Source organism: Pelodiscus sinensis, chromosome 5 (assembly GCF_052426305.1).
Source record: "Pelodiscus sinensis isolate ZL-2025 chromosome 5, ASM5242630v1, whole genome shotgun sequence".
NCBI lineage: Eukaryota > Metazoa > Chordata > Testudines > Trionychidae > Pelodiscus > Pelodiscus sinensis.
The window spans coordinates 29,910,994-30,199,351 of NC_143056.1; the positions used below are offsets into that span (position 1 = coordinate 29,910,994).

Genomic DNA, 288,358 nt, shown 5'->3' on the forward strand with positions numbered 1-288,358 from the left:
GTAATTAAAATCCCCCATTATTATAGAGTTCTCTATTTTGGTAGCCTCTCTAATCTCCCTCAGCATTTCTATGTCAGTATCGCTGTCCTGGTCAGGTGGTCGGTAATATATCCCTACTGCTAATTTCTTGTTATTGGAGCATGGAATTTCTATCCATAGCGATTCTATGGAACATGTTGATTCACTTAATATTTTTATTTCATTTGATTCTACATTATCTTTCACATACAGTGCCACTCCGCCACCCACCCGGCCTGCTCTATCCTTTCTATATATTTTATATCCCGGTATGATTGTGTCCCACAGATTTTCCTCATTCCACCAGGTTTCAGTGATGCCTAGTATGTCTATCTCCTCATTTAATACGAGGTACTCTAGTTCACCCATCTTATTAGTCAGACTCCTAGCATTTGTGTACAAGCACTTAAAAAATTTGCCACTGGTTATTTGTCTGCCCTTCCCTGATGCATTGGATTCCTTTCTATGCAGTTGTTTGTCAGCTCTGGCCAATGGTTTGCCCTCTCCCCTCCTCTCTTTCCGACTACAGCTTAGAGAATCTCTATCAACGGATTCTCCTCTAAGAGAAGTCTCTCTCCGATTTACGTGCATCTCCGCACCAATCGGCTTTCCCCCATCTCTTAGTTTAAAAACTGCTCTACGGCCTTATTAATGTTTAGTGCCAGCAGTCTGGTTCCACCCTGGTTTAGGTGGAGCCCATCCTTCCTGTATTGGCTCCCCCGCTCCCAAAAGTGTCCCCAGTTCCTAATAAATCTAAACCCCTCTTCCCTACACCATCGTCTCATCCACGCATTGAGACTCTGAAGCTCTGCCTGCCTATCTGGCCCTGCGCATGGAACGGGAAGTATTTCCGAGAACGCCACCAGAGGGGAGGAATATGTTGTGTATTGGGTTGTAGATATAGATCTTGTTGTTATAATAACTGAGTTAGGTCACTGGGCTTGTTCTAGTTAGTTCTGTGCTATGCAATAAAATGGACACTTGCAACTACTCAACCTCTCTGCATTTCCACTGATTTCTTCCTATACTGTGAAACTCTCCACGACATAACAGTTACTTATGTGGTTTTCAAAGATAAATTTGCCTCGTTGTGGGCAGTAGGCAAACAAATCCTGAGGTTTTGTAGTGGCCTCTCAGGGAAAAATCCAGTCCAACTCCTCATAGTGTGCTCACGCACTGGAAGCCTTTACTAGATGTCTTGTTTTTTATCTTTTGCATGTGAACTTTATAGTAATAATACTCATTCTGTAGTGGCTATACCTTTTCCAAAATGGATGACTTATAGTATGATAAAATGAAACATAAGATCATTTGTTAGTGGAAGCAAGGGAGTTTATGCTGGAAAAGCTAGATATACCACAAAAACAAATAAACCACCTCTCCCTGGGTGGACAAGGTCTATGAGTTGTACCAATTTAACCATTTCAGTGAAAAAAAAATCACCCTATAACCAAAATAATTAAATCAGTACAAATACTGTAGAACAGGCCTCAGTCTATATCAATGTTTCTTAAACTATGTTCAGCGGAACACTGATGTTCCGTGAACTACTTGCAGGTGTGCTGCGACCTCTTCTTTGTTTTTACTTCTTTGGTTTTGGGGTTTTTGTGTGTGTGTTAGACAACACTTTTTTTTTAATTGTCACCGGTGTTCCTAGGGTACAGTATTTTCTAATTAAGGAAGTTTTCCTGCTTTTCCCGGCAGCTCACAGAAGCCTGCTTGGAGCCTGCAGCAATTAAAAGGAGCCGCGACCGCATTTTGGCCTGACTTCCTGAGGTCTCTCTGGTTACTCCCCCAGGTGCTTTTTCCCGTCTCCCCCCCCCCCCCCCCCAAATTTTCCCTGGTGCTTTTTTTTTTTTAGAAACCATCTGGCAACCCTAAGTGTTCCGCATAAAAATGTTTTAGTGTTCCGTGGTCTGAAAAAGTTTAAGAAACACTGGTCTATAGTGAGGCCTAATATGCAGTGTGTGTCACTCAGGATCTTCAGAGCTTGAAAGGAAACAGTGAACAAGGCTTGACTAAATGCACAAGTGTTACCACTTTCACTATACCAGTGTAGCAAATCCTTCCCTCCTTCCCATGGCTTCTCTCCCCTGCTTTGAACTTAAAATAAACACTTGCAATATAAAATCTATGAGTGACAGAGGCTGTGATCCCTCAAAGACTTTTCAGAGAAATCAGACACCAACCTCCATCCCTGCCATCCATTTGTTTTTTCAAGGCTGTCTTGCAAGGAAATGGGCTGAGAAACTTACTCTTTGTTTTTAGATAAAGGCTGGGATTCTCCAGATTTCTTAATTTCACAAATTAGGAAGAGTAGTGGGGGTCCCTGAATCCCTGTCCCATACCACTAGCTAGAGTTAAACCCAAGAGATTTCAAAATAAACAGAAAATGATATTTAATCTAGCTGTAGTATAAAATCAAAAGTCTTATCAAATCAAATTAAAATGAAAACCCAAGACTATGAGCAACAAAGATCATGCCATCACCTTCTTTCTATTCATGACAAAAGAACACATTATGATCTTTGCCTTTTGCTAAAGGATAGTTGAGTGAAAAAAAAGTTAATTATATGGCCAAACTCTGCCATGGCACATTTGAATACATGCCCATTGAAATGAATCTGCTTAGTCCTGGTTTAATTTCAATAGCATGTCACTTACTTTCATAAGTCATGGATTTGAGCTAGTGTGTCCACAATTGAAATGTACACATGTATTTCTTGGAGGAGATGGAAGGAGTTCAGGAGTAAGGACCCACAGCTAGCTTGCTTAATAACCCAAAGATAGTCTAACTAGTGCAGAGGGGACCAGCTGAGCCACCTAATTGGTCAAACCAGCCAGTCGGTGGACCTGCTGTTACAACCAGCAGCAAGTACTGGCTGCTGAAAGTGTTCACCAGCAGTGGTGTTAGCTTCTGTTCTGCCTTGTTCTAGCTTTGATCTAACCCTGCTCCTGCCTTTCATGACTCCAGGTATCTTGTTTACGACCCAACTCCTGACTCTGGTTTGCTCCTTGGCTTTGACATTCAGCCCAATTCTGGTTTATAAGGTGCTGGCATTCAGCACTTCATAAGCCACACCTCACAGCAGTGAGCCATAAGCAAATCAACCTGATATTAAAATGTGTTCCCAATCAGGAACTGGATACACATTATCTGGGGGCTCCATCTGGCCTCAGGTGTGGCAATGTTGCCTGAACTGGCTCTGCAAGGTAAACAGAGTGTTGTAATGTATTTAGCAACTGATAATGCAGTAATGTACAGAGGAGGAAACAAATTCTGTGGGTATGAAGTTATTGAATGATTAGAAGCAGGGAACAGGCATTTTACAAGGAAGGAATTTCCCAGGTTTCTCATTCCTGTGATTAAATATCTTGAACTGAGTTATGTCGCACAATTTAACTCCTGTTGTTAACTGTCCTCCTATGTACTCGTGAAGTAATCTCCAAACTGAAAACAAGTATACAATGAGTAATGTGTAAATAGTAACAAAAATTACATTTTTATTATTTTGACAAATGAAGTTCTTATTTTAAGTATTGACTACTTCCAATAGTAAGCAATAAATCAGACCCTAAATTTTATGAGTAACATAGACCAAGTTTGATTACCTCTGGGTGATTTTTGTTGTTGTTGACAATATCTTTTTAAAAATTACAGTACAGTGAATATTGTTAATCTCCTAAACCCAGCTACACATCACTCAACAACTAGTTAAGCAATAGCAGTAAGATTAATCCATTTTCATTCTCTCATGTAAACTCTGACTAGGACTCTTGGACATATACAAAGGTCAAATGCTTCTCATAGAATCACAGAATACTAGAGCTGAAAGGGACCTCGAGAGATCATCGAATCCAGTCCCCTGCCCTCACAGCAGGACCAAGCACAGTCTATATAACCCCTGATAGATGTCTGTCTAACCTGCTCTTAAATATCTCCAGTGATGGAGATTCCACAACCTCCCTAGGCAATTTGTTCCAGTGTTTAACTTCCAGTTAGGAAATTTTTCCTAACGTCCAACCTAAACCTCCTGTGCGGCAGTGTAAGCCCATTGCTTCTTCTCCTATCATTGGAGGCCAAGGAGAACAATTTCTCCCCTCTTCCCTGTACCACTCTTTTAGATACCTGAAAACAGCTATCAAGTCCCCTCTCAGTCTTCTCCTTTCCAAATTAAACAAGCCCAGTTCCTTCAGCCTTGCCTCATAGATCATGTTTTCTAGACCTTTCATCATTTTTATTGCTCTTCTGTGGACCTTCAACAATTTCTCCATATCTTTCTTAAAATGTGGTGCCTAGAACTGGACACAATACTCAAATTGAGGCCTAATCAGTGCAGAGTAGAGCGGAAGATCACTTCTCATGTCTTGCTTACAACACTACTGTTAATGCATCCCAGAATCATTTTTGCTTTTTTTGCAAGTGTCACACTGTTGACTCATATTTAGCTTGTGGTCCACTATGACCCCTAGATCCCTTTCTGTTGAACTCCTTCCTAGACAGTCACTTCCCATTCATTTTCCCTTCACACAATCTTGCACAATGGTGCTATAGCACCTGTGCTTCTATTTTTATAGGATCTGCCAGTGCTCAGTAACTTAAAAACTGGGCCACTGATGTCTTTCACACAGTTCTTGTACCTTTTTGCCTTATCAATTTTCCATCTGTTTTCAAATCAGAATGAAAAATCTACACTTCTCATGAGAAGGAAATTCCCCCAAATTTCTATTGTGAAAATTTAAGCATTTTGTGAACACATACTAATAAAATACATTGTATAATTTATCACACAAGTGCCATATAACAGAAAATGAATGAAACAAAACAAAGTTGGAAAAAACATTTTGGCATTATCAAAGAAAAACAAGAAAGTAGAAATACATTGTTTTGGTTTTTTTCCCCCAAATGAATTTAATCAAAATGGAGGTTTTCACAAATTTATTTTATTTCACTTAATCTGTATTATCCAAAACTAAACTGTTCTGTGGAAAAAATGCTGACCAACTTTATTTGTAACTAAGAATGTTAAAATGTGTTTCTTAAAGTAAATGTGTAACCGCTGACAAAATTCATTGGTTACACTGGGGGTAAGGGCAGTCGGCTCCTGCCTTCCCTCCCGTTCTGCCTCTGATACATGCAGAGGGGGAGGGCCCTGCATGTAACTGTGCATATTAACCAATGAATCTAGGCTTATCGGTTAACAGTGTAAATGGTTAAACTTTCACGTCCCTATTTATAACTATTAACTAACCATTTCGGGCGTGTAGTGGGGGCAGCAGCCATGCGCTCTGGGACATGGCTAGCTTTTCATCCCATTCCCCAGATGCTAAGGCTAAGTCTACACTGCATCCCTCTTGCACAAAAGCCTATGCAAAAGAAGCACAGATTAGCATCTTACTGCACTTCATTTGCATAATTAATGAAGGGCCATTTTTGTGCAAGAGGCTTTTGCCCAAAAAGGCGCCATCTACCCAGCTCCTTTTTGCGCAAAAATCCCCTCTTACGCAAGAGCTGTTCTTCCTCATTTTTAAGGAAGAATGGCTCTTGTGCAGGATGGTTTTTTTGTGCAAAAAGGAGCTGTGTAGATGGCTCCTTTTTGCGCAAAAACCTCTTACACAAAAAGCCTTCTAATTAATTATGCAAATGAAGCACAGCAATATGCTAATCTGTACTTCATTTGCATAGGCTTTTGTGCAAGAAGAAAGCAGTATAGACATAGCCTTAGTGTCCGGGGACCGGGATGAAAAGCAAACTGCGTCCTGGAGCGCACAGCTGCTGTGCACCCTTCGTGCCCGAAATGGTGCCCTTGCTTGTTCCCTGTAAATAGAAGCTTGTAGCCAGGGGTGGCAAGTATAAGAGGCAGGGGAAGGCATTGCCTTCCCAAATTCCCAGGCATGGCTCTGCCCACACTCCATCCCCAGAATGCCTGCTGCTTCAGTGCGGCTCACGGGCTGCCCCGAGGCTCTGGCCAAGCTGATTCTGGGGCAACGTGCCCTCCCTGTGCTCTTGAAGCTAGGAAAGCTGGGGCCCTACTCTGGCGCCAGAGAGACTCAACCAGGAGGCTGGAGGCCTGCACCTGCTGTGGTGGGGAGCTTGCATGGGGTGGGGAGCCTGGAGTCCAGCTCCTCAGGGTGGTGGCTTGGCTCCTGTGCAGGGTGGGCCCTCAGGCAGAAGGGGCAGGGTGCAAGGCTTGCCTCCCCCAGCCCTGGATTCACCCACTGCCCATGCTCATACCTGCCTTTCTAGCCTGATGCAGTTTATAAAATGCACTTGGAGCTACAGTGAGTTGGCATAATTTACTCAACAACTTTATATATGCAGAGTTCTCTAAACCTGGTTTTACAGAGCGTGTCACCAGAAAATGTTGGTAGATCCTGCTAACTTGTTACAGAATGAAATAAAATAATTATTGTAAAATGGGTGGATTGCCTGGATTCAGCCCCTGAGACTCAGGGCCTCCCCCCGTCCCCCTTCCCCCAGCATTTGGGAGCCCACACTGGTTCTCCACCCCCCTTGCTGCCCCACCATGGGGCTGGAGCACACAAAATCCCCAGGCTCTGGTGTGATAGGAGAATGTGGGGAATGTCATTCTCCTTCTTAGTTGGGGGCTTCTCACTTATGTGGTGTGTGCCCCCTGACAGATTTTTTGGTGGGTCAGTGGCACCTGACACAAAAAAGGTTCCTCATCCCTATTATAAAAGCTATGTTACACAAAAATCCTTAATGTCACGTTTGACATCCTCAAAGGACAAAACATGTGTTCCCGTGAGTGCTCCCACTGTAGGTGTCAGGCTTGTTCCCATGCCACAGATTGGAGATTTGTCAGCAGTAGTCTGCTGGCCCCATGCATGCATGTTAGGGGTCTCGTACCATTCACATAGTTTCTTGAGGTGTGTGGTCCGGCTCCTAACTATTCTCAGTTGCAGATGGAGTGAGCTCCCGCTCCTCAAATCCTGTCAGAACAAAAATTAGTTGTTAGTTAATTTGTTCTAGTTAGTAGTAGTTCTTAGTTAGTGAGTTTTTAGCAGTGGTTCGATAGTTACATAACCGTTCAGAAAAAAAGACATCTTGGTACGGTTCGCCTCTAAAGAAAAGAAAAGAAAAGAAAAGAAAAGAAAAGAAAAGAAAAGAAAAGAAAAGAAAAGAAAAGAAAAGAAAAGAAAACCAAAAGGAGAGATGACCCTGCCTGGATTGCCCAGGTTTAAAAAATGTGACTGCTGCCGGGAGCCATGCCTGATTCAGACTGGCATTCCTGTTGTATTAGGTGTCTGGGTGAAGGGAGTATTTCCCGGAAGTGCCCTCATTGCTCAAAATTAACAGCTTGAGCATGAAGAGAAAGAGAAATGAGGCTCAGGATGCTTTTATTTGAAAAAGCACTCCAGCCCTTTTCACCCCGGTCAGACTCCATTAGAGCCGATAAACGGTGGGCTGTTTTCGCCAGGGCCTCACCCTTCAATGAAGAAGAGTGCCTCCCTGGCTCAATCTCTGCTACCAGCTCATGTTAGCATCAGTGAAAAGCTGGGAAATTCAGGTACGACTTCCACCTGCCACGTGAACAAAATAAAGCTGAGCCACAGTACTCCGGCACCAGATCCGAGCCTGGCACAGAAATTGCCACCAATCCAAAGGGAGCAACAGTGGCACCCACATCATCATCGGCACCACTACTGGTATCGGCACTGACGTTGGCACCGATACTTCTGTTGGCACAGACATCGCAGTCGGCACAGGCAATACATTCTACACCAGCATTGCACTCTGTACTGCAGTCGGCACTGGCATCACTGTTGGCACTGACCAGAGCTTTTGCTTCACAGTGTTCAACTGAGCCTGCCCCAGTACCATCATCAGCACCGGCTAGGGCCCAATATAAAACACATAGGGTCACTACACCCTCCCCCATCCTGGACAGGGCCGGCCCGAGCCCTTTTGGCGCCCTGGGCCCAGGTGTGTGGCACCGTCCCTGGGCGCAGGGCGCATGCGCAGGCCTGCCCGTGGGGCGCGGGCCCACCCCTCCAGGGTGTGCAGGCCCACCCCTGGGATGCACGGCACATGGGCGCGCCGGCCAAGTCCGCTGGTGTGAAGCCCGGGGCCCGCCCCTGGGATGCTCGGCCCATGTGCAGGCCGGTAACGGCCACGGGCGCGCAGCCTGGGGCCCACCTCCGGAGTGCACGCTGCATGTGCTGCCCAGCCCGGCCCAGCCAGTGCTGCTGGCGCACGCACCGGGCTATGCAGGGCCCCGCAGCTGTGGGGGCAAGAGCACTGCTGTCCGGTGCCGCGGGGCCAGCACTGTGGGAGCTGGGCATGCAGCTCCTGATGGCAGCTGTAAGGAACACTGCATGCCCCTTACAGCTGCCATCAGGCACCCCCCGTTGGTTGGTGCCCTGGGCAGCTGCCCGGCTCGCCCATGCCTCCGTCCAGCCCTGAGCCTGGAACGTATCATCTTCTCTCCGGCGCTTCTTTTTCCCTCACCAGTGCCATCAGCCCCACCTGCTGACGTTGCACAGCACCACACTACCACGGAATGCTACAGTTCGACAGCACATCATTCTCTCTCACCCCATTATTATTATCAGCACCTCTGTCATTAAGGCCCAGATCCAGGTCACCCAGATCTCCCACTCTATCACCGTATTCTCACTGTCATGATGATCGTAGGAACACTTTCTTCTCCAGACATTCCTTGCCTACCAGACATTACAACGGCTGTCACCACAGCCACACCTACTATGAACTTCACTGCCTGGTACATCATTCCGTATCAGCATGCTATTCTCAGTATTGGTCGCCTTGCTGTCACCGATCAGACTCAAGACAAAGCCAGGTTTACTCCCCTACTCCAGCTGACATGCGGCCTCCCACGCCCGCACAAATCACATCCCAGCCACCTCAACTCTCCGACCCTGAAGAAGGTCAACTGTCTGACCACAAGCAACTGTAGGGAGTTTCCCCAACAGATCCATCTTCATCCTCATCCGACAAAGCACTAATTCTAGGGGATTCATCACCGACCGACGACCTCAGTCAGGAGCTCCAGCTTATGGAGGTACAGGAGAAACAGCACCATCTCTTAAAAAATGTACAGCCCTCTCAAAAATCTAAGGTCACCGTGCCCATCAACAAGGCTATTTTAGAGGTAGCCAATTACATATGGCAGACATCGGCTTCAGTCCCTGTGACCAACAAGAGGGCAGATAAGAAATATTTTGTTCCTGCCAAAGGGATGGATTTTCTCTTCACACATCCTCAACCTAAGTCCCTTGTGGTTGACCCTTGCGGCACCACAGAGGGCCAAGGCCCCACAATACAAGAACAATGCCAATGACAAAAACAGCAAAAGACTGGATCTCTTTGCCAGAAAGGTTTATTCATCAACTATGTTGAAAATGAGACTGGCCAAATATGCAGCCCTCTTGGCTAACCATAATTTTGACAATTACACAAAGTTAACCATGCTTATAGAACATCTCCTGGATAACAAATGACAGATACTAAAATCAATGGTACAAGAGGGTTACACATCTTCTCGTACAGCCCTTCAAATTGCGCTGGACATTGCTGACACAGCTGCACAATCTTCTGCAACCTCAGTGGTAATGTTCAGGGCCTCATGCTTCAGTCTGTGGGGGTACCCAAAGAACCACAATCTAAGGTGGAAGACCTCCCCTTTGACAGAAAAAGCTCTTTGCTGAGAAAAATGACGAAGTCCTCCATACCAGTAAGGACTCGTGGACTATGTTAAGAATGTTAGGCATGTACACACCACCTTACCGATGCAGATGCTATGTCCTGTATCAAAGACACTGATCCTTCCCTTCCTCTGTACTTCAGCATAGAGGATTCAACCAGCACCGTCTCAGATAGCATCCACAAAAGCGATGCCCCCAAAATACCTGGACATCTAATGAGCAAAATAACTGGCAGCAAGTTTGACATGCTGGTCGAGGGTCTGCAAGCTTTCCCACTTACTGGTCACCACTGAGAAGACGCCCATGTATTTCATCACTGTCTAAGACCATACCAGCGATGATGGGCCACCATCATGACAGATCACTGGGTTCTCGAGCTAGTAACATTCAGCTATTTGATTCCCTTCACTTCTCCCCACTCTTCCCATCCCTCTTCAGGGACCCCTCTCACAAGTCTTTTCTGAAGTGGCAGTGGAGCAGAGGAGAGGGGAAAGGAAGATGTTGTGAAGACTAGGACTTCAACAGGGTTCAAAAAAGAGCTAGATAAATTCATGGAGGTTAGGTCCATCAATGACTATTAGCCAGGATGGGTAGGAATGGTGTCCCTAGCCTCTGTTTGTCTGGATGACAGAAGTAGGTATGTTACATTTCGATTAATTGACTAATCAAATAGTCGATGCAATTGGCATTGACTATTGAATTAGTTAAGGGCACCTCCCCGGGGCTGTTACTACACTTCAAAGGTGAAAGCGCTGCAGGGAACATGGGGCCAGTGGGATAGTCCTCCACTGGCCAGTGCGCACCCTGTGGCATTTCAATGTGACAGTGACCTGTGGAACCTGGGGTCCGCTGGGGTCTCCCTTGCTGATCCTGGGCTATGTGCAGTGCTGCTGCTTTGAAACGCTGCGGGAATCCCTGCATCAGGCTCTCCATGGCGTTTCAAAGTGGCAGCACTGCACGGTGTCCGTGGGGATGTGATCCTGGGCTCCATGCGGCACTGCCACTTTGAAACACCCTTCTTCTTACCCTCCCCCGTTGCTGCCTCTTTCTGATAAAGACAGTAAGAGGGGTAGAACAACTAGTCGACTGCTCTGTTGACTCTCTGATAAGCATTTGCTTATCGGATAGTCGACTACTCAGCTAGTCGTTCACATCCCTAAACAGGGGAGGGATCACATGAGGATTATCTGTTGTGTTCACTCAGGGCCGGCTTTAGAAAGTGCAGGACCTCACCACCCAGGATTTTTTGTTGAGCAAAAAAACCAAAAAACCACTACCCACACAACAAACCACAACAACACACACACACAAATATCACATCAGAAGTAGATCTGATCAAAATGTATGTCAATATAGTTGAACATTTTCAAAAAAATTCCATCCTTTATTATGCAAAATTTTACACAAAATTAAATCAGTTGCCTTAAGTGTAGGTCAAATATTTTCAATTGCAAACTATCCAATCCTTTCAATGAAGTTTAAAGTTTGATTTTTAAAAAGTTACCAGAGAGCATTGCAGTTTTCTGTTACATTGATTTACTTTTTAAATAGCAAAAATGGAGTCTTTGTTAATAAAATGTCAGTTCTGTGGTCAAATTCCAGTCCTTAGTGATATCAGCACCAATGATTTCACTAGGTAATATGATACCTCACCACCATTGCCTCCTTTGCACTGCCCTTCAACACACATTGCCTGCGTGTTGTGTCCAAGGTCAGTCTACACAAGATTTTATCAATGATTTTTGCTCAAGCGATCACTGAGACAAGACAAGAACTCTCAATTGATTCTAGTCAGCTCTGCCTTTAAACACTGGAGATGTGTCTACATTGGCAAGATTCTGCGCAAAAGCAGTTGCTTTTGCGCAAAATCTTTCCGCCTGTCTACACTGGCCGCGAGTATTTGTGCAAGAACACTGAGGTTGTAATATACGAAATCAGTGCTTCTTGCACAACTACTCTGACGCTCCCGCTCAGGAATAAGCGCTCTTGCGCAAGTGGCCTTGCCCCATGCACCCGCCATCCCTCCCATAGCAATGCCTCCTGCTCCCGCAATGGCCCCTCCTGCTCCTGCTCCTGCCCTTCCTGCCCCTGCGATGACCCCTCCTGCTCCAGCTCCAGCTCCTGCTCCGGCCCCTCCTGCCTACCTTCTCGTGCTGCCTGCCCCAACGCGGCCTCACCCCCATGCGCAGGTCCACCCCCGCAGAAGTAGTCACAGGGGCCACCCCTCCTAGCAGTAGCTTCCCCCCCTCCCAGTTAAGAGCCTCCTCCCCCTCCCAGTTAAGAGCCTCCTCCCTCTCCCAGTTGAGAGCCTCCTCCCCCTCCCATCCTACGTCTCCTCCCTCCCCATTGTAAATAAAAAGTTCCAACTTTGTGTTAAAAAAACCCTGTGTTGTTGTTTATTGGGAGGTAAGGAGAGGGGAGGGGAGGGGAGGGGAGAAGGGGAGCGGATGGGAGGGAGATGTAAAGGGAGACAGAGGTGACCCTACTATGGGGCCTGGGAGAACATCTCCGTCAGGGCCTCCCGGATGCGCACCCCCTCGTGGTGCGCCTGGCAGATGGCAGCAGTGCGGGGCTGTTCGTAGGCCTGGCCCTCGCCTCCCATCCATGCTGGGAGGAAGGCCTCCCCCCTCCACTCCACGAGATTGTGGAGCATGCAGCACGCAGCCACTACCTCCGGGACATTCCGCTAGCCCATCTCCAGACGGATGAGCAAACAACGGAACCGGGCTTTCAGACGCCCGAAGGCGCACTCCACTTGGTTACGGGCCCGGTTGAGGCGGTCTTCAAACCGCGCCCGGTTGTGGTCCGGCCGCCCCATGTAGGGCTGCATTAGCCAGGGCTGCAGGGGGTAGGTCACGTCCCCCACAACACATGTGGGCATGGCCATGTCCCCGACAGTAAATTCCCGCAGGTGGAAGTAAGTGCCCACCTCCAGCCTGCCAAACAGGCCGGAGTTGCGTAGGATGCGAGCGTCATGTCCCCTTCCGGACCAGCCCACATAAATGTCCAGGAAGCAGTCACGGTGGTCCACAAGGGCCTGGAGTATAATTGAGAAGTACCCCTTTCTGTTTATAAAATGGGCCGCTCGATGCTCCGGGGCATGGACAGGGATGTGGGTTGCATCCAGGGCTCCCCCGCAGTTGGGGAGCCTGAGGACAATGAAGCCGGCCACCGTAGCTTCCATGTCGTGCAGGCGGATGACTCTCGGGACTATGACGTCAATGATGGCATGGATGACCTGCAGAAGGGTGCAGAGAACCACAGGGGAACACATCACATAAGGCAGGGTGAGTGTGTGCTCCCTTGGGGGCTCCCTCCCCGTGATGCCCTCTGTCCTCACACACACACACACATGCACCAGGGCCCCCTTGTCCCACGTGCCCCCCCTGCAGGCCTGGCAAGGGAGGGACGGCCCAAACCCCTGGGTGTCCCAGCCTAGAGTCTTGCCTGCCCCTGGGCATGGAGTGCAGCACCCTCCCCCCACTCCCAATCCCCATGGGACTTACCTGCATGACAACAGCACCGACGGTCGATCTGCCCACCCCAAACTGGTGTGCCACCGATCGGTAGCTGTCCGGGGTGGCCAGCTTTCATAGTGCGATGGTGACCCCCTTGTCCGTGATGGGTGCCCGCAGCCGGGTGGTGGTTCTTTGGAGCGCAGGGGCGAGCCAGGCACACAGCTCCAGGAACGTCTGCTTTCGCATGCGAAAGTTCCGGAGCCATTGCTGGTCGTCCCATTATCCTAGGACCAGCCGGTCTCACCAGTCAGTACTGGTGTCCAGTCTCCACAAGGGCCTCTCCATGGTGGGGTGGGGATGGCACAGGGATGCCATGGCCTCCCTAGTGAGGGAGTCCAGAGTGATCTGCGCCTCTAGGTCCTGGACAAGGACTGCAGCATCCTGGAGCAGCAGCTGCAGGCACTCCAAAATGGCCAGAAGGGGCCAGAGCAGGCACATGGCCACCCCTGGCTACATGGCACAAGAAACAAGCTGAGCTACAAAAATCAGCCAAAGGCACTAAAGGCACAAGGCAGTGGTGTCCAAAAAGGCAGAGGGCAACCACAAATGGAACTGCTATAGCTGTCAATCCCTGCAAGAAGTCCTATAGCACGAAGCAGGAGAGTAACGGCTGTCCGGGGAGATCCCTTTAAGCACGTGTCTCAAAGGAGCTCCAACTGCTGCCCTTTTGCCCTCATCAAAATGGTTCCGGGCTTCTGCTTTTGTGCAAAAGTGTCCCGCCAATGTAGACATGCTTTTGTGCAAAAGCACATCGTTCTTACGATGAGTCTTGTGCAAATACTTTTAACGCAAAAACTCTTGCATTAAAAGTATTTGCACAAAATCATGCCAGTGTAGACGTAGCCTGGATGTAAAGTGTCACATATAATTGAGGACTCCCAAATAGACTCTATAACACCAGAAATAAAACCTGTTTAGAGACCTCTCTAAATTCACCAATCAAAGAGCAGTATTGCCAACCCCAAAATCACAAGGAACGCCTATACAAAGTTATGAGACTGGTCTACAAATCATAAGATTTTTAAAAAATAAAACACGTTGGATTTTTATTGGCCTTTTGTTTCTTGAGTATTTAGGGTTCATGTTTTAAAGCTTTCCTCCTTACCTGTAAGGCTCAGAGGTATAGAGAACTTTTTTTAAATGAAAGCTGAGATTCCTACATAATCAATTGACTCCAAGCTTTTAGAAAAACATCAAGGCTGTGTCTAGACATAATTTTCGTAAAAGGGATGCAAATTAGACATATTGCAATTGCAAATGAAGCAGGGATTTAAATCTCCCCCGCTTCATTAGCATAAAAATGGCTTCTGCTTTTTTCCGGCTCGGAGCTTTGCCAAAAAAAAGCGCCAGTCTAGACGCGGATCTTTTGGAAAATAAAGCCTTTTCCGAAAGATCCCTTATCCCTCTTAAAATGAGAGGGTTCTTCTTAAAATGAGGGATAAGGGAAAAGGCTTTATTTTCCGCATCTAGACTGGTGCTTTTTTCCAGCAAAGCTCCGAGCCAGAAAAAAGCCGCAGCCATTTTTATGCTAATGAAGCAGGGGAGATTTAAATCCCAGCTTCATTTGCAATTGCGATATGTCTAATTTGCATCCCTTTTACGAAAAAGGGATGCAGTCTAGACACAGCCCAAATGATTTGAGACTCATGGTAAAGCAATGGGGGAATTCTTGTGAGCCCATGCTTTGGCCACAGTATAAATAAAAAAATCAAACAATATATTCTCCACTAAACATCCTAATGAGATACTACAAATGGTAAACTGAATTCAACGGCTCCTGATATGAACAAATATCAACCTAGTTTTTCATATTTGAGATGGGTTACCAGGAATCATACATGACAATATTAAATCTTTCCACTCTCAAGTCAGCATATTCACAAAGCACCTATAATTTTGATCCATGCATTTATTGGATTGTGAAAGAGAAAGGAGAAGAATTAGTGTAGATAAATGTTCAAATAAAAAAAAAAAGCCTGAAGGAATTAGGACTGGGCTCCTACATCTCACATTCAGAACTGACTAGGACACTTATGACCAGATTTTCAAAGATGTGTAAAAATCAGATAGATATCTTTGAAGATCCGAGTTGGCAACTGTCTCTTTAGAAGCTTAATTACCTTTGAAAATCTGAGCTTAGATTTCCAAGTCCAATTTTCAAAAATGACTTTAGTCACTCAAGTGCTTTTGAAAATTTTAACTGGGGGCCTAAAGACACAAAAGGCAGGAGATATGCTATTCCTTTTAAAAACGTGTGATGTCTATTTTTAACTACATTTTATATTATTTTTCTCCCAGGGACAACTGACCCCTACGGTCCCCTCACTATGCCACTGCCCCCCCTCCTGCAGATCTATCCTCTTATGCAAGTGCAAGATCTGTGAGAGCCGTCCCATGAATCTGCAGTTAGTGTCTGTGGTGCCTGCTTCTGGGTGGTGTCTCAATGCTGCCACATTCACCTCCAAAGAGGGGGCTTCCCAAAGCAGGCCCTTGCTGATCCCCAAGGCATCCACAGGTCCAATGTCCTTTCAATGGGCCCACTTCCCAGGGCTCATTGATCTTGGATCTGGCTTCCATCCCCTCACCAACACTCATCAGAACTACTGTGCCCTCCTGGCTTAGGAAAAGAATAAACAGGAGGATTGGAAATTAACCCACCCAGTCTCACATCCCATAGGCAGGGAATGAGCCATCTACATTAGGCCCCAGCTGGAGTATCATGTCCAGTTCTGGGTGCCACATTTCAGGAAATGTGGAGAAACTGAAGAAAGTCCAGAGAAGATCAACACAAATGATGAAAGATCTAGAGAACATGAGATATGAGGCAAGGCTGAAGAAATTGGCCTTGTTTACCTTGGAAAAGAGAGGACCAAAAAGGGACATGAGAGCAGCTTTCAAGTATCTAAAAGAGTATCATAAGGAGGAGGAAGAAAAATTGTTCTGCTTGGCCTCTGAGGTTAGGATGAGAAGCAATGGGCTTCAATTGCAGATATTTAAGACCAGGTTAGACAGACACCTGTCAGGGATGAACTAGGGCAACTCAACTTTGGAAGCCCCAGGGGCCACTCTGATACTTACAGAACATGCTGAGGGCCTCAACTTAAGTGTGGTTGCATATGCAAGCAAATATATACAAATAGCTTCTCTCACACTGACAAGCATGAATACAAAGATTAAGGCAAGACTACACAACACACAGGCCCCATTTAAGTCAGTTCTGCTGATATTAATAAAATGCAATATTTACCCGATTTCTACCCATGTGACAGCACTTTTCATGAGCAATGACAGTCCAAGAATTTAACTACTAAAATACATATCAACAGAAGATCATTACACTGACTACTTTTTTGTTTTGGCTCCCACTCGCCGGTCACGTGTCGATCCCCACATAAACCCAAACTGCACCGCAAGGCACAAACAAACTGGCCGTGGGCAGCATACCAAGTTATTAATAAACATTTTATAAACCTTTACCTTTTCTCTCTGCTGCCATGTCTCCTCTCCTTGCTCCATCATCTCCCCTGGTGCCTGCTGCCCCCCAATTCCTCACCCTTCTCTGCTGTCCTGACGCCTGCCCTTCTCACTGCCCTCAGCCCTCCTGCGACCTGTCCACCTCCACCAGCCCTTCTCTCCCCCCTGTGCCCACTCCTCCAGTAGCCCCACTCTGATCATGTGAGCTACCCCTCTTCTAACACCTCCCTCTACACCCCTGCCTCTGGTGCAGGTCCCTCCCCTGCAGGTGTCTGCCCTTCTGCTTCACCTCAGAATCCCCTGGCACTTGCACCTTCCCTTAGCCCTGCACCCTCCTGGTGCCTCCCCCTTCCCTTAGTACCCCTACCACCTTTGCCCTCTTTTTCCCTGATGCCCATCCCCTCATCAGTCTTTGCCCCGTTCTCCTCCTGCCCTTCTGTGCCCTCACACATGACTTGCTCCATCCCCACCTTTTTCATGCCCACCCCTTCTTTCAAGCCTTCTCCCAGCACCTCCCCTCCCCCTCTAGCCCCCAATGCCCTTTCCCTATCCTCTCCTCTCCCAGCATCACCCTGTCCCCCTTCCCACTGACACCTCCCCTCCTGTCCTTTCCCTCATTGTCTGCACTTGGCCCCCTGGCATTTGTCTCTTGGTGCCTTCCCCTTTCTTCCCCTTTCCGTCCCCCGCTGCACAAGCCCCTCCCCCGCTGCACAAGCCCCTTCCCCTCCCCCACTACACAAGCCCCTTCCCCTCCCTCCCTCCCCAAAAGTCCCTTCTCAAGTCCCTTCCCCCACTGCACAACCCCCTTCCCCTCCCCTCCCCACAAGCCCCTCTCCACCTCCCTGCTCCTTCCTCTTCCCATAAGCCCCTTCCCCTTTCCCGCTGCACAAGCCCCTTCCCTACATTCTGCCTTCCACATTTCAGAGCCGGAGTCTGCGCTCAGGCCCCGGAGTCCGAACCCGGAGGCAGCCATGCAATATGCCTCCGAGGAGGTTTAAAAACCTGGGCGTGACATCAAGTCACGTCACGCTCAGGCCCCGCCGACCTACAACTTTGCACATGGCAGCAGCAGGCGGTGAGGGGGAGCCGCGCACAGTAGGGATGGTCCAGGGCCGAGGGGGGTGCTCTGGGGAAGGGATGGGAGGTCGGCGGGGGGGGGGGGGGTTTCTGGGGCCTGGTTCACGCAGAGCTGGAGGAGAGACCCAGCTCCACATATTGGAGGAGCAGGGCCCCCAGCACTGGCCAGCACTTCCGGGTTCAGGGGCGCGGGGCCCCCTTAGGCGTGAGGCCCGATTCAACCAAATTGGTCGAATCGGCCTAAGGCCGGCCCTGTGTTCACTCTCTCTGGGGCATTTGGTATTGGCCACTGTCAGCAGACAAGATACTGGGCTAGATGAACTTTTGGTCTGACCCAGTATGGATGTTCTTATGCTCTCTCCCCTAGGCACCCTCCCTTGTTGAGCTATCTCCATGGCAAGGTTTGCTGAAGCCTCTGCAGTCAGGTTCCCTGAGCCCAGGAGCACAATGCAGCGTCAGAGCTTAACCCCTTCCTGCCTGCACTGTAGCTGGAGCTGGCTGGGTTATGTTGGTGGCCAGCAGCAGCCGCCTAGAGATTTTAGCTGTCTTTTGACACTGGGCGGGCAGGAACAAGCTGCTTCTAACCACAAGGGAGGGGAGCTCTGCAAAGACAGGGGCCAGATCATTTTCCCCACCCTCCTGTTGTGACTAGAAGCAGCTCTCATCTCTTCCCTTTGCACAGTGCTGAAAGACTGCTGCTTCTGGGCATGTGACCTGACTGCCCACCCCATGTGTTGCATTAGGAAGACCTGGTACCAGGAGAGGAGGTCTGTCCCAGGGGCACAGCCAGGCAGAGAGGGTCAGGTCAGTGGGTCACCCCATGTAGGAGAGGTGTTATGGGAGTGTGTGTGAGCCACCTCTCCCTCTATGAACCCCGAAGCCTTAAAGATAAGAAGGTAAATAAAAACAATCCAACTACCCAGTGTTTTTAACAGGCGCTCAGTCAACCTGGTATGAATTTGAATATTTGTACTGCAGAGTTCTGATTGCTTGCTGCTGAACTCCCTTGAATATGAGTAAATTTACCAAGCATCCCATAGTCAGCCCAGCTACACTGCTGACGTATCCTCCCCCCCTTACACATGACTCATCGTTTTACTCTGGAAAACCACTTTTCAGACCCCGTTCTCCACCAGGCCACATGGGAGAGCACCAGCTCTGGCGCCGCCAACCCTAAAAGGAGGGGGTGGGGGTGCTGTGTCTTTAAGGAGCTGCAGCCCAGTGCTGCCCCCTGCAGGTCCAACCACAGTGGTTCTTCCCTGCCCGCCCATAGGGCCGCTTGCTGCTGCTGCGGCGGGTGGGCGTGCGGCAGAGCCGGGGGAGCTAGCCGCTCCGGGCAGGAGGCGTAGGAGCGCGGCGCAGCGCTGGGGAGGGTGTGTCCTTTCTCGCATACCCGCCTGCTCTGGGGGCGGAGAGAGGAGGAACCAGAAGCGGCAGGAGGAAGTGGAGGCGGCTTGGAATAGCGGGCAAATGGAGACGTGAGAGGCGGCGGCGGCAGCAGCAGCAGCAGCGGGGGAAGGAAGCGAGCTGGTCTCCGGATTCCCGGGCGTGCAGCCCGACGGCCGCTGGGGCTCGCCTCTGCAGCCTGGGCCGGAGGCTTACTTGGGCCCCTGCCGCGGGGCTCCGCTGCTGCCCGGGGGTGCTGCTCGGAGAGCCGCGGGGTTGTGCCCGCTCTGCGGGTTGCTCCCTTGGCGCACGGAGGAGGGTGGCTGGAGGTAGACGCTTCCCCTCCACCAGAGGCACCTTCCCTCCCAGCCTGCGCTTTCCCTTTTCTGGGAGGGCCTGCGAGGGATTGCACACAAGTTACAGCTGCTCGGAGAGCCTGGACCCTGCCCGAGGCAGCCGAGCACGGTATCTGCCCGGGGAACATTGCTGGCGGCTTCCGAGACAGCATCGGATTTTTTTGGTGTCTTTGCTTGAAACCCAAGTGCACGTAAAAGTGCCTCCCCGGATTTTCCCGTGTTGCTTCTCCCAGGGCTCCTTGCACCCCAAAGTCTGAATGATTTCCCTTTAGAGGCTTCTTTTTGAGAGGGCACCTCAGCGCCACGCTGCTGCATCGTGTGTATAAGGGCTTTCTCTTTCCTCCTTTAAAAATAAAACCCTCCACTCCGCTGGAGGGCAAGGGAAGATGCAGACCTTTCTGAAAGGGAAAAGAGTTGGCTATTGGCTGAGCGAAAAGAAGATTAAGAAGCTGAATTTTCAGGCCTTTGCAGAGCTCTGCAGGTAAGGAACAAATCCTGGCGAGCTATAATCGGGAGGGGGAGGAGGGAAGAAACAGCCTCTTCTGTCTCGCTAGAACTTGACAGTCTGTCCCCCTCCCCCAAGTGCATTTGACATTGTGGGCCTTCAGCCCTATCTCTGGTTATCAAATTAACATGCAATTATAATATAGTATTGATAAAGACCAGAATGACTGCTGCTTCGAAATTGAGTAATAAATTATAATAGCCTGGATGAAGGGTTGTCAAGGAAGCAGTGCCTGGCCGGGTGGTGATGTGAAAGCATGCTATTTTACTCGGGGATCCATGGCAGGCGGGGACAAAAAACAGTTTGGTAGCCAGGAAAGACTTTAGTATGACCTGTGAAAGGAGGTTTTCTCTTAAGCTGTTCATTATTTTCCCTAAATTTCATACGAGCGGTATGAAATCTTAAATCGTCCACAGCGTCAGCTTTCCCTAAGCTGGCAGAGTGGAACTGCTACCCACGCATCCATGTACCATTCTTTTGGGGAATGCAGAGGAGCAGTGTGATATTGACAGTCTTCCTGGCAGACTGCGTGTATGATTTCCTCCTACCCACTCTGCATCCCCTGATCCTAAAGCTAGTTTTCTGGATCTCAGTCTGAAGTCTCTCTGCTTCCCTTTTTCATATGTAGGGTACTGATAATATGGCTTTAACTGGGCTGTATGTTGCAAACTTCTGAGAAACTTGTGTTTGAACTGTGGTTTTGTGTGCGAGAGTGCAGATGAGACATAGTCATGCTCTGTGACTTGCATACATTTCTGTTTGCACATCCTTTCTTCAGCTCTCTTGTTTTCGCGATAAAATAATCCAGTTCAGACTCTTTTTAAGAACATGACGGGCTTCAAAAGAGGACTGTGAGGGCTACTGTTCATAAATTCCAAGTGGCTAGATGGTATGATGCCCAGAAAATTAACCATCATATTGGGGTTTAGAATATTTTTAGTCTCTGTATCAGGTTTTAATCTGTAAGGGATGTTTAGGCGTTTCTGCCTGAGTGTAAATACATGTATCCACCTCCACTGGTAGGGTGCTTGATATTTTAGAACAGGCTACTCATTTGTTTATGCAACTAGTATTTACATGTAATTATAAGGATGGAATCAAATTAACAAAATCTATTAAGCAATACATCGGTGAACCAATAGTAAATATCATGTAAGAGCATTCAACTAAATGACAAATATAAACAATCAGCAGTCAATATTAGATTTCTCAGTTTAAAATAACACGTTTAACTACTGCTCTCTCTATTTACACACCAACTTCTAAAATTTGGTGTCATTTAATATATAATGCACATTATTAGGAGCCTTCTGTCTCCAGACAATTTTCTCTTTTCATCCTGAAAACAAACTGTATGACTCAGTCTTGAATAGAACCAAACTACAATATCTCAATATTAAAAGCACACTTTTTCTTATGCTCATAAAAGGATCTTATGATTTCATAACCTAAAACTAACAGGTCTATCCTCTTAGACTCTAAACACACAGACCCTAATGTTCTGTTTCTTTGTGCTTGGTATCTGGCATTCTGAGTCCTCTGTGTAGGAATTCAAGTTTCTCTGCCCCTACTCTCCCCCAAACCTTTCATTTTCTCTTTCTGACTTGTAGTTGTTTGATTTTTTCCAGATAGCACACTTGTCTTACGGTATTACGTAACATTGCTCTATAATTTCCACACTTACTGCACAATTATGTTAATGGATGTTACAGGCACTGAAGTAAAAATAGGCCCAGAGTCAATCTACAGCTGCTGAAAGGTAGCTTAGCTAAGCTGGCTTTAAAAATTAGCATGTGTGTTCTTGTCTGGTTTGCTTTAGAGTTCCAACTCATTTTAAAATCAGTTAGTATTTCTGGATGGATTTCTACAGTTTAGAGAGAGCTCCTAGGCTGTGAATGGGAAAGATCTACAGACTATTCCCTGTTCTTCCTATGACTTCCTGCATGATTTTGAGCAAGTCTTTTAGTCTATCTGTGCCTCCATTCTCTATCTGTAAAATGAGGATTATAGTAGCGCTGACATCGTGGTGTATTGAGGACATAAACAATAAAACATTGTGACTTACTTGGATACTATCATAATGGGGGCCATATAAGTACTGTAGTTAGATATGGGCCTGCTCCTGAGATGAGTTCCAGGTGTTTGGCACTCATTAAAATTAATGGTGAGTAGCAGTCATCTGCAAAGACCTTTTTCCCAAAGAAGGATGAGGGCTGTCATAGGGTATGTCTACACAGCAGCATTATTTCAAAACAACTAGTGTTATTTCAAAATAAAGTAGTCCACGTCTACACAGCAGGCAGTTATTTCGAAATAATGTTGAAATTCTGTCAAGCTGGAGGATGACTTATTCTGACTCCTGTAACCTTCATTGTATGAGGAGTAAGGGAAGTTGGAGGAAGAGTGCTCTATTTTGAAATAAGTGCTATGTAGACTCCCAATGTTGAAATAAGCTATTTCAAAATAAGCTATGCAATTGACGTAGCTCAATTGCATAGCTTATTTTGAGTTAAGCCCTGCTGTGTGTACACACCTATAGAGAGCTGGTCTGCTTAGCATCAGAAAGTGAGGCATACATTGAGGGTAGTTGTGAGACACTCGTCTTTGGGGGGGAAAAGGCCTTTGCAGTCCCAGAACTTGCACCCAAATCCAGCTAAGTGGAGAGAACATAACAGCAAACTAGTTGTAGATCTGCCGGAGGGTATACTCAGTATTAGGGATGTTAATATGCGTTTATTAAAGTAAACATGTAACCACTGAAATTTTCAGTGGTTACACAGTTACATGGGTAGGGGAGAGGCAGTCAACTCTCTGGGAGCTGGTGCGCATGGGGAGCCAGCTTTGTGAGCAACAGTTCCTGCCAACCCCCCCCCCCCCCCGCCGCTCTACTGCTGCTTCTGATACAGAGGCAGCAGCATAGAGGGGGGCGCCGCATGTAACTGTACCCATTAACTGAAGAGCCTGGGCAGAAGAGATAACCATGTAAATGGTTACACTTTCAGATGCCTACTTGGTGTAATGGCAGATATTGTACAAATGTGTCATGGCATGCAGAGTAATACATTTCAGTGGCCTGGTGACTAGAGTAAAAGTACTTGGTGCTGTTCTCTTTCCACAAAAGAGGAGAGTGGATGAGAGAGGTCCCGCTTCTCACAAAGTGAGTATGAGAATCAATTTTTGCTTGTTCCCACCAGTGTGAGAAAATGGAAATGATTTCACAGAAACTCCACTTTCTGAACACTAGACAACACTGTGTATGAACAAACGAAACTACTTTCCTGCTAAGAAGTCTGTGCAACATGTCAGCCACTGATTTGACAAATATGAAAATGTGAAGGCATTTGATCCTTTTTGGAGTCTCTAGGGGTGCTACTGTAATGCAAATAATAACTAACAGTCCCTAGGCTGTGCATTTTAGATTGGTCCAGTAGAGAATCGCTACTTTTTTTTTTATAGAAAAGCAGATAGACACAACTATCATTATTCATTATTAGGATTTCATACAAAGGAGACATTCTTTTCATTATCTTGAGTGTTTGAGTAAGTTGTACAGTGCATGTGTTATTTGTACTTAAGACGATAGAAACTGGTTCCACGGGTCATCAAACGTTTTTGTTGCTTTAGGATAAGAATATTTTTACATGGCTAGGAAATAAGGTGGTGAATTAGAACATGGAACTCATGTATTCTCCTTCCCCTCCCCCTGATAGTTGATCTGTGAGAGTACACCTGGATTCTTATGTTTTCTTAAGACATAGTTAAACTTACTCTCCAATTCTTAGAGCTTGGTTTCTGTGATTTGTGGAATTTAGTTGCCCTTTGTGCAGATAAACATCACTAGTAGCATTTTATAAGCTACCAATCTTAGTAAATCATTTTCATAAAACTGGGGTAAACACTGTTGTCAGAGCTGTAGATTAGGGAGTGGTTTTTTTTGTTTTGTTTTTTTGTTTTGTTCTGAATTGTATGGGATGCATTAACAGGAGTGTTGTGAGCAAGACATGAGAAGTCATTCTTCTGCTGTACTCTGCGCTTGATTAGGCCTCAATTGGAGTATTATGTCCAGTTCTGGGCACCACATTTCAAGAAAGATGTAGAGAAATTGGAGAAAGTCCAGCGAAGAGCACCAAAAATGATTAAAGACCTGGAAAACATGAGCTATGAGGCAAGGCTGAAGGAATTGGGCTTGTTTAGTTTGGAAAAGAAAAGACTTGAGGGGACTTGAGAGCAGTTTTCAGGTATCTAAAAGACTGTCACAGGGAGGAAGGGGAAAATGGTTGTTCTTGGCTTCTGATGGTAGGACAAGAAGCAATGGGCTTAAACTGCAGCAAGGGAAGTTTAGGTTAGCCATTAGGAAAAACTTCCTAACTGTCAGGGTGGTTAAATACTGGAATAAGTTGCTTAGAGAGGTTATGGAATCTCCATCATTGGAGATATTTAAAAGCAGGTTAGACTGATATCTATACTGTGCTTGGTCCAGCCATGAGAGCACGGGACTGGACTTGATGATCTCTTGAGATCCCTTCCAATTCTAGTATTCTGTTTCCTGTGTTTACTGAATTAGGTACAAGAGGCCAAATATGAGATTCCTAAATCTCTGGATCAAATAATTTTGATCTGAAAATATTAAGCACATTCTTTATATAGCAAACCATTGAGTATATTGAATATTTTCCAGGAAGAACTCAGGGGATTTTCTTTATCTTCTGCTCCCTACAAAAAACTAAATGCTACTTTTGTTAAATGCAAGGCTTGTGCCAATTTGCTTTAAAGGCTGTGTAAACTATTAAAAATTAAACATAGGCATTCTGATCAATAGCTCTGATTGTTGCCTACACTGGTGTGCAGTATTATATCTTGAAGTCAATGGGCAGTAAAGGGGGAGTAAAACTTCTTTGTTTTCAACTCTCAATAATAGCTGCAAGCTCTCAGGTGTTAGAAATTATACTGAAGATAGGAATGAACTACTCTTGACCTTTTAGGGACATTGGGGTTCTGTGCTGCTTCTGGCATCTTGGCTCCTTCATCCTAGTAGACTGCACAGCAGAAGTGACCTTCCTTCTAGCCTTGGAGAGAGAGAGGTGCACTACCCCTTCACTATGGTCAGAGTTCACAGTGGAAGTGTCTGTCATCTTCCTCCATCCCCCCCCCCAAAAAAAGTTTGCTACATACTAGGAGCCTAACTGCTTCCTGAGATCACAGAGCACAACTGCTGTGCTGAAGGAATGGCTCAAATAACATGTATTTTTAGTACATCCCTGTGTTTATGGGGCTAACAGTTTAAGGAGCCAAGAGTCCTTTTGCTGGCACATCTTTTTTCCACAAAGCAGATTGATTAGGATGCAGTGGAGTAGGAAACATTAATAATTTGGCCTCTTCGTATTGGAAAAGGTTCCTGAAGAGTAGTTCCTAGTATGTGCATATGTTATTTCCTGCCTCTCTGGTTCCACTTCTTTGCCTCCTTACTAATTCAGAAACCACCACTCTTAATTTTGGGGAAACTTTCTGTAAAACAGAGGTTTTATCAGAGGTGGGATTCTAGAGTTGGTGTAGTTACAAGAAAATCCAGGAAAGTTAAGTATTTGAATTGCACATGAGGGGAGTGAAGATTGATGCTGTATGTCTTGTGATGCAATCCAGATAACATGCTGCTCATTTGAACACTTGACAGTTTTCTTTAAGATGACACTGAACAAATCCCAATGAAACAGTAGAACAAGGCATCTGAAAGGCACACACAGAGAAAAATAAGCACCTGGATTGGATGCATCCAGTCTTTCATTGTGTGAAACAAATGCTCTTCTGTTAGTCCATTTTTCTTATCCCCCTTACTTTTCACTCATAAATCCAGTAATCCACATTAATGATTGTATTTGTGTGTCTGGAACTTAGTTTTATTTCAGAAGCCATTTTGCCCTTTACCTGATCAGATATAAAAGCTAGTACTTTTGTAGTGTCCTATAGTTTGTATAGTATTTTGTAGCTTTAGCTAGTTTTCATGGTACTCAAGGTTGTAACTAGTAGTATCTCTATGTTATAAAGGAGGAGAATGTGTTCAAGTGTGGTGTTTCTTTTGAGTGTCTCTCATAATGGAAGTTTTTGGGTTCCATTTATTAAGGTTGTTTGTAACTTCAGTTTGCTCATCTTGCAAGTTAAAAGGTGTTTATTCCTCCTCTAGCATATTAAAGTCAAGCAGTGTTCTTAGCTGGTGTGGGAGCATCAGTAGTAACAGTTCTACATTTGAAACTAATGAATGATTTCTGTGAAGTGAGTCAAAATAGAATACAGCTTGCTTTCCCGTAGCAACTTTAGCTCTGCAAAAGCAGCAGATAGTCAGTGTATTGAGGAGTGAACAATTGGCAGCAGTTACTTTGAAGGCCCTTGGGACTGATCTGTAAAATGAGGTGTCATTTTTCTGGCCATAATTGCACATAAAACTGGCAGAGCCAGATCTAGTGTTTAGAAGCAGGGTCAGTTCACATACAGGTGCTGAATTCACCCAGGAGGGGCAAGTTGAAATGATGGTTTGATTTTTCTTGATCTTGTGCTGCATAGTTAAGAGTAACACTTCCTCCATGCTAAGAGCTCTGAATTGGTAACTTGAAAGCCCTTAGGGAAGTAGGATGTTTTCTCTTTTATTACAGCCCTCTCAGATTCTTTTCCCTCCTGTTCAACATGGAAAGCTCCTTTGATTATTTCCCAAATACTTACAAGTTCTGCATGCTCACTTTGGCCCAGTTTTTCATGAATTCTCTTGCAGCATTGAACCTTTTCTGTTTCAGCTGGCAAACAAATAGAGTCAGAGGTGGAGGGTAGGAGAAGGTGGAACACTGAATGCTTGGTTTTGCAGCTGATATGTTCCAATGCACTGTGCCTGAGAATTCCAGGTCCAACAACTTTGCTCAGTTTATTAGACTATGCTGAATCTATGCTTGGGGAGGGGAGCTGTGAGGAGGGATCCTTTGAAAGAATGTTGTCAGGTTAAAAATCAGTATTTTTAAAAGGCCTTACCTCTGCTGGATATTTGGGTGTTAAGCAGTAAGAGTATCTCTCTTAAAATGTGTAAGAACAAGTGTTTGTTTCTCCAGTCAGGAAAAACCATATTCAAATGTCATTTTCCTGATGAAAGTCTCCTTACTAATTATGTCCAGTACATCTTGAAGAGGTGTTTTTAAATAAGCATGGACCATACTGAAGAAGCTATTCCGTGGTTCAATTTCACTCCATATGGAGCCTTTGGATTTTAATGAGCAAGATCATTGCTGCAAAGTTGATAATGATTTGGAACCTGTTATGTTACAGTATAATTAGTGAGCTGAAAAGTATAAGGCCAGTCTGGACTATACAACCTTACCGCCTAGAGAAGTATTAGAGTGGAGAGTCCGATGAGGCTTTAACAGTGAGATTTTTAATATTGACTCTGTATCCTTCTAAGGATGTTAAAATTAGATTAATCAACTAATCAAATGGTTGATGTAACTTACATCAACTATTTGCTTAGTTGATAAGGGCGTCTCCATCTTTGAAACGTAGCAAGAGGTGACTTGCTACATTTCAAAGGGGAAGTGCTGTGGAGAGCACGTCCAGTGGGGAACTCAAACAGTTCCCCGCTGACCCTGCACTCCTTGTGGCGCTTTGCTTTTGAAATGTAGTAAGAGCCCCATGGAGACTGTGCTGGGTGAACTAACTTCTAAGCTGGCTCCCTCCAGCACCGGATCCTGCTCCCCCCTGCTGCCTTCATCTGGTAGAGGCAGCAGTGGGGGGAAGCGACTAGTCGAGTCACTAGTCGACTATCCAATAAGCATTTGCTTAAATGCCTATATTCTTTGGAGGAAACAATATTTGGCAGCAGAGCCTGTTTCATCTTTCATTTCATGTTGGCTCATAATTCCTCATGTTGGCTCATGTTGGCTCAAAAATACCTTTGAAATTAAGGGGATTGGGGGGGGGAAGAGTGGAAAATGAACTACTTCAGCTTTGATTTTGACGTATGATTGCATATAGTCCTATCTTCACATATTCTTTGGTGTTGGGGAGAGGGGAGATTTGGATGTACCATTCCTTTTAATTTCCAATGGAAATGAGATTTCCAAATCCTCATCAATGGCTTTGAGAATTCACTAATGCCTGATGTGTTCAACTCACGTTACCTATTTCACAGCCACTAAAATGGCAGAGCATATTGAGAGCTCACTATAAGTCATTCAGTGATCTTTGGCAATGGTCAGCCAGTAAGCTGTTGAGGCTGTGCAATACTGGGGTTAGTTGCGTACGGATTGTATGGTGGGTCCTTTTAGTTTTCAGAGACGAAAAGGTATTTATGCATAAAACCATATTAAAACCAATGCAGCTATATAGCAAATTGCTAGAACATTTCACTCAAGGATTTTATAATGCTTTACATGTTTTGGAGTAAGCTTCACAGCAAAAATTCTATGTTTGGTTGTGGGGAAAGACATGACTGAGATGAAGAGAACTTTGAGTCCAGGACATAATGTAATTTATGTCTTATCTACAAGCAACAGCAGTGTGCAGTAGAGAGGGTAAAATTTCTAGAGTTAAGGTGTTGCACACTAATTGGTCCATGTGAACCATGCTGGTGTGTGCTGAAAGTTCTCTAGAGTGTTTTAAAGTGACATAACGGTACTACATTAAATTATTCAAACTTTTTTTTAGAGCATATTAACCAAAGTTGTGAATGTTTAATAATGACTATTTCCTGCCTCACCTTGCTAAAGATATCTGTAAATTGAGATGATCAGTCAATGACTAACTGAACAAATTGTGTGTACATGGTGATTAACAGCATTGGCCAGAAATGACCGTATCATAAGAGTTTGTTTATAATTGTCCACTCTCTACAGTGATAAAATGGTTTGTCTCATTATGCCACTCCTAAATGACTTCTACAACCGATATCCTAGTTCAGCTTATTCTTTATCTTGTCAGCATAGTTTCATTACAAGGGCATTAAAGGTCAAGGATTCAGATGGGAATCTATGCTATCTAATCAGATTCAGCAATATGTAATGAATATGTAATATATGATTCAGTAATATATTATCAAATCCATCAATTAGTATGAGGACCTTCAGAAATAGGACCTTCAGAAATAGCCTAGCTATACTATTTTAAGTGTTTCAGTAGTAGTTTAAATATAGTATTTTCCTTGAAACTTTTTAGATTAAAACACGAGAGAGATGTACATAATGGATCTTATTCTTTCTCCATTTGTTTGACACAACCGGGAGCTACTACAATACAGTACAATTAAGATTCCACTGTACATGTATGTAACAAAAAGGATGTGGACAAATTGGCAAGAGTCCAGCAGAAGGTAATAAAAATGATTAGGGGTTAAGGCACATGACTTATGAACAGAGGCTGATGGAACTAGGCTTGCTTAGTCTGCAGAAGAGACAAAATGAGGGGAGATTTGATAGCATTATTTCCCTATCTGAATGCTGCTCTCAGGGGTGACAGAATGAGGAGCAACGGTCTCTACTTGCAGTGGGGGAAGTTGAGGTTGGATATCAGGAAAAGCTTTTTCACAGGGGGTATGTCTAGACTGCATCCCTCTGTCGGTAGAGGGATGCAGATTAGGCAGGTCGACATTGCAAAGGAGGCTGGGATTTAAATATCCGGTGCCTAATTTGCATAAAAATGGCCACCACATTTTGCCGACTCTGCACTTTGTCTGCAAAAAGCTAGAGGGGGATCTGTCGAGAGAGAGAGCCTTTTTCGACAGATCCTGTAAACCTCCTTGCAGGAGGCATAAGGGATCTGTTGAAAAAGGCTTTCTTTCTCCACTGATCCCTCTCTAGACTGCCGCTTTTTGCCGACAAAGTACTGAGTCGGCAAAACGCGGTGGCCATTTTTATGCAAAATTAGGCACCGGATATTTAAATCCCAACCTCCTTTGCAATGTCGACCTGCCTAATCTGCATCCCTCTACTGACAGTGGGATGTGGTCTAGACATACCCTAAGAGAGTGGTGAAGCACTGGAATGGGTTGCCTAGGGAGGTGGTGGAATCTCCATCTTTAGAGGTTTTTAAGGCCGGGCTTTGAAAGCGCTTGCTGGCCTGATTTAAAGTTGGGGTTGGTCCTGCTCTGAGCAGGGGGTTGGCCTCAATGACTTCCTGAGGTCTCTTCCAACTCTAATCTTCTATCTGATATATAAAGGAGTATGCTAGTAACTTGGATGCTATAAGAACTGCCGCAACCAAACTTTGCATGGGATAACCTTTCCTCCAGGAGAAGGTTTTAAGGTACTGTGGGAGGGAAGCGATGAGAGAGATGGATCCCTCTCCCTGGGGCTGCACGGAGTTTGGCAGTGCGGGGAGAAGCGGCGGGGACAGTCACTCACTAAGGCTGGCAGAGGGACAAGGAAGCAGAGGGCAGGCTCGGGCACTGGCAGCAGGCGTGCAGCTCCCTTCCCCCTCCATCCCCTGAGGCTCCTCACCTCAGTTATATCAACTTTCCCGAGCAACGCTGGGTAACTCCAGCTAGTCTTCTATGAAAATCAGTCCTGTACCCATATGGGACCACTGAACCCATGTGGAGCCTTGTTCAAGTTAGTGCACCTGTGCATTGGTGCAGCAGTTTGTCCAACTGCTGGCATTAGCAGGATTATGGCCTCAGTTTATGTTGAGCAAACACATGGCCACAACAAATAGACGGGGTGGGTGAGGACACACGGTGCTAATGATATTAGTGATTGGTGTAATAAGCAGATGCCTAACTGCTTTTGGGTGTTTTGTAGGCATCCTGGAAAGGTGAGACATTTGAAGGATATCCGTTATGTTCTTGTCCTGTTTTAGTCGTGGTCTTTAGCCTTGGTGTGATCTGTTTCTTTTGTCCTGTAATTTTTTTAAAAGAAAAAAAAAAAAAAAGGAAATTCTGAATCTGTTTCCATTTTGCAGGGTTCAAAATGTAATTAGTTCTAATGTTAGGTTTTCTTAAATGGTTAGAAAACACTTTGTAAAATAAAAACACATTTTTTGGTAAATGAAGAGTGTTACCCTTTTCCATTAAAAGGGTTACAAAATAATTAGAAGTCCATCAGTTTCTCAAACACTATTGGTTTGAAGAAAAGGTTTTCCACTCAGCAGAGTATGGCCGATTTAAAAGTAAAGTCAGCCAGCCTATCTTCATCCTTGTACTAGACAGTCATCAAATTTTGCATATTCCAAAAAGGCAATAGGGGCTCTAAACACCCAAATGCAAACAACTTTTAGTGAAAGAGAGAAGGGCTCCTGACATGCATTTACTTGGCTAGGTTTAGATAATTATAGTAACTAATAGTGGTTTTCACAGATCAAAGTACAGTATAATACAAGAGCAACGTGTACCTTTCTGTAGTCCAGGAAGTGCAACTCTGTTTTAACACCAAACAAAATCTTTGTCCTTTGACTGATACGGAGAATGAACAGTATCTTCTGTTTTCTGTTAGTTGTCAGCGCTGGTGTGGCTCTGTATTTAGAGTTGTGAAAGCTTCCAGGTCCTTGCACTGTCACTCAAATGAACAGATCTGACTGGAAGACAATTCCATTTTGTGAAAAATTTCAGGGGTTTAGCATTTGATTTCATTTGGCACTGAAACCTTTCAAAATTTGTTTTTATTTAAAAAGAAATCCCCTGCTCCCTTCAACTCCTTCTGAACAATAGCTAATAGTCTGGTTAAGGCAGTAATTGGATGTGTGAAAGCCAGGTTCAAAACTCTCAGCACTGACTGATTCAGACCAAGGACTTGAATCTGACTCTCCCAGATGTGTGTCCTGACCACTGGATTATTGTCCATTCTGGCTCCCCATGACTCATCTTGATGAAAGTTTTGTCAAAACAGATACATTTCTTCAAAAAGTTTTGATTTTTTTCATATCTATTTCAGATCAGCTCTAGTTTGCACAATAAACATACTGCCAAAAATGTTCAAAGACGGCTTTGGAAGAGTGAGAGAAAACAAACATGCTGATCTCAAGTTGCTGTTTCATCTAAACATTGCATGTAGCCTTATGTGTGTACTGATAATCCAATTCATTGTTTTCATGCTGTTGCCCTCTTTTTCAAGGAGTGTAGTAATGCTATACCTTTGCTTCTGCGGGTAGTGTCCAATGTAGAGCAGAGTACTGGTAATTGTGATCTGAGAAGCTCTTTGAGGCTAGAGCAGCATGGTAGAGCCTTATATGAGGGTCAGGATTTAGGTTTGACTGCAGTTGGAAGAGTATAGATGAAGCTTGCTCTGTGGATAAAGAGAGGGTTTAATTCACGAGCAGTAAAAGAAAATTGCTCAGGTCTGCGTGTGTTTGGGGGGAGGGCCTGTTCCTTTTATGATATCTTCTTTAATGCTAGCTGAAAAAAATAACAAAAGGAGGGGAATAAACCTATATAAGTATAAGACTACACATAGGAGCGGCAGCAATTTGAAGCAGACCTCAAAAGCCGTATGATTTATAAAGCATGGCTACCTCTTGCTGTCAGTTGAAAGAACAATTCTTTTTCTCTTCAGATGTGTGTGTACTAAAACATCAGTTCTAAGCTGTCTGGCCCTGGAAGATGATAGCATTCTGAGACCCATGGAGTGCTCTCTAGCAACTTATAGGCCAACCCATAGATTGCTGTGAGGAATTGCCTCTAACACTTGTATGTGGAAGGAATGATTGCTTCAAGATGGGCTGTTTGTGGATAAAAGGGTAAATCCTTAGGGCTCTAGCCACCTTCGGTAGAGAAGGGAAGTGTATTTTGGCACTGGTACTTGCCACTATCTGTACATAATGTTTTCTTTCCCTCACAAAAATTTCTATGGGGCCTGCTGTCTGTCTGTCTAGCGATAGAACTAGTTGGGGAAAAATGGTGCTGGGGGGAGAAATTTCTAGCTATTTTGTGGACAACTTTCCCAACTTTTATGCTGTATTCAAAATTTTAAAAAACTCAATTGCTCTAATTATGATTTTAAAATAAGGTGTTAGGTGGAAAAACAACACTTCAGCAAGGTTTTTCCCCTTTTCATTCTGACTGACATTCTAGCCTGGGAGCTCCCAACATCTGTTTGAGAGTTAGTCCTCTGTGTTCTTGCCATGAAAACGTGGATAAAAGGGTGATAAAATGTGGATAAAAGTTAGGTTGCTTGCTAACTTTAACAAGACATCAAATTCAAGGTGTGTTTATACTATTACCACCTTGGAAAATAACTCTTGTTTTGTTTAAAAAATGCTCATTAGCTTAGTTCCCTTCTGATTCTTCTGTTGTGGGAGTTTCCAGGATTCGTACAGCACACAGAGGTTCATTGCTCTTTGCTGCATAGGAGCAGTGGAACTGTTCCTGGCAATGGGAAAACTTGTGTTTGGGGACAGGGCTTTCTTGGGGTCAAGCTCAAAACACTGGAACTTATTTATGCAGGCACCTTGCTGCCTTCTAATCCAAATTTTAAAATGTACCTCTCTTGCCCTTGTTTTTCCTCAAAGCCACCCATAAGATATCAGTTTGTATGGCTAGCTAATTGGAACCAAACAGTTCCTAACATACAACTCGTACATCTGTCCTGAGAGAGAGGGCACTGGTGTGGAGAGGAAATCTTACCTCACTGATATTTGTCAGTTTGAATGTTTAATTTAGAAGAGCACTTGGGTGTCATGGTGATGAACATGGTGAAAATTAGGGATGTAAAATCCAATTTAATTGACGAAAAAGGGGAGGGGAAAGAGGATGGGAGGAGGGAATTGAGTGAGCAAACTATGTTGTGTCAGGTGTTAGGTTTACACATGATGCTTTCATTTTTGTGTGCATGGCATATTGACGTTGAATAGTTAGTTACTTTAAAATGTAAATATTTGCATAATACCTCAGTATGTGCTGTAGGGGACCACAAGATCTTTGAGCATAAGTTTTCCTTGCCACTGTATACTCTTTGTGCTACTATGGGCAGCAGTTTCCTGAGCAGCCTGGCACCCTGTGTTTGCTCACAATGAGCATTGTTTGGGAGTAGGCTGGTACAGTATACTTTTGCTACGATTTGATCTCTTTTTCTACAGAGAGTTACCATGGCACTTAACTTTATCCCATTACTTTTTGGTAATTTTCACCTGCCGTAAAAATAGTAATAGACTATCATGACTCTAACCGCAAGAGATTAGAGACAGAATGTTTTTCCATGATTGCTTTATGCTTTTGACGGGTTTTTTGTTTTTGTTTTTATAGCGAGTTACATTGCTTCCCTTCTAGTTTTGGTTTCTCCTCGTAATATAGGTGTTTCTCAAAAAATAAGGAAGGCAAAGGACTTAAACATGGAGAAATGTAATTGTGAAATCATAACATTTGGTGGGGAACTTGGGGATAGGTGGAAATATTTCAAATTAATTTTAAGACTAAAACTGCTTTTAACTGTTTTAAAATTACAAATTGATACTGTTTCTATGAGTGATACTCTTTGTTAGCCAGTTTTATGGTGAAATTAATATAGTTTGTTTTTAAAAAAATGTAGTAGCCATAATTTCTTAGCTCTATTTAAAATTCACAGAATCATATAAACTAAAAGAAGATGTGGTTTGAACGAGGGATTAAGATGTAGTCTTGAGTTTTAAAGCCAGCCCTGCAGCTAACTTCTCTTGGGCAGGTCACTTAACTTTCTGTCCATTTCTCCATGTATGAAGTGAGGATCCTGTTTGTTTGGAGACTGATTAGATTAGGGGTCTGCAACCTCCAGCACACCTGCCACTTATGGCACCAAGCTGATTTTCACCCCCCACCCCTTCTTCTCCTCTGCAGCTGCTGGAGAGTGTTCTCTCCTCCCTGTAGCAGGTTAGGCTGTGGTGGGAGGAGGCAACGCTGGGGCTGAGGCTCCTCAGCGGCGCCACTGCCGTGGCCACGTGGTATGGGGTTGGCTCTGGAGGCTGGAGGCACCGCTACCATGGCTGACCCCGGACAATGTGGTTGCAGCAGCATCAACGGCAGCTGTGCCTCTGGCCTGAAGGGCTGGCCCCGGACCATGTGGACTCCAGCAGTGGGGCCTCTGGGGCCAGGCCTGGAACACATGGGCCCCAGCAGCAGGGCCTCCCTATGGAGTATCCAGGACAGTGTGGCTGCGGCCATTGCTGCAAGGGGGCCAAAGCCAGCTAAGGCCCCACCTTATGGCCAAACCCCCCTCCAAGACCCGACACCCCCTGCTTGCTCCAAAACCCTCCCTTGTTCCTGCACCCTCTCTCCTGGCCACACGCTGCACCCTCCCTTGCTCCTGCTCCCTCCACCTGGCCAGACATTCTAATCATGGCCTGCTTCTGCACCCTACCACCCCCTCCTCCCCAGACCTTGCAACTTCTCCCCCTTCTGCATCCCGCCTCCATCCCATCCCTATTCTCCTTGCTGGCAGTCCTATCTTGCACCTCTGTATCCCTCATTTTTTTCCCCCTACCCTAGAGCCTAAGCAGGTCCATAAAATCCACTATCTCTATAACCCCAGAAAAGTAAATCTGGTCTATGAGAAGCCCTGAACCTCAGTCCCTGCCCCTCCCCCTTTCTTTCACACCATGAGCCTGGGGCACCAGAGGAGTGCAGTGTCTCAGTTGGGGCCACACCAGTGAGTGTTGAGAGTTTTTGGAGAAGTTTTTTTGCTTCTCACTTGTGTGGTCCCCAACTGATTATTCTGTGGGTTAGTGACCCCCTGACGCAAAAAAGGTTCCCCACCCTTGCCATAAAGAAAACATTTAAACCTTTTGTTGGACATGAATTAATATTTTACTTTATTTAAAATGAAGTTTGATAAACTAACATGAGAAAGTTAAAGCACTTAATCTGTTTCATAATTTAAATTAAGCCATTCTCCCTAGCAGCAGCAGGTTCAGAAAATAAGGTCCCTGTACCCAGCCTGCCCTTGCCACCTCCTCTTCCCTCCTTCCCCCTGCACGCAGATCCATAAATAATTTAAATCTTGGTATGCCACTTCTGAAAGGTTGCCGACCCCTGCACTAAAAGGTAAGATCTGCATCTTAATTTATTTATTAATGAAGCTGCTATAAGTAGGATTATTATTGACTTTAAAAAGTATTACCGGCACTCAGACCCGTACATAGAGGTGAGTAAGTCAAATCTCAGTACTACACATCTGTAAGGTTGCTGACCCCTGGATTAGATGTACGTAAAGCAGTTCCGACCTCTAGACCATGATTGTCCAGTACTGCACCTGCTTATGTCAATGGAAGACTTTGCACAAATTTTACAGGAAACTCTGTATGCATGTTTCTCTCTCACATACCCAGACAACACCAGTGTTCCCTCTGGGCCAGGGGTGGGAAATAATTTTTGCTCGGGTTTTTTTTTTTGAAGTAGCCCTGGACCACCCCAGAAGGGGTGGAGCCTAAACAGGAAGGGACGGGGCCAAATCACCTCTAGACCATGATTGTTCTGGGGGTCGGGGAGTCCCTTTGCCCCCCCTTTCACACTAGGCACCCATGCCCTGGAAGAGGCTTGGCATGCTTCCCCATCCCCAGGCCAATCAGGGCCTGGGGACGGGGGAGCACATGAAGCCTCCTCCCGCCCTGCGAGGAGCATGTGGCACTTTAAAGTGCCATGGGCTTCTTGTAGGGCCAGGGCAGAGTGAAGGAAGCTTCACGCAGCTCCCTCTGCCTCAGGCCCTGATTGGTCTGGGGGTGGGGAGCGTGCGAGTGCTCCTCCGCTCTCCTGCCCTGCCCTGTGAGCAGTGTGCAGTGCTCCAAAGTGCTCCTGGCAGGGTGGGAGGAGCCTTCGTCCAATCAAGGCCTGGGGGTGGGGGAGCGCACAAAGCCTTCTCCACTCTGCCCCTGCCCTGCGAGCCGCGCTTGAAAGCGCCATGCGCTCCTCCTAGGACGAGGGCTGAGCAGAGAAGTCTTCGTGCGCTCCCTGCCCCCAGACCCTAATTGGCTTGGGGGCAGGGGAGCAGTAGGCCTCTACGGGTCGGATCCATCTGTTTAGTGGGCCGGATCTGGCCTGCAGAGGCCCTCTTGCCGATCCCTGCTCTAGGCTGTGCAGCATCACAGCTTCACAGGTAAGTATTCAGCCCCGCCCAGTCAGTCAGCTTCATGCATGGAGCCCTGAGCCTCTGACTGGGTGCGGCTGATTAATTGCCTGAGAAGCTGTGCAGCTTAGAGGGAACACTGGACACCACCACCTCATATATCTTAATGGAGAATGTGACACACAGGACAGGGTGTTGGGAAGTGATTTTTCATAGATGATAGGGACATGGCTGGGTTTAGAATGTCTCCCTTCCATGTTAGTTCCACTAAGTCTTTGTTCCCTTTATTAAGTTACAAATCACTAGAACAGAAATTCTGATCTGTTTCAAATTAGTATCATTACTGTGGCAGGCAGTCGTTGAGATGTGCTACTAGGATCCCTTTTTAAGCATATTACAGCCTAGGGAAATATTCTGTATAGTACTCAATGTTTTTGCAGCATCTAGTACTGTACTTACGTTTCCTATCTCTTGCCACTGCTGCCTCCTTTACTTGCCAAGTAATTTTGTATGTGTGAGAGAAACATGCAGAACTGCTCTTAGAATCTGTTGTCTGTTTCTCTGCTTCCTTTAGTGAGGGGTTTTAGCAGAGGATATGCACTCCCAGAAGCACAAATAGTGCTTTTACTTTGATTTAAAAGAAAAAAGTGTAAATTTCCATTTGTGGGCAGTGTGTTCCTTTTTGTGGTGTAGCCTAATAGCTGTTAACATATTGTAGTGAGAGATCCAGGCAAAGTGTTTTTCAGCTGAAGCACATATTATTGAGGCTTTACTGTGAAGTCCTGCCTCTGTGTGGGTATCTTTAGTTGGCTGTAGGACTACAGGAGATAATTGTTGGAGCCTTTTATGAAGGTAGAGTGACTAGAAGTTGACATGTGCTAATCTGACCTCCTTTGCTGTAGCAAAAGCTTGTTAAGCGTTCCTTTCCTGTTCTTTTTCTTCCATGTAACAACCAGCTGCCTCCTGGGCATGTCTTTGTGACTAGAGGCACCTCTGCAATGTTCTGCTTCTGTTTTGCCCTTCTTTGTGGCTCCTTAAACAGTCTCTCTCCTCCAATTGCAGCCCTCTTCATGGTCTTTAGTTTTGTTTTTAATTTACCACAAACTTGTAAAAACCAACAAAAATGTTCCACCCAGCCCTTCCTCCCTGACATGTTCTCTCTTCTTGGTGTCTGACCAGCTGGAGAAGATGCAAGGCTTGGCCTGCCGCCTTCTAAAGAACAACAAAACTTTTAACTGTATCTTCTTAACGAACCCCAACTCCCTTTCTTGGGCACTCCAGGAGACCCTCTCTCCCTGCAGCTTCACTCAGTAGTTACTCTTCTATCTCTGCCCTTCCTGAAATGCCCTCTCTCCCTTTATAGCACAGATGCATCCCTGCCTCCTTAATTGGCTCAGCTTGGACAACTGCTCTGGCACAGGGCAGCTGGATTTATTATTTTAATCACAGAGGAATGTCACCAGGGGCATGCCACTCTGTGACATTCCTCCTATACATTTAATCTGCATGTAAAAATCGTTTGCTCTGAGAATGTCAGGAAATTAAATTGTTTATTCAAAATGTCTGATGTCTGTTGTGAACGCCTACAGGCTAGCCCAGAAGAGCTCTGAGACATTCCTTCTAGAAAGCTCTGAAGAGTAGGAGCTGTATCTCTCCATCTGAACTGTAAATGTAAAGTTCACCCACAGAGTTCGCTAGGCTCTCTGCCCAGACAACTTAAAATTAGACTAAAATCCTACATTTTTGTAGCCAGATAGGCAAGACAGCTGAAGTAATATGTATTACCTCATTGTCTCTAGAAAACCCTACATGTTCATAAATGTGCCATGAACTGTGTAAATCTCACATGAGAATATCTGGAATGTCTTCCCCCTGTTCGCAAATATTTCAACCAGTGTTTAACTTGAAATGGACCTCACATTGAGAATAGGTGGCAGAGGAAAGGCCGTGGTGGGGGCACAGATCTGGGAGACAGAATTGGGGCAAGTCTGTTCTTGACTTGGTCATAGGCTTTATTGTCATTTAGGCAAGTTAATCTTTTTGTATCATTGGATTTCTGTCCATAAGGGATTTAATCTGAAGCTCCCTGATGCATGTCAGGTAACTAGCAATATGAGTGTCACACCAATAAGGACTACACATCATATCTGTTCTGTTTTTATTTTGCATGGCGCAAGCATAATGGTGTCAGTGCACTGAAGGTTAGCATTTTCCACTGCCAATCCAGGGTTCTTTGTTTCATTGCTAATCAGTGTGTATCCTGGGATTATTTTCACTGTAAATTTCTGAGAAACAAAGAGGATTAAACATTATTTTGTTTGCACTTTCTCTGCACTGTACTACTCTTGTGAGTTGGTGTGTGCTGATTTTAAATTTGCTGCTGTCCAGCCCAGGTCCAGCAATTTTCCATGCTGCTATGGTGACAAGAGCAAATAAATAACAGGCTGCTTGGGCTATATTACAGCATTTAGAGCTGGATGGATTCTGCATTGGACGTTGCCTGTTGTACGAAACAGGTAATGCAGGAACAGAAGATTGTTCTGTGGCAGAAATGACAGGAGTAGTGGCAGTGGGATGAGGCGGACCAGTTTCTGGATCATCTATACCAGGACTACTCAGCATGCAGCCCATGGGCTGCATGCGGCCTGTGGCCCGTTTGTTTGCAGCCAGTGGTGCCATTTGGGTTTACACGGGGCTCCACATGCAGCCCATGGGTGGGTTCCTTTGAACATAGCCTCCCCTGGGAACATGCTTCACAATGGCGAGGTGTCTCCCATTCAGTGCTGTTGGTGGGTCTGAGAAGTCAGTGCAGCTTGGCAGAAGTATGGATTGTCCTGCAGTGCTAGGATAGCCAGCAGCAGGGGCAGATGATCATTTTGCAGGGCCCAGGGCAGCACAGTTTCGCGGGGCCCTCCTTTGCCACGGTGCATGCACGGGGCTTCTTGAAGCACGGAGCCCGGGGCGGCCGCCCCGCTCGCCCTGCCCTATATCCGCCCCTGGCCAGCAGTGGCGAGAAACCTTCAGGGTGGGGAAAGCTACCTTTTTTGTAAGAGCTAGGCAGAACTGACCAGGAGCTGTAGGAGTGTGTGGTACTGCATACCATGGAAAACAAGTTGCCATTGCAATCTGGAAAGTGGCCAATCCAGAATGTTACCAATCTGCAGCTAACCAATTTGGTGTAAGGAGGTTAATCTGCTGGGGATTATCTCATGCAGGTCTGCTATGCTGCTGCTCTGGTGGTATCTAATTGGGTAGTGATCTGGAGACTATTGATGGCTTTGCATGCATGGGGTGCCAAAGTTGCATTGCTGGAACCCACGTGCTTATTATTTCCCCTCCAGGATGCAGAATCTAGAAGTAGAAAGTTCTCCTTAGTGCTCCAAGGATGGGTGGGTCACTGTGACCAACTGACAGAAAAACTAGTGGTGCTCTGGGAGGCTCCATGATGCTGGGATCTTCAGGAGATGAGTATTGTTTAAATGCATGGTGAAAGGACTGTTTGCCCCCAGCAGCAATGTTCCCTGTAAGTTTGTGTGGCCACCCAGGAGAGATTAAAATGCCGCCAAAGCTGATTAGCAGAGTGACCATAGCTGGCAGCATGTTTATAATGGTAGTGCACATCCACACGTGCCTTGGTGCACATAACAAAATTTCCCTACCCAAGTATGGAATAAAAATTAGAGGGAACATTGCCCATGAGTGCTGTGGACATTAACAGTGTGGAGTTTGTTCTGGTTATTATGCGAGATTTGGCTTATCCACTGATGTCCTATAATGAAGCCATACACTGACTGCTTGAACAGAAGAAAGGAACATGTTAACCATCACCTGAGTAGTTGTAGAATGGTAATCAAGTGTGCATGTGGCTATTTGAAAAGTAGATGTTGCTGCTTATAGTATAGGTTGGCAGTGGCAGAAAAAAAGTTCCAATCATAATAACTGCATATTGTGTTTTGCACAGTATTAGCAATAGGGATGTAATAGTATAGCCCAAACTTTTCGGCATCATGCCCCCATTTTGATTTTTGAGAAACCTTCACACCTCCCTCCTCCCCCCCCCCCCCCAAAAAAAAATAGCAGCAAAACTTTTTTTGGGGGGTGTTGGAGATTAATGGAGGGGGGCTGGGTCACCTTGCGTCCCCCCCCCGGAATTTCTTCATGTTCCCCCCCCCCCAGGTGGGCACGTCCCCCAGTTTGGGAACCCATGGTATAGTCGATTAACCAATAAGCAAAAGCTTAAAGGTTAATGCTGTAGACTACACACATTCTCCCCCACCCACCTTACCAGTACCTTTTTTTAGCAGTCTGGCCAGCAGCCCGACTTAGTCCTGGCTTGTGCTGGAGTTCAGGACCTACCTCTGCTGTGGCTCTGCGTTTAAAGTGTATTAGGAGCCAGGTGGGCAGGCAGCCCAGCTCAGTTCTGGCTTGCACCGGATCTGGGAGTTCAGACCCTTCCCAGACAGGGGCTGTTGCCACCCCGTGCTGCTGCCTCCGTATCACAGGCAGTAGCGTGAGGTGACAGGCAGCCAGTCTGCGAGGGGAGCTGGTTTTTAAACTGGGTCCACTCGTGAACCAGCTTCTGCCTGGCACCCTGCGCTGCTGCCTCTGATACAAACAAGCTCTTGTGTACTGATTTTCACTCTTCCACCTAAATGCACATCCGTTTCAAAGATGAAAGAATGAGAGATTGTCCTGCTGATTTTATGCTCTGTATACAATTGTTTCAGTTGATACCTGATTAAAATACCCTAGCTTCTGGTTAATGAGGGCATGAAGAGAAGGGTGCATCAGAGGCAGCAGCTTGGAGTGGCAGAGGGCACCTCAGGAGTGGGGCCAGATCGCATTGGCTGCTGGCCCCACACCCGGGGACTATAGAATAGTCGATTAACAAACAAGAATTCATGAGGTTAATTGACTATTAAATTAACCAATATTTAACATCCCTAATTACAAGCGAGGAGAGTCTTGCCAACAGGTAGGTGGCTGAGCTACAGAGATTTGTTTGGAGGCTTGAATAGCCAGCAAGGCGTCCTATAGAGAACACACACATCCATGGGAATGCTGTCAGGGATGCCTGTTTGTATTTTGAATCACATGCCTGAACCTGTTAGCCTGTTTGGGGGTTGTGAGATATAGACATTGTGAGTGCTAGAATATTGTGTGTAGGTGGTTGAAGTTTGATGTTCCCTATGTGCTTTTGTGAAAACCCTATGAATGTTTTCAGCCTTATTTAAAGGATTTTCTATGTGACATGTAGTGACTCATAATACATATATTTTAAATGATTTAATTATGAAAGAAAAATAAGAAACCAGTAATAAAGTTTTAAGACAACCAAAAAATATCTTTAGTTAGTTAAATGTTTTTTTTTTCCAAATACAGTCATCCTAAAGATCTGTGTCTAGTTGGGTACTGCAACAATGCAAACCAAGTTTGAAGTGTAATAAGCAAGAACATTTCAAATACAGAACAGATGCGGGGGTGGGAGGGGGGGATTGAGATTGCATAAAGTTACAGGGATAATTGCCTACTTCCATCTCTTGTTGGCATAGGCTCTGGGATCAAGTGTTTCAGGTCATAATTCTCAGGGGACAGCAAGGCTCAAAAGAGCTGGTCTCCCAGTTGCAAGTGTCTTCTCAGCTCAAGCCTCTGAGCACCAAGCAAATGAGTGCTGCTGGGAGCACTTCTATGGGGATTAGGAGTTTAGAAGTGGCTTCTGGTCTCAATAGCCAACACTGTCCAGAGGTTGAAGGCCATGACTGGGTCCTAGATTATTTGCCTAGCATTAGCACATTCTGCTTAGGCTAGTGTCCATAACTTGCCTTTTTGTCTTTTTCCATGCTCTCCTTTACCATGATGATGCTGTTCTTAGCCACAGCAGCACTTTCCCTGGCTACTGCAAGGATCTCCTGGAAGAGCTGCATTTCTTTCTGTCTCTGGATCTCAGTGTACAGCCTGGCTTTTCTCTTGTGACTCTGCCATGAGTTCTGCAAGCATTGTAGAGCCTTCCTTTTCTCCCCCTCAAGTTGTCCAGCCTGTCAACAGTATTTAGCAGCATATCCTGAGAAGTCTGGTCTATCCAGCGCAGGTGCCATGGGAATAGAGGGTTGGAGGGAAAAGTTGCTGCTTGTTCATATCTCAGACAAATCAAGGCAGGTTTTTAAATACATATCTGATGTTTCCTTCCTGAGACTGTAAACCCTCTTGGGAGCACATCAGAACTGGTATGTTGTCTGAACACAGTATGTGTAGGATGCTGGGTGTATTTTTAATTCCAGTTTGCTATATCTGCTTTCATACTGCTGGGGGTGGGCAGGAAGAGCTATGTTGTGGGTTTGTATGCTGGAAGCACTGTTGAGGTGCCAGAGGAGTATAAGAATGTGATGGGGACATGCAGACGGATCTGGAGAGTAGTCCCTTCTAGGATGTCTTCACTCTTGATGTTATGCTGAGGCAGTAAATTGGAGGCAGAAAATGTTCATATTCAGAAAGGCAAAGAACAGACGAGTGAGATCTTCTGTGAAGTTATTCACAGCAACCTTGCAGGTGTGGAAGGGGCTGGTGAGATTATCTGATGGGGTGTGCCATGTTGCTATTCCCTTGTAACAGTTGTTTTCAAGCATTTTTTTTCTGGAGACCCAGTTGAAGAAAACTTGCTGTATACCGTACAGTGAAGCTGAGGATGAGGGGTTTTGGATGGGTGGAGAGGGCTCAGGATTGGGGTGAGAGCTGTGGGATGAGGTCAGGAACTAGGGATTCAGGCTTTGGAAGGGGGCTCTGGCCTAGGGCAGGGGGTAGGTGTTCAGAAGAGGGGGGTCAGGGATCTGGACTGGGGCTGCAGGCTCTGTGGTAGAAGTGGGGGATAAGGGCTTTTGGGGTGCAGGAGCGGGCCTTATGGCTGGGGCAGAGGATTAGAGTGTGGGGTTGGGGTGTGGGCTTACCTGCAGCAGCTCGCGGTCAGTGGGGCAGTCAGAGTGCTAAAGTGCTGCCTGTCCTAGCATTGCAGACTGTGCTGTTCCTCAGAAGCGGCCAGCAGCAGCTCTGGCTCCTTGTCAGAGGCATGCAAGTAGCTTTATATGGCTCTTGCCTGCAGGCATCACCCTCTGCTCCCATTGGCCTGTTACTGGCCAATGAGAGTATGGAACTGGTGCTTGGGGCAGGGGCAGTGCATGGAGCCCTATGTCTCTACTGCCTAGGAACTGGACCCTCTACTTCCTGCTTTCAGGGTGCAGTGTGGTGTCAGAACAGGGAGGGGCTAGCCTAGTGGTTTTCAGAGTGCATGTTGCAACTCAGTCTTAGCTGGACAGCACTGCTAATGAGACTTTTAACAGCCCAGTTGGTGGTGCTGACCAGACCTGCCAGAGTCCATGGGTGCTGAGCAAGGGGATCCAGTACTGGGTCACAACTCACACTTGAAAAGCACTGCTCTGTAACATGTAAAACAAAATATAGCTGTCTCAATCTTCTGCTATTATCTCCCCTGCAGATATGGAGAAAGTGCAGGGGAAAATAGGATTCCACAATGACTGTCACTCCAGTGAGTGTTACAGAGAATCTGTACTTCTTGAGGATACAGAGTGCTTTTATACCTCAGTGATCTCCAAAAACTAGACAGTAAACACTCCTCTAAACACTGTCTCAATAAACTACAGGTTAATCCTCTCTAAACCAGGACTCTAGTCTGGCAGGACCATGGATGTTCCAGGGCCAGAGATTCCAGTGGAGGGGTGATGGCTAGGAGTTTTGTGGGCTGGAAAACCCACCACGCAACACTGGGGCTGCCCGGTAGGGCTGGCAGAGCAGTGGGGCTGGTGGCAGGCTCCGGCCAGCAGCCACACCAGGTCTGGAGGGGGCCAGAAATGACCTCCGTGGTCCAGCAAAATCCCTCGTCAGGGTCTGGGTCAGATCCCAGGGAGGTGTACTGGACCATTGTGCAAATGAACAGCTTTGGTACAGGGGAGAGGTATAAGCTGCAGCTAGTCCATTTTTATAGCAGGATAGTAGTAATAATAATAAATAATAATCTGTAAAGATGGGTACCTGCATGTCAAAAATTCCCTCTAGAGGATCTGACTCATCAGCCCAGCTGATGCAGGACAGGAATCTGGATCAGTGGTAGCAGGGTAGGACTGGGGCTGGCTTTTCAGGTGTCCATTGTCAGGGTCCTGAGTCACACGAGATCCTGGCTTTCTGGATGGCTCCTCTCTGACACCCTCTTATTTATCCTCTGAGGGGTCTAGCTGCTTGTCCTTGGTGGTTTGGATTGTACTATTAATTGTGTAGACTCATGTCCATGTGAAAAAACGGACAGGTCACATGTCCATTGCTAAATTGTCTTCTTGTATCCCATGTTTCCTAAGCAACTTGCACTTTATCTGGCACTGGTTGGCATCTTGGTTGTGACTTCTTGTGGACATCTGCTTTGCAGTGTCCACAAAAAGGTCATTGTTCCTGTGCTTGTCCACAACAACTTTCTGAACTGATGTGTGTCTGCAGATGACAATGAGATCCACGGACTCAGCACAGCACCAAGCAGCTGCCTGAGGCATGTAATGGGCTTCTGGATAGGAATGTTACATCTTGATTAATCAGCTAATTGAGTAGTCGATGGTAATTCCTACACTTATTGGGTAGTCGACTAGTCGCTTACATCCCTACTTCTGGAGAGCTGTCTCAATTGCATGTCCACATTAATGATATACACTGAAATTCAGAAGCAAATCAATGAAATCTGGCTTTTCATCCTGGAAATTTGACACCAGGGTGGGGAGGGCACACAAGTAAACAGATCAGTAACTTGTATCGGACCAATTTCTGTTGTTAGCGAGACAAGCATTCCATGATTGTCCTCCAACAAGGCAGATCTACAGCAGCACGGCAGGTCAGTAATGTCAACCTGCACAGCACATGGGATAGCTGTTGGAAACATGCAAAAAGCGGTGCACATGAACAAAAGACTGAACTGATTCAGTGAGAGGAAAATCTGGCTTACTTTGCAAGAGGACTCCAGAATTTTGGATGAATGCATAGTTAGTGTGCAGTAATGGGTTTCGTTGTGTATGCCACTGGATTTGATCCGACTTAAAACCCACATGTAGACAAGCCATTAGTTCCCCCCCCCCCACCTATCAAATGGGATAATAATCTTCTCCTGCAACAGAACTGAGAGGCTGACCTGATTGGGAATGATTTTGAGTGTTTAGTATGGAGGCTGTTATAAAATTGACAAAATATTATTTATTATCTGTATAGCCATTTCATCTTGATAGCAGCCATTCAAAATGATCTTTTTCAGGCTCCTATTCACAATTTAAAATTTTTTTTTTAATGATTTGACTGTCCCCCATTTGTGATATCCGTGAAGGGGAAAGCATGATGAGACTATAATTTGGTACTTGGGAAATATACAATTTTATATAGCTTTGTGTGTATAAATACAAACATTTAACTCTTAGCTGTCTCTAATCGGTAAAATCTTAAAAACATATGTAAGTATTTACTTTATATATAACGAGAGATTGTAGCTTAAAATATATATATTTAATATTCATGCAGTTAGAGCTTGTTTTTTGTGTATCTATTGTCTTACCACGTGGGTAGACCTCCTCCTGTAATTTAGTCGGCTGAGTTCAAAACCACCTATTTTCAAACATGAGGAAAACAAACCTTCAGCTTTAAATATTGTGGAAGCAATTTGCTGATGAGCCGGTTTCCCTCTCTTTTTCTTTTTGGGTTATTAGTAATGAGCAAATCTAATGCCTTTGACTGTAGTTTTGCTTGCTCTTTTGATGGATCTTCTGTGTTAAAAAGACCATACTAATTCATGAGAAGTAGCAAGTACTGTTGCTACCATCCACCAACCACTAGGGATGCAAAATCCTGTTTAATTAGTTAACTGGTTAAACCGCTTCATCCCCTCTGCTTCCAACCCTGCCCTAGGCTGCCAGCTCCCAGCCCGCAAGGGGGAGTGGCAGTCTTCTCTTCCCTCCCCCCCCATCCTCACTGGTCCCCCATCTTCTCCATGTATGAGACTGCTAAGTACCAACCTGCAGGGCTGCTCTGGGTAAAGGTTAACCATTACCTGGTAAGCATCACTCATTAAGGATGAAACTAGTTACCTGTTCACATCCCTACCAACCACACAGCAATTATAATGGAGTGGTGCAAAATATATTAGACTTCCCAAATAAATTAAATGAGGCCTGCTCTAAACCCACTCAGGTCAGTTGGAGGCTTTCCATGTACTTCAATGAGCTTTGGCTCAGGGCCATAGAGAGGTGACTGTGCTAAACAAAGGGCCATTGAAAAACTCTCCCATAAAATTAGCTTGAGATTTAAAAGATTCTGTAAAGTTGATTCAATTAGCTTCGAACTAAACAAATACCACTTCCCAGAAGGAATGATTCATTTACTTTCTCTTTCTCACATACTCAGGGCTTGTCTGTTCCGAAAGCTGTTCTGGAAAAAGGGAAGATATGAATGTAATGGGGGAATAGCTATTCTTGAATAACTCCATCTGTGAATGTTCTTTTTCAAGGATAAGCGAGCCCTTGCACAAAAACTATTCCTGAATAGCTCTGTATGTCAACAGGTCCTCAACACTTTCATTTATTGTTATATCATTTAAAATAAAATCATTTTATATATCCGAAAATGTAAAGAAAAGATTTTAATATGTGATCTGAAGACTGAAAATTGTATCCGATGAGGATAGCAATTCAGTTTTTTAATGCTGAGCTTACAATAGTTTGATGACCACATAACATCCGGGCAGGTTTTCTCATACGGACAATGTTTCTCAGAACCTATTTCTAGCAAAATTAGGCCCAGAATCAGTGTTCCCCCTAAGCAGCATCAGCACAGCTTCACAGGTGATTAATCAGCCCACTCAGTCAGACATGCAGGGAGCCCAGAGCCTCTGAATGGCTGGGGCTGATTAATCACCTGTGAAGCTGTGCTGCTGCTCATTTTAGAAGGGGAACACTGCCCAGAATATCAAAGGCGGTTCTAAGATTGCTTATTTCTCTTCTGGAAAATAGGATCTTTTGAGGAAAATTTATTAAGTGAATGTTTGAGAGCAAATTTGAGTCACAAGTTTAACATCTATGGAGTGATTAGGGAATCTGGGGACAAATTTTGGGTTGTGGGGAGGGTGGGTACATCATTGCATTACAGTAATGTGATGCCTGAACCCGGTGCGCTTATTCCATGCCCTTTTGCCGTGTTACATCATGTACCTGATGGGAGTGACCCACTCCTACAGTAGACTCGCATAGCCCTGAATATACAAGTTGTGCGCCGTACGTGGCTTGAGAAGTATATATGTAAATTCTGGTTGATGATGGGAGGGAAGAGGAGGGGGGAGTTAGAGCAGGTGGTTTTTGAGATATAAACAGAACATAAGGAGTGTGTCCCGCATTGCCCCGGATTCAAGTGAGTGGTTGTTTATGGTAACAGAGACTATATTTACTAGTGAGGGTGCTTTCCCTTAAATGTAGGCTTACCGTTGTTAATAACACAGACTATAATATTAGGGTAAGTGCACTCCCCACAGTGTGACCTATACCTATGTCCCCAGTTATTTTGGGGGGAAGTAAATATGGTATTGCTAGGGCAGTGAAGCAGGTGTTGCCCCTGGCCATGTCCCACTATGGTGGGCAGTTTAAAGAGTCTGAGTCTTTTGATGGGGAAAGGCCAATGCTTTCCCAGGTCGTCTGCGTTCCTACGTGTTCTCATCAAGCATAACAACACTTTATGTGACAAGCAAGTACCGCAAAAAAGTGGTATTCCTATGCCAATTAGAATGGGATAAATAAAAAACCTTGGCCAGATTCTGACAATGAAAATGGAAGCAAGTAATCAAATAGCTTCTGATTGGGAAAAAATTGAGGTCACTTTTCTCATACAAAACACAAAGAGCTTGAAGAATTGAGTCCTATAACTTTAGTCTCTCAAAGGCACCTTTATTCTTTGTCTTTTAAGGCAAATATGAGCTGCATTTCTCAAAGGAACGTGTGGGAGAAGTTGGGAAGCTTAGTGGAGTGCTATGATTTCAGTACTTGGAAAATAACTGGTTAATTTGGTCACTGAGTTTGCCCCTGGACAACACCCAAGTTTCTATAGTTTAGCTGCATGGAAATTACTGTCTTTTGTTACATGTTTTATATACAGGCAGTCCCTGACTTAGGCCCAGGTGGCGGCTTTGCTCTGGTGTCCCTGGTCTGCTGGGGGGGGGGTCCAGTGGCTTTGCTGGACCCCCCTCAGCAGACCAGGGGGACAGGAACAAAGCAGCTGAGCACGCCCGCAGGGGGACAGCCCAAGCATGCCCGGGCTGTCCCGCTGCGGGCTTGCTCAGCGGCTTTGCTCCCCGTCTCCCTGGTCTGCAGGGAGATGGGGAGCAAAGCCTTGGAGCATGCCCGCAGCGGGACAGCCCAGGCGCGCTTGGGCTGTCCCGCTGCGGGCGTGCTCTGCGGCTTTGCTCCTGTCCCCCTGGTCTGCTGGGGGGGGGTTGCAGCTAGTGCCCCCCCCAGCAGACCAGGCTTTTCTTGCCTACCCCTGGGGTAGAGCAGCTGGGGGCTGCCGGGTTGGTCCCGCAGCGCTGCTCCGGACCAACCCGGCAGCACCCCAGCTGCTCTGCCCCAGGCGTCCTGATTCAGCCGCTGCTGGTCAGTTTCAGCAGCAGCTGAATCAGGACGCCTGGGGCAGAGCAGCTGGGGTGCTGCTGGGTTGCTCCAGTAGTGCCGAGGAGCCGCGCTACTGGAGCAACCCAGCAGCACCCCAGCTGCTCTGCCCCAGGCGTCCCCAAGTCAGCCGCTGCTGAAACTGATCAGCAGCTGACTACAGGAAGCCCGAGGCAGAGTTGCTCTGCCCCAGGCTTCCTGGAATCAGCCGCTGATCAGTTTCAGCAGCAGCTGACTTGGGAACGCCTGGGTTTCTTAAGTTGAATCTGTATGTAAGTCAGAACTGGCATCCAGATTCAGCCGCGGTTGAAACTGATCAGTTTCAGCAGCGGCTGACGCCAGTTCCGACTTACATACAGATTCAACTTAAGAACAAACCTACAGTCCCTATCTTGTACCTAACCCGGGGACTGCCTGTAAAAGGATCTGTACTATACCTTGGAATTACTGGGTTAAAGACCATGTTTAATATGGTTCTAACCTATGCACTTAGGCAGAATTATTTGTATAATTGTCTTTATATTTTTTCAGATGAGTCCAGTTAATTAAGCTCTCTGTGGAAGCACATATAGCAATTTTGCTCTTTTTAGTGCCACAGTAACAAAAAGTTGCTGCTATCCAGAAATAAGGCAGCCCTGTGCTGTTACGTTATCTGTTTGTTTATTTTGATAAGGGCTTGCAGAGACAGATGGTAAAATCAGAAAATGTAACATTTCCTTTTTTTATTGTAAGAGTGATTTCAGCAAAAGTTGTTTACTTCCAGAGATGTCTTCTCCAGGATAGAGTGGTGGACTGGCTCTCTCCAGTACAACAGACCTGAATCTCGGCATCTCAAAAAGCAGTGTCTTGAACCCACCCAGATCCTCTCTGACAGGGACGGGGAGGAAGGCAGGCATTGTGAGAATTTATATAATGGGAGGCATCAACGTCATCTGTTCTCTGTAGTTCCTATATTGCAATCCCTGTCATCATATCCACTTTTGACACTTAACACCATTAGTAGAGCTACTTATTCCACGGTAAAGATTTAATGTTTGACTGATTTTAGTATCATTAACTTACAGCTTAGATATAGGCTAATGTGTTATCCTAGCTTAGTCCAGATGGTATTAATGCATCTGTAGGCAATGGAGAAACTTGTGAAAGACAGGAACTGAGTCTGTTTTCATGATTAAAAAACATTCCAAGCCTTTATTGTATTGACGATGCAGCTAAGGCCCAAAACTTTTGTGGTGTTTCAAGTCCTATATCCTTATATGGATTGAGGGGAATATGATGGCAGATTTTAACATAAGGATGTAATTGAAGCAACTGTTATTAGTCAACTGCTGATTTATGTTTTTTATATAAATTACTTTAACACTTTTTACAGTATTTACATGTTTTAGTTCTTTAGTTTTTATTTTGTAGACTTAAATTGTGAAAGTGGATGTTTCTTGACTACTAGTTGCAAGAGTTTTAGAATTTACATTGAGGGTTTTTTTCACTATAAAATTCATACTTAATCTATACTGAAAAGGATAAGTCTGAAGCCTCACTAACATTCTTACTCCGCAAAGACCATGATGAACTGATAGCATCTTCTGAGAGATTGAACTTCCATGTGTCAAGAAAGATGAACTGCTTTAACCAGGCTGTGCTTCTACTGTTCATACTTTGAAATCAATGGGATTTATGCTTCAAAGTTACTTACATGCTGTTGACAATTTCATTCTTAGGTGCTTTTATATGGGCCTAGGTCCAATTTTGGCCTTTGTTCATGGAAAAATTCACAATAACTTTCATGTACTGCAAGTGTAAATAACCCTTCATTGTTAACACTGAGGAAGTTATGTTTTGAGGTGATGAGAGAAAGGGATTTTCTGTTACAAAACTGCAGAACCATAGCATGACCCTTTCTGTTCTGATACTGTTGGACCCTCAGTTAAATGACAGATGTAAAAATGAAAATGGAATGGTGGCAACACATAGCACCTCAGCTAGAAGTTATGTTACAGATTTTTTTTTAAACTAGGATGTACTGTTTTGCTGGATCAATTGTTAGGGCTACAGGATGCCCATCTCCCACTTCTGGCAAAGTTCTCTTGAGCCATATGTGCATTACATACACATTGATATTAGTATGGAGAAACATCAGTTTTAATTATACCATAATGGGTAGTGTTTGATTTCTAGAACTAGCAGGAAGGGGAAAAAACCCCTAAAATGTTTGATTAGTGAGTGTGATTGGCTCTCCAGCTTTTTTTTTGGAAATTAAGTTTAAAAAATAATCAGAAGAAATGACACTGTCAGCACATCTTAAATGACTCAGAGTATGGTCCCTTTAAATAGCCCTAGATTTTATTCGTTTAAAGAGAGGAATTGTATCATTCCCAAGATTTGATTATCCTTTGAGAAATGTACTAAGTACAGTAAACCTTTGATAATCCAGCACCTTTAGGACCCAGGAGGTGCCAGATTATCAGATATGCTGGACTGTCGGAAGGAGGGGGGACTATGAGGGGTCTGGAGTGGGGTGGGGAGATGCCACCCCAGACCCCTCATAGCCCCCCCTTCCGATAGTCCAGCTCTGCCCCAGGCATCCCCGATTCAGCCGCTGCTGGTCAGTTTCAGCAGCGGCTGAATCGGGGATTCCTGCAGCAGAGCAGCTGGATTGCAGCCGGGTTGGTCCAGTAGCGCCAACCCTTGGCGCTGCGAGACCAACCCGGCAGCACCCCAGCTGCTCTTGGGGACGCCTGGGGCAGAGCAGCTGGGGTGCTGCCGGGTTGGTCCCGCAGCGCTGCTCCTCGGCGCTACTGGACCTACCCAGCAGCACCCCAGCTTCTCTGCCCCTGGTGTCCCCAAGTTAACCGCTGCTGATACTGATCAGCAGCTGACTCCAGGAAGCCCGAGGCAGAGCTGCTCTTCCCCGGGCTTCCTGGAGTCAGCCGCTGGTCAGTTTCAACAGCAGCTGAATCGTGACACCTTAGAGCAGCTGGGGCACTGCTGGGTTGGTCCCTGCAGCGCCGCACCTCGGCGCTGCAGGGATCAACCCAGCAGCACCCCAGCTGCTCTGTCCCAGGTGTACCCAAGTCAGCTGCTGCTGAAACTGATCAGGGGCTGATTCCAGGAAGCCGGGGCAGAGCTGCTCTTCCCCCGGCTTCCTGGAGTCAGTCAGCTGCTGATCAGTATCAGCAGTGGCTGAATCAGGGACAGCTGGGGTGCTGCCGGGTTGGTCCCGCAGCCCCGAGGGGCAGCGCTACGGGACCTATCCGGCGGCACTCCAGCTGCTCTGCCCCCAGCTTCCCTGATTCAGCGGCTGAATCGGGGAAGCCGGGGGCAGAGCAGCTCGAATGGTCCGGCTGCCCGGAGCACTTCCGGGTTCCTGATGGTGCCGGACTATCGGAGTTTTACTGTAGCTATTTTGCTTCTGGAGGGTGGGGAGGTTTTCTGTTAAATCTGAATAGTGTGTGTGTGTGTGTGTGTGTCACAGTTTAATGTGGCATCTTGTAATGTTCATGGACAAAACAAATCAGTGGATGCAGCTAATAAATATTTCAAGATATATATTACTGCAAAATCATATTGGTCATTTGTAAGTGTACTTAAATAATTTTGTTGGTGAACATCTAACTTTGTTAAGGACAAGGATGACTGTGTGGATCTGATTTGCAAAATATTGCAGGCATAAAATCTTGCTTTTAAAAGCACATGTAGATAGCTTTGTACGTGCAAACAGAGATTTTTGATTTTTTTTGCATTCAAAGGCCAGCTGAACCTGTTAAGTATTACAGGCACATTTGATCCTGCAGCTCATGAAGCGGGAGATAAGTGTGTGCAGTCTTTCACATGTGGCATTGCGATTGTTATGTAACTCATGCCATGTATAGTTCATGTATACTTAGCCATTGGTAGGCAGCGTATTGAATGTGTATCAACGTGAAATAGGTCTTAAGTGACTCCTTGAGGGATGAACACGTTCAGTTCAGCAGAGCTGGCTCTTCATAGGCCAAACTAAAATTCTAAGACTTCAGCATGATTAATATAGCAGTTTTAAAATCTAACATATGTTAAGTCTTCTCATTTACAGTGGCCTAACTCTATGGACATCCAAGAGCTTACTCCTGGATGCTCAAGATAACTGAGTGGTGATCATGCCCAGCCTGACAAGGGGTTTTCCTACACTAAATATCAAAACAAAGAGAAAATAGATGGTGGTTAATATGTGGAGACCAAAGTATCTCACAAAGTGTCAAAGAGACAAACGGACAGCTTTGTTTCTAACATTGTGTTCCTTTCTTAAATATAAAATTGCTTGTCTGACTACATAGCCTGCTGTAAATCTGAAAAAGGGCCTCACCATCATGGGTGGTTGGTGAAGCTTCCACTTGGGCAGGCAGAGGCTTCCCTGCGTGGGCCCCGCCACTTCCCACTGTCTCCCTTCTCTCTTCCCTGTATATCCTGTGTCTCTGCTCACTGTGTGCTTGTCCCCTTCCAGTCAAATACCTGAACCCAAGCAAATTATTTTTGAGAGAACCCTCCACTTTTCTGCAATTTCTTTCTCAACAAAATGGAGCATGTTTTGTACCATGTGCCAGATATGCAGAAGGAACTTAACAGCACTAACTTTAGGAATAAGAAATGTCATTCACAAATGTATTATATACACTCACACCTGATATGTAGGCAGTTTGCAAATGCTCCAGATTCCTCCCATTGATACTGGGGAACACAGAATACCAAGCTGCAATTAAAGCTAATTGAGAAATCTCTATCCTTTCTTCACACTATCAAACAAGGTGTCAGGCCTCGCGCTCAGCTGGCCCCACTGACAGAAAGAAAATGACTAGAATCAGACTGCAAAAGTTTCCACCTCATTTTCACTTCTTCACACAAACAAGTGAGGACTTCCTGTGTTGGTTGTTTCAACAACAGTAAGCACTAAGGATGTTAAATATCGATAACTTACTAGTCAAGTAGTCGATGGAATTTCCATCGGCTAATCAAATAGTTGATAGGCACTTAGAATCATAGAGCTGGAAAAGACCTCAGGAGATCATCAAGTCCAGCCCCCTGCCCAAAGCAGGACCAGTCCCAACTAAATCAACCCAGCCAGGGATTTGTCAAGTCAAGACTTAAAAACCCCTAGGGATGTAGATTCCACCACCTCCCTAGGTAATCCATTCCAGTACTTCACCACCCTCCTAGTGAAAGAGTTTTTCCTAATATCCAACCTAGACCTCCCCCACTGTAACTTGAGACCATTGTTCCTTATTCTGTATTCCTCCTTCGAAATATACAAGAGTGCCAGCAGGGGCTCTTGTGCATTTCAAAGTTGGAACTCTGCGGGAAGCCTGGGGCCAGCGGGAAGTCCCTAGGGCTGTTGCTACACTTCAAAGGCAGAGGAGCCCTATCAACTAAACGAATAGTCAATGGAAATGCATCGACTATTTGATTAGTCAATTAGTTGATATTTAACATTCTTAATGCTTACTAGGGTATCCAGTTAATGGTTGGCTGGAGCAGTCCCCTGTCCTCGGTGCAGTGCGGGGCGGTCGGGGGGGGGGGTTCTTCTGGCCAGTCCAACTGCACCGCGGGTGGTGGGTTGCTCCAGCAGCCTCCTGCCTGTGATGTGCCCGTTAAACATAGTTTAGACAGTTAACATTGTAAACTGGATTTATATCCCTATTAATCACCTTCATAGAAATTACTTAAATCCCATGTTTAAGACTTTCTTCTCGTTTGCTTGCAGCCAGTCAGTAGCTGCAGAGAATGGGGGTGAGGGTTGCAGTGTAGGAGGAACCCTGTACAAAAACAGTCTGAAGTGAAGAAACCAGATAATGCTTTCATGCCCTTTCTCCTTCTCATGCATCTCTTCTAAACAAGAGCTCTGTTGGGTTGTTCACATAGCCAGCTCCTCTGGAAAAGCTGACCATTGTGACTGGGTGGCTTTTAAAAGACTCCTCTCCGTTTGTCATTCTGAAGTAATTTAGATGAGCTACTAGCCTACACTGGAAAGTTTTGTTGACAAAAGTGCATGAGTATGCACACTGCAACGTGACTTTTGTCATGAAAAACAGCTGTTTTCATCAACAACTTCCAGCTGTTCTATAAGGAACTGGATGTAATTCTTGGCAGAGACCCCACCTCTGCCACCAAGAGGCCTGTGGATATCTTGGAAAGCATGGAGGAAGAGACCCAGAGGATGACATTGTAGATGAGGAGGTTGAAAAAGGAAAATGCAGAGGCTTCTCCTGGGGTCCCAAAGTGTGTCTGGAAGCTAGGAACTGATCTCCGCTGCCGATGGACATAGCCGGTCTGAGCAGCTGCTTTCCAGGGACCAGGAAGCAAGGGATGAGATCTGCAGGCTAAGTGGTTGTGGCTTGTGGAGTGCAGGGCTGAGGGTTAGGAGAAAGGGGGAGGATGGCTGTGTTTCTGGCCTCCAGGAAGTATCCCACGTGAGCTGCATGTATCCCTGTTAGCTAATCCATATAGCCAAGCAGCATGTTGATGCTTGCTGTGATCTCAATGGAATCCTGACGAGAGTGTATCAAAAGTTTTGGAGAGGTATTTGTAAATGTTCTGCTTTAAGAGTTCATGCCAGTGGGCTGCTTTGTGCCCTCTTCCCTCCCCCTTGTAGGACACGTGACCATACATTCATCAGTCACTTACGCAGGAACCAAAGCAGAGTGTAGGTGGACTGCATAAGGCGTAGGGCAGAAGCCTGGAGAAGTTGTGCCCTCATTTCCTTGCTTACTCTGAGCAGGGAGATGTCTGCCACATGTTACCTGCCTGAGGGCAAGTGTGGTAAACTAGAGCTATGTTACTGTAAAGGGAATTTTCTAGCTCTTGCTGCAGTTTATATTGCTTGTACACACCGATGCCACCACCCCCACACTCCCCATTATTAAGGTGCTTGCTAAGATGTATTCCTTTCGAGGTTCAACAAGACAATGAGTGAAAATGGTGGGGAAAGGGTTTTTAAAAGTGAAATGTTACAATGTAGTACTTGATGTTAACAGACTCCTTTTTATGTGTTGTCCCAAGACCTTGGCAACCCCATTGCTCCCTACCTCAGCACATTTGCAAACACATAAGGCAACACCCTTGCAGAAATAGGTAGGACTGGGGTCATGAGGTGTTCAGTCAGCCATTGAGTGAGTGCAGATGTGGGGAACAGTACTTGCAAATTGAACTTAGGACCCATAAGAACAACCAAGCCTTTTCCAGGCAGGCCACAGAATGCATGATCAGGGTTAAAAAGGAGCAGACTGAGATGCTAAAGTGCTTGGTCAAGCAGCACAACAAGCTAACATGAATTGCACTTCACCACCTCCCCACCCACAGTGCAAGCAAATCCAAATTTTGTGTGCAGCAAACCCTCCCCACCATGTCCTCCCATTCTTTTCCTTCTCTGGGTGTCCAAATTTTCCCATGCACTCCACCTCCTCTCCCAACTGTGATTTATGATGCCTAGACCTAGATACAGCTGAAAGTTATAACCGTTTGCCAACACCTCCCCTCCCTTGTAGACGCTTTGTTGCATTTCAGTGCACTGCTTTCTGATGAATAAAGGCACACTTTCAAAATGATTCAACCCTTTTATTTACTGCTTAACAATGTCACAGACCAGTCACTGCGATCCCAGGTGCTGGTATGAAAGTCATATTCCTGATTATGTGCCTCATTGAAGAGGGAGGGGCATGATCGGAAGCAACTATTAGAGGTTTATTTCAGTGTCCCTCATTTTCAACGCATACCCTCAAAAAGCCTCCCTGAGGTTGGCAGCAGCCCTTTGAGCTCCTCTGATAGCTCTACTGTCTGGCTACTCAAACTCTGCAGCCAAGTGTGCTGCTCTGCTCCACCCCTGAGCAAACTTATTGTGATTTCCCCTTATTGTCACACAAATTATGCAAAGTACGACAAGCCATGACAGCCTTGGGACTATTGTCCTCGGTGAGGTCTAGCCTGCCATCTCGCCTTCAGTCTCTAAAAGGTGCATTTGACCACCATGCAGCACTTGCTCAGCTTGCTGTTTGGAACTCTCCTCATTGCTGTCCAGGTGCCCGCATACAGTTTCATGAGGCAGGGCTGCAAGGGGTAAGCTGGGTTTCCCAGGATCACAGTGGGCATTTCCACATGCCCTGCTGCAATCTTGTGATCGGGAAAGAATGTTCCATCTGCTGCTTTGGTTAGGTCATTGTTGCTGAAAATTCATGTGTCATGCACCTTTCCAGACCACCCCACTTTAATGTCTGTGAAACACCCATGGTGATCCACAAGCATGTGCAGCACAATCGAGATGTAACCCTTCCTGTTGATGTACTTGGTGGCAAGGGTGTCCTGGTGCTAAAATCGGAATGTGTGCGCCATCTATGCCTCCTTCCCTTCCAACAATTGGGAAAAGCCATGTCCACAAAGCAGCCTGCTTCTATGTCATGAACATTTCCCAGAGTCATGGTTCTCCATAGCAGCGTGCGATTGATTGCCCTGCACCCTTGCAACGCTACAGCTCCAATGGTAGACTTCCCCACTTCAAATTGGTAACAACTGACTGGTAGCAATCGAGAGTGGCCAGCTTCCAAGCAGCAATTGCCACATGCTTCTTCACTGAGATGGCAGCCCCCGTTCTGGTGTCCTTGCACCGCAGGTCGGGAGCCACTAAGTCTGAAACTCCAGGAGGGTTGCTTTATGCATCCTGAAGTTCTGCAGCTACTGGTCTTCATCCTACACCTGCATGACAATGTGATCCAACCAATCACTGATGGTTTCCCTAGCCTGAAAGCGGCAGTCTACCCTCTACTCCTGCTTTGAGTGCAAAATGCAGTGATAGGTCACACACACTGTAGAGCTCCTCTGAGCCTTCTGAGCCTTCTCCCTCTGTTGGTAATTTTGAGATGATCTCTGCTGCCATGTGGAATGTCCTAATGATTAGTTAACAGAGCATGAGAGAGGTCTGCATGATCCACTCTCTCACAGCAGATGCCGAAGGTCACAGCAGAGAATGATGGTTGCAAAAAGGATGCAAAACGATGCTGAAAGACCCTGAACAAAGTGGTGCCTGATGAGATGTTTTGCTTGATCCCAGGATGCCCTAGACTATTGCATGTCCCCACAAAACCTAGTGACAGATGGTGTCTCCAGGCACTGTGGGATACATACCCACATTGCATTGCTCCTGCTGTCGAAACAGGAGCTTAGATGTGGACACAATCTGTCAACAGAAGTAACAATTGTGAACATGCTTTGGCGACTTTTTTTAGTGACTTCTGCATGTTGACATTAATTTTCTTGACGAAACTCGGCAGTATAAACATACCCTATCTGCTGCGAACATACCTGTGTTGTAAATGGTACAGGCAGCTAGCTAAAAAACGAGAAAACATTAGCTGGATCATGCCAGTAAAGGGAATTCTGGGAAAGGTACAGCTGACTTGTTGGCCACAAGCTATGATACAAAGAAGTAGTTGGGAAGGGACAATGAGAATGTGGCTAACTGAGCTTTCTCATGTTACTGTTACTACCAAGACAGTTGCCTAAGAATCTGTGGGGCTTTTGGCACACGGAAGTTTGTTTGTGGCCTGACGTCATCTTTCTGCACTTAAGAACTTCTGTAACCCTTACTTATGTAAAAACTATTGACTTTAATGAAAGTTTTGCCTGAGAAAGGGATGTGGTGCTAGACTCTTAAAGCCATACTGCATAGGCACAAGAGCTATAGCAGAACAATAAAAAAGATAACCACTGTGCATAGATTTGATTTTAAGAAGGAAAGATCAAAGAGCTGATCAACCCTCAACTTTGTGCTTCTATTAGTATTCACCCTTCCTTGATTAGCCTTTTAGGCATTTTGCTAATACTAGTGAAGGCAGGACTCTGAATCGTTTTTTCCTAACAAAAGAGGTTTTAATCTTAGTGGCATGTTCATTTTTCTGGTCATTGATGATAAATGTGCTTTTTTCATAATTTTAAGGAACCCTCCCCCCCAACAAAACAGTGGATGAGAAGCTAGATATGAGTCAACAGTGTGCCCTTGTAGCCAAGAAGGCGAATAGAATATTCGGTTTCATTAGGAGGAGCATTGCCAGCAGATCTAGAGAAATGAGTATTCCCCTTTATTCGGCTCTGGTGAGGCCACATCTGGAGTATTGCATCCAATTCTGGGCCCCCCATTACAGAAAGGATGTGGATATATCGCAGAGGGTCCAGCGGAGGGCAACAAAAATGATTAGTGGGCTGGAGCACATGACTTACGAGGAGAGGCTGAGGGATTTGGGTTTACTTAGTCTACAGAAGAGAAGAGTGAGGGGGGATTTGATAGCAGCATTTAACTACCTGAAGGAAAGTTCCAAAGAGGATGGAGAGAGGCTGTTCTCAGTAGTGACAGATGACAGAACGAGGAGCAATGGTCTCAAGTTGCAGTGGGGGAGGTCTAGGTTGAATATTAGGAAAAACGATTTCACTAGGAGAATGGTGAAACACTGGGATGGGTACCGCAGGGAGCTGCTGGAATCTTATCGTAGAGGTTTTTAAACTGTGGCTTGACAAAGCCCTGGCTGGGTTGATTTAGTTGGGATTAGTCCTGCTTTGGGCAGGGGGCTGCACTTGATGACCTCCTAAGGTCTCTTCGAGCCCTAGGATTCTATGATAAGCAGAACTGCTAAAGAGGTGTCATCAGCTTGAAATTGTCAATCTGGAAGAAAGTTGGGGTGAAGGTTTGGGTTGTACATCTAACCCTCAGCCCTTAACTCCCCTGCCAAATTTTGTGGATTCACAGTTAAATTTTCCAGCTCTTTAAAAAAACAAAAACAAAACAAAAAAAACCCCACCCCTCTCCTGGTAGTGTGACCAAATAGCACGTGTGAAAAATTGTGACAGTTTTATTTCTGTGGGGGTGTGGATGGTTATATCTATAAGACAAAGCCCCTAATATCAGAGTGTGTGTTCACCGTATCTTCTGCTACTCTGGAAAGACACGGAAACCAATTCTAGGGGGTCACTGATACACAAAAAGCGTGAACACACTGGGAAAAGTAGAAGAAATTTTCTGTTTCTTTTATAGAGATTTCAAGTGTTGGTAACTAGGTTAAAGCAAGCAAGTGCATATATTAGTGTTATCAATTAGTTGCAGCTAACCTATGTAATTAGCTCTCAACAAATGAATGTGTTATTGTTTTAATGAGTGTTAATCGCATGCCTCTGGAGACTGGAGCAGTCAGGCGGGGAGGGAGGCACTGTCTCTAAGTTGGTGAGCAGGAAATGGATGGGGACGAAAGACTGGACAGTTTGGGAAAGCCAGTTAAACACCTCTGTGGGGAGAGAGGATCCTGCTCTCACCACCCTCTGCATTCTTTCCTCTCTGGACAAGGCTGGCCTTGTGGGTGGGCAAAGGAGGACACTTGGGGGGGTGCTGTGTGCTTCGGTGGCAGGGGAGTTCCCATTCTAGTCACTCTGCTCCACTTCTGCTCACATCCCCACCCTTGGAGCTGCTTATGGCCACACTGCTCTGGACTAGGAATCCGCCTTCTATCTGTGGCACAGAGGAGATGAGGTTGAGGGGGCTGATGTCCCTCCTCCCCACCTGTGTACTAGGGATGTAATTGTGCAGTCGATTAACCGATAAGCAAAAGCTTATTGGTTAATGCTATAGACTACATGCGTTTTCCTGCCCTCCCTCCCCCACCAATACATTTTTAGTGGGCTGGCCAGTAGCCTGGCTCAGTCTTGGCTCTCACTGGGTCTGGGACCTACATCTACTGCGGCTCTGCATTTAAAGTGTATTAGGAGCTAGGCAGGCAGGCACCCTGGCTCAGTTCTGGTTCATGCTGCGTCCCAGAGCTAAGGACCCCCCCTCCCAGGACAGGGGCTGTTGCCACCCCGTGTGCTGCTGCCTCTGTATCGGAGGCTGTAGCGTGGAATGACAGGCAGCTGGTCTGCGAGGGGAGCTGCTCCTGCCTGGCACCCCGCAATGCTGCTTCTGATACAGAGGCAGCAGTACAGAACAGGGGAGCCTGTCTGCTGCTGCCACCAGATCAGAAATCAGTGCCAGCTGCTGCTGACTGAAAAAGTGTTGAGGTTCCTGAGAACTATGCTTAAAAAGACCGTGCACAGTTTACATAAATACATCACAAAAGCATGCACATAACGTGTCTAAATATTTGTAATAAAAATAATATAAATTGAGCACTGTATACTCTATATCCAGTGGTGTAATAGATTTCAATTTCATTTGAAAATGTAGAAAAAATCACAAAATATTTAAATAGATGGTGTTCTGATTCATAATTTTGTCATGAATCAAGGTTAATTTTTTAAATAGTTTGACAATCTTAATATATACACAGATGAGTGACTGTCTATGGTTCCAAAATGTGACAGAGTTGTAACCGGTCAGCCTTTTGAATGTCTTATAGAGGGTAAACCAGATTGACCCTGGGGATCTCTGCTTTTGATGCATAATTCTAGCCCTGTGAGAATCCGAACAACACACACGCGCGTGTACACACACACACACACACACACACACACACACACACACACACACTTTTTTTCATCCCATTCTTCCACACACACCCACACACACACACACACACTTTTTTTTCATCCCATTCTTCCAGCATTTGGGCTGATGGATGGGCTTTCTTGCAAATAGCATCCTCATGGGGATTAGAGGGCCATAAACCAACTCATCCTGTTATTTTTTTTCCTTATTTAGTTATGAATTTGTACAACATATAGTCTTGAATGTAGCAAAGTTGGGACCAAATTTGCTGTCAGTTTCTGCAGTGTAAACCCCTGAACTGCTGAAATAGGGTGAGTTACTCTGGATTTGGAGATAAGCAGAATTGGTTCCTTTTTCTCAGACAAAGGTTAATTTCTGGTCTCCAGATACGACAAGTGACCCTGAATATTTTCAAAACAAATAACTCTGTTCTCCTGACTTGTCTTGTGCAAAAACCACAGGCTCATCCTCTTATGATTAAGGCTATGTTTTAGTCATGGGTGTCTTTAGTAAAAGTCATGGACAGGTCAAGGGCAGTAAATAAAAATTAATGGCTTGTGACCTTTCAGTGACTTACACTATATATTCCTGAATAAATCTTGCGGGGCGGGGCACTAGCATGGAGGCAAAAGGTCCAGGAGGGCACCAAGGGTGCTTACAAGGGGCAGTCCAGAGGTGCTGTGGGGCTGGCAGGCGCCTTACCTAGCTCCTTGCTGCTCACTGGAAGTCTCAAAATACCCCTTCCTTAGCTCCTAGGTCTGGGGACTGCCCCTGCCTTAAGCACCAGCTGTGTAGATCCCATTAGCCAACAGCTGCAGCCAATGGAAGCTGCATGGGGCAATGCCTGTGGGCAGAATAGAGCCCAGAAGGGAGCAACAAATACTATAAAAAATTGAGAGAACCTGACCTAAGAGGAAAAGCTGAAACAGCTGATTCTGTTCAGTGGTAAAATTGGGGAAGGAGGGGAAGGGTACTTGTTAACAAGTTTTCAAATATATTATGGGCTGTTATCAAGAGGATGGGGATTGATTATTCACTGTGCCTGCTGAGGTTGGACGGGAAGTAATGGGCCTAGGTTATCTAAGAAACCTTTTCTAACAACAAAGATAAGTATCCTCTGGAATAGGCTTCTAAGGGAAGTAGTAAAAGCCCCATTGTGGGAGGTATTTAAGAACCCATTGGACAGACTTCTGTGAGGGATGGTTTAGGTCAGGGCTACTCAACCCGTGTCTCGTTTGTTTGGGGCCTGTGGAGTGGTTTGGGTTTACTCAGGGCTCAACATGTGCCCCGGGGGTGGGATCCTTTGAACAAAGCCTCCACTGGGAACATGTCCACAATGGCGAGACAGGGTGAACATTGAAAGATGCAAGCTCACAGGCTGGCTGGAACAGATGGGTACAGGTGTTGGCATTTCTATCCCCCAGGGACAAGAGCATCGTGGGAAGTGCTTTGTATTCATGCCCATCAGTGTGAAAGAAGCTATTTTCATATATTTGCATATATATTTGCATGTATATGCAACCACACTTAAGTTGTGGCCCTCAGCATGTGCTGTGAGTATCCTTGTGGCCCCCGGGGCTTCCAAGTTGAGTAGCCCTGGTGCTTGCTCCTGCCTTAGCACGGAGGACTGGATAGAGGACCTCTCAAGGTCCCTTCCAGAGCTATATTTCTCTGTTTCTCTAGGAGTTTGAGACTAACCTTAGAAGAAATCCTCCATACAGTCTGAGGGCAAGAGCAGGCCAGATGCAGCCTGGTAGTTGAGCGCTGAAGTCTTCAGCAATCCTCACCTTTAACAGGAGTATGCTTAAATGGTAGTTTCCATAGAACATGTATCTGTGTTAAAGATGAGGGCAGCTGCAGTTGCTTCCATTGTGGCTCCATTGAATGCTAAGTACAGCAGAGTCCTGATAAGTTGCTTAAGTGATTTTGTATTTAGGTGAAGAATAGGACTCTAGATAGAACTTGCTGAATTGTAAGTGCAACTGTAAGGTATTGGAAGGTCTAACTATGGAGAGGGAGAGACATGTTCTGTATCATTCACTTTAAGGTTTGTTTCAGAATTTATTTATTTATTTATTTATATAAGCCTGATTTGTTTCACAGGGATTTTCAGCTTTGCCTAATTTGAGAGAGTTTTGTAGGCATTTGATCTGTTCATTCCTGCATAGAAGGGTTTTAGACAACTACCAGCCTGTTACTGCCCTTCATGAAAGCCGTTAGAGAGGAGATCCTCCAGGGTACTTTAACTCATCCTTCAGATTTTTCATTAGTGTTGTGAGGATTTTGACAGTTTTTTCCCCCGAAGCCACTAATGCTGTCATTTGAAGAATCTCTCTGAGAAAGTGGTCTCATTAGCCCTGACATCAGCAGGATAGGGGAACTGCAAGCTCTGACCTTCTGTGAACCTTTTTGGAACTTCAACGAGGACTCAGTGTTTCATAAGCCAGATCTTGCTTTCAATAATAATCCATAGAAGTCCATGTTGATGTTTGTTGGTGCCAGACAATCCTTTCTCCAAAGAGTTTACAATCTAAGAAAAGCAATAGCCAATGTATGTAGCAAGCAATTTAGGGGATATGGAGAACTACCATAACAATGTACTTTTAGATGGTGTGGGTTATGTGTAAGGCTAGATGGTGATGTCAAAGTCCAAAGTAACATCTGGTCAGACTTTGAATTAAGTCTTGTGTCTGAGGCCAAGTCTTTCAAAAATGACTGCCTGCCTGTGGACCTTCGATTTTTCAGTGTGCAGCTTGAGACACTGTAAAGAGGCTGAATTCTGAGAGAAGTAGGTACCCAGCCCCTTAGGAAAATCTGGCCTTCTTAAGTTTCTCAAGTTGGCATTCAAAATTGTCCAATACTGTCAGTATTTTGGCTCGACTGCAATATGCATTTTTTCTTTCTCTTCTTTTTTTTTTTTTCTTTTTTCTTTTTCTTTTTGGTGGCTGACTTATGTTGATGCCTTTCTTTAAAAAGGGTGCAAGTGTTAAGGAAAACAGAATGGTTAATTTCGACAACAAGATGTAAGAGATTAGAGCTGCTAGATAGGTGCTTGGACAAGGAATTAACCACCCTGTGCCAGGGAGGCTTACGCTGTAGTGAAGTAAGGTCTTTTCCCAGTTGGGAGAATCTTAACTCATCAGGTTAGGGGCTTGAACCCATTATGATTCACAGTGAAAGCATCTAATTAACTAGACCCATTTGCTGTTTCAGTTATTCAGCCAGCAATGTATGGTTGGTGGTTGCTAAACTGACATTCCTAGGCTGAGGAACCTAGTGGAAAATAGAGCTAAGCTGTTATGGAATCTGTTTCCTTGCTAGCATAGATCTTCCATTATGCCTTACTTACCTTCTCAGAATTGGTCTCTTCCCCCCCCCCCCTTTTTTTTTTAATTCTTGAATTACGAGTCTTCCCTTTCATGTTTGGACTCCCTGGGCCCCCAGCAGACCAGGGAGATGCGGAGCAAAGCCGCAGAGGAGCCGGGTGGCGGGACTGCGGTGCATCTCGGTCCGCCGCCCGCGTCTCCCTGGTCTGCTGGCCCTCCCCCCCTCCCCAAGCTAGTGCCCCCCCCCCCCAAGCAGACCAGGATTTTCTCCGGACGCCTGTGGTAGAACAGCTGAGGCCCTGCCGGTTGGTCCCGCAGCACCGCTCTGGGCGCTACTGGACCAACCCGGCAGCACCCCAGCTGCTCTGCCCCAGGCGTCCTGATTCAGCCGCTGCTTGTCAGTTTCAGTGACTACAGGAAGCCGGAGGCAGAGTTGCTCTGCCCCGGGCTTCCTGGAATCAGCCACTGATCAGTTTCAGCAGCAGCTGACTTGGGGACGCCTGGGGTTCTTAAGTTGAATCTGTATGTAAGTTGGAACTGGCGTCCAGATTCAGCCTGTTGAAACTGATCAGAGGCTGATTCCAGGAAGCCCGGGGCAGAGCAACTCTGCCTCCGGCTTCCTGTAGTCAGCCGCTGGTCAGTTTCAGCAGCAGCTGAATTTGGATGCCGGTTCCGACTTACATACAGATTCAACATAAGAACAAACCTACAGTCCCTATCTTGTACGTAACCCGGGGACTGCCTGTAATTTCTGTTCAGTGGAAAGGCTAGTCAGATTTCAGTTCTGGGCTTTGGGAACCGTGTGAAAGGGAGGTGTGCTAGGGAAACAAAATGGGAAAACTATCATGATGTGTTGGCTCCTTTATAATCAAGTTATAATCAGTCAGTTGGGACAGAACCCTACAAGATATTCAGTTCAGCAAAATGCTTCCTTATTTGTTTAACTTTAAGCCCATGAGTAAGTCCCATAGAGGTCAATAGCATTACTGTGCTTTTAAAGTTAAACATATGCTTAAGTGATGTGCTGAATGGAGGCAAGAGTGTTCTGGACATTGAAGATCAAGCCCACAGAAAGGAAGGCGAGTCTTGTAGTTGGAACAATGGATTGGAAGTTGCATGAACTGATTTTTAATTGTCTCAGCTACAGTCCTTTTCCCCTCTGATACCTATTCTCTCCACTGATAAAATGGGAAAGGCATTTCTTTTCTAACTAATGGGCATCTTTAGGCTTAATTCATTCATCTTTGGACAGCGCTTTGATCTCACCCAATGGAAATTCCTGCTGATACTGAGTATTTTGCTCTGTGGAAGTCAGGAGTTGAAAGGTGAAATGACAGGGCTGTAATGATATTGATATAGTAGAGAAGCACCCTGATTTCTGGCTTCTAACCCAAATTAACATGTTTGAAACATACTATCAAATTAGTCTAAACATTGACGCTTTAAAAGCTGTTTTTTTTCCTTGTAGACCTTAAAGAAAATGTGCTTGTCAATAAAGCTCATCTTAAAGTCCTGATTTTGCTGTTTGTACTTCACCCATTGTGTCCAATGAAAATTACATCTGTGGTACCGTATTAGTAGTAGTTTTGGTCATTTTTCATTTTCTAATTGTCATGTAGCAGCATAACTTTTTTCTTCAGAGACACTGTCAAAAGTCACAGAAGGTGAAAAATTAAACAAAAGAGTTCTTAAGAGTTTCCTTTTTATTCTTTAAACAGTCTAAATTTTGGACCTTACATTAGCTTTTAGTGTCCCTTTTTTGATATGTGATTTCTGTTTTGGTTGGTTGTTAGAACTTGTGCTAACTTTAAAAAAAAAATCCCTCCCCCTTCTCCACACACTTAAATACTTTTCTGCACCCTTCTTCCTTCTTTTAGTATGTAAGTTGTCTTATGTTTCTGTCCTGCATATTCAAAGCTTATCTATTCAGGGGAAAAAACCTACATTTAATCTGGATTGAACCTTGAAAGAAAAACTAAGGCTTTAAAATCACTTTTAAATATATGTATCTTATAGTAAAGCAAATCTCCATATTAAAAATAATCTCCCTAACCCTGCAATACATATGTGTGGCCTCTCTGCTAATAATGGTGCACTGATATTGACTAGAGAGCTTATTTCCAATGAGGGAGAAGCAAGCCTAATTGATGGTGCTTAAGGCCCAAATCTCTAGTGAAATAGTCTCTGCATGTCTGTGTGCTGAGTTGTAATTCTATAGGTGTCCAAAGGAAAACACATACTGTCTCTATGCCAACCATGTCTTGCATTGTAAAAGCCCTAGTAACCTGGAATGTTTGATTAACTAACCAATGTATGGGGAGCAGCTGTTTGTCTCCCCACACCCTATATTAGTGATTTATTATGGTCACAGCAGAAAACTGTATAACGTATATATGTGGGTCTCTCAAGATTTGGATTGCATTTGTTAAAGATTAAAAACCATATTGAACAATGAAGCAATTGTATGTTGGTTCACGTTTTAACAATAAGGCAGGAACCTTAGACTCATCTGGTTTAAACGTTGAGTTAATGAATGCAGATCTCCTTGTGTCTGCAGGCAGTCTGCATGAGTAAAACAGTTCATAGGTCTTCAGAGAGGAAGGGTTCTCTGGGGTTTCCTTTCCTGACATGGCACCATTGTTATGTAGGGACAGAACTCTTCTCTATACCCCTCCTGGCTTTTTGTCTGTTGTTTCCCCTGTTTCTTGCAGTGCTGTCGGCTCCTTGTGGCTTTGCCTTGTACACAACCAGCATTTGCTGATTCATAGATTTGTGTCCCCCCCCCTTTTTTTAAGCCAGTAGAGACCATTGTGACCCAAATTTTTATAGTGTGTGTTAGTCTATCCTCCTGTCTAGGTAAGCTTAGCCTGCTGTCTGACACAGGCCATGGAATTTCATTCAGTAATTCCTGCAGGCGAGGCAGAGGGACAGAAAGAAAGCTTGCCAAATAGCTGCGTTAAGGTTGCTAACCCTCCCAGTTTTGCTAGGAGTCTGTTAGAATTGGGGTCTATTTCCTGGACGCTACTGAAGCCCAATCCAGGAGATTTCAGGCTGCTAAAAGTCCAGTGGTACAGTAGGGCTAAGGAGGCTCACTTCCTGCCCTGGCCCTATGCCTCTCCTGGAAGTGGCCAGCACATCTCTGTAGCCCCTAGGCTTAGGGATGGCCTACGTGTCTGTGTGCTGCTCCACCTCATACACTTACTCTGCAGCTCTCATTGGCTTGGAACTGTGGCCAGTGGAAGCTGCAGGAGCAGGCAGTTCATGGAGCCCCCTGCCTCTCCAGAGGCTACAGGGACCCCTTGCCTCAGTCTCAGCCAGAGCCCCCACATACACTCTGAACCCCTCGGCCTTAGCCCTGAACTTTCACCCTTTCTTGTGCCCCAAACCCTTGCCCCAGCCTAGTGAAAGTGAATGAAGGTTGGGGAGTGTGAGCTATGGAGGGAAAAGGGTTGAAGTGAGCAAGGTGGGGCAATGGGGAAGTAGTATGGCATGGCCAGGGTGTTTTGGGCCAGTGAACTTATCTCAGTATGTCCTCAGAAGTATCTGACAGCACTGGGTGACTGGGGACCTGTTCCTAAAGGGGAGGAGGGAAATCCCTATGTTGCTGAAGATCACTTTTGCCTCAAAGCATCAAAATGGGTTCAGCTTATGACAATGTAAAAGAGAAGCTGTTCCATTCATCACAGGAATTGTGTGCTAGTAGCTCCCCCTTCTGCTAGTGTGAAACTCCCATGGTATCAACATTGAGGGCTAATAACAGGAATAAACTGTCAAATCAAGAATTGGACCACAACCCAGCACTTGTTTTGTTTTTTGTAATGGTCACTCCACTGTGACAAGCCATGTAATGGGGTAACAGTGGGTCCTTTTAGCAGCTGGAGCATGAAAATCTGTGCTTAACAGACTAACGAAATGTCTTATTTGTTGGCAGAATACTCACCTTCCTTTCAATATATTACTTTTAATTTCATGTGACTTCCTTTATTGCCAATCAAGGCATCTCATAAGACTGTTCTCATTAAATAAGCCTTATGATGCAGTATGAAAAAAGGACTGATGAAGAAGGCAATCATCATGAATGCACTGTCACTTAGAGGCATGCACCACATCTAAGTGCCTCTCCACTCTATTATTGTATTGCCCCAAAGGAGCTGAATATCATTTTCTTCAATGTCTGGACAATTTGAAAAATATTTTGCCTGCTGTGTAGGTTGTATTGGGCCCACCTTATTGGCACTCTTGGCTGCCTGTAACATGCATCCTTATTGTATTGCGTTGACTAAAAAATGGATTCTTATGTTAACCTAGTGCTTTTTATTTTTTTTAAAGATGATGTATAAATGGATATGCTGATCAGACCCAACATTGAGGAGCAAAAGGAATTGAACTAGGAAAAAATCTGTGTGCTGTTTACCCTAAAGTGGTCCTGGCTATATTCTCCAGAAATGAATTAGACACCACCGATGAAATCTAGGCCCCATTGATTCAATGGGAATTTTGCCACTGATTTCAGTGGAGTTACAATTTCACTGCAGATCTTTACAGTGGGCCTTTTTTTACACTGTTCCACTAGAGGAGTCCAAGGGCTAGAGGAGATGTTCCTGACATCTTCACTTTTTAGCTAGTTGAAATGAGACTCTAAGAGGCAAGAACTTGGCTGTCTCTGGCTGTCCAGATCCCGCTAAAGTGCAGAAAAATGATAAATACCTCCATTAACAAACTAGTGAGTGTCCTAATGCACAGAAGAGGCCTTACTTGCCTTTCTTGTTGCCTAACTTACATGGATAGTGTCTAAATTGGAAAAAAGGATTAAAAAAAAATCTCTCGACACATGCTGTTGTTTCCATTTTTTTTCTCTCTGACTTGAATCAAAAGGAATTCAGCGTATTGGCTTGGGCTTAAGACTGAAGTAAAATATAGATTATAGAACCCTTTTAAGTAATTGTTAATTAACAAAAATAATACTGATCTAACCTATTGTAGGTGAAGTACCGAGAACTGTACCCAAAAAGAGAGCAATGGATTTTTCTGTCTGACTTAGACATTTTAAGGTTTTGTACTGAATTTGTCCTACAATTTATTCCAAGTATCTGTAACTTTATGGGCTGCCCAATTTTATGGACTCAAGATCAGCCTGGATGTCTACATTTTTTGTATCCCAATGCCAAAGAGCTTACAGTTTAAGAAACTTTTAATTTTATATTTTTGGGAAAACTTAATCACAGACTTGAGGTCCCTGGACTGAGTGCAAGAAAATCAAAGTTCAGTCCTGCAAGTGCTGAGTGCTTCCATGCATGATGCTGAGCATCCTCTACCTCAGTGAACTTCATTTGGGAGTTGATGGCACTTACCATGTGAAGGAATTGAGCCTTTAGTAAAGTAACAGTTGAAAAGCCTGTTTATCCCAAAGGAGGGCAGTAGACCATAAACATTTTGGAACAGGATAGTCCATCTGCCTGGGCTCTCTCCTGTTCAAGTGGTTCCTGAGTAATTGCTGGTTGCAATCCGTTTTAGCGGTGATTACAGATATTTGGAATAAATTGTAGGACGTAAAAATAATTGATCTGTGCAACAGTGTAACGATGTAAATAATAAAAATGCAGACTCCTCAGTGAAATAGAGATACAGACCAACTGGGTAAAGAAACTTTGTGCTAAGAGGACAGGTTATTAAGCAGAATGACTTCAAGATGTTGATGATCAAGTGAAGGAGAGCATGTGTGGATCCTGTTGGCCAGCTGAAGTTTTGCTATATCAGTAATCACTAGATACACACATTCACGCTTTAGCATCCTTGAGAAGTCATCTAGTCCAGTCGCCTGCACTCATGGCAGGACTAAGCACTATTGATTCTAGACCATTCCTAACTGGTTTTTGGAGATTTTTAAGAGCAGGTTAGACAATGATGAAGATTACACAAACTCCCTAGACAATTTATTCCCGTGCTTAAAAACCCTTATGGGAAGGTTTTCTTAATGTCCGACCAAAACCTCCCTTTGCTGCATTTAAAACCCATTGCTTCTTGTCATATCCTCAGAGGTCAAGAACAAGTGTTTTTTCCTCCTCCATGTAACAATCTTTTATGTATCTGAAAACAGCTATGTCTTCTCTGTTTTCTTTTTTCCAGACTAAAGAAACCCAATTTTTTCAGTCTTGCCTCATAATTCATGTTTCCTATACCTTCTATAATTTTTTGTTGATCATCTCTGGACCTTCTCCTATTTGTCCACACCTTTCCTGAAATGTGTTGCCTAGAACTTGACAGTATACTCCAGCTGAGGCCTAATCAGTATGGAGTAGAGCAGAAGAATTACTTGTTGTCTAGCTTACAACACTCTTGTTAATACATCAAAGAATGATGTTTGCTGCCTTTTTATTTTTTTTGCAAGTGTTATAATGCTGATTTATATTTAGCTTGTGTTCCCCTAAATCGCTTTCTTTGGTACTCCTTCCTAGACAGTCATTTTCCATTTTGTGTGTGAAAGTGATGTTCCTTTCTAAATGGAAAGGCTTTTTTTTTTTTTTTTAAAGAAAGGTTTTCCTGTAGTTTTAGGAAGCTTAATTCAGTACTAATTATAAAGCACTCTGGAATTCCCATTTTGGAGTTTCTTATGAAAAAGCAAACATTTTTATTACATTTAAAGGGGCACTGTTGGATTAAAAACCCTATTGTTATGCTTATAAGAAGCACACGGGATCTTTTTAGGGGAAATGGCAAGACGCTGCATTTATTAAAAATACAGCTAGCTTATGCTTCATAAAAACAAGCTCTTCCCCCCAACACGTCCTGCAGATGGTGTATAGTTACCAGTCTGTTGGGGCTTTAGTAAGTCTTACTGGCCAGGTAAGACTGACTGACAGAGAGAGTCTGGGTCTTTCAATCCCGATTCGAGGCTCCTCCGAGACTTGGCTTGCAGAACCAAACCCAGAGTAAAATGGCAAGTGTACCCCTTCTTATTGTAAGCAGGGTCAGGATCAGCCTGGCAGAAGGGTTACATTATACATGTAGGTTCTCATTTGTTTGTTTTTCTTCTTGTCACTTAGCTCAGACAGTAATATACTAGTCATCTTAGCCTTTTGTTTTCAGTCATTTTCTCTTGCTGGCTGTCATTCAGCAGTACAATGCTGCAATGTTTAGGTCCCAGATACTTCTGGGAAATGTTTGTCTGCTTGGGATGTATGGAATCAGAATACATTCATAAATCTATATCTTCTGAGCTTTAGGTTTTTAAAAATCCTATGAAGTTACATTTTAATGTTTCTAATCATGCTTGCATATGATGCAGTTTGCTTCATAGCAAAAGAATTCTTAAGAAATTTCAATCACCGAAACAGCAAGCCAGAACAGGCTTCTGATTTTTTTTCTGTTGAGAGTTAAAGATGTGGCAATAACATGATTAGGTAACATTTATTTCTTTACATGCAGCACCACCTTATTCTTTCTACAAAGAGTTGTTAATACAGAGTCCTATGCCAAAAGAAAAATGAACCAGAGACCCTAGTCCGTAATTTGTGTTGCACCCAAATAGGTTTCTGTAGCTTCAGGCATACTATGTCTGCTTCTGGTATCTCAGCTTTGCTTCAAAGGATTTATTTGGGTTTTTTTTTATCGCAAACCACTTTTCAGAGGTTTAAAGTGGGACAAACATTTCTTCTTCTGAAAATTGAATATAAACAACTTGCCTAGATGTGGGAATGTTTTGCTTTTGATTAAGATGCACTTTTTTGTAAATGGCCTCCTGGGATCTAGTTTAGTCTTAAGCATTTTCACGTTTTCATGATACCTATGAAATGAAAATATACGGATTGGCTACCCTTGAGCCCCAACTGTTTTCCCCTTTGAGGTAAGAAGGGGAAGAAATTTAAATTAATGAGTTTTTTCAGAAATGACTTGCGCTTAGTGTGGGTAGTGGGATGTTTGTGTACAGTTGATGTGTGTTAAATTGTAGCTGCTCCATGCAGATGAATGTGGCAGTGAGACCTTTTGTTGGACCTACAAAAGAGGAAATCAGATTTCATATGCTTGTATTTCCTGACCAGAAAAGGAAGAGACTGGCTGCACTGCTGTCCCCAAAGGAGAGGGGAATATGAGTGAGATGGGTCTTGTCTCCTCTATTAGGAAGAATGTAATAGCACCCATAAGGATAGTAACCCTGTGGTGAAAACATCTTTTGGTATAGTATTTGGCAGGTGTTAGTACTGAGCCTCTTTGGTGCCAACCAGCCATACCCACAGGCACTTTATATGTGCATGCTTCACCCAATATGTGTGTCTTGCCAAGAATCACAAATTTGGTCAAAAGAATTCATGGCCATCTTTTCATTCTTTGTTCTCTAGTCAACTGTCTGTTGGGTTAGGAATGACTGTTGCTACAAGTGGTTATAGTTTTGTATTTGGAGTGAATGGGAGGTGGAGAGGGGAATTTTGTGCATGTTAATTGTATCTGTGGTAAACTCAGTACAGTTTAGTCCACAGGTTAATATGGAATTGACTTGTCAAAGGAATTTGCCCAGTGGCAACTCTGTGTCTGAGGTACAAGATGTACGTGTGTGTATCTAGATTTTAAGCACCCTTTGAGCTTGCGTTTAACTTCTTATCCAACAGAACATACCTCTTATTATTTTTGCACCAAATACAGTAATGAGAAGATAGTCTAATTTGTTCTTTGGACGCATTGTTGCATTTTTGGTACAGACAGTGCTAGTAAAGCCTAATCAATTTGTAAAGCTCATTTTTATTGGGATTATAAAAAGCTTTCAGACTGAAAGCTCCTGGAGTAGGTTTGGCAACCACTGTAGAGTCTTACTCCTTGAAAATAAAACATGATTCATTCTGTGCACTAGTAGCTAAAATCCTGTGCTGTTACAAAGGTGGAATCCATAAAGTCATGTAAAGTTTGCAGAGCCAAAAAAGGTTGAGAACTTAAAGCTTGCATGGTAACAACTAGAATGTTAAAGACTAGTTGACTATCCTATAAGCATTTGCTTATCGAATAATTTTTTGACTAGTCGATAGGCACGTCTACGTTCCTCCTTGGAAATGCACAAGACTCTGGGTCCACTGACCTGGGCGCCGCCTTTGAAATGCACAAGAGTCCCCAATGAGGGCTCTTGTGCATTTCAAAGCCATGGAGCCCAGGATCCCGAGCTCCATGCTACCCTGCTGACCCCGGGCTCCCTGCAGCTGCCCCTTTGAATCAGGCAGATGCATAGTTCAAAGGGACAGCCGCCGCACAGCTGATCTGTGGACCCTAAGTCGACTAGTCAATTAACCGCATTTTAACATCCTTAGTAACAACAGGTCCTCCCCATGATGGTTGAACTTGGTAATGCTCCACACAAAAAGAACTCTGTCATGCATGTAGCTATTTCCAACTCTTCCCACAGGCTGTGCAGAAAGGATAGGCTTCAGAGTGATGGTTTCTGGAATCTTATCTTAGATGTATGACCAAAAAAATGAATTATTTCCCCATTTGATTCTGTCCATAATGAAGCTTCAGTGGGAGCATTGAGGGACGAGGCCTTGAATGTTTCAGTAGCAACCTCAGTGTTTCTACTGATTACAAGGCAATGAAGACAGAACTGTAGCCCCTTTGCTTTCTGGTATTTTAAGCACTGAGTATTCTGAGATGCTTGGAATGCTTCTGACTGGGTTGCAGCCGCTATTTACTAAGAAATTCTCCCTCGCCCTTATTCTGTATTCCTTTTTTGTTTTCTTGCTACCTGCTGTTGTAAAACTTTGCTGATAACTTTTCTTTATTTAATCCTATTTTCTCCATAGCCAAACAAGAAATAGATGCTTAACTAACCACATTTGCTGTGTGTTAATCTGAAGCAAGTTACTGTGTTTAAAATAGCTGGAACTTGGTAGCTACAAAAGAAGCTGGAGACTGTCCACTTTTCTGTTTAGATGATTTTACCTTATTTATTTCTGTTTTAATGTCTTTGCTGAGCAGAAAGTTCTCAGTGTCCTGGGTGTACAAATAAGGGATGCTCCCCATAGCTATGTGTGATCCCAGAGTTTGAAGTAGAAGAAGGAAGCAGCTTGTATTGCTTGTGTCTCTTCCTGAGTGTGTTCAGTATTGTCTTTCAGAAGAAAAAGATTTAGGGTTGGATAGACAACAGAAACTGCCACTTGTGTAGTTAGCAGCTCTTCCCCCAACCCCCACACACCGCATGGACAATACCGTCGAACCTCTTTTATAGGAAAGGGGAATGTTGGCCAGATTCACTCGGTCCTCTTTCCTCCTTTTTTCTTCTTTCACTTCTGCCTGGGGAGTTAGCAGGAGCAATTAAAAGGAATCCTAGTTTAATACGTTTTCTGAAGAGCTGGCTTGCTCAATGAAATTCTCTTTCTGAGTCTGGGGGGAAATTGCTCACCATTTAAATAGCCTGCATATAGAGGGGAAAGTCTCCTGGAGTGGGTGTGGATTTCTACTCATGACTAGGGAGAGTAAGTGTGGTGTCAGCTTGTTGGTTGTAATCAAGGAAGCATTTCTGCCTGTGTACATATGGGCTGCTTTGGCAGTGCCACCAAAAGTGAAGGGCCATGTTTGTGGTGAGTCTAACTTCTAGCTATGTCTGTGTATCCCTAATGGACTCCCTTCATCTCTGTTCCCTTGACTGCTTGGCCAGCCCATTTTTAGGCATGATGCAGCTATTGACATTAAAGCTGGAGCTGTATGTGCAGGGCTTCCTAATGAATTCAAGACTTGGCAGTTCACTCCAGCAGGAATTAGGAATGGCCTCCCATCTGGCCTCCTTTTGGGTCACAACATTGAGAGCAGCTCTTGTAACCTGGTGCCATTTCTAAGACAGCTTAAAACCTCCTTAGGTAGGTTTCTCACAAGAGGCTGAAAAGAAGAAACTTGATGGATGTAAATCTTCATGCAGATGCCTGACAGCAGAAGCTGATCTGGCATCAAGTCAGTATCTAAAAGGTTAACTGGCAAGCCTCACCTTTTAATGGTTTACTGGTTCTGGTTAAACTGGTAGGGGTTCAAGCACCTCCCTGCTGGGCCCACCACAGGCAGGAGATGCTGACCCACTTCTATGGCACCAGCTGCAGAGCTCATAGTGTAGCCTCCCCTGGGAGCAGGGACAGCCATATACCGCTAAAAATCTCAGCAGTTTACATGGTGGCCTTTTAAAATGAATTTTTACATCCCTATCTACTAGATGATGGGTGTCAAGGACAGGGCCAGCTTTAGGAAGTCCAGGGCCCAATTCGAACTGTTTCGACGGGGCCCCGGCAGCCGCCCAAAAAAAAAAAAACACCCCACCACACACTAATTTTGGTTGTGAAAGGAGAGAGGAAAAAAAACCCCACACAGCACGCACAGAAAAGTCACAGCTCCTTTAAATCCCCAGCTACAGGGCAGAGTCCTGCCTTCTGGTCAAACCCAACGGACGACTCCCCCTCCTGCGGCACACAGAAGCTGCCGTGCTCCTCCTCTGGGGCCAATGCTCCCTCCTACAGCATGCCCGACACGCCAGCACACTTCCGGGTTTAGGGCGCGGGGCCCAATTTGAGGGAATCGGGCGAATTGGCCTAAAGCCGGCTCTGGTCAAGGACATGAATAAAATGCAGTATCTTTAAACTTGCCCCTACTTACGGATATCAGCTTAAATCCCCCTTACATGTCACCTCTGGATTTGACCTAATCTATAGTTAGCACTAATATCATGGCATGAGAATTGCACCAAATGGTCAGAAGAGAGGGACAGCAAGGAAAAGGAACTAGAAATAGGATACTCTCTGCTTTAACATGGTCATTCTTATGCTTCTTTTGTCTGGTAGCTTATAAATTACGCCTGTGTAATTTCCCTTATGGCCATTCACTGTTCTGTCATGTACATAATCTTTCACCTCTTCTCCCAGTCCCTGATTCAAGATGATGCTTAAGCACGTGCTGAAGTTGGTCCCTCATCAGGACAGCACTTAAGTATCTGCTTTTCTGAACTGAGGCCTGGAAATGGCTCACGTACTTGAATGTAGAGAGTATTTCCTCAATGTTCTAATATCAGTCTTTGAGTATTTGAATTCTGTAACTATTCACCATTTACTAAAATAACCCCTTATCCTTTTTTTTTTTTCTAGGAAAAGAGGGATAGAACTCATACAGGTGAGTAAAAATTATTTAACTTTTCTGTATAAAAGCAAAATGCTTCTCCTCTCATTTACAAAAAACAGACAGACAAACAACCAAAAAGACAATCTTTCACAGATTTCACCAACAATCATTTTTTTCTTTATTCCTCCCAGTTCATCAGTATTTTTCTTGTTTCATGCCCTTAATATTTAGACATTCACTCTGGGAAAAGTGAGTTTAATGCTGCTAAGTATATATGATAGAATCTATCCAATCTCGTGACCAATGGTTAAGCTTTTCTTATCTGCATCAACTAATAAGAGTCAGTAACACTGGTTATATTTAAGTGGTGTAATGTGTGTTTATTGAATTTATATACAATAAGACCAAAGAGAGAGAAAAATTGCCTATGTGTAGGAAACTTGTGAAGAAGTTAGTCCATTATGCAAAGGCTATTCTTGCAACCCAAAGAACAGGAAGGGGACAAAACTACCATTTATGATATTGGCCTATCTATTGAGGGGTTGGAGGGATTTTCTCCCTGTTTAAGTCTAAATGGCTGTATTTCCATTGAACTGTAGGTAAAGGCAGTGCTTAAAGTGGGCTGAGAAAACTTGGGGTTCTGTCATTCAACCCAAATAAATGTGTATGTGCTTGATATCGAGAAGTCAAAATTGTGTATCTACATTTATTTCATAATGATCTTATTCAGTTTTTAATTCAAGAAGCTATTCTTACCTATTTGCTGTCAATAACTGGTTGAGATTTTACATTTTTAACATACTTTGCTAACAGTAGTGATTGTCCAACATAACCTGACAAAAACAACTTCATAAATCCTTCATAAAGGGATGCGAAGACTTAGTGTGCCCCTCAGAAAACCAGATTGATTAAAACAATGTTTTTTAAAAATGTCTGTAATACCACCCAATTTGAACACTGGTTACCTTAAAGGGACACTATATGCTTGAAAAAATCATTTCTTTCACTAACCGAAGTTGGTCCAGGAGAAGATATTATGTCACCCACCTTGTCTCTTAAATTTCCATCACACGCGTTTGTTGTGCCAGGCAACCCTTAATTGCACGGTAACAGAAAGAGATCAGAATACTGCAGGCTTTGTTCCCAGTTGATCTCATGCATTCTATAGTACTTGTATCACTGTCACTCTTTGTTACTGGTCGGTTGCACTCTTGCCCTGCGCTGAAGTGATGACTTTGCTCCCGTGTGCCTCAGGCGCTGGAAGAGGGAGTTTACCAGCAACAGCAGCACAGCTGAAATTGTGTACACAGAGAAAAAGGAGAGGGATGTGAGATGAGGTGGTTTGATGTTGCCTTTGTTCCTGCCTGAAAGAACGTCCTAAACATTAGCAGGGGTACAGAAAAACCCTAACAGACATTAATAACGTATTTAAAAAAAATCAGGTCATGCTATTTCAAGAATCCTCTATCAGAAAAAAATAAATTAAAGTCAGTTTGACAACATTAAATTTTGGGGTTTTCCTTTAAGGTGTATGAAAGTATCCTCATTAAGATCAGCTGTTTGACAGTAGTACAAGAAAAGAATCTGCCTTAATGTCCAGCTGTATTTAACCATACTCCAAGTAGCATGCTACTGCCCCAAGATCATCTCCTTCCTTTTGCCAGCTACTGCCAGGAACTAAACAGTATGTTCATTGTTCATTGTTTGCTGTTTGTTTAGAATCTCCAGATTTATGCCTTTGACATGCTGGTAATATTTTTTAGTTTTACATGCTAGAGAAGATGAGCATGGAGGACTCTGTTAATTATGGTTTAATGTCTGTTCACCAACTAGTCTAGAAACAAACTAGATGGAAAAAGATCTTTGTTATAAAGAGCAAGTTTGGGAATATTTGGAGAGAACTTGGTGAGGAGTCAGAGAAAAGATAATGTATAGGAGGATCAAACCCCACAGTCTTGTACAGGCTGGCTTGGGATCTTGACTTTGAGAGATTTGCTCCCAACAGCTATACTTATAGGACAGGTGGGTTAACCTTTACTTGATCCTAGCTGTTGAAAGACTATTATTCCCCCCCCCCCACACACACACACACATTGCAAGGGGAAAATGTGCTTCTATGGTTGCAGCGTTGAAGTTTCATGTGCTCTGAGGCTTCCATTGCTATAATTGTCCTCACTTGAGGTTTGTTTAGGAAGTGTGGCCTAGTACTCAAGGCTGCAACATCTGACTGACAAGGAGGTTGTGGGGGAAGGGAGCTCAGTGGAGTAGGAGGGACTGGGACTGGTCCCTCCCACTTCACTGGGCCCCAACTAGGGGCCCTTTGGGCTACCAGTTGCTTGGCTAAAAGCTGTCCTCCCTGGGCCACTCTCCATCTCCCCGGTTAGCTTAGAATAAGGCTTTCCTCAGTTGAGGAAGTCCAAATCAAATATTTGAGAGGAGATTATCAGGATTCATAGGCAGAGGAAAAGGTGAGGGCCCCTTTGGGCAGCTGTGTCAGAGACTTTAGGTTTTCCTCTGCTCTGTGCTGCTGGAGCTGTGAGCAGCAGATCTGCTCGCTGCCAGTGGTGTTGCCCAAATGAGCTGTTTCCCAGTCTCTTTAATTCCTATCAGATGGCGCATTTGTTACAGGTGTAGTGGGGTGGAGATGGCAGGACACAATTCCTTAACTCCTTGTTGCCCAGTGTGTGGTTTGTACAACTCATCACAGTTCCTCTGTACTGTTGAGTATTTTCTTCCATCTCTTAGTGAAGAATTTACCCAATAAATCTTACTGCTGACAGCGCATTAGCTGTCACCTCCTTGCTACCAAACCAAGGCATTCTGCACATAGCATCCTAAAACACAAACTCTCTTTGCAATAGAAATGTAATCAGGAACCTGCTTCCTTAGCTTTGCTCATAGATGAGGAATGATGGGTTAGGCATTCCATTTGCTGGAGTAAGTTTATTTGTCAGGATTGTTTTTTTCCTCTGTTAAACAGCAGGAGTTCTTCGCTTTCCAGGGCCAGCTTCTATTGTGAGAACTCTTCTCAGGATGAGGCACCTCAGACTCTTGACAATAAACAAATAACTTGGCACACATAAATACACGGATCCTTGCATCGACGTTCCTGTTTGCACAAGGTCAGAAATTTTGCCACTGATTTCTGAATACATTTAGTGAGCTGTGTGTGTGTACACAGTACATGAGGATAGCCAAGAAGTCAGACGTGCTTCAACACTCTCCCAGAGAAATAGTTTTTCTTAATATCCAACTTAGACCTACCTCCGTCATTGCAACTTGAGACCATTGTTCCCTGTTCTGTCATCTGCCATCACTGAGAACACCCTGGCTTCATCCTCTTTGGAATCCCCCTTCACGTAGTTGAAGGCCACTATCAAATTCCCCTTCATTCTTTTCTTCTGAAGACTAAGCCCAGTTCCGTCAGCCCCTGCTTGTAAGTCATGTGCCACAGCCCACTGCTCACTTTTGTTGCCTTTTGTTGTACTCTCTCCAGTTTATCCACTTTCTTTCTGTAGTGGGGTCTCCAAATCTGGATGCAGTACTTCAGCTAGAAGGGAATAATCACTCTCACTAATGCACCCCAATATGCCATTTGCCTTGGCAACAATGCAACACAGTTGACTCGTATCCAGCTTCTTAGCCACTGTAATTCTCAAGTCCTTCTCGGCACAACTGCTTCCTAGCCAATGGGTCCCCAGACTGTAACAGTGCTTGAGATTCTTCCATCCTAAGTGTAGGATTCTGCACTTGTCCTTGTTGACCTTCATCAGATTTCTTTTGTCCCAGTTCTCTAATTTATGTAGGTCACTCTGGACCTTATCCCTAACCTACAGCATATCTAGCTCTCACCCTGGTTTACTGTCCTCTGCAAACTTGCTGATGGTGCAAACCAATTTATCATTCAGATAGTTAATAAAGATGTTGAATAAAACCAGCCCCTGGTGCACTTTTCCTATGTAGGGAGATTGCACTGATGGAGCTGGATTTTAGCTAAAAGGCTCCATTTAATGTGTTCCAAACACTGCTTGTAAACTGGCTAGAATAGCAGTTGCTTGTCCATTCAAGTTGTTGCAACTGTGATACAAATGTAGGGGATACCTGCTAGTACTTAAAAAATCGTATGTAGAGAAACTTTCCTTTCCTTGTTAAATTGTTTTTAAGCAGGAAAACTTCTCTGTACATTTATAAAATATTTGGTATATAAAACAATGCATTGATATCTAGTATTCTGGTAATGGAATCTAATGCCTGCTGTTTTAATTGGATATTTTTAAAAGTTACAGTTATTTGGGGCCTGGGAATTAAACAATTTTAAACTTGGGGACCAATTTAAATTAGCCATATTAGTTTAGCTAGTAACATGGCCTATTGCTGCCATTAACTTGCCTGTCTCTCTCTTACTGCTGCATAGCCTGAGGAAGTGGGGGCAGAGGGATTAATAATACCTTGCTTTGCAAGGGTTCTTTAAGATTATAGACATGCAAATTTTTTTTATGGAGAGGAAACCTTCAGAAGGACATCTGAGGATGGCTTGCATTGATTTTTATTTCAAGTTATGCAAATTAGTATTAATTAGCTTCAGGTCTTAGGCCCCTGACAAATTGCCTGTTTAGTTTTTGTGCTGCCAAATTTGGGGCATTTACATTTCGTGGGACTGAAAAGCCCACTTAAGTAACTATTTCACCCAATCTTTCTTGGAGAAGTAATTCATATTTTTCTATTTTTAAAATGAGGATTTGTAAGAGTGGGTTTTTTATGCCTAATTAACATTAGTGCGCTTTGTCTTGGAAAGACATTGAAGTTGCTTGGCTACAAAACTGGGATTAGTCACTGAATTCCAAGCTCTGATTTTTTTTTTTTTTAAATAATGTAACAGTGGGACCTGGAAGATAAAATATTTTTAATGTTGAATAGCTGATTATAATAGTCACAAAGTTGCTGTTTGTTTTCCTTCCCCCTCTTGCCTCCCCCAACCTCTCTGTGAATGCAGATATTTCAATTCTCTTCTCTTACTTTTGAGTGGAACACTGTCCTTTAAATAGTTGGCTTTACTGAAATCCGTGAAAGAGAATTGAGGTTTTTATCTTGAATTTAGTAAAATACTGATGACAACAGTTTCCACTAATTGTTGCCAGGGAACAGTTGTTTTCTTAAATGTTGAGAGGTTTATTTTCACATGAAGTATTAAATGGAATAAGCAAGGAACAGCAAAATATAACCAAGAGAAGGCAGCTTATAAAATACATATCCAATAACATATACAGAAAGATGGGACTGGAAAGCTTCCAAAGCAAGCAGAGTTGCTATTGCTAAGATGTTGGAGAGTTGGCTCACTACAAGAATAGCGTTTATTTTCGTTTGCATGCCAGCTTCTCAATAAAGTGCACATTCTACTGGGGATGGCATTTAAATTGACCTCCAGTGTGCCTTTTGGAAAAGCTAGTACAAAGTCCTTAAAATTGGTTAGTGAGCTAGCCTGGGACATGGGAGATCTAAATTCAGTTGCCTACTCCAATGCAAGCTTCTTGTATGATGTTATGCAAGTCCCTTTAGGATGTATCTACACTGCATCTGGAGCTCGAAGTAAGCTTATGCCATTTGAGCTACACAAATTGTGTAGCTTATTGCAAGTTAATTTCAAAATAGAGCGCTATTCCGAAATGTCGCTTACTCCTCATGGAACGAGGTTTACAGGGATGTTGGAATAGTGAGCCCGTTATATTTTGAAGTAACAGACTTGCTCAACAGACGCAGACTAGCCATTTCAGGATACTTCCGGTATCCCGAAATAGTTCCATAGTGTAGACATAGCCTTAGACTCTCTTTATTAAAGTTCCTCAATCCTAAAATAGGGATATTACCATGTAACAATTGAGAGGCACCTAGATTCTGTGATAATGGAGGCCCTATAATAAGTTTCTAAGACAGAGACTTCTACAAATCCTAAAGAACCTTGTCTCACCTGGGATACTATATTGTTGTGTATTTTACTGGCTACAACTTGTCCACACATCTGTGAACTCTCCTGTCATCTTTCCTAAAGGGTTACAGTTTTGCAGGCCCCTCAGTGCATCCAGGATTCTTTAAAATATATTTTCTATGGTATTTAGGTGTTGCCTCTTTTATGCCAGTCTTGATGCAGTGTACAAATATAGACTCATCTGTGTGGGTGACAATTAGTTTAAAAAGTCACATTTTATAGTAAGGTTATGTTTATAAAGGGCTACTATTATAAGCCTTTTACAGCTAGGGATAGTATATGATGTACAGATATAAGCACATTAGAAGATGGTGTTCTGCATGGTAAGTCATGGTTACAAATAACCTGTTGACCAGTTGGACTCTCGAGGAAAACAAAACCATTGATTAAATGTGCCCCGAATAGTAAGTGCAGTTAGAAAATAAATAAATAAACCAAATGACTGAAATCAAGCTGTTTTGGAATGCCAGAAAGTGCATCCAGGGAAGCAGGAGGCAAACCATCCAGAGTGAATTCCAACTGCACAGACAATTTCTTACTCCTGTGGTGGGTTTATGTGGAAGTTATGAACCGGTCATGTTCCAGGACTGGAGTCTTCTGGGGTTCAGCTTCTGCCTTAGCAGTTGTGAGTAGTTCTGTGCTAGTAGGGCACTTACTAGCATTCAAGAGTCCTGTGGATAAGGATTCAAGACCCACATTCCTGATGCAGAAATAGTACATCCAATGAGTTTTTTCTGTCCTGCTGCACAGCACTGCATGGACAACATACGTGTTCCTCGATGTCTTTATTAAATGGGAACCTATCGTGCACTAAAGTTCAGCTGTCATTTCAAAATCCAAGTTAATTTAGGTATCTTATTCCCTTTCACTGTAGTTACATTTGCCAATCAGATGATGCTGCTGTAAGAAAGGGGTCTGGGGTAGGGTGCGGGAGATGCCACCCCAGACCCCTCATAGCCCTCCTTTCTGACAGTTTGGCTCTGCCCCAGGTGTCCCCGATTCAGCCGCTGTGGCAGAGCAGCTGGGGTACTGCCGGGTTGGTCCCGCAGCCCCAAGCGGCAGAGCTACGGGAACAACCTGGCAGCACCCCAGCTGCTCTGCACCCGGCTACTCCGATTCAACTGCTGGTCAGTTTCAGCAGTGGCTGAATCGGGGAAGCCGGGCGCAGAGCAGCTCCAATAGTCTGGCTACCAAGCACTTCCAGGTTCCCGATGGTGCCGGACTATCAGTAGTGCTGGGAGCACTGGATGCCGAACCAATGGAGTTTTACTGTAAATTGTTGACTGAGGCCTAGAGTTTTCTGTAATCCAAGGCTCTAAAATACATCTGAATATATTTACTTGTAATAAACCGTCTTTACAAGCATCCTTCCTCCAAATGCTCTAAACTTGCCAGGGTAGAGTTCCAGTATTATAATAGTGTATTGACTCACTGTGTACACACAATATACAGCTATTTTATGTTGATTGCGCATGGTTTATTCTTGTACTTAGAGTTAGCTGAGTAATAATGTTCTTTCCTTGTGACCTAAATCATGTTTTAATGCCCTTTTTCTTATGTTAATATCCTAAAAGTGGCTGAAAAAAAAAGAATTGGAAGCATGAAGGAAGAAAATTTCAACTTTTTAAAATACTAGGTTAAAGTGCATATATTGTACAGTGGGCTTGCTGATTGATTTTCATAATCCTGACATGATTATTTGAATGGTGTTCAAGTCCTTAATAACTGGGCTATCTGTACATTGGATTACCCAGCTCTTTCTACTGTGTGGCTAGAAGAAGCAAAGAAACTGTTAATTTTCCCCCTCCCCACCTGATTTTCATCATACTCTGTATCTGCAGTCATTCAGATTGATTCCTTTTAGAAACCTAATTGTGCTGCTTTTAAATCATAGGGTTGGAAGAGACCTCAGGAGGTCATCGAGTCCAGCCCCGTGCCCAAAGCAAGACCAACTCCAACTAAATCATCCCAGCCACAACTTAAAAACCTCTAGGGATGGAGATTCCATCAGCTCCCTAGGGTACCCATCCCAGTGTTTCACCACCCTCCTAGTGAAATCGTTTTTCCTAATATTCAACCTAGACCTTCCCCACTGCAGCTTGAGACCATTGCTCCTCATTCTGTCATCTGTCACTACTGAGAACAGCCTCTCTACATTCTCTTTGGAACCTCCCTTCAGGTAGTTAAATGCTGCTATCAAATCCCCCCTCACTCTTTTCTTCTGTAGACTATGTAAACCCAAATCCCTCAGCCTCTCCTCGTAGGTCATGTGCTCCAGGCCACTAATCATTTTTGTTACCCTCCGCTGGACCCTCTGCGATGCATCCACGTCCCTTCTGTAATGGAGGGCCCAGAATTGGATGCCGTATTCTAGATTTGGCCTCACCAGTGCTGAATAAAGGGGAATAATCACTTCTCTACATCTGCTGGCAACGCTCCTCTTAATGCATCCTAATATGCTCTTAGTTTTCTTGGCTACAAGGGCACACTGTTGATTCATATCCAGCTTCTCATCCACTGTAATCCCCAGGTCTTTTTCTGCCAAATTTCTGCTTAGCCAGTCGATCCGCAGCCTATTCTTGGGATTCTTCTATCCCAGGTGAAAGACTCTACAATTCTCCTTGCTGAACCTCATCAGATTTTTTTTTTTTTTTTTTGGTCCAATCCTCCAATTTGTCTAGATCACTCTGGATCCTCCAACGTATCTACCTCTTCCCGCTAGTTTAGTGTCATCTGTGAGCTTGCTGAAGGTGCAGTCCATCCCCAGATCATTAATAACGATGTTGAACAAAACCAGCCCCAGAACCAGTCTCTGGGACACGCCGCTTGTACCAAACCATCTGACTTGCATGAGTCAGAGGGGCAAGTGCAAGGTGCTTCTCCTTCACTTCTTTAACCAGTGGCTGTGTGTGCTACCTCAGTCTTTTTAGTTCCTTCTGCATTGGAAAACAAACCCCTTAACCCAATATTCAACTGTAGTAGTCACATTGTAGCAGTTTGTATTTTTCTGATGTACTTATTTGCCCTGACAGTGATGTGCTCCTCCACTTCATTCTTCTCTTGCAAATTCCCCCTATATACTATTAATATAAATAAAACAAGCCCAATACAATTATTTGATAGTCCTCTCTATCCCTGCAAAATTTGGATCGCTTAACTAGTAGCAAAGAGCTCTGATCTCCACATGCATGGACATGGGAGGCCAGCCTGATTCTTTTTATTTATTTAGGACTTCGTCACATCTTGGACAGTGGCTTAAGGGCTATAAATTATTTCCTGTGAACTATGCCAGTATAAAGTGGCTCCATCTTCCATTTCATTTAGAGAAGATATGGGGATCATTATGTAGCCTGATGTTAATCGGGTGGGTGGATTGTTAAAAGTTTAAAAAAAACAAAACACACCAAACCCTTGTGGTATCTTATTTGTCTAGTGATCTCCTTAACTTTCAATTGTACTAACTCTTACTGCTAAACCATTTTATGGCTACATTGGCTGAGTCACTGTTGAGGTTCAGCTAGATTAATACAGGCCGGAGATGGTCTGGTTTATAGAGTTTTGGAGCTACTTCTCTCAAGTCCCTAGTATTTGCTGCTAGTGTTTCATTCTGCCAGCCTGATACCTTTCTCCAGTGATTAGCAAAGGTGAGGCATCCCTCCATAAGTGGCTGCTTTTGCTGAGCCCTGAAAGCTTAAAAAAATTGTCTTGCAGCAAGTGATTTAAAATCAGTCTAGTTAGCTCACCGAAAGAGAAGGTAAAGGGATGAGTTGATTACGGTTTACAAATGCCTAAATGGGGAAAAGATTTCTGATAGTGGGGGTTTTTTAATGTGGCAAAGACATAATAAGATTCAGTGGCTGGAAGTTGAAGTAGGATAAATTCAAACCTGAAATAAGTCACAATTATTATTTTAAGTGAGGGTAATTATCCACTGGGACAACTTACCAAGTATTGGGATAGGTTATCCATAGCTTGATAGCTTTTAAGCCAAGATTTCTTTTTTAAAAAATGTCTGAAGAGCAACCAGAAGTTATTGGCGTGTTTCAGGAATTGCTAGTTAAAACTATAGATTGTCATAATGGTCCTTTCTGGCCTAAACCTATTTCCCCTACTCAACCCCACTCCCCAGTTACTGTAATTTTTGCCCTCTCTTGTATGTTACCTTAGTATTGTTTGCATGCAGGAACTTAACAAAGTTTTCTGAGAACCTTTAGTTTAGGAGAGGTGTGATGGATGGTAGGGATAGTACCCTTTTCTAAACATCCCATCATTCAGTAACTAAAGAGTTAAACCCAGAACAGTGGGTATCCAGGAAGTGTTGGCAGAGAGCTAGGAGAACCAATGGGAAGAAAATGTTGAGATTTGAATTGAAAGGGAATCTGCCCACTGAAGTTCTCTTCTGAATTTAAACCAGGAGCTGAAAGGGATGAATTAGACTAGGCAGGGATACCCATGCCTATAACCTTGGACTGAACCTTGGAACTGCAGATATGTGTGGGTAGATAGGGAATGTTTTAGCTAGATGCAATCAGGTTATTTTCTTTGTTTTGTTGTTTGGTTAAATTCCTCTGTGCTGAGTCCATGAGCATCCTCCTTCTCCTACCCCCACCCCTTGTAACTGAAGCTGAATCCTAGGGAAGCTATTCTCTCTGTTTTCAATCTCTTTTCTCAGTTGCTCTGTAACACCCGGCACCGATGTATACTTTACCAGGTATGTTTTTTGTTTTGTTAACAAAATCACCTTTTTAAAGGCTATGATCTGAGACCTGTGTCATACAAAGTAGGTCTGTATACATGTCAGAGAAAGAGGCCAGCTATTAGAAATTACACTGTGTTCAAGCTCTCTGCAGAGGGAGGATAAAAGAGCTTAGGGTGCCCCACTGGATGAAATTCCCAAGAGTCTTCCTGGGTTTAGAAAGAGGTTTTGTGCTTGAGAGGTGATAGCAGCATACCGCTGAAGGCCAGGGAATCTGTGACCTTGGGAAGTTTTTAATCAGAAGCCTATATAGGTAAAGTGTTTTTTAAAATCTCTTGTGGACTGCCACCACCTGCACTTGAATTGCCAGAGTGGGAAACAGTCTTGACAACAGGTCTCTTTAGACTGAGCATAACTAATTTACAGGTATGTGGTGTTAGCGATTTACTTTGTATAAGGAATTGCAATGTAAATACTACATAATCCTGCCTAAAAAATCCTCTCTTCAAGGAAACATTGCTATGAAGACTTGCTGTTTTAGTGCCCAGATATGGGTTTTTACATCCTTATTTCAGTGAAGTCATTTCATTAAGCAGAGTGTTTAAAAGGAGGGCTCATATAAAGTTTAATTATACAGAAAATAGTTTGTGATGATTGTGAATTTTAATTTCTTATAAATTCTCTGCAGATTAATGCATTACGTCTTTATTTATTTAATCTATCAGGGTTGTTTATGCCTTTGCCCAGAGAACATTGTCTGTTTGCAGTGGGTGACATAGCAACAGCCTGCAGCATGTGATGTTGAATAGAAGCAAAGCAAGCCAGGATGATGGACCATAAAACAATGAGAAACACATCCAGTTATAGAAAATAAATGGAAATTTATAACCAAAACAAATTGGCTTACTCAGTAAAGAGCTTCATATTCACTTAGTATTTTGCTTTTTAAACTCCTTGAATGTCAGACTCCACTTAAGTGTTGTCACCCATTTAAACAATAATGATACTTTCCATGCTCTTAGTGCTTTTTCTCCATCTGTTAACTGAAATCTATCTATGTAGGTGCTCCTCTGGTTTCTATCACTATATTATCTTGGCTCCTCTCAAGTATTTTAAAAAATAGAAATCTCCAATACTATATGTGTTTATAAATTAATACTCAGAACGAGTCTTTCGGTTTCTTTGATCAAGGATTTATCTCCATCCTACAAACTGTGAAATTGAGCACAGAGAATTACGTGACTGAACAAGTCACAACTGAGGTCTGTTCCGAGCTCCTCTTCTATTCCCACAGGCTCTCTATATCCTGTTTCCTGGTTCTCTATTCAAGCTGTTAGATGTGCTCCCACTTATATGCAGTGTTTCTTTTCTGTAGGTTCATAGTTTAAGGTCCTTGAGCTTTGGTCCCTCCTGCCCAGAGCAGTGGGGGTTGGTACTGGGTCCCCCAACCTCCTCCCACTCCCTACTCAGGGCAGTGGGGCTTGGGCAGGGTCAGGCTTTAGTCTGTCTTCCTGAGGTCTTGCACTAATTGTTGTTAGAACCGCGATGCAATGAAGTTGAAGAACCCATGATCTAGTCTGACTCCCTACATAGCATTTCACTTTGTTATACTTTTATTGATCTCAATATCGTGTGTGTGACTAAAATTCTTAAATGGCTTAATTTGTTTTGGAAGTAAATCTTTAAACATGCAATCACAAAGCATTTATTCTTTAAGCTTTTAGAAATCAGAGTTCTGAAGACTGAGTAAATGGAGGATACTGTACTTCAGTGATTCTCAACCTTTTCCCCATGGACAAACCCCTAAAATAATTTTTCATATCCCGAGGAACCCCTACCTATGAAAACGCTTGCTTGGCCAGAGAAAGTGGACAGCAGGTAGTGCAGTTCAATTACTGCTAAATTATTGTCAAGAAAATTTATTTGTAAAGAGCTGTTTATATATGTATAACCTTACATTGTAAGAAAAAATATTTGTTTGTTTATTCCACGATTTCTTGCGGAACTCCTGATGATGGTCTGCGAAACCCTGGTTGGGAAACAGTGCTGTACTTCCTTTAAAATTCTGCTTTGTGTTTCAAGCATGGCAGAAAATATGCCTATTGAATTTTTAGTACATTTGGGATTAAATTGCAAGGTTTGGATCTGGATCCAAACTTCACTAATGTTCAAAATGTTTAAATCTTTGCTTTGAGTCCATTTTTTCTTTTTTTAGCAAGTAGATCAGTTTAGACAATTCCTATATTATTTATACTGTTGGTGTCATGAAATTCTCAATTCTACATGTATACAACTTTTTGAATCTACTTTTCTCAGCAAGGGGAAAAAGTAGGTACTGTTTTCCTTGAGAGGCATACCTTATGTGGCTAAAAAACAGGTCTCTTTCAGTAGGGGTGTGTGGGTGTGGTTGTGTGTATTTTTTTTTTTTTTTTTAAAGCCACAATAGAAAGATTGCTGTACGGTGAAATAAAGAACATGATTACTGTTCTAGCAATTCCCAGCTTGCATGCTCATATTTAGGGCTGTTCAACATAAGGATGACCCATACCATTCTCACCCCTTTGCCAAAGCAGTACAGTGATATGTTTAAAGAGTGATCATCTTGAAAGATTTCCATGTATGTGCTTGCAGTGTATTAAATGCCTTAAAAATTATCTTGAAATCTTCATTTGAGCCACATGGTTTGTAACGCTACAGATGTTAAAGTTTGCATTTCACTTTGTTTTCAAGATCATGGGTTTATTTTTTGAGATAAGCCATAGGTAGGGATAGGGCAGGTTGACTGCTGACACATGCAACCTTCTACAGGAGCATTATGGAGAAGGCACACTGAAATAGTGTGGTAAACTAGTTAGGCTGGTGTCGCCTGCTCTGCATGGCATATAGAGATTAAATGAATGGAGGACTGTTCTCCAATATGCAGTGCTCAGTATGGCCTCTAACCTATAGCTGCTATTGGAATGAGGAAATGTTTGTAGTACAGTAGTTAACTACTGGAGGGGTCTTGTTGACTAATCTGTGTGATATTTGCCTTTATTTAATTCTGATTTGTTTTGGAGCCATACATGAGGCATTTCTCTTTCCCACAGGAATTAGATAGGGGATTGAAGTTCAGTTCATACCTAGTTCGTTCAGTTAAGAAAATATGAACCTGTTGTATCTTCTGTTTCATTCTCTCTCTGCCTTCTGTTGCCTTCATATTTTTGGTGATGGTCAAGTGTTCCTGTACTGTGGGGGTGTGTGAGTTTCTGAAGCATACACCATCCTGCCCTTCAGCCTTCACTCTTCCTGAAATAAAACAGCTCACAAATATAAAACCTCCACACATGGCAATCCCTCAGACTGGAAGACTATGAAATGATCATGAGTGTTGAGAATGCTTTATTTAAATCAAGCTGGAAAACATTAGATTAGGGGATCAGTAGAATTGCCTAAATATCTTTAAAAATATCCTGTGTGTTGAAATTACATCATGGAATATTCAAGCCTTGGGAATTCTGTGACTACTACATGAAAAGCAAGTCACTCTTTTACATCTGTACTCCATGTCTGCTTGTATATTATCTAGGGATGTGAAAGGTTAACTGGTAGGGGCTGGAGCAGCTCCCTGCCTGTCCTGGGCAGGGGGATGCTCCAGCCCTGTGCAGCCCACCACAGGCTGGAGCAACCCCTTTCCATAGTGAGCCTTGCCTATCCGCCCCTCACCTCCCCCTCCTCGCCACAGGTTACAAGCTGTTAAATAAGTGGCCTGACTTTTTTCAGAGGTGCTGAGTATCTTCAGCTCCACTAGAAATGAGTGGAAAAAATGCTCAGTGCTCAGCCCTTTTAAAATCAAACTGTTTAATGCATAGCCATGACATTAGGACTCCAACTTCAGACACAGATTTTTTTTTTTTTTTTTTTTTTTTTTTTTTTAAGATTTTGGCTGATGCATTTTTTTTCTTTCTAAGCGAGTTCCATTCTTTTTTCATAGTGGCAAATTGCCTCATTGACGTCCGTTTAGTTGCCCCATTTTCGTAAAGGCATGTTTGACTCTTCATGTCAAATACATTTAATGAAGTATACAGGCATAGAACTTAAATGTTACAAGGCCTGGGATATTTTTTTTGTTTGTTTGTTTTTTTTTTTGGTTGGGGGTAGTCTGTTGGCTAGCTTGATTCCTTTCACAGCATGTCTTGGGGTTGTTTTAAAAAAGAAAACAGTGACAATAACAGGCTAAGGTTGCTCTCTCCAGTGGTAAAAAGTGTTCTGATCGATGAAGCTAAACAAAGACACGTTTCTTGCTGTACAGCCCTTGAACTCTTTCAAATATAACATGATGCATTGAAGTAACAAACCATAGATGCTAAGAAGCAAGGTAGGACAAGTGAGGTGAGGAAAACACTTTATTACTCAGTTACTCAGTTTGGGGATGTGCATAAATTGATAGCTCTACTAAATGTTCCATTTATTTTGTTTGTTAACTTGCTTCTTTGGGGTGATGTGGAAGAACAGAATCTAGATCCTGGTTTGTTTACCAGTTAACATTATATTTATCACTTAACAATTTGGCAGAATTTGCCTGTAAGTCAATAAACGATAAAAGTCTTGTTAATATTACTGTGGCCATTATCTAATTTAGTCCTTCATTGATTAATAAGTTAATGCTGGAAGCAGAAACATGCACAATGTAAGTGGAATGCTAGTTAAAATGTGGAAAAAAGTTTGAGATGAACATTTCTGGGTCTGAATAAAAGGCTCCACCTCTCCTTTTCACATGAAGTAAAGTATTTAAATATTCAAAGAAGGACTTCGACTCTGTGGGAAATGTTCAAACTTAGCAGACTTAAATATAGAATCTGCATAATACAGTTGCCTAAGGAAATCGTGTCCCTATAAAGCAAAAAAATGTGTGCTGTTTCTACCACTAACTACTTTAGGCTGCATAAGGAAAGTCTTTAAAGTTTCTTTTCTCCCTTCTGCTCCCAACTTATTTATGTTGTGAGCCTTTGGCTCTAGTATGATTCCTCTTTTCAAGGAGAATTTCATCATTATAACATGACAGGAGGCTGAAAACTGCTCCTACTTTAATCAAAAGGATCTAAGGGCCTTGCAATATAGCTCAGAACAAGAATTTGACAGTATCTTTTCAACCTGTCTATGCTTGACCTGTGATACAGGTGGGTTTGGTTTTGTTTGGCCAGCACAGAGAGGGGCCAATCTTCTAACAAGGCTTATAACAGGGTTCAACAAGCTGGACTCCTGGTTAATTACAGTAGAGTTTAATCACCCTAAAATAAGATGCTGGCTTTAGCTGTATATACTGGTCGATAGGTACTTCCTCATTCTGCCTTTGAAATGTACACGATCCCCTACTAGATCCAGTGACAGGGCGAGTTGCTCAAACTCCGGGCTCCTTACTGCCCCTGACTGGAGGCCCTTCTCAAACAGGCCACAAACCAGTTGTACCGAGCGCTTCAGCTACCAGTCTGGCCAGCAAGAAGCCTCACAAGCAGTTTTCCCTGTGTCCCAATCAACCCTGGGCCTAGCACACAGGTGCGGGGTTATAGAACCCGATCTCACCTACCCTGAACGGATTCTTCTGGTCCCAAGAAACCAGCCACAGGTCCCGATCAATTTACACTCTGGATCTACCCACAAGATCATGCTGGGCCAATCCTTTAGAATCTAAAATCTAAAGGTTTATTAGTAAAAGAAAGAAAAGCATGAGAGTAAGGTTGTTAAAGGATAATACATTACATGCATCGAATCACCCAGTTCTCGATACAGGCTCATAGCAGAGATGTTATAACTGCTGGCTTAAAAGTCTTTGGTGTACATACTATATCAGGACTGGTCCACAGTTCTTTCCGGCTCGTGGTTCTCTGCAAGGCTGCCTCTGGGATCAAGAGCTGAGCTGAAGACAAGATGGAGGTTGCCACCATCGTTGCCACATGGCACTTACATACCTCCTCTGTCATCTTCCTGGTCCAAGCAGGTTACTGTAGGTCACATGGTCCATTGACCTATCCTTGTGTCCCATGCTGGTCTGCAGGTATCAGTCACATTCATGAGGTGTGTATTGGCACCTACAGATTCATTGTCCCCTTGCTAATTAGCATAGTCATTGGCTGAGCATTCCTTGCCCATTGCTCAGCCACAGACAGGGAATTTTCCAGAATCCATACTGAGTACATGTTTATAACTCCACATACAGATATTATACAGTTACAGGAATAGCATATACAGAATCAGTAGAACAGAAGCTTTTATGTGACACCTCACATGGCCCCCTTTGTATACACTTTGGGGCAAATATCCCCCCCGTGGGTGCAGCAGTGATCTGGCTGCTCCCCTTAAAATCCAGTAACGTGACAGTTAGCATCTGAGCATTCTCTATGAATGTGGGCACCATAGTCTCTTGTGGTGATGTCGGGTGGAGGAGCCCTACAGAATCATGAAACTACTGAATAAGGATGTGCCATGCAAGTGCAAATTCCTTAATCTTAGCTGCTTAATTAAGGGTGAGCCAGAGGCACCTCAGAAAGATCTTATCAGGCAGCAAGTAAGATCTTATCAGGCAACATGAAGATGCGTTATGCAAAACAGACCACATAACACAGACATTGTGCATTTTAGTTTCAGGACAAAGGGCACACTCTGAGAGCAATTAACTTGCTGAATATGAATATCAGTCCTTCCCCCTCCCCCTTCTTAAACAGTTTCTCTACTGGACTTTTGTACTCCCTGTGCTTGCTTTTTTTTAATGCTAGTTACTGGTAATGGTTACAAAGAAACCATTGGCGCCATGGAGCACATTACAATACAACTTAGTAAAGTACTGTACATTTTCACTTGGTATTTTCTATTATAAATAACTATTGGGTATGGCTTACAGTCTGGTAATTGTCCAGCCTTACTGACGACTTAATGGAGAGAACTGTTAATACAATATTAATACAAAATAATACGTAAAGACTCAGTGCATTTATAATGCATCATTTACTGTTGCATTGTGATGGCTGGAACATGGCTGTATAACTTGTTAAACTTGTTATAAAAATTCAAAATAGATTTGTTACTTAAACATTATTTGGTTACATTAAAGATGGAAAACATGTATGTATACCAAGCAGCAAAATTCATATGTATTGATTAAATTGTTCCAGAACAATGGGATCACAAGTTTGATTAATTTAAATAAATGGTAAATGTAACCAGCTCTAAAATAGGGCTTTAAATTATTTTTCAAACCCAGGAATTATTCTTCAGGACAAATTCATCTTTTCTTGGAGTCTTTTTTTTTATCTTCCATGGTTGCAATTTTGCAAGATGCAGATCAATGTTTGGCAGACTTTGGACTCTGACCGCCCAATTCAAGAATTTCACTTCTGCTTGACCATAATGGGAAGAGAAGTAGTAGTTCCCACATCCAGAGCCTGGAGTTTGTGAGAAATGAAACCTGTGGCAAAGCATGAATTTAAGTCCAGAGCTCCTGAAATGTTCTGACTTTCTGAAAAAAATCCAGAGTGATGGAAAAGACCTATTAGATCAGCTGGTCTGTTTCCCTGACAATCCAGGATTGAGTCTATCATGGCTCCCCATGCTTTATGAAAATCAGCTTATAGATATGAATGTGTACAACATGAAGACGCATTATGCAAAACAGGCCATGTAACACATCAATTTTACATGTGCAACCTTCTGAATCTGTGTATCCTATTTTTATGCTTGTATCATTATGGTATGTGAAGTTTGAAATATGAAGTGTGAATCTGTTTATAGTTCTAAATGTGCTGAAGACCATTACTGATGCTCTGTTATCTAAGGACTCAGTACTCATACCAATACTGTGGTTGGTCTTAGAAAGACCATGTGGTTGTGACCATGTTATCTGTACTGGAGTCTGTCTTGAACCTGGTATTTTTCCATTGGGATGGGATGTGTGGAACAATGGGTTCCCACCTTAGGGGAAAGTCTGTTTAAGCAATGGGAAGCCATCAGTCCTCCCCCCTTCTCCCTTTAGCAGGATTTTGAAATATCCTGGCCCATCCTAAGGGGAAACAAAGAACTTTGAAGAAGCTGTAGAGACAGGCAGAATGAAGATCAGCTCTGACTTAAAGTTTTTTACTTAAGATAAGAATACTTGTTTTGGGTAAGAATGTGCATGTAACAGTGGATTAGAAATAGCTAAGTCATTTTTGTTCATTTAAATTTAGTAACTTACTTTGATCTGTTTTTTCACTTGTAGTCGCTTAAATCCTACTTTTTATATTTAATAACATTTTTGTTTATTATCGTGGCTCTAGTGTAAATAATTAACTGGAGGTCAGCAACCACTGTGCTTATCTCTTTTGGTGATGAGGCAGACCTCTTTATAAGCTTACTCTGTAAAAGTTTCACAGAGTAAGACCAGTTTCTTTGGGGAGTTGGTCCCTTTTGGGTTTGGTTTCCTGGGTGTTGAGCCTTTATAAGTGAACCTTCCTGGAGCTGAATGGGTTCAGTAACTGTGGCGCTCTGCAGGAAGAGAGTGATCCCAACTCTGTGCCTTGTCTGGGGGAGACCAGAGGAATCAGTCCTAGCAGGACAGGGTGGTAGGGAGCCCCAGAAAGCAGAACGGCAGAAATTGGTGGCATGATCAGCACACCAGAAGACAACTCGAAGGGGATTTGTGTGATTCACTGTAACAGATCCTTATCTTTTTCTATTGTTCAAACTCATTTTAAAAGTTCCTAGTGATGGGACTTTCACCTTTGGGAGATTATTCCACAACCTAGTACATCTCACTGCCAGGAAGCTTTTCCTGCTAATCAGTCTGAATATTTTCTTTCTTAATTTCATCCCATTACTCTGAGTTAACATCTTTTGTACTCTACCACTCTCTATAATTTATATCCCCAACTGTGGCTTTATCCCTTTTAAATATTTGTATTCTGTTATATCACCTAGGGCCACAATGCCCTTTTGTTATTACTTGGGGTGGCAGTACGCATTGAGGCTGAAAGATTTAAAGCAGTCTGCCTAAGGAATTCAGCTGCCCAATTCACGTTTAAAATTAATTGGGTAATTGGGCATCTTAATTCTCTAGGTAGCTGTGAAAGTCTGACTCTGCTCCTTCTAGGCTACCCTTGTGTATTGATCTCTCTGGCCTCCTGCACATTTTTATTGCTCTTTGCCAGTTTGCCAATATTTTTCTGGCAGCCAGGTACCCAGAATCAAATGCAAGTAAGAAGTAGCTCTCGTTCTGTGTCATTAGCTGAGGTCCAAATTCTGTATAGAAACTTACTGTTCTTTTGTGCTTTCCAGATCTGATTTATCTTAAAACAGTTCAATACTGTATAATATAATTACTTTCTTCCCTTTTTTCCCCATTAGTGCTTTGGGGAAGATTTTCTGGTTTAGTTCCCACACTGTATAGTAGAAAAGTTTTCTGTTGAGCCAGTGTGTCTCTCTGTATGTTTGATTATCTTCAAACAAGACTATACTTGTACGTGACGTACCCTTCCACTTTCATTTGCTTTATTCTTATCTCTTAGTGTTCTTGTGATTTGACCCATTGTAGCAAATTTGAGAACTTGGTTTAGTTTTTGGAATGCTTGTACAGTACTTTGCAGTGTTGTTTGTGGGGTTTAATGTTTTGATACCAACATATCATTGTTAAATACCTTTCTCAGGAAAATGTATTGATTCATCAAGGATCTAGTTTTTTAGGTCCCTTCTTTCCTGCTGTTCTGTGTAAAGCTGGGAAAAAAACCCTTCTAATTCTCAAAAATCTTCACAAAGATGCTTTCTGTGCTTATAAGGAAATCTATTAACTCAAATGGTATTTACCCAGTGGTAGAAAGGTGCTTAATATCTATGATTCTCAGTCCTTTCAGGAATGCCAGGTGTTTGCTCTCTTTTGCCCTGGGGTTTACTTGTGAAGTTGCTCTTTGGAAGGCTGGGCCTATTCAGTTTGAGCTTGCATGCCTTCTGCATACAGGTTTGTATTGACTTAATGGAAGTTCTGCCCACAGAGAACTTGCAGGGTTGGGCCCTTAATTTTCCTAGTTGTAAGCAGGATCTGAGTTGCTTTACAAAAGGGGTCCTATCTCCTCACTTTTGATACCAAGTGTGTTTGTGGTATCTTTAGGAATAATCCTCCATTTTTCTTTTCCTTCATGCAGTTGTTCTTCTATCCCCCCTTGTTGGCATACCCAGCTGTCATCTTTGTTAGAGCCACTGATTGCCTCTGACAAAGATGACGAATCACCATTGCTCTCAGGAGAGGCTCTCATTCTTCTGTCTCAATTTGACCAGTGTTTTTAGTTAAATGTTTAGGGGTGAGCAATATTTGAGTTTTATTTGAACTCCTGATGATTTTTCAGTCAGTCTTGTTTCTTGGACAGCACAGGCGCAGCACAATGTGCTATTTAGTGTTAACGGATGTCCTGCATGTGAACATTTCAATTATTTGCCTTTCCTCTGTTTGATGATTTACATTTTTCAAGTAGCTGGAGTTGCATAGCGTTAGTTGATTTTCTGCTGCAGTGTAGATGTAGCCTGAATGAGTAGCTTCCTCTGTAAGACTAGTATTTTTTTTATCAGAAAGGAAATAAAATTTTGCAAATCTACAAAACAGTTTAATAAAACAATTTATATACTCAATTTTAAAGGGGGGGGGAGAGAGAATTTAAAATAATTGAAGACAATCACAAAGACCATGAAATAAATGTGGATCGTTTAAACTCTAATTTGGAATGGAGGCTTCTAAAGTTGTGAGCCTTAGAAGGTATGACTCCCCTAAACAGAACAGGAAGCAGGAAGGCTAGAAAATGGGGAAAAAATCCTTCCTGGCTCAAAAATGCAAGGTTATTTGAGCCAAAAAGATATCCTGCCAAAACCAGGAAATCTTTAACCATGGCAAATCCAGTAGATAGGAGCATCAGTTATAGTTGGTGTCATCAAAGATGGAAACTGGGAGAGAATTTAATTCTTTGGACATAAAAGCTTGTCTCTGTTGGTGGTAGATATGTATATGGTCCCTATTACCACAGTATCTGAGTGCCTCACAATCTGTAATGCATTCATTCTTGCAACACTCCTATGAAGTCAAGTTGTGCTATTTATTCCCATTTTACATGTGAGGCAGAGACAGATAAGTTGCTTGCCCAAGGTCATGAAAGATGTCTGTGGCAGAGCAAGGTCTGTGGCAGAGCAGGAATGTCTTTTCTATGATAACGTCAAACTTATAGGTAACATCGTGAGAGCATCCAGTGGATCTTACACGGATGTTCTTTTGGGGTGAGAATAGTTACATAGGAAAGCTGTGATTCATTGCAACTCTTAAGAGCAAACTGACTTCTAGTAAGGAATATATTCAGATGCATTGTTTGTTTTTAAGATTAATTAGAAGGGGAGAGTTTAACAGAGTGTAAAATGGTCCCAGTGTAACCTTGCTGTCTGGCAGCGTTGCCAAAGCAGGGAAGTTACAAAGGAGAGCTACTAAGCAAAACTAATTATACACCATGTAACTTCTCAGATTGGGCAATAAGTTATTTACAAAAGCTAATACTATGTGTATAGAATGACAACAAATTGGTTGTCCAGAGAGGATAATGGCGGAGATGTGATGGGACCCCTTGGGTACAACCTGGAACTGTGGGACTGCTATGCTTCCTTAACTGTTCTAGACTGGTTTTTGTGTCTCAAAGCTAAGTCAGTGACAAGCAGCAAAACACCTCCACGCTCGCTCAGCTATCGACAGGTGGAGCCTCACAGCCAACTAAATTGCATGAATACTCTGAGACACTCATGACTCATACAGAGAGAGGCACCAGCAAATTGCCCCAGGGCCCAGCTTTGCACCCACTGTTGAAGATTCTCTTGGACAGTGCAAGCTCATAAATAAGTTTGCCACTCCTTTAAAGGAAAGTGAACATGCACCATCCTTTGTGAGCTGAGCTGAGATTTGCCAGCACTTCCAAAATGCATGGCTTTAGATAAAATATAAACCAGATTTATTAACTCCAGAAAAATAGTTTTAAGTAAATTGAGTAGCAGGCATAGAGATCAAAATTGGTTACATAGGAAATAAAAATGGAAACACAGTCTAAATTCTGTGTGTCGCAGACTAGGCAAGATTTAAATCAAACATGCTCTCACTCTGACAAACTGCTTACAGTTTGTCAGTGAGCAGACTGGATTTCCTTCCAGCCTGGGACCAGTCTCCCAAGTTCCAATTTGTCTTCTAGATCAGTGTTTCTCAACCTTTTTTTAAATAAATTACCCCTTTTTATTTTTTTATAAATATATTCTACCATTGCAACACATTTGTTTAAACAACTTATTGTAGCTGGGCAGGCGATGCAATTTTTGGGTTTAAAAAGTACAAAAATAATAAAATGTTGTAACACCTAAAACACACGCTCAGTTTTTTCCAAATTTCAGTTGAGTTGATGTACCCCCCCAGACTTCTCTTGACTACCCCTAAGGGTACTCGTACCACTAGTTGAGAAACACTGTTCCAGACAGTCTTCTAGGACGTATCATGAGCTTTCATAGGTGCAACCCAGTTCTTCAGATTGTTGGTCTTTAAGGTGCTAGTAGGATATTAGATGTTCAACAAATAAAGGCTTTTTCAATGATACCTCACAAAGCATACTTTATACCAGGGGTTCCCAAATTTTTTGACACGGGAACCAGTAAATCCATTCACAAGCTTTTGGTGAACCAGTAACATTCATTTGCATATTTGCATATTCATTAAGCAAATGACAAATACGCAAATACATTGTTTTTGGTCCTCCCAAAGCCCCCAGGGCCAGTTTTAGCAAAGCTTTTGATACGGCCACCCACAACAGTCTTACCAGCAAGTTAAGCGAATATAGATTAGAAAAATGGACTGTAATCCATTAAAACCCTGCACCGCCACATTGTGTATTGAAAAGGGGCTCATTTATTTTCAGAAAGCTGACACCATCTTTGGAATTTTGTATCCATATTCTCATCAGGTTCTCTCCATTCTGACACATGGTAGTGCCTTTAAACCTCACTGTCAGCAGTGGGGATATTTAAAAGGCACTGCTTTTAAATTTTTATTCAGGATCTGTGTGCGTCCTGAACTGTCCCGCTCCCTGCTGGCTGATTCTCTCTAGTCACTAGTTACTTCCACCCTGCTCCTGCATCCACAGTTTCTCCTGCACTAGGGATGTAATAGATGTCTGGCCAGGGGGAGGGTGTTGGAGCAAGCTGGAAGTTCATGGTCTTGGTGGGGGGAGGCAAGTGAGTGAGGGAGATTGGGGTGCAGGGGTCTGGGCATGTGAGAAGACGCTTACTTGGCTTTGCGCCCCCTTGCAGTGGAGAAAGCGCAGTGACTTGCTGTCCAGAGGCTGTTGCTCCCCCAGAAGGGTGGAGAGAGGGAGGGAGCTCAGCTCCTCCTCCCTCATGCAACAGGGAGGGTGCAGCACCAGCTCCTGCTTCCCATTTGGAGCCGCTTGTTAAAAGGAGTCTTGTGGCTTTGCCAAACTAGAAAGATTTGTTGCCAAAACTGGTAAACTTCCACCTCTAGGAAAGACTTTTTTTTTTTTCTTTTCCCCTCCCTTTTTGTGGACAAACAGTAGGTGTAGACACCGTTGTTTGTTTTTGTCCACAGAACTGGATTCCACCAGTATCCCACAATGCCTGCCCTGATAGCTCTGCTTAGGGTTTTAGTGTCTGCTGCCTTGCTGGCATGCACCTCCCCTTTTCGCCCTTCAAAGCTCCTGGAAGTATCTGATAGCTGAGTTGTGCTGCTCCCTTTGGGGAAGGAAGAGCAAACTATTGTAATGCTCCTGTTCTGCGCTACACTGGGTACACAGCAATAGGCAGACGGCTGTGCTGCTTTGACATGCCTCAGCACAGAGATCTCTCAGTTACTCATGGTTCTGCTCCCGGCAGCTGAGGAATCTGTGGGAGAACTCCATGGGAATCCCAAGAAGTGCAGCGATCAGTTCTGCCTTCTCCCAACACTGCACTGTGGGATACATACCCACAGTGGCTTACCTTCACTGTTGATGATGGTGTGGGCATGATCTCTTGACAGAGGAAGCAAGTGTGAACTCCCTGTGGTGATTTTTGTTTTATTGACTTTTAGATGTTGACATATGTTTTATTGACAAAACTTGGAAGTGTAGACATAGCCTGTAAGAAAGCAAAAACTGTTACCTTGTCTGACTTTATTACACATAGTGACTGGGACAGCAAAAGTGTGAAAGTGATGACGGTTGTGGGAGTTTAGGGTTTCTTTCTGATATAGTTCAGGCATCAATTTCTTTTCTGGACCAAATCCTAGGAAATAAGCCAAGTAAGAGAAATTGTTAAAAGAGGAGGGAACAGATAGGCTCTTTGAATAATTAATCATTAAAATTGAAATCCGGTGACAAGCAGGAGGGAGAGCACCAGCATCATTCTGACTTGAGCTTTGTTGATGATTACTCCTATCCTCTTTGTTTGTCTGCCTGGACGATAACTTAGTGTTCTGTGTGGTAAGATATAAAAGGGGAACTGAAACTTTTTTTTTTTTAATTCTTGGCTGAAGGGTTGTTCCATTTTCCTCCTCTTACTTTTAATAAGTGCTTTGACATTTCTGCTGAATGTTGAATAGCTGCCTTGTTTAATGGGAAGTTCCTGTCATACTGTTTTATGCTGATAGGAAGAGTTGTGAACAAATTAACTTTTCACACTCCCTATTAGAGGTGTTGCATTTTGCTGATGAATGAGAAACTTCCAGCCAAGATTTGCCATCAACTGTCTCCTTCAGTATCACTTTAGTCATTTGGTTTTGCATGAATATAGCTGCAAGCAGGAGGTGTACTGTCAACAATTTTTTTTAAAATACATGTAGTAAACTAGATTAACTCAGCATGCTGAGGCCCCAAATTAGCAATCCATCCCTATTCAGCAAAGCACTTAATGAGACTTAATCACGTGTTTCAAAGTATGTTAAGTTTAAACAGATGCCTACATGCTTTGCTGGATTGGGGCCTTTTTTAAGATTGAAGCAGAGCCCCTGAAGGAGACCCCGTGGTTGAAAATGAGATTAGTTTGTTAAAAACTAATGACAATGCTTATTGTTATTGAAGGACAGAGAATAAGCATTTTCCTTAATAAGAAACTTGAAATTATGCCTCCAAGCATATTTCATCGTGCTTTAGCTCGAGAGCTGCACAATTAGACCAGTTATAACTCTCTAGCACTTTGCCATTCAGCTGTTATATGGAACAAAAGTCCCAGGAGGTCAGCCTGGAAGAGCACTCTGTGTGTATGACCAAGTAAGAACCTGACCCCTTCATGTGTTACATTATAGGTCACTGCCGGATAGGAAGTTCTGCTGGAGATAGCCTCCATTGTTTTTCAGTTGCTTTTTTCTCGCTCCCCAGTACTTGGCTTGTAGTTCAGCAGTTTAGCACACGTGTGTGATCTTCTAACACTTCCTGTTTTGTAGCTGATAATTTTCATTGCAGTGTGCAGGTTCTGTATACACACCAGACCTTTCTGATAGCTGATAGCTGCCAGATCTTTACATGACATACACTATTTTGCCTCGGTTCTTGCATCCAGATCCTGATTTTTCTTCTCTGGCGCCCCAGAAATGGGGAAATAGAAATAATTTGCAGCTTATTATGATATGAAAAGCCCTATAAGTGGTTGAAACTTTATACCTACAAATACATATTTGAACATCATCACCTGTTCCTGCCCAGACAAATGGATTATTTCCTCTTAACAAAGACAGAGACAGGGACAATTGGAACTGTGCTAACATCTTTAATAGGGGCCAGTGGGGTCACACACCTCAGTTGTTTCCTGTCTCTAGACAGCTAGCAGGTATAGCTTACAGGTCAGGAGCACTGGGGACTGCTCATAACCGAACTGACTAAAGGAAAAGACGGTGGTTTAACACTCCCATTCAGGCAAAAAGGGCTAGATGTAGCTCAGGGGCAGGGGAAAAGGTTCAAGGCAGCAAAGGGGAAAGAGCAGTAGAAAAAAGCCAAATCTCCAACCAGTCCTGTATAGTCCAGTGTCTGGATGGTGAAGTTAGCCAAATACAGACTGGGAAGTAGGAGGAAATGTTTTGCAGTGAATAATTAATCATTGGAATAATTTAGCAAAGGTCAAGATAGATTCTCCATTATTGGCAATTTTTAAATCAAGATTGGATGTTTTTCTAAAAGATGAACTCTAGAAATTATGTTGGGGAAGTTTATATGGCCTGTGTTATACAGGTCAGACTAACTGATCACAGTGATCCTTTCTAACCTGAGCATCTATTAATCTCCTCCCTCCAGTACCAAAAGAATCAGAAATTTGACAACTGTAGTTCAAGTATAGATTAGATTCTTGGGTAAAGGATTCCTTAATGTGGCATACTTTTTGTTAGCTTGCTAGTACCAGGGACATAAGCCTAGCCTCAGAAACTGGCTTACCAACTCACACATCAGTCATCAGCTCATGGTAACGCTTTCCCTCAGTCATCTGCTGTTTTCAATCTTTCTATATCCGTGGTGTCCCACCAGTTCTGAAGCAGTAGCCGCTATAGCAAACTAGCCACACTCAACTTGCCAAATAGTCACATTTGGCTAGTGGCTAGCACAGGGCTACTCAACTTTGGAAGTCCCGGGAGCCACAATGATACTCACAGCACATGCCGAGGGCCGTAACTTTTTGCATATACGTGCAAGTATATATGCAAATAGCTTCTTTCACAACGATGGGCATGAATACAAAGCACTTCCCACAATGCCTCAGCACTCCTGGCACCTCCCCCCGGGGGCTAGATATGCCAAAATCCTGTAGCCGTCTATTCCTTCCAGACCAACCGCTTGTGTCTTTCAATGCTCCCCCTGCCTGGGAGACACCTCGCCGTTGTGGAACATGTTCCCAGTGGAGGCCATGTTCAGAGGATCCCACCCGGGGGCCACTTGTTGATCCCTGTGTAAACCCAAATCACACCATGGCCCACAAATAAATGGGCTGTAGGTAGCATATAGAGTAGCCCTGGGCTAGCGTATTGGACACCACTGTTCTATACTACCAATTTGAACAGATATGAAATGCTAGGCAGGTGGGATGGGGGAGCACTTGGGGTTGTGCACTGCTTCTGTTTCTTCAGCTCAGTTAATTAACTATTCTTATTAAATATAACAGTTCTGTAAGTTTTCCAGCCTAGCAGTAGCCCATTAGAATCCTGCAGTAAATTAAAGTGGAAGCTGCTTCATCTCTTCTGATTTTTTTTTTTTTTTTAATAAGAAAAGAGCTTTGCATTTGTAAATTGCAAACTGGAATTTTGCTTGAAAGTTAAGTGTGTGCACCCACAAAAGGGTTTAGTATATTTTGTTTAGACTAGCAGTAAATGTGGCCTTCTGGTTAGAGAATGAACGGAATGGAGCTTTGTCACAAAACAGGCTCCCTTTTTATTTTATCTGCTATATATTTGAGAGTGTCTGTTTGCCTGTCCCTGTTTGTCTGTTAAAGAACTCCTCCTAAACTGTAAGAGCTAGGACCACCAAATTTGGTATATAGCTTCCTCTTACCATAACTTAAAGCAAGGTCAGGGTTTGGTTGTGTCCACTGCTTTTAGAATAACAACTAATTTCATGTTATCTCTTGAAGGTAACTGATTCAGCTCTTGACTGAAAGATTGGTGGTTCCAGCCCCCACCGCCTCAAAATTAGTAATAGTTCAGATGAGAGAGAAGACTGTGACTCTCATCTTTCTGGTGGATAACCCACACTGACTTACAGTGTGTCTACACTGCAACAAAAAAGTCCTCCTTAACTTGCGTGAGAGAACCAGTATTAGTTAACTCAGGTTAGAACAGTAGTGAAGGCCTGGTGACTTGGCTTTAACTTGGAGACAGGTCTGTCAGCTTTTAAGGCAATAGGAATCAGAAACTTAAGACAGGTCCAGCCACTAGAGCAGTGATTCTCAACCTCTTTACCTTTTCAGTTCCCTAACTACTATATGGGAAGCAGCCACACAATCACTATATATAATATATATATACAGGCAGTCCCTGGGTTACATGGATCTGACTTATATCGGATCCCTACTTACAAACGGGGTGAGGCAACCCCGCACTAGCTGCTTCCCCCCAGCAGACCAGGGAGATGTGAAGCTAGCGCCCCCCCCCCCCCCCCCCCCCCCGCCCCCAGCAGACCAGGGAGACGCGGAGCGGCTTTTCTCAGCAGACACCTCAGCTTGAGAATAAAGGACTGGGGGAAGTGAGGTGTGGGAGAATAAAACTGAACTCTGGAGAAATGTTTGGCTAGAGTTTCCCCTACAATATGTTCCAGTTCTGACTTACATACAAATTCAACTTAAGAACAAACCTACAGTCCCTATCTTGTACGTAACCCGGGGACTACCTGTGTGTGTGTGTGTGTGTGTGTGTGTGTGTGTGTGTGTGTGTGTGTGTGTGTGCGCGCGTGTTAGGGATATGAATGTGTACCCAAGTACATGGTTAACCAATGAACCTGGGCTCATTGGATAACCCTCTCGGTTACATGAAGGCCCCAGCCACCTGCTGCTGCCACCTCTGTCAGCAGGATGGGGCTGAAAGGCAGGTACCAATGTGCGTGGGACACCGCCTCCTCCACTACCCACAGAAGCAGCAGCACGAGGGGGTGTGTGAGGGAAAGATGGTGCAAGCACTAGATCCCACAGAGCTGCCCATCCCCTGGTACTGATGCCTCTGATACGGCCAGCAGTGCAGAGGTGGAGGTAAAGGGTGGGAATCAGTACATGCAGGGAGCCAGCTTTCAAGCTGTCTCCCTGCATATTCTGGCTCCCACTGAGCTGAGTGTCCCTCGTCAGAGGCATGGGATGAGGCAGCAAGGTGGGAGCTGGTATGTTCAGTAAGCCAGCTTTGCTGATTCCTGTTGAGCCACCTCTTCCACCCCATCCCCCAAACGCTGCCTCCCACAGAGTCAGCAGTGGGGGGGGGGCAGGTGGGAGCCGATGTCTCCCACAGAGCTGCCCCCCCGTTGCCCCCTGCTGCCTCTGATAAGAGTGGAGGAGGAAATGGGAGCCTGTGTTTGTGGGTAGCCGGTTTCTGCTCTCTTCCCCCCCCCCCTCCCCATGTAAAACATGTAACTGCTAAAAAAAATGCAGCATTTACATGTTTACACAAACACATTTTAGCATCTGTAATATATACTACCTGTATGGCTCTGAGGATGCCACAGGGGCTGCAGCTGTATGCAGACTAGGCCATAAGCAGGCTGTGTGTTGAGAACCATTTCAGTAGGGGGGAGACAGAGCCACAGTGTGGTAGACCTCATATACCTCATCCTGCCAGTAACCTACTAAACTTCTTCTGTCAATAAGCTTAGAAGCTAGCCAGCTGTGCTTTTTGGTGGTTTAACTGTGTTTGTTTAGTTTTGCTTTTCTTCTTTTTGTCCTCTACCACTTAAACTTGTAATTTAGAATAAGGGGAAGTGGATCTGGTGTCTGTTGAAGGGGCACCATCAATTTAAAGATCCTGTTTCTCTTTGAAAATGTTACCTGCTGTTGTAATAGATATCCTAAGACTACTGTAAGTGAAAGGAATTTAAGGGGGAGGGTGGGCACCCGTTTTCTTCCTCCACCTCTCATTTCTTGCTATTCTTCCCTGTTTGTTTTATTCGTTGCCTTTGACAGCACTATGTCACTTTCTCCCCTGTATAGTGAGTAAGTTTCTCCTATTTGTGTGGGCTTTTCTCACAGCAATAGGAGGAGAAGAAAAGATTAATGGCAGGGGGAATAGGAAAATATGACTAGATGCAGCAATTAGAAGGGGTATTTGGGCAGTACTTGAAACTGCTATTAACTAATCTTTTAAAAAGCTGACTGCATTTCAAGTCTTTGATCCTGGAATTGGGTGCATCTGTCTGAGGAGACATGAATAGAGATCTGACATAAGGGACACTGAATGAAGAGTTAAGAAACAGCTTGGGCACATAGCCAAAGGAGTTATTGCAACTTCCCACTCCAAATGGTAGCATGAAGGATGTGAGTGAAGGGAGAGGCAGATTTTGTGGAGCGTCCCACACTTAGTTATACCTAAACTTCCAACTAAACTCATTAATCAGACCTATGTTAGGTTGTGCTTCTGGTGATCATTTTCTCTGGGCACTCCATTTTTAATGGAAGCGAGGAATGCAGGCTCGAGTGTGTAATTTGGAACACGAGACTGTGCAACTTTGATCTTTTCATCCATCCCCTCTAGCCTTTCCCTTTAGAAAACCATTCTCAAATGGCTCCTTGATCACATACGTTCTTGAGTGTATTTCCATTGTCACACTACACCACTTACAAAATGTGGCATAAATTATACTAGTACTTAACAATTCTATTACTTCATTACTTCTGTGAACTCCTTTTTTAACAGAAACGGATCAAAATACATATAATTATGAAAGGCTGAATTCCACACCATTATTCTTGTAAAGTCTGTGAAGATCAAGGTTGAAATCCTTGTTCCATTGTAATGGCAAATCTGCTGTTGACTTCAGTAGGACCAGGATTTCTTCCCTTGAGTGAACGTGCAAGTCCTGTTATGTCTGTGATAGAATTTATTTATATATATGTGTCTGAGGGAAGGATTTGACCTTAGTGATGTATCTTATACCAGTAATCACATAAGCAGAAAACAACTATGAGATTCCTAATTAACAAGCTTGGGTTTGGCTATTGTTTTGTAGAAGGGATGTGATGGGTGATACTCACCAGCTCCAGTTAACCATGAATCGGTGGGGGCTGAAGCATCTACCCATCTACTTCAGATAGGGAGCTGCTCTGGTTGTCCAGAACAGCCCCTGTCCACAGAGGACCCAAGTGCTCCACAGGCAGAGGCTGCTCTAGCCAGGCTGGAGCAGCTCCTGCCTATGGTGGGGGGCTGCTTCATCCTGCTCCTGGCTGGGGGGGAGGGGGAGGAATTCCAGCCCAGTAGGGCAGGAGCGCCCCCCCCTCCCCACCAGCCCCTTTAATTGGTTAACTGGTTAAACATGCTTAACCGGTTAACAAATTAAATGGGATTTTACATGCCTATTTTGTAGTAATCTGTTTTGTTTGCATCTCAATACACACAAACATGTGGCAAAAACATGAAATCATTGTAAATTCTAGTGTTGGCCATAAATATTCTGCTAATTTGAGAAATTAAAAACATTGTGTATTAACATTCCCAAGGCAGGGACCCTGATACAATTGTAGTGTTATAATACATAAACATTCTGACAGAAAAAATGTCTTTGAATGTGTCCTATGAAGGTTTTAAAAAAAATCATCATTTCACTCATGGGAAATAGTTTGACTGAGCAATTTTTTTTTATAATTGAAAGAGCCAATTTCATCCTTCTATAAATAACACTCATCTTAACAGGATAGAACACTGAGTGCTCCACTTCATATCAATTCATATTTCAGCACATAGAGTCGGAGGTTGTTGGATGCAAGCTTGTTAAGAATCTTCTATGTATTTTTAAAATAAAGAGTGTTAGGATTTGTAGGAATACCATTTTTATCCATCTTTTCTCCTGTGAGAATTTTGATCTGCTGAAACTGAAATGCATTTCCTTATCTTTACAAAGGATCCTAATGAGTTTGAGAGAAATTAAAAAGAAAAAATGCCCAATGCATTTGCACTTTCTCTCCTTCCAGCTATTTCTCACTTCACCCAATTACAATTTTTATCGTGTAAGAAAGCATTGTACAGATTCAACTAGCTGATGATCAGACTTTGTTTAAATGTGTACTGGATGCTCTCTGAATTTGCTTACGGCTTTGTCTCATCAGTGTGTCTTTTTGTGCAATGGGAAGCACATGGAGAAACCAGACACTTTGCTGTCAGCTGGTAAAAAAGAGGTGATTAGAATGATGAAAGCATGGCTGTGATTATCTGTTCACCAGCTGGAACCCCTATTTAGAGAATTATTGCTGAGACATTAGGAATCCATCAAGCAGTACAGCAGCACATTCCGAAGCATCTACTCCTGTTGGTATCTGACAAACACTACTTAAGACTCTCCTTTTTAGGAATCTGAGCTATATAGTTCTGGTCCAGATACAAATTTTCTTAAAGTTCAGGGTCAGGAGATGGAGCCAGCGATCAGCCCACCAATAAATAAATTAAACGACAATTGTGGAAGCTAATGAAGTGTGTGTTTAGGTTAGGGTTCTTAAGAAAACTTGTCTTTGAATGGCTATACAATCTTTGCACATTTCTTCTTCATTTTAATATCCCACGTTTTCTTCATTTTTTTTTTAAACGCTTAGTCACTGTCTGTTGTGAGCAGTCCTCTTCCACACGGGTCTCCAAATACCAAATTATTTTAGTTCTCACGAGTGCTCACATGACTCTGTTTATACATGGATGTTACAGGTCGAGTCCCTTCCTCATCCCCCTCACTCAGATTACTCTGACTCCTGTGTAGGTATTGAGGACCAAATTACACCATCCTGAGGGCTTTCCCAGTCCATTTCTGGCCTGACTTGGCAACAGAAGAACTACCAGTTCTTTCAGCATTTCTGACATAGCTACTACCAGTAGAAGTATTATAAATCTCCCAGGGAAACTTTTCCCCTGCTCTTCTAAACCAAATTTAAAAATGCAGAAACTCTGATTACACTACCCAAGGCTTAGATTACTTTTCTGACCCATAACCCCTAGTTTGCTGGAACTTTCTGGTACTAGGATTTTAATAAAAGCAGCGAGGAGTCCTGTGGCACCTTATAGACTAATTGAAGTGTTGGAGCATAAGCTTTTGTGGGCAAAGACCCACTTCGTCTTTGCCCACGAAAGCTTATGCTCCAACACTTCAGTTAGTCTATAAAGTGCCACAGGACTCCTCGCCACTTTTGCAGATTCAGACTAACAAGACTACCCCTCTGATACTTGACACCATGCTAGGATTTTAATGTATATAAGCAAATGCATTTTTGGTAAAAATGGAAGCCAGTTAAATGAGTGTGTCTCTGCATCATGTTATGTTTACTAAGAATTTTTTCCAGGAGCTTATATTTCCTTATAACTTGCTGTACTTCCTTAGAGCTGTAATCCTCCTGTGTCACACGTTTTTAGTTCAACTTTTCTTCTCTGCTAATCTCAGGATTTGTCCTGCTGCTGTTCCTAATCCACATGAGCATTTGTGACCTCAGAAGAAACCTTTGGCAAGAAGCTTTTTTTGATTTGTGACATGGATTATTCAGCCTGAAGTGCTCAAAATCAGCAGTTGCCTTTCTGAATCCATGAACAATCCTGAAGCATTTAACCACTTGCCTACCAGCAATTTGCTGAATTCATCCAGGGCTCCTAATGGCAAACTAAACTTGCAATTTGATATGGTGACAGGAATAGTTGTTCCTACATCCCTACAGGACAGACTCAGTAAACTAGTTCCTGCAGTCACCAAGCTTTATATATAAAAGAGCAAGACAAATTAAAAACAATGTAATTAAAAAAAAAAAGGTTTTAGCTAGGATTTATCTTGGAGCAACAATTTAGCAGCATGACTCCCAGCAGATAGTAAACTTTAATTGAAAGGAAAATCATGGTCAGAAATGGACCGTGGAGAGCTTTAAAAGAGTGGCGTAAACATTTTTTTTTAAACGCCACTAAGGTTAATGTTGGTGGGGTTTACCACGCCCTTTGAGGCTTCCTACTGGAGGAGTTCTTTAAATGCTTGTTCACGTTGATTCCAATCAGGTGTATGTGTGCCGCGTGCATGAGTGTTGGAAATTTTCCCCTAGCAGCTCCCGTAGGTTCAGCTTTGGAGACCCCCTAGAGTGGCACTGCTATATCAGAGCATATATACCACAGCTGACCCTACCCTCCCTCAGTTCCTTCTTACCGTCCATAGCAATGTTGGAACTATATAGCTCTTGCCTTAGCAAGTGTCTAGTCCCTAGCATAGCTCTTAGATTGTCATCTTTGTCAGTGTAAACAGAATCTTCTGAGTCACAGATAGAGGGCAAGTGCCAAAAACTCTAGCCCCTTTGGGCGATGGGGCATGCCTAATGTCCCAGACTTTAAATTGTGTGCAATCTCTAAGTGCCCTGTGCTCAACAGTGACCCATATAACACATGCCTCCATTGGCTGGGTGAAGAACATCGCACTGAAAAGTGCAACATCTATAGAATTTTTAAACCCCGCACCAGAAAGGACAAGGAGTACAGACTCCAGCGGCTCCTTATGGAGGCAGCACTAAAACCCCCAGGAGCCATTTCGGTGCAGAGTGCTCTGGCCTTCATATGTGATACTGCGTGGAAGCTGAGCGCGGCAAAAGACTCCTGGTGCCGGGGTTCCCCAGCACCGAAGACCCTGGGGCTGAGAGACAGTCCCATCTCGCTGGCACTGCAAGCCAGAAGGGAGGATGGGGCAGATCCCCCCCTAATAAGCCCCAGCAGAGGAATGGCCAAGTGTGGAGGAAGTCCCCAGCATGAGAGGTCCAAGGCATGTTATCGACTCTGGTGCTGTCGAATCCAGCATGTGACCTGCCACTGAGAGTCATAAATTCAGTGCAGGTCTTAAACTCCTCCTCAATGTCAGACATCTTCAGAGCTGCCAGGCATCTGATAAAAATTTCAGAGTCTGAGGGTCCAAGGTGCAGGAAAATCCACCAGCACTGCTGGAACTGCACTGTTCGAGGGGGAAGCTGACAATGCTGCATCAACCACAATCTACAGAATGGTACCAGGACAGATCATCTTCCTTGGAGGGATCACTTTCACCAGTGCAGCACTTCCCTCCACCGGCACCACCAGAGAGCTTGGTGCCAAGCGCTAGACTGGCTCCGAGCGATCAATGTTTAGCACAGAGGTCAGTCTCCAGGTTGAGATCAAGATCCAGGAGCACCAGATGCCGCTCTCATTCCAAACCCTCTTGATACTTTTCAAGATCCCCAAGAGATTCCCAGCACCTGGCACCGACATCATCGGCATTGCCATTGTCGTCTCAAAGTTGGAATCAGATGTGGAGTTGGTCCATTTTTGATGCAGCCACTCCAGTCGTGGCAGAAGGGCCTGCCGGCGCAGTGTCAGCAACAGGGGCCACTACCTACACAGTGGCCTTCTTGGTCACCGTGACCATATTATCAGTCTTGGTGCACTCAGGTCGATGGTTTCAGCAAGCCACAGGTCCTGCTCCCTTCAGGATAGACGCCATTCAAGGGCACCATTGGTGCAGAAATCTCACCCACAGAGAGGGGACAGCCCACCCCCGAGCCCTAAGACTCCAGGCACTCTCTTGGGAGGGGCTACTGTTACAGCGAACTAGCCACACTCATCTGGCCAAATAGCCACATTGTTCAAGCTAACGAGCCACACTCAACTGGTCCAATAGCACATGTGGCTAATGTGTTGGACATCATGGCTCTATTGGTATGAATTGGTAGTACTTGTGCCCTGTCTACTGTATATTTGAGTATTGTGCATCTGTTTGTGTGTCCGTCCATTTGTTCAAGAGCTCCTCTTAAACAATAAGAGCTAGGACCACTAAGTTGGGTATGCAGCTTCCTCTTATCATAACCTAAAATAAGGATTTAATTGTGACAGGACAATGAGATGTACCTTCAATTTGATTTTCTCATGAAATGGAAATGGAGAAGTCTGGTAGGAGGGACAGTTATACTGCAGAACGATCACCAGAGGGGCATCAAGAAAGGGCAGGGATGGGCACCGGGATAGCTATAAATCCATTGCGCTAGCAGAGAAAGGTACAGCTGTCTAATATATTTCAGAGTTTGTTTGTGTGTCTGTCCCCTAGCTGAGGGACATGCACCCCTGCCTCAGCTGTGCCTGCTGCAGTGGCCAGAGACTGGCACTTCTTACCTGGCTTAAGGGAGAGAAAGCTGGGGTTGTCCTCTTTCCCCGGGGGCAGCCTTGCATGCGGAACCCCACATCTCCATGTCCAGCCCAGAACAATGATTGAAAATGAAGAAAAAGAAAACTTATTTGAATTAAGGACCCGAACAACTCTAGGTAAATCTAGTGATATATATGTATTTTGCTGCAGGTCATCATAATAGTGCTGTGCTTTATCCACAACATTTTCAGTAAATATTGAAAAGGTGACAAGTCCTATATTTTTGCTGTTTGGACTGGATTTGGTACTAGGTTATCTTGCTTCTGGGATTTTGGAATGCATGTTACTGCACAGGTGGGGCTGTGTGTATTATCCAGCATAATGGCTATAAAGATGCCACTTAAGACTGGGAAAAGCACTAGTAGGAAATGTATTGTAGGGACCTGTCCTGTATTAGTGCAAAAGATAGGCTTGAAGTCCCAATAGGTCATCACTGTCTTGAACTTCCTTAAGTCTACGACAAATGAAACAGTGGTATTTTCAAGCTGCATTTCTTTGCTGTTGGGGGAGAATTTCTTTTGTTGATTAGTGGACCCATTTTGATCATTATGCAGAGAAAGTCACTACTCTACTCAGGCAGCCAGGAAGGGGAGAGGGAATGGAGAGACAGGGAAATCTTCCACACCATAGCAGATTTTCTTTCTCTGACCTCTGCTGCCACAGCAGAACTTGAATAGAGAATGGCACAAATTAATTCGGCACCATGGAAGGTGGGAGGGAGGGAGAGGAACAAAAAGAATCCTGTTAGTGAACTCTTCACTCCTTTTCCATAGTCTGCTGTGGTTTGGTTTGCATTTGCCCTCTGCAATGGGATTAGGCTGGTGCTCCTGTCACAAAGAGAGGCTTATATCCATCCAGTTCTCTCTCCCTGCCCTTTGGCTCCGTTATCAGTGGCAACAAGTGCTGAATAGTTGAGTTAGCTTTGCATGAGGAAGACAGAGCTTTTTGGCAGGGTTGGAGGAATGATGAGATGAGGGTTGTTTAAATGCTTTAAAGAGAAATGAAGGAGTGTGTGTGGTATTAATTTTGATGGAATAAACGAGTCCCAAGAGTCAGAGTCGTTAACATGAGCCAGTCACAGTCCAACATTAAACATGTTTAAACAAGGTTTGGGGTTTGGCATTCAGAGACCTCGGCCTGCTTAATACCATGGCAAACACAATTATAAGGTTTAACCTTTTATTAAAGATACAGAAAAAGAAGGGAAATTTGTTAAAATATTTGAAATGTTAAGCCTGGATTTCATTTTAACACCCCTTGTTCCCTTTCTCGGTATCTGGAGAGAGTTTTAGCACTCTACCTAATGGTCTTGGACTGTAGTAATGATAGTAATAACAGCCCTGTTAGAGGGAGAGAAAAGAAGTTAGTTGAGATGGGCTGGAGCTGTTGTTTTCAAGTCCAGTCTCGTCTAGAAAGCAAAACAAGATGAACATGGACAAGAAAGGAAAGAACAGCAAAGATATAAATGCAATGTTTGTGTCTCATGTTGATTGCTACTTGCACATCTGCTGCTGGAAAAACCCAGCCACATGGTCTTATTAGCCATTTTGAGATCTTGCAACTTGGATTAGCCTGGGGCTGTTCAAGGCATTTATTTTTAACAGCTTTTCTCTGATTCCAGACCTAATGCAATGTTGCAAACAAAGTAAAAAGACTTTGCTGGCTGGGTCAGACTCTTAATAGACAGAAGGCAAAAGGAGGAGGAGAGAAATGAGGAACTAATTTGGACAAGGAAAAATAACACGTGGAAGGGGTGAGTGGGTGTGGTGAAGTCTGACATCCCAAGTGCTATTAGGATTCAGCCAGAACTGGGGAAGATGCCCATGTCAGCCGAGTGTGTGTCTGTCTCCCTTTTGCATGGTTTGGTCAGAACATATCCCACGATCAGGACAATAGAGGCCCAAAGGTGTCGTGGTTGATCCTGGAGTCCCTGAAGATGACTGGGATGGCAGTCATGAAAATGAAGCTACTCCTTCTTGTTCTGTTTTTCAATCAGTCAGCATCTAACTCCCCCTCCCCAAGTCATGTTTTAAGCACTCTAAAAGGAAATGATGGGTAGAATAGCCCATCCTCTCAATTTTTCATTCAGCAATTAGGCTTCATTTGACACACCAGTTTTGGGCCATTAATTTCTAGTCCTACACTTCTCTTGTTTTCTAGGCATGATCTGTACACATTCTTTGAATTCTATCAGTAAGACTTTTTGTTTGGATTAATTTAATCTGTTTCCCTTCTGCTTCTTTCCCCTTTAACATTTGTTAGAGGAGATTATGATGGTTTATGAACTTTCACTCCTTACAGCTGGCCATTCATGTAAAATCGAGGGCCCAATTATTACAAGTGTAAGTGTGTGTGTGTGTGTGTGTGTGTGTGTGTGTGTGTGTGCGCGCGCGCACTCCCTCTCCCCACCTCCCAGGAGACTAAAAAGGACCTGTCTGTGGTCAACCACATAAGCTGATACCTTATGCGCATTTCCTCTAGGCTGTCTTTCTCTACCATTGCCCTCCCGTGCAGTGACTCTCATTACCAATGTCACTTAGTGGCCACTGAAACTCATCTTGTTGCTTGTGGGTGATGTTATTTTCCCAGCTAATGGAGACTTATGGGTTCTCAGTCACATAGGTGCATAGTTGAAAGAGGAGTACACTGGAAGCTTTAAAAAAAATTATGCTTGTGACCGAGCCCCAGAGACCTTAACTTGGGGTGATCTTAACTTGGGGTCCTTCTGGATGGAGTGACACACACCAATGTAGGCTGATCCAGTCTTGTTTGCTATGTTTTGGTCTCTCTGAATTGCCTGTGTTGTATCAAAGCACAGGTGGAACACTAGGACTTTTCCACTCTGCTGCTACAGCTTAAACTATGCCCTGCCTGAGTTTTCTTTGCAGATAAAATCACTAAGTAACAGGTCTTTTGTGTCTGCTTCTTTTGTTTTTGACAGTGGATTCTATAGCACCTTCAGCTAAGGTGAAACAGTGGGACACTAGTTTGCGAATGCCTTCTGCCTGTTCATCTCCCCCTCCAGTCTGTCTAAAGGTTTTCAAGCGCTGTCCTCCAGAGCTGGCGGACTCTACGGTGCTCACCCACATGCCAGCTCTCAGCTCCTTGGGGACTTAGACTGTACAAATGAAACCCATAGCTCATTACTGTGTCAGATGACTCATGTCACTGGTGCAAACCAAGGCTAACCGCTGTAAAGCAAGAGGGTGCATTCATATCAAAGGGATTATAAAAGATGCAGAGTAGAAAAATTGCCCAGGAGGAGAAAGGAAGCTGACAATCTGAAAGCCTGGATTCAGTGGGCTTTGATTGAATTCTCAAACCTGAACTGAATTGCAAACATTTCTGGGTCAGTGCAGTCCTAATTAAACAAGTGTAGGGTATATCTGCATTGGGAATACCATGTACAGCCTTTGGAATTGAGAAACAAAGGCCTGACTCAGGCTCTTGATGCATGTTCTGTTCAGAGGAAGGAGCATTCAGTGCCAGAGAACATCCATGTTACCAGCACAAAGTTTGGATTTTGCACTTTTGGAAATCTGTATAGGTTTTGTCCCCCACTGGAGTGGAAAGTAAAATGGACAAACCCTTCTTTGCTTTAGAACAAATTTTGTTTTTGTCCATTTCTCTAGCATACAGGAAATAGCAAAAGTGCCATATGTTGTCATGAAGGACCGTTCTCTTTAGGGATGTAATAGTATAATCGTTTACACGGTTAACAGATAAATCTGGGCTCATCTGTTACTGTTAATAGTTACATGCAGGCTCCTGGCCCTGCTCCTGAGGAGCTGGATGCCAGCCCTCACTGCTGTCTGTGTATCAGAGCCCGCAGCGCAGGGTGGCAGCTAGTTCCCTGATCAGGGCTGGGAAGCAATATACATTGGGAGCAAGCTTTTAAGCTGGTTCCCAGTGCACACCAGCTCCCAGGGAGCTGACTGCTACCCCATGTTGTTGCCTCTGTATCAGAGGCAGCAGCCAGCAACCCGGGAGTGGGGCAGCAGGCGGGAGCTAGCTGCCACCCTGTGCTATTGTCTCTATCAGTAAGTAGTGCAGGGCAGCAGCTGGCTCCCTGCGAGCTGGGACAACAAACGGGATCTAGTATGTGCTGAGAGCCAACTTAGAAGCCAGTTTCTGGTGTGCACTGGCTCCCTGGGAGCCAGCTGCTGCCTTGTGCTGCAAGCTCTGATGTATAAAACTCATACTGCAGTACCCACAGTGAGCTGGCTGGCCCCACTCCTGGGGAGCCAGCAGTGTGTAACTGCTGAGATTTTCAGCAGTTACACGATTACCTAATGAACTGCTTTAAAACATCCCTACTTCTGATATCCCCTTAGACAGAGAGGTCAGAGCTACAGTGTTTTGATCACTACTCCTCTGCCAAGAATGAAAAATTCACTCATAGCTCACAGCCTTTCCCTGTTCAGGATAAACTATCATTGGATAAAGGTCACAAACTCTGGTTCTGTCTTTGCATCTGAAGATTGGAAACAAGATGTTTCAGCAATGGGTATATTACTCTGATTATGTAAAGAATCATTTTAGGAGAAAGATGAGGGTAAATGGAATGGGGGGTAGATAGAGATGGGGAGCAATGACCAGAAAGGACACAAAGGAGGACGTGCACACAAGGTCTGTTGACTGTTAGAACAGGATGGTATTAAGACTTCATTTGATTCAAATGATAATCCAAACTATTTCTAAAGCGCTTTAAGCAACAAATCCAATAGAGCTTCCCTGCGAAAAACAATGTATTATAGCACGTATGTACCAGGAGCATTTTAAAAAAATGAAACAAGGCCAGGTTTTTAATTATTTAGAGAAATAGCATTTCTTATTTTGCTAAATCTTACATTGACAGTGAGGATGTGAAAGGTTAACCAGTTACCTGGTTAACCATTAAGCATCACCCTGAATGGGTCATGCTTACTTGTTCGTGTTAACCGGTAACCGGTGTGGGGCTGGAGCAGCTCCCCACCTACCATGGGTTAGGGAGTTGTTTCAGACCTGCTGAGGGCCCAATGTGGACAGGGGCTGCTCTCATCCTGAGCAGCCTCCATCCATGGCAGGCCTGGGCACTCGCAGGCAGGAGCTGCTCAGACAGAGGCTGCTCTGGGCACCCCGCAAGCAGGGACTGCTCCAGCCCTGGACAGTGGCTGCTGTTGTCTGGAGCAACCTCTCTGCTTGGCAAGCCTGGATGCCCAGGCCCACAGGCAGGGATTGCTCCCACAGAACAGCCTCTGTCCACAGGGAGCCCAGGCGTCCCGCAGGCAGGAGCTGCTCTGGCGTCTGGAGCAGCCTCTCTCTGCTGGGACCTGGACGTCCTGCACACAGGGGCCGCTCTATCAGGAGCTGGAAACTGGCACAGCCACAGCATGGGGCTGGAAGCGGAAGCCCTATGGATTGGGGGCTGATCCTGCTGGGCTGGAGCAGTCCCCAACTCAGATCCTGCTTTTAGTCAGTTCATTGGTTAAATGCAAGTCAACTTAATGTTTAACCAGTTAACTGATTAACCGGGTTTTTACATCCTTAATTTGCAGCTGATATGTCTTTCGCATGGTCAGATCCAGATTTTTACCTCAGATGTGATTTTGTTTTTAAACATAGCATGTGAGGTTGCAGGTAGAGACAATAGCAATTCCTGGAATTTCACCAGATGTACAGAAAAATCACCAAAGTTCTTCAGAAAAAATTAAATGTTGTTTGTTGGAAATTAACTCCCTATTCTCTTCTGGCATCTTTACTCCTCCAGTAGCTGGGCCACAAAGGATAGAGGATATACTTTTGTGAGCTAAGGGATCTCATTCCCTTGAGGCCTAGTATAGGCTGAAGGACTAAGGTTTTAGTGCAGACAAGGTTGTGTGTATGTGTGGGGTTTATCTCTAGTAATTATTGCTTTCTTCAGCACATGGATTTGTAACATCTTGGAAGCATAGTCTTGGTATTTGGCATTTACTACACCCTAGCAGTTTACACTGTGCATGTCCCTCATTTCTCTTTTATTCATTTATCAGTTTTGCTTGTTGGCTGAAGTAATCAGGTGAAATTGACATTCTAATAAGATTCCCCCACTATTAAATGGAGGGCATAGCAAATAGGTAAATGGGCTGAAGTTGCAACCTAAAACATTTCATGTTGCTGTTGATAAACCTTTTCTCTCACTTTTGTTGCCTCGACATTTGGCTTTAATTGAAAACAAAACTTTGGATGATCATGTCAAATGCAACTAACAGTACTTGTCAGCTGGAATCTGAACCCTTCTGTTTCCTGTTCCTTTCAGCATCCTTCTCCAACTAACTCATTATTTATCTCAGCAGGGACCACCAGAAATTTTATGCTAGCCTTGATCTGCTTTGTGATTGGGGCTGATATTCCTCTTGCAAAGACTTCATTTTTCAAGGACTTTTTAATGCCAATATATAAGGGAAGGTGGAACTCTTCCAAATCCTGAACAGTTCAGAAATGTTCACCTTCTGTGACTCTCACTAGAAGACTGAGAATTTATTTTTTCAAACAGCCTGATCCTCTGGTCCACATAATGTTGTATGAAACTACAGATTGTGTGATTGAAATGTACTTGCTGTCCTTCATCCTTAAAGCGCCAGTTAAAGCAACCTAGTAAGAAGTGAATTTCTAGACAGAGTAAACTATTATTAGAATGTTGAATTTGGTATTCTTGGTGTGATTTCTGATAGCACTTTCTTCGTGGAGGAGTAAATTCAGGTTGCTCATTTATGGATATGAGTCCTAATGCTATCTCTCAGATGTGTGCTTTGTTTTCATTCCAAAAACATTTTATTTTGATGACACAACTGACAGTGGAAGTGTTTTGCCTAATGGCACTGTGCTCAAAATGCATGTCTGAGCCTTATAGGCTCATTTCTATTCTTGGGTCATGGCTGGTACTTACTGATTGGGAAGATTGTCTTTTCATTTTCTGAGTTTGTCCTTTATAGTTCCAACCAGCCTGGCCCACCTGTATGCTTCTTGCTTACTGTCTTCCTATATAGATGATCTGAAGATGGATCTGTTTAGATTTCACAGCTCTGCAGGGAATAGGGGCTTCAGAATTATTTGAACAGACCCTTTTATGTTGCCTATTTTATGCAAGAGTTGATAGGCCTCTATGGAAAAAGTCACTCTGGAACTGGATGTTGCTGCTGCTGCTGGTGGTTGTTAAATAATTGTTTTAGACCCAAAGCACCCACTGCTTTTGGAGTGAAACATGGATCCTCGACCAAATAGCATTTTGTATAATTTGAGCCCTAATACAGTTGTGTGTGCTTAACTGTACTACTGTTCCCACTGAAATCAACAGCAGTACTAGCGGTAGTAAAGTTATTTAAGTGTGTACAGGATTACAGCTGTGAATGGAACTTGTACCCATCCACAGTTGAAACTCTTCAGGCACCTGGCTATTAAAATCTATTCCATCTTGTGCATGTTCATTCTGGCGTGTTTCAGATGCCTGGTGGTCAAATCAGGAACCAGTAAAACCTAGTTAGATGCCTCAATAGGAGATGTGCAGCTGGGTGCGCTTTGTTGTATGAAGATCCTTATGGACTTTCCAAGATCACCACTCTAGACAGCTTTAAATCTTGTTATATAATCTGTTGTCTGTTGCTGTACTTGGCATTTCACAAACAGACTTGGTCCCTGTCCTGTAGAGATTACAGTTGTGTTCAAACAGAATATTAATGTTGTGTGTGTGTGTGTGTGTCAGTGTCAGGAGTAGGTAGTGCACACGTTTGATCTTGCCCTTCTTTTCAGTCAGTTCTGTTTGTAGTTCTACAAACTACAGTTGTTACATGTGCTTCCATACAATGGTCGCCAGCTGTCTTTTGACATGTGACTAATTTGCAGTATAAACAACCTTGGAACACTTGTTGGAACACAAGATTGTGTAGATGTTTATGGATGACATTTCCCCTTGACTAAATGGCTTAGATGCTGCAGTTGCACTTAGGTGCTTTTGCAAATTCTACCCAATAGGCACCCAGTGATGAGGATAACTTGAATGTTGCTCCTTGTGTTTATTCAGCAAAGACCAAAGCACAATGTGGTGGTTGTTTCTTTTACAAGTGTCAATGAATGTCACTGAATTGTTTCTTACGTAAGGCAGTATGTGTCTATGTGGGTCTGCCTCTCTCATATTTATGTACACCAGTGTTCCCGCTAAGCTGCGCAGCAGCACAGCTTCACAGGTGATTAATCAGCCCCACCCAGTCAGTCAGCTCCCTGCACGGAATCCTGAGCCTCTGAAACATGCTTAACTCAAAAAAAAGTTTTGTTTTTCTTCATTGAAATCAGTGGTTCTCAAACTATGGCATTGGTCCACGGCTACCTCCCAGGTGATCCACAGCTCAAGCTCAGCCCCCCCTTCTCTCTACCTCTGCAGCAGAGAACCCACACTGGTGCTCCAGCCTTGTCCCCCCTGTGTGGTTGGAGTGCCAGCGCTGGCTTCCCATAGGGGTGGAAGGGAGAGCCCCGTCTCACAGGAAAGAAGCATTCCCCCTCCCTCACTGCCCCTCTCCTGGCTTGGAGAACAGCAGCATGCAGAATCTGGCCAATGGGAGCAGTGGGAGGAGGTGCCTGGGACTGGCACAGGGCGCATAGGCAAGTAAGTACCCCTCACGCACTTCCCTCTGCCAAGTCCTCCACACCCCCAACCTACTTCTGTACCCTCTCTTGCTCATGCACCTTCCCCACTCTCCAGGCACTAACCTCCAGCCTGCTCCTGCACCCTCTCCACTGGCCAGACACCTGCCCCCAGCTTGTTTCTGCCACCTCCCTCCTAGCCACACACCCTATCCTCAACTTGCTCCTGTACCCTCCCATCTGGCCAGACAGCCCACTCCTGCTCCCACCCTCTTGGCTTCCCATAGGCCACTTTATCTCTTCTGGAGTTCCAGGGTAAGTGGTTTTGTGCCCCTCCCTCCAGGCTCTGGGCTTGGAACAAAAATGAAGGGTTTACTGCTCCTTCCCTTGCTCTTGCCCCCTTCCCTGGCCAGACGCCCTACTCCCAGCCTGCTCCTTCACCCCATCTCCCATCCAGACCTTGCACCCTCACCCCCTCCTGCCCCTAGCCCAAAAAAGGTTCCCCACTCCTGCCATAAATAAAGAAAACATGGGAACTTTTGGTGTTGGACATGAATTAATATTTTACTTTATTTAAAATGAAGTTTGATAAACGAACATGAGAAAGTTAAAGTGCTTAATCTGTTTAATATTCTAAACTAATATTTCCTTTTTTACTAGTTAAATTAAACTGTTCTCCCTAGATTCAGCACTAGCAAAATGGCTCGGGCATAATTATGTAATTAATGGCAAGTTTCCATTAGCAACTGGTGGTCCACAGAAAGGCTTGCCTTGAGCTAGGAGGGCCATGGGCCAATAAGTTTGAGAGCGACTGATTTAATCATCGTTCTGGGGCACAGCTAGGGATGAGGGGTTCTTTATGCTGGCTGCCCTCAGGAGAGTGGACAACCCCAGCCCTCTCCCACTGCATCAGCTTGGAGTCAGGTGAGATGCCCCTGTCCATGGCCACTGCAGCTGGAGCAGGCACAGCTATGGGGGTGGGTGCTTGTCCCCTAGCTGGGGAACAGACAGACATAAGGACACACAGACAGACAAACTCTCTGAAATATATAGTAGATAGCTATTCCTTTTCCTACCTCTGCCTGTTGTGGCCTAGTTGGTTTAGAGCTGTCCTGGGCACCATCTCTGCCCCCTTGCTGCCTTCCTGTGGTCATTCTATAGTATAACTCTCCCCTACCAGATCCCTCACTTTCCTTTCTATGGAAAATAATCCAATTGTAGGCATACCCCATTGTCCTGGTACAACCAAACCCTTACCTAAATTATGATAAGAAGAAGTTGTATACCAAATTTGGTGGTCCTAGCTCTTACTGTTTAGGAGGTGTTCTTGAACAAATGGTCTCACAGATGGACAGACAGACTCATAAAATTTGTCAATAGATACAGTGGTTTTGGGAGGGGACTTGACTGAAGAGAGGATCTGTGCTGGTGCCCTATCTCAGGAAGGGCCAGGTGGAGCACTTCAAGATATTTGTATGGAAGGGACCTCATGGTGGTTTAGCTGCTGATGAATTATATATAGGATTTAACCTGTTACCACAGCAACTTCTGTGCAAAATGGGGGGGAGGGATAGCTCAGTGGTTTGAGCATTGGCCTGCTAAACCAGGGTTGTGAGTTCAATCCTTGTGAGGCCATTTAGGGATTCAGGGCAAAATTTGTCAGGGATGGGACTTGGTCCTGCTGTGAAGGCAGGGGACTGGACTCAGTGACCTTCAAGGTCCCTTCCAGTTCTAGAAGATCAGCAATCTTCATTTAAAAATATATATATATTGCCTAGGGAATAGGTACTTTCCATGCATTTCTAATGGATGAAATTAAAAGAATACCCCAGTACATTTCAAATTAAATGCTACCAGTGATACCCAGAGAGGGAAAATACCTTTGATACAAAGAATTGAAAAGGGATGCTGGGGGAAGAGTTTGATCCTGGCTGTATTAATAAAAGTTTCTTTTTTGTATGACTTCTTCCAGCTTGACCTTACCAAACCAATCGAAGATCAGGGCCCACTGGACGTGATCTTACATAAGCTGACAGATGTCATCCTCGAAGCAGACCAAAATGACAGCCAGTCATTGGAGTTGGTTTACAGGTTCCAGGTGAGTGTCATTTTTCCCAAACCTTGTACACTTAAGGTGGAGACCAAAGCAGAGCAGGAGACTCTGGTTTTTAGTGTTGCCAATTTAAGCCTTTTCTGTGGAGAAGGGATACTAGACTAAAGCAGCTCTTTGTGTGTGGTGGCTGAACTACTGAGAGCTCTGGGAATAATGGCTTTATTGATTGGGACTAGATGCCATAGCTCTGGGTAGATTTTACATTGTGGAGTTAATCAATGCAATGCCCAATTCACCCCTAGCATTGTTCTTTCATCATCCTAGAAACATTGCTACAACCCCCAAAGAGAAGCATGTGTCTATAGGGATTTCCCAGATCCCTGAAGGCAGCCTTAGGCCCCAGACACACAACTTAACAATTCATCATGTGTCAGATTTTTCCCACTTCCAAGGAGTGCATAGAAATCTTCATCTGACTTGTCCTCAACCTATCCGTATTCAGGAAACCCTGGTGTTCTATATTCCTCTAGATTTAGGATTCACATAATGATCACAGAACTTCTGAAAAATTTTTCTTGTAGTGTTCTGTCTCCTGTTGAGGGGACACTTTAATTTATTTCTCTTTTGGAAGTTTACAATATCGGTCAGATATGCAGCAAAGTCACACAGACAACTTAACGATGAAAATTAACATCCAGAGAGCAGGTTTTTCCAAAGAGCTCCTCCCTTCAGTAATGTAAATACTGATGAGTTCATAGCTTTAAAAGGAATTGTTTCTAGCTGGTGACTTTGAGCAGTGAAACATATGTCTCTTTCAAAAAGATATGCAACATTCAACCTATAAATTGTTTTGTATGCTGTTGACATCAGCTTTAAAACCACAAACCACACAACTTTGGCTGCTTTTCTTAATGATTTACAGACTATTTCTGCTTCTCCTGGGTCCTTGGTCAAATTCTTACATTAAATAACAAGTTTGATTTGCAGAAATAGGCCCCTCCAGTTCTGATTCATTGAGGAGAAGATAAATATATATATATCAGAATAAGGGGAATGTCCATTACCTGTAGCACTTCAGATTTGTGGGATTTACTGAGAAGACGTTTGGAGATGGGGGAATATTTCAAATGCCTCTCCCTGGTACCTATACAGTACTGGAATTTCTCAAACATCAACTAATTCATTAATCTTCAAAACACCTATCCGAGGGAAATATTATCCCCATTCTGCAGACAGGGAAACTGAGACCTAGACAGCTTGAGATGTGCCCAATGCCACTCACTGAGTTAGTCAGAGCTGCGATCTGAAGTCACAAAGTCCCATGCTTATTCCTATATGTCATGTGGCCTTTCAATACACTAACTATTACATGTTGTAAAACAGTCCTGCAAAATGTGTGAGCTCCTGCTGAAGACTCAGAAAGTTGATGTATGGACTCAGCAATTGTTGCTGAGCTTAAGGAGTTGCAAAATTCAGTGTTTGGGTTTCTCTTCCTTCTCAGCATGTACATAGGCAACCTCAAATTGCAGAACCAAAAGTTCAGCCAAAAGACAACTACTCAAAGATAACTAATTAATAGTTGAAAACTTAAGCTGTAAGAAAAGACAGAGCATTTATGCCTTTGTAATTCCTAAGGGGAATGGAAGATCAGAGACAGTTTCCAGCATTAGGCTCTAGGAGAGATCTTCATCAGCTGCTGTGAAATCCACAAGAAAGAGAAAGTACTTGAAACTAAGCCATTTTTATTTAAACATCCACATGCATGTGTACATACATAAAAACTAGAAGATTTACCCAGTGTTGTTTGGGTCCTTAAATCAATTTTTGTTTTATGGAAAATAAAATGAAAGTGTGCATGCTTCATTTAAATCCTTGCTCTGTGGTGGGGCTGAGCAATAGGGATGTAAAATCCTGTTTAAAAATGTTAACCAGTTTAACAGGCTTGCCGCATCAACGCCACCAGCAGGGTACCACTGAGGCAGCCCCTGCCTGTGGCACTGTGGGCCCAGATGTGCTAGAGCAGCTCCCTGCCCACAGCATGCCATGGGAGGCTGCTCTAGCCAGGCCGGGCAGGGACCTCCACACTGCAGATTAACCGGTTACCCTAGTAAGCATGCCAGTAAAACAATGCTTACTGGGTAACTGGTTACTCCCTCACATCTCTACTGGGTCTGTATTCAGGCTGCTCTGGGCAGAGAGGACTACCCCATCCTCTCTCACTGCAGCAACTTGGGGCCAGATGAGAAGCACCTCACCCTGGCCACTGCAGCTCCAGTGGGCACAGTTGGGGAAAAGGTGCATATCCCTTGGCTGGGGGAGGTCTAGGTTCATCTGTCCCCCGCGCACCCCAGCCAGAGTGAGGAATGCAGCAAACTATGCACTTTCCCCTAGGGGAATAGCCAGCAATGTTCCCATAGGAATCAGGGAGAGGGGAAGCTTCAGCCCGCCCTGCCACCCCCTGCCCTTGAAGAACATCTGTAGGGTGGAAGGTTTAGGACTAGGGCAATTCTGGAGGGAGGCGCGCCGTATCCTCAGCCAACCCCTTTTACCTGCCTCGTGATTCTGTCTCTCTTCTGTATGGCTTTCTGAGAAGCTATCCCATTGCAGGCACAACCCATTTTCGTACCACAATCAAACCCCCCTTACCTTGCTTTAAGTTATAAGAGGAAGCTTTATATCGAATTTTAGGGTCCTAGCTCTTATTGTTCAGGAAGAGTTCTTGAAAAAAATGGATGGGCAGACAAACTTTCAAATATACAGTAGATTTTGATGCATTACTTGTTCTCTTCACTGTTTTTTTTTAATACATATATAATAAATACTGCAGTTTAGATGTATACCTAATTTTCTTTGGAAACAAGTAATGGTTGGCCATGATATTAAATTAAGTTACTGTCTTGCAGCTCCTGTTCTCTACATTTCTGCTGCTGAGACTGTATCACTAACACAAACTTCTTTTGGGGGACCACCAAGAGGAAAGTCAGTTAAATAAACAAAACCCATTCCAATTAGCATCTGTAATCCAGTTTTTTTTATTCCTAAACCAGAACTCATGAGTGATGTTCTTGTACACACTTTGATTTTTTTTTGTTTAGTGAGCTCAGTGTATTTGATAGTTTAGCTCTTAAATAAGACAGTTGCTAATTGTTGGGTTTTGAAAGGAAGGGCACCATGAATATAAATATGGGAGAAACTTTTTCTTAAGTCTGACATCTAAATACCATCATTAAGGATTCATTATCAATAAACAAAGGAATAGGCACTCTGTTATTAATGTGGAGACTGAGAAGTTAATGGGGTGCTCTCTTATATATGTGACTTGTGTGCTGTAGAGCTGGGGTTAGGATGAAGTGACATCTTCATAATGAAGCCCTTTCTTTAGTTGATTTGTTATATGCCTAGTGGTATTTTTAACAGTGTTCTAGTGTATCTTGTTACCTTGTTTTTTCCATTGGAATAACTATTTTTTAATAAAATCCCTTTCTAGCCCTTGTGGCTATTGTCCATATAAATGTTTTCTTAGGAAACTGCCAGTGGAAGTGATATGACTCATTCATTCAGAATACATTTAATCTTTGGTCATTTCCAGAATATAAACTGTGGATTGGCTCCATGACCAGTTAGTTTCTTGCTGCCTCTTGTTCTTGTTACTTGACCACATTTTTTAAAATGCCACCTGATGTCACTGCTCCTCAGTTACCCTGCTCTATCCGTTTTCTATCTCGTTTGCCATCCTTTCCCTTCCCACCTTGCTAAAGAAGGCAGTGAACTGTGTGCTATCTTCACTAGAGAGAGGGCAGACTTCCAGAGGGTGGACTGAGCACTCCCCACCTGTTAGTGTGCTAAAGCACATTAGGCTGGAAACCTGACTCCTAGTGTTAGTTGTAAATTACTTTTTGGTTTATGTCTTAATGACAGACTTGCATGTTGCTCAGACTACACTGCAGCCTTTGCTGTGCTGTGCTGTGTGTGTGTGTGTGTGTGTGTGTGTGTGTGTGTGTGTGTGTGTGTGTGTGTGTGTGTGTGTGTGTGTGTGTGTGTGTGTGTGTGTGTGTGTGTGTGTGTGTGTGTGTGTGTGTGTGTGTGTGTGTGTGTGTGTGAGAGAGAGAGAGAGACACACACACACACACTATTACTTTGTGGATAGTTTAAGAAATTAGGGCTCAGTGTACTGTTTTAAATAATTTAATATTTGTTCATGGTACAGTTAAGAACCAATAGGTATATTGCTCCTGTCCTAGCACAGTAAGTGGGGATATATATACTCAGTAGTGTCTGATCTGTTTGCAGAGCTGCATGACTTCAGCTTGGTAGCAGCTAAAAGATGGTTGCATTCAGAGCCTCTGTTCTGCAGCTGTATGCCACTGGGACTTTGCATTTATATATCTGCAATCGGCTGCCTATTATTCATATGAATGCCTTATGATCGCTTTGTTTCATTCCTAAATTTACTACACTGTTAAATTACGTTCTGGAGTAAAGTTCTCTGCTCAGAACTGTGTATCTGTATGAGGGAAGTTTCTTTTCCCTCATCATTGGCTCCTTCTTTCCAGGCTGTGTTTGGACCATTAATATCCAGCATCTATGATCAGTGTTCCCTTTAATTTTTCCCACCATTGAGTGGAATTAATTTTCTTATGTGCACCAATGTGGAGGTGATATGCAACACGTGACTTTCATATTGGTGCACATAACAAAATTAACATGGCCCTAGGATGGGGCTGGGATAGAGGGTTGGCGTGCAAAGGCTCTGGCTGGGGTTGCAGGCTTTGGTGTGGGTTGTGGATGAGGGGCTTGGACTGTAGGAGGATGTGTGAGCTCTGGGTGTGGGTTGGGTGCAGGTGGGATGTGGGCTCTGGGCTAGGGGTGTTGGGATACAGGAGGGTGCTCAGGGCTGGGGGACACTCAGAGTGGGGCAGAGTGTTGGGGCTTGGGCTTACCCAGGCAGCTCCCTGCTGGGGATAATTAGGAGGGGCCCTTTCCCGCCTGCTGCAGCAGCTTGGTGCTGGGACTGGCGGAGAGGGGGACTCTTCGTTGTCCTCCGCAGCTTCAGGACTTTCTCGTGCAGAGACTCAGTGCCGCAGCAGGAGCCTTAATAGGAAGCTGTGTGGCCGGGGGGTACGCATCTTAGAGGGAACTTAGCTTATGATTACATATCTCATAGGCTAGTTAAGTCCTCCTTCGTAAAACCTGGGAATAACTTGCCATGAACCCTTCCAAAGACACCTATAAATGGTATCCTGTGCCCTGAGATTATTCTACAGCACTTCCTATCTCTACATTTGGGATGCTAGTCATCCACCATTTTACTTTTCCCAGTGGTCCATGTGTTCTTAAACATCTCTCTAGAGCAGGTGTAGGCAAAAGGGCCTCGGTGGGCCAGAACCGGCCCGCCAAGTAGGTTGATCTGGCCCATAGAGGTCCTGCTGTTCCCGTACCCACAGGTCAATCAGGGCCTAGGGATGGGGGCGCGTGCGCTGCTTAGTCAACCCTTGCAGCTGACTCTAAGCACTGCATGCCGGAGGGAGCAAGAGACATCGCGTTCCCCCTGCCCCCAGGCCAATCAGGACTTGGAGGTGAGGGGAGCTCACAAAGTCTCCTCCCTCCCTGCAAGTGGCTCGGTGATTAGAGTCAATCACCAGCTGCTGCTCAGCTGGCAGGTTGACTCTAAGTGCAGTGCTCCCTTGCAGGGTGGGGGCAGACTTTGCATGCGCTCCCAGGCCCTGATTGACTTGGGGGCAGGAGGGGAGTGTACGAAGTCTCCTCCCACTGCCAGGGGACCAGGCGTCTAGAGGGAATGGCCAGCTGTTCAGAACAGCTGGTGGTTCTCTGGGGCAGGGTCAGTCTTCTACTCCTCCACCCACAGACCAATCAGGGTCTGTGGTTCAGGCAACACGGAAGTGTCCTGGCCCCACCCTTTCTGCCTTAGCCCCTCGCCCCTTCTGGGTCATCCGGGGGCCACTTCAAATTTTTTTGAAGTAGCCCCTAGTCAGAACTTATTGCCCACCCCTGCTCTAGAGCAGCAATAGGCAACCTATGGTAGTGAGTGGGCCACTTCACACTCCTTCATCTCAGTGTGCTGCAAGATTGAAATCAGCCATGTGCTCTTACTGTGACCCCAAGAATAAAATTAAATACATTGCACTTGATTCTCCTTCTTTATCACACAGTGATCCATTATTAGGGGCATAAAGAAATGGAAGGAGACACGGCTCTCACAATGTTGTGTGCAGTCAGCATGCACCTCACACATGCTGTTACTTTAAATGTGCATCACTTCTCCTTTTGCTAGGGACTGCTTGGCTCTACTGTCGGATTTGGGCTCCATTCCTTCCCTCAACCCACGCCCAGCCTTTTCCTTGCCTTCTTCCCTGAGCATGCCCCATCTCTTCTCCTCCCCTTCCCTCCCAGCATTTCCAGAGTGTGCTGCTGATTTGCTGCCTGTCCCTGCTTTTCCCCCTTCCTCCCAGAGACTGAATGCCTTGAATCAGCTGATTTACAACACTCCGGACATGCTGGGAGGGAGGGGGAAGAGTAGGTATGTGTGGGGCCTCCACACACAAGAGGAGTTGGAGGAAGGAGTCAGAGAGGGGCAGGGAACCCTGATGGGCTGCATGCAGGCCGCAGGTGGTTCCCCACTGCTCTGGAGGTTAGGACAGAGAGAGGAGACCTTTCCTGCTCTCTGCAATGTGTCTTGGTTCACGTTCCCCCACGCTTCCCCTCACCCCAATATGTATGCCTAAGGATTTCTTTGCAGTTTGCTGTGTCCCTTATTGACTTGTCCTTAATATCATGCACAATGTAAAGTAATAGGTGACTTCTCATATTACGGACTGTAACAGAAGATGCATTTGAGTTATGATTATTGATAGGTAGATGTGAGGACACCATCAGCGATTACAGCAAGATATATGCAAAGTATCAATGAAACACTGGCTATGGGATGTGGAACTTAACCTCAGGTTCTTATTTGTGGGATTTGTATCATTATGATTTACTCTTGTGCTGTATAGACATCTGTGCTATTCATTTCCATTAGTTCTTTTCATTGCCTGTCTCTGACAACGCTGTATTTTTCTGATGGGGCAGAGAGTAGAATGACAGTCTAAGTTTGGTGATCTTAATCTAACTTCAGTTTGTATTTGAGGACCAGGACAAAACATAGCCCAGAGGGTAGATAACATACTTAGAAGTTAAGGCTCCTCTAGGTCTGCCTCTGTATTGCCATGTGATATTGCTGTCACTGCTTTTCTATTCCTCAGTTTACTCATCTGTAAAATGCATTTAATATTCACATCATTGCTACTGAGGTTTAATTGATTGTAGAATTCTTTGAAATCTTTGAAAGCAACACCATGAAATGACAAAACAATATTGTGATCATTATTTAATCTAAAATAGTCTGATAAATCTGACACAATTTGCCATGATAGTCTGAATAAGTATTGTCAAGTGCTATTGAAAGAAATCTGGTACTCACTCCCATAATTGGAGGATTATGCCAGCACAACAATCAATTATGCCCTTTGCTCACCAGCTGACATATTAACCAATAATGAGACTTGTTTACCCAGGCTATGTATAGTTAGAAAATGCTCTTTAAGCAATAACATTTTATATTCGGTATTCAAACCAGATATTAGAGACCGAGGGAAATCTCATTGAATACCTTCCTCAGTCAGATGAAGTATAAAATCCACAAACTGTTAGCCTCCTATGTTGGGATTTAATATATAAGATTGGTTGATTGAGCTACTTTGCTTGGAGCTTTATAAGCTGATGAAAAGCACAATTGAAATATGTAATATTGTATTACGTAAAACCAGATTGGCAGGAATGAGCAGCTAGTGTAACATGCACCTAATAGGGTTCTATCTCTTTAAGAGACTCCTGTGGGGGAGGTAGGAGTGAGGTTGAGTGTTACTGTGGCTGGGCAGATTTAGTACTCCACACCCAGGCTACGTCTAGACTACGAGCCTCTTGCGGAAGAGCAAATGCAAATGGAGCGCTCATTTGCATGAGGAAGAACAGCTCTTGCACAAAAGAGGGGTTTTGTGCAAAAAGGAGCTGTCTACACAGTGTGTGTTTGTGCAAAAACCACTTGCACAAAAGGGATCCGAGGAGGAAATGCGAATGAGAGTGCAACATATGCAAATGAGCGCTCCATTTGCATTTCCTCTTGCAGAAGAGGATCGTAATATAGCCCCAGAAGCTTTGGAGTGTGGTAGTTTGGGGTCAGACTCCATGAGCAAGCAGGCGAGCAGCTGCTTTTTTAAGGGCCTTGTGCCCTGTGTGAGCTGGGAGAAGCTGAGCCAGCAGAAAAGAACAGGACTGTTGTCCCTCACTCTGCAGCACTTTGCAGTAGTTAACTGACTGGTTAATCAGCTGGCTGTATGGCAATGATATCCACAGGAGAGAAACAGTCTGCCTGGACTCCAGCTGTGGATTCCCTACAAGCAAGTGGAGAGATGGTTCAGACTCAGTATGTGGTACAGATTTGATGATCAGAGGCACAAACTGAGACTTTGGTGAATTAAAGCTAAGCTTTTGGGATCTCTGATTGTGTTTGCATGGACTGAATTGTTCAAATTTTACTTTGTTTTCTCTTTCCTTATGTTTACTATAACTGTGAACAATATCTGTGAGTTACAAAATAGCTGTGTTATGTTGTAAGAATTAGATTGTTTCTTCGTTAAGATTTCATAAAGTTATTCAATTAAATTCATTTCTTTAGTTTATTTTGGAGCTTGAATATAGGGAGGCTGACACTGGGTAATCCTTGCAGAAATTCCTTAGACTGAACTCTGGATCTCCAGTACTTTATGTGGGATTGGAGGGGGTTGGGGGGTTTAGAGACTGGAAAAGAGCAGTGAAGTCCAGCCCACCCAAGGTTACACCAGGGCATGTAGTCAATTAGTGTGCTGGATTAGCATCTCTAGAGTTTATACCCTAGTTTGTCACTGGGGGTCTCCTTCTCCGCTGTTTGTGTACTTCACCTAATTGCTGTACAGATTTGCTCTATTCACAGTGATTAACCATCTCTAAAAGTGTTCCAGGAGGCTTCCTCAGCTTGGACTGAGCTGCATTGACCCAGCTGTGTGTAGACACTTGCGAAATGTTTGGCTCTAGTTACTGCCTTTGAGGCCTTCATTTTTAAGACCATTAAATTTGACCCCAAATAAAAATAATAGTGAAAAAAACAAATGTATGAAAGGAGCTCACTGTCCTGTCCTCTTCCCCTGATGTCATTTCTTGGTCATTCAGGAAAGTATTGTATCATTCAGGAAAGTGAGCAAAGCAGTGTGACCTAGCCAATACGGCACTGAACTGAAACTCGGGATACGTGGGTTCATTTCCCATGGCTTGGCCATTGCTTGCTTGAGTGACCTCCGGCAAGTCAACTTTGTATAGATCAGTGGTTCCCAAACTTTTCGGCATCACGCCTCCCTTTTGATTTTCCTTGGCTTTTCTCTTGAGTTTCCATGGCTATGGACACGGTAGATAAACAAAGCAGAACAGGCTCATCATTGGCTTATCTGGGTGGACCCACAGTCCCCTCAGAGAAACGCTGATCTATGCTGAGATGATGGTGACCTGAGTCATCTGAAGAAGTGGGCTGTGCCCACGAAAGCTCATGATACCATCTTCATGTTTTGTTAGTCTATAAAGTGCTACCAGACCACTTATTGTTTTTTTCTGTAACAGACTAACTCAGCTACCCCTGAAGTTCCTTACCAGAGTGTTGTTCTTTTAAGATATCTGAAAGTATGTTGCACACCTCATCTCTCTCAGAATTTTGGAAGGCATTTCATACTCTTAAACCTTGGATTGCATGCTGTAGCTATCTTTTTTGCTTTCATAGATTTGAAAAAAATTCATTCTTAAAATGAACATGTGCTGGGTTATCATCTGAGACTACTATAATATGAAATGTCAGGATGTGGGTAAAACAGAGCAGGAGACATATGGTTCTTCCCCAAAGAATTCAATCACAAATTTAATTAATGTATTATTTTTGTAAACAGCATCATCAGCATGGAAACACATCCTCTGAAATGGTGGCCAAAGCATGCAGAGGCATGCAAATGTTTAGCTTACCTGCCAATAAATACCTTGTAATGCCGATTACAAAAGTGCTATGCGAACACCTGTCCTCTCTTTCTGGTGTAAGGGAGCAGTATCTCCCATCAATGTAAACAGATGTATTTTTGTTAATGATTGGCAAAACAAGAAGTAGGACTGAGTAGACTTGTAGGCTCTGAAGTTTTATATTATTTTGTTTTTGAGTGCAGTTACTTACACTTTCATGGCAAAGAGACTGCATTTCAGTACTTGTATGAGGTGAATTAAAAAACCCACTTTGTCACATGCATTGGAGTGGAAATTAGAGGCAAGAATATATATATCTGCTTCTGTAGTTTCCACTCCAGTACATCTGACCAAATGGTTCTTGCCCATGAAAGCTTATGCCTGAATAAATCTGTTAGTCTTTAAATTACCCCAGGATTCCGTATTATTTTTGCCGATACAGATTAACTTGGCTACCCATTGAGACCAATAAATTTTGGTTGACATTTGATAGTTTAACAGTGTTATTAATCTCATTTTTAAAATCACTATTAAACTTTGAGTTAATTGTGATTAATTGACAGTCCTAATGTAAATGTTAACATCTTTTTGATCTCTGAATTAATAAAATATAGCAATACACAGGAACTGTTTGGTTACATTGTCAGCCTCTTACAATGAATACATAAACTCACAAGCATTATGTTCTCATGTCTCTAAAGGGTTGAATCAGGGTCAATTTGCTTGGTAGTTGTGTAACCCTTTCAGGTCCTGTGTCTTCACTGTCTGCCTGCCTTATTTAAAACTGTATATAAGTATGCTGTGTGGATGGGTCTGTCGCTACAGTTTCTTAGGAGGAGTATGGTCAGATCTCAGTTGTAAATTGCCCTCCACTGTGTTAAATCATAGGACTGGAAGGTATCTTGAGAGGTCATCAAGTCCTGTCCTTGGACAGGACTTGATGAGGATTGACAATCTAATGATGAGAGTTGATTACATAATATCTACCCATCCTGAAATAAGAACCTGATCCAGGGTCCAATGAACATCTTGGCCAAAGAAGTCCTTTCCTTTGGCTAGGTTTGTATCAGGCCTTTCATTCTGGGAGGGTAGAGATCACTAGGAAATCGTCACTCCCAATTAATTTTGCATTCAAGCTTTAGAGCAAAGATGTGTGTGAGAACTAAAATGTTGGGGTGTGTGCGGGTGGGGGTGCAGGGCTTATGGCAGGAGGCTGGGGAGGTGCAGGAGTTTGGGAATGTGGAGGTATGAGGGGCTCAGGGCAAGGGGGTTCAGGTGTTTTATGGGCTCAGGTTTGGGGTGGGGTGAGGTGGGGGCTCAGGATTGTTATGATGCTGCGGCCAGATGGTGACTTAGCCCCAATTGGGGGCTTGTTGGCCTGGCTTCGTTTTTAAATAAAGTAAAATATGTCAAAACACAAAAGGTTTCAACATTGTATTTATTTATGGCAGGAGTGGGGAACCTTTTTTTAGTTGGGGACCACACGAGTGAAAAGTAAAAAAGAAACATGATGACAGGAGCATGATGGGGTGAAGGACAGGGAGGACTGAGGTTCAAGGCCTTAGGCCCAGATTTACTTTTCTGAGGTTCCAGGGTTATTGGATTTTGTGGGCCTCCCTAGGCTCTGGGGTGGGGCCAAAAATGAAGGGTTAAATGTGCAGGATAAGACTGCCAGTGACTGGGATAGGGATGGGGGTGCAGGATCTGGGCGGGAGGTGGGGTGCAGTAGCAAGCTGGGGGCAAGGTGTGGCTGGGGGAGGGGGCAGGAGTGGGCTGGAGGGTTGGGGGTCTCGGCAGGGATGCGAGTGAAGGGGTGGGGGTGCAGGGACTGCATATGAGGGAATGGGAGGCCTACTTTCTTTCTTTCAGGTCACATCACTGCCTTAAGTTGCTCCCATTTGCCAGATTCTGGTCAATGGGAGCAAAGGGGAAGCCTCCAGAACGTGCACCCAGTGAGGCATTTCCCCCAGTTGGGGGAAAGAGAACAGCTGCATGCAGAGCGATTTTTGACTCCACTTGTTGCCTGCATACTGGATCTGGCAGGGAGGCTTTGGGCTTTCTCTCACTGCCCCAAGTGAAAATAGATCAAAGTTAGTTACTAAATTGAAAAGAAAACATGGTCACTCTTAATTCACTTAAGTGTTTTTTTTTAATTGCAAGTAGATTCTAACCCTAAAGAGCTTTTCTTGTTCTAGATATCCACTTCAGGTCACAGATGATCTTTTGCTTGGACCTGGGTCCCCAGCCCTCTTCAGAGTGTCACAACAGCTGAAGATAGATCTGATAGCTTACCATTGCTTAAATAAATAGTCTTCCCAGGGTGGAAGTCTTTTGTTCTACATTCTCCCTTCCATGGAAAACTACCTGGGTCAAAAAATGGAATCCCAGTATCTGGTAGTATGGTCACAAATCTTACTAGTCCAATCGCTTTGGGACTTGCAGGACTGTTTACAAGTCATTACATTAATCACCCAGCCATTAAGGCTTCTGGAGCACCTGGTTATGGCTCTCATGAGAACATTTAAATTATAAAGAGTCTCATATTTCATATTTCTAACTTTACATACAAGAATGTATACATGCACCAAAATAGGATATACAGAGCCAGCAGATTGTAACCTTAAAATCTATAGTTACATGAAGTATTGTTTGAAGTGCCTCCAAGTTTTGCATATTATGGCAGAGCTCTGGCTGTACCTCCTGGGTCCCACACTTCCTGGTGGATTTTTAGGGTGCCTCAGAAGATTTTGTTGGCCCTCCCACTGCCTCTTGTCTTTCCCAGAGGTGATGGTCCCCCTTAAAGAACCATTCTCACTACAGGCAAGTCACTAGCTTGGGGGGAATCCCTTCTGTGTCCTAGGTGCCCCCTTTTTCTCCGGTGGCAGCCCACCAGGCATGGGAAGGGTTGGGAGAATCCAGTCTTGCCCACTTACTTTGGGTTCTGGCCCAAGGCCCTAGGTAGCAGCCACTAATGCAGCTCTTGCCCTTATCCCGAAAGAATATCAGCCTCTCCCCGGGCCACTTCCCCAATACTTCCACAGTAGCTTTACTAAGGTGCCAGGAGAAATCTCTCCTCCACTCTGCACTTCCTCTTCTCTGGTCCATCACTCTTCCCCTTTTCCCTCTCCCTTACCTGAGGAGAAGCTTTTTATAGTGGCCAAGCAGGCCTTAACTAGCAGCAGATCTCAGATTAGCCTGCTGCTTCAGGCCGGCTCTTAATGAGTCTCAGGTGTCTGCCTGTCTTAGTTGCTGAGCAGCCGTCTCTGACAGCCTATGCAGGGAACAGAAACCCATTCACCCAACTCCCAGTGTATCTGCCCTCCACCTAACTCTTGCAGCCTGCTGCTATTGGTCTGCCACAATATTCATAAGCCAGTTTTCATAAAACATAAGGTGAACCTTCAGGGCTCAATCTTGCAAATATGTATGTGCATGAGTATCTCACGTGTATTTGCAGGATTATGGTATTCAAGTGCCTAAAGATGCAGATCCAGTAAGAAATAGGCACTTACATTTTTGAAATCTTGGTAGGTGCTTAGCTACATCTTTAGGTAGGCACCTAATTTTTTTTTCAGATCTTTTCTTGACTGGCTATTCTAGGGGAAAACAGCATAACTCACAAGGTTGCTGTCGAATGCACTGTGAACCACATAATCAGAGAATTTTTTTCTTGAAATTGTCTAGTTATCTCAGATATTTCTTATAATCCCAATATGTTAAAAAAAATTTAAGGTTGCTCAAAAAGCAAAATCAAAGTGTCTCCATGTGAGTGTGAAGACTGAAGGAAGTACAGCAGAGGAGGAGAGCTTGAGCACAAGACAGGGAGGCAGGAACTCCTGTGTTTGTCCCGAGTCTGTTGTTAACTTTTTCATGGTGTTAGGCAAATTCCAAAGCATGGCTACATCCATTTCCCCTTTTGTAAAATGCTGATATATTTCACAAGCGTGTAATTAAGAATAAAGCTTGTGAAAATGGGAAAACACCAAGTGGTATTGCTGCTAATGGTTTATGTATATGTTATATAGGGGGATTATGTAAAACTAAAGTTACCCAGATGAAATAAATGGCTTATCCACCATCTCTTAGTATCTAATAACTGATATCCCAGATCTTTTAAAACAGATAGTGGCTAATCCTCCTGTTACCTTTTCAGATAAGATACCAAGCAGGTTGCCAGGTGTCCGGTATTGGCCCGGACAGTCCAGTATTTGTGGCTTCTGTCCAGGGGGAAAAAAAAGAAAATGTAAAATATTGGGAGATTCTTCCCCTTCCGTGTCTGGTGGGGGGAGAGGGGAAGCATGGTGATTTAAAGGCACCATGATGCTTTTTTTTGGTGTGTGGGGTTTGGTTTGTTTGTGGGTTTGGGTATTTTTGTTTTTTGTTTTTGGTTCAACAACTCTGTTCCCCCGTTTGTGGGATTTTTTTTCTCAAACAATTTTTTTCCCCGCCATGCTTGGTATTTTTTGTGCAACTGTCTGACAACCCTAGATACCAAGCAATCTTAGCCTGCCTCTTCTCCTTCTCCCACCTACACATATGAAGCTGAATAAGCATTTCTTCCCAAGCCTTCTGTTATAGAGCTAGAAATAGTGGGTCTCTTTGCATTCCAGTTTCCTTGTTGGTCTCCTGCCAGCAGCAAGCTTGGTACAGAGCGTAACTAAATGTGAGGCCTGAGATCTAAACAAAGGAGGATCTGCTCAGAAGTCCTTGTTTCTTCTTGTTTGTTTTTTGTTTTGTCAAAGATTGGAACAAGGAAATCTAACACGTCTGGGTCATGCTGAATTCCAGCCCAGGGATGGAGCCCTTTCAAAATATTGTTAAAAAACCTAAATCTCCTCCAGGTTGGTGCTTGGCCACTGGTCTGCTGTTGGTAATAAGCTTTTGGTAAAGCACAGAGAAGGAAAGGGCAAGATCATTTTGTATAGATGAGCTGAGAAGACTGTTGGACACACCAAGCTATTGATCTATTGGGAACCGTTCCTTTTCCTTCCCTTCATGTGTTTCCTTTTTTGAAGCTCATGTGTGATAGTAGCTGATGTGCTCCTGACATTTTCCCATTTGTCACGCCTGCATGTTTTATTAAAATTGGCTTATGAATATGTATACATCAAAGATGCTTTATGTGAAACAAGTCATATATGATTAAAGTTACTATTTGATGAATCTGTAAATCTTTTTTTGCATGTATCATTCTTCTATGTAAAGTTTGAAATATGAAGTGTGAATCTGGCTTTAATTTTAAATGTGCTAATAAGGGCCATTGGTGATACTTTGGGAGCTTAATGGTTCAGTACTCAAACCGATGACCCATGAATGGCTTTTTTTCCTGTAATCCCAACCTGTGGTTGGTCCTAGAAAGACATGTGGACCATGCCATCTGGTACTCAAATCAATTTTGAATCTTGTATTTTTGCATGAGTATGGAGATACTGCACAAAGGTTTCCTGCCCTGGGGGGAAAATCTATTTAAGGAATGGAAAGCAATCGGGTCTTTGTCTTCAGCTGGCCTTTGAAACTGCCTCACTTATTCTAAGAGGATATTTATATATGAAGAAATCTGAAAACAAAGACCTCTAAAGAGCTCTGAAAAGCTGTAGATCTAGATCAGGGTAAAGATAATCTGTGCGTGGAAGTATTTTACCTGAGATGAGAACAATTATTTACCTTAAAAATTCACATGTAACAAGTTTCTTACTGGATTAGGTCTTTTGTTTATTTACTTACTTTGGTCTGCTTTCACATGCTATCACTTAAATCCTACTTTTTTAAACTTAATAAAAACACTTGTTTACTATCAAGCCCAGTATAACTAATTAGTATGGGGGGGGGGAGGGAGAGATCAGCTGCTTTGCATATCTCTTTCATTGTTAAAGGGAAGGGAGTATCTTTATGAGCTTTCTCTGTGTAAAACTTTTACAAAGGGTAAGACAGATTTGTTGGGGATTTTGGTCCCTTTTGGAGGCTGGTTTCCTGGGCACGATCAGCAGCCTTATAGCTGAGCCTTCCTGGAACTGCGCTGGTTCAGTCTCTGGGTTGCTCTGCATGGGGATGGGAAACCAAAATCTGTGCCTTGATGGGGAACCAGAGCTTCTGGCCCACTAGGACAGGGTGGTGGGAACCTATGATAGTATGGCAGGAAGGTGTCAGTGGCTTGATAAGCGCACCATGTAATAATCCCAAGGGGACTTCAGTGATCCAGCCTGTCTCGCTATTCTACTCACTTGGTATTTATTTGTATTTTATTCATAAGCAGAGGGGAATCAAATTTCATGGCTGCTCCTTCAAATTCTACACTCCTGTCACTTTCATTGCATCATGTTCAGCCTTTTTAATGGATACTCCCTTGTTTTAGTATATGGTAGGATGTGCTGCTTCGTTGTCCCACTGTCCATACATACAGTTATCACCATTAAGAGGTCAGCATCAGATAGCTGTTGTTCATATGATGAACATATGTATTCATATGATGAAACAATTATGAAGATTTTTTTCTATTGTAAATATATGGTAATATCTGTGGTACCCCGCCCCCTTTTTATAAACTGTTCTCTGGTGATCATTGTGTCTTCCTTTACCAGTGTTTAAGTATTAACCACGTAAGTCTGAATTCACAAAAACTCTTCAGTATGAGCTTTTCTTGTTTACTGCAATAGGACAGAAACACGCATACGTCCTTTGTGACTAAGGATGCTTCCTTAAATCATGGCCATAATGTTTCTTGTCAAGTATTATAGGTCTTTTGCAGTTTGTTTTTTACTTTATTAAAAAAAAAAACACATCAGGAGCATCAACTCATTTAAAGGCATGTACAGTTAGAGTATGACAAATTAGGATGTGAACCTATACCACATTAGCATGCTGAGAACTAACTGTCCGTGTGTACCCTACTGATGTGTGCTAAGAATTCATTAGAGCACTTTGATCAGACTGGTTCAAGGAGCTGTTCATATGCATCATCAGGATATAATGAAGTTAGACTGCAGCAAACCAGTGCAGGGTAGATTCACATCCCAGCTTGCCATTATTAATTGGGGGTGCAGACAAGCCATTCTAACCCATCCCTCCTTGCAGTCTGTGATCTGAGCTCTGTGCCTTCACGTGTCTGAGAGCATCCTGTGGTGCCGCAGCTGGGTGGAAAGAGAAAACATTGTTGGAAGCTATTGTTGAATTCTTCTGAAATTGCCAAGCCAGATGAGCTTTAGAGGAGGAAGGGAAATGCAAGTTAGGGACAGCTGAAGTATCCCAAATAAAGAAGGTAAATTAGAAGGTAGATTCTGTTGTACTACTTTGAGGTGCTTTTTAACCAATAGATAAAAAGATTAGGTTAAATTACAAGGTTACTGGAGCTAAACTCATTTTTTTCTAAACACATTTAATGGGTCTGAACCTGAAGTAGTTATTTAAACAAAACTCCCATTGTTTTCATGATTGAGCCTGTTGACATCAAAACAGATTATAAACAATTGCAGTTTGGCAATAATAGCATACATGATCTGCTATGGTTTATTTTAATAGTCTCTTAACAATTTCTGTGAAACTCTTCTACTAGCTTCCTTTGCATTTATGAAAGTTTATTGCAGGTAAGACCACTGTGTTAGTTTCTGCAGTTCTCTTCAGCACTCATAATCCTCAGAATGGTTGAATTTGGGACAAGCATTTTGCTGTTGCAGTAAAATTGCTTTAAAATATCATATTGGCCTGAAGTCCTGGTGTTCAGTTTGAATTATACTCCATTCAAGGCCCCGGTTTTAGCTCTGCCAGTCTGGGGAGCTAGGACTCTTAGCTCATTAGAGCATGTCAGTTGACGTGGTTGTGGGGAAAGGGACCTTTTTGGTCTAGCCTGCATACAGACTTTATTTTAAATCTAGCTCCTCTGGCTTTGATAGGAAACTATCCTTGAACCTAGTATTTTTTATCAAGGGCAAACCAGCACACAGAGGTGCACTTGCTACAGTACTTGTCCTCTTGCTAATATCAGAAGATGACTGGTATATCTTTGCTTTTCTTATATATACACACTCCTACACTGCCATATTACATCCATCAGAGATACAGAGTTGCAGATGCTTAGGCTAGAGCAAAGGTGGGCTATAATTTTTTACCAAGGGCCATTTCAGAAATTTGTGAAGTGGCCCTGGGATGCTCCGGAAAGGGCAGGGCCAGGACATTCCTTGAAGAGTGGAGGAAACTTCACACATTCCCACTCCCAGGCCAGTCAGGGCTTGGGTGCTGGGTAGTGTGTGAAGGCTCTTCCCGCCCTGCTTGGAGTGCATGGCACTTCTAAGCACCATGCACTCCTTGCAGGGTGGAGGAAACTTCATGTGCCTCTCCCTTTCTCCAGGCCCTGATTAGCTTGGGGGCAGGGGAGCAGCAGGGCCTCCGCGGGGTAGATCCACCTGCTTGGTGGGTCGGATCCGGCACACGGAGGCCCTTTTGCCCACCTCTGGGCTAGAGATTATCATTTCACAGTGCAACAGGAGTGTATATGGTGCTTGTCAAATGTCAGAAAAATAACAAGGTGTGTCTGCTGTGGAGCTACCAGTCTGAAAGTAGATCAGAAACCTGTGACTGTCCCATGTCAGCTGGGTTGGACTTGGGCTATGGGATTGTTTAATTGTAGTGCAGATGTTGGGCTCAGGCTGGAGACAGGCGGGCTCTAGAACTCTGCAAGGTCTTGGGCTTGTCCCACAGCCTGGAAGTCAACGCTGCAATTAAACAGCTCCACACCTTGAGCCCTGAGAGCCCAAGTCAGTTAACATGGGCCAGCCATGGCGTTTTAATGGCAGTGTAAACAAATCCCAAGGGTCTGAATCAATTCACAGTGAGGTCAGTGAGAGTTTTGCCAGTGATTCAAATTGGACTAAGTCCAGGTCTACACTAGACCTGGAAGGTTGGATTAAGGTGCATATTAAAATAAGTAGCTGTACTCTGCTTACGTTAAGCCGGGAAAAGGGCAGTGGGAAAGGGAAATGGCCATGGAAGGGGTCGATGGCAAGAGAGGTTGACACATGAGCTGTTCAGGAAATATAGAGAGACGAAGGTAATAGCTAGCATTGTATATCCCATGATAAAGTAGACTGTAAAGAAATCAGAAGAGATAGCATGTCAGATAGAACTGAGTTTGGTCAAAATCATTCTGAGAGGATTATAACAGAGGTTCTATTGGAATAGTGTTTAGGGATGTGTTATGGATCAGATTTGGATATAGACAGAGATCTGTCTAATATTAAATAAATACTCCCAGGAACTGTTGTCATAGTAGAATTTAAATTCCAACGTTAATGATTGGAGAACAAATGCTACTCGGAGGATTTAGTTATTTCTGCAGGTGATAGCCAACTAATTTCTTCATCAAAAGGTCACTCAACCAACAGGAGGGGATTTTAGCCTTTATCAATAAATAGTAAGGATATTGTAGAAAAGCTGGTTATGGAAAAATAAGCTTGGGTTACAAGATATTATGATCTTATTTATTTCTAATTAAATGGAAGGATAATCAAAAACAGGTCAGTAACTAAGGTTGTAAATATCAGGTGACTAGACTGAGAAATAAAAGGAACTAGTCAATTGAATTGAAGAGCTCAGAGACTTAAATGTGGAGGTGTTTCAGAATTTCTTTGTCACCGTTTTCTGAAATTTATATCCAAGAAAAAATGTTTAGGGAGGATTCCAGGCCTAACTAAATGAAGAAACATCTCAAAAAGGATACAGGTTGGACCTCCCTGGTCTGTCACCCTCAGGACCTGATATGTTCCTGATGAGGGATTTTGTCAGACCAGGGGAGGTTGTATCTGGCCCTCTCCCTCCTTGGCCCTCTCCCTACTTAGTCCTCCTACCCCACCCCTTGGACTGGTTGCTAGCTGGCTCCATTACCTCTCCCCCACTCCCTGCCATCCCTCCCATGCTACGCAACCCAACTCCTGGGCCCCCAGGTAACCCTGCTGGGGTGTTCCAATCTCCTTACCCTGCCAGTAGCCTGCTGGCTTGCCAGCCCACTGGGCTCTTAGCCACTAGCCCACCACCAGGAGACTCTGGTCCTGCCATCCAGAGAGTCCTAGTTTGCAGAGGTTCAACCTGTGTTAGGAGCACAGAGAGAATCTATGAAGAATGGAAAAAGGATTGATCAGCAAAGAAGAGTATGTCTTAGAGATAATAAAGTGCAGAGATAAAATTAAAATTGCCAAAAGTCAAGCTGAATTACACTTTGCAACAGAAATTAAAACAACTAATAAAGGTTCTTTAGCCATATAAATAAAAAGAGAACAAGAGAAAAAACAGGGCAGCTATGCAGTGAGAATGGAGTAGAGATTAAGGATTATTTAGGTAGGCCCCAATGCTAAATGAATAGTTTGCCTCACTTTTCAAAAAGGATGGTAATGGACAATATAGGAACAAATGCAGGATGTCTAAAGAGGAGGAATGTATAGAAGTAGGCATTACTATTGAGGTGGAAGCAAAACTCAAGGTTTAATATACTTAAGATATAGTAATGGATAATCTCCAATCCAGAATCCTGAAAGAACTGGCACATGGAATCATAGGTCTGGTAGCAAGGGTATTTAATAAATCTGTCAAATCAGAGACGTCATGGTTCAACTGGAGAATACAGGCAGTCCCCGGGTTACGTACAAGATAGGGACTGTAGGTTTGTTCTTAAGTTGAATCTGTATGTAAGTCGGAACTGGCGTCCAGATTCAGCCGCTGCTGAAACTGATCAGTTTCAACAGCGGCTGAATCTGGACGCCAGTTCTGACTTACATACAGATTCAACTTAAGAACCCCAGGCTCCGCGGCTTTGCTCTGCTTTGCTCCCCGTCCCCCTGGTCTGCAGACCAGGGGGACGGGGAGCAAAGTGGTGGAACACGCGGGCAGCGGACAGCCCAGATGCGTCTTTGCTCTGCTTTGCTCCCCGTCCCCCTGGTCTGCAGACCAGGGGGATGGGGAGCAAAGCAGAGCAAAGCCATGGAGCACGCGGGCAGCTGACAGCCCAGACGCGTCTGGGCTGTCCGCTGCCCGCATGTTCCGCCGCTTTGCTTTCTCTCCCTGGTCTGCTGGAGACCAGGGAGAGGGAGGGCCCCGTTCGTAACTGTGGATCCGACATAAGTCGGATCTGTGTAACTCGGGGACTGCCTGTACCTAATAGCAGTACGGGTGGGGCAGGTAGCTCCTTAGGAACTGGCATACACAAGGAGCTGGCTTAAAAGCTGGCTCATCATGGGCGCTGGCTCCCGCCTCCCATCTTCCCCGCTGCCTCTGATACAGGGACAGCAAGAGGAGGTTGCATGTAATCATTTAGATTAACTGATAAGCCTAGGCTAATCGATTAATCGTTTAAACAGCTATACACTAACATCTCTACTGTAAAGGAAATTCACTCCATGATCCCAGCAATGTGTTGAAGCCACTAAATCAGCCATCGGCTCCTCTGAACGTCTAAAGAATAATCCCTCTGCAGCAAGCAGTGAATTAAATGCATTCAATAACAAGCAAAGACTTGAACAAATAACCCACTCTAACATGCTTGAAATTGGGAGTAATGTGATGTGTAGGGTTCAGATATCTCCATTCCTTTTGCTCTATCTCAGCAGCCAGTGGAGTGTCTCCCCCAGTGCTGCCTGGTGGTACTTCTGAGCATAATGTGAAGTCTGGTTTTTTGCTTTGAAGAATAATATCCTGTTTACCTAAGTTGCTTAATTAAACCAGTTTGCTATGCATCCATATAAATGGATGTGAAGAAATGAATGGAGGTGAATGGAGACTGATTAGGAAATCTTATTAAAGAATGCAGATGGATTTTAGCCTTGGAATTACTTGTCCAACTCTGAACGGAGTGAAGGAAGCGCTCTCATTAATCATTGTGACTTTATGTAGCCAGTGTGGGCCTTGTGCATGGCCTCTTGAGCATCCCAAATCGCAGTAGATGTTGGCAAGAGCTAGTGGTCATGGTGTCAGCAATGGGAATGTGGTACTTGGAGATTTTCCACTACAAAAACAGCCCATGGCAGAGTCTCAGCATGTAGGTCAGCTGACTCAAGCTCATGCTGCTGGGCTAAAAATAGCAGTGTAGGTGGTCTAGCTTTGACTGAAGCCTGGGCTCTGAGAGCTGGTGAGGGGGGGAGGTTCACAGAACTTGGGCTCTAGTATCCAGCCTAAGCCCAAACTCTGTAGTGCTTTTTTTTAGCCCTAAGGTGCAAATCTTGTGAGCTTGTCAGTCAACTTAGGCTTGAAGACTCACTGTTGCGGGTTATCTTTTGCAGTGGAGACATACCCCAAATGGAGGCTTACTAGAAGATTGCTGTGTGAATACAGCAAGTAGGCAGGGGAGTGTTTACTTAGGGAGATGGATGTACAGAACTATCACTTTGAAAACTCCATTGTGGTTAAATGAAGTAACAGTATCTCTGGGCCTACCACTTTTTTCCGGTCTTTATCATCTAGCTCCTCACTTGGCAGTCAGTACTGGTAGGGGACAGTAATAGCAATCTAAAAGAACCCCGATGTAGTTGTGATCTGTGCTCTGAAGTGGACTGATGCCCTCATGCTATTAAAGCTCGTTCAGTGCAACTACAAAGGTGGACCCAAATAGCATTGTGTCCTCTTTTGCCTAATGGTTCCTGCCAATACTGCTCTCTGCTGTGATTTGAATCTTCATCCCTGCTCTGGTCTGAATTGAGGTGGCTGCAGAGCAGGTTGCAGTGCTGATAAGTCCGCAGTTGGATGCTAGCGTCTTTAATATTGGCATGGTACTTGTATTCAGTTGGATTCCAGTTTATAATGCCAGTGACGAGAAAGTCTAGACATGCCCTGCAATGATACTTACCAAGTCTACCAGCGTCATCTGGAGGGTAATTTAAGGTTGTTAGATCTTAATCTTCTTCTTAGGTATGTTCCCATATTTTGGTGCTTTTTATGCTGTTCAACAAATCTAACAGTAGTCTTTGCTCCATATTTGTTCTGCAGGAGTATATTGATGCTCACCCTGAAACCATCATCCTGGACCCCCTTCCTGCTATCAGGACGCTGCTGGACCGATCCAAGTCTTATGAACTTATTCGTCGAATAGAGGCCTATATGCAAGGTACGACAGTGTCTCTTCATTTCAGAAAAGCCTGTTCCTTGCATTGAGGGTTTGGGACCAAATGAATAGCTAGTTCCTCAGTTAGGTAGGTAGGGGTATGTGTGTGTTTATAATGGGCGTGGGCTGCAGACACATTCTTTCATAGCAGAATTGTGCTCAAGAATTGAGGCCTTTTTTTTGTTTAAAACATGTGAATAGATTTGATCTAAATGAAACAAGGTTTGTGTATGATGGGGAGTATATGAGTTACTCTGAACAGCAGCAGAAATGCTGTCTTCATGTTCACTGGTAAATTGAAATTATTGTACAAACTCAACTGCTTGTCATGGGAAAACCAAAGTTTGCATTTAGGAAGAGGTTATTAATAGGAAATTTTTTTGGAAAGGGGCTAAAAGACTCCAAACTGAATTGAGCAAGATGATTTGAGACTTGAGTGGCACAACTTACTGAATTGCTAGAGAGGGAAGAAAATATAGAAACAACTGGATTTGCAGTGTTAGTTATATTACATTACTAAAGTTTATACCTTCCTTTTGGCATCACTTGGCCTGTATTTCCCTGTTTGGTGGGGATACCTTCTGGGCCTGAATAATTACCTTTTGGCTTCTAACTTGATGTGATTAAGGCTGCTTCCATGTGTTTTAATATCTTAACACTTTGACTTTAGATTCTTTCTAATTTGCTTGCTAATCTTTTCCTAACATTAGTGGTGCAGTGATAGCTATTTTTAGTACAGCAGATGCTGATGAACTTTAGTTACTTTATGGTTGCTATTATTTAGTGACTCAATTAATTTAGCTCTTCAGCCAACTCCTGTGTGTTAGGATAAGTCAAGAGTAGCCTCTCCTTCTGAGTGCTGTAGAAGTATCTGTTCTAAGAGCCAGTTGTTTATGATGTTGAGAAGTTGCTTCTGTAAATTGTGTTCTGATGTGATATGTGATTGATTAATGTTTGAGTCATTCTATTGCTTTCCCACTTCTCAGCTCAGAAACTTGCCCTGTTGCTATCCTTTGTGTTTTTATGTTTGGGGATTTATAGCCATGAAGTCCATATCCACTTTGTCTGGCCATCATTAACCTGGTCTCTGAAAACATCCCAGCTATGTAAAAATAGACATGAATTAATCTCCAAAGAAAGCACTCTCTTCTTTTCCAGCTGGAGAAATAGCTTAATTAGTTTTCAGCTCTCTCTGTGAGAGAGAGCTATAAACAATTAAGTTTTATTTTATTCTTAAAGTGGGGAGATACAATATTTTTATCTCTTCATGAACAGAAGAACTGGTGGAAGAATGGGAGATATTGTTCATAAACATATGAACCCATTTTTCAGTCAAATTTTGAAATTGAGGAAAATTTCATTAAAACAAGAAAAATTGAATTTTAAAAATAGCCGACTGGTCTTGGTTGATAGAAAGATTGTATCAATGGAATGTAGCGGCCACATGTGGGCAGTGCCTCACCCTCCATCTATGACTGTCTTAGCTTAGTTTATCTCTTGGACAGGTTTGAATATCGTGTCTAGGATCTTTATTTGTGTTCCCTAGTGAGAGCACTGAGAGCTGCACAACAGATGATATGATAGTAGTGGCCTTTGCTAAGCACATAAGTTGCTGCATTTTGTTCTAAGAGGAGCTTTTTAAAGACATGTAACTTTGTGTCTAGGTTTAAAAACTTGCTACAATTGAGCCAGGAGATCCAAATATGTGATGAATCACTAAATCAAGGCCTGTAGCCAGGACACATTTTTATTCTTCCTCTTTAAATATGTTGTCTAATCTGCTGCTCCCTCACTGGAAGCAATCCCATTCCAGGCACATCCCACTTCCCTGGCCCAATCAATCCCTGACATTGTTTTAAGGTATGGTAAGAGGAAGCTATATTCTGAATGTGGTGGTCTTAGCTCTTACTGTTTAGGAGGAGTTCTTGAACAGACAGACAAACTCTTAAGTATATAGTAGATAATTCTTTTCCTGTCTGAATTGCTGTGTTTCCTCTTAGTGTAACTAAAAATGAAATATAGCATCTGCCCCTTCAGTCTGAATTTCATTTATACTCTTCAGATGTTTAGGGAGTCTTGTAACGGACAAATGGTACCATTTTAGGCTAATGGGTGTTAGTTTTGTTTGAGGTTTATTTTTTCTCACCACATACTCTGTCCCTTACCATTCTGATGTTTGTCTAACACAAGATGAACATGTTGTTTTGTTGAATCCCAAATACACCCTTTTTAGTGCCGGTGGTGCCTGTGCTTGGCTCCACGTTCTTGATGAATTATACAGTTCTGTAGCTTATGTTGCCGGGTCACTTTACTCAACATCCTAGAGTACGTCTAGACTACATGCCTCTGGCGACAGGGGCATGTAGATTAGGCTGCCCAGCATAGGAAAAAGAAGCAGTGATTTAAATCTCCTGGCTTAGAGCAGGGGTTCTTAACCAGTGAGGTGCGCCTCCCCAGGGGAGGTGTGAAGGGGATACACGGGAGGTGTGAAGTTCCTCCCAGAAAATTTATCGCAATTGCCTTCTCACTGGATAAAATTCTAAAGTTTAGATTTTTTCATAATTAATATTATGAATTAAAATTATAAACATTAATTTCTTATTAACCTCTAGAGATCGGCACACTACAATAGCAGTGCGAAGCAATCAGGCCTATGTGATGACACACTACAATAACAGTACACGAGCATTGCCAACTTTCATCTTCAAATATTACATACATTTGTTAGGAAAAGGTTCAAAGTAAAAAGCTCATATTATTCATTTAGGCATTGTAACAGGGTTCACTCACCCCACAGTGCCACCCAGCTGTCGGACTAGGGAATTAGGTCGGACAGCTGTATCCAGTGTCCAGCTGGTTTGCCAAGTCCCAGGGTTCAGGCAGGCCTCGGGATTCGAGCCGGGCCTTCAGCTCAGGCCGGTCCTCTGAATCACCAGGCACCAGTAGAGCCTTGGGTTCCTCTAGGTCAGAGGGTAGCCCTGCTGGCCAACTTGGCCAGGCCTCGGCGGCCCAGGTAGGGAAGCCTTTGCTGGCCTTAGGGAAGGTGGCTGTGGGAGGCCCGGGCCAGGTCTCAGCCTCATCAGCCAGGAGCTCTGAGCAGGCCTCTGTCTCCCTCAGAGGCTGGGCCCCAGCTGAGCTCCTTGGCAGAGTTCTTATAGTTCTAGCCACGCCCCTTAGCTTCCTGTCAGGTGAAGGGGCGGGGCTAGGCTGTGCACAAAATGGCTCCCAGGGGTGTGTGAACATGAAGTTCACTTTCGGGGGAGGTGTGAAGGTAAAAAGGTTAAGAACCCCTGTCTTAGAAGGACCACTGCTCCTCGCGAGGAGTAGGAGTACCAGTGCCAACCGAGGCTGTCCTCAGTGTGTGTTTGAGCAGGTTCTTACTAGACTCGCTAAATTGAATGTCAGAAGATCAGTCTCCAGCATAAGTAAAGACATGGCCTAATACAGTAGACACTGGAACATCTTTCCTTATTGAGACCCTAAAACTCCTTTTTTACTAATGTGTAATGAATAGTTTAACCATATAGAGGTTGATTTGATTGCAGTTTCAATAAGAGATGTTTCCCTCTAGAGCAGGAAACATTTCTGATATTTCTCACTGCTCTGAGATGGGTTTTTATTAGAAATAGGTCAGAGGCTGGGCACTTTCCTGTTCCTTTTTTTTTCACAGGGCAAACACTGAATGAATCTCATTTTGAAACTCTCATTTCTACCTTTTTCAAAGTCCTTCAGAAATAAAGTTTACATCCTCATAAGTGCTCTGTGTAGCTAACTTAGCAGATCACTATGAACAAAATCACTGAAAAGTTCTGGTTTAGCAGTTCTTTTCTCTCAGCAATTGTACTGCTGTGGATTTTTTTTACTTATCAGTGAAAGATTACTGCTTGGTACAAATTTGTTGAGAGTTTCTCCCCATGATAGCAATGTTTGGGAAAACTAGCTGTACGATTTAATGAAAAATGCATTTTCAGCGCGGTTGTGTGTGATTTAAGCTGTGTCTGCTCCTTCGATTGTTGACCTAATGAAAAATACCTTTGGATTCATGGAGTCATATTAAGAACCTCTGACCTTCTCAGCATCAGACTTTCAAGACTTAACCATAATAAAAAAGAAAGTTGAGATGTTAACATATTTGCAATGATTTGTTGATCTTGTGATTAGACTGAGCAATCAGAACGCCTTTATTACAATGTAATTTTTTTTTCAAGGGATGTTTCTTTTTAAAGCTAAAATTAATATTTGGGAAAAAATCACTATCTGGTCAGTCTATATATATTACATCCATCGCCTCTCTTTAAATGGTATTACCCATGCAGTTCACAAAACTGGATTACTTTTGATTAAAGAATAAAACAAGATTTGTGTTTTTAACTAGAGACAGAGGCTTACATTGTGTGTACAAGTATAGAGGCTTTAGAGTAAGAAATAATTACAAGAAAAATAAAGTTAAAATGCTTCCTAGTACTACATTTAACAAACTAGGATTGATTGAAAGAGAAATTCTTACCATAGGTTCCCCCAGTGTCATTTCTGACCAAGTTTTAGGTCAGAATCTGTTCCCAAAGTCCATTGGCTGTTACTTTTGTCATCTTAGGTGGATAAGAAAGATGGTTAGGGAGAGAAAACTTGGGGTATTTGTGCCCCTGAGTTTTATAGTTGTCATACTTTGAAATGTACTGTTGTCAGAACAACCTCTTAGTAAAGTTATTTCCAGCTGACAGTAAGGAGACTTGGAATCTGGAAGGAAAGAGGTGTTATGCTGTTTGCTTTTTATCTGTTTGCTAAATTGCAGATCTCTTTGTCTCATGCTTTCTTCCTCCTCCATGCCAGAGAATGGCCACTTGATAGATAACGGCCCAATATTTATTTCCAATGTGAAGAAGGTATCCAAATCTCAGAATTCTTAGTGTAAAAATTAGCAAATTCCTAGCATTTCCTTTAATTCCAGCTGCCAGCCATGAACTGAAGAACATTCTGGGTAGTGACATGCAAAGGCGCAGGCTTCTGACATCACAGTTGCTCACATAACCCCGACTAGCTTTTGGACAAGAGTAGGATTCAGCTATACAGGCAGTCCCCGACTTACGCGGATCCGACTTATGTCGGATCCGCAGTTACGAACGGGGCTGCCCCGAGTACACGGACTGCGGGACCTCGCGGTCCTGCCGCCCGTGTACTCTGGGGCTTTCTCTGCGTCTCCCTGGTCTGCAGACCAGGAAGACGCAGAGCAAAGCTGCGGAGGGGCTCGGGCAGCGGGGCAGCTCAGGCGCAGCTAGTACGCTCCCCCCTCCCCCAGCAGACAGCTTTTCTCAGGACGCCTGTGGCAGAGCAGCTGGGGTGCTGCCGGTTGGTCCCGCAGCGCCGCTCTGGGCGCTACTGGACCAACCCAGCAGCACCCCAGCTGCTCTGGTCCTGATTCAGCCACTGCTGGTCAGTTTCAGCAGCGGCTGAATCAGGACGCCTGGGGCAGAGTAGATGGGGTGCTGCTGGGTTGGTCCAGTAGTGCCGAGGAGCTTGTACGTAACCCGGGGACTGCCTGTATATCTATTTTGCCCTACCGGCACCTACATGATGCCACTGATGTTGGCAATACAGTGTAGTCCAAACACAGTAACGGTCTGGAGGCTAAACATGGGAAAGCCCTTCTGTAATGTTACAAGTCTTCTGTGGCTGATTCACAGAGGGTATGAATCTGTTAAGAGTCTTAGCAAGAGAGCTAGTGCAAGCTATAGAAACAAAGATCTGAAGATCCTTGGTTCAATCCCTGGTATGTCAGCCAAGATAGCATCTATCACAGTACTTTCAAAGGCCTGTGAGGATCAACTAATATTTGTTCAATAACCCTAGGAGGTAGGCAAGTTTCATCCTCATTTTACAGATAAGGAAAATGAGGCAGGGCAATGAAGAGTCTTATTCCAAGCCACAAAGCCCAGATTAGAACTCAAATAGGTGCATGCTGTGTGTACAGAACCACAATTGCATGTTTGTAGCATATGCATTCTTAATTTATCCAGGGACTCTGTTTAGAAGAGAAGCTAGTGATGATTTTGCTTGTTGATCTTTAAAGAACAAACATAATGGTTGAAGTTATCTTTCAGACTTTATCAAAGAATATTTAAATAACATTTCTGTCAAAAAATCTAAGGATTTTTAAAACTTTGTCTTTATTTTCACTCTAGAATGAATGAATGAATACTATAAAGACGTTAACAGGTAGAAAACCTAATGAGTACAGGCAGTCCCCGACTTACGCGGATCCGACTTATGTCGGATCCGCAGTTACGAACAGGGCTGCCCCAGAGTACACGGACTGCAGGACCTCGCGGTCCTGCGCTCGTGTACTCTGGGGCTTTGCTCTGCGTCTCCCTGGTCTGCAGACCAGGAAGACACAGAGCAAAGCCGCGGAGGGGCTCGGGCAGCCCTGCTGCCCGAGCCCCCCCCCCCCCCCGCGCGGCTTTGCAAAGCGCGGGGAAGCCGGCGGTGGGGCAGTCCAGGCGCGCCTGAGGTGCCTCGCTGCCCGAGCCCACCCCTCCCCCCCCCGCGGCTTTGCTCCGCTGCCGGCTTCCCCGAGGCTTTGCAAAGCCGAGGGGGGGGGGGGGCTCGGGCAGTGGGCTGCTCCGCTGCCGGCGTCCTCAGAGGCGCTCCCCGTCTCCCTGGTCTGCTGGTCTCCAGCAGACCAGGGAGACGGGGAGCAAAGCCGCGGAGGACCCAGGCGGCGGGACCGCGGTGCATCTCGGTCCGCCGCCCGAGTCTTCCTGGTCTGCTGGGGTGGGGGGGGGGCGCAGCTAGGGCCCCCCCCCCCCAGCAGACTAGGCTTTTCTCCGGACGCCTGTGGCAGAGCAGCTGGGGTGCTGCCGGTTGGTCCCGCAGCGCCGCTCTGGGCGCTACTGGTGCAACCCAGCAGCACCCCAGCTGCTCTGGTCCTGATTCAGCCGCTGCTGGTCAGTGCTCTGCCTCAGGCTTCCTGGAATCAGCTGCTGAAACTGACCAGTTTCAGCAGCAGCTGACTTGGGGACGCTTGGGGTTCTTAAGTTGATTCTGTATGTAAGTCAGAACTGGCGGTCAGTTTCAGCAGCGGCTGAATCTGGACGCCAGTTCCGACTTACATACAGATTCAACTTAAGAACAAACCTACAGTCCCTATCTTGTACGTAACCCGGGGACTGCCTGTATATATTTTTTTAACTGCAAATGCCCATAGTGTAACATATAAAGGATATTGATCCAGGCCTTACTGGCTGCAGGTCACATAGTATTAGAACTATGTAGAGCCAGGCTAATTAGATCTCTCTCCAGTAGAGCAAAGTGTGTCTTATCAGGAAATGGAAGAGAATAACGGGATTTTTAAATGTTAAGGAAAATCAGTAAACTGATAGCAAAATCTTACTGGACTAGAACTTGGAAATCATGAGTCCTCACTGCTGGTTTTTTGTGGGGATGTTTGAGCCATTCCCTTCTCTTTTCTGTGCATCTATTTTTTCTGAGGCTACATCTAGACTAAGGGGTTTTTGCGGGATACCTGTGGTATCCCACAAAAACCCTACCACCAAAAAAGTGTTTGCTCTTCCACTTATTTTTGCGGAAAAGAAAATGCGCTCTTTTGGAGAGCCCGGTATACCTCGTTTCACGAGGCATAAGGGCTCTGCCATCAGAGGAGGCTTTTCTGCCATTTGGCCCCATCTAGAGCGCATTTTGCATAGCTTTTTCCGCCAAAACATTTCAGTCTAGACCAAGCCTGACACCGTTTGTGGGTCCTGTCTATTGATATGGTGAGCTCTTTGAGGCAGGAACTGTTTCTTGCTACGTGTATGTTGCTGATACAGCAGACACCTTATCTAGCGTGGAGACTACAGGGCTACTATAATACAAATATTAATAGTGTAGAATCAATAAAAGACAGTCAATCTGCAGAAAAAATTTAGGTAGCGGATTAATAGTGGTGATACACAGAGAAATCCATTGTTTTTAAAAACATGTAGTGAATGAAAACAGGAGTGTTCTGAGTTAGGACTACAATTTCTTTGCATAATGTGTAGCTTTATCCTTTCATACTGAATCCTGTAGTCTCTGACAGTACTAAATAACTCTTATTGCCGCGCATTGTGTTTTCTGTTTTATAAACCTTACCTTAAGTAATACCTATTTAATAGGCGCTTATAAAAATGTCTAGTCCCAAGGAGGTTAAATCATTTGCCCACAGTCACACAAAGTTGGGTAACAGAACAAGAAGAGAATGTAGGGATGTTAATGAGTGACCAGTTAACCAGTTGTCCGATGAGCATCACCCTTAATGGGTGATGCTTACTGGGTAGCGGTTAACCAGTACCTGAGGAGCAACCCACCATGGGTAGAAAGCTGCTCCAATCCCGCCGGGCAACCATGCAGGGCTGCTGATTCCCAGCCCACATGGGCTGGGAGTTGGCAGCTCTGTCGGCCCCATGTGGGGCCAGAAGCAGTCAGGCTGGGGCAGTTCCTGCCTGTGGCCTGGGTGGGTGGGGGGGGGGGGGGCGGTGCTCCAGCTCGGCTATGGCAGGCGGCATGGGAGCTGGGCAGGAGCAACCCTCCCACCCAACCCCTTTTAATCAGTTAACTGGTTCAACAACAGGATTTTACATCTCTAGTAGAATGCAAGGGTCCATGGCTCTTTCCTGTTTCCACTGCACTCAGATCATGCAGGTTTTCTAACATCTTCTTCCCCACTAGGCTGAGTCTCAGACTTTGAGATCCTTGTAATGCTGAGGCAAATCAGAAGAATGCTGAGGAAAGTCTCACTTAATTCCTGGGCAAACAATGAAATGTTGAAGAATTGAGATCGTGCTGAAATCAGGACGCGTGAAAAACGTTAAAGCTTAAGTGTCATTATTGGTTTGTGTCATAATGTTAACACTACATGAACTTGTAAACCTTTTGGCTTATGGTCTTAAAAATCCTTTTGTAGAAGTGCTTGAGGGTTGACACCTGAGAAATGAATGATTGTAGTAGGGTCTGTTGTGTAAAAACACTGAAGTTTGTGCCAATAGAGGATGAATTGCATAACTGGGGGTAGGAGAATTATTTAGAGTATGTTGGCATGTGAAGCAGAAATCCTGTTGTGTTGTACCATCTTCAGGATGCATGTGCAATAGCCAGATCCCAAAGCTTAGGTACTGTAACTATTTAAGAGGAAATCATTCCTCCCAGACCACCAAAGATTTGACCATAGCATGGACTTACTAAACTCTGCATTTAAAAACATAATTCAGAACTGGGTAGTGTTTTTCCCAGGGGGTTTCTGTTTAACTGAATCCAGGATTGATCTTATTATTCCAATAAGATTTAATATAACTTGCATATGTCAGTGAAGCAGAACTGTATATGTAAAAGGCTGAGGCAATCACACATTTGTGTTAAACAAACCAAACTGAAATCAGCAAGCTACGTCAACAGTAAAAGTGTTCATCAGAATCTCTCAGGTGGGGCCCTTGTGCCTTTCTCTCCCTAGCCTAATTTGGGCTCTATTCTGCACGATACCAAGTACCCCCTTTCAAGGAAGTTAGCAGCCCCAGCTCCCACTCATTTGAGTGAGAGCTGTAGGTTTCTCAGACTCTTACAGGACATCCTCCACCTTTAGGCCTTGATCCAACAAGTGGATCCCTCCGTGCAGAGGGAGGATCCCTCTGTGCAAAGTGGATCCCTCCATGTGCAGTTGAAAGTTCAGTTCCTGAGATCATAAGTGTGGGAGAAAGGAAGTATTATTAACTGTATTCAAGCAATGTATAAATCTCTGTGTATAGGGACCTGTGTGGTTTTTATTTTTGTGAAATGTCTTGTGTAGCTATGATGTTATAGTGTTACAATGTGCTGCTTCTTCTATTGAGTGGCGTGCCATTTTCAGTAATAGGACAGCTGGTCATGGTTTGATGCTTTCTAAGCCATATTCAAACCTAGAACAAATGTTTCTAGTGGAGAGAGCAATTGCACATACAATAAATAGTTTGGTTGGGATATTCAGAGGATGTTAATGGAGTTTGGACAGAGAGAATTGGGGGAACTGGGTGTTTAACTTTCTTAGCCTCTTTTTATAATGCCAGCCTGTATTCTTACTTGAACTCTTACAAAACTTCAATCGCTGTAGGGGGCTTACTGGTTCTGCATTAGCAACAAAATGTATGACTCTGTAAAAGCAGAAGGATTATTACCTCCAATTTGAATACAGCCCTTTATCCATGTGGAGTACTGATGTCCAATCTGGGTTATAAATCAGGTAAGAACTGTGCAGTATGAATGCTTAAAAGCCAGTCACTGCCTTGAGCTGTCATTATAATACTAGGAGCGTGTCATGAGAGTCAAATAAAAGCATTCTCTATTTTACCTGTAGCTATTCTCCACAAAAAAGTTGATTAAATTCAAAGTAACATTTGTGGACTGTATCCGGGAGTTCACTGCCTTTTGATGCAGAATGATGTTGTTGAAGAACGGTGCCCTTTTGTTCACCTCCTATCTCTCTCCCCTCCCTCCCCCCAGGTTGGTATCTTATGAGAGTTAGGTTGAGGAGAGGATTGTTTGGCTTTTTTGCACTCCTCTTTCCCACTCTTCTTCCCTGTCTTCCCCAAAAAAGGGAAGGTGAAGGAAAGGGGACAGGGAAGCATCGGTAAATGCTGAAGTTAAATGGCATTGGAAAACAAAGCTGCGGATCCAATTTGCAGTCCTGTTACTCAGAGAAATCTATTCAAGAGACACTGTCAATGAAATTTAAAACTTAAAAGTTTTTGCATTTATTAAGTTTTATAAAACCCAGTTAGAATAAAAATGTTTTAATTAAATTAAATATAATTTTTACAAAATTAATTGATCACATGGAGGCATGAGGGGTATTTAAATCTGAATACCAAAAAGAGTGAAAATGACAGGAATAAAGTGAAACTGAATTCTCTAGTTTTGCTATCCAAAATCAGTGAAGAGCAAAAAGTAAACACAAAGCAAAAACTGTGAAAAGTAAAGTAAATACTGAAAAAACTTGTTTGTTTTTGAGTCTGATGTGTTTCTCACACAGGTAATTAGCCCTTTTTTACTGTCTTTGCAATAATGAAACAGATTGTTAAACTTTAGTAGGAGTAACTTGTTCAATCATCACTTTGCGCATACATTTGCAAGAGAACCTGGGCTGCCCTGCACTTAACTATAGTCTATATATATTTATAAAGCCTAGAATGTAAGGATTGCCTAAGTTGCCTAGGTTTTTGAATGTCTATTGGGAAATCAGAGGGCTTGGTGCGTTCTTACATGTGCACTTTTGACCTCTTTCAGGAGTTACACGTTCAGTCTGACAATCACTGAAGTTTGAATATCTAGCACTAACTGAAAGTTGCCATTGAGTCAGGAAAGAACAACGACATTTGGCTGTCTAAAGTTACCCCTCTCTAAGTGAGTGAGGGCAGTAAAACTCTTTCTATTTAATGCATGACTTCCTGTGTCATTGACTAAATTTAGCGAATACCGTATCCATGGTGTTAGCTCTTCTGCTTTTCAAGCCCCACTTACAGTTAGACCTTCTGCTGGTATACATTAAAGTTAGCTCTTTGGTGCTAATCTTAGAAACTGAGCCTAAATTTTTGTGTGAGCAAGAGCTATTTTGAGAGTTTGGGTTTGATCCCACCACTTGATCTGTAGGACTGAATGTTGGTCCTTATTTTTTAACATACATTCTTCAAGATTTGTTTGTAGTTGTTTTGCCACAAGACATTTAAGCAACTATTGTTAACAATGTTTTCTGATTTCCTGTTGCTCCTTGTTAACCAGATAAATTCAAAGAGTAGCTTGGTTTTCAAACCCTGACATACCTGAATAGTAGCTGAAAACTGAAATAATCCACTCCTCCTGATCTATCAAGATTGAAAAACTTGAAGCCTCTTGTTTGTGCTAGCAAATTGAGATCCTGAAATCCTATAACTAGGTTCAAGCAATGTATAAATCTCTGTGTATAGGGAGTGTGAGATCACCTTACACCTAAATGGTACCTTGAGATTTCTTTCTCTATGGCCCATGCAGCTTTCCCTGATTTTTTTTTTTTTCAATGCTAATTTGAAGGGCCTGTGTCAGCAGTGGTATTGCTGACTAATGACAGAATAGAAGCTGTGTAAATTCAGTGCAGATATTCAAGCACTTTAGAACTTATTTACGTGGAAGGGCTGAGGTGTTCAACCAGGAACACATTTGTTCAGTGAAATGTTCCTCATACACACACATACCCCTACTCCTCATTCTCTGCTTTTTCTCTTCATCAGCTAATCTTGGGAAGTTCATGTTGGCTTTCAGGTTTGATCAGATCAGTACAAGCAGTCTCTTGGAAGAGGGGATCAGGAGGAGATTAGCACTGTTGGAAACTTGATGTCTACATTTTCACTACTGTGATTTGTCTTTTTTTCTCAGAATGACTCTCAACAGGAGTAAATTGGCTATGCTACATATGCTGTGCTTTTAAATAATAACCCAGAGGACACTTCTAAGCAGTTCAATAGATGCATATCCTAAAATAAAAAATAGCTTGAGTGCTGGATAATGTATTAGCTTCAGACTTTTGTATAATGTAACAATCTTATTCCTATAGGAAAACCGTTGAGAGATTTAGATGCTACATCTGGTAAAGTCAAATTTCTGGAGTTGGGTGGGGATGGATGTGAGAAGTGAAGGGGGATGCTAATATATAGTCTGGGTTTTTTTCAGTCTAGATTCTATGATCTTTTAAGCTTTATTTTTTTAAATATGCGAATTTTTTTTAGTAGTGCAAGAGGCTAAATACTTAACTAACTGAGATGTTCACAGAGCTTCCTGCCCATTTCAAAACAAGGTTTGTTTTTAAAATTGTAATTCCTCTGATGTATTTTCCAAATTATAAAATGTCTAGCTGATATCTCTAGTATGGCTCTAGCTGATGTCTGGGTAAGATAATGTTGTGACAGTTCTATTTTCCGTCATTTGACTTCCTAATATCTCCTCCCCTAGTGTGGGTGCTTCTATCACAGATAGCAATGCTCTTCAATGCAAGGCTTTCCTGTCTGGAAAATTCCCTATAGTCTAAGTCCTTGCCATTATCCAACAAATTAATCTTTTTTAAAAAAAAAACAGCACTGGCAAATAAAAGTAATATTCAAGTGTGTTTGTGTGGTAAGATTGAAAGAATAATTTCCTTTCTGATTGTGATTTTTTTTGTCTGGAAGGAAGCAGTGCTCATTGCTTGGTATGTGTATACTCAGAACCATGGCTCCATCTGGGTTTACAGATTTTCCTCTAATTGAAGCATCAGGAATCAAACCAGTTTTCATACCGGAAGCTGTTTGAGCGAATCAGTGTTTTTTCTCCTGAGCCACCTCGACTATTTTAGAGCCACCAGTTATAAAACAAAATAAGTTTGATTTCAAGCAGGTTTTGAAGCCAAGTTTTCAAATGTTTTTGAAATTTGTGCACATATGATCTGCTTTCAAGACCTGCATGTGCCAGTCAGATGAGATTCAGCACAGACCAGGCAAATTTTATCTATGCTAACAGGTGCATGTGTAATCGGGAAAGGGCAAAATTAGAGGCTACTTTTGGAAATGAGTTCCTGAGTAGGAGTTGCAGTGGGGATTGCTGACAGAACTTTAACATATGTGTAGCATCAGAGGAAGAACGTTGTAATTTTCAGTGAGACAAGTGATTTTTTTTTTCTTTCTAAACAGCCTGCTTCCCAGCAGGAGTCACACTGCACTGTCAGTCCTTCCCCACCTCTGCACATCACTTTGAAAATTCAGGGATAAAGAGAGTCACTAGTCAGAGCCAAAGCTTGACAGAATGGCTGGAGTTCTGCTTTGGCCAGGGTATGTGCATCATTATTTTTAAACATGAGGAAGTTTTCTTTTTTGGATGGATTCACATCTTTTTTGAATGACTACCTCAGGAGCAGCCCATTGATGGACTCTGATTTCCTTTCCTATGATTTAGAAAAGTATGTGACATCTTATTTAACTCAGTGGATCTGGATAAGTATAAACTAGCTTTTAATTTTGGCTATAAATGTGGTAAATATTTGCCTCTAAGTGAATGTCTGCAAGGAATGGTTTTTAATTAGGTTTTGACCATTTTGTTGGCCTTCTGTATTTTCAGCAACTTGAGCTTTCTTCTGTGAGAATTATGTATAAGCAAGGCTTGACAAATCAAGCAATCTACTCGCCCGTGGCGAGTAGATTTTAGCCCGGCGGGGCAACGCAGCGCGCGCTTCCGCGCAGCTGGTGAGCAGGGCTCTCACCGCCTCTTGGTGAGCCCTGTGTATAAGGATGCTACCAAAATGTGACCTCCCTTTACAAGTGAAATAATTATCTTTTGCAGTCCGTTAGCATCTTCCATCTGAGCATTTTGGAGCATTTCAGATAGTGGTCACTTTAGTTTTACAACTCCCAGTAAGGTAGATAATACTCTCATTTTACTGGTGAGTGAAACTGAGGCTTGGCATGTAATCAGTTTGTCCAAGGTCACCTGGGAGGTTTAAGAAGAGCAGTGACTTAGTCCCCTGCCTTGTACTGTAATTGCAAGACCATCCTGATGACCTTGCAAAGTAGTAATTTAGACCCTGCATAATTCTCTACAGGGCTGGAGCTCCTGAGATTCTGGGAGTAGTCACACTCTACACTGGGGTCAGGAATCTTTTTTGGGTTGAGAGCCACTGACCCACAAGTGAGAAATCTCTCCCCCCTCTCACTCCCAAAAAAGTGAAACTCTCTCTGATGTGGCCCCTGACTGAGAAAGAGAAAGACACTCCCCACATTCCCCTCACACCCAGGCTAGTAGATTTTATGTGCTCCAGTCCCTCAGTAGGTATGGGCTCCCCAGTGCTAGGAGGGGAACTTTGAGCCTTAGGGGCCAGATCCAGGCAAGCAGGGGGTTACATCCGGCCTCTGGGCCTGAGTTTCCCCACTCCTGCTCTGCACACTGCTCTATTAAACCAGTCGCTTTCCTTTCTCTCTCAGTAGGTGGAGTTTTTGGTTAAAATATTTGAGTTGAAGTATTTACAAACATCAGGTATAAAATCCAAAACTTCCCATCAGCAAAACATATTCTAAGTATACGTATGCACACGTGTGTCCTACATTTATGTGAACTTAGAAATTACTTTTCAGCTTTAAGGAAAGCTAGTCACTGACAAAGAAATCTGAATGATAGGGCTGGTTTTTTTATTTGTTTTTAAAGTGATGCCTTCAAGTTACATTTTACAGATGTAAATTAACTGCAAATTCGTTAGAGATGGAATGATCCTTAGGATTTTAAGCTTTATTTAGAAAGGGCTCCAAAGAGCAGAGCAGTATTTAGAGAGAAGTTTTGGTAAAGTTTCTGGGCTTAATTCACTTGACTAACCTACCTATGTCATGGTTCTTAAATTTCACTGGCTGTAGTTTCACTTGGAGGCCGGACCGCTTTGTGACACAAAGTAGGAAATGTGGATAATCACAACAGAATTTGGTGCGTCAAGATTAAAAGTAAAAAATCCCAATAGCTTTCTCATCTAGCAGATTTGTTGTGAAATTAGCACAGTCTTAAATACAGTGTTGTGACTTGTAACAAACAGAAATAACTATGTCTATCCTAACATCCTCATCTTTGGAGTCCTTGTATTATCTCAAGTTGCTTTCTGGAAAAATATCTCATTGAAGATAGATTTTAAGGCTTTTGCATTTTTTAGGGCATTGTGTTCTCTGTAATAACAGGAAAAGGAGCTAGTAAGGAAGAGTAATTTTGTTCAGACCAGTGCTGCTGGTGAACAAAAGAGAACTGCATAATGTTTTTGAAATGTTTTCAGTGTTTTATTTTTCAGTGTGCTCAGTATAAATATTCATCCACATGCTTAGTAGCTTTCCATACAGGAAAAGAAATCCAATCCTGGTCTTAAACAAAAGTACAAAGCACATGCAAGAGAAGACTGCTTTATGCTGGAAGAGTTTAGGTATACTACAGACAGTCCCCGACTTACGCGGATCCGACTTGTGTCGGATCCGCAGTTACGAACGGGGCTGCCCCGGAGTACACGGACTGCAGGACCTCGTGGTCCTGCCGCCCGTGTACTCCGGGGCTTTCTCCGCGTCTCCCTGGTCTGCAGACCAGGAAGACGCGGAGCAAAGCCGAGGGGAAGCCGGCAGTGGAGCAGCCCAGGCGCGCCTGGGTTGCCCCGCTGCCCGAGCCCCCCCTGCGGCTTTGTAAAGTCGCGAGGGGGGGGGGGGCTCGGGCAGCGGGGCACGCCTGGGCTGCTCTGCTGCCGGATTCCCCTCGGCTTTGCAAAGCCGTGGGGGGGGCTCGGGCAGCGGGGCACCCCATGCGTGCCAGGGCTGCTCTGCTGCTGGCTTCCCCGAGGCTTTGCAAAGCCGCAGGGGAAGCCGGCAGCGGAACAGCCCAGATGCCCTGCGGCTATCCCGCTGCCGGCATCCTCAGAGGCTTTGCTCCCCGTCTCCCTGGTCTGCTGGTCTCCAGCAGACCAGGGAGACTGGGAGCAAAGCCGCGGAGGACCCAGGCAGTGGGACCGCGGTGCGTCTTGGTCCGCCGCCCGCGTCTTCCTGGTCTGCTGGGGTGGGGGGGGGGAGCAGCTAGTATGCCCCCCCCCTCCCCCCCAGCAGACTAGGCTTTTCTCAGGACGCCTGTGGCAGAGCAGCTGGGGCGCTGCCGGTTGGTCCCGCAGTGCTGCTCTGGGCGCTACTGGACCAACCCAGCAGCACCCCAGCTGCTCTGCCCCAGGCGTCCTGATTTGGGGTGTGTCTAGACTACCTAGTTTTGTCTACAAAAGTGGACTTTTGTCGACAAAACTATACCAGCGTCTACACTACCGCTGAGTTCTGTCGACATAACGTCGACAGAACTCAGCAGTTTTGTCGACGCTGGTATACCTCATTTTACGAGGCATAACACCTTCTGTCGACAGAACTCTGTCGACAGAAGGTGTTATTGCCTGTAACACTGCGTCCAGACTACGGAGTTCTGTCGACAAAGCAGCTTGCTTTGTCGACAGAACTCAATGTGTCTGGACGCGCTTTGTCGACAGAAGTTTTGTCGACAGATACTGTCGACAAAACTTCTGTCGACAAAACGCGGTAGTCTAGACGTACCCTTAGCCGCTGCTGAAACTGACCAGCGCTGACTACAGGAAGCCCGAGGCAGAGTTGCTTTGCCCCGGGCTTCCTGGAATCAGCTGCTGATCAGTTTCAGCAGCAGCTGACTTGGGGACGCTTGGGGTTCTTAAGTTGATTCTGTATGTAAGTCAGAACTGGCGGTCAGTTTCAGCAGCGGCTGAATCTGGACGCCAGTTCCGACTTACATACAGATTCAACTTAAGAACAAACCTACAGTCCCTATCTTGTACGTAACCCGGGGACTGCCTGTATTGAAAACTACATGAGCATATTGTCCATCTGACACAGATATTTGCAAAGGATTCCTGAAGGTGTAAGAACAGGTGTTGGGAACAAGATGTTCTTATTTCAGCTAGGGATGTCATAGTGTAGTTGATTAACCAATAAGCAAAAGCTTATAGGTCAGTGCTGTAGATTACCTACATCCCCTCCCATCCCCCCACCAGTAAATTTTTTAGCAGGCTGGCCAGCAGCCCGGCTCAGTGCTGGCTCACACCGAGTCTGGGACTTACTCCTGCTGTGATTCTGCATTTAAAGTCTATTAGGATCCAGATGGGCAAGCAGCCTGTTCCGTTCCAGCTCCCACTGGGTCCGGGAACTCAGCCCCCTCCTCTCCCCTGGCTCCCCTCACGGACCAGCTCCCACCTGGCACCCTGTGCTGCTGCCTCTGATACAGAGGCAGCAGCACAGAGTGGAGGGGGTTCCCAGGAGTGGGTCCAGAGTTCACTGGCTGCTGGCTCCATACTCGGAGGGACGACAGAATATTCGAGTAACTAATAAGAATTCATGAGGTTAATGGACTATTCAGTTAACTGATATTTAACATCCCTAATTTCAGTAAAAAACAATTGCCCTTTGGCCAAAAAATGCTAATATAGATAATAGTATCTGGTGCAAGGAGCATCCCATGTACAGCCAAACTCCAGTAAACGGTTGGGATCAGCATTATTATGAAGGAAGGAACAGACTGAATTAAACCCAGGACTTGGAGAGAATCTGTCTTCAGAATGTGATCGTTTCCTCATCAGCTGCCGGAGGAATGGGCAACCAGAAATGGTAGGTGGGCTGCATGAGTGGCTATCCTTCACCTCAGTGAGCTGCAGCAGCCGATTGGGGTTCCACCTTTGGCTCTGTTATAGCCCCTCAGTCTGTCCTGCCTCCTCCACATTGCTCTTGTGCACAGGGCATCAGAGCCCCACACTTTATCTGCGCCTCCCTTTCCCTTCCAGCACTTTCAGAGCACACAAATTGTGTGATTCACATTCTGGTCTCACTCCTTCCCAGAGCTGGAATGCTGTGAACAGTTGATTTGCGATATTCCAGTGTGGGAAGGGACAGGGAGGAGTGAGGATGGAGAACAAAGCAGGTGATTTGTGGCTCCTTCAAAAGTGCTGTGAGGGAGGGGAGAAGAAGCAGGAAGTTAGGGGCTCTGGTGTTTTGGTGAGTGAGAGATGTGGGGGGAAGGGACCAGCCAGGGGGTCTACAAGCTGCAGGTGGAGCCTGAGTGGCCACATGTAGTCTGTGGGCTGCAGGTTGCCCACCCCTGAGTTGCTCAGAAGGTGATTACAGTTATTACTTCTCATTGGTATGGCTTAACTTTGTCACCAGCATCCCTCCACCTGTAAAAAAAAAAAAAAAAAAAAAAAAAAATTGTCACTTTCCACACAGATAACAGGTTTTCTGCCTTACCTTTTAGCAGTTGTAACAAATCTTCTGACAGCTTTCCTGCTTCCCTCTCTTGTGTTGCTCCCCCATTAAACAAGCCTGCCCTGGCAAACTATGTAATGTATAGCTGCAACAGTTGCAGGAGTATCTGCCATGCGATGTGGGGAGAGAGCCAGAGAGCCAGAGGAACTGGCTTCATTTAAGGGTCAGCAGTGATTAGGTGGTCTCAGTGTCCTACGTTATCTAAGCTTATTTGTATGTTTAAAGGAAATAGGAGTGTAGGCAGTTATGGGCTGAAACTGCATCTTCTTCTGCATTTGTGCAGCCTATGTTGTGCTCATCCCTGAAGTGTGTGAACATCTAAATCCGTTCTTTTATTCTAGATGTGTTGTACAGCACCTCATACATTTTTGGTACTATCACCTTTTTGGTGGCAGGGTTGTTGTTAAATTAATCTCATGTATGGCACAAACATAATCCTGTAAAGGAAACAGACTCAGAGTCACAATTGAGTTATATATAGTTATAAAGGAAAGTAGAATAAATACTCACCATAGAACAGAGGTTCTCAAACTGTGTGGCGTACCCCCTTGTGGGGCATGGAGGAACGTTGGGCGCATTATGGCCACGACATTTTTTATTTTTAAAAAATTATTACTAAGGACCAACTTAACTCATGATATTGCAGAAATTGTGGATCCTATAGTATACATCTTTCACTACAATTTTATCAGCTACCTTGGGCTGACAGTGGAAGCCCCAGCTGTCTGCTGCCTGGCTGAAAAAATTGCAGTGGAAGTCTCATATTGCGGGATCTGCAGTTTCTACAATATCGTGAGTTAAGTAGGGCCTTAAATATGAGTAAACATTTTGCAAATGATTTTTTTTTTTTTGGCCAATAGAAGGCTGTGAATACAGTACACAGGAGTGTTGCAATATGTTTAATTATAAGCTGATGTAAATTCTAGTAGGGATGTTAAAAACTATTTATTTAGGTAACCGCTGAAAATTTGAATGTCAGTAATGCAGAGACACTATGTCTAAATGACATTCTTTTTCCGAAAGAGGATATGCAAATTCCTGCATAGTCTTTTTCCGATCACTTTTTCGAAAGCAGGTCTTTTGAAAGTGAAAGTAGTCTGGATGTGTTTGGGGATTTCTGGTTGAAAGTGTCAATTCAAAAAAACAAATCTTCACACAAATTGAGCAACTGTTTGCATAAACCTTTTTTTAGGAAGAGCGTTTTTTTCTAAAAAGGTTTTTTTTTTTTTTCCCCAAAAAATACTACATCCACACTACTTTCACTTTTGAAAGACCCGCTTTCGAAAAAGTGATCAGAAGAAGATGGGAATTTGCATATCCTCTTTCGAAACACCTCTCCTCCCCCATAGTTTAGACGTACCCTATGTGATCACCACTAGCTTGTGCTTTTGGCTTACTTTGCTGATATTTTTGATCAAACTGAAAATTCTCAAAATGTCTTATTGTAAGAAGTGGAAGGTATTAGACCAGTACAACAAGATACCAGCATTGAAAAGAAAGAGAGACCTCTGAAAAACAGAGATCATGTCTTAAAGTTCTATTCCTGTTGTTAACTGATGCTATTGACAAAACAGGAGCTGAACTATACTGTGTTTTGGAGCCAATCAAAAAATAACTTGACTTTTCTCAAGGGCAATTTGGATAAATATTTTCCTCAATGAAATACACTCCTGAATGACTGGCGTGTCCAACCTTAATTTGCTGAGCCGGTCACCTTTGTCTCATCTGTCAAATGATGTTGCAGAGAAGCCGATTGCACTTCAGAGTGAGAGGACACAGGCAGTTCAATTTTAAAAATAGTGCTTGGGGATTTCTGGTTGAAAGTTAGTGTCAATTCAAAAAAAATCTTCACACAAATTGAGCAACTGTCTGCAGAAAAACAAATCCACACACCCCTCACATTAAGTATCTGTGTATTTGAAATGTACAGGTGTATGTAATTTATTTATTTATACTTGTGTAAAGGTATGCCTGAAGGGGGAGGTTCCAATGAAGCTGGAGAAAGGCTGTTCTCAGTAGTGACAGATGGCAGAACAAGGAGCAATGGTCTCAAGTTAAAGTGGGGGAGGTCTAGGTTGGATGTTAGGAAAAACTATTTCACTAGTAGTGCTTTGGGCTTGATGACCTCCTGAGGTCTCTCTTCCAATCCTGTGATTGTAAGGTCTCTCTCTTTGTTAAATATAGGAATAGGCCATCAAGTGTCTATTTTTTTCTGGGTTGGATTGGAGGGTACTACCAAAAATATAACTCAAAGGGGAGGTGGGCTCAGCTCAAAAAGTTTGAAAGCCACTGCCACAGAGCTCTCTTTAGGTGGGATTTTTAAAGGAACCAAAGGAGTAGAAACAGCCAAGACATAGTAGTAAGTTAATTGCCCTTGCAACCTTTTGAAAACTCCAGCTGGTTACTGTTTATCATAAAATACTGTGTACTAAGGTTTTAGATACAGTATTTGTATTCTGGCACTGTGCATGCAATGGTTGTCATTGTAAAAACTTCTTTTGCCTTTTCTTGTTTCAATACTTATTTCCCTTTCTATGTGTTAGTTAAATGTATTGATATAGGGGGGGGAAAACCTTCCTTAGTTGCAAAGTTAAATGTCTGTGAAGCTCTTGGAAGACAAAACAAGTACACAAATGCTATAAATGTAACCATGGTCAGAGCTTCTATAGTTGTCGTAATCCCAGTATTTGTATTTTGACTCGTTAACAGTTTAACCACAATCTTCAGGATAAAAAAAAAATTGCCATTCCCTATATAGGCTAATTCTGTTTTTCTAATAGGAAGAAGATGAACGTGCTAGAGGACAAATGAAATGACCCTAACAATCTTCTGAAATCCACTAATTCTTTTTTGAGGTTAATCTGTATTTCTCAGAACTACAGGCAACTTCCCTATTTTGGTAATGTTAGAAATGTTGTCTATTATCTGGCCCTAGCTTTATTACTAAATTCTGAGTCTGTTAACAGGCAGAAGGAAAGTAACTATCTTGAATCCACAAGACTTTAAAAGATCTTTAAATAAATGAAACAAAAAGGAAACATCATGTCTAGTAAATCAGAAGATATTTTACACACACTGACAGGTCATAGTATTGTTTCTCTCCTGAAAATTAACCAAAACTTCAGCTCTTTCCATGACACTGTAATCTATCTATATACTAGAGGTCAAATTCTACTGCACAAGTGCTGTAAATCCAGTGCACCTCCACTGATTATAGTGGAGTTAACTCAAGTTTTACTCCAGTGTAAGTGAGGGTAGAGCTTAGCCCTATTTTGTAGCAAGCTATTAAAGATCATATAAAGAAGAAGCTAAAACAGATTGTGCAGATTGTCTTATGGGGTGCTGAGTTTTCACTTTCAGAAGTATCCAGTGATGTCCCCCATTCAAATGTTGATAGAATTGAGAAACAATAAGTGCTGTTGTGGGGAGAGTGGAATGCAATTGGGCATTAGTTTTGCAACAATCCATGGTTCCCAAGGGAAAGAAACCTTTTTCATAAAGGCTACGTCTAGACTGGCATGATTTTCCAGAAATGCTTTTAACAGAAAAGTTTTACGTTAAAAGCATTTTCGGAAAAGAGCGTCTAGATTGGTAGGACGCTTTTCCGCAAAAGCACTTTTTGCGGAAAAGCGTCCGTGGCCAATCTAGACGCGCTTTTCCGCAAAAAAGCCCCAATCGCCATTTTTGTGATCGGGGCTTTTTTGCGGAAAAGAAATCTCTGCTGTCTACACTGGCCCTTTTGCGCAAAAGTCTTTCGGAAAAAGACTTTTGCCCGAATGGGAGCAGAATAGTATTTCCGCAAGAAGCACTGATTTCTTACAGTAGGAAGTCAGTGCTTTTGCGGAAATTCAAGCGGCCAGTGTAGACAGCTGGCAAGCTTTTCCGGAAAAGCGGCTGATTTTCCGGAAAAACTGGCCAGTCTAGACATAGCCAAAGAGTGGGGTTTTTTTTTTAGTTTTTACCTTTGAAGAAGGATCTGGTGAAAGATGCCAGCTGAAGCTGATTGGCACTCAAGACATTTCTCTACACAGATCAGATACTGTGCAAGGAAGAAGCGATGCAAATTTTGTCAAACTGGCCCACCCAGTAAACCCCAGCACTCTTCTAGAGTGGCTACTTATAGGTCATTTAACAGAAGGACCAGATTTGAGGTGCTGCCCCTTAGGTGCTGAAAATTTCCTTATTCCATTATCAGTCTCCTGAACCATCTAGACCCACATGGATTTATTTTGCTAATAAGTATCTGTGTTCTGTCCTCCTATTGTTAGGATGCATAGCCTGTGTCCCTGAAGTGCCATAGAATAGTCACGTGATGTTTAAAGGGCTCTGAGGGTATTAGAGAGCAGACTGCTAAATGCAATGTTACACTTCAGATCAGTGACCTTTTATATTGTTTGCAAGCCCAATGATCACTTCTCCATAGTTGTTTTCCCTCAATCTTCCAGCTACCTTAAACACAGCAAATAATTCGCTGCTCCCTTAGATCCTCTCATCCTAGGGGTTTTGTGACTGCCTCCTCTTGCCAATGTTGTCGTCCTTGTCAAGTCCAAGTCAAGTCTCAAGTCACTACAGTTCAAAGTCCCAAGTAGAGTCTCAAGTTTTAATTTTAAAAATGTCAAGTTACTTTTGTAGAAGCCATCAATATCAGCATTTTCAGACAGTTTTTTCACCAAGTCGATTTAACAAAATTAACAAGTCTCAAATCGAGTCTCAAGTCACAAACAATGAACCCGAGTCAAGTCTCAAGTTGAGTCACCTAGGTAACTTAAGTTGGACTCGAGTTCAAGTCGTGGGACTCAAGTCAACAACTCTGCCTCTTGCTTCTCATCCCATCTTACTGACTGCCCTTTCAATGGATCTTCCTGTTGTGGCAAGGGCCCCTCTTCCCTAAGCCACCACTGGGTAGGCCTCCTCCTCTTAGTCCCCAAGTTTGGGGGTTTTTCAGCAGGTTTCAATGGTAGGGAGCCCAGCCAGGGGCCCACAGGCTCCCTCCCTAGCTGCTTTTACCTAATGCTGGTCAAAATTATTCTCTCCGATTTCTTCCTCTCTGTCTCTTCATCACCTTCCTTTCATCCTCTCACTCTCCCCTCCAGCCTCCAACTGTTGAGGCTTTTAAAGGCCCTCAGACAGACAGCAGAGAAGTCAGCTGGCCCCAATTTGCCTGAGCCAGCTCCCTCCCAGCTGCATCTAATTGGGCTGCAGTTCTCTGCTTCTTCTCACAGGGTTTTCCCCTTTTGGGATGCTTTATCCCTTCTCTGCAGCAGCTCACTGGCTTGACCCTGTCACACCGTTCTCCAAGGTTTTGTCTTTGGTCCTCTTAGGCTTGGAAAGGAATGTCATTAGTGACTTTTGTTATGATTGCTATCGCTTTTAATGTATTAAAAAGACTACTTTTTTATCTAGGAAAAAGGGCTTAATAGTTTGCAACACTCATCTTTTGTTTTTAGGGAGAACACGTTCTGTACCTCATGAATCCTGTCTGGCTGATTTTAGATACTATACTGATACTTGCTATAAAATCCCCTATGATGGATACTCCAATTAAGAAAATAAATTGGTAAATTTCAGTATGCATTGTGTCTCTGACAGCAGTCTGGAATTACTTGCAATGCCTGTAAAAGGTCCCTCCAGATAATGTAATATAAAGAAGTACAAAAAAATAAAGTTTTCCAGTCACTGGAAAAACTCATGCCAGCTGGTTATGCAAGAATGGGCGATGTAATCTTGGTTTAAAGCACTACAGAAGAGATTCAGTAAGTGGCAGCATTTCTGTAAATACTGTGCTTACATTCAGAAGGAAGAGTACAATACTTTTTTTGCTCCCTTCAAACAAATAAAATAACATTAGCAAAATTTCTCGAGATTGAATCTTTGCTAAGATGGAAGGAATGATGCAAGGGAATAATTGTTTTGGCTTAATGTTACTAAGTGTGTAGTAAAACAACTGGCAACAAGCCCATTGCCATCTTAGGGATTTAGTTTAGGATGCTTATTTATGTGTATATCTTCTCTGCCTCTCCTTCCAGTGAAAGATCATCTTTCCAGGAATTGGAGTTCTGACCAAATCATTATTTTTCTATTGTAGAAGCACTTAAGAACTCTGGGTCAGAGCTTCATGGTAGCAGAAATTGTACAAATAGCAGAGACAGTCTCTTCCCCAAACTTCTCACAGCTTTAGGGTCTAGACAGTATTCGGTAGGTGATGCAATAAGCAAAGGGAAGGTAGGAGACAAAGTAACAGTAAAGATAGGTGCAGTTGCATACATATATATTGGTAGGCGGAACAGTCTCAGAAGTCAAATACTGAGTGCATTTCTTTAAAAGCATCCTGAATGTACAGCCACATACTCTGTTCGGGTGGGGATAGGTGTAATATTTCAGTGCACATTTCATCTGAGTGTGGGGATTCCTGATCTCTGAATGAATGCAGTAGCAGCGTATGAATGGTATTTCTTTGCCACAGAGACTCAGCCTCAACCAAAAAGAGCACCCGGGAGCTAAGGCTCAGAGCCCGAAAGTTCCTGCCTTCACAGAGGCAAAACAAGAATCTTACTCTAGATTTTCATGGGCCAAGATTAGGCTGCATGGTCTAAGTCTTTTCCCCCTCTTTGTGCCCATCTCTTCCACATCCCTCCCACACACACTTGGTTGGAAGAGCAATAAACACTACACCTCTTTTATTTGTGACATTGCTATTTTCAAGGGGATTCTTCCTAAAGACCTGCGTGAGTATGGGTCAGGCTGTTCTAATTAGTCAGCTCTTTGAGTCATATAAAGGGAATGAACAATGAAAGGCATGTGGGGTTTTCTTTGTGTGGTCACAAGGTACATGTGGAAGGAATTTCAGTAGACATAAAGTGGGGGCATTCATGCCTCATGTTGAAACAGTGTGTGCTGTCTGATATCATGAACATAAGAACGGCCGTACTGGGTCAGACCAAAGGTCCATCTAGCCCAGTATCCTGTCTACCGACACTGGCCAGCACCAGGTGCCCCAGAGAGGGTGGACCGAAGACAATGATCAAGTGATTTGTCTCCTGCCATCCCTCTCTAGCCTCTGACAGACAGAGGCCAAGGACACCATTTTATCCCCTGGCTAATAGCCTTTTATGGACCTAACCTCCATGAAATTATCTAGTTTCTCTTTAAACTCTATTATAGTCCTAGCCTTCACAGTCTCCTCTGGCAAGGAGTTCCACAGGTTGACTACACGCTGTGTGAAGAAGAACTTTCTTTTATTAGTTTTAAACCTGCTCTCCATTAATTTCATTTGGTGTCCTCTAGTTCTTCTATTTAGGAAGCTAATAAATAACTTTTCTTTATCTGCCCTCTCCACACCACTCATGATTTTATATACCTCTATCATATCCCTCCTCAGTCTCCTCTTTTCTAAACTGAAAAGTCCCAGTCACTTTAACCTCTCCTCATATGGGACCCGTTCCAAACCCCTAATCATTTTAGTTGCCCTTTTCTGAACCCTTTCCAAGGCCAAAATATCTTTTTTGAGGTGAGGAGACCACATTTGTACACAGTATTCAAGATGTGGGCGTACCATAGTTTTATACAGGGACAGTAAGATATTTTGTGTCTTATTTTCTATCCCTTTCTTAATAATTCCTAGCATCCTATTTGCCTTTTTGACCGCCGCTGCACTCTGAGTGGAAGTTTTCAGAGAACTGTCCACGATAACTCCAAGATCTTTCCTGATTTGTCGTAGCCAAATTAGCCCCATCATACTGTACGTATAGGTGGGGTTATTTTTCCCGATGTGCATTGTTACACTTATCCACATTAAATTTCATTTGTCATTTTGTTGCCCAATCACTTTAATGGAGTCATTAAAGACCAGTTTTTAAAAACCGCAGTCTTCCCAAGGTCAGAAACCAGGCCTGATCTGCTCAGTAAGTGATAATTGTTCAGTTTAAATTTGTCTGGGAAAACTTTGACTTAGGGCTTCTCTACATAAGTCTAGAAGATAGGCATTAGTGGATAGGCACTTCTACTTTCCTCCTTTGAAATGTACAAGGATCCCCTACTGGGGATCCTTGTACATTTCAAAGGAGGAATACAGAACTCTGTGTACAGCCCGGGGCCTGCAGGAAGTCCTGCTGACTCCAGCCTCCACGAGAGCGCTTACCTCGAGGGCTCTTGTGCATTTCAAAGTGGAAGCACCTGTGTGGAGCCTGGAGTCAGTGGGACTTCCCGCTGGCCCTGGGCTGTATGCGGTGTGTCAGCTTTGAAATGTACATGAGTCCTCATCAGGGGCTCTTGCATTTCAAGGCAGAAGCACCCTCATGGAGCCTGGGGTCAACAGGGGATTCAAGAGTCCCCTGCTGACCCCAGCTCCATGCTGCACTGCTGCTTTGAAATGCCACGCTGGAGCCTGGGATCAGCTGGGGAGTCCCCAGCTGACTCCAGGTTCCGCAGAAATGCCCAGCCTCTATGCGGTGCTGCCCCTTCAAAACGCCATGGGAGCGTTTCAAAGAGGCAGTGCAGCACAGCTGATCCTGGGCTCTGTGCGGTGCTGCCCCTTTGAAACGCCACCACAGCGTTTCAAAGCAGCAGCACCACACAGAGCCCGGATACAGGGTTTGAAGTATCCCCCTTTTCTCTCCCCACCCCACCCCCCTTTGCTGCCTCTATCTGATAGAAGCATCAAGAAGGGTGGGGATCGACTAGTCGACTTGATGATCCAATAAGCATTTGCTTATTGGATAGTTGACTAGTCCTTAACATCCATACTACAGACAGCTAATGGAACAAGTCTGGGAGAAGGGGTATTACCAGGATAGGGTCTATTGCCATGCTAAAGCCAAATGCTCCTGCAGAAATATAAAAATGTGAAAGGTAAAATCACGACCTTTAGGATTGCTCACAGGGCATGTGCTTACCATGAGCAGCCCGACAGGATTTTTACCAGGAAGGCTACTGTGGAATCCTAGTGTATTATGGGCAGTTTGGAAGGCACCCAGCCTATCACATACCCCAGTGAAGAGAGATTCCTCCATACAGCCCAAATCTGAGCTAAAGATTCAGGCAGAGGCCATACTGCAGATGACTTCTGAAACCCCAGTGGAGAGCCAGCCTGACAGTGGTGCAGAGAGAACCTCGACCTGTGAATAATACACACTGCATTACAATAAACTGTGCAGGCACTGATTGTATCAGGGAAGTTAAATAACTTTGTTCTTGGGACCTTTGGGGAGCTGCCATATTGGCCAGATCTCTCTATTTAAGAGGACAAATATGCACCTTAGTTCTTTGCTTGCTTAGTTTTTAATACAGCATCCCCCTTCCTCCATTGAGTGAGCAAAAGGACATCTGTACTGGAAAGTTTAAGCTTAGTAGTGTTTATTTCTATGAGATACCAAACTCCTAGATCCTGATAGATGCTGGACTAAGTGTGCCAGTCCCCCTCCCCTTCCTTTGCTGTTTAAAGCTCCCTTTCTTGCCTAGTAGATGGCAACTGGCCCAGATCCTAGATGAATTATTGGGTATGACGGGAGATGTCACAGGAATTTGACCCCAAATCCCAGAATACCTTGGGTTCCGATAGGCATTCCACAGTGCAATGCAAGGAAAATCCCATAATGCAAAGAGCTTAGCCATGGATTTTTAGCCCATAGAGTTTGCTGTTGTTTTGAGAGCGTGCAGAGGTGTCTGGATGCACTAATTCACAAAGGCAGTAGCTTAAACTGGCATATACAAAGCAGAGTGGGCACTTTCCTCCAGTAGAGTTGTACCTATCGTGGTATGTCATTATAGTGGAAAATCATATACTGACAAAATTATCTCTTTTAGCTACTTGTGATCTGATGTGTCATCCCTGAACTAGACCTGATTAAGCCACATGCAGGGGATGACTCATTCCTGAGTTAGGCTCTAGCAATTCATGGGCAGAGAGAGTCTGATGACACTCAGCAGGTATTTAAACATTATAGGTGAAACAGTGCCTCAAACTGCTCAACATTGCCTCGTGGCTTGGCACTCTCCTCTGCCTGATGGTGGCAAACTCCACAGGCCTCATCTTGCTCTAGCCTTGCTCTCCTCCCTACTCCTGCTTTGTTTCAACTCTGCTGTTGACTCCTCTTCCATCTCTGATCTTGTCTTTGACCACTAAGCTTGACAGCTATCACTCCAACCATTGAGACCAACTGCCACTGCGCTTACCACAAGACCTGAACATCTTCACCTTAGTTTCTGATGACAAGACTTCACACACAATTTTTTTAAATTGCTGTTGAATGAAGTGCACATTCTACTTGCTTGACTTTCACAAGTTTCTCCCCTGTTTAAGTGGACCACATTCCTTTTTATCAAGTCAGGACTCAGGTATTCTCCAGATTGCGATAAACTGTGTGGTCTGAGTAATGTAGATGGATAGCATCACTCTTGTCTTCACTAAAAATATATTCATTGTAAATAAGTAGAGAACAGAATCCTTGATTTGGCTGAGCTTCCATTTTGACCCATTTACAATCCGTTTCTCTAGGCATTGGAAATGCATCTAAAGATATATTCTGCTCTCATTAGGAAATTTCAGAAGGTTCACTAATAAACATAGTATAAATCTAGCCATTACTTCACCATCACAAAAGAGAAGCGACTGTTGAAGCTCCTACTCGTTAAGTATAAAAGAAAGTGCTATGTACGTTAGAGTTGGCTAGCCATAATGAGGACCATTTCTTGTTGAGGGCATTAAGGAAAGAGGATCTCGGCTTTCAGAGAACTGCAGGTTACCTGAAAGCCATGGTCAGGTTTCCATTTGCATATGTTGCTGGCTTGGTCTTTAGATTTCTGCTTGAATTCCCTTTCCCCAATTATTTACATCTTTAAAACATCTGTCTGAACATTTCTCTCTCTCCCTTGTGTTATTTCTCCATTGTGTTTTTATATTTCACTTATCATGATGCGTGAAACACATTAATATCACAATGTGTTTCTTGGAAACTGCTTTGTATAACAAAGACATACTCATATGAAAACACTAGTCACCAAATGTGGGCAAGCCTAAGGCAATAGCACAGCAGAAAGGCATGCATCCCACTAATGCGGGGCTGGATTGAGATGCTGCAAAGCTCAAGGATGTTCTGATGTGGGGTTTTGCTTTGGGCTCTTCCAATATAACAAGAATAATTAAAATTTCACAATACTGTCTTTCATCCAGAGATCCAAACACGCAGCACAAATATGTATTAACCCTTTCAGATGTCAGTGTATATTCATTTACAATTGAGTAAATGGAGGCCTAGTGATTAAATTACTTGTCCAGTTTCCAGAGAGTGTCAGTGGCAGGGTCAAAATAGTACACCAATCCTGACTAGACTTTCTGTATTCTAATACTTTTATCACAATCCTTTTGGAAATGATATGGTTGTAGGCACTGAGGCAGCATGATAATGGGTGCCATATAGGAACTAAATGGAGATACCATTGAGTTGCTGCTTTGCTTTAAAAAGGTTAAAAAGATATATTCTTCAGCACGTCCATGGGTCACTTCCTTGTTTCTGCCTTAAATATGGATTATGTGGCTATGCTCTGTGCAGAATGAAAGTGGTATTTATATGGACTAGGGACCATACATTCTGTAGTCTCTCTTAAGACTTAGCTACAGAAATCTCATTAAATTGATCTGATTAAGGGCCATCAGCTATCTTAGATTAAAGCTATAAAGAGCTTTCTCAGAGTATCTGCTCTTTTTGGATACTCCCTTAGCTTTTGAAAGTGAGTTGTGTTTATGTACGAAAAGCAGCAGTCTATCTTTTCATGGATATTATTACCGATGTTCTTCTCTCCCCTTCCCCTGTTCTTGTTAGACAGCATAATCCATGTGAGAAACAGAAGGTCTAAATGACCTTCTGTCATGCTGGTCTAAATGAGGCATTAATAAATGACTTGATGTAAAACAAGCAAGAAAAGAGAATCAGGCCCTGAGCCTTCAAGGTTAATCTGATTAATAGCCGAGGAAGAGCAGCTATCCTTGTGTAAAGTGAAACTTCTCATTGGCAAATTGGAACTTTTAAGCATATTAGGAACCCCTTTTGCTAACATTTGCTTTTAGCTCTTGTTCTACCAACACAGTTGACACACAATCCTTTGACGAGAGTCTAGCACATTCTGCCAGTTTTTAAATTGTTTTTGGAGCCATTGAACATAGGGATGTTAAATTTTGAGTAACTGACTAATCGAATAGTCGATGCAATTTGCATCAACTATTCGATTAGTCAATAGGGCACCTCTGTCCTACGGCTGTTGCTACACATCAAAAGTGAAAGTGCTGTGGGGAGCATGGGGCCAGCAGGGAGTTCCCAGCTGATCGTGGGCTCCACTCAGCGCTGTCGCTTTGAAGTACCCCCTCATCTTTACCACCCTTGCTGCTTCTTTCTGATACAGACAGCAAGGGGAGGGGGAAGAAGCGACTAGTCAACTGGACTATCTGATAAACACTTGCTTATTGGATAGTCGATTAGTCGTTCACATCCCTAATTGAACATCAGAGCTTATTGCAGGACTGGGACTTGTCCCTCTCAAACTGGTATTTAATAGTTTATTGCCCTAACTACTATAATTTCTATAGTGGTATAAGATGGTCATCACCAAGCAGTTATGCACAGGGTTGTTTGGGGAGAGGATGCTCGTGCATATGTGAATCTTCTCAACATGAAGCATGTATTGAATAATCTTATCCATACAGTGTCAGGCAGGAATTCTTAGTGGAGAACTCTAATGTTTGTCCTGCTTCTCTCCTTAGTCCAAATATGATCTACTAATCTCCTTGCTTAGCTTTTTTGTTTGTTTGGGTGTGGTGTGTGTGGGGGGGGGGGGGGTTTGATTTGTTTGTTTGTTTGTCTGGGGTGGTTTTTTGTGGTTTTTTTGCACCATGCTCTTATATAGGAAACTAGCCAATTAGCCCATCATAAAAGGGGATTTTCAGGTCTCTCCTCCATGTTGTCTTCTCTCCTGAGCCTCCAATCTCTCTCTCTCTCCCTCCTCCTCCTGCCTCCCTTTCTCTCAGCTCTCCTCCCCCTCCTGCCTCTCACTTGGGGGACAGCGGAGCCCAAATGGCCTGTGCTGCATGAGGAACATGGAGCCCAAACGGTCGCTTGCGCCACTTGCTCCCACACGGCGGCCTGGCTGAGCGGCGCAGAAGTCAGCAGAGCTCCACGGCGGAAGGCGAAGGGGGGCAGGGCGGTGATGTTGATGGCTAGGGGGCGGGGCCTGGAGCCGCTGTCATGCCGCATGTCACTGCCCTGCCCCCCTTTGCCATGGCACTCAACTGACTTCTGCGTCGCTCAGCCGAGCCGTTGTAGGGGAGCAAGCGGCCGTTTGGGCCCCGCACTCCCTGTGCAGCACAGGCCGCCAAGAGGGAACAGCCAGCATTTCAGGCAACAGCACCACCCAGAGGGAACAGCCAGCATTTCAGGCAACAGCGCTGCCCAGAGGGAACAACCAGCATTTCAGGCAACAGCGCCACCCAGAAGGATTAGTCAACATTTCTGCGTTACAGACTCAGAGACACTGGGCTACTATATATATGATGCTGTCCTTGGAAGATGAATGTAAGAAATAAGTATAGAAACGAGCTATATGGAAAGAGTAAATAGTTTATGTGAATGTAAACTGAAGGTAATAATTATCTGCTTGACTATAGCTGAATTTGCCAGACATATGCAGGCAGAAGGTACTGATTGTGCTGCTGAATTTATTGGGTAGAATCTAACATTTTATTGACTCCAGCAAAACGTTAGCAGGCAGCTGCACACTGATTGCAGTGGAGGCCCGGTGGCAAATTAGTGTTTAGATTTAAAAACTACTAAGAAAATTATTTGCATGCTATTGCTTAGAAAGGTACATGTAGTTTTCTGTAGGAAACTGGCCAGTTCTTAATAATGTAGTATTTGGACTGTTAAGTTCCTCTGCCAGAAAGTTCATGCCTAGCAAGCTTGGCACTGTATAAATAATAATCATATTATTAATTAGTGGCTGCATAGTTGAGTAATCTGAGCAGGAAACTAGAAGTCAAAAATGCCTCATTTCCTCTGTTACTGACACATTATACTACTTGTCCTCCGGCTGATTGCTGAACCTCATCATACCTACATGATAACTCTGTAAATTGGCTATAATGCCTGCCGACTTCATTGGCATGCATGTTTTAATTATTAATTAACCAGTTTTGGCAAAACATTTTGAAGATATGAGGATGAAAATATAAAAATGTGAAGTATCGACAATGTAATAGGAAATAGGGATGTAAAATCTTGTTTAATTGTCTAACTGGATAAACATATTGTTTAACCAATTAACTCATTAAAGGAGGGAGAACGGGGAGGAAGGTGCTCCAGCTCCGCTGCAACTCTGCTGGGCTGAAACGCCTCTCTCCCTCTACCCCTCCCACTGCAGGCAAGGCACCCCTCAGGCAGGTTCTGTTCTGATGTCCTGGCCAGAGCAGCCCCTGCCTTGCTCTGCATGGGCCCCCATACAGGTCTGGAGCAGCCTCCTGACCACGGCAGATGGGGAGCTGTTCCAGCCCTACTAGTTAACCTTAATCAGTAAGCCTCCCATCCCTAAAAGGAAATAATACCAAAGCCATGCCATTCATGATCAAGCCTGATAGGCAGTGCATTTGTATAATTGTAACATACCTTGGGTTATGTAAAAAGCCAGTGGGTGAAAGACTTTAATTACCTCAGAGTGCAGTGCTAAGCTCTATTTCTGTGTCTGATAGCTGTTAAAAGAAACTTGTGGGAAAGTCTGTCAAATGCAGTAGGGCTGAGTTACTGGCCCGTTTATCAAGTCAGTTAATTAGCTTTGAATAGACAGAATAACCCCTGGGCCTCAGATGTTCACATTAAACCCTACAGCCATACCTAATCTAAAGACAACTGGTGAAGTAGATTTTTGCATTGCCTCCCTTCTAAAACTCTCTTGGACTCCCTGTATCTCAGTACTACAATGCCATTGCAATGACCATGCCATTAAAACTATAAATATGAAGACAGAGGGTCCTTTGAACTCATTAAATAGGTCTTTATTTTGTCCTGAAAAATTGCTCTTCAACTAAGCTTTTTTGCTTTTGCCAAATTGGAAATGTTCCAGTTTGTGAGAAGAATCTCCTTAATTTTCATACAGTTTTCACTGCTTTAAGGAAATTCTAGCAATTTCAGCAGAAACTGTTTTAGCCTTCTGTTTTCCAGGTTCTCTTCTGTTACTGGAAGGTGGAGCATTTTATAAAAGTCCAGAACTTCCATGCAGTGTCTGAAAAACACCTGAATGCACACCTTTCTCTGGGAACCGGTCCAGTTATTCTGGTTCCAGTTATTATTACATAGCCCCATTATTGGCTTTCATTCTGTGTTACATATACATGGTGCCACTCAGACTTGTAAAACACAGCTGAAGAAAATGGCATGGAGTTTTCAACAGCTAAGTCACATGACCAAACTCCCTTGGAATTGCCTAATAATCAGAGCTGATTTGGTGGATCGTCGTAAGAATGTGAATGTACCCCCAAAATACTGAGTCATTTTGAAGCTTCCACTTCATATAAGCTTTTTTGACTATACCGTCCCTCCTTCCCAATCATTCTGCTCCTTTTCACTTGTGTGAAGTGGTGGGTTGCCATTCTTTTCTTTCATCATTGGAAAAATAAGTCTCCTCGATGTCTGACTCTAATACTTCTTTCAGCCTTTCCTGTGATCTGTCTCCTGAATGAGACCATCTCTTACCTTTTATGTTTCTATAGAATCGCTCTGACAGTTTCTAGTGATCAATGTGTGTTTGTCACATGGCATATCCTAATTCCAGATATATCTGTGGCTGTTCTGGTTCCAATACTTGTGAAAGTGAATCACAGCGAGTAAGCAGAAAGTTTGTTTGCAGAACTTTTATCTGGTGTAGATGGGAGAGTCATATGTGAGATAGGCACACTCATTTCAAATCAGGAGCAAATTCCCAAAACAGAATTGCATAAAACATTTAACACCTGGGAATCTAATGATTTTAGCCATGGAAAAGGAGGGAAAAGGTTGCTTCAACAAGATGTGCAAGGGTAGAAATCTATATTTATGCTCTCTAACTGTGGGATGGGAAATGTTCTTCAAAAGATCTATATGGGCTCTGTAGGTTGCAGGAAAGTTAAAAAATATAGATATATTGACAGTAAGAGACTACTATTTAGAACAGTGTTTTTGTTCATTTGTTTTGTTTTTTGTAAGAGTTGTATCTTCAGTTTTGGGGAAGTAAGCAGGCGATGCTCACAAGGAAAGTTTTACCTTCCCCTTGAGCATCTCCTACCCGCACCCCTCAACTTTAACTGGAATTTGTCTTCTTCTAAAGCTATATTTGACAGCTCTGAACTGTGAAAGTTATACAGTAAGTGTATATATTATTATGATTTTATAATTAGGTGGTCTCTACTGCCAGATGTAGGTTCTAGCTTCCCTACTTCTTATTCAGAGAATCCAAATAATGCCCATTCATTATAGGTAGAGACTCATGCTTACGTGGGTTTTCAGTTACATGTAGATACTCCATGTAAAATTCTGGCATTAATAGTGTTAAAATTGAGGAATCCAACAAACAAAGCTAAGTATAACTCTGCCCCCTTGTGTCTTTGAATTATGGCACTATAATTATAGTACAACTCTCTTGCCTTTGTTGGTGCTGGGTTCGATAAAATGGCAGGAGCCCCAGAGGCTTAAGGCCAAATACCCAGTGAAAATACAGAATGATGGCAAGACAACACATTTTGCTAAAGAAGGAGTGATTTATTAAGTAGAACAACTTCCTAATATTTACTTAACATTTACCTAATATAATGAACTACCTAATATTTACCACACAACAACTTTTAAACCCTTCCTAAGTTACAGCTAAGTCAAATATATACACACTTAAAAAAAACTGTTTCTTTAACACTGACAATAGCAAGGGTAGCAATATTTTTTCTAACCTGGCTCTTTTAAACAACTTAACAGTGGGGGTAAATTAAATACTTACAAACTCAGCAACAACAACACAGACACACAAGGAAATGGAGCATGCTCGAGATTCGTACACCCCTTTTAGACTTTTTAGATTCGGTGGGTGGGAGGCGGCCTTTGGGTGATCAGTCCTAAGCCAGACTCAGATTCTGTCTTCCATTATCCGGGAGTCCTCCCCAGTTAAGGGCGGAGAAGTTTTTATGTTCTTGCCTATTATCATATGTGGTGGTGTTTGTGCTCTGGGAATGGTCTGGGTGTGGTGTGAGGCCCATATATGGTGTTGAGTGCGTGACTCTGACAAGCTCCATTTTATTGGTAGATAAGCCTTGTTGCTATCCATGTGACATGGTGAGATTGCTGAGGCAGATCTCCGCTATACGGCCTGGCCAAGAGAACCCATACTTGACAGCCTTCAGTGGAGTTGCACAATAGGATGAATTTGGCCAATATCCTCTTTAATTATTTGTGTTAATTAAAAATTTATCTATAATAGAATATAATCTGGAATTTCTTATGTAGTCTTGCGGCAAGCCTACCAACCATAAGGCTTTTAAGACTTGACTTGATTTTTCAACCTTTGTGCTATTACAAACCAGGGTATGTTTGAACAAAGTCTGTTCTGCTGGTTTTGAGTTGCATATGCATAGAAACACTGAATGGAACTTATGCAACAAATGTGAGATTTGGGGCATATTTTTAACACTGCTCAAAAACAGCTGAATAGATTTTCTGAAACTTGCCCCCAAAAAAGCCTGTTGGTTAAGATGTAACTTGTTGCAATTTTATTTATGATCAGGTCCATTTTATAGCAGAAGTCTTATAAAACTTTTTGCAGTGTAAGAGATAAAATTAGTATTTCATGGAAATTATAAATTGACATATGGCTTTCAAGTAGGGATGTGAAAGGTTAACTGGTTGATGCTTAATGGATTTTTGTCCATGGCAGGTCAGATACCCTGCAGGCATCCTCCACCCGCTCTCCCTGCAATTGGTTAACTTGTTAAATAATATGGTTAACTGTTAACCAATTAAATGGGATTTTACATCCGTACTTCAAAGCTGCATTAACAAGACTGGCTGCCAGGCATTTTCTTCTTTGTGATATTAATTACATATTATGGTTGATGGTTTTCATCTTCTCCTTTTTAGTTAGTAGTGTCAGTTAAGTCTTTCATCTCATTTTGACATCCAAGCTTCTAGTTTTCTTATATATAGACTTGTAACATGTTTAGTAGTTGCTGTTTCAAAACTGTACACAATATTAAGGTTTTCTTCTTCCTTGGGTCTGTCTTATTTTTATATTTTAGTTTTGGTTGAAGAGATTTCTCCCTTCCTTAGTCTCTTTCTCATTCAGGATACATGAAATCATTATATAGTTACTATAGTGACAGCCACAGTTAAATTTGAAAAACAGCTTTCATCAGAACACCAATCCCCCCTTTTAAGTTCTTTACATCTTTCTCATATGGAATTTTTTTATGTACTTTTTTGAATACTATCATGTAGCTTATGTCTACACTGCAACTAAACACCTGCAACTGGCCTCAGGCTACAAAGCTGTAAAATTGCTGGGTAGAGGCTAGGGCTAATGCCCAAGCTCTGAGTCCCTGGAATGGGGACTGGGAGAGTCCAGAGCTCAGGCTCCAACCCAGACTGAATGTCTACACTGCTGTTTTACAGACCAACAGCCCAGCTCCCGTGAGATGGGCCAGGCACAGGTGTTTACTTGTAGTGGCATAGACTTTCCCTAGTGACTTACAATGAGAAACTCTCAACCTAAAAGTAAACTAGCTGCTAACAAAGGAAACCTGCTAGTTGTTGGGGGGGAGGGGTCCCGTTGAAAGTGAATTTCAGGGGAAGAGGAAGAATTTGTTGACATTCACGTTGTCTCCATGGTGTATGAGTACAATGATATATGGCATTGACTAGATCAGAGTTTCTCAACCAGTGGTACGAGAAGCCCTAGGGGTACTCAAGAGAAGTCTGGGGGGTACGTCAACACAGCTAAAATTTGGAGAAAACTGAATTTTGTTTTAAGTTTTACAGCTTTGTTATTTTTGTACTTCTTACACCCAAAAATTTCATCACCCGCCCAGCTATGATTAAGTTGTTTAAATAAATGTGTTGCAATGGTAGAAAAAAGATTTGTGTATCTGAAAACTGTAGGTACTGGGAGTACTTATAATTGTTTTTGTTTAAAGGGGTACTTTATAAAAAAGGTTGAGAAACACTGGACTAGATCATTGGCTGCACGTCCTTCACAGTGCCATGGGAGTAGAGTGCTGTTGTGACAGTCATGTGAAAGTGGCAATGAAATGCAGTTTACTAGAAAACTCCAGGTTTAAGCTTCTTGAAGTCACAGGGCCAAGTATTCTGTTGATTAAAGAAGGGCTTTTCTTTTGTGCAGGCTGAGCATTCTGATCTGTTGTTACTTCTAACAAATCTCTTGTGATTGTACATTACTTTTGCTTTGGGAGCTTTTGCGAGTGAATAAACTGAACCACTGATCCTGAGTTATGGAAATAGCCTATTTATTTTAAGGACTGTTTACAAGGGAGGCCAGTGCTTCAGGAGCAGTGTGACTGTATTCTCTTTATTGTCTATTGTGTGTATTTTACCATATAGAGGTAACCCACCCTATTTGTTTAAAAGAGACATTGCAACCTCTGCAGACAAATGTACAGTCTCACAGGGAAACTGGAACAGTCTTTTTAACTAGCTAGTGGGGGGAAAAAGATGATAAATAGGCAGCACAGAGCTCTTCCAGACAGGTGGATTCTGTAAATAAACAGTTTGGCTCTCAGAGTTGTTACAGTTTCTGATGGATCTGTACTAATTTTGGCAGTTGAAATTCCCATTTTAAAACTGTCTATGACAGTGTGTTTGCTGTAATAACCTTAGCAATGATTTGCACTTCCGTAGTGCCTTTCATCTAAGGATCTCTAAGTTTCCGGAGCCCATTTTAGTTGAGCCTCACAACTGCCAGGTAAGATTAGTGTTCTCCTCATTGTGCAGAAGGGAAATCTGAGGGACAGCTAGGTGAAGCGACTTGGCCAGTCACCCAGGAAAGCAGTAGTGGTACAGGCTAAACCTCTCTAGTCCGGCACCTTTGGGACCTGACCAGTGTCGAACCAGAGAATTTGCCATACTACGGAAGGTCAATATTGTCTAGTAGGATTACCAACACTTTTGGTGCTTACTGTGCTCTTAGAAGACTTTAAGGGGTAAATTAGAACTAGATAACAGCACAGAATGCCATGAGCCAGGACTGGTGGCTGTAAACAAACTTCATGCGACTGTGGAAAACTTGTCCACACTTATGGTAAGTGGACATCCGGCTAACTAAAATCATGCTGGACCATGGACGGTGCCAGACCAGAAAAGTGTCAGACTAGAGAAGTTCAACCTGTACTGGGACTAGAACATGAGTCTCTTGGTTCTCTCTCCTGTTCTTTAATCCCTCAAGAGCGAAGACTAAAGAAGGGCTGTGGGTCTGGAGGCTGAAGTCCTGAGCTTTTGGGGTCTAGGTGTTCCAATTAGGGATATTAAATATCTGTTAACTGAACAGTTGATTAACTGAATAGTTGAATCCTATCTATTACTGGACTATTCTATAGTCCCCACGGGCAGGGCTGGTAGCCAGTGCACTCTGGCCCCGATCCTGAGGAGCCCCCTGCTCCCTTCACAAACTAGCTCCCTTCACAGACCAGCTTCCTGTTGCCCTGTGCTGCTGCCTCTGATAGAGAGGCAGCAGCTCAGGATGGCAGCAGCCTCTGTCCAGGGTGGTGCTGAGTTCTTGGACCTGTCACGAGCCAGATTGCCTGCCCACTTGGCTCCTAATACACTTTAAATGCAGAGTCGCAGCTGGGGTAGGTCCTGGACCCAGTGAGAGCCAGGGCTGAGTTGGGCTGCTGGCCAACCATGCTAAAAATCTTACTGGCAAGGAGGGAGGGATGCGTATAGTGCCTAGTTTTTGCTTATTGGTTAATCGACTACACTATTACATCCCTAGTTCCAACGTGTTATTTCCAGTTACAGGCTTTGTAGTATTTGTGGCTTTAGAATGAGAACAAATCCTTTTTTTTGTCTTGGTTTGGGATAAAGCAAGACTTTTGGTTGTACCTTGTGTGGTCCAGAGGGAAACTTTCAGTGTTTTTGCCCTTTATTAGGAAGCTGTTCTTCTCTTTTAAAAGCTACTTCACTTAAAAGCTTCAGAAGGCTACAGACGTGGGCCTAGGGATGTTAATTCTTATCCTAGCTTGACTTTTCTAGATGTGAATGATGGGAGGGACTGTTGTTGCTTCCAGAAACTGTTGATTCACACAAAGGTTGTGCGAACTTTAGTTTGGAATTCTGTACTTGTTCTTCTCTAGAAAAGTGTGTATTTGTATTATCAGCATACTATGTTTGCAGTAGTTGGATTCTGCTAATTTTTTTGAGGCTTTGATACTTGGTTCATAAATCTGATTGGATCATAGAAGTTGCAGAAGGAAACACAAGCGATTCATTTATTACCTTCTCTCTGCCAACTTAGTGCTATGCAATATATATAATCTCACACTGTGTTCAGTCTCCAATGATGGAGATTCTGCAACCTCCCTAGGCAATTTATTCTAGTGCTTAACCACCTTGTCAGGAAGTTTTTCTAATGTCCAACCTAAATCTTCCCTGCTGCAATTTGAGCCCACCGCTTATTGTCCTATCATCAGAAGTTAATGAGAACAATTTTTTTCCCCTCCTTTAACAACCTTTTATGTACTTGAAAGCTGTTATTTCCTGTCTTGGTAGTCTCTTTACCAGACTAAACAAATGCATTTTTTTCATTCTTCTCTCATACATTATCCTTTTTAGACCTTCAATCATTTTTTGCTCTTCTCTTGACTCTTTCCAATTTGTCAACATCTTTTCTGAAATATGGCACTCAGAACTGGACACAGTACTCCAGCTGAGGCCTAGTCCAGCATGGAGTAGAGAGGAAGAATGACTGCCTGCAGCATTTCAAAGCAGCAGCACCGCATGGAGCTACACTTCAGAGGCGGACACGCCCTTATTGACTAATCGAATAGTTGATGCAAATTGCATTGACTATTTGATTAGCCAATTAATCGAAATTTTACATCCCTAATCTAAATCAGTGGTGAATATATGGAAAGTACCAGGCCCACAATGGATCCCTGCAGGAAACCACTTATCATGCTCTTCTGATATGACTGTGGACCATTTATAACTCCACTCTGGGAATGGTTTTTCAACCAGTTAGGTTACTTACAGTAGCTCCATCTAAGCTGTGTTTCCATAAGTGTATCAGAAGGTCATGCCAGACAGTATCAAAAGCCTTACTAAAGTGTAACTATACCACATATACTGCTCCACCCCATTCACAAAGCTTGTTACCCTGTCAAAAAAAAACTATTAGTTTGATTTGACGTGATTTATTCTTGACGAATCCATGCTGACTGTTACTTATCACCTTATTATCTTCAAGATGTTTGCAAACTGATTAATTATTTTCTCCCTTATCTTTCCAGGTATAGAAGTTAAGATGACTGGTCAGTAATTCCTTGTGTTGTCTTTGTTTCCCTTGTTATAGATTAGCAACATATTAGTCCTTTCCCAATCTTCTGGAATCTCTCCCGTCTTCAATGACTTTTCAGTAATAGTAGCTAATGGTTCAGATAACTCTTCAGTCAGCTCCTTGAGTATACTAAGATGCATTTAATCAGACCTAGGTGATTTGAATACATCTAATTCACCTAAGTAATTTTTAATTTGTTCTTTCCATATTTTAGTCTCAGCTCATACCTCAGGCTCATGAGCATCCATATGTTAGACATCCAGTTACCACCAGCTTTCTTGATGAAAATCGAAATAAGTCATTACACACCTCTGCCACCTCCACATTTTCTTTATTGACCCTCCCCATTCAGTCATTCTCCTACCTTGTCATTGATCTTCCTCTAGTTTCTAATGTATTTGTAGAATGTTTTCTTATTATCCTTTATGTCTCTAGCTAGTTTGATTTAGTTTTTTGCCTTGCCCTTTCTAATTTTGTCCCCACATACTTATGTTGTTTGTTTATATTCATCCTTTCGATTTGACCTAGTTTTAGATGTACAGGTGAGCCTACAAGATTTGATCCACTTTAGTATTTTTTTTCTTGCTTTATTTTTCTTTGTTTTAAGTTAACACCTTGGGGGCCTCAGATCAAATGACATCCTGGTTTTGTTTCCAAATTCAGGTCTCTGACATAGGTGGCCATTTTACTAAAAACAAACAAAAGATGTAATACCCAGTTCAGAGTGAGTAAAAATAGGGCTCAAGAACTTAGTGAGTCTCTTACATCACGGCATTCCTTGGATATTTTAGAGAGATCTCTCCATTGATTTTCTTGTTTTAGTAAAGGCTGGGGAAAGATATGGTTAACAATTCAGTTTACCCAGGATTTAATTTATTACCTTTTCTTTAGTCATTATTATAAATAAATTAGCCTTCGTTTCGTTTGTTTCATTCATTCATTTATTTATTTATTTTTGCTTAATAAGTCTTGGAGTCCTTTTTCTTTTTTTTTTTGGTCTCAACAACTTTGGTCCCCTCCTTCCCTCCCCCAACAGAATTTATTCACGGTGTTTTTTTGGAGGGGGGAGGGGAAATTCAGTATTTTTGTTTTAACCAGCTGGTTGAACCCTACCCGTGGCCACAGTGGGCTGGAGCAGCCCCCACCCACAGCAAGTCACCTCACTCCCCTGCATGGCAGTCAACTGGTTAAACAAAACATTTAATTGGTTAACTATTTTAGGACAGTCTTTACATCCTTATTTCATGCTCAGGCTGTAGCCAGAGCTCTTGAGACCCTGCCACTTGTTCACCAGCAGAGGCCAAAGATTATACTGTCCTTCAAAACCATCAGCATTTCTGTTGGATGACCAATGCTCATTGTTATGGTCTGATCGCAGCAAGTTGATATTTTTCCTTAGAATATTTTTGATGCAAAATGCCTTTTTTCTATAAACGTTTTCATTTCTTTTAAACATTTTCAGGGTGTGGATGAAAACAGAAAATGGAAAATGGTTTGGTTTTTGAAAACCAAAGGGGATGGGAAGAGAGGGAAATGGAAAATGTTGATGATCAAATTTTTTTGTAAATGTGCAGCAAATACTTATTATTTCCTGACCAGCCATAGTTCTGATAATTGAATCTTTGTGTGATGAATGAAGAAGCCCTCTTTGACTTTAAAATCCCGTGCTGAGTACACAGGCCTGGCATTCAGAAAAATCATTTGTACATTAAGGAGATTTTGTATTGGCCTTTGACAGAGGGTGAACATAAAATCCTCCCCAGGCCTGCGATTAAAAAAATAAATTAAAAAAATTGGCAATCACACTTTAAAGTGAAGTTCTAGTCTGAAAAGTGACCGTGTAAAAGTGGTACCATCTCTTGTTATCTTTGGGCGCTGAGTTATATCTACTCACTTTGCTGACAAAAGTAAATATAGCTGCTCTTTGCTTCTATTAGACATGCAGAGCTATCACCGCTCTAGAAATGAGGTAGATGTATATGTTGGGAGGGGAAGGTGGCATCTTCTATTAGCAGATTTCAAAGCACTTTAAAAACATAACTACTAAGTCCTCTGTAGACCTCTGTGATTGATGCAAATAATTATTAGCCCCTTGTTTATAGATAGGAGCAATAAAGGCCCTAATGTCAGAGTGAGTTTGTGGGTATCAGGAATAAAACACAGGTCTCCTGACTCCAACCTCTAGACCAGAGCTACTCAACTTTCGAAACTCTGGGGGCCACGATGCCCACAGCACATGCTGAGGGCTGCAACTTTAATGTGGTTGCGTAAACATACATTCACACAAATATATGCAAATAGCTTTTCACACTGACAGGCATGAATACAAAGATTAAGATAAGACAGTACAACACGCAGGCCCCATTTAAGTCCTTTCTTCTGCTATTAAAATGCAATATTTACCCGATTTCCACTCATATGACAGCACTTTTAATGAGCAATGACAGTTCAGGAACTTAACCACTAAAACGCATATCAACAGAAGACCATTATATTGACTACTTTTTTTGTTTTGGCATCACAGTTTTAACAAATCAAACAAAAACTGCCTATACAATATTTACTGAAATATAAGTACAAGCAATGTGAAGTTAAAGGTACTGAGGGGAGAAGTGGCATGGCTAGAAAATGAACCCAGGAATCCTACTTCCCAGAATCTCTTCCTTTCCCCTGCCTGTCCCACCATGCACCAGCTCCCGCAATCCTAACAGAGCAGAGACTGGAACTCCCCAGTCTAACCAGTAGACCCACTGTCCACCTACAGGAAAGGAAAGAAGTCAAAAGTTTTAACGCCCAGTTCCCTGCTCTAACCCAATGCACCCACCCCTCCCCCAGAGCCAGGCATGCCAGGCACCAAGCCAATGCCCTCCCCTTCCCCTGGAGCCAGGTATCTCCACAGCCCCTGCTGTAACCCAATGCCACCCCCCTCCCTCAGAGCCAGGCATCCTCAGTCCCCCCCCCCCCCCCCCCCCCCCCCCCCCAGTGCCCTTTCCCTCCTGCAGAGCTGGGGACATAAATCTAGCAGGCTGGAAGGTAGCGCCCTGGATCTCTTCGGAGCCCTGCGCTTTTCCCTCCAGGCGCTGGGGCCCATGCGCAGTGCTGGCTGTGAATGGTCCGGGCGCAGGGCTCCGAACATTCCATTGGAGGCATGTGCCGCTGCCCCCTCCCCAATCCCCTTTGCAGGGCAAAAAATCCCAGACGTGTTTTGCCTTTTAAAAAGCCGGTCCGGATGGTGATTTAACTTGTGAAAACAAGGACATGTCCGGGAAAAACTGGACATATGGTAACCCTACCCATGCCCCAGCGCAGACCTTTCTCACCCCGGTCTTGCTGCCCGGCTCCGCCACCACCTTGCCACGTCTCTCGCTGTCCAGCTCTGCCACTGCCTTGCCACGTGCCTCGCTGCCTGACTCCCTGCTGTCCCTCTTGTTGCTCCCAGCAGCTCCTGCGCTCACGCCAATGTGGCCTGGCTCAGTGTGGTGCTGCGCGGTTCTGCTCATGGGGAGGCACTGCCACTGTGGCCAATGCAGCAGGCTTGCTCTGCTGCTGCCTCTTGCCACTCCCCCACCGGCCAGCAATTCCTGTGCACGCAACGACATGGCCTGGCTCAGTGCAGCGCCGCTCGGCTTGCGGGTAGGTGCTGCCGCTGTGGCCGATGCGGCAGGTGTGCTCTGCTGCCATCTTGTTGCCTCCCCACCCTCCACCGACTGGAAGCTCCTGCACACGCATCCTGGCTCAATGCAGCGCTGTGCAGCTCAACTCACAGGGAGGCACTACCACTGGAGCCCAAAGTGATGTGGCAGGCAGGAAGCAGGCTCAAAGCGCCATGGGCTGCATACAAACGGGCTGTGGGCCATAGAGTAGCCTTCCTCTGTCCACGTACAGGAAAGGAAAGAAGTCAAAAGTTTTAACAGCCAGTTCCCTGCTCTAACCCAGTGCACCCACCCCTCCCCCATTCTTCTTATGACCATTGTGGTGGTGGTGGTTTCCTGTGGCAATCAGAAATCATTTTTTATCTGAGAAAGTAACAGCATCCAATAATGCCCAGTGCTGGACTGCATTGGCACGATGGGTTAAATCCACTTTGAGGTGCTTTTCTATATAAAGTTTGGCTTGTATGACATAACTGGGTGTCAGCCGACGGTCAGGGCAGTGAGTCCCTTATGACCGGCTGAAGTTCTTTTTAAATTGTGCTTGGTTCTGTTACAGCAACTGAAGGAGTCAGGTTAAAGCTTAAACAGTTACTATTTTATTGTTACAGGGTAAACTTAGTTGTTAAATGCTACTACTGTGTTACAGATAACACAGACACTACAAAGGACAGGACAGAAATTACACTAATAAGTCACTTACAGGTACCATGAAACCCTTTGGTTCTCTGAGCTCTTATTAAATGCATGCAAAATAGACACATAGCAGGTATATATTCTCACCCCTGCGTTCCAGACTTGGCATGGCCAGCGTCTTTCTCTCAATCCCTCGGGAAGAAGTAGGGCGAGGTTGAGCGTCCCACAGACCTCGGGAGACAATCAATACCTGCCAGCAGGTATAGATGATTGGAGCTCAAATAGGGTGGGCTGCTGAACCTCTTTTATACCCTTTGGGTCATGTAGGCTTCTTCCTGGGCTCAAGTGGCCATTAAGGAAAAATGGCTTTGAATGCCAAGTTTCCCACGAAGGGTGCAAAGCATAATTTACACCTGGGAAAATGCAGACAATGGGCACCTCTAGTATGTGATGGGCGAAGATTCCTCTCTGGGACAGTGCAGGCGTGTCAATTACTGGTACTAGCCATCAGGGCGACGGGAGGCCCCGGGTCATCAGCTAGCCCATTTACTGTCTGGTTTCTGTTTATGGTAGAGTCAGGGACAGGCAGCAAACCTGTGTTCCCAGGGCATCAAAGGCTGACTGCCTTTCTCTTGCTCTCGGGGGGGGGGGGGGGGGTAAAACAAGATGGGGCTCGTGGAAAAACAAGATGGGGTTTTGTGTCTGGCTACACTGGGTCTTTCAGTTTTCATGCTGATGAGAACCAGGGGTGAGATCAGCCATCATACGTTAAATTTGCATACTGTCTTGCTAGAGTTCTGATGCTGAGCAGCTGTGACGAGCCTGCTTTTCCTCTGATAACAGCTTTGGTGGAGAACTCAGGATGCTTTCATCAGAAAGCTGTGGAGCATGTGTGCATCCCCAGAAAGGACAGTAATTGGTGACTAGCAGCTGATTTTTTTTTTTTTAATAAACACAGAACAACCACTTTTAAAATCTGCAGTGTAAGCTGTTAATTCTGAGACGTAACTTTCTGTGCTTCAGGCTGGACTTGGGTCTTAATCTGGGGATGGGAAAGAGCTGCTTTTCCACTGAGTTATAGGTCTGCCCCAGAGGAATCCGCAGGCAAGAATCCTGCCCTTGATGGTCGTGTGTGGAGGATTGGGGGCTTACTGTCATTCAAGTCAGCAACTCAGGACCACTCTGAAGTATCAAGGGGCACAAAGGCGTTTTATTTCCTCTTTCATTCTGTCTTGATCTACCTGATTCTTTTAAGCACTGAAGTAAAAGAAATTATAAGGATTTCTCTCTTGCCGCCTCTCCGTATGTGTGATGTAACAGGCAGGAACATTGCAGCAAACCAATAAAGAGATACATGGAAGTGAGATGGAATCCTATGTCCTTTTTAATATATTCACTGAAAGCAAGAGTTATTTGTGAGCTTCAAGAATATGGGTGGGAACATAAGGCAAGGCCAAAGTTGTTCCCATGTACCCATAAATGAAATCTCATTCCTCAAATTATCCAAGTTAAGGAACTTTGTTCTGGCAGAAGCTTGTAAATATTACAGTACCTGTCACTTTTGGATGCTGTTTTCTGTTTTCATAGCAATGAGCTTGAAAGCTTTGAAGTGTGGGAAGTTTTGTTTTGACTTTTAAAATTGACCTCAAAGCATCAATCTTTTTGTACCTGTCAGGATTACATGAAAATAAACCCTTAACTTTGGCCAGGGAAAACTTTTTTATGACAACAACATGGTTTAATGGTGAGAACTATAAACCAGGAACTCCTGAAGTATAATTCCGCTCCAGTGCCCACTTCCTTAGTAGGCTTTAATGCTTAATTTTTCCCATTTGTAAGTTGGTGGGAGGGAGCAGGAGGAATAATTTAGTCAATGTAAAATTTCCAGATGTAAAACTCCATGCAAGTACTAAGAATTATTATGCTAATCTTTTAGCCTATACATTCCTGAGTACAGACAATGCCCTTTTACTTTGTTTTTACAGTGGCACCCCAGCTGCTCTACCCGAGGCGTCCTGCAACAAAAGCCTGGTCTGCTGGGGGGGGGGGGAACGCACTAGCTGCGCCCCCTCCCCCCTCAGCAGACCAGGGAGACCCGAGCAAAGCCGCACAGGCGGAGGGACCCCGCTGCCCGTGCAGCTTTGCTGGACCCCCCCAGCAGACCAGGGAGACCGGGAGAAGCTTTTCTCGCCCTGGAGGACACGGGCGGTAATACGCCGCCCGTGAGCTCCGGGGCGAGAAAAGCCCCATTCGTAAGTGCGGATCCGACATAAGTCGGATCCGCGTAAGACTGGGACTGCCTGTACCCAAATACCCTTGTCCTGCCTCCTTTGTGCCCCTTTGCCGAGGCCCTAACCCTGCTCACTCAGTCCTCCCTTCCTCCCTCCCCCATTTCCCTCCCTTGCACCAGACAGGAGCCAGAGGGTTGGAGTGTGCAGGCTTTGGTCTTGGGATTTGGAGTGTGAGGGGGGCTCTGAGCTGAGCCTGGGGCAGGGAGTTGGGTGTAGGAGGGGGGTTCAGGGTACAGGCTCTGTAAGGGAGTTTGGGTCTGGGGGCAGGGCAGGGGCTTGGGGTAGTAGGAAGGGGTTCATGACTGGGGCATGGGTTTGGAGCTGGCTCCAGATGGATACTGCTTATGTCAGGTGGCTCCTGGGTGGTGGTGCAGTGGGGCTAAGGCAGGATCACCCTTGTCCTGCCTCTGCACCACTCTCAAAAGCAGCCAGCAAACTCCCTCCATCCCAAGCCCTGTTGTGCCTCCCCCGTTTTGTGGAGATAGAACACAGGGTGGAAGAGGGGGCACCCTGATGTCAGTGCCCTTCCTCTCCCTTCACTGCTCTGTACCGCAAGGAGGAGGCTCTTGGGGTGTATGTGGGGGGACAGCTCCAAGGCAAAGGGCAGGAGGTGCACAGAAGTGATGGGAGGGGCAGCTGAAGTGTTGTGCTTGATAGCTTCTTGGCCAAACCAGTCAAGATCACCTGTCAGAGGCTCCAAGATCTACCAGTAGATCCCGATCTACTGGTTGGTGACCACTGCCTTAAATTGACTCCTATCGCCCCACACAACCTTTAACTCAAAGGGTAGATCTTCACTGTACACTTAACCCAGGTTCTGACTTGCATGTTGTCCCTGGCTCCTGGCCCCACACACAGCCTTCGTACTGAACTGTGGTGGCCTGGATTCAGCAGGACAGTCACGAGATGCAGAGTTCAAGTCCCAGGCTGAATGACTCTGGGATGTCATTTATCCTGGATTCCCTGCAGCATTGCTCAGGGGCAGTTCCAGCCTCTTCCCAGTGGAAGAGATGAGTTGAGGTGGGTCTTTACCCCCTCTTACATAAGGCCTGGCCCTTGTTCCTCATCGCCCTTCCCCACCTGTTGCCAGCAAAAAAACCCGTTTTTGAAAGAACCCGTACTCCTCATTTTTTCAGGAGTATGGGTCCTTTCGAAAAAGGGGTTTTTTTTTCCCCCAAAGAACCACATCTAGACTGCAGTTTCACTTTCAAAATACCCTTTTTCGAAACAGCGATCAGACGCGAATATACAAATGAAGTGCGGGATATTTAAATCCGTGCTTCATTTGCACTTTCAGGCTCATTTATATCCCTCCTTCGACAGAGGGATGTAGTCTAGACATAGCTCCAGACTTGCAGGTAGTGGGAGGAGGAACAGGGGTAGGACCTTAAAGGGAATGGGGCAGGCCTGCCTTAAAACAATAGATTGTGAGCCAAGATTTGAGCTTTATTCTGTGCTGTGTCCTTGGGTGAGTAATATGCAGCTACATTTTTAAAAGCAATTAGTGGTTTTGCATAGCCAGCTGTTAACACTTTGTCTTTCGTTTCTGTTTCCTTCAAGAGGGTCTGTAAATTGGGGCCTTTATCAGTTCTAATGATCCCAGAGTCCTAAATCAATATTTGGCAATTGATCTTTAATGTGCTTTGCTTGGTGAAATGACTAGGATGGAAAACAGCTACTAATGGAGAGAACAACATGACCTGAATGAGGAGGAAAAAGCCCTAGATCTCCATTTGACTTTTTTGGGGGGGTCTTTTTTTGTCTTGCAGATGAGAGGATCTGTTCACCTCCCTTTATGGAGCTGACAAGCTCCTGTGGAGAAGACACCTTGCAGCTCATAGAGAAGAATGGACTAACATTCCCATTCAGTATGTAAACAGGCTTTTATCACTTTTAGTATATTCTGAACATTCCTGCTTCAAGGCCACTGGTACCAATGTAGAACTGCATGTTTCTTTGTCAGGGACACTAGAACTTTTCTGTAACTAGCGCCATTAAATTGAACAGTTGATATGTGGAATAATGTGTCTCCCCATGGGCTTGTGAAGATCTCCCTGTGGATGTTCTCTACTGCAAACACCTCACTGCAGTAAACAAAGCCCCATTTCTGGGAAATGCTCACAATTTTAACAGCGTCTTGAACCTGCTCATGAGGTTGTTCCCACCAGCTGGGTTTGTTGTTTTTCTCCAGAGACTCATTTTTCCTTTGTCTGAAAATCCAGATGAAAAGTATGCCCTTTAAATGCCTAGAAGGTTAAAATAATAAACTGTGTAAGGCAGGTTTGAGGAGCGGCAGTCTTAGGGAGCTGCAGTAAGCTAATTGTTCCACTGTAACAGACACCTATACTGTGACTTTTTTTTTCCCTTTTCTCATTTGATCCCCTGTCTGCTCAGCCTCAGTCTCCTGCAGTACTTTGTATGGTACTGAGATTAAATTGAATTGTTGTACTGCATGGCTGCCCTCTTTTTACCAAAATAAGATGCAGATCTCATGAAGTTATACCATGAATCAGCAACTTCTAGCCAACTGAATGATTTCGATCCTCCAGTTCATTCACATGCAAAGACTAGCTAACAGCAGTGTGGCTCTGCAGCACTGAGGTGGTCAGACTGCAAAGCAGCAGTTCCCAGCCACTCATACTGCAGTTTTGCCAACCCCAAGTTCAATAGCTCAGTCAGGACCCCCACACACACCCAAAGCATGAGAGATTACATATATTGAGGGGGCTCTTTTTTAGTCTTTTTTTTTTATGTTCACCTGCCTATCCCGTGTGTGTGTGTGTGTGTGTGTGTGTGTGTGATGATAATTAGTGCTGTTCAGACTCTCAAATGTATTGAATAAGGAGAGTCCTCTCTGTAAGAGCTCCTATCCCCTGCAGAACAATTAATTCTGCCCCACTTCTCAAATCAGTCCTGCATTACACATCATAGCCCTGCATTTACCTCTCATATCAATTCCACCCTTGTAGCCTCACCTCTGTTTCTCCTGGGTTCTTCATCCTACTCTTCCAGATTGAGGTATTGGGGGGCGGGGTGTAACTGCAGCTGGTTTCCCTCCACCCTCTTGCCAGGCCTGGTGTTGCAGGGATGGAGAGGGGGAGCAGCAAACTGACCCATTGTTCAGAGCTGGGCAGACTGGAGCAGCTCTGAACTGCTGAGCTCTTTCTGCTCCCTCATGTGAGAATGCTGTGGGCTGATAAAGGGAGGGAGATAAAGCTCTACCAGCTTTGTGCAACAGCTCTGGATGGCTGCTCTTCGGCAGAAGGCAAATGGGGAAAGCAGTCATTCAGAATGGGTTGGCCCAAGAAGACTGGAGCTCTTCACCTGATGACATCAGGTGATTCACGAAGAAATCACAGAAGTTGAAAACACTGGCACTGCTATTTCAGGCTTTTGTAACTGGTGCTTTGTGCTAGCTTCCCAACTAACTGATGAACTTGTGTGCTGAGCCCTAAGTGTTACTGCTGCCTGCCTTCCCTTGTGATCTGTGTGCTCTAATCCAGTGGTTTTCAAACTATGGATTGTGACCCAGTACTGGGTGGTGGAAGGCCAGGAATTGGTTCTCATTGCTGTAGGAGGATCAGGTGATCAGTGGGGGTGCTAAGGCAGGTTCCCTACCTGTCCTGACACCACAGACTGTGCTATGCCCCCAGAAGTAGGCAGCAGCAGGCCTTGCTCCTAGGTGGGGGGAAGGGGAGAGAGCATAGGGCTCCGCGCACTGCCCCATTTTAAGTACTAGCTCCACACTCTCATTGGCTAGGAACCTGTTGCTGGCTGCTTCTAAGGCACAGCATGGTCTGTGATGCCAGGAGAGTCAGGAAGCTGCTTAAGCTAAACCCCTCCTGCCACCATTCTGACACCCCCAAAGCCAGAGCCCCTCCTACATCCTAAAGCTCTCATCCTCAGCCCCACCCCAGAGCCCATAGTCAAATTATGTTGGATTGCAAGCATCAACAGTTTTCTTCAACCGGGTCATGAGAAAAAAACATTTGAAAATCACTGCTCTAATCCAGGGCATACTAACTCCAGTTCCAGAATAGCAGTTGAGACGTGTCTGGAGCAGTCCAGATCCACAGCAGTGAACAATACAATAGTGTTCAGGCAGAGACCGTGAGCTCTAGAAAATCTAGCTGGTCCCAGTGAGGCCTAAGTTTGGTGAAGTGCTGTATGGGTTGGGAACAGCTGTTATAGAGGACTTGTTATGTGGCTCGCTTCATTCACTCTCCTTTTTTCTTTTTTTTTTCCATTTACAGTCTGTAAAACTAGAGTGGCCCATGGAACCAACTCTCATGAGGTAAGTAGAAGAACTCTGGGGCTTCATCAGCTTAATCCCCTCCTAACTGCTGATGGGTTGGTTGGGAGCTCTGATGTGCAGTAATAGAATTATTTTTATCTCCCAAGCTACTTCACTACCACCCTTAAGTGACCTTACTTTCAGATACCTTTTGAAAGGCTACTGGGCTCGGTTTATGGCCCTCAAGCAGAAATTCCAAATCTAGCAGCAATGTGAGGCAACAGATCTTCCTTCTTCAATCTTCCTGTTAGTGGGAGATGAGGCCAATTGGGTCTTCTCCCCCTTATGTCTCAGCTCATTGTGTGGTACTCATAGTAAGAATTGGTTCTGAAATGTGTGTAAGCGGGGGAATGATCCCGCTATTGTTGGGGAACTTTTCTGGATTCTATACTACCCAGCTATGTCTACTCTGGCAGCTTCTTGCACAAGAACTGTTTTGTGGAAGAGTTCTTGCACAAAAAGTCTTCCACAAGAGCGCGTCTACACTGGCATGTGCTTTTGCGAAAGAGCGTCTATGGCGGCGTGGACGCTTTCTTGCGCAAGAAAGCTCTGATGGCCATTTTAGCCATAGGGGTTTCTTGTGCAAGAAATTAATTTTGCCTGTCTACACTGCCTTCTTGCACAAGAGCTTCTGCACAAGAGGGCTTATTCCTTGTGGGGAGAGTAATAACTCTTCCAGAAGAAGCCCTGTTTTCCAACGCTAGACTGTAAATTTACTTGTGCAAGAATGCACGTGCAGTGTAGACACCCGGCAAGTTTTTGCACAAGAACAGCTGTTCTTGCACAAGAAGCCACCAGTGTAGATGTAGCCCCTCAGTGAAATGGACCAGTGAAAGGATCTGAGTCCCCGCTCCCACTTCTTTTACCCAAAGGCCTCCCTGACCCTAAGGGCTTCCTTTCCACTCTCCTGAGTAGAAGAGTTCTCAAAATCCCAACAAGGCTGGGCCCAGGTTTTCTGGGGCTTAATCCACTTAGGGCAGGGGCTAGGGTGTTCCCACTCGGGGGTGCTATCTTCACACTGGATGCGTTCTTGACCCACTGATCCTTACATACAGTTCAAAGCGAATACAATTTATTAAACAGCAACAGATTAAAAAGAAAAAATTAAGGAAAAAATGAGAGCAGTTAAAAGAGAACACACAGTCCCACTCTGTAGCACAGAGACATCGCAAACCGCAGTCTGCAGCGTGTAAGGACCGTTCACAGTCTGTTCCTTATATGTCCCAGGGCTCTTTCTCAGGCCCTGGCTGTGCTGCAGAGGGGGCTGCAGGTTGGACATGCTTGCTCTGGCAGTGACCACATAGCCTCAGGCTCTGGGTGGCAGGACCCTTCTCCCTGTTGGAGTTACAATCCCTCTCCAAGTCTGGCCTGCAAGGCCTCTTGGCTGGTGGTGTCTCCCTGCCCAGAGCCTCTCCCCCCACTTTGCTGGTCCCAGCTGCTCACCACACCCAGCTGCAGACTAGGTTGCTTTGCCAGTCTCCAGCTCCTTGCATTGCTTCTCTGACCCCTTTGGTTCTCTGGTCACTGCAGGTCTGCCTCTCAGCACAGTTTGCACTCCTTGGGCTGTGTGTGTGGGGGGCTCTGTCACTGCAGGTCTGTGTCTTAGCACAGCTTGCTCTTTTTGCTGCTTCTTAGCGCTCTCTCCTTTTTTCTGAGACCCAGAAAATCCCAGCTCACACAGACGATGGGACCTGGCCTTCTAATTTCCTCATTGGCCTGTCCGACCTGTCAGTTGGGCTGACCTGGAGTGTTGGCCTCTTTCCATTGTCCCCGGGGACTGTCACTCTCATGGACCCTTCCCCTTTTGGTACTGGGAGCTGGCCAACAAAAAACTCCCACTGAGTTTTAATAAGAGGCTAACAGTCCCCTTACATATGGAGCCTTTGATCCTCTCTTTCAGGGTGGAAGGGCTGCCCAATTTCTTCTCTTTGGTGAGAAGTGGGTGGGGAGGAGAGGCAGCTCTCACACTCCTCTTCATGGCTAGGGGAAGGAAAAGGGAGAAGAAAATAGGCACAGAGCCACACATAGGCTCACCCCTTCATGAGGTGGAAGGGGGAGTGGAAAGGATTGCCTGGGAGAAGAACCCCCTTCCCTGCCCTGTCAGGGAGGTGGCCATAACTGAAATGACTATATTCCAGAGGAAAGTGAGTCTCTTGTGCATTTAACTAGCCATAAATATAGGGAACTGAGGTGAAGTACCCCCATCTTTTCCAGAATCTTGACCATAGAGGTGGAGAAACCCTATTTCAGTTTACTCTCCTATAGCTTTCCTTCCACCCTCCTCCTCCAAACCCACTATGAGAATCCAGGCCCTATTCCTTGTGAATGAAGGTTTCCTTTTTCCTTTCCTTATCTATGGCCACATATATGTTTCAAGATGCTTTCTAAAATCTGCTGCTGTTACCCCAGCACCTTTGAGAACGAAGGGCCCTGGAGCGAACTGCAGATCTAAAGGAACATGGCGCCTGTTCACAAAATGAGTGACCAGTATTCTCTGTTAAAGAGGTCATTATTTTTTTACATAGACCATACATCCTCTTTACAAAGACAAAAGGCACATAACTCCCAAAGGACCTTGTTTAAGGGAGTGCCAGATAGTTGCTGGCCACTCAGCTTTTCAGGTACTGCTCTGCTGGAGGAGATCTGATTTTTGTGACCCTGCTCCTGGCTCTACTATAACTGCCACATGAAATGCACAAAGCTTCAGTGCCCAATGAGTAAAGCTTGGACTTTCAATGCTTTGATGATCCCCTCCTTGCCATTTTCATGAAAAGTACTGACTTATTTAAGTTTTCTGCTAGCATCCCATCATCTGCAAGATGTGATGCTCGAATAGAGTTATACTGCTGTGGCTTTTCATGGAAGCTGATTATTAGCGCACAGGTTGGTGTCCTCAGCAATGCCTGAGGTCCTGCATGACACTTCAGTCCCTCTGGCGCAGACCCATTTTTGAAGTTGCCACATTCCTAGGGGGAGTATTAGGGCTCATTTACTATCTGATGGCAGTCTGTCCTGTCATAGCTGTATGTGGGAAATGGCTGCTCAAGAAGCATGGGATGTTGTGTTTGATGAAAGTAGCATGTCAAGTGGCTTGAGCACAGGATCGGAAGGAAGTAATTATAGTTCATTGTCCTCTCTGATGCCTTAGGCAAAATGCTGACCCTCCCTGTACAATCCTGGGGTTGTATATGGAGGCCCCACCCAGTTTGGTTACAGACGACTACTTGCAGAGGTGATTAGCATGCACAAATAAGATAGGCTGCTAAGTAGTAGAATAACGATCGAGTAAAAAACTCAGTTGCAAATAGGCATTGGCTACATGCACTAACTTTCACTCAGAAAATGGTAGAGAATCTCCTGTTTGTTTACACATGCAGATAATTATATAATTTAATATGGTCTGCCAGATATAGAAGAAAACAGAATAATAAACAGATAGACAAACATGTTCTCAGCCTTTTAGTTATAAGTTTATACTCATTCCATTGCTTATCTTATCTAGATTTTTGCCTGTTTTTTAAAGTATTGCTTTTTGTTGAAATATTTATCATCTTATTATACAGGAATGAAGTAGAAAGCTAACATGAATTCAAATATAGCTTCACAAACTAAGAGTACAATGTAAATCAAATAGAGAAGTACACATAGAGGAGAAAGTGTTCCATGGAGTGTCATTTGTAAAATCCCTTCGGTTATCCTGACTTTGCTGAAATCTAGCTAATTGTGGAATGCAAGCAAGGAGTCAGAGAGTTTATGATGAGAAATGGCAATCTAGTTTGAGGGGGATTCAGTCAGGACTCATAGACTGTGTTTTGAACTCTGCCATTGTGACCTAGGACTAATCACTAAAACTCTGTGGGCATTATTCTGGACTAAGCTGAACTCAAGAGAAAAACTAGTAGTCCCTCTCCCAAGAGACAAGATCATGGATCACTGCAGCCAGGGTTTTGCCCGCAAGGAGAGGGCATAGCCTTAAAGCTAATTAAAGATTTTAATGAGATTTCTGACCAGTGACTTAACCAGGGTGCCCAAGTATAGTCGAATATCATGTGATATGGATTCTGGTGGCTCTACAGAGTGTGTCCTTTACCCGTCAGCATCACTTCCATCTTACAAGGGCTAGGTTTGAGCCAGCTGCTCTTCCTCATTGAGCCCATAAATAAATGGCTTTCTCTGTGGCGTATTTCTTCCCAGCCTGTGTCACTCATCTAACAGGGCTCTTCATTTGGGTTGAAACCTGAACCAAGGCAAATGTTGGCTGAGCATTTCTTAGCAGTGAAGGTGGTTAGATTCAGAGAGAATTTGTCAGTGAAGCGGCAGAAACCCCAGTTGATTGGAAGATTTAAAACTGGACCAAACCATCTTTTTAGAGAAACAGCTGAACCTCATTGGCAAAGAGGGTCAGGATGACCTGATGCCTGCCTCTATTTTTCCATATCTCTAATTCCCTGCATAATCTGATGGGTATTTTCCAGGTTCTGTCACTCAGGTATTTTATTGATTTTTAAATTAAAAATGAAATTGAGATGCTTGCATAACTGAGAATGATCAAATGCTATTCTACATATTTAAAAGAATCTTAATTTAAAATGATGTGTGCAACTGAAAGCTGTGCTGATAACACCCTTAGGGACTTAGGCTTATTGCTGCAGTAAATGTAATAAAAGAGAAGCTAGTTGCTGAGAGGGGATTGCTCTTGGTGATTATCCCTGAATAGATTTTCTCCCACATCACATAGTTCAACCAGACAACAGAAAAATGGGAAATAAATGAAAGCTCAAATCCTTGTGGAGAGAACTGTTTGCATTTTGTATTTCAGATGGCAATCATATTCAACCAAGAAGGCCTCAAGGCCATCCGGCCCCCCTGTGTGATTCAGAGTTTCATCAATCACAACGCTGTGCTGTATAAAGTGTTTGTGGTCGGGGAGTCCTACACTGTGGTAAAAAGACCATCTTTAAAGAACTTCTCAGCAGGCATTTCAGGTAAAGTGCCTGCATGCACCAGCTGAACTGCTAGCAAGTGCTCAGAGGCCTTTGGCGGCAGAGTTCCTGAATGAAAAATGTTTTTGAATAGGCTGCTAAAATTAAAGCATCTGCTTTTTTTACATGCTGTACTTCCTCCTCTGTGTTATTTCAACAGGAAGGGAGATAACTCATCTGCACTGGAATACATATTGTTATAGTAAATGTTTGTGAAATTAACCTGAATCTTCAATCTGTTAAAAGCTGTGTTTTATGTCATTGTGGAAGTGGAGAAAGGTGCTTTACTAGAAACTCTCTAAACACTCAGTATTTCCATTTGTCATTTGCTCTTGAGTTATAATGGCAAGATAGAGGGAAATTCCTGGATTCCATCAATTTGGAACTTCCTGCCCCGACTTTACCTTGTTCATTTTGTGTGTGTGTTTAAAGTACGAACAGTTGAGTTCTCCCGTGCAGGAGCCTCTTGGTTTATAGATGTAAAGGCCAGTTCTTGAAATTCTCAGGGAAAATAGTTGATTATTTTCATTTGGTTCCACTTGGCAACTATTTTTGGGATAAGCAGAATAGAACTACTTGGCTAATAGTCCTCCTGTAGTTATCAATAGCTACAGTTATAAATCAACACAAGTTTGAAGGGTATTAATTGAGTCTGCTGGAATTTCCTTTTTGGAAGAAGAACAGCTTTCTGTTGGGAAGACTGAGGAATTGAGAACTACATTCATTTGATCATAGGAATCAGAAAAAGTTTAGCAATGGGACTAGTATGAAAGAAATAGTGAAATTAGCATTAGGGAAATGTACTGAAGTATCAACTAATTTTAAGGCATGTGTATGAAGGACAGTGCATTAATGCAGACATTTAGGTTAGTAGTCTAATATTTTAAAGATACTTTGAACCCCTTTTAAAAATGAAATTTGCACACTGGTTTGAATGAATCTCTGGATTCCAAGTCTGGATTTCTTGGCTCAAAATCCACTGCTGGCAAGGGACATGTTAGAAACAAGGGATCAAGCAGGTCTGACTGTTTCAAGAGTCTGCAGTAGCTGACTACAGAAATGTGAATCCTTATAGAGTAGGAGCAGAGACAGGATATTTGAATTTCTGCTGCTTGGCCCTAGCTCAGGGGTGGGCAAGATACTGCCTGCCAAGCCTTTTGATCTGGCCTGCGCCTGCCCCTGCAGTCAAAGTGGCTAACTGCTCCCTGTGACTCTATGCTGTGGTGTGGTGGGGGAGGAAGAGGCTTCAATAGGCTCTCTCCCCCTTCCCCCCCATCTCTGTTTCTGTTGGCTGGAAACCTGCCAATAGGTGCCAAGAGATTTTGCTGGAGGGGGCAGCCTCCTCCCCCACAGCTCAGAGAGCCAGTCAGTGGTCTGGGGCTGCTGGCTGGAAGTTGCCTAGGTGTAAGCACCTCTTGCCAGAGCCTGCCGTGGGTACTCTTCTGCTTCCCTCCCAGACCCTGCAGCCCCTCCTAAACCCCTTCCCAGACCAGAATCTTCTCTTGCACCCATACCCCCTCTTGGACCCAGCACTCCATTCCCTTCCATCAAGCTAGAAAGCAGTATTCAAGATTAGAGGCAGGTGGTAATCTTAGATTTAATTCATCTGTGGCCTTTTTTCAGTGGGGCTCAGCAGTGGTCTCTCCCAGAGATGGGGTGCTCAGCAGCTCTGAAAATCAGCAAGGGTGTGCTTAGCTATCCATAACCATGCACATCCCTGAGATGCATGGGCAGCTTAGAGTTACACTTGGGCAAAGATGTAAATAGACCCTCTGCACTCTCCCTATCACAGACTTTTCATCCTCTCCTAAACTTCTCCCCCAGGCCATAATTCTCTCTTGCACCATATCCTCTACCAGACCCTGCACTCCAATCCTCTGCCTCTAGGTCTCAGTTCCCCTCCTTCACTCAAACTCCCTTTCAGACCCCACACCTTCTCCTGCACTCCAGTCCCCTAATCTGATCTCCCTTCTGTACCCAACCTCCATCCCAGGCCCCACTTACCAAAATATTACCAAAAGCCTTCCCCATCAAGAATTATTGCCTGCCCACTGCCTTAGCCCCTGAGCATTACTTCCTCCTTCAGTGATTAGCACTGGAACAAGAAGAATGAAGCTGGCCAGACAGCATCCTTACTAGAGAGCTTTTGGGAGGTTTGTCATTTTCCTTCAGGGGCTTGTGGGAGGTTTGCCTTTTTCCTTCAGGGGCTGCTTCTTTGCTTCTGCCTTTTTTCGTGCTCCCTGCACTCCTGTCTGGCATTCTTTCCTCTGGCTAGAAGGATTGCATTGGTTAGAAAGGTCATGTGGAACTCTAGAAGGGATGAGTCTCTTTTGAAACAATAACTTGGGACTTACCTTGACATTCACTTTATTTAAAAAGCTTATATTTTAAAGTGCATCTTGCATTGTGTTTTCCTGAGGCGAAGGGCCTCAGCTCTGCAGTTAAACTCCAAGTCTTTGCAGTGGGATTTTTCTGCCTCAGCTAGGTCAGATTTGGTTGTGTCCCGCCATTTTTGCCCAAGTGTAACTCTAAGCTTCCCGTGCTTCTCAGGGATGTGCATGGTTATGGATAGCTAAGCACACCCTTGCTGACTTTCAGAGCTGCTGAGCACCCCATCTCTGGAAGAGACCACTGCTGAGCCCCACTGAAAAAAGGCCACAGATGAATTAAATCTAGGACTTACCACCTGCCTCTAATCTTGAATACCGCTTTCTAGCTTGTTGCCAAAGCTCACAGATTGTTTTTGCTTTGTCTCCTGTGATTCCTGCATCTTTCCTATGATGAAGTACAATAATCCTGTGGCTGATTAGCTGCCTTGGTCCAGTCTGAAGAGGGAGCAGCCCCATAGAAATATACCTTATATCACACAGCAAATGTGTGATAACCCTACACATTCAGCACTCCGTGTGCTTTGGTGCTGTTCCAGATTGACTTCTGGCTTTACGTACACAGGGTGGTGGCCTCTGGTAAGCCCAAGAGAACAGGTTGTCATGATGGAAAGCTATCACAACATCCCCTCTCCTGGAGGGGCCCTGTAGGAGAGTAAATTGCCTTTCGGGGGGGGGGGGGGAAGGGGGTTGCAGGGCCAGAGGATGTGCTAATATAGTGGCTCTCAAACAGTGGGTCAGGACACCAAAGTGGGTCATGCCTCTCTTTCATTGGGGTCTCTAGGGCTGGCTTAGGTTTTGGTTTGGCTCCAGGAAGTCTGAGTTCCGTCACCCAGGCTTGAGGGCTTGAGAGTTGGGCATCAGGGCTTAAGTTACAGGACCCCTACCTGGGACTGAAGCCCTTTGGCCCCAGCCCCCATTGCAGGGGCAGAACTCAGGCTGGCTCAGACTTCAGTCTCTCCTTCCTGGGGGGATTTAGTATTTTTTGTCAGCAGAGGATCATGGTGCAATGCAGTCTGAGAACCCCTGTGCTAATACAATTCCCTGAGCAGCCTCCATAGCAGGGCTGCTGTGGTGTCTTCAAATTAAAGGCCCTTCCTGTTTGTGAGTCGAATCCCTAAGGGAATCTAGGTGGCAACAAGACTGCTTACCCTCCTCTGGGTCATGGGGGTCCACCTTGGGTACAGAGAGGTATAATTTACATGTCCCCTGCACTTACTTGAGTGTCTCTAGTCCAACCGTAAAATATTCTCTCTCCCCCCCCCCCATCTGTCATGTAAATGAAATCTTGTACATTTCCAGTTGAATGGTTACTTTAATTCCTAACAATGTCCTACGAATGATTTAATTATCTTACAGAAAATATTCTTTAATGAACTTGACTGCAGAAACAGTTCTGTATTTTACCCTCACAGGCAGACACACACTTTATTTACCTGTTCTATGTCTTCACATTTGGAAGCTGTGTGGGACTCAGACTAGGTTTTCTGTCATGGGCAGGTGCCTAGGTGCAAGAAGAAGCCTTGCATGACAGAGCTGTCATCTTAGTATATGTGTGACATGCCTCAGGTGGCCCATGACTGGGATTCATTAACAAATTTGGTCTGGTGGTTGGGTCATTGGCTTCCCCAGCTTGGGCCAGAGACTCAGAGAGATTGTAATATGAAGGCATAAAGGGATAACATAAAGATGTTTTCAGCTATTGAGCAGGATTAATTCCCTGGGCTGCACTGCCACCTAGTGTTACATATGGTATAAACAAATCTTCTAAAAATTTAAATCCAAGTGCTAATTCTTTATAATTTCCTTTTTAATTGCAGATAGAGAATCAATATTTTTCAACAGCCACAATGTGTCGAAGCCAGAATCCTCCTCTGTCTTAACAGCAGTAAGTACTCAAGTCTGACAGAAAACTAATCTCTTAAACTATTAATAAATAATGGTGACTCTTGCATATAAATTATGCTGTTAGCTCCCGGCTAGTAAATTGACATCTGTTTGCTGCTTAGAACCAGCATAATTTAAAGCATCCTTTAATATCCCTTACAAAGTTTTTCTCCTTTCTGTTGTGGAAGCAGAAATGCTGCTGCATGTCTGTCTGTCTGCTGCTTTGTGGCATTTTATCTCAAATGAAAGCTAGTCCAGCTGGGGAAAGGAAAGGTCTTGAGTAATCATTTCTAGTACCTTTCATCTCATGAGAGCTTGATAAGCCTTACTGAATCCTTTAAGCACTCCTGTGAGGTAAGGCAATGTTATCCCCATTTGACAAACAGGGAAAATGCAAAGCAGAGACGTCAAGGGAGTTGCCCAAGCATCTATGCACTCCTGAGCTCGGTCCAGTAGGCCTCCCCTATTTCTTTGACAGAGTACCCTAACTCCAAACATACCCTTACTGTGTTTGTCTAGCACTGTTAATAGCTATGGTAAGACCATCTCCTGTATGGTGCTGAGCACTCTCAACTCCCTTTGAAATAGTCTAGCAGGACTGGGCCTGTAGTGTGTTTCCATATTCTTCTCTTTTTTGTCTAGTTGGTTTGTAGTCAGAAGATTAACACAGTGACTAAAGTACCAATAATTGGCACGCTAAATGTTATTGGTGACAATGAATTAATCATAAATCCCTTCCAGTGGCTAAATTTTGTGATGAGTTAATGTTTATGCTTATGTTTTGGATGCGTACACAGCTGTTCTATACACAAAACTGTACTTGTATGGCTCAGTCTCTTTGCTAAGAAATGAGGGAGGTTAAATTTCACCTTCAAAGTGACCTGAGACTTCCAACCCATACAAGAGACCTCTCTTATTAAGTCACTGTCCTGAGCAGTGCCCCAAAACACTGAGCAAAGTAGTAATGCACCTTAACATCTTCTCTTAAGTAATTCTCCTTGTCAGCCATTTATCAATCCCTGCAGACGAGTTTAATTTTATATTGGCTTAACAAATGCACTATGGCAGAGCTCTGGCTGTGCCACTTCTGGCAGATAGTGTTTGGCCTCAGAGGCTCGCTGTGTCCCACCACATGGCCTCTTTCTCTTCAGGAGAGGGAGGGTTCACAGCCTACTGAGCCATACTCATCACAGGCTAGTCCATAATATGGGGGTGAAACCCCCTCTCTAGTCCTGGTCTCCCTAGCTAGGGACAGACTCTGTACTGGTGTGAGAAGGGCTAGGGGAGAAACCTGGGCCCACCCACTACTCCGGGTTCCAGCCCAGGGACCCTAATGCAGCAGTAACAGATGGGGTTTGTTTTACTCCTCATCTGGCAACTACTTCCGTGGGCCACTTCCCCAAACAATCCCTCCCTGTGCCTTTCCTCTGGTACCTGAGCAATTTATCCTGCTCCTCCAACACACTCTTCCTGCCATGCAGATTCCAGCTCTCACCTAGACTCCTCTCCCTCTCAGTTCTTTGGCTGCTGCTTGCTTTATGCATGCCTCTGAACTACCAGAAGAGGAACCCTTTTAAACCAGTTTCAACTGGTTCTTGATTGGCCCCAGGTGGTCTGATTAGCCTGCCTGCTTAGCTGGGCAAGGCTCCTAATTAGCACCAGGTGTTCTAACTGGCCTGATTGCTCTGACTGCTTCTGGAAAGTTCCTACTAGTTCTAGGCCAGCCCCTGCCAGTTTACCCAGGGGAAAAAAGACCGCCTTAATCTAGGGCTCACATTGTATGCCTCTGACCCGACCTTGTTACAGTACAGGATGAAAGGCAGAAAAGCTGCAGTGCAGAAGCAGAGGCTTCGCTTTTCTTTTTCTTTTAAAATTTATGTCTAATATTTAAGATACTGGGCCTAATTCTCCATTCAGTTTTGTGTTGGTGTGTGTATCCATTGATCTCCATGGAATTACGTCAGTGTAAAATCAGTTTAACAAATAGAGAATCAAGCTCTTCTGTTGTACTCTGTGAGTCTGATTTTTAATATATACCGGATGCAGAATCACAGAAAAGTTCTTTTGGCTTCTTTCGTTCATTCTTTCGTGCAATGGGCTTCCCTGCAGTTGGGTCCTAGAGGATGTAGAACAGGGAAGCTCTGTAAATAATACATACACTGAAAAGAGAGCCCACTTCAGAGCCCCTCAGTGGTTTCTCTTTGTCTTTTTCACTGTAGCTGGATAAAATCGAAGGTGTGTTTGAACGGCCAAATGATGACGTCATCCGGGAGATATCCAAGGCACTGAGACAGGCGCTGGGGGTTTCCCTCTTTGGGATTGACATTATCATTAACAATCAAACTGGCCAGCATGCAGTCATTGATATCAATGCATTCCCAGGTAAGAGAGACCTTTCAGTTTTCATTAAGCTGTATGGATGCCATATTGTGTGCATTGAGTGTGAACTAGTATTGCGTGTCCATGGACGTCACTCAGATGGCTGTCTCTCAAAGTAAGAAAGAGTATAGCAGAAGGCAGATTATCCTGCAATCCAGTGGTAGCAATTGATTCCTCATCTAACATTTCAACGGCACAAGTAGTAATTAGAGCTGTAGGCTCAGGACGGGCAGTGTGTGGCTGGATAGCCAGTGATACTCCATGGCTGTCATCCTCTTCCATACAGGCCCCTTTGGACCTCAACATGCACTGCTTCATATGTAGTCACATGGAAGACCACTGGTGTACTGCGTAGCAGGACCTGATCTATCAAGGGTTGCACCCTAGCCCTAACAGTGCAGGTGGCTGCAGTGTGTTCGGTTTTAAACAGGTTCCCAAGGGTGGCCCTCTTTTGGGCTCTCTGATCCCAAGACATTGCTTGTTAGGAAACTTTCAACCCTCAGTCTGCTACACTCAACAATCTGTCCCTGTGCAATACATTTAAAAGATATCCATTTTGTGGGGAATTAGGAGCCACAACTGGGAATAGTTGATATGAGAAAGATGCTGGAATCCTAGGAGCACAGAAATTGCCGTAGCAGATCACCCAGCATTCCATCTAGTTCTGTATCCTAATGAGTTGCTGTAGTTGAGTGTTTCTTAAACTTTTTGAGACCACGGCACACCAAACAATAGTATTTTTTTATGCGGAACACCTATGAACATTTTCTTAAAAAAATAATTGTTGTCAGACCAAAAAAAGACAAAAACAATGAAGAGGTCACGGCATACCTGTGAGTTTAAGAAACACTGCTGTAGTTGAACCCTGAATTATAACAATATTCATAATCAGGTTTAATTTGATATTTTTCTCCTTGTCCTGCTAGTGCAGGATACAGCTCAGAAACCAGAAAAAATACTTTCCAACCTGTGGAACATCTGAATCAGTATTGCGTGGGTCAGGCCAATGAATGCATCATCCATAGCTCAGGAGCTATTGCCTTGTGTCTGATTTTCATTTGACATCTTGATCTTATTAGTGGTGTTAGCTTCATGTGACTTATGCAAGACTATTTAAATCCTGGTGGATGTTCCACTACAATGGGTTTCACATTTTTGTAATAGTGTAGAGCACGTCTAAAAATAGAGATCCTGTCACAAACCAGCTCCTTCCTAATCTTTCAGTCCTGATTCCTCTTCTCTCTGAGAAGTAGGTAGAACTACAGGATCTTGATGAAAATGAAGTCATTTTAATGTGATGGATGTCAGTATTGGATCTGATCCCCTCCTGTTGGATCTGTGTTGTCTTTCCTCACCATAAATACAAGACTTTCTTTTTAAACATCTGATCTCTCCATGTTTGTCTGCAATTCCCCAGCTACTCTTTAGGATTCTCTGCCACATGGTTCTGCCCTTTTTCATGTTTCCCACGCTCCTGGTGTTCATGTGAGCTATAAACAAATGACAAAAGATTTGAAAAAAAGTGTAGTGCAGAGCATCAAGTGTGATTTTCAGTGGTGCTTCTAATCACCTAAACTTCAACCTCTCTTCTCTCCTGCTGAGTCCCGGATAGGGTGACAACTAGCCACAAGCTTAACTCTTTAAAGTGAGGAGTGCTTCCTCAGTGAGGCAGAAACACCCCTGGAACGTGTGGAATCATTGTGCACTGCACCATATCTTCTCTGTTATACTTGCAGCATGAGGTTGAATCTTGAACTATGCATTAGAAATTCACTTAGTGTCATGCATTTTGAGCTGCTTGATAGCTTGTGCTTTGAAGGGGGATTGTATCCATGGTTTATTCTCTGTAAATAGGTATTATGGACAATGAAGCAAAGAAATATGTTGCCCCTTTGAAAGAGCAGAGAAGCAGTAACTTTTTTTATGTGTGTGTGTTTTTTTGTTTCACATTCTTAAAATTGTTAATCAAGCAGTGCAGCCATTTTGGAGGTGCGGCTGGCATTTGGCATTATAATATGTACTTACTTTAGATTTGTAAGAAAATAAAAACCTGTGTCCTAATCTCTAGGGGTCAAAAATGTGGTCAATTCAGAAATAATCCACTGCCCCAGTTAAGAAAATGCCCAAACACCATAAAAACAAATTCAAACAATACTCTTTCTCCACAGGTATCAGCCCTTAGCATGCTGCTTCTTCCCCAAATGGTTGGGTACAGAGATGGGCCTTCCAGTGTGCCCTCAAGGTATTATTTCCAGCCAAGAAGGCCCAGGTTTAAGCTCATGTACAGAGGACCTCTTTCCAATAACCCTTTCTGTTGGAGCCCTGGTAGCACAGCTCTCAAGCAGCTCTGCTGACTGCAGCAGAGTGGTGACGGTATTACAAGGAGAGACAGTCTTGTAGGTAGCCAGGATCCAAGCCGTTCAGGGCCTTATGTTAAAAGAAAGAGCACCACTTTAAAGCCACAGGCAGCCAACCTAGATCCTGGAGCACTGAATCAGAGGCAGCAAGGGGGAGGGAGTAAGAGCTGGTGCCCATGAGGAGCTGGCTTTAAGCAAGCAAGCACAAGCACTGGATCTACCTGCTTCTCTCTTTCTCCTGCCCCCCTGCCCCCCCCCCCCCCCCCCACACACACTTTTCCACTACTGCTGCCTCGGATAGGCTTTTAAACTGGCTTCCCTTGCGGACCAGCTCCTACCTGGCACCCTGCACCTTCATAGAGAGGCAGCAGCGCAGAGTGGCAGGAGGCTCACTAGGAGTGGGGCTAGGAGCACACTGGCTGCTGTCCCTGTCCCTGGGGACTATCAGATAGTCAGGTGACTGATAATACTTTGTGGTTACATGACTATTCAATTACATGATATCTAACATCCCTACTGGTGATCCAAAAGTACCCCCAGATTGTGAACTCAAGTCACAAATGGCATAAACACATGGTGGGGAGATATCCTCAACTGCCATTTGCTTTCCCCAATCTACCAATGTCATTCCAGGCTTATTTTGATTTAGCCAGATAGCTCTCATCTATGCCACACTCACCTAGCCACTGGCATAGGCATTTGACTGCACTGGTTGAGTCAGGCAAGCTGGAGTCTTGTAGCGTGGTGTCTTCAGACTACAGAGTGTCCCATAGCCCAGCCTCTTTGCTATTGGTCTCTTATACACTTTGTGCAATTGGGGTGACAAGAGGGAGCCCAGTGGAACTTCCAGTGAACAGTGCCTTTGGGGTTCCTCAATGAGCTCTACGTTCTGGGAGTGGCTCATTGAGAACGAACATTGAGAACCATCTTACTCCTCCTAAAATCTGGAAATGAGTCAGCAACACTCTGTGGTGAATAGTATTGAAGGAAGCTGATGGATCTCATAATATCAGACTGGACACACAATTTTCATCCATTGCATGAAGGAGTGCATCATGCCACCAGTGCAGTGTCTGTTCTGTACACCCGACTTGCCAGAGGGGGATGGAAGTTTGACTAGGCAGGATCCATGCAGGTGTAGTGGTTTGCAAACATGCCCCTCTGTTTATTATATGCAATGGAGTGTATAAGTCCACCTTAAAGGATCCCTATAGATGTCCTCAGCACAGTCACGCATGGCAGCATGGGATAAACCAGGCCAAAGCCAGGGTCAGTTCATCCTCAGATCTTCCTGCTTCTGCTGCAGCCAGATTCAACGTTTTTTTAAATCTGTCACTTCCCCGAGCCATTGCTGCGATCTTGGGACTGATTTAACGTAATCAGTTTGGAGCAGATATATCTGTAGAAGGACATCATCTGCCACCTGCTATGTTTAGTAAATAGACTTAAAAGGTGAAGTTGCCTACTGTCTTTCCTGTGCTGCAAACTGCTGTGGACTTGGCTGTAGCTAAACATTGAGATCTTCAACGATTAGACAATTGTAAAGTAGCATGTGGTTTTGACGTGATCTAAGACAGCTGGAAAAGTGCAAAAGGTTTCATAAGTCTTGATTTTCCGTGTTGCTTTAACCTGGCTTCTGCTTGCCTCAGTGGATTTCTGTGTGTACTCTTCTTGTGCACTGTCATCTGCACATGTAAGGTATAGACTCTGTGTGTGTTAGACAGAGGTTGAGTGTATCAGTTCTCTCTGGATAGGTGTATTTTGTGGATGTGAACAAGGCAGGGACTATTTTCTCCTGTGTGCATAGGTGACTACACAAAAAATGGGTACAGGCAGTCCCCGACTTACGCGGATCTGACTTACGTCGGATCCGCACTTACAAACAGGGCTTTCTCGCCCCAGAGGTCGAGGTGGCGGATTGCTACCTGCGGGCTCCGGGACGAGAAAGCCCCGTTCGTAAGCTGCTCCGGTGCCCCTGGTCTGCTGGAGACCATCTCCAGCAGACCAGGGGCACAGCGCGGGAACCCGCCGCGGCTGCCGCTTCAGTCCCGGTGCCTGTGGTCTGCTGGGGACAGTCCCCAGCAGACCACAGGCACCGGGACTGAAGCGGCAGCAGCGGCGGTTCCCTGCGCTTCTGAGGCTTTGCCAGAGCGGCAAAGATTTGCCAGCAGCGGCTGAATCAGGACCTGGGGCAGAGCAGCTGGGGTGCTGCCGGGTTGGTCCAGTAGTGCCCAGAGCAGCGCTGCAGGACCAATCGGCAGCGCCCCAGCTGCTCTGCCCCAGGGTCCAAAACAAAAGCCTGGTCTGCTGGGAGGGGGGGCACACTAGCTGCGCGCCCCCCCCCCCCCAGCAGACCACGGACACGGGGAACAGAGCGGCAGCGGGGTGCCGTGCCTCTGAGGCTTTGCTCTGGCAAAGCCTGAGAAGCGCGGGGAACCGCCGCTGCTGCCGCTTCAGTCCCGGTGTCTGTGGTCTGCTGGGGACCGTTCCCAGCAGACCACAGGCACCGGGACTGAAGCTGCAGCCGCGGCAGGGTCCCGCGCCTCTGAGACTTTGCCAGAGCAAAGCCTCAGAGGCGCGGCACCCCGCTGCCGCTGCGGCTCTGCTCCCCGTGTCCCTGGTCTGCTGGGGGGGGGGCGCAGCTAGTGTGGCCCCCCCCCCCAGCAGACCAGGCTTTTGTTTTGGACCCTGGGGCAGAGCAGCTGGGGCGCTGCCGATTTGGTCCTGCAGCGCTGCTCTGGGCACTACTGGACCAACCCGGCAGCACCCCAGCTGCTCTGCCCCAGGTCCTGATTCAGCCGCTGCTGGTCAGTTTCAGCAGCGGCTGAATCGGGACGCCTGGGGCAGAGCAGACGGGGTGCTGCTGGGTTGGTCCAGTAGCACCGAGGAGCGGCGCTACTGGAGCAACCCAGCAGCACCCCAGCTGCTCTGCCCCAGACGTCCCCAAGTCAGCTTCTGCTGAAACTGACCAGCACTGACTACAGGAAGCCCGAGGCAGAGTTGCTCTGCCCTGGGCTTCCTGGAATCAGCTGCTGATCAGTTTCAGCAGCACCTGACTTGGGGACGCCTGGGGTTCTTAAGTTGATTCTGTATGTAAGTCAGAACTGGCGGTCAGTTTCAGCAGCGGCTGAATCTGGACGCCAGTTCCGACTTACATACAGATTCAACTTAAGAACAAACCTACAGTCCCTATCTTGTACGTAACCCGGGGACTGCCTGTACTCTGCATTGGATATGTGTGAGTGAAGGTACCCATTTAAAAAACAGGTCCTTAGCATTTGCAGTCCTTAGCATTTGCAGTATTAGCTTGGGAATATTAATAATTTCGCAGAGCTGAGCAGAGATGAACCTGAGTCTCCAAATCTAGAGCTGAATCGGAACACCCCCAAAGTTCAGGACAGGAGACTTGGTTGTTGGTTTAGCCGTGCCGCTAGTTTTGTGAGGGCTTCCTTCATATGTTCAGTGATGTCATACTGAACACCTGTATTATCCACTTTGTTCCTACATAGGGCCACATTCAGACTTTGTATAAGCAAGTGCAACTGTTTTGCTTGGAATGGATTTCACTGGAATGGCCCCCACTTAGAGGCTTATGAAAAGTATGTGCTGTCACTATTCCTTGATGCAGCGTAAACCCCAGCTGCTTAAAATGTCTTCCAACTTAATTAAGTCATCCTTCTGCTTGATCTTCTGAATGTAAATGTGCAGTCCTTTTCCCCCCAGTTATCTAGTCAAAATAGCTGTGTGCGTGAACAGCACCAAGCAACTAGGTAGGGGCTGTGTGCAGGGTTTCTTTGTACTGAGTCAGAAGAATTATAGTCATACTGTTTAACCATAATGGAGTTTTCCTCTCTGCTCCAACAGACCCTTCTTTACTTCCCCGTGTGGTTAACTTGCTCATTTTAATCTCTATGTAGATTCTGCACATTGCTGTTCAGATGATGTCCAGGTGTTTATAATGTCTTATGCTGGTACCAGGAGTTAATAGCTGTCTCTGTCCTATGGCCATAACAAATTAAGAACAACTTCCTTGTGAGTTTCCCTTGTGCAGTCCTAATAGGTCTGATTTTGTTCTAACTGAGTGTGTCCAAAACACCCCAGGGCACTGTGGGTCTGTTCTCTGCATGTTAAAGCAGTTACTATGGAGATGGCTTATTCCCAGGGCATTTGAAGCACACTGAGTAGATTTAAAGGCTAATTGCATGCATGTGTGTGTGTTGGGAGGGGAAGTGGGGGGGGTGTTACATAAGCAAGAAATCTTATATGGACTCCCTCATACATCACTCCTGTGATTCTAATAGTCTTAGCTAGACCCTGGCTGATAATAGATAGTGATGGTTAATATTGGTTATCTGGCACTTCAGCATTGTGAAGTGGGTTGAATTTTTTTTAATAGTCTCCAAGTTACTAAGAAAACTGAATTATAAAAGCTACCATCTTGGGTCATGCACAGTGCATTAGTTGTCTTATCAAAGGACCAATTTGTAGCTGCAGTTGTCACTAAAACAAAATAGACCCTATTACAGTAACAGTTAATTGGTTCACATATTCAGCTTACAAATACATTTTAATTTAAAGTCACCAAAATATTTCTGTTTGGATTCTGATTTTAGCACATGTTTTTCAGTTAGTAGTATTATTTTTATTCGGATAAGTTTTTTTTTTTTAAGGGGAAAGGCAATTACAAATGTAAATGTTTGAAAGTTTTTTCCCTCCTTGTCCTTCTCTAACTTTTACCCAAACAATTACAGATGTTTTAACATATATATTTAGTGATTTCATGCTCTTTGCTCTGATTTCACAGTGCCCTGTGAATGGATTTCATATGAAATTTTTCCAATATTAGTTATTTACCCAGTAGCCATAATGGTGCTTCTGTTAAACTGTGTTATATAAATTAGAGGGTACCTTGGATCAGCCCTAGTTGTACTTTAGAAGGAGGCTTCATAGGAAGATCTGGAAATAAGGTGATACAAGATAGCTAACATTTGTAATTCTTCAGAGAGGGCCGGTCAGGTGTCCTCACAGGTCTCTGACTCCATTGATAATAACCAGAAGACTGTTTGTGTGTGTGCTCAGTGATGTGTGCCGTGTTCACTTGTGCACTTAGTCTCCACAGAAGACCCCAAGAGAGCCCCAAAGACCACAAACCAGATAAGGATCAAAGGTGCCAAGCCAGGTTTATTGTGGAGCGAAGTACAGTCATAGTTGTTAGTAGACTCTACTGAACCACTACGCATATGTACTTGCCACAATGGAATGACTCAATCAGTGGGAGGTCCCACTGTCCCCTAGGTCATTCAAAGGCTGTCTTCCCCCAAGACACCACTTTATATACAGGTACAACAAGTCACACCTCACTGCTGACATGTCAGGTTACCCTCTGACATTACTTAGATACCACCCATCACCCTGTACCTTGTGGTTTGATTAGATCATCTCTATCCATCATTGTCATTTTAGACCCTTTCTTGAACCTGAGTCTGTATCTGTGAGGAGCGGGTACCATGGTCTTTTTTAAATGAGCTAGTGATTTCATGTGCTTTTCACTTATGACCAGTACCAATTATTGTTCTTCAGTCAGTACCTAGCAACAATTAGTGTTTTGCACTCTCAGCCCCGTTTGTGCCATGTTCTGTGAGCTGAGGCCTCTTGCTCACAGCTTAGCTTTGCTTTATGTTAGCCATGTTTTCTCCATTGTTAACTAGGCCTCAAGCCTCAAATCAGGCCTGTGATGCATGGGCTTATGTTTTCGGCCCTCATCTTACTACAACATTGTCCCAAATAATCAGTAATTTTGGGTAAAAGTGGAATCAAGGACAGATAAGATATAAAAACAACAGTTTGGGGGTAGCAGAAATCAGACATTCAACTAAGAGAGAACAATTCACCTCATTAAAATATTTAAACAAAAATTAACATAATTTCTACAGCAAAATAAGGGGAACATCACTCTCTTTGCTACAACTTTACAAGTACCTTGAATTCTTTCATGAGGCTTTATGATCAATCAGATGCGCTGATATCTGGTTGCTGAATAACTTTCCTTAGAAACATCATAACTTGAAATAAAGTAGTTGGGGGGGAGCCATTTTTTTAAGAGGTGGAGTTTTCCATTTGCAGTTAATTATGAGGATACTTAATTGAGGGTGTGGTCAGGTGTCGATTTTATATGATCATTTGTGTGCACCAAATTGTGCCCAGAAAAATAAAGTTCACTTTTTACCGTGGGGCCTTGTGTGTGCAGGAAAAGGGGAGAAAGAAGGGAGACTTGTATATAAAGCCAGTGAAATGGAAAGATGGAAATGACGGCATTGCTTTTTTCCCTTTCTCAGGTTATGAGGGTGTTGCTGAGTTCTTCACAGACCTCCTGAACCATATAGCTGCTGTCCTGCAGGGCCAGACACCAGAGGTGACCCAGCTAAACTTCAGCAAACTCGTGGCTGAGCAGACCGGTGGCATAGTGGGGGAGCGGACATGCTGTGCTAGTACAGGCTGCCGAAGCGTGATGGGAAAAGACTCCTGGATTGTGGAAAGTGAGACCAACAACTCAGTAAAGCTGCAGCACCAGAGACTAGGATGCAACTCGGCAGTGTCCCCCAGCTTTCAGCAACACTGTGTTGCCACGTTGGCAACAAAAGCATCCTCTCAATAGCCAGACAATGCCATGGACTGAGGAAAAGCTTTGGGGAGTCAAATCATGGTCCTAGAATCAGAGCAGGGTGTAACAAATTTCCACTGATTTAACCTGATTTGTTGATGAGATGATCTGAAAAGGAATGGGGAAGAGAAATGATCCAGATGCATTTCATCAGATTCCAATTGCAAATCTATAGTGAGCTTGCACACGCTTGTGTTTTTAACACTAGATCTTAATGTGGGAGGGTTGCTTTTGCGTTTTGTTTTAGATTTTATTTGTAATCACCAGTGACCAGCATTTAAAATCAGACCTCATGGACCCGGAAAGAATTATAGTTAACAAGGCATGTGTCTGTGCTAGAGATTTTCCCCCTTTCCAGAGTACTTCCCAAGTGCTTTTCCAGCTGGACCCCTGAAAGGGAAACCCAAGTGAGCTTCAGTGTCAGCAGAGCAGGTTTGCCCAGAGCTTCACTGGCAATTTGCTGAGGCACTAGGGCTGCACCTTATTTGATGGATCAGAACAGGTGGCAGCTGCCCTCCTGCTTAAAACTGAGGTGGAGACTGCAGTTCCAACTCTGATTCTCTTCCTTGGACCAAACTGTTTGAGATAAAAGCAGCTTCAAAATATATTTTGCCACAAGAACGCTGCCATTGCAGTAAAGAATCTTTTCTGATCCAGCAAAGGGTCAGTTTGAAAAGCAAAGGGTGCTTGCTACTGGCAGGAGTTGGGTGACTTGGTAGATAAAACACTGCCCTCTGTACTTTTGGCCTGCCATAAGGCCCTGAAGTGTATTCTGTAGCTTAAAAAAATAATTGTCCTTCCATTTCACTCGGGCAAAGCCTAGGAATGCTTTTTGTTAGATGGCCAGCAAATTGACCACTTTTACATTCACAGAGTAGTACACGAGCCTTGTAAATCCTGTGAATACATGTGTAATTCAGACTTGTAGCCACTATTCTCCATTAATGCTTGGCTATGCATAAATCATTCTCAACCAAGGTTGAACATGAGCAACGTTGGATAGAGCCGGGTTTTGTGTAAGCTTGTGATCTGTGACGGCTCTTCAGATTTAGAGACTGTTACTCTCTGGGACTGCAAGAGGAGGCTATTTAGGTAAATTACAAGAGTAGTAGGTATAGTTGTTTGTGAACGCTAGCATAGTCTGATCATATTTTACAGCTGAGATACCGTAACAAAACTAAAATATATGTTCTCTGCCTGCAACATGGCAGCATCTTCTGTCCTTTCATGTTTCCTGCAGCTTTTGTCAATCGTGAACACTAAATTGGAAGGAACTGAATCAGTCATTGCTGTAAGAACAGGTTTCAAGCATACACATTATTTTGATGGGGTTTGTGACCTTTACATCTTTAGGAAATGCCTAGGATATGTTCATCAAGATGCTATTAAGAAAAGTTCACCTTAGTTAAGCTCTGGGATTTGGTAATTCCATTTTGTCTGTCTAAAGCATTTATAGAGCACTCATCACCACAACACCTGAGTGCCAACTAGTCTAGTATCTGATAGCCACTGTGGCAGGAAGGAACAGCTAGGGGTATGATACAAACTTAGGAGAGTGGAGGGAGCCAAAGCAGGAAGACAGGGAGGAATGAGCCTAAGCATTTGAAAATTACTCACTGCCATATGACAGTGGCCCTCCTTTACGGAGAAGTCCTATGGAGTCCTGTAATAATTGCTCTTAAACCTACCCTCCCCCCCCACAAAAACAAAAAACCCTGTAGAAAAGTTATGAGTTTCTGTTAAATTCTATGACTTTTCCATAAGGAATGTAATTCATCTTTGGGATTGCCGAGTTAGATTTATCTGAAGCACAAATACGGCAAAGTTACCGGATGTGTGTACAAATCAGTTCTCATTTGGGCACCTGACCCACCCATAGTACACATTGAGGCTGCTTAATAGTTACAAAATTCCAGTGTACTGTATGTTTTAGGTCCCAGAAGTGGGAGTGAGAAGGGGAACCATTATGGGCTTAGAAAAATGTTCATGACTGATCAAACCTTTCCAAGCTCAAAGTTTTTGTTGTTGTTGTTTCAATTGCAACAGAGGTGTCCTTGGGAAGGAACTCACCAGTATGTATTTTTGTATGGTACTCTTGTGTAATAGGTGGGTGGAATGCTTATAGTTTTGCCTTTGCTCCTTTTATTAAATTGGAAAAACGTTAATGGGTGGTGGTGGGAGGAAAAAAATCAATACTTAATACAGTTTAGTAACACGAGACCTTTCAAACTAACTGTGTTTACATGAATCAGAGTGTTGGATCCAGTTGAAGTGTCTGTATGCTGTTTCCTAGTTATAACATTGAATAAGAGTTTATTTTCCTGGCTGCCTTCTAAATTTTGGTTGGCCTATTTTGCACTGCTTTACTTCTCCAAAATAAACTACTGAAATACAATTGTGCATTTTACACTTGTTTACAAATGATTGTTAAAAGTTTATTTTGTAATTCTCTGAAGTCTTACAAAATACTTTACCTATTTAAACATAATCCAGTCTTTGGCAATAACTAGCAAATAAGTTTAGTTCACTAGCATGCTCCCTGACAATGTCTTTACAAATTTCTATAATTTATTTTTATTTATCTAGTGTATTGGTATCGCTTTAATGTACTGGATAGAAATATCATGCAAATATTCTTTAATGATATAGCATTACAATGAGATTTCCAAGTAAATATCATGTAGCTACAATCATGATGTTTTTGCAGGTAGACTCACACAGTAGAATTTTGCTAGTTCACATGTACAGCTGGAAGACCAATAATGAACTATTGAAATTTGTATTCATGTACCGAGTACATGAGCAAATGTAGCAAAAAACTCCAAGATTACTTCACTGTAAAGGCATTCAAGCATGTGCTCAGCTTTAAGCATGCATTTAAGATCATCCTTATTCAGAAAACACTTAAACACATGCATAACTTTAAACAAGCGTTTAAGTGCTTTGCTGAAGCAGTGCCTTATTTGGCAAGTGTAGACAAGCTTTAGTTATGCTAATGCTTCATAGTAAACTAGTCTTGTTCTATAGTATATTTTGTAAAAGTAATGAAGTCTTAGTAATATTAGTTCTTACTATAGTGCCCTTGCTATTAAAATTTTCCTGACAATTAGAGACACCACTGTTTGTGTATGTGAATTCGTGAGATTCTGCTGTGGTTTCAGACTTTAACATACTCATAATTATATGGATTGATATAATTTCCATGGTAATTAATCATTCTAATTATTACCCAAAATAGGCCAAATTCTGTCCTGTTAACTGTTGTAAATCTTCAGTAATTCTATTAACTTCATTGACACTTCTCCATGTTTACTCGTTTAAATGGACCAGAATTGCTTGTGAAGTTCAAAGTCTTGGTTCAGTGGAAACCAATGATAGTTTTGCAATTGAAATATCAAAATTTGTCCTTCTGTAGAGAACACTTGCATGGTATTGGAATAGCCTATATTAGAAAGCTGTTACCATTTATCCATCTGTCCACCCTTCTGACTTGCTTTTGCCACATTATGCTTTGGTTTTTAATGGTAAATTATTCATAAGTTACATACTGCTTTATTCAAAGTGCAGTTTTAAAATGCAGCCTAACTATGGTGATGATCAATGGTTATGGTTCATGAAATAGAAACATACATTTGGACTATACTATTTTCCTTCTATTTTATCCACACACCTTGGTATACAAATCCTATGTGCTTTAGATGCTGGCTGGCTGACTTATAGGATGCATCTTGTAGCTTATAGACTGTTGATTTGTAAATCTAGGCTTTTTAAAAATTGGAATGATAAAGTGGTTCAAAGATCCCAATTCTAAATGCATGTGCACTTGTATAGGAGATCTGTTAGATTTTGGTGTAATAATTTGCAACAGGTTGCACAAACAGAAAACCACTGATAAGGGTTTGGTTTTTGTTTGGTTTTTAAGTAGGTTAAAACCTACTTTAAGAGCCTGACCCTAAGATTTCAGTGTGAGTTGCAGGTGCTAAGGATCTCCCAAGATAAAGCCCAGAATTCTTCAGATAATGTAGGACTGTATCCAAGCAGCGAATGTTTAATTGATGTTTTGCACAGAAGTAGGATACAGCCAAAAGGCAACAAAGTAAAACTTGTCAAAAGCTTAGATGTATCTGAGAAAAACAATCTTTGATACTTTCCAGACTTCCCAGTCTTTAGGCAAACATGTGCTTCACAATTTGTAAGAGTGGTAGCAGTGTCAAGTGGATCTGTGTGGTGGTTTGTTTGGTTGTTTTTTTACAAACTAGCTAACCACCCTAAGCCTGCACAGCTGTGCAAAAAATTGTTTTTATTAATAAACTCTAGTACATCATTTGTCAGTTAACCTTATGTCCAATTGCAGTAATTTACTTGCATTACCTTTGCCAATTTTCTTTCCCTTTTTCCCCCTTTCCTTTTTAATAACTGCTGTATTGCTTTTATAACCTTCATAGGTAAATCGTTCACAGTATTGCAATGCTTTTAAAAAATAAAGTTGAAGAAAACATTCAGTGTAGATTAAAATGTTTCCTTTAAAATAATCTTTTACACACACACACTCACTCACTTTCTCTTCTAGATCAGCGTGTTGATTTTATTTGCATCTGCTACTTTAAAACCAGTACCATACGGATGTACTCACCAGAATAGATCCTTTTGCACCTTCATTTCCCTGCCCCCACTATGGATCCAGGCCATCGAAAGCTGAACACGTGACTGCATGTGTCTGTTTATATCTTCACTAGATTCAACAGGCTTTCATGTGGTTTACTAAGTTTTAAAATAATATTTAAGTGAATCTGTTTCTAAATAGTGCAGTGAAATATGTAGTAGAGTGAAAGTTATGAAATATTCCAGCACATAGGAATGGTTTTGACACTGTTTGATTTATACTGAACCTCTGTTTGCAGTGAAGCTTTTCTGGAGTGGTAAGATGATGACAACTTCACTATAAGAAGATTGTGTGTGTGTGTGAGAGAGAGAGACTGACATAGTCCGTGTGACACCATCAGATTTGGAACCGTGGCTTGAGCCAACTTGTCATTATTTGCACAGGGAAGGATGGTGAATAGTCAGAATCCAAATCCCTTTTGCTGACTTAGGGCTCCTGATGGGCTATTTCATTGGTGCCCTGGAAGTTAGTAAGAGCTCCAGAATCCGTTATATTTGCTAATGAATAAAGCCCCATGGAAAACAGGTCTTCCTGTTAATCCTTCTAAGGAAATCCACATTGTATTTTCTTTATCTTTCATTCCTTCTACAGCAGTTTTCAGCTATAAATTAATTTAACAGTCTTGTATGTGAAAATGCATATATCTAAGCATATATAAAATTATAAAAGGGTGCATACATGTAAGTATAAAGTAGTGACTCCTATGTTTGAGATATTAGCAGTCCAGAAGAATGAGAGAATTGTTTATCTCTTGTAAAAAGTCAGTGCTGTTAAAAACAAACAAAAAAAAGTATTAGATGTATTTTTTTAATTATTTATTTCTTTTGATCATTTCTTTGGTATTTTACATGACTCCTGTGTATCCCTGTGAGAACCGCACATCCCACTGAAATGCATTCTCCTTACAAATAATCCCTTAAAATCCAACCGTTTTTTAAAGAATCCTTTCATATGTGAATGGAGTTGTATATCCCTTTGTTTTCCTCTTAGGCATGTTTAAAATTTAGTGTCTCCAGTCCAAAGCCACCCATTTTGGGGACCTTTTCTTTGTGCTGACTTTCACAAATACAGTAATGTCCACACATGAACCAGCTTTATAGTGTTAACAAGTATGTTTTTGTGATTTGCTTCAGTCCTGTTCACAAATGACTTACAAAAAATAAAACCAGTTTTGTACTTAATTTGTATATAAATATATAAAAGAGAAAAATTCGTGGCTTACTGTAAAAACCAAAAGTATTTACTCTTTGGTTTTTTTCTACTGCATGACTGACCATGTAACGATGACAATGAAGATGGTGCATTGTTTCTCTCTGGTACCATTTATTTCAATGGCAACTTATTCCTTTTCCTCATTAGCCAAGCACCTGTGATGGACAATATTTGATTTTAACAGTAGAGTAATATACAGTACTTACTGTATTGTTATTTCTGTAACTGTTTTGGAGACACAACTGTCCCTTTCCAACACATAATGAAATAAATGCCTTACAACATCTCTTTTTCTGCATTCTGTTAGTGAATGGATGGTGGAACGGTGTGTGTGGGGGCAGGGGGAGTGCAGTTTACCATGGGAAATTCACTGCAGGATTTTGGTTTTCACATCTAATATCTTTTGCTTACCTTTCCAAACACCTAATTATTTAGATTGGTAATTGTGGACCTATTTTTGCTGTCATTGTAATGAGAGAGGTCTTTTCCCCCAGTGAAACTGGTGGGAAACTAGGATATGCATCAAACTTCCCTGAGGTTTGACCTTCAGTACAGTTGGAGTCTTGTAAGCTACAATTCTGATGGCTGATTGGTAGTGCTTTAATGTGGTTTTTCCTTTGATTGTACTGACATAAAATGTGTGCTCTGAGAAGCCTGTTATAAAATCCAGCTGGGCATTAAGTAATGAAAAGCACAGTTTGGCCTGCAGAAAAAATATTTCTGTCTACATTGGCAGGGATGTTACAACATTGCTAAGTAGCAAATATTGTTTAAACACAACTTTTGCTACAAGCAGGAACAGGGCTGCCAGGAAGTAAAATCCATGTCTTATTTCCTTGTGTACTTTTCAGTTTATTCTGTACGCATGAGCCCCTCATTTGGCAAATTAATGGGACACTGTCCAGTACAACTGAGCATTTCTCAACAGCCCCTTTCTGGTATCTGAATTTATCCCTGTTAGTTCTTCTACTTAGCCCATCTGTGGCAACAGTTATCAAATAATGACTTTGGGGACAGTGTCTTCTATTACATCTTTAAAATAGTTTTATTCAGATGGAGGAAATTTGCTGGATTCTAAATTGATTACTTTTTGCTTGGTAAAAAGATATGTACCTTTTGGCTTAGAAGAATTTGATTTTTATCTTTAAATGTCAGATACACTGTTCACACACAAACTTTCAAAAACAAATCCACTGGTGGTGATTAAAATTTACTGATAGGCAAAGCAGGAAAAATGCTGCTTGAGAATTTAAAGGTTGATATAAGAATGGTTATTTTGTATATTTTGGAATGTGATGTTGACAATATTGTGTTTTAATAGATGTAGCACTTAAACGTTTTGAGTCTCAACATGATAGACATTAAATAATAATAGTCTGGCTCCATAACGTCTGACACATATCCCCTAACAACCCACAGCTCTGAAAATTTAAATTGATAAAAATTGAACAAAATGCTTAAAAATAAACAATGATAATATGTCAAAATTGTTTAAAAAATGAAACTTGGATTCTCTCGACTGTATCTTGTAGAATCCCCTCAAAACAAATCATAGAATGTAGGATCATAGAATCTTAGGGCTGGAAGAGACCTCAGGAGGTCATCAAGTCCAGGCCCCTGCCCAAAGCAGGACCAGTCCCAACTAAATCAACCCAGCCAGGGCTTTGTGAAGCCGAGACTTAAAAACCTCTAGGGATGGAGATTCCACCACCTCCCTAGGTAACCCATTCCAGTGCTTCACCACCCTCCTAGGGAAATAGTTTTTCCTAATATCCAACCTAGACCTCCCTCCTGTAACTTGAGACCATTGCTCCTCGTTCTGCCATCTGTCGCTACTGTGAACAGCCTCTCTCCAGCCTCTTTGGAACCTCCTTTCAGGAAGAAAAAGGCTGTTATCAAATCTCCCCCTCATTCTTTCTTTCTGCAGACTAAGGGTACGTCTAGACTACATGACTGTGTCACCAGCGGCATGTAATTAGGCTACCAGACATAGTAAAATGAAGTGGCGATTTAAATAATCGCCGCTTCATTTAAATTTACATGGCTGCCCAGGAGGCATACCTGGGTGGTCGACAAATACCTTTGATGTCGACACCCGCGCATCCAGACTATTGCGCTGAGCCGACAAACAGCTGATCAGCTGTTTGTCGGCTCAGGGCGGCAGCCATGTAAATTTAAATGAAGCGGCGAGTATTTAAATCGCCGCTTCATTTTACTATGTCTGGTAGCCTAATCTACATGCCTCTGGCGACAGAGGCATGTAGTCTAGACGTACCCTAAATAAGCCCAAATCCCTCAGCCTCTCCTCGTAGGTCATGTGCTCTGTTATATCATGTGGAGTTCCAGTTTAGGAAGAAATCAGTGGAAACACAGCTTGAGCAGTTGCAAGTGTCCATTTTAGTTCATAACAACTAACTAGAACCAGCCCAAACGGGCTGGGCTGACCTCTAGTGACCTAACTCAGTTACTATAACAAGAAGATGTATCTCTACAACCCAATACACAAAATACTCCTCACCCCTTAATAAGAATGTCCCTTTAATAAAACATACACTGAGAATGAGAGAGAACAGTTACTTACCTCGTAACTGTGATTCTTCGAGATATGTTGCTCATGTCCATTCCAATATAGGTGTGTGCGCGCAGCATGCACGCGTCGTTGGAAGATTTTCCCTTAGCAATACCCTTAGGGCCAGCAGAGGAGCCCCCTGCAGTGGTGCCAGTATATCAGTGCATATATACCCCTGCGGCTTCTTCCCCACTCTGTTCCTTCTTACCAGTATGCTACCAGCAGAGAAGGGGGTGGGTGGGGATTTGGAATGGACATGAGCAGCACATCTCGAAGAATCACAGTTACGAGGTAAGTAACCGTTCTTTCTTCTTCAAGTGATTGCTCATGTGCATTCCAATATAGGTGATTCCAAAGCAGAACCTAACTAGGTGGGGGGCCGGAGAAAGAAATTGCCCCTGAGATAAGGACCGCCCTACCTAGGGCGGCATCCCCCCTGGCCTCCTGTGGAAGGGCATAATGGTTAGCAATCGTGTGGACCGAAGACCACGTGGCAGCCCTGCAGATGTCCGAAATAGGGACCTGTGTGGCGAAAGTGGTGGATGTCGCCATCGCCCTCGTGGAGTGCACCCTGAGGGGTGGGCCTGGTGTGCCTACTAAAGAATAGCACTCCCTAATGCAAGCGGTTATCCATGAAGCAATCCTCTGAGTGGATACGGCTGACCCCTCATATGCTCCACAATGGCTACAAAGAGCTACTGTGACTTATGGAAGGGTTTAGTTCTGTCTAAATAAAAGGCTAACGCCCTCCGAACATCTAACGTGTGCAGGACCTGTTCTTTCCCAGATGTGTGCGGTTTAGGGAAGAAAACTGGGAGGAAAATATCTTTGGAAGTGTGAAAAGAGGAAACCACCCTTGGCAGGAAGGCCGCATGGGGGCGGAATCTGACTGTCGTTAAAAAATACCGTGTAAGGGGGATCACACATGAGTGCCCTAAGCTCGGATACCCGCCTCGTGGATGTAATTGCTACCAGGAGAGAAATCTTATATAATAGGTGGAGGAGCGAACACATAGCCATCGGCTCAAATGGGGGTCCCATAAGCATAGAGAGGACCGGGTTTAGATCTCACTGCGGGACAGGGAGCCGTACATGTAGGTAGAGTCTATCCAGGCCTTCAAAAACCTATTAACCATCAGGTTGGCAAACGGCGTTTTGCCCCCTTCCTCTGGGTGAAAGGCCAATATGGCTTCCAGGTGGACCTTAATGGATGAAGAGGACAGGTGTTGGAGCCTAAGATCTAATAAGTAGTCTAGAATCCTGGGACCGGTACCCATATTGGGTGTACCCCCTGTTGGGATGCCCAGGAACCGAAGCGTTTCCATTTAGCAGGGTAAGTGGAACTAGTGGACAGTTTCCTCCTGGACCTGTGGGGAGCACTGGATCTCCTGAGCCATTAGCCACAGAGCTTCCACACTGTCAGGTGGAGGGACCGCAGGTCCGGGTGGTGCAGCCTGCCCAAGTCCTGTGATATGAGGTCCGGGACTAATGGGAGGGCTATAAGCCTCTTGCACGAGAGGTTGAGGACCGTCGAGTACCAATGCTGTCACAGCCATGCTGGGGTGATTAGGATTAGTATGGACCTGAATTCCCTTACCTTCAGCAAAACCCTGTTGACTAGAGGAAATGATGGGAAGGCGTGGAGCAGGCCCTGAGGCCAATGGAGGAGAAGAGCATCCCCTAGGGATCCCTGTCCCTGTCCCAGTCCCAGGAAGGAGCAATAGCAGGGACACTTGGCATTCTGGGCTGTGGCAAACAGGTCCAGGTGGGGAAACCCCCCAAGCGTGGAAAATGGATTGGACAATGTCCCAATTCAGAGACCGCTTGTGACTCGCGAACGACCTGCTCAACCTGTCCACCAGGACGTTCAGGGAGCCCGGGAGGTACGAGGCTATCGGGTGGAAATCCGCCCTGATGCAGAGCTCCCAGAGGTGAAGTGCCTCAGAGCACTGGTGGGGGGAGCAGGTCCCACCCTGTTTGTTTATATATGCTACGGTTGTCGTGTTGTCCGACAGAATGAGGACTGACTTGCCCCTCAAGTGGGGAAGGAAAACCGCACACATCAACTGGGCTGCCCTGAGCTCCCTGACATTGATACGTAGGGAGGCATCGTGCAGGGACCATGTACCTTGAGTGTGCAGTTCCCTGAGGAGAGCTCCCTAGCCCGTATCCGACGCGTCCATTACGAGCCAGAGTGATGGGGCTGGTCTGGAGAACAGGACTCCTGAACAGACCTCCTCTTGGTGAGTCCACCACTGTAGCGCAAGGAGGACACACGTAGGGACGGTCAAAACCCTGTCCCAGGAGTGGGCGGTTGGCCTGTGCACACATGCAAGCCACAGTTGCAGAGGACGCATGCATAGTCTGGCATGTTGCACTACATAAGTGCAAGCGGCCATGAGGCCTAGCAGACGCATGCAAGTCTGAGCGGTAGTCATCGGGAAGCTCTGAAGCGACACAACCTCCGCCTTCAGCGTGAAGGGTAGCGAGGCTCTCTGGGACTAAGAGTCCAGAGTGGCACCCACGAACTCTATGGTTTGAGTGGGGACTAGGGTGGACTTGTCCAGGTTTAACAGTAGACCTAGTTCTAGAAAAAGGTCTCGGATCATGGTGATCTGATTCCTCACCTGGGCGTCCGACCCCCCTCGGAGGAGCCAGTCATCCAAGTAAGGGAACACTTGGACACCCCTTCTCCTGAGTTCTGCAGCCACTTACCACCATGCATTTGGTGAAGACCCGAGGGGCTGTATAGATACCAAAGGGGAGGGCCATAAATTGGTAGTGGTCCCGGCTCACCATAAAATGCAGAAACCTGCGGTGGGAGGGGGCAATTGAGATGTGAAAATAGGCGTCCTTTAGATCGAGGGTGGCGTACCATGAGTAAAAACCCCTGCCCTGATGTTCGTGAGGGACGGGTTCCACGGCCCCCAGCTCGAGGAGGTGGCTCACTTCCTCCTGCAGTAGGGATTCGTGAGATGGATCCCTGAAAAGGGACAGGGTGGAGGGCTGGGTGGGAGGGCGTAATAGGAAGGGAATTCTTCAGAAATTATTATAGGTGTATTCCAGTGGTCCCCAACGTGGTGCCCGTGGGCATCTTGGATGGACTCTGGGCACTGCTTCAACATAAATCATATCAATGATGCTCTTTTTACCTAAACAAAGTCTGGAATCTAACCAGTGGGCCTAACTGCAATGCAGTTCAAATGGTGGGCTAAACATGCATATATATTACAAAAAAAAAGACTAAAATTAGTAGACTAAGGCTACTTCTACACTGCAGCAATTTTTTGGAAGAGGAAATGCAAATAAAGCACTCATTTGCAAATCCCATGCTCTCATTTGCATATTCTCTTCTGATCCTTTTTGCAGAAGAGGTTTTTGCGATTAAAAAGCCCTGTGTAGATGGAGCCATTTGCTGGAAAACCCCCATTTTGTACAAGATCCGTTATTCCTCAAAAAATGAGGTTTACAGGATCTTGCACAAAATGGGGGTTTTCTGACAAATGGTCCCATCTACACAGGGCTTTTTATTACAAAAACCTCTTCTTCAAAAAGGACTGGAAGAGAATATGTGAAAGAGAGTGCGAGATTTGCAAATGAGTGCTCTATCTGAATTTCCTCTTCCAAAAAACTGCTGCAGTGCAGAAGTAGACTAAGAGATTTTATTGTTAGAAAGTTGCAGATGGCATATCACAAAAAATACTTATTGTACCAGCGGTATCTTTTAAAAATAATTACTCTGAAATTCAGGCAGTAGGAAAATATCTTTCTCTATACTAGGAACAACTAAATAAGGGTTACAGGACAACTATATCTTAATTTGGGTAAAATACAGTTCATTTATTCTGTGACCTGACAGCATCCCTATCAGTCTAAAGCATATGCAAGATGGTTGTGGAACACAGGCAAAGAAACATCTGACACAGATTTGGGATGTTGTTGCAGCCTTACTCTTCTAGCTATTGTAATATGGGATTGATGTCAGATGGCTGAATGGGAGAATGTTTAAAAAAAGAAAGCACTTTCCCTAAGCTCTGTCCTCAATCCCATGTTAGCTGCATGTGTTTGCTATAATGTTTATCAGTTAAACATGTAATCTTGTTGCCATATCTGTCTAAGCATTTATGATATAATGGTAACTGGTATTTTAATGCCATCATTAAGTTTCAGGGTTAACACCCATTGAGATGAATGCAACAGTTTAGAGATGTAGTTTGACTGCCATACTGCAGACCCAGCAAAACTTTGGTACCTTAAGTCATGTCTGAGAAGTTGTCTTTGTGATGGTCAGGTAAAAGTTTATTTTGTAAAATCTTCTGTGGCTGTGGTATAAATGCTGGCATAATATATCATCCTGTCAATAGCTTTGTTTGAACTCCCCCCAGCCGTGGCTGTAGCATAGCAAGACCTTCAGAGGACAAAACTCCCCCCAGCCGTGGCTGTAGCATAGCAAGACCTTCAGAGGACAGAAGTATGTCCTCATTTACACCTGAAATGTCTGGCATAATCCTTGTGTATTGTAAGACTAGAATTTGGCCCATGCAATGAAAGAGAATTCTCTGAACTTCTTAGCCTAAAGTCTGCTCTTAATTATAATTAAGTTGTCCAACTTCCTGGAGATCAGTGACTCAGTGAACCAGAAATAGCTCTTTAAGGCTGTGCCTTCTGTCTTTAATGGAAGACTTTCAATAGTTTCTCTTCAAATACAAAAAATACATCATCATATTTATTAGGTTTTTGAAACCCACGTACAGGAGTCTCACATGCTCTTCAGACTCTTTTTTTACTTTTAGGCTGATCCATTCCTTAAATTTCTAAACTATAGTCCCACTGCTTAACTTAGAGCAAGGTCCAGGATCTGTAGACCTACAACACTACAACTCACTGAAGCTGATGGATTGGATTAGGTCCTGTGCTCTTATGATCATGAGTGGCCTTTTTTCCATTTTCTTTGGGGTTTGTACTTCCTGAATACTGTGCCTCTTGCGAGTGGTGGGGCTGAATTATCCTGTGTTGGTCATGCGTTCTGTACTTCTATGGTGATGGCAGCCTATGCAAAAACAGTAGGCTACACTGAATGCATTTCATGGTAATAGTGGAGATGTCAACACTTGCTCTACTTGGGATCATATAATGAGAAACTCATGCTGTATTCAGGGCTGAAGATTGAGGCTAGAGCTCAAAAGGCAAAGGAAGGAACCCATCAGTTTTATTTTTCCTTAGATAAATTTTTATATAGAATATATTACAGAGTTCTCAGCTTTTAATCAAAAGAGAAGTTATTGCAGTTTTATCCAGTGACTCTAACAGTAGAAGTAAGACATTCTAGAAAGCTGTCTTTAAAAAAGAAAACCCCAAACAAACAGAAAATACATGAGTAAGTCACACTGCTTGGGATACAATTATCCAAAGGGTACAAGAGAGAACCAAAGCAGCTACGGGAGCACAAAATCAAGGAAGAAGCCAATGATGAGTTTAACGCTACTGCAAAGAGGGCAAGCCTGTCATTTCCTAGCAATTTTGGCTTCCTCAACAAAATGCTTCTACTCCGTCTTTATTTTTTTGTTTACTTTTTGAATTGGTAACTTAAATGCAGTGTCAAAAGAGGACTTCATTTCTGGCTTTTGCTCATGTTACTCATACGTAGGGGAAACTTCAGCCCCGCCTCAATTCATGGAGCTTGTGGGCGACTTTCTCTAGTTCGGCTTCTATAGCTGCCAGGCTTTCCAATTCTTGGTCCTAAAACATCAGAAATAAAAATGAGAGGTAATTACAGAGCGTAACACCAGCCCTTAAGCCTCCCTCTTTGCATGGACCAGCTAAAGAGTTTATGGTATTTATCTGGGCCTTGTAAGCAAGGCAGGGGTAGCCACTGGCTTATCTATGGAAAACGCACTGGAAGGCAAGAGTTGAGGGTTCTTTTCTGAGATCATATATTAGGCCACTGGCTGAATTTGGTCAAGTCAGATCACCCCTTTGTGTGTCTGTTTAGACTATGAGCCTGTCAGGGTAGAGATGATCTCATTCTAGGTGGGGCCTGACTTAGCATGTTAGAGCCTGATGCTTGCTCAGAAGAGGCACAGAAGAACATTTTTGGGGGAAGGGGGCATCTCCTCGTTCCACTCCTGGACTCAACTCTGCTCCCAAAGCCCTGCTCCCAGCCGTGGCTGGTGGTTCTGTGCCCAGGGTCCTGGTTGTCGGCCCTGCTTCTGGGGCTTTGCTTCTAGTCATGGCTGCTGGTCCTGGGCATCAGCTGCTGGCCTCAGTCCCTGCCTAAGACTCCATTTCCACCCCTGTTCCCAGGTATGGTCCCAGCACCCTTTCCCCTATCTACATCTCCCACCTAGATCTTTTGGTCCAGGCTCCAAGGAGGCATAGGCAGGAGTAACAGGTGTGTGAGATGATTATGTTTGGGGATCACTGCTCCAGATGCTACTGTAATATAAATATCAATGTGTGTCTGGGGGACTTTTTTTGGTGGTGTGGACATCTAGTGGACCTCTTCCCAAGCCCTTTAGCTGCATTTTACATCAACTATTTTTGGCTGTAGCTTCAGACAAGTAGGAATCTTCCTCTTCATTTCCTTTTTTATGGTTACAAAGTGTTTCTATGATGAATGTGGTGTGTCATACTCCTTGCACCTACATCAGTGCTGTGGGAGCATTTCCATGCTCTCAGATCTAAGAAAAGGACGATGTTTCGTAGGAGTTCTGAGGCATCCATCTGAGGCACCGAAGCAATCAGAAGCTGCTGCTTCGGGGATTTTAATCTCTTTAAGACTGAGCGGGGTGGTTCAATGACGCTATAAACAAGCTGGATATTTTTAATATTCATGTTTCTCTTCTGAAACAACCCCAGTCTAGAAGTAGGTGTAGAATCATCTGGGTTTATTTTTGGATAATCATTCAGGGCCCTTACGTGATGCTTGATATTTTCAAAGTAGGCACTGTGCATGAATCAGATGTCACAATACCTCTGCGAGTTAGGTAAGCAGCACCCCTACTTTGAAAGACAGAAGCTGAGATTCAAGGGGGCCTGGCCCCTCACTGAAATCAAAGGATATGAATACCTGTGTGATGTAAGCCAGGGGCAGAGAGCTGTGCTCCTTCAGCACATATCAAGAAAATATGAATCCAGGGAAATTGATGCAAACAGATAACCTTATTCTCAGCACACATCCCAGTAAACTCTGCAGACCTTGCCCTGTGGAAATTGTGTTCCACCCTATTGTGGGCAAATAGTATTTGGCCCCTTACATGTTCAAATTAGTTATTTCTGGGTTCCTTAGTGGCTCTGGGTTCAATTCTTTGCTCTACTGCACCTTTCCTTAGGAAGCATTGGACTGCTAAGTTGCAGGCATAAATCTTATCTACCCCACCCTTCCGTTCACCCTTATTTGCTACTGATTTAATGCTTCTCCTTATAGTGGCATGTACTTACAATAATCTAGATATATTTAAAAAAATGTTCCTCTTGGACCATTGAAGAGTGACATCACGTCACCAGTGACAACAAGCGCTCTCAGCAAAGTGAGGAAGCATGGGACAAGAGAAGGGGGCCTGTTTAACTGAGAGTCAAGTGGAAGAAGAAGGAAATGACCTAACCTACAGCAAAGAGAGAAGCCCTGTGCAGGAGGCTCCAGGACTCTTTATAGGACCTTTCACCTTTAATCACAGACTGCTTTCTCTGTCCCCTCTTTCCTTTACCAGTTTTCCTGCAGCTCCGGTTCATTCTCCCTGAATCCCCCCACTCTCCCCTCCAGTTCCTGCCTTCTCAACAACCCTGCGCCCTTTCAGCTCAGGGTGCACACCTCTCCCTGCAGCAGAGTGGGTGGGCGTGGCGGTAGCGGCACTTCCTGGCTGCCCTAGTAGGACCCCGCATTGCAGCTTTTGGGGTGGGGGTGAGCAGCACAGGGGCCTGGTCCACTGCAGCAGCTGTAGCACCACCTTTCCAGCACTTCCTATGGTGGTGCCACAGCCTGGTTCCTTCTCATCTGAGATGGCGGAAAACATCTGGCCCCTGCAGCGGTGTGCAAATCTCCCTTCCCCACTGCACCTAGCGAATGCTGTGGGGGCACAGCTCTGTGCGGGTTTGCCCTAGCTGAGCCTCAGGGCCCCTTCAGTTCCCTCGGGAAGGCCTTGCCCTCGGGGGGTGCCTTATCTGCACTTCTGTCCACAAAACCCTGTCCCCTTCCTGCTGTGGCCCCGGCTCCCTGTTCCCTCTCCCCTGCCCCAGGCTCCTAGCGGGGCCCTGCTCGCAGCGCTGCATCCCGGCCTTGCGGAGAAGGGGAACATGCACTGGACCATCCCCTGCCCTGTTGGCCAGGCCTGGCAGGGGCCATGGGAACTGTCAGAGGGAAGGTGCTAGCAGGGGCAGCTAGAGAACACGTAGATCCCAGCATGTCTAGGTCTAGCTGGTTATCGTAACAGCATGGGACAGGCAGCCCTGCAGGGCTTACGTGCTGCCCCCTCATAGGCACGCTGCCAGGTCTGTGCCACATGCGCTTCCTGTAGCCTGCAGCATCAGCCTGGCTCAGTTTTTCTGCTCTGGGGAAAAGGGATTAGCTTGGCACATTCCCTCCCCGCTGTGGGCTGGGACAGATCTGGTTCCCAGGCAAAGGCGGTCCCAGTTTGTCCAAAACGTGCTCTACAGGGGAGGAAGGACACAAGTGAAGCGAAGTGAAAAATAACAGACATCCATCCAGAAATAACCTGGCCACTGGAGCACTGTGCAAAGCTCCCCGCCTTCATGCCCAGAGAGAGGCAAGTGGGGGCTGCTGCAGAGAGTATGGGGAGGGGCTAAGGACTGAGGGCATGTAGTGGGGGTGGGACCAGGGCCAGGCACTGGCAGGGTGGGTGCGGTGGTGAGTGTAGCAGAGACTGAGCAGGCATGGGGTGGGGCTGGCCAGGTGCAGCAAGTGGGGGCCACTGTAGGGCCCAGGCACAGGAAGGAACCGGGGTTGGAGCAATTCGGGGGCACTGCAGGGGCTGAGCATGGGGAGGGGCAGAGAGCAGGGGGCTCGTCAGGGGCTGAATGGGCTGGGCACAGAGAGAAGATGTCAGGGTGCAGCAGGCCAGGTGTTCTGCAGGGACTGAGGTGGGTGTGGGAGGAAAAGATGGTTCAACAGGCAGGGGGTGCTGCATGGGCTGAGGCAGGCCCAGAGAGGGGCTGGCAGGGTGCAGCAGGTGGGGGGGGGGTAGTGGATGGGCTGGGGCGGGCCTGGCAGGGTGTCGTGGGGGGGAGGGGTCTGTACAGGCTGGACACAGGGAGAGGTTGTCGGGGCACAGTGGGTGGGGGGGTGCTGTAGGGGGCAGGCTTTGCTGCAGGGGCCAGGTTGGTTTTTGGATGGATTTTTTGGTGTGTGTTTTTTTTGTTTTGTTGTTTTAAGTTGATTATTTTCTTTTAATTGATAAATGTAGGGAGTTGGGGGGGCTTTTTTGAGGGGCAGGGTTAATTTGTTTTCTCTCTCTATATATTTTTAAAAGTTCAGCCGGCCGGGCAACACAATAATGTCATTAGTGTCAACAGGCTCTCTCAGCAAAGCAAAAGTGGGGAGTTGGCGAGCATAGCAAGCAGGGGTACAGGCCCCTAGTTATTAATAAGAATAATTATAATTAATAAACCTCAGCCTATCATTAACTGACTTTTCGAGTCCCGAAACAAACACTTGCACTTATTTTTTTTTTAAAAGAAACAACCAACCTGCATTACACTATAAATGGGCTTTCATTTCTATACCGCACAAAAACATAAATAGCATCTTATGAAACAGCAATCTGTCTCCCACTATTTATTTGCTAAGATACCTATGTTTGCACAAGCAGGGCACTTTGCTATGCCTAGTTGTGCATTTATGACCTGTGTAAAAAGAGATCACAGGGAAGACATCACAGTGTCTGAGAAGGTTTATGGGGGTGGAGCAGGAGTGTAGAAGATTTGGGTTATATGTGGTAGGGGTGCAGGAGTGGGGCAGAGATTTGGGGGGAGGGAGGGGTTGGAGTGCCAGAGGCAGGCTCTGGCTGGGAGACCTTACCTGGGTGGCTCCTGGCCACCAGCCCAGAGGCTCCTCTGCCAGGGTCCCTGCCTTCCATGCTCCTGTACATGCTCAGAGCAGCTGGGGGAGGGGAGCATGTTTGCTGCTGTGAACTTAATGCTGTGAGGCCGGAGGATGAGGGAGAAGGAACCTTCACATGCTGCCGGTCCTGAAAACAGGCAGGTGCTATTGGCCTGAAACTGGCCAATGAGAGCTACTGAGGATGGCGACAGAGTGAGAAGCCTCCTGCCCTCTCCCCTAGGCTTTCAGACTTCAGGGATGCGCACGTGGCCCTGAAGCCGGCTTTCCTGAGGGCCGAGCAGGGACGGGTCGGGGTAGGGCAGGCTGAGATCCGGCTGAGGCTCTTGCAGGCCAGATCCAGTGGCTTGACGGGCTGCATCCAGTCCACCAACCATTGTTTGCCCAGCCTTGGTCTTGCACGTGAGAGCAAGCACCATGTGGTATATGCTGTGTCAGGCTAATGCTCCAGTTTTGGTTGGGGGGGAGGAGGGGCTTCGTGCTTATATTCCTGGTACAGCAGCAGCAGGCAAAGAGCTGGTCAACCCTCTGCTATTTAAAAATTCAGGGTACTCCTCATTCTTCTTCTCTGCTTTAGGTAAACAGCAGTGGCTCCACCTGGGAGCTGTTGAGTAACCACCGTTTTTGTTACTGAATTCAAATCCACTTCACTCCATATAAAAGCACCATATCTTGCCTAAGCCAAAAGGGCAAGTGCCAGTCTTAGTGCGCCCAGGCTCACCTGCGGCCCTGGGCAAGGCCAGCACCACACGGTGCCTGCCCAACACCCAGTGGGTGCTACTGCTGCTATTTTGACACAAGCTGCATTCCTGTGCCTGGGCAGCAAGTCTTTCAGGGCCAGAGATGTAACACACTGCCAGACCCCCTTGCCATAAGACACCTCCCCTACAGCTTCCTGGGGGGTGCCACCTGGGTGACCCAGGAGCAGGCAATTGTGCAGCAAGGCGTGAGGTTGGGGGGTCAGTGATGATGTTGTCACCTTAGCGCCAAGGCCATTGCCCCTGGCTGCGGCTGGGGATGGCTATAGAGCATATCACTCCCAGCTATTGTGGGGCCAGAGGAAGCAGCACTGCAGATGCCCAGTGTCATCCCTAGGATATGGGCCACATGGCAGGCCTCTCCCACAATGGGTGGGGCGGGGTGAGGGGGGGGCACTCACCCTAATGTCCCTCCTTAGCCAAGGGTATCGCCCCATGCACGGGGGGAGGGCACACGCTTTCCCCAACAAGGAGGCGGAAGACCTGGGGATGGCCAGGAAGGGTAATCACCCACTTCTGCACCTCCCCTGCCATGTATCATCTCCTCACGCCACCCCACCTCGGCATCCACCCTCCCACTGCCTGGGAGGGCACATCCCCCCCCCCCCCCCCGAGGCTTGGGGCTGAGGGAGGCAGGTGCTGCAATCCTAGTTTGGGAGAGACCCTTTTCATGTGGCCAAAGTGTGTGTGTGTGTAGTTGGGGCCGGGGGGGGGGGGGCGGGTCATTGCAGGACGAGTCTCAGGGATGGAGGGGGCAGTGGAGGTGAATTTCAGGGTCCCTATGTAACACCAACAAGTAGAACTGAACCGCCTTCCTCTGCAGCTTAGTACATGAGCCTCTACCACATGAGCTAAAAGCCAGCTGGCTCGCAGCTCAGGCACTAGACCACACGCATGCTTTCTCTCTGTAACGCGTGCTCTAAATGCCACAACATGGGACAGTGAACCACAACCATGGTTACACTTACAGGGTGTGGGTCGGTCAGTTCTGCCCCTACCAGCCCAGCCATGGGTGTGTTTCTTCAGGAACGGGGTCCCCAAGGGGAGGGAGGGAGAGAGAGAGAGAGTGAAGGGGATCTGTCAGCTCTGCCCCAGGACACGGGAGAGGGTGTGTGTAGGTGTATGGAGTTGTAACAAGGCCGTCCTCAGGGAGGGTGGGTGCATGTGTGAGAGCGAAAAATGACTGCAGGGGGAATCTCAGTCCCTTCCCCAAGTGGGGGTGTGCAAAAGGGGCTCACAATTCTTCTCAGGGCAGGCTGACGGTTCTCCAAGGGGGGAGGGGGGGGGGGATAATGTGTGTGAAGAGGTTTCACAGGAGTGCAGGAGCTGACAGGTTCCCAAGAGGGTGGGGCTGGGGCATACAATGGGACTGTAGACAGGGCGGGGGACAAGATCTAGGGAGGTTTCCCAAGCAGGGTCTGGGGAAGGCAGGATGGGTGGATAGAATTGCCAGGGCCCTGGGCAAGGTGGAAGGGCAGCTTCACACTCCTGGAAGACGGGGTGGGGGTGGGGTGGAGGCTAGCCATTTAAAGGGTTCTTGTCCCTGGCTGCTGCTGCTACCACAATGGCAGCTGGGAACCCAAGGTGCCTTTGAATTACAGGCCCCAGGGTTACTGTCCCCTTTGTCCCCCCCTGTAGGTGGGCCTGGGGGGGTCATCTCTGGGAGTGTGGTCTGATCAGTCCATTCCTCTTCGAAGGCATGGGGTGGACTGCAGGGGTCTGTCAGTCCCTCGCCAGGGTTGGGGTGTAGGATTGCTGACCCTTCCCCCTCAGTGGGATCCAGTGAGGGTCTTGGGGAGGTCGGTTGGTCCCTCCCTGTGCAGGGGAACAGGATCTGGGAGCGGGGGTCCCCTGTGGGATACCTCTGGGGGTAGGTGGGGATCTGTAAATCCTGAAGTCAGACCTGTCTCTGCTACTGATAGTATTAAGCTCCTTGCTCCCCTCCTCCAGCAGAGAAGTCAAACTACACCCAGGCCACTTCCTCATGTATCTGAAAAGGGCATAGTCAGGATAGCACCTCCCTTTTTGAGCTAAAGTTACTGGCTTCCCTTCCCTCATCTTCTGGCCTACTGGTGGAAGTTGTTACTGCTTCCTTGTCAATTCTCACAAGAGCCATCTAGTCTTACCCCAGCACCACCTTCTCAATGTGGCAATTTCAAAATGAACATCCCTCATTCTAAGCCAACCAACTTACAAAAAGAGAAATGCCACTGCTAGTCCCAGCACAATGAGCCCGGCTAACTGGGGGGAAGCGGGTTGGTAGCTTCTGAGACTGGTTCAAGGACAGTTACAGACTGAGTTCTCTGCAATTTCCTGGGAGGACAAAGGCATTGCTCCTGATTCTGTGTGCAAAGCCGGTGCTCAGAGTGACCAGCTTGCCAAGACAATGTATAATTGATGCCAGATTCCTATAAACTCACAGAGCTAGCGAAAACCCATCTCCCGCTGTGATGCTTTCCCTCTGGCTTCCTGGGCAGCTCAGGCTTCTCAAGACATTGGTCACTTGAAGAGATTTTTACATAAAGTTTCTTGCCAACTTTCTGGTCTCAGAACGTTATTAACAATTAATATCTGTGTGGTTTATAACATGCTTCAGGACCACTATGAACATGAGCTAGGAGCGGAATAGGGGCTGGGGAAACACCATCTTTGAAACGTCAGGTACTAGGCTATTGCTGGAGCCAGGATGCCTTAAGATCCTATGGGCTGATCCAACACAACTATGGAGTTTGCTGTCCTCTAATTCCAAGGGTGAGCTAAGGGTTGGGAGGAAGGAAGAGAAAGAAAAGGGTCTATAAAATCTTTTTTCTTCCCTTCTTGGTTCCTCCCTGGCATTTGGGTGGGGGATTTCCTGTGCTGGGGTGTTGCCAATCTCTACCACCTTTCCACACTGGCTGCTACTGGACTAATGGCACAATGAGTGGATTGCGGTAGATAAGCAAGACATGATGACTTGAAAGCTGATCAAAAAACAGCTCCTATCCTGTAGTGGGACAGTGGGGCTGCGTCTAGACTGGCAAGTTTTTCCGCAAAAGCAGCTGCTTTTGCGGAAAAACTTGCCAGCTGTCTACAGTGGCTGCTTGAATTTCCGCAAGAACACTGAAAATCTCATGTAAAATTGTCAGTGTTCTTGCGGAAATGCTATGCTGCTCCTGTTCGGGCAAAAGCCCTCTTGCTCAAATGCTTTTGCGCAAGAGGGCCAGTGTAGCCAACGCGGTATTGTTTTGCGTACAAAAGCCCCGATGGAGAAAATGGCGATCGGGGCTTTCTTGCGCAAAACCGCGTCTAGATTGGCACGGACACTTTTCCGCAAAAAGTGCTTTTGTGCAAAAGCATCCGTGCCAATCTAGACGCTCTTTTCCGCAAATGCTTTTAACGGAAAAACTTTTCCATTAAAAGCATTTGCGGAAAATCATGCCAATCTAGACATAGCCTGGGGGTGCTAGAAGGCCAGCACAGGCTTCCCAATGCTGGAGAGGAGCCCAGAGCATTGGGGGACAGATCCAGGCATGCCAGGAATCGCATCCAGCCCCCAAGCCTTAGATTCCCCACTGCTGACACAAGCTTACCCCTGCAAATGCTTTTTGCCATCCCATGTTTGGGATGCAACCTTTAAAAAAGTCTGTGATGGTAAATTCCATATCTGCACTCTCTGTCCTTGATTCAAAATCCGGTGAAGTCAGTGGAAGTATTTTCATTGCCTTGAATGGGCTTTGGATCGGTCCCTATGGAGGAAGGGACTGCTACTGGCTTACTGGCACTAATTTGTACTGTTGTGCATACCAGGCCAACACAGTTATCTACTCTAACAGTGGTCATAATAAAGAGTGCCAGATATTTAAAAAACAGTGGCACCTTCCTCAACCTCCCAAGTGCATTTCTGATACCCTGCAAATGACTGGATGGGTAGGGATTTAAAAACAAACAAACAAAAAACCAACCTCTGTTCTTCTGTTGGCACTTCCTTCTTCATCCTTCTTTTCTTCAGGCATGGCAGCCAGCGGAAACCCTGCTTCGCTGCTGTCCTCCTTTGTATGATGCTTCCATGATCTTCTCATATCCTCGTCTGGGTTACGGAAGTCATACTTATGGGACCTGGAGGATATTTTCATGGACCTATCTGGGTCTTCGCCACTGTCATTTTCCTCTGTGCGCTTCTTGGATGTCAGCTGTTTGGCCAGCTCATCCATTTTGTTCCATCTTTTGGAGTCTTCCCATTCTCTTAAGGGCTCTTCCTCCACTTCCCCGCTTTTGATGTCCCTTAGGTGGAAGGAGTCCTCCACCTGCATTGCTTCATCCTCTGATCCATGCCGCCCTCCTTTAACTCCAAGGGATTTCTCTTCCTCTTCAGAGCTCTTCAGACCTTGGCCAAAGCCCAAAGCATCTTTGTTATCTGAAGCGTTTATTGAACATAATGACAATGAAATAGGGTTTAGATTACATTGACCCAGTCTTTGCACCAACCTTATTTCTTACTCTATGTGAACCAACAGACATGATGAAGAAACATATTCATGGATTTTAAGGTCAGAAGAGACCATAATGAATGTCAAGTCTGACCTCTCCTATACAACACATCACATGAAAATAAGCTTTACGTGCAGGAGGAGAGGACGCATACGCGCTACAATATTGATGGCAAAGAGACTAGATCTGGGTGTAGTCATCAAGAACCTTTTAAAAAGCCTGAGCAACTGCACTAAATGACGTAAAAGCTCATTGAAAACTTACCAGACACGTTATAAGACTCAGAGTGAAGTAACCGATGGGTAATTTAAAGGCTATTTCAGTGTGTAAGGATGCAGAGAGTGTCCTAGTGGGATTTATGTATAACAGCTGATGGGAGTTATGCCTCTAACACACTGAGGTGCATTTGGAAATCCCACTAGCTGCCTAGTTGCACTTTTAGATCTCTTCACACCTTTGTGAGACTGGCCTGGAGTTCTCCCTTTATCAAAGAGCATAAACTGAAAAAGGCATCACACAGGATACATACCACTTTCCCGGGGAGTCCCCTCAGTCTCATCCCCAGCTGAGCCAAGTATCCTATCTGCTTCTGTAGGCTGCTCATCTTCCAGCGTGCTTCTCCTGGCATCCTCTTCCTCAGCATGCTCATGTAGGTTCTCCTCTTCCACTTCTTGGCTCTCGTCCTGGCCCACTTTGGAAATCTGCTTCTTCTCTGCCAGAAGTTCCTGACTTCTGCTGGGTTCTTCAGGCTGCTTCTCTCCAGCCTCTTGGAGTTTGTGCTCAGAAGGCTCATCCTCTTGGAGGCTGTCATTGATGGGGTTGTTTAAAGTGTCTTCCCTTGTCGAGTCTTCAGCCTCACTGACCTCGTTGCCCTCAGATTCCTCTCCATTCTCCTTGATGTCTTCAGGGCCAGCTTCACGCGGCCTCGACTCTTTTTCTTCATCCTTTGACTCCTCCCTCTCATAGTTCTGCTGGCTCCTCTCTGCCTCCAGCTCAGCAAACGAGACTGTTGGCTCCTCTGTAGCAATTTCCCTTGATTTATCTGCAGTGTCAATATGGCAAAAATAGAACCTCTCTTTAGACATCTATTTCACAACTGAGGAAGCTTTGTACTGATCTATGTATGGGCTCAACACACACACACACACACACACACACACACACACAAAATCACTAATTAAACCTATGTTTCACTTTAAGCACATCCTGTACACAATGCATTTATGTTGAACTTTAACCACATAAGTAGATCCATTGATGACAGTACTGAATTATGGGTGGAATTAAAGATAAACACATGCTTAAGCCCACCCCCACTTTTCAGTACAATAGATTTCAGTGAGCCTACTTACATGTTTAAAGTTATAAGCCCTTAATATAGAACCTATATTACTACTTAGTCTCAGATGATAAACTATCAGTGCATTTGAGATTAAATAGAAAATGTCTTAGAATTATAATCATGCTTTACATTTATATAGAAATTCACATGCTCAAAATCCTATGCAAAGACTGGCTAATTCATTCTCACAACAACCCTAAGAGAAAGGGAAGTATTCTTCCCACATTATCCAAACGTGATGAGTGGGTCTAGGCCAAGACCACTCAGCTAGTCAGGAGCAGCTCCTGTTGGCCAAATGGGTTTTACTTATTTATTATTGTTCAGAGGAAAAGAAAGAGGAAGCAGCAAGAGAGGCGAGAAAAACAGAAAAGAGGTAAATGGGCACAAAGAGACTAACTGTGGAAGGAGAAAGGGAAGTAGAAAATGGAATGAAGTGATGCTAAAAAAAAAGCTTTAGGTGAGTAAATGTAATAAAGCTCCTACATTACAGCACATTTTCCTGGCAGAAAAGCGGCCCTGAAATGGTTGGCTCCTGTTCCAGCAGGTGAGAGGGTCAGAGCCAAGACTCTTCAGACTGCACTCCGCCTGGTGCTGGAAGAACACACATGCTAGCTGTTCAATTTCTTCAAATTGGTTTAAATGAAAGATTGCTGGCTGGATACTGCTCCCACTCTGTTCAGGAAAAGCAGGAGCAAGCCTTGAAGATGAGGGTCTTCCTGTCCCCTCAGTTATGTTGGAGATATTAGACTTTGCAACAATCTAACCAACTGAGATGGTCATTTAACATAGACAAGTGACAGCCATGGGCACTCCGCTGCTGGATGCAATACCTCAGAGTATTGTACCATATAGAATAACAAAGTGTGGTAAATAAAAATAGCTCTTCCGGAAATCCTACTTGCTAAATGAGATGGTGACAGAATTTTACTTCAGAATCCATTCTGTATGGAACTATATGTGCAGAAAACTAATCCCACACAGGCACTATCTACTTCTGATAGGGGAAAAAGAAGGCACTAGGCCAGAATGAATTACCTAAAAATCTCCTTTTACTTACAACCCCAGTTAACCAATAGGATTGGATTGGCAGAAAATCCTAACAACTGAGTTTGGTCTGTTTTAGGACCCAACATTTTTTGTGCATCCGAAACTCCCATTGATTTCAAGGGGGATGTGTGACCTGGCTTTTAATGTTGTAGGTGCTCAGATACTGTTCTGATTGGTGTAACATGAAAACTTAGCCAGTTAAATAAGCTAATAAGATAGGCCCCATCCTCTTTAATATCCCATCACATTTTTCAGTGTAGGACTCACCTGTTACTCATTCTAATACTGAAAATGGCAGAAGGGAAGCAAATTAGTATCGGTTAGAATTTAGAATATTTCCAGTAATTATGGCTCAGAAATAAAAAGTCATTAACTAATTCCAAAGCAAGCCCAAGGCCACTATTCTATTTCAGTGACAACAAAAAAAGGGCTAAAATGTGAAGCAGATTTATGCATCGAGGCTGTTGGAAAGAACATCCCTGTTTACTGTACTACATGGATTTCCTGGGGATTAGGCTGACACTAACCTCTTTGCATGGTCTTGTCATTCTGGCTTTCAAGGACTTCTGAAAGTTCATCTTCAAAGCCACTGTTTTTCTTCTGCTGCCAGGTTCTTTCATTGGCCCCTATGTCAAATGAGGAGGGGTTAAAAAGCAAAATTTCTTACTATATTTTAAAGAATTATGTTAGAAAAACTATTTCAGTACATTTTTAAATACTAAATTCTGACAATAAGAAGCTGGAATGAGAAAAAAATATTCAATAGGAGCTACACGAACAAAATGTATAAACAATGCTTTAGCAAAATACATCATGCAAGCCAGCTCATCTGGAGGCAGATAATCCCTACACAAAGAGATTTAATGAGCAAGAGAAACTTGGAAAACAATAATCCTGAAGGAGACGGGGTAAAAATGGACAGAAAAGCAGATGTTGAGTTGCAGTGAGACCTCAGTCTAGCAAAGCACTTAGATATGTGCTTATTTTAAGCAGCTGAATAGCCCCACAAATGCTTTGCTCTTCTCCTTCCATGAATTACCCATTTCCACCATTATACAAGAGTCCCAGTACCTGTGCACCTGTTCCCTTCTCAGAGCTTGCCATCCCCACTGTGAAACACAGTGCACCTCTCTCAAGCACACGCCTCTCTCCTTTTATGTATCAGCTACCATCAGGAGCTCCATATGCCAGATGCCCCCAGTGAGAAAACAGGGAGTCCCTTCAGGGTGTTTTACAACTTATACACAGCAAGGAGCTTTTTCCACAATGATACCAATCCATACACACAAGGAGAACAAATAGGGTTGCCGGGTGTCTGGTTTTTCACCCGGACAATCTGGAAATCACGTCTTCTCTCCAATTAAAATAAAAAAACAAAAACAAAAAATACCGGTCATTTTTTTCACTCAAGTTTGATCTCTGTTTTTTTTTTTTTTTTGGCTCAACCAATTCTCCCCCCTCCCCCCACCTGCCGTGTTAGGGATTTTTTGTGAAGGTATCTGGCAAGTTCAAGAACAAAGGGTGGGAAAGGAAGTCTTATGGCCCTCATTTTACAGACCGGGATGTGAGGCTCAGAGGCGCAATGTGACTTGTCCAATGGAGAAAGAATGGCCAGGATATCTGAGGCAGATCCAGGAACTGATCCCAGAATTCCTGAGGCCTAGCCAGTGCCTGATTCACAAATCTGCTCTTCTATAATAAGTTTTTTCCTGAACAAACAACCTTCCAGACCTGGCGTCTCCAATCCCAACTTAGCCCCTGCCGTCAAATCTTTGTAAAGGGAAACAAACCAGCTTTTTCAGACCAATCCTTCTCCAACTCTATAGGCAAAATAATTTGAGGTATGGGCTCTTCCAGACCAATTTACTTCAGTCCCAGCCAGATGAAAGAAAGAGGGAGGAGAGAGTGCTCCATGGCCAGTGCTTCAGAGCCCAGTAGTGGAGGGAGGAGGGAGCATGTGATGGAATTATGATGGGGGGGGAGGGGAAAGAAAGGAAGTGCCTTATCTAGCTTAACCTGCATTACTCTAAACATGGTCCAATTTTGTGAGAGTGCCCCCTCTGCACACTTGACATATTGCTTTTAAGCTGCTTTGGGGCTCTCATGGGGCTGGTTTGTGTTTGAATGTCACTGAGGATCTTTAATGAGCCAGATACTTCTTCTAATTTCTTGACCTTCCACTCTTCTTTTTGCTTGTTCTCTCTCTGTCTATTGACTTCCTGGTTTCTCTTCTCTGATGTTAGTTCATGTTATTCCTTGTCATCCAAAACTACATCTTACCAGGACTGAGTGAAACACTGGCAGTGAAATTCCAGAGCCTCAGCACTGAGCAGCCTGAATGAATGAATACAATATTTAGATGCTGCTTCTGTTCCTGCATTGTTGACTCAGCTCAGAGCCAAATGGGAATCAGTCCTTGTATCTACTATCAGGAGCAGGAAGCGACTTGCATCCATGCAAGTAATGAGCTGAGAAGGGGGGGGGGGGGGGAAATAGTCAATAAGTCAGTTTCCAAAAAGCTTTAGGGATTTATTTACCTTGGGGTGTTTTTGTCAGAAAATTATTGCTACACATGCCTACTGCTTCTGGCTACAATCATTTCACAGAACTTGAATCCAGGGGAATTCTGTTTGGACACAAAAGACTTTTGTTGGGACTAATTTTACTAATGTCTAACTGTCACTGCAAATGGTGGGAATGAATCTGCATTCTTCACACACTGATATCAATGGGAGATGTGCCTGCCTGGGGACTCCAGGTCCACTTTTGGAATGAATGAAATTCACCCATAGTGCAGAGGCTTTCACACCTCTATGCACATGACTTCAGTTCTTCCTTGTGGCTGCACAGGAGGACGGAGGCAGTGTGACAGCCAGTCCGGGAGTCTGGGTGGGTGGGAGAGGCCTGCTCTGCACTACTCATCAGAGCATGTGTGTTCAAGGTCAGATTACCCAGGCTCTGGCTCTCTGGGGTTGAGCCCAGGTGCAGAGGACAGTGATGGGGGTGGTTTGGGGAAGAGGCCACAAAATCCATGGGCTGCAACATTCCATGCATCTGGTGCAGAGGAAATGAAGCTCCACAGAGGGAACAGCATTGCAAGCCCACAGCATGGCCCCCAGTTGGGGCTCACGGATTTCATCACTCTTGCTTGCACACCAGCAGTAGACTACCCAAGTGCTTTGGGGTCTCTGCAGATGAGCCTCAGTTCTTCCTAGAATACTGTTAAGAACTAATATTCAGTGCTCAGAATTACTGAAACCTACAGCATTTGACAGTGGAAAGGCTGCTATGGGCTCTGGATCTTATGTTTCGTGACCAGCAGACATTGGTCAAAGTTCAATTGTATTTCCAACGGTAAAGGTTTTTTGAATAAGCCACAGTGTTTCCCTCAGATATCTGCTATCCATAAAAGGCTTGGCTCTCTTTGATAAGTCATATGGTAGTGAAATGAATGTAAACATGAAGTAACATAATTAGCTTCAGTGGAGTTAATCTGCATGTACACAGGGCAGAGCTTCACCCTCTGACTTTATAATCTTATTTGCAGCCAGAAAAGTTTTCAGTTTTATAAAGGTACCTGTGTGGCCTTTATGTGACTCAGAAATAATAAACTTGAATTAAAAAAATGTCCGAGGCTATAATTCATTAACACCTTCCTCCCTATTTAACTGTAGCAGAACTGTACCTTGAACTGCAAGTTCTTGAAGCTCCTTCAATAAATTTTGGTGACGAAGGATTGAAATGATCCTTTCATCTGCAACAGAAGGTTCTTGTTAGAGATTTCCTACAGCAAAGCAAACATTCCATTCACATCCTCCTTTAGCTCGTCAATTTATTTATTAAATTTGCTCTTAATTCTGCAGTTCCATCCAGATCAATTCAATTAAAAAATTCTAAGTTTTTAATTTCATGCAAGAGACACTGAACTTCAGTACAATTAAAGCTATGGCTGCAGCAGAAGAGCTTTGGTGCCAAAAATTAAAGCCTCTGAACTAGCAAATAGATTTTTCATAGCTAACAGAAACTCAATATTTCATGAGATCATGGAAAAGGGTCTCTCTGTACCTCCTCTCAGAGTTTCTAGGCATTCCTGGCTGATTGGCAGAGGGCTTGGCTTTGACAGAGTATCAGAAATAACCTCTACAATGCACTTCATCACCTAGAAAGATACAAACATACAGATTAAAATCTCTCTAATCTTGGCTTTATTTATTACCCATGATAAATTAAAGAGATCATAGGGCAAATCCTACAAACATTTACATTAGTTCCATAATATGTAGACAGGGAGTTTCTGTTCTCCCTGTCTCAGAATACAATGGCGGCAATCAATGGAATGTAAAAGATGTGAAATAAAAATATATATACACACACACACACACACACACACACACACACACAGTAGGTTCTTTTGAACACAACATGTGAATAAACTGTGTAACTCATTCCCTCAGGACATCATTGAGGCCAATAATTAGCAGTATTTTAAAAGGGATATATATTAATAAAGAATAGCCGAAGTTATAATTAATAGTAACAAATTTAGAAAGGACTATTAAAGTTTGTACTCCAGAGCTTAAGCCAATTATTAACTATGAGAGTCCATGATGAGACCTGTGTGGGGAAAAGCTTGCTCCCAATTGCCTGCTGTGCAGGTCTTACATGTTCCTATGAAGCATCCGGTGTTGGCCACTGTTAGAGACAGGATACTGGACTAAGACTCCGAGCTCCTATCATAATACCTATACTACTAGTAATAGATGCCTTGGGTCTGATCCAATCTGGCCATTCTTATGATTCAGTATTTCTATGTTCCCATGTACATCAACGTAAATGAGAAGAGAATTTGTGTGTCACTGAGTTGCTGAACAGAAATGAGACAATGGACTTGACTCTCCTCTCACGCAGAAGTAACTGTGTTGGTGTCTTTGGAATTGCAGCTGATTAATTTTGATGTGAGAGGAGAATCAAGGCTGAATATTTCAAAATACAAGTACAATAAACGTGCTATGTGCCTGTGAGTTCGTTGCAGATGCCAGACCCAACATCTGGATACACAGTAATGTGTTTGTGTTTGAATTAAGTGATTGGGAAAGTGAGGATAATAACATTGCTTGACTCCAGCAGTGTTTATGCTAGTGCACAGACCTATCCTACAGTCCTTACTCATGAATATTTCCGTTTCTTTTAGAGACGAAAGTAAGCCAGTGTGCCCCAGTGTGGTGCTCTGGCAAGAAGCCAGCTGGCTGGGGCACTTGACTGCAGTGGGAGTAGCGCTCCCAGACTAGCTTCTGACTTCCTGCAGGCTACTGCACTCAGCAGCAAGCAGCCAGGAAGGCGAAAGGGGCTGAATGGGGGCACCCCCCCCCAGGAATGCCCCAGGCCTCAGGCTCCCCTCCCCTCCCCACCATTTCAGGGGAAAGTGGGGGCTGCAGCTACACATACCAGGTACCTGTTGCTTTTCCTGCTTCCTCTGTCAAGGGAGCGACTGTGTTCTTCCTCTACACCTCCCCTGGGCAGCCAGGAACAAGAAGAATGCAGCACACTCTGCACTTCCCCTCATTCCCAATCAGTGGAAGCAGGAAAAGCCACAGGGAACCGGTATATGCAGCTGCAGCATCCCTTAAAATAGCACCCTTGCCCTACCACCCCCGTACTCACCACTACACACCCCCAACCCCCTGCCTTGAATCCTGCACTCCCATATTCCTCCTACTCTGAGCCCCACCCCCCAGCCCTCTATCCTAACTCCCCAATGGCAATTGAGCCCTGAGCACACACTGCCCTGCCCCCTCATACATCCCAACTATTACTTCTGAACCCCCACATCCCCAGCCACCTGCTTTAATTCCTGCACCCCTACCACATCCCAACCTTCTTCCCTGAGCCCCTTATACACTTCAACCCTAAGTCCTACACCCCCATGCTTCAACCCACTTACCCTAGATCTTGCACCTTCCCACACCCACAACTCTCTACCCTGAGCCCCCCACACTTCATCCAACAATTAAATTTCTCTTGTATTCTAATTCCCACCTGCCCTAACCCCAGGCAGGCAGGCTGTGATAGAACTGTACCTGTAAGGAGTTTAAGTTACTTTCACCCCTGCTTTTCCTTTAATTTCCCAGATATACATTGGAAGACACTCTAAGAATATTAAAAGGAGTAGCACATTAAATTGCAAACCCAATAGCAAGGATTTTTAATGAAACTGTAAACTCAGGGATCATACCCTATGACTGGAAAATAGCTATTATTGTACCTATTAAGATGGAGAAAAACGTGATCTGGAAAATTACAGGCCCATTAATTTGACCTCAATTGTATGCCATAACTTGGAACAAATTTTGAAAGAGAAAGTAGAAGTACATGATAATTGAGATAAAATGCTTCATGGCTTTACAAAAGTTAGATTGTGCAAGAGCAACCTGATGTCTTCTTTGGCTATGTCTACACTGCGGAGCTACACTGCGGAGCTATTTCAGGATACTTCCAGTATACTGAAATAGCTATTCCGCATCTTTTGAGCAAACCCGTTATTTCAAAATACAACAGGCTCGCTATTCCAACATCCCTGTAAACCTCATTCCATGAAAAGTAAGGGATGTTTTGGAATAGTGCTCTAGTTCGAAATTTAGTGCTGTGTAGACAGCACCAAATTTAAAATAAGCTATTTCAAAATTAACTTGAAATAAGCTACGCAACTTGCGTAGCTTATTTCGAGCTATGGGTGCAGTGTAGATTAAGCCTTGGAGAAGATAACTGAATTAACAGACAAGGGAAATGCAGCAGATCTGATCTCCCTGGATTTCAGTAAGGCATTGATACAGTCCCACATGAGAAATTATTAGTTAAATTGGACAGATGGGGATTAATATGAGAAGTAAATGGTAAGGAACTAGTTAAAGGGGAGACTATGACAGCTCATATTGAAAAATGAATTATGAGGCTGGAGAGAGGTTACTAGTGGAATTCCTCAGGGATCAGTTCTGGGACCTATCTTGTTTTATGTGTTTATGAATGACCTTGGCACAAAAAGTGAGAAATGTGCCAATAGAATGTGCCGATGACACAAAATTGGGCAGTATAGTGAAAACAGAAGAGCACTGGAATATTATTCAAAAAGATCTGGAAGACTGAAAAATTGAATAATAGAAATGGGATGAAATTTCAGAGTGGAAGGTGTATGTGTTTAGAGATGAACATTACATTTTACTATAAGCTTCTGATGTATCAGTTGGAAGTGACAGAGGAGGAGAATGACCTGCCAATGTGATAAAAAGGCTGATGCAGCACTAGGATGCATCAGGCAAGATATTTCCAGTAGAGACAGGGAAATGTTATTGCCACTGTTGAAACCTCGTCTGGAATACTCTGTGCAGTTCTGATCTCCCACGTTTTAAGAAAGATTAATTCAAACTGGAGCAGTGCAGAGGAGGGGCTACTAGGATGATCAGCAGAATGGAAAAACCTAACTTATGAGTGGAGACCAAAGAAATGTGATTTGTTTCATCTGATCAAATGAAGGTTAAGGGGAAATATGATATGATGAGATTGCTTGCAGTGGCATGTGGCCTATTTGCAACTGCTAATAGCCAATATCCCCAAAGGGCATAGAGGGGATGCTAGATCAGGGAGGGCAAAATACAGCCCGTGGGCCAGATCTGGCCTGCTAAACATTTGGATCTGGGCTACCACAGTCCAGCGGGACCCTCAAGCGGGCTCTGGCTGCCATGGCCCCACATACTGCCCAAAGCCTCTAGCTGCTAGGCCAGCAAGTGTCTCTGTGCCCTGTGTGCCCCTTGGAGGGATGGGAGTGGCGCCAGCATGCAGAGACCCCCAGTACAATCCTTGCAACTCCAATTGGTCAGAAATCAGCCAAGGAGAGCCGCAAGGGCAGTGCTTGCTGGTGCATGCAGCACCCAGAAACCTGCTGCCCCCTCATCCCAAGGGGCATGAACCATGCAGAGACACAGAGGCCCCAGCAGCTGGATGCTTTCAGCAGCATGTGGGGCCATGGCAGCCAGGAAGCCTGCCTGAGGCTCCCGCTGTGCTGCTGGCCAGGAACCAGCTACCATAAGTGTCTGCTGGCCACAGCTTGTACCTGGAATCCCACCTCCTCTAGCTCCCTTACCTCCTGCCAGACGTCACATCCCCTACTGCACCCAAACTTTGCACCTCCTCCTACACTCCTGCCTAGGTCTTTACTCCCTTTTGCAAACAACCTCCCTCCCTGAACTTGCATCCCCTTCTACATCCCTTCCCCAGGTCAGAATCTTCTACTGAACCCAAACTCTTTCCCTGACCCTCCTCCTGCAGCCCTGCCCTAGGACAGAACCCCCTCCTGAATCCAAACTCCCTCCAAGAACCCCCCCCCCCCATCTCCTACCCAGAGCTCCCTCCTGTGGTCAAACTCCGGCCCTACATCTCCTTCATTAACAGAAGTGGCCCCTGACCACTTACCAAATTAGTGGAGTGCCCCCTCTATCAAAAATTATTGCCCACCTCTATACTGGATAGAGAATGTTATGAGTTACTACAGAGAACTCTAGAATAAACAGTAAATTCTTTGTAATTTGATGTATTTAAACCATGATTTAAGGACTTCAGTAACTCAACCAGAGGCTATGGATCTATTATAAGAGGTGGTGGGTAAGGTTCTGTCACCTGCAATATGCAGGAGGTCACATTAGATCTAAGGTTTTCAAAATTTTTGAATGGCCTCAAAGAGCTGCCATCAGCTCTTGCTGGTGGCCACTCTGACAATTTGTCCTAAAATATTTAACTTTAGGAAGAACAAAAAAATTGCACATGTCCATGTCTAATGCATGGTAATTTATGTACGATTTTTTGCAGACTCAGTAATAAATTATGTATAATTGTCTCTTTTTTTCCTGGTACCTAAATAGAATAGAAACACTAAGTAAGACAAGAATATGCAAAGCACCTTATTTGTGTTGTTTCTTTGGGGTTTTTGGTTGCTTTTTAAAAAGACTTGCTAGCGAGTAAGTTAGCGGCTGTGAAAATATTGTTAATATTTTTCACAGCCTCACAGCTAGCTACTAAGTCTGCTGTGAAAAGCGATATTAACGAACATCCAAACGTACAAATATCACTTTTCACAGCAGATTTCTTCAGCGCCAGCCAGCCCAGGGACAAATTAAGCCCTGGATGGTGAGCTGAAGGAAGTAGCAGGGGCTGGGGCAATAGGGGAGTGACCCCAGGGACCAGGGGCACTGCTAGGGCTGAATTCAAAGCCCTGCGGCTGGATACCAGGTCCCAACCTGGAAGCCTCCGGTCAGATCCTGAGGCCTGCCATGCACAGCTGAAGCCTAGGTCTGGAGAAGCCAGCTGAGTCTGGGGAGATGGAGGAGTGGTGTTAATGAGCCTGGAGCCAAAGCCTGCAATCACACAGCCAGAAGCCAGAGAGGCAAGAGAGTATGAAGGGGAGAGTGAGATCCTGGGGTTGGAACCTACCTCTGCTTGGCTGGGGGATGGAGCCCAGGGACAGAGCCTGGGGCCCAAAGACTGAGCATGAAGCTCTATAGCTAGAGCCCAAAGCCCTGTGGCTGGAGCCTGCCACCCCAGGGATGAAGCCTGAATCACCACCCTTGAGAAAGTGGGGAATTCGCTGGAGCAGCAGGCACCTGCTGCCTGTGTTTCCAAAGAAGGGCAGGCCCCTAACCCCTGCTGACAGCCTCAATAGAAGGTCTGCTGCTTTGTCCCTGTCCTCCTGCAAAGTTCACCCAGGAGGTTGTAGCTGCAAGAAAAGTTCCTGGTGGCTGCTTTTGAGAAACACTGGATGAGATGGTCAAGAATGATCCCTTTGGCTGTAAAGTCTGTGAGTCTCTACATCGGTTTAATTTAATAAAGCAGCTTGTAAGGCATATTGGGATGAGACCTGCCAGTTGAAGAAAAGGCTATAACAGGGCCTCAAATCAAAGAGAATAAAATTAATTCTTGAGAAAAATGTCTGATAATGTTCTAAATGACTGCTCATCTCTTTATGGCCTGAACTTCTCTCTTCTTTTCAATTTCAGCTGTCTGGCCTTCTAAGAGCCATAATCTCTTAAACTGTATGGTTCACAGGAGATTCAGAACCCAGTGGCTGCACAGAAAATTAACACTAGTCAGCAATTTCTGGGTACCAACAATGTTGCTTATTCAAGCAATCAGATGTATTCATTTGTCGGATAAAAATAGTTGGAACTGTTTGCAATTTGTAAGTAGCTAATTTCTTTAAACTATTTGATTTTTGCAGATTAAAGGGATTTCAGAAAGAGATAAGAAAATGAAACATCTTCTTGGAAATACTTTCACTGTTTGAAGATATTGCTTGGCAGACTAGAAACATTACCAGAAACAGAACATAATGGAATTAAAAGGACTTTAGTGCTTCTTTTGGTATCACTCTCCTTTATATTAAGCAGATATTATTAATTAATTATTTTTAGGTGTTCTAATCAATTAATTGTAGGTGTTCTAAAACACAAAATATATCCATTAAACTGGATAAAGAGGTCATTTCTGATATCCTCTCTCATACTGAACAGCACTATAGATCCTATAGAAAAAATGGGAATGGCTCTATAGAAAACAATGGGATCTGTGGAGTAAAGTGTTTCTCACCATAAGTAAAAATATCAGCTTCTGACCCAAAGAAATGCTATAAATATTTCATGGTTATACATTATAATTTTCAACAATAGCCAACAGTTATATTTTATATTCCATAGTAACTTAACATGCTTTACATGTTGATTTGCACCCTCACATTTTTTATACTTATACACACGCACTGAGATTCACTTCACTCATTATGGAAATCCAGCCACCTCTGGGTGGAACTTGGCAGGTATCAGTGATTGTTATGCCTGAGTAAGGTCTGTAGCTTCACGCTCTAATACTGCACAGTAACACTATACTAACACCTAGGTCAGGAGGGGAATAGGAACACCATCTCCAACTGAAAGTAATTCAGGCAGACAAAATATAATTATAATTATTCAGACTGGAGTTTCTGGATATATTCTAAGTAAGATCATGAAATTAAACTATGAAAAAGGTCCCATCCTGCTATATCTGCTCAGAAGAAAATCCCATTGAATGGTTCAGGCCTTTACAAAAGTAATCTGGAACAAAAGATGAAATATTTTTAGCAACAATAAATCCTTTTATTTGGGTCATGGAACTGATGAAGGACCAGGAAAATTTCAAATGTTTTAAGAAGTTATGGTCAGATTATCAGTGGAAGTAATTTTGCATTAAGAAAACATGCCTAACTATGGCACTACCTCTTTGAAACAAGATTCAGTGCTCAACCTCCCATTTACCACATTTGCACGTATGGAAATGTTATTCCATCTCTCTGTGGCCACACCAAGAACTGGGAACACAGGACAACATGGCAGTAGACTCCTACACGAATGCTTTGTGCTGAAACCTCCGTTTCTTGCACCATGGGCAGATTAATGAGATTTCCATTTACTTGTTTAAACTTGAGGAGCTGAATGTTCAGATTAAATTAAAATGTTGAATGTTTCGTAAACACTCGTCAGTGTTGTGAGCAAAACACAAGAAGTCATTCTTCTACTCTACTCCGCACTGATTAGGCCTCAGTTGGAGTACTGTGTTCAGTTCTGGGTACCACATTTCAAGAAAGATATGGAGAAACTGGAAAAGGTTCAGAGAAGAGCAACAAAAACGATTAAAGGGCAAGAAAACATGAGCTATGAGGGAAAGCTGAAGGAATTGGGCTTGTTTAGTTTGGAAAAGAGAAGACAGAGGGGACATGATAGCAGTTTTCAGATATCTAAAAGGGTGTCACAGGGAAGAGGGGGGGAAATTGTTCTCCTTGGCCTCTGATGATAGGACAAGAAAATGGGCTTAAACTGCAGCAAGGGTGGTTTAGGTTGAACATTAGGAAAAACTTCCTAACTATCAAGGTGGTGAAACATTGGAATAAGTTGCCTAGAGAGGGTGTGGATACATCCTAATGTTAACAGAACCCCAATGAAATCATCAGGCACTAGATCAGGTTCCATTACAGGAATTGGGATCATGAATATTGGGGATTAATTCAGCCTTGGCATAACCTCAGACTTCCACACAGTTACATTTACTTACACAAAGGCTGGATTTAGCACTTTAATCTTAAACTACAGGAAAATGGGCACTACACACAGATGGTGCCTTTAACTTTGGGGAAGCCATCACAAAGTGGACTCAGAAAATCACCAGTTACAGTAGAGGGGAAATTATGGTTTTAATAGGCTTCCTCAGAAGGTGACCCCTACTATAGTCTGTACAGAGGAGAAAACATTTCTGCTCCTTACCGAACCATGTAACCTTTTACAATTAAAGTCATTTGAGCCAGCAAGAAAGATGTGGACAATAGCAAATGACTTGCTGCATTCATGAGCTATAGCTTAGCTCACAGCACTGCAGGTAAGGCCAGGAGTTCTAAACAAAGCAGCAGCAAGAGCTCTCCAGGTTCCAGTCTGTCAGACAAAGGAGGAGGAGTTTTTTATTGTTGACTTACAGTGTAAGTCAGTGATGATGAATGATGGAGTACAGGGGAGCTAGCATAGAGATTGATGGGAGCTTTTTTCCCCACTGTAAGGAAAAAGGAAAGAGCATTTTATAGCTTATCATTGATAGAAGATGTTGATGAATGAAGACATTCAACAGGGAGGGGATAGGAACTGGCATTTCTGCTCTTTTAGCAATTATCAGCACAGTGTAATTAGCTAGTTTGAGAGATAAGTTAATTTGAAAAGGTTCACACTAGAAAGAATAATGTTAGCGAATTTTTGACTGCGCCCCTCCTAAAGGTAGATAGGTAGGTTTATGTGCATAAAGAGGTAGTTACACATGTGTAAGTATACAAAATATGTATGTACATAGATGCACACACATATGTACCTCTATTATGCATGTATACATATATGAGATGAATGCATACATATGGGTGTGCATATAGAAATATTAGCTAAACAAATCAACATATCAGAAGAAAGATGAATGGCCAGAAAAAGTGACCCCTCTATTTGTAAAACATGGATGTATGCACCTGCACAAAGTCTTTGTGGTTTCAAAAACACTTGCTTTCTATTTTCTCTGTGTCTTGTTTACCGGTACTTCATTAAATTACTTTTCTGGGAACTTATTTATTTAGTTTAGCCCTAATATAACAGTCTCCATGTGGTCCAACAATAGTACCCTGAAGCCCTTTAAGAGAAGGAAGATAAAAATGAATTACTGTGGGTTTTTTTGAAGCAAACACAGTGTAACCAGAAAGCTAGTTACTTGATCATTCAAGCTCTCCTGTGTCTGCTGTTGAACCCATCAGGGGATTGACAAATCAAAGAAAACCCCAAACCAACAAAAGAAAGCCAGTTTGACTTATGCATAAAATATAAATCCAGAAAGAGGAGCAGATAATGCAGCTGGAAAATCTTTGTCCTAGTGAGAAATGCATTGTACTTTCCTATTGACATTTCAAGTATTATTTCCAATAATGCTTCTAGACAGATTAAAGAGAGCCAGGTCCCTCCGGTTTCTTCCATTTACAGGAAGATAATCATCAGCTTTCCTATTTTTGACAACACAGTCTCAGAGCTTACCTGCGAATCTCCTTTATTCATTTCATTTGTTACCGGGAGGGCAATGACTGTAAAAATCAACAGAAGGAAAGGATACCTGGTTAGCCTACATGTTCTGGAACATCTGCAGCAGCTGGGGCAGGGATCGGGAAACGCAGGCAGAGCGACCCAGCTGTGCCAAATGTGATAGTAGGGAGATGGGAACTTGGGCTTAATTTTCGACCACATACCACAACCGATTATTAACTAAGGGCTTCACCAATCAGCGGGGATCGGACAGACTCTAAAAATAGGGCTTGGGTTGGCTTGCACGGGCTCCCGAAGCGAAGCAGGCAAAGATCAGCAGCTCCATGTGGATGGGCAGGATCCTTCCAGCGCCTTTCACCGCAAGCAAGGCGTTCCCGAAGGCCGCCCGTGTGGCTGTGCGAGCAGGGGGTGCGTGGCTGCAGACAGCTATCGCAGCTCGCTGCGGGGAAAGGGCCACTCGCAGATCAGTGGAGGGGGAGCAGGTGGCTGGAGCAGGCGGGGATGACCTTGCCGGTGTGCTCAGCGCACTGGAGATGTAACCAGGGCACTGCCATTCCCCACCCACACAGGGGCTTGCAGCAGCAGCCCTCCCCCCGCAAAGAACCCCCCTGGATGCCTGCGCCCAAGCGCGGCGGGGGGAAGCGCGGACTAGAAGCACCTTGCCCAGTTCCGCCTTTGCGGCTGCCCCAGCGGCGAGGCGCTGTCCTTGGTGCTGAAAGGACGGTCACTGCGGGGCAGCATCCTGGGGCGAGCTCCCTCTGCTCGGGGCCAGCTCAGTCCCGAGCCCCGGGCGCCCCCACTTACCCTGCACCGCCAGAAGCAGGACGGCGAAGCCTCCTGGGCAGCCCATGGCGCTGGCAGCCGGAGCGAGGGCCGGCCGGGTGCGGCAGGGCACGGCGCGCTCCTCGCTGCCGGCGGGCTTGGGGCGAGCCGGTAAGCAGGGGTCGCTGCTCGGGAAGGGCGAGCTCGGAGCCGGGGCGGGAGCGGCGCTGGCGGGATGAGCGTGCGTACTGCTCGGCCTCGCTCCCCCGGGCACCCAGGCTCCCCAGTGCCTTTGCCGAGCTCCCGACAGGGCACTGCAGCACCAGCCCCCTCCTTTATATACCCCAGCCGGGAACGGCGCCAGGCCAGCGCCGCCCCCTCGCTCCGCCCACCGCCAGCCCCGGCTTAGCCGGGAAGCGCAGAGCTGCTCGTCGGCGAGCCGCGCTCCAGCCGGCCCAGCGAGCCCCCGCCTACCCTGACCCCCGCCGCTCTCATCGCCTCCTACGCAGCTGAGTCCGGCGGAAGGGGGCCTGGATCTGTTCTCGGGTCACATTTTGAACCGTTGTTGGCAACACAGAAGAGCCCAAAGTCCCCCCTTGGAACAGGGCCAATGGCTGGGCGTGGGGGTGAGGAAGGGAGGGTTATTCAAGGACTAGTGCAATGGATTCCCAAACTTCATCTAATGGTGACCCCTCCTTCACGCTGCAAGCCCCTGGGGATGACCCCCCCCCAAGAAATTTTTAACACGAGGGGCTAATTTAATTCATTTTTATTCTGACAGGAGCTCTGGCCTATCAGGCCCAGCTGGCAGAGAGCACCCAACCCCCATGTAACCACCTCATGACTCCCTGAGGCTTCCCACCCCCAATTCCTGGCCTACTGGAATTATTCAAGTTTCCAGCCATCTTTCCAGTGGAGGTGACTGGTCAGTGAGGGAAGACACCCTGCATAACATGCAGCCCCTTTGCCCTTTGGGGACAAATCTAGCTGCTTAATACAAGTTTGGCTGATAAAAGCAATTGTGCTGATACAACATAATTCTGAAAGATTTTGATGTGGTACTGCACAACACTTTGATTCCAAAATTAGAATGATATCAAATTAACAGGGCACACATTGCATGGATTAACAACAGTTGATAGTCTCACAATATAATCGTAGATGGGGAATCAACATGGAGTGGGTGTGTTTCTAGTGGGGATTTGCAATATATGGTTATTATCATTAACATCTTTGTCAGTGATTATTATATTTTCATCATTATTATGTCTGCACTTGGGAGAAGATTGACTCTCTGGAGGTCGATCTTCTAGCAATTGATTTACCAAGTCTAGTGTAAACCCCAAGGTTGAATGCTGATGGCAGCTCCTGCTGTCATCCTGTACTCCTCAATCTGCGAAGAGTAAGAGAAGCTGTCAGGAGTGTGTGCTCCCATCAGCTTCCCACAATGTAAACACTGTGGCGGCTTGGCTTAAGGAAAGTCAAATCCAGCTGTGCACTCTGCGGAGCTGGATGGTGTAACTTAAGCAGACCTGCCTGGTCAAGTGGAGACCAGGTCTGATAAAGTTTGCAGATGACACTGCAATCTCTGATACAGTGCAATGTAGATCACTTGGAAAACTGGGCAAAGAAAACAGTGTATGTTTTAATATAGTTAAATGTATATATTTATGAACAAAAATTTAGAGGATGGGGAACTCTATCTTGGGGAAGCAGTATTTAATAAAAAAGATGGGTGGGGATCATGGTGATATTCAGCCCTCAATTTGATGCCATGGTCAAAAAGGGAAAGGTGATCTTGGGATGCAAAACCAGGAGAATGCCAAGTAGAAGTAGAGAGGTTATTTTACCACTGTGTGTTTGCCATTGGTACGAAGGTGTTCAGGTCTGGTATCCACAATTCAAGAAGGATGTTGATAAACTGGAGCAGGTTCAGAGAAGAGCCACAAAATAAAGGATTAGAAAAACATGCCTCGTAGTGACAGACTCATGGAACTCAATATATTTAATTGAAAAAGAAGGTTAAGGGGTAACCCTCACAGTTTATGAGAAATGGGTATTTGAAAATAAGCTCTTCAATCTAGCAGGCAAAAAGTGTAACATGAGCTGGAAGATGAAACTAGATAAATTCAGACTGTAAATAAGATATTAATTCTTAACAGTGAAGGTAATTATTGGAACAGTTTGTCAAAAGTCATGCAGGAGTCTCCATCCCTGGACATTTTTAAATTAACTGGATATTTTTCTAAAGACATGCTATATACATTTTAGAGACATTCTGCAACCTGTGTTATACAGGTTACACAAAATGATCACAATGGCCGCCTCTGGCTTCCCTTTGAAACTATAGGTTGGTTTCTGGCACTAGTGCTAGTGCCTTTTCCCTGCCATTGTAATCTGCCACTTCACTTTATCAGGATTATTTATTTTCCTGCTCCAGCCATTTTTACACCAGATATTGAGATGCAGCTGCTAAAAGTCTTGACATAACCTTTACATGTGTGGTCAGGTTAGCCAGTTAAATTTCCTTTTCCAGACAAATGCACTGTTTCTTTAGGAAAAGTTTAGCATTTCTTTTGTCCCTTCCAATGTATACAACTGATATTCAATACCAGCAGCAAATCTTAAGAAACCATTCAGCTATAAAGTATAATACCTCGCTCTTAAAGTGCTTTTTATCTATAGCTTTCAAAGCACTTTAGGAGTTAAGTGCCATTATCCCCACTTGACATGTGGGGAAAATGAGATTTACCCCAGGTTGCTTAGCAAATCTGAGACAGGAACAGAACTTAGGTCTCTTGAGTACTACTCCACGGGTTTAGCCACTGAAACAGTACCTCCTGCAATAGCTAGCATGTAAGATTGATCTGTGATTACCATATCGTTACTATGGGACTGAACTAACAGTTCAGATTTCAGAGTGGGTTTTCTACTTACAGTTTTATGTGCTCTCTGCATTATCAAATGTCCACCAGTGTTTGTCTCATTTAAGTGCATGCCACTAAACATAGGATTGGGTTGCAAAACTCACTCTTATAAAATGTATGAAGTAGAGTTCCTCTTTGCTTTCAGTTTTTTATTAAGCTACACTGAAGAGCTGGTGCTTAATTGGTCATTTGAAAATTGGTTTGTGCATTACAGGCAGTCCCCGGGTTACGTACAAGATAGGGACTGTAGGTTTGTTCTTAAGTTGAATCTGTATGTAAGTCGGAACTGGCATCCAGATTCAGCTGCTGCTGAAACTGACCAGCGGCTGACTACAGGAAGCCCGAGGCAGAGTTGCTCTGCCCCGGGCTTCCTGGAATCAGCCGCTGATCAGTTTCAACAGCGGCTGAATCTGGACGCCAGTTCTGACTTACATACAGATTCAACTTAAGAACCCCAGGCGTCCCCAAGTCAGCTGCTGCTGAAACTGATCAGTGGCTGATTACAGGAAGCCTGGGGCAGAGCAATTCTGCCTCGGGCTTCCTGTAGTCAGCGCTGGTCAGTTTCAGCAGCGGCTGACTTGGGGACGCCTGGGGCAGAGCAGCTGGGGTGCTGCTGGGTTGCTCCAGTAGCGTGGCTCCTCGGCGCTACTGGACCAACCCAGCAGCACCCCAGCTGCTCTGCCCCAGGCATCCTGATTCAGCCGCTGCTGAAACTGACCAGCAGCGGCTGAATCATGACGCCTGGCGCAGAGCAGCTGGGGTGCTGCCGGGTTGGTCCAGTAGCGCTGAGAGCGGCGCTGCGGGACCAACTGGCAGCGCCCCAGCTGCTCTACCACAGGCCTCCCGAGAAAAGCCTGGTCTGCTGGGGGGGGGGGGGGGGCGAACTAGCTGCGCCCCCCCCCCCCAGCAGACCAGGGAGATGCGGGCGGCGGGACCGAGTCGCGCCGCGGTCCCGCCGCCCCGGTCCTCTGCGTCTCCCTGGTCTGCTGGGGGCCCCCCCCAGCAGACCAGGGAGACGTGGAGCAAAGCCGCAGAGGACCCAGGCGGAGGGACTGCCCAGACGTGCCGCGGTCTCCCGCCCGGGTCCTCCGCGGCTTTGCTCTGCGTCTCCCTGGTCTGCTGGGGGGGCCTCTCCCAGCAGACCAGGGAGACGCAGAGCAGCTTTTCTCACCCCGGAGGATGTGGGTGGCAGGACCGCGCCGCATCTGGGAGGTCTTGCTGCCCGCGTCCTCCAGGGCGAGAAAAGCCCCGTTCGTAATTGCGGATGCGACGTAAGTATACTGATTGTACAGGGACTGCCTGTATACTGATTAACTATGCATGTATGAGTCTATGAAATAAACACCAGTGGCAGCTTTGATGTCCAACAAAGTCTGCACCCTCAGATAGTTGATCTTTCTCCTCTTTTCACATACCATTGCTCTCCCTCTGCATTCAAATAGCCTGTGATGTGTGGCCTGGAGGAGTATTTAGGCTTATGCATCTAGAACATTTAACATTACTGAACTGGTTAATTCTTATGTTCTTCATACAGTAAAAAACAGATTGATCAAACATGTTATTGTTAACTTAGTCAATATTCATTCTTGCCTAGATTAGCTCAACCCTTACCAACTTGGTTATGGCCTGTGCTTTCCTCCTTTGGAGCCCACTGCTGTGTGATGTGGAAGCACCTGCAATTCCCACTAAAATTATTTTTTTTCTCCTTGTATGAGGGTCTACCTGTGCTTCCATTGAAATCATTGGGAAGACTGGGCCCTAAATGTTACACTGCACTTATCCTTTTGGGTACAGCTAATCAGCAGCATTATTTGGAAATAACAGTTATTTCAAAATAATGTCCAAATACTGTGAAGCTGGAGGGCTTCTTACTCTGACTTCTGCAACCCTCATTGTACAAGGAGTAAGGGAAGTCAGAGGAAGAGTGCTCTATTTTGAAATAAGTGCTGCGTAGATGCTCCCAATTTTGAAATAAGCTATTTCAAAATAAGCTACGCAATTGACGTAGCTCAATTTGCATAGCTTATTTCTAGTTAAGCTCTGCTGTGTACACCCACTGGGCTCACCACCCAATGCCTATGCCCTTGTTAATTTTTCTATTTCTAGCTGCAGATGAATGGCTATGAAACTGTTAACTCAGCAAATCACTGTCTTTTCCTTTGCCTATCTGACTTCTGTCTCATTAGGCACAGCTATATTAGGAACTGCAAAGTGTAGCCTATTAGGATAAGAATGATGTCAAAAAGCAGTACAAAAATGATCAAAGATAAATGTACAAGATTGCCTCTCTGACTAGCAGTCCATGCTGAAAAACAGACTTCAAGGGACAAGGGAGGTTGAGAGTTTCTCAAAGAGATTAAGTGGAAGACAGAAATGACTTGGTAGTAGCTAGCAAACTGACATTTTAGACATTCACTAGCTCTTCCATATATGCTCTCTGCATGCTCCCGAGGTGCTTACTTCAGTAGGGATTCTTCTTTTATGTGTTTGTACAAATCAAGGACTACCATTCCCTGATCTATTTGGAAGCACGATCAGAATATGAATAAATAATTCATAGGAGCAAGGAGCGCAGCCCTAGTCAGAGCTGGAAGTAGCGGGGCTGGGGCCCAGGAGCGCAGCCAGTGTGTGTGTGGGGGGACAGCCTCAGCCAGGGCTGGCATGGTGGGCAACATAGCCTTGGCTGAGGCTGGCACAGTGCAGGAGAGCAGTCCTGGACAGAGCTGGTAGTGGGGATCTCAGGGTTGGCGCTGAAGGAGTGTGTGTGGGGGGGGGGAAGCGGCAGCAGGGCCAGCCCCTGTTGGGGGCTGGCACAGTGGGGGATACAGCCTCATCCAGGCCTGGCTTGGTGCGGGGCTGGAGACAGCTGCAGGTGGCAGGGAGCACAGCCCCAGCCAGGAGCAGAGCCTGAAGCCAGGTAGAGGTCCTTGACCTCCCCTCTTCCAGCAAACTCAGTTGTTTGGGACCACTCAAGCCCCGAAGGTGCCAGACAAAGGAGGTGTGACCTGTACATATCAATATGCAATAGTACGGTTAGAAAAGGCTGACAAAGACTTCCTTCAGAGCTGGTCTGCTAATGTAATAAAAAAGTCCCCTCTTCCATAATCCACCCGTTAGTTATACACAAACATGGCAAAGGGCCCACTAAAATCATGAGTTGAGGAGAGCCTGGTTGCTATAGTCAGAAGCTAGAAAACGTTAAAAGTATGGGGTTGTGTAACTGGAGGAGCTCAGGGACAGCTTTATGCTTAATGCATGTGTTTATGTGGCAGGTTATCCATTCCAAATTCACTGTATTCAGTTTGGAAATAGAGCTTTGTACTTGAACAGTGCTTGCCAAGTGAGCATGCAAAATGCTTTAGAGACCATGTATAAAGTCATAGAACTGCTTTATGATTTTATAGCTAGGAAAGCTGAGGCAAAGAGAGCAAAAGCCAAATTCTCAGAAAAGATGCGCGTGGACCTTGCTCTTCTTTAAAACAAACAATCTATATTTTCACCTACAGTTGCCATGATTGCCAGTGGAATTAACCTGTGTGTACAAGAACATAACATAAGAACATAAGAACGGCCATACTGGGTCAGACCAAAGGTCCATCTAGCCCAGTATGCTGTCTGCCAACAGTGGCCAACAGGTATTCTTCATGTGATCCCTTCCCTGTCACCCACCTCCAGAGAAACAGAGGCTAAGGACACCATTCCTACCAATCCTGGCTAATAGCCATTGATGGACCCAATCTCCATGAATCTATCTAGCTCTTTTTTGAACCGTTAAAGTTCTAGCTTTCACCACATCCTCTGGCAAGAAGTTCCACAGGTTAACTGTGCACCGAGTGAACAAAAAAGTCTTTTTGTTTGTTTTACAAGTTGTACCTGTCACCTGATGTATGCATGAGACTCCACACAGACATCTGGCCTCCTTTTTTGAAGGCTGGCTCTAAGCAAGCTAGCTGTGGTCATGTGTCAAGTACATGACAGAGTCAGTTATAGGACAGACATCACTCAACTGCCCACCAGGCCCATGCTCTAATGATTTCTCTACTCACTTCTCTCACTGAGCATTGTCCTTTTTCCAGAACAAGATAAGAATATTTCCATATATTGTGTCCCTAAACATACCAGTCTATCAAAGATCAGACTACTGCAATCTCCATGCACGCTGTTAAATGGGGTAATTTTCATTATTTTCCTTTGTAAATCAGCAGCAAACTGATGTTGACTTGCTTTGATTTTCGTAGTTTAGACTGTGTTTACCTTAATAAGAAATTGATTGTACTGTGCAGGGCTTTGCTTACAAACTGTCAAAAAGTGTCTAATGTAGTGCCAAACCCTGCTACTGCTCTAAGTAGCAATGCCTTTTCTCCTTGATGTACGGGCATATTTCTGGGCAGTGTCAATGGGACACGTGAATTGATGGGAGAACAGACCATTAGGTCTCAGAAGTTGGTCAAGCTTCAGTAAGAGGTTGCTATTATGAATATATTAGTTGCCAAAATCCATTAATAATCAAATAGCATTAAAATCTGGAAATTTACACACATGCAAAGACTGATTCTGTACCCTAACTCAGAGCTGTATTACTAACTCATGCATATTGGACTCACTGACTCATGTTAGTAAATGCTACTTGGCATATGTAAGGGTTGAGGAGACAGTCCTATAAAAATGAATATTATCTGTCATGCTGACTGGAACTTTTGGTAACAACATCCACTGTAAATTAATTATTCCAGTGGAAAACTATGACTATTTATTTGTGGTGGTAAAGTCTTTGTCACATTAAAAACATTTAAAGTACCTTGAAACATTTTTTTCAGATCTATGCTGGCCTAAAGCAAATTACCAAGCAGGTTAGAACATTCATATAGCACAATATTTACTCATCTTCACAAGATACAGGTGTGTATTTCCTTACACTATAGAAGCCAGCATGGTTTATGGCTGGAATGGTAAACAAGGCCTGGAGTTTTTAATTAGTTTTTTTTTTTCAAATAAGGAAATGTTTATTTAAACCTAATAGACTGAGTTATAGGCTAAATAAATTACCAGACTTTCAATGGAAAATTATACACAGATGTATCACCTGGACACAGCAGATATTTTCCTATGACACAAGCATAAAAAAAGGTTAGTGATGTCTGGTGTTAGATGTGCTGGGGCCCAAGTCCGAAGCCAAAGCTTGAGTCCCACCGCTTGTCTTCCTGCCTGGAGTGGCAGGGCTTGCGTGGGCTCAGGCTTCAGCCTCTCCTTCTGGGGCTGTATAGTAACTTTTTCTGTCAGAAGAGGGATGCGGTGCAATGAAGTTTGAGAACCCCAGGTTAAAATGAAATTCACCAAACAGGCTTGCACATTAGCACACACTAAACCCAGTTCTGCATGAGCAGACCCTTGGGACCAAACTCAGAAGTGCTATGTAATTTAATTACCTTCCTATGCGTGTTAGTTAAATTCCCTCTTATCTGGATCCTTTCTAAACTGAACAAGCCCCTTACACTAATTCTTCCTTATAGTGAGATTCCCACAGATAAGGTGAGCAGATTTTTCAAAATAAAAATAAAAAAACAGGGCCCTTTTGTAGCAATATTTTGCTGGGCTGTGAAATGTTCAAAAGCTTTCCTTTGATCTGTTCTGCCTGTGCTATAAAAGCTCCACTTGGAGCAGATCAAAGACTAAGCTGAGCCTCAAGAACGGAAGAGTGGGATGGGGGAAACGCTGGGTACTGTCTTCTCTCTCAAGGGGCCAGCAGAGGGGTTTTTTTTTTGGGGGGGGGGACTGACTAGACTAAATCATTGGCTCATCTGGCTCATATTGCAGTTGGATATGCACATTTTAAGGGTAATTAATCATTGCAACAATTTACTTAACAATGACATGGAGCATAGGAATATAAGAATTGCTAGAATGGATTGGACCCACAGTACTTCTAGTTCAGTCTACAGCCGCCAACAGTACCAGGTGTTTCAGATGAATAGGCAGATATGGTGTAATCGCCCCCTAACTGTTCAAGACCAAGATAAAACCTAGAGACTGATCTGTTATCCATAGTAATGTCCAATACCTTTTTGAATCTTGCATAGTTTGTGACCTTGGTGATTTCATGTGGCGATGAGTCCTACCATTTAATTGTGCAGTGATAAAAATAAATGCCTTTTACACAGTTACAAATGAAATCCATTTTAATTTAGTTGAATGTCCTTTTCTTCTTGTGTTATAAGGCAGAGAGAACAAGAACTCCTGATCGCTCTTTCTATATTTTAGAATGCATCTGTCTGTGCTTCTGTGAATCCATTTGTTCAAGAACTCCTCCTAAAATGAAAGAGCTAGGATCACCAAATTTGGTATGCAAATTCCTCTTACCCTAACTTAAACTAAGGTCAGAGTTTGGTTGTGCCCAGTAAATGGGAAGTGCTGGGAATGGGACTATTTTCCATAACATGGAAATGGAGGGGCACAGAGTTTAGGAATGTGATACTGAGAGTGGCCACTGATGGCAGCTGCAGCACCAAGAGAGTGGTCAGCAAGGCTGGGGCTCTGCCAACTTGCCTGCCACCAAATGGGGCAAGTAACCCCCCCTGCCACAAATCTAGAACCTTCCCCCCCAGTAAAGAGCCTACAGGATGTGGCAGGGGGTTCTGAAGGACAGGTAGCCCCCAAAGCCTTCCGTCCCTCCCCCCTGACTGCAGATGGAAGGGGGCAGCGGGAGGGAGAGGCAGCTCCTGGAGCCTGGCCCCTTCCCAGACAGCCTGCAGGCCATGGAGAAGTGGGGGCACTGGAATGAGGTGCAGCACCTGAAGCCTTTGCCCCCAGTGGCCTGCAAGCTACTGGTGCGGCCCCACTGGCAGGGGAATGCTGCTCTCGGCTCCTGGGAGGAGTTACTGCTAAAGTAGTGCCACCCTCGCCACCACAGGTGACTCTGGAAAGCCCTCTCTCACCTCCCAGTCCCCTATCCTGAGCCCCCTTCCGAGTCCTGCACTTATGTGCCTTGACTTCTGCACTCCCTTCCCCTGTCATGAACCCACACACGCCTCCCTGCCCCTGCCCTAAGCCACCCATCCCCTGGCCCCTCTTCACCCCTGAACTCTCACTCTAGCCTTCATTTGCCTTTATTTTTGAAAAAAAATAAAATTGAGATAAAGCATGTATATTTTTATATATATATATATATATATATACTTTAGTTAAAGACCTGAGCAACACCGGTAAAGACCTGAGCAACACTGGTATATCTGCTAATTTATTTATTTATATATATGCCATTCTATATATATTTATCATGCCCTCTTTTATTTGTCTCCTTTTTAAAGTGAACTATCCCTTCAATCTCTCTTTATATGAGCGTTTTCCCTGGCCGTACATCATTCTTCTTGTCCTTCTCTGAATCCTCTCTAATTCTGCAGGTGTCTTTTTCAAGACGGGGAGATACATCACAGAGTGTTTTGGGTGAGACTGCACCATTGGTTTATATGAAAGAAATAGAAGAGCATTCTTTATTCAACATTACATCTTTGCTTTTTGACCACTGCTGCACACTGAGCAGAGGCCTTCATTGAGCTGTCTGTAATGATGTTCACACCCTTTTCCTGAGTTGATGCTCCTTAACGTAGAACGTGGTAAGATATATGAGCACTTTAACTGTTTGTTTCCAAGATGCTCATTCTAGATGTCACTGCTAACACGGTGGCTCTGCAAAACTGAAAGATTTAGAAATCAAATTTACATGTCACTGTTTTGATCTTAGACGTTATTCTTTCTTTTTTTGCGTTTCACTCAGCTTGGGTTTGCCAACCTTATGGGGGAACATTTAGGTACAAACAATGCTTTCCAAACGCAACGCAAACCAAACAAAAAAATCCTGACAATATTTCTATCATAGATGTCCTCAAAAATGTGGTTTTTAAAAAACTCTTGATTTAGGCTTTGTTTAAGGCACTCTACAGTGTCTCTTAAATACATATGTATCTAGGTAACAGGAAACATCACTGAAATCTTTATACAACCGTATTTCCAAATAAGGGTTGTTTCTCTCATGTTCAACCTGAGTGGAGTAAATACAAAAAGGTTTCAACAGGATAGGTGGCCATGGATATATACATAAATACGTTACACGGTATTTAAAAAGTTGCACTAAACATGGCTGTTATATTTAGAAGTTGTTAAAAAGAAAGTTCCACCTATTTTGCTCAGCATAGAAACAGGAAGGTTCTCATATAAATTGTAGCTTGTGTTTGTAAATAAGACTGTTCATTAAGGGCGTGATTCCAAACTCATCAAAGTGAATGGAAAGACTCCTGTTGATTTCAGTGGGTCTTGAATCAGGCTCTAACGGGCCTGCTGGTTTGTCTTCCTGGTATTTCTGAGCTTGATTCATGCTCGGAATGAATGTGGTCTCACATGTCCAATTCTGTGCTCTGTCATTTGGTACCTAAGACATTTCACTTATCCAGAGTTTTACAAGCAGGTGGCATTAAGGAAACATTTCCACATAGTAGGAACTCTTATGTCAATTACAGATGGGCAAGGAGGGCAATAATTAGGAAGAACATGGCCGGCGATACATGGGAGGGACACAAAGGGGGGTGGGGTACCACATGAAGGGGACATGTGACCTTCCCATGTACTGACCCCATTTGACTCTTCCCTGCCTCCAGCTCAGGACCCCCATACTCTCTCCATCCTGTCCCTTCCCTATCCCACATTATCTAGGGCAGGGCTGTGTGTGTGTGTGCCTCTGTCCCACTGCACTGCACCAGGCAGCCAGCAGCATCCCAGGCACTGTTGTCAGGGGCCACCTGGGAGAATGCAGCTGCTCAACCCCACGGCACCTGGCATGCAGTAGGAGGGTGTCTCTGATGTGCTGCAGTGAGTAGCATCCCAGGCAACATGGCCAGAGGCTGCTTGGGAGAGTGCAGCAGCCCATCAGCATGGTTGGAAGAGGAGAGGTTCTAGTCTGCTGGCTACTGGCCCCTTGCCCTCCCTGCACAGTGTTTGGGGAAGTGTTGTGTGACCCTTCTGGCCACTCCCACTCATCACCATAATTGTTATAAAAAGGAATGACATTTTGGATAAAATGCATCTAATTAATATACTTTGCCAAATAAAATGGTAACCCTCTTGCACTATGGTAAATCTAACAGCAGATGTCAAACACTTTCTATTGATTTAGATTCCAAGAAGTTTGCTTTGTTGAACAGCAGGGTTACGTAAACCAAAGCCTCACATGCTATTAAAAGTCTTCTTTGACAATAAAAGGACCCAAGAAAGAGCTGCTGAGTGTAGAAACAAACTTGCATTTGGGCAGAGAGTGTCAGGAGTACAGACAGTGGCAGCTGAGAAGGGTTGTTTTTCTTTGTTCACATTTTAAGGCAGCATAATGACTACTTTTGTCAGCCAATTGCTTATTAAACCTGATAGCTCTTTTTCTTCTTGGCAGCCTATGTGACCCCGAGCAATTGTCAATTGTGGCAGAAAAATAGCATCTTATTAAGTCATCACCTTCCAAATTTCTTCTTGTCCTCTGCTGAAGGCAAATAATAGCACCATGTGATCTGCCAGTGCATTGTTGCAATCTGACCTGTCTCTGCTTGGAACCTAGACCCCATTCTTGTAGGACACTATCTGGGCGCCTAGTTTTGCACTCAATGACATTACCAGGGCTTTTGAAATGGATTTGCAGGGGTAGAGTATTGGGCCCTTAGTCAGGGGTGGTCCATGACTATAAGCCAACTCGGCCATTGCCTAGGGCACTGCCTTCAACAGGGCGCTCGGGGTGCCCAATGATGACGTCACTCCATTGACAGCGGAAGCACCGATTGCACGTTCCGCCTGGGGCACCAGCTGCCGCAGCCCGACTCAGGCTGCTCTTGCCCTTAGTATGTAAAGGCACCAACAATGGCTGTTTAAATTGTAAGGCCAGATACAATTTATCTCCTTCCAGAACCTCAAAGAGCTCCCTGTTATGCAAGGATGCAGTGGTGGCCCATGAATACAGGTGACCAAGGCGGTTGCCTAGGGCACCAAGATAAATGGCTGTTGGGGGGTTTGGAGGTGGGGGTGCCGATCGCGCGTTTCGCCTCGGGTGCCAGTGGCTGGCAGCTCGTCTAGGGCCACTCCTGCAAGGATGGATCCCTGGTCTCTGGGCCACATGGTCAGAAGGCAGAGTTACATCAGAGTAGCAGTTCCTAGGATTAGGTATTGCTGGAGCAGGCTTGGGCTCCCTCACTCAGCAAGAAGGAGGCCTCTGCTAAAGGAAAGTATCTCTTGTGGGGATCTTTGAGCAGCTTCAACTGGGGGCAAAAAGGGCAAGCATATTGGTGGTTCCAGGCACTATTTTGCTTACTCCACTCCTAGCAATTTGTAAAAACAGGTTAATGATAAATACAGAACTGAACTAATGAAGGTTTTTCATACCCCACATAGGAATTAAACTAAGCTATCCACATGGACAGGAATTCTGCCATTATCAAAGGTATTGTGCAAGGCATTATTCACATTCCATTAGGAAGCAAAAGAAGATCTGGAAACTCTACCAAGCAGCATAAGTGACATTTTGGTTGGATGACACTTTTAGAGATTTGAGACAAGCACCCACATGTTGCCTGCCATTGCAGGACACTGCAGTTGCTGTGTGACAGTGCGTGGGGGAATGTTCCATGCGAGTAGGCGAACCCAGCCCTTCTGGCTTTAAGTGAGTTCCAAAGGCAAGAGCAAGCCTGTGGACTGGAGTGGAGAAGATAAAAGGCCAGAGAGAGACTCACAGAGACAACAAAAGCAGCAGCAAGGCTAAGAAAGAGCATTAAAAGACTGAGAACAAGAAGGGCAGAGAGACAAGGAAAAAAGACTAGAACAGCAGAGGACAAGGATTGAGATGAAAGGACACTGAAAGGGGGAGGGAACATCCACAGAAAACCCAGGGAGAGGAAGGGCGAAGGGATTATGGAGAAATTCACCTACTTTGTTTCATATGGAATTGCCTCTAACTGGAACTGATTTGAAGGGAAATTCCTCCAAGGCAGAATCATTCTTAGTTTAAAGTAAGTCATCAAGCACTAAGCCTGCTTTTGTCTATGTCTGTGAACCTTTAGTGATTTCAACCTTCTTGTTGCTTCTTATTCACACAAGTGAAAGTTGAGATCTGATGGTCACAACCAACAAAAGAACAGTCATGCTGGGTCAGACCAATGGTCTATCATTGCCTCCGATTGCCAGTGACAGGTGTATCAGAGAGAGTGAGCAGAACAGGTAATCAAGTAATCTGTCTCATATTGTCCACTCCCAGTTTCTGGCAATCAGAGACTAGGGACACTCAGAACATAAGTTGCATTCCTGACAACCATTGGTGGACCTATCTTCCATGAAATTATCTAATTCTTTTTGAACCTACCTATACTTTTGGCCTTCACAACAGTCCGACAACAAATTTCACATTCCACAGATTGGCTGTGCAATCCTTTTAAAAAAAAAATCTGCTGCCTATTAATTGCATTGGGAGACACCTCATTCTTGTTGGTCTGGGGTTGGTCACGGCTACATTTCTATCCTCATTCTTGTTATTCACTGTTTCACATAACACACTTCCTTATTTGTTTTCTCCACACTTTGCATGATTCTATTGACCCCTCGCCCCGTAGTACTCACTCTTCCAAGCTGAACAGTCCCAGTCTTTTTAATCTCTTCTCATTTGGAAGCTGTTCCATACCCTATGGAATGAGAAAGCCTAAAACATGATGCTTGGTGAAAAGCCTAAGGCCCAAAGTAAATCAAGCCATGCTGATACAAAGCAAATGTAGCAAGAGTCAGGCTATGAGCAAACGTTAGGCCCTGTTACAAATCAGGTTTACTATCCGCTACCTGAACGTGGCAAGCACAGGGGTGGCATTGCACTTCTGGGCTTTAGGTATTCACATAAACACATCCCAGAAGGATCATGACAGAGCACCCCAATAGCAAGTTATAGTATAACCACACTTCCTGAAGATGACACAGAGAAGTACTAACCTCTTCTAAATAGAAGGTCAGGATGGTGGCTAGAGATGTTTTGATCAAACTAACATAAAATGTGGTAACTAGCAATGTCAGAGGGGCAATATGTAATTTGTTTGTGTCAGGGTATCAAAGAGGATGGGTAATAGAGCAAATAATTGAGCAATCAACACCTAAAAAATAAGGTGATAAGTAAAAGTCAGCATAGATGTGTCAAGAACAAAGCATGCCAAACCAAACTAATAGCTTTCTTTGACAGGTAGCAAGCCTTATTAATAAGGGAAGCAGTAGATGTGATATATCTTGACTTTAGTAAGGCTTGTACTACTCTCTCACATGACTGTCTCAAAAGCAAATTAGGGGAAAATATACCCTAGATTGAGATAGTAGAAGGTGGATGCATAACAGATTGGAACACCATTTCCAGAGAAAATGTATCAGTGGTTCATAGTCAAGTGGGATCCCATGGGATCAGCTCTCAGTCTGGTTCTGTTCAATATCTTCATCAATGATTTAGCTAATGGCAAAAGCAAGTTGATTTATAAACTTTGTGGAGGATACCAATTTGGGAAGGCTTGCAAGCATTTTGGAGAATAGGATTAAAATTCAAAATGATCTGGACAAACTGGAGAAATGGTCTGAAGCAAAGAGGATGAAATTCAACAAGAACAAATGCAAAGTACTCCAATTCCGAAGTGAAAAATCAGTTATGCACATATAAAATGTAGTCCTAGGGGAATTCTACTGTTGCATTTGGAGCCATACTAAAATTGCAGAATTTCTCCAGAACTAAAAATGGGAAATGACTGCCTAATACTGCAGAAAGGGATCTTGGGCTCATAATGGATCACAAATTAAAGATGAATGAATCATGAAATACTTTTGCAAAAACAAACCTAAAAACCTGGTGTGAACCCTGGCAGAAATCTGGGGAGGGGAAACTTGTGATCCTGCATGTCATTCCCCCTACCCTGCATTTGTTGTGTTGGATGTGGCACGGAGCAGGTGAGGTATGTCCATCCTGGGGCTCAGCTAGAGTACGTCTAAACTACATGGCTTTGTTGATGGAGCTATGTAGTTTAGTTTACGCGAAAAAGGGAAATGAAGCTGCGATTTAAATAATTGCCACTTCATTTAAATCAAAATGGCCACCACGCTGTGCCGATCAGCTGATTGTCGGCACAGTGTGGCAGTCTAGACAGGGATCTGCTGACCCCAGAACCCTTCATCAGCAGATCCTGCAAGCCTCATTTCACGAGGCATAAAGGATCTGCAGACAAAGGGCTCTGGGGTCAGCAGATCCCCGTCTAGACTGCCGCGTTATGCTGACAATCAGCTGATCGGCACAGCGTGGTGGCCATTTTTATTTAAATGAAGCGGCAATTATTTAAATCGCAGCTTCATTTCCCTTTGCTGTCTGCCTAATCTGTCTGCTGTCGACGGAGCCATGTAGTCTAGACACACCCCAAGGCATGAAGAATGGCGATCACAGGGCAGAGATGATTAGGTCAGTCTGTCAGCTTCCCAATATGAGAGAGATGTATGGGAATGTCTAGCTGCTACCACCCAAGTGAGGGAAAAAACCCTTTCTTCTTGAACCCAGGAAGAAAGCACTTGGGAACTTCTTCCAGAGGGGTACCCCAAGCTTTTTTACCACAAGAGAGCTTGAAAAAAAACCCTGTAACCCAGTGTTTCTTAAACTATGTTCCGCAGAATACTGGGTTCTGTGTACAACTCGCAAGTGTGCTACAACCCCTTCTTTGTTTTTGTCTTTTTTTGTCTGACAGCAATTTTTTTGAAGAAAATTTTCATAGGTGTTCCGCATAAACAATATTATTGTTGTTTGGTGTTCTGTGGTCTCAAAAAGTTTAAGAAGCACTGCTATAATCTCTGATATCTGACCTCTCAGTCTTAGGCATTCAGACACAGACCTCCTATTACCTTCCAGGACACAAGAATCAAACCATCACCTTAAAAAGGTAATTTTATTAATGAAACAAAAAGATATACTTGATAAAGCATACTTGGTTGCTAGGTGTTTTAAAGCAACTGAGAAAAGAACAATTTAAAAACACAGAGAAATTCCATCCCTGGGATACAGCTTAAAGTACTGTGTATTGGGGTAGAGTGGGGGCACATGAACTTAGCACAGAGAAGCTTACCCAAACAGCAAAATAAAGAAAACAACCTGATCACATCTAAATAGACATTCCATTCCCTATCTACTCACAGATCTGTTCTTCAAGGTCCAGTCAATTTCCATGCCCAGTATTCTTTGTAGGCATGGTAGTTTTGCCTCATTCAATTCATCTTGTTCCCCCAGCTCCTGATTTAAAACTCACATAAAGGAGCAGTGGCAAGCAGGGTTTCTTTCTTTCAAATTTCAGCACCTTCCTCCACTGGTTCTTCTGGCTCCCTGCTAACACCTCCTTACTACCTGAATTTAACCCTTTGGTTACTGAATGCTGGGATGTTCAGAAAAGGTCAGCACTCCTTCTGTGCATCACACCTTTACTTAAAGATGCTGGATAGGTAGATTGTGGGAGTAGTAATCCACAGTTACTACTTAAAGCCCTATTTCTGAAACCAATATGGCAATTATGGGACAGATACCCAAGGTACACTGGTACCACAACAGTTGAAGCATAAAGTTACACATTTGTGTAAGTTTTAAGGGTGGGGTTACTCACATGCATAGAAATTATGCAGGGATGCAAACATTTGCAAGATTGGATTCTCTCTTCAGGTCAGGGACTGCCTTGTACTGTGAGATGCACAGTGTCTAGTATTTGGTATCATGATTTAGGTCAGGGGAGGGTAAATACCAACCCACAGACTGGATCTAGTCTGCCACAGTGAGCCCCAGATGGGCCCCCACACTGCCACATTAACCTGTGCCTCTGCAGGTAAAGGGGAATCGCAGCTCCCATTGGCTATGGATCACTGTTCCCAGCCAATGGGAACTGCAAGCAGCCATACCTGTGGAATTGCAGATAAATATTAGTGGCAGCAGTCCACCGGGGCTAATCTTGGTGAACTGCCCTCATTTTATTGCCCACCCCTGATCTAGGTACTACTACCAATGTCTAAAGTGATTTTCTAGGACTCAGCATGGGAGCAGATTTAGATTTCTTCCAAAAGAGATTAAAAGAAAAGCAAGACAAGACAGTGAAAAGTTACCAAAAGGGGCTGATTTTTGAACTCTCCTGGTTCCTCCATTTCAATCCATGCATCCAGCACCATGTAAAATAGTGCTCATAATTCACACTCTGTTTTGGGTCCTGGCATTCCAATTAAAATTTTACAAAATAAAGGCTTAAAGCTCCTATTGAACTAAAATCCGTAACACATCCTTAATTATGGTGTAGTTACTGCTCCATCACATTAATAATAATTCAGTGGTGCAGGAAAGAATATGTATGTTGCAGCTAAATTATTGACTCACTTTACTGACAAGATCCCACTTAAGTCAAACTTTTCTTCAGAAAATGTTAAGGTAAGCATGCTGGTTCTCAGTGAGCCAAAGGACATGTGTAGTGTTATTCTTGCCTTTGTCATGTTGTACTATTTGGCTCTCTAGCAGGAGAAATAACATTGAACTATTTCCAATCAGCAAACATTTTAAACAAAGCTCTCTGGAAGATTGTTGTTTGAGAAACTGCAACATAAAATATGTTAATGCAGTTTCTGGACACATTTTCTAGTCAAGAAATGTATAAATAAAGGGGAAACAAATTACAAACAGAAATTGTTTAAATTGATCACTCAATTGTCAGAGCCAAACACGTCATGAACTACTTACAACTAGAATGGGATGAATATTTTTGGACTAATAGTTTGACAAAAATACAGTTTCACTCAAAAAATAGCAAATTTGATGCAGATAATTTCAGTAATTCATAAAAAAGGGTAGAGGAGAAGGCAAAGGAGGTGATGGGGCTGCCACCCTTCGCTCCCACCAAAGTTTAACCCAATGGTTAGAGAATTCACCTAAGAACTGGAAGACACAAGTTTGAGTTGTCTGTCTATAGGAGAACCAAAAAAGACTTATTAAAAATTCCAAAAAAGTTTGACTTTAAAAAAATGGTTTAGGAACTGCCACCAAGCCAAACAAAAGGTTAATTATTCACACAAGACTACAGATAGCTACAGCTGGTTGAAAATTTTTGAAGACACTTGTGCTTTTTGATGAAATATGTTTTTGTTCAGAAAGGAAACATTTCCACAAACATTGGCAATGCTTCTTTTAGTGACAGATGTTGCCACCTTTTTCACTAAAATGTTTATCAGCAATATTTTTCATTAATCAAAAACTAGGCTTCTGGCAAATTTAAAATGTCACCATCAATTCAAATGACCTTTCCAGTAAGATTTGCAGGAGGAATTTTTGGGGGAAATTGCTAACAAGTTTGTCAGATATTCTGAAAAAAAAAAATGAAAGTAGGTCAGTTTCAAAACCTTCTAAAAGAAAACAACTTTGAAATACTGAAATCTTTAGGTTACATCTAGACAATGGGGCTATTTCGGGATACTGGAAGTTTCCCAAAATAGCAATTCCATGTCTTTAAACGCGCCTGTTATTTCAAAATATATTTTTAAATATAGTAGCCCAACGTCTGTGACTCTGTAATGCTGAAATGCTGGCTGTTCCATCTGGGAGGTGCTGTTGCCTCCCTGGCTGTTTCCTCTGGGTGGCAGTGTTGCCTCCCTGGCTGTTCCTTCTGGGCAGCGCTGTTGCCTGAGTCACATCCTTCACCTCCTGCCTTGGTGCTCGGCTGACTTCTGCGCCACTCAGCCGGGCCGCCGCGGGGGGAGCAAACGGCGCAAGTGGCTGTTTGGGTGCCTTGGTCCCCCGAGTGAGAGGCAGGAGGGGGAGGAGAAGAGAAAGAGAGACAGAGAGAGGCAGTAGGTAGAGAAGAGCTGAGAGAGAGAGAGAGAGAGGAGGCAGTAGGAGGAGGAGGAGAGAGAAAGAGAGAGATGGAGTGAGAGACCAGAGGCTCAGGAGAGACGACCAACATGGAGGAGAGACCTGAAAATCCCGTCTTATGATGGGCTAATTGGCTAGTTTTTAAATAATAGGCACGCTATTCTGGCATCCCCGTAACCCTTGTTCCATGAGGGTTAAGGGATTTGTTGGAATAGAGCTTTATTTCAAAATTTGGCACAGTGTAGACAGCGGCAAATTTCAAAATAAGCTATTTCGAAATAACCTCAAGATAAGCTATGCAATTTGCATAGCACAAATTGCATACCTTTTTTCAAGGTAAGGGTGCTGTGTAGACCCACCCACAGAACTAGGTTATTTTTTGATCAGCTTGCCTTAGAACCATGGCTAATAAACAATTATAATACCCTCTGCAAAGAAGAGAAGTCTTATTTAGTGGTTAAGCCGCTAATCTACAAGGAGTTGAAGCCAGGTTTCCTCACACAGACTTCCTATGTGATCATGGGCAACTCACTTGTCTGCTTTGTGGTTCAGTTCCCCATCCGTAGCATGGTGTATTGTGAGGAGTTGCACATTAGGTGCTCAGACACTATAGAGGGCAACTTAGGCTCTGGCCCTGGGTGGTGTTGGGCTCAGGTTCCACCAACATTCTGGAAAGCAGGCCCAGGCTCAGTTTTTGAGCCAGAGGTGCAAACAGAACAGCAAGTCCAGGGTAGCTTTTTGTAAGTAGTGTGACCTGTTGGATTCTGACAACTGAGTGACCAGTTTATACAACTTCTGTTAGTAATTTCTTTCCCCTTTATTTATAAATGTGCCTTGACTAGAAAGTGTGTCCAAAAACTCCATTAACATATTTTATGTTGCAGTTTCTCAAACAATGGCTGCTTGACTTCCAGGAGGCTTTGTTTAAAATGTTTGATGATTGGAAATAGTTTCCCTAAATTTGAGTGGCATTGTAACCTGTTGTATAGAGTCTCAGAGCCACTCAAATTTGGCCTTTTTTACCATCCCCACACCCTACATCATGCCAGACAGAGGAGCGACTGGGCCAAATGTGAGTGGCACTGCAACCCTATGAAATGGGTATGATTATAATATATCAGTTGTTTCTTTCTTACCTGGGAGTTGTCAGCTCCCAGACTCCTAGGTCTAGAGAGCTTTGCCCCTGGACCCCCCAAAAATGTTTTAAACTTGATGCCTTAAAACAAATAGATGTTGATGTGCTTATCATCTGTGGTTCACATATTACTTCAGTTTATAATATCTTAACCCTTTTGTAAACTATTTGTAAACGCACCTTTAATATAAAGTATGACCAAATTGTTGTTGTTGGAAAAGATATCTGAAGTCAGTAAATGGTCTCATGTTGAAATTAGAGTCATCTTGGACAAAACTAATACTGATCACATTAAAAATGGCAGGACTGAGGGACATTTACATATTGATTTATAATCTAATGTCTCAAATCTTCAAACAGCTTGGGTTTATTTCTTGGCTCAAGCAAAGAAATGATTATTTCAAATTCTGAGAGCAACTGATTTAGCCAGCTGGATAAGAACGGTGGCTTGTAGAAAATTGATATTATAATACACTTAACCAAAATCCAGAGCTCTTTATGTATTATGAAGACGTTATCAGAAAAAACCAGTAACCTCGATTGCCCTTGCAACAAGCCTAAAGCTCAGGGTTAATTAGAATATGTACTGTGCTCTGTGGTTAAAGAAAGCTCCTGGGGCATACTCTATGTTGTTTGAGAGCAGTAACACTCAATTGTCTAATGAGGCTATTAGCTCTGTCTAAATAAAAGCTATGAAAGGGAAATCTTTCTGTATTTCTTGTTTACAAAATACAATTAGAGAAGTTAAATCCTCAGAGGGAAAACCACCATAAAGGAAGAGAATATTATCTAGTAGTTATGTAAGCATAAGGCCTTATCCTGTAGCCATATTGTAAGGGCAGAGGCCTTTTTCTGAAGTAGGGTTACCAGGTGGCTTAAAAAAAACTACCGGACACACTTGATCTCAGATGGGGGGGTGGGCAGACTGGCCAGGAGAGGAGCGGGGCTGGCTGGGGAAGGTTGGGGGAGGGGGTCTGGGGCAGCAGGGCTGGCCGGGAGGAGATGGGGGAGGGACCGGCCAGCAGGAAGCAGGGCTGGCCAGGAGCCGGTCGGGGAGAATGGAGCTGGCCGGGAGGGGGTGGGGAGGAGGAAAGGGAAAGAACCGGCCATTGGGAAGCAGGGCTGGTCAGGAGTAGCGGGGCTGGCTGAGGGAGATCAGAGTGTGGGGGGGAGCTGGCCAGCAGGAAGCAAGGCTGGCCGGGAGGGGGTCGGGAAGAGTGGGGCTGGCCAGGGGGGGAGTGGAGGGAGAAGAGAATCGGCCGGCAGGGAGCGGGACTGACCTGCATGCATGCAGATCCCGGGGCGCTGCCTGTCCCGTGCATGATCTCGGCGAAGCATGAGCGAGTCCGGCCCCGGGGATTCACCCCCCCTTGCGTGGTTGTTTACTGCCTGGCTGGTAGACACACTCACGCAGCATGAGCGTGTCTACCAGCCAGGAAGTTCGCAACTACGTATTGATACTCCTAATAATAATAAAACTTACCTAATTAGAAAATATCGAACATTTTATGTGTCCGGTATTTTCTCAATTTGTTTTCCGGACAGAACCCTCAAATACCGGACTGTATTTGGACACCTTGCAACCCTATTGAAGCTATATTAGGAGATCAACCACCATGAGGTAAGAAGCAGAAAGTCACATCCTCACAGTTTTGGACCCTCCACTACAGAACGGTATGAACAAATTGGAGTGTCCAACAGAGAACAACAAAAATAATTAGGAGGCTGGGCACATATCTTGAGGGGAGGCTGAGGGAATTGGGTTCATTTAAGATATGTCTACACTGCAGAGCTTTTCTGGGATATTTACAGATATTCCAGAAAAGCTCTGCCGCATCAAAGGAACGCGTCTGCTTTTCCAAAAAAAAATTCAGAAAAACAGATGTGTTTTTTCAGCATCCCTGTAAACCTTGTTCTATGAGGAAGAAGGGATGTTCTTAAAGAGGGTATTTTTTCTGATATTTTGCCCCATGCAGATGGGCCAAATGTCAGAAAAGCCTCTTTCAGAAGAAAAGCAGAAAAAGATACGCAAATTGCGGTTCACAATTTGCACGTCTTTTTCCGACTTTTCTTTGTAGTGTAGACACAGCCTTAGTCTACAGAAGAAAAAAGTGAGGGGGGATTTGATAGCAGCCTTCAACTACCTGAAGGAGGGTTCCAAAGAGGATGGAGGTAGGCTGTTCTCAGTGGTGGCAGATGACAGAAAAAAGAGCAATATTCTAGAGCAGGCCCACTTTGAGAAAACTGCTAATGGACCATTCCACTTCGTTTATCTAAAGACTCTGCAGATACAGAGCTTTGCAGCTTCCATTGGCTCTAGTTTGCTTTTTCCAGCCAAGGGGAGCCATGGGAAGTGGTGGCCTGGGCCACTAGTCTAGAATTGCAGTTGAGGGAAGTCCAGGTTGGATATTAGGAAGAACTTTTTTATTAGGAGGGTGTGGAATCCCTGAAACATATATGGAATCTATGTATGGAATCTCTATCCTTAGAAGTTTTTAAGGCCCAGTTTGAAAAAATCTTTGCTGGGATGAATTAGTTAGGGTTGATTCTGCTTGGAGCAGGGGGTTGGACTAGATGAGCTCCTAAGATCTCTTTCAGCCTGTGACGGGGCGAACAGGCCCCGCACTACAGGGCTGGGAGTAGCCCAGGCCCAGCTGGCTGAGAGGGCCCCGCCCTTCCGGCTCTGCTGGGCATGCTCCCAGCAGAGGCCAGGTATAAAGGCAGAGGGAGCCCAGCAGGCAGGACAGCTGGGGGAGGAAGGAGACCAAGACAGGCCAGTGTTTTTGCAGCCGCTGGGACCAGAGCCGCTGCCAGTGCTGGACCCTGACTCCAGGAGACGGGAACGTACCCACAGCCCCAGCAGGTACTGCCTCAGAGGCCAATGGGCCCCTGGGGAACCAGGGCGTGGTAGGAAGCAGCCCAGGGCAAGGAAGACAAAGTTTGGCTCGGCGTGTATCGGCCGGATTCCCCCGCCGAGCCGGCAGGAGCCACAGACCCTGCCTAAAGAGCCCTGGGCTGGGACCCGGTGGAGAGGGAGGGCCCGGGTCCCCCTACCACGCAGGCCCCCCCTGGATAACCAGGCCTGGGGCCGGGAGAGGCTCCTCAGAGGGACTAGACATTGATACCGTATATCCCCTGATAGAGGGGCTTGGACGTTGCGGTGGGACATTGATACCATATATCCCCGGATAGAGGGGCCTGGACTTTGCGGTGGGACATTGATACTGTATATCCCCGGATAGAGGGGCCTGGACTTTTGGGGACTTTGGGGTGCGGTATGGGCCCGGAATGAGACGCGGGTCAGTATAAGGGGTTCAGCAGCCCCGTCGGGGGCGTACCCCCTGACACAGCCCTAATCTCATAGGATTCCACCTACATTACACTGAAACAATGCCATATTTGACTGTTCAGAAAGTGGTCATATCTTAATAGTACACACCATCACCAGATTTAAAAAAAATCTTAAAATGGTTAAAGAAAACTTTAATAGCTTTGTCTATTAAATCACTTAATAGTTGTGATTGTGAAATCCCTACTCCTTTATTGTGTTGTCTTTATGTCCCTACTTCTCTATTGTTTATGTGTATGGTCTCTATCTGGTTCTTCAATTAGTTATGCTACACACAAACAATTTTGCAGGTGGTAGGGTGTGATTGGTTAAGGTATAGCTAAGCAGGACTCAAGTTTCACTATATAAACTGGGGTCCAAAAACCAAAGTTTTTTGGAACCAACTCCAGGACACAACCCCAAAGTCAGAGCTGCCACACCTCAATACCTTGCCAATCACACTGTGCAACAGCTGAAATCCCCAGATGACAAGAAAAGTACATCAGCCTTATTGGGAGTGGTGAACACTGTGTGCTTAGCATGCACATTCTGTTTTGGTGATTGTTAATAAATAGAGGTTAAGGATATTGCTGTACAAGGGTTTTTCACTGATTAACCAAAAGATTATGCTCTGAGCCCTAGGACTGAGGTAAGGGTAGATGACTTTTTCCTGGAGCTCACAGAAGGGAAAGGATGGGGTGCCTTAATCAACCAGGTTATGCCTTGAGCTCTAAGAACTAGGTAGAGATGGGATGTCCTAGAGTGCACAGGCAACAAATTTAGGGTAAAACTTCCCAGAGTCCTAGGAAGTGGGAAAGAGGTGTGTGTGCTTAAGTTAACAAGGTTACGCTTTGAGCGCATGGAAGGATAAAGGTGCGTGTATATACAATAGAGAATTTTGTGCAGTGAACAGTCAGAGCTCAGACTTGGCAATCTGGATTCCCATGTATGCTCTTTAACTCTGCCACTGATTTGCTCTATGACATCAGGGAAGCCTCCCAATTCCTCGGTACTTCAGTTTACCCACTCACAAAATAGAGAAAAATATTTACCTTTTTAAAGGGGCACAGAAGTTTGTGCAGTGCTTTGATATAATTGAATCAGAATCACTATAGAATATTCATATTTTTAATCCAAAAAGAAGTACATCCCATCTGGATTAGCAATAAATAATTTTAGACTTGGTATTTGTTCATTAATATTGACAATGTAATGGTTAAAACTGTAATAACTAGATGCATGATGTTCCCTGTAATAAACCATAAGCAAACTGTTTGGTTCTGTTATTTTACTAAAGCTGCAGGTGCTGTGGGTCATCTCTTGACATGGTTCAGAGTATCCACAAAAACTTTGGAGCATTTCAGGACAAGACTCGTTTCATTAGTGAATATAATGAAGTTCACATTTCAATTTCTAGATATACTTAATGCTTAAAGGGTGTACAGGGCATTGCCTTGTCATTGGGAATGAGATAATAAATCACTCCAATATCATGTTCATATACCATGGATAACAATGATAGCTAGTTCTCTCTGAAGGATCAATTTGAACATCCTTTCTTTGTGGCCTTATGCTTGAATGAGTAGTTTACAATGATGGAAAAATTCACTACATACTCCCTAGATGCTTATAATGTATTGGTCACTCCTATATCAGTCAATAGATGGCTTAAAACAGAGAGCTTCCCAATAGGGACACATGCCTACAAGCAAAATCCCCATCTTGCCTATACAAAAAGTTTTATGAAGCATTTTGAACAAAGGAAAATGAATCACATTATAATTGGCCTTAAGCAGCACACCACTGAGTGCTGATGTAGTTTACTTTTGCCATTGACTTCCATAGGAGCAGGATCAAGGTTGAGGGAGAGCCAAAATAACCTACCCTTAAGGATGTAAGTTTCAAAACTAATATGAAATGTCATCCTGTGGGATAATCAGGAACCAAAGAAATGACAAGCCACCCTAGCTGGCTAAATCTAGACTATGAGTGTGACCAAAAATATGAAAATCTCCTAGGATCCTTTTGTCCTACTATATTTTTTAGTTTAATTCTATTCCCATCTCATGTGACCCTTCATCTGCCTCATCACTACTGTCCCCCCTTTTCTTTAATGTAAAAAGACTTGTACTGTCAACAATTCTGCTTCTTTTTAATAAAAGAGCAGAAGATGAGCTTTCCAAAGACTTAAAGAGTAATTAGGCATCCAGTCCTCCTGACTTTCAAAAGGCAAGAAAGACAATTCTGTCCAAAGTGTTTGTATCTCTATGCCAAGAGCCACTGATTTTACTTTTGGTCTGAGGTATTTATACAGTCCCTGGTCCAAGCTTTGCAATAATTTATCCTCATAACCCTGCTGTGAGATATGGGGATTATAACACTTCCCTTGAGGGCCACATTTGTTAAGGTATTGCTTGACTGAGTACAGCAATGCCTAAGCCCGAGATGGCCTGCCCTGTGAAATTTTGTGAGTTAGGAGTCTCTGTGCCACATAAGCTCCCTGTGGAGTGCGTGGTGATAGACAAGCACCTAAGGGATTTTTCAGTAGCCAGCCACTGAACAGGGGACCACGTGAATTAGCCACGCGAGAATGCCAAGGAAAGGGGCTTAGGTACTAAGTGACTGACTGATGGGTCAGAGACAGGGATCTTCCTTCGCTCGGGATCATCAGCCATGAGACCTCTTCTTAAGCCCTTATGTCAAGTCAGTCACTTAGACAGATGGT

The 288,358-nt window shown here is 44.1% G+C and overlaps 2 protein-coding genes across 2 annotated transcripts; one reads left to right on the forward strand and one right to left on the reverse strand.

Annotated features, from left to right (window-relative positions):
- The first annotated feature begins 19,078 nt into the window (after nt 1-19,078).
- On the forward strand, nt 19,079-226,973 carry ITPK1 (inositol-tetrakisphosphate 1-kinase). Its single transcript, XM_006133665.5, has 10 exons — nt 19,079-20,000; nt 77,595-77,619; nt 124,656-124,781; nt 147,786-147,903; nt 197,637-197,735; nt 200,121-200,161; nt 204,981-205,146; nt 209,351-209,418; nt 211,637-211,799; nt 220,489-226,973. Exons 1-10 carry the CDS (start codon nt 19,906-19,908, stop codon nt 220,806-220,808), a joined length of 1,221 nt encoding a protein of 406 aa, XP_006133727.1. The 5' UTR covers nt 19,079-19,905; the 3' UTR covers nt 220,809-226,973.
- Nucleotides 226,974-234,445: 7,472 nt separating this feature from the next.
- On the reverse strand, nt 234,446-261,705 carry CHGA (chromogranin A). Its single transcript, XM_075926682.2, has 8 exons — nt 261,380-261,705; nt 260,570-260,616; nt 251,010-251,103; nt 250,630-250,698; nt 247,472-247,570; nt 245,085-245,597; nt 244,030-244,481; nt 234,446-234,997 (listed from the first exon to the last, which is right to left on the reverse strand). Exons 1-8 carry the CDS (start codon nt 261,423-261,425, stop codon nt 234,914-234,916), a joined length of 1,404 nt encoding a protein of 467 aa, XP_075782797.2. The 5' UTR covers nt 261,426-261,705; the 3' UTR covers nt 234,446-234,913.
- Nucleotides 261,706-288,358: the final 26,653 nt, after the last annotated feature.

Excerpts from the sequence above, each read along its gene's own strand:
- ITPK1 (XM_006133665.5), top strand. The coding sequence starts at position 19,906 with ATGCAGACCTTTCTGAAAGGGAAAAGAGTTGGCTATTGGCTGAGCGAA. Across the intron at positions 205,147-209,350 it reads CTTCTCAGCAGGCATTTCAG|ATAGAGAATCAATATTTTTC; the intron begins GTAAAGTGCCTG and ends TTTTAATTGCAG. Across the intron at positions 209,419-211,636 it reads CCTCCTCTGTCTTAACAGCA|CTGGATAAAATCGAAGGTGT; the intron begins GTAAGTACTCAA and ends TTTTCACTGTAG.
- CHGA (XM_075926682.2), bottom strand. The coding sequence starts at position 261,425 with ATGGGCTGCCCAGGAGGCTTCGCCGTCCTGCTTCTGGCGGTGCAGG. Across the intron at positions 250,699-251,009 it reads CCTAGAAACTCTGAGAGGAG|ATGAAAGGATCATTTCAATC; the intron begins GTACAGAGAGAC and ends CTTCTGTTGCAG. Across the intron at positions 247,571-250,629 it reads TCAAGAACTTGCAGTTCAAG|GGGCCAATGAAAGAACCTGG; the intron begins GTACAGTTCTGC and ends CATTTGACATAG.